This window comes from Rhineura floridana, chromosome 3 (assembly GCF_030035675.1).
Source record: "Rhineura floridana isolate rRhiFlo1 chromosome 3, rRhiFlo1.hap2, whole genome shotgun sequence".
NCBI lineage: Eukaryota > Metazoa > Chordata > Lepidosauria > Squamata > Rhineuridae > Rhineura > Rhineura floridana.
This window is the reverse complement of record NC_084482.1, coordinates 23,233,039-23,521,396: the sequence shown is the minus strand read 5'-3', so window position 1 is coordinate 23,521,396 and position 288,358 is coordinate 23,233,039. Positions and strand designations below refer to the sequence as shown.

The window sequence follows — 288,358 nt, the reverse complement described above, 5'->3', positions numbered from 1 at the left end:
AACACAGACTGATGCATGAGGCGGGCTTGTGTTAAGTTGTGCCTGGGAGCCACACAGAACCTGTTAATGAACCCAATTGAGTTACCCGCATGTGTTGTCAATGGACAACAAAATAGGGAGAGAGAGGCCTCTACTGACCTCTTTGGTATTTTCAAGGTTTATTTGGGGGGGGGGCGGAGTGGTATGCTGTTTCTAGTATAGTCTATATGGGCAGGGGGGGTAGTAGCACATGGAGCACAGAGAGAGAGAGACATTGGCTGAAGAGCAGAATGGAATCATTGTTGTGGTTTTCTGTGTACAAGGAACAGCCCAATAAATAAGCAATGGGGTTTGGGAGTGAGGCAGGTGGTTGGAAAGCATGAGGTCTACAGAAAAAAAGTCATCCTGTACCGTACGGCAGATGAGGATATTGCGAGCTCTCTGTTTAGGTTGTTATGTGCTTTCAAGTTGATTTTGACTTATGGCGACCCTATGAATCAGCAACCTCCAGCACCATCTGTCATGAACCACCCTGCTCAGATCTTGTAAGTTCAGGTCGGTGGCTTCCTTGATGGAATCAATCCATCTCTCGTTTGGTCTTCCTCTTTTTCTACTCCCTTCTGCTTTTCCCAGCATTATTGTCTTTTCTAGTGAATCATGTCTTCTCATGATGTGTCCAAAGTATGATAACTTCAGTTTCATCATTTTAGCTTCTAGTGATAGTTCTGGTTTAATTTGTTCTGACACCCAATTATTTCTCTTGCCCGTCGTGGCTCCTTGTGAGCTGCAAAGAGAAATTGGGCGAGGGGATTAAGGCGGTGGTTAATGCATCCCTAGAGGAGGGTGTAATGCCATTAGCCCTCAAGGAGGCAGTCGTGAAGCCCATCTTAAAGAAGCCCTCCTTGGATCCCCAAGTTTTGAATAACTTTCGCCCTATTTCAAATTTACCATTTCTAGGCAAGGTCATTGAGCGAGTGGTGGCTAATCAGCTGTCGGCACACTTGGATGAAACGGATTATTTGGATCCATACCAATAGGGTTTCAGGACTGGACATGGAACTGAAACAGCCTTGGTCGCTCTGGTGGATGATATGAGGAGGGCATTAGATAGGGGAGAATTCACCTTTCTTGTCCTCCTCGATCTCTCAGCGGCTTTTGATACTGTCGACCACAGTATCCTTTTACATCTCCTGGAGGGACTGGGAATAGGAGGCACTGTACTGCAGTGGTTCCGCTCCTTTCTCTCCGATAGGCATCAACAAGTAGCATTGGGGGAGGAGGTTTCAGACCCTTGGCCTCTCAATTGTGATGTGCCACAGGGCTCTATCCTCTCTCCCATGCTATTTAATATCTATATGAAGCCGCTGGGGACTATCATTAGGAGATTTGGGCTGCAGTATCACCAGTATGCAGATGACACTCAGCTCTATCTCTCGTTTAAATCCTCACCAGAGTTGGCTGTGGAGACCATGTCCAAGTGCCTGGAATCCGTGAGTGGATGGATGGGAAGGAACAGGTTGAAGCTGAATCCTGATAAGACCGAGGTGCTACTCGTGGGGTACAAGGGAAGGTTGGGAGATATTGACTTGATGTTCGATGGGGTGAAACTGCCCCTAAAGGACCAAGTCCGCAGCCTAGGGGTTGTCCTTGATTCCAAGCTGTCCATGGAGGCTCAGATTTCGGCAGTGAGCCGGGCAGCTTGGTATAAATTACACCTCATACGTAGACTGCAACCCTACCTCCCTGTTCATCAGCTCCCATTGGTGGTACATGCCCTGGTCACCTCTCGTTTGGACTACTGTAATGCGCTCTACGTGGGGCTACCCTTGAAAACGGTCCGGAAACTACAACTTATACAAAATGCGGCGGCTCGACTACTTACAAACTGTCGTCGCTGGGAGCACATCACCCCAGTGCTGTTCGATCTGCACTGGCTCCCAGTTGTTTTCCGGGCCCAATTCAAGGTGTTGGTATTAACCTTTAAAGCCCTACACAGTCTCGGCCCAGTTTATCTGATGGAGCGCCTCCAACGCCACCAATTATGCCGCCCGACAAGATCAGCCACACAGGGCCTTCTCTCAGTCCCACCAACTAAAACAGCTAGGCTGGTGGGGACTAGAGAGAGGGCCTTCTCAGTGGCGGCCCCCACTCTCTGGAACTCCCTCCCATATGATCTTCGGCATGCCCCTTCCCTGAATGTATTCCGCCAGGCCTTGAAGACCTGGCTTTTCAGACAGGCCTTTGGGACTTCCGGGGAGGGTTAATCTTTTTGACTAATTGCCTGCTACTCTGAACTGTCACTGTTTTACTGTTTTATTGTTGTACTGTATTTATTATGATGTATTTTAACTGAGCTGTACGTCGCCTAGAGTGGCCATTGGCAAGATAGGCAACTTATAAATTATTATTATTATTATTATTATTATTTGCAGTCCATGATATCCACAAAGCTCTCCTCCAACACCACATTTCAAATGAGTTGATTTTTCTCTTATCCACTTTTTTCACTGTCCAACTTTCACATCCATACATAAAGGTAAAGGTAAAGGTGTCCCCGCACTTATACTGTGAGTCTTCTCCAACTCTTAGGTTGACGTCTTGCGACGTTTACTAGGCAGACTGTATATATGGGGTGGGATTACCAGTTTCTTCCCCGGCCTTTCTTTACCCCCCAGCATATGCTGGGTACTCATTTTACCGACCACGGATGGATGGAAGGCTGAGTGGACCTCAACCCTTTTACCGGAGATTCGACTTCCTCCTTCCATTGGAATCAAACTCCGGCCGTGAGCAGAGCTTTAGCTGCGTTACTGCAGCTTACCACTCTGCGCCACGGAGGATTATTCATACATAGAGATCAGGACATCCATACATAGAGATCAGGAATACCATGGTCTGAATGATCCTGACTTTAGTGTTCAGTGATACATCTTTGCATTTGAAAACCTTTTCTAATTCTCTCATAGCTGCCCTCCCCAGTCCTAGCCTTCTTCTGATTTCTTTACTATTGTCTCCATTTTGGTTAATGACTGTGCCGAGGTATTGATAATCCTTGAATCCTACCGTTTAGGTAGGAATGCTTTATTCTGAGAACATCCATCTAAGCAAAACTTTATCCCATGGAAATAGACAACATGCTTGGCTTTTTAGGAAACACACTGGGTTCAGAGTGCAGATTCCCTGACTTCACAATTACCCAGGGCCATATGTACAGACAGACCAATCACCCATTCTTGTCCAGTGTCCTAATTCCCACAAAAACCAGGCAAATGCTTTCCACAAGTAGACCATGAAGGCACCAACCCCCCCAGTGCCCACCCAGGAACTGATATTCCAATATAAGCTTTGTTCTGATTCCGCAAAGACATCTCTTAGGTTAGCTCATCTTTTAGTTTAACAATGCAAATTGCCCCCAGAATCCTGAATACTCAAGAGTTTCAAGAAAAAGGTAGATCCCCAATTGTGCTCTGTGTGCGGCTTCAGCTGATGCACAATCCTTCCTTAGGCCTACTGTGGGCTAGAGTGACCTACAGAGAAGATGTTAAGATGTTCAGGATGACTGCTTCAAGGGAGCATCTAAGGCCATTGTTGCTGATGTCTTGCGTCATGTGTTTGAGAAATATCAGCACCACAAAGCCAAGATTTCCAAGAACTAAGAGGGTGGATATCTTGGATGGTGGTAGAGAACTTGGTACTGCTCCCTTGTAAGAACATAAGAACATAAGAAGAGCCTGCTGGATCAGGCCAGTGGCCCATCTAGTCCAGCATCCTGTTCTCACAGTGGCCAACCAGGTGCCTGGGGGAAGCCCGCAAGCAGGACCCGAGTGCAAGAACACTCTCCCCTCCTGAGGCTTCCGGCAACTGGTTTTCAGAAGCATGCTGCCTCTGACTAGGGCGGCAGAGCACAGCCATCATGGCTAGTAGCCATTGATAGCCCTGTCCTCCATGAATTTGTCTAATCTTCTTTTAAAGCCATCCAAGCTGGTGGCCATTACTGCGTCTTGTGGGAGCAAATTCCATAGTTTAACTATGCACTGAGTAAAGAAGTACTTCCTTTTGTCTGTCCTGAATCTTCCAACATTCAGCTTCTTTGAATGTCCACGAGTTCTAGTATTATGAGGGAGAAGAACTTTTCTCTATCCACTTTCTCAATGCCATGCATAATTTTATACACTTCTATCATGTCTCCTCTGACCCGCCTTTTCTCTAAACTAAAAAGCCCCAAATGCTGCAACCTTTCCTCGTAAGGGAGTCGCTCCAACCCCTTGATCATTCTGGTTGCCCTCTTCTGAACCTTTTCCAACTCTAGAATATCCTTTTTGAGATGAGGCGACCAGAACTGTACACAGTATTCCAAATGCGGCCGCACCATAGATTTATACAACGGCATTATGATATCGGCTGTTTTATTTTCAATACCTTTCCTAATTATCGCTAGCATGGAATTTGCCTTTTTCACAGCTGCCGCACACTGGGTCGACATTTTCATCGTGCTGTCCACTACAACCCCGAGGTCTCTCTCCTGGTCGGTCACCGCCAGTTCAGACCCCATGAGCGTATATGTGAAATTCAGATTTTTTGCTCCAATATGCATAATTTTACACTTGTTTATATTGAATTGCATTTGCCATTTTTCTGCCCATTCACTCAGTTTGGAGAGGTCTTTTTGGAGCTCTTCGCAATCCCTTTTTGTTTTAACAACCCTGAACAATTTAGTGTCGTCAGCATACTTGGCCACTTCACTGCTCACTCCTAATTCTAGGTCATTAATGAACAAGTTGAAAAGTACAGGTCCCAATACCGATCCTTGAGGGACTCCACTTTCTACAGCCCTCCATTGGGAGAACTCTCCGTTTATTCCTACTCTCTGCTTTCTGCTTCTTAACCAATTTCTTATCCACAAGAGGACCTCTCCTCTTATTCCATGACTGCTAAGCTTCCTCAGAAGCCTTTGGTGAGGTACCTTGTCAAATGCTTTTTGAAAGTCTAAGTACACTATGTCCACTGGATCACCTCTATCTATATGCTTGTTGACACTCTCAAAGAATTCTAATAGGTTACTGAGACAGGACTTTCCCTTGCAGAAGCCATGCTGGCTCTGCTTCAGCAAGGCTTGTTCTTCTATGTGCTTAGTTAATCTAGCTTTAATAATACTTTCTACCAGTTTTCCAGGGACAGAAGTTAAGCTAACTGGCCTGTAATTTCTGGGATCCCCTCTGGATCCCTTTTTGAAGATTGGCGTTACATTTGCCACTTTCCAGGAGCAGCCAGGAGATCTGGATCACTGCCTGAAGAGAAATGTTGCAGATGAAGGCCCTATGGCAAAGAATGGGAACCTGAGTCCCTCCAGCTGTTGCTGGACTCCAACTCCCATCAGCCCCAGCCAGCATAACCAATAGTCAGAGATGATGGAACTCATAGTCCAGCAACGTCTGGAGGGACACAGGTTCCCCATCCCTGCTCAATGGAGAAGTAAGGCTCTGAGGTGCTGTAACTAGAGGAAGCAAGCTTCCTAGAGCATGCTTACACAGACAAAACAATTTGTTTCAGACCTATGACCCACTTCAAGGCACCCTACTCCAATAAGCCACACAAGAACTGTTCTGATCCTCATGCTAGACCAAACAGCAAGTGGGGGATCAGCACAGCAATTGTCCAGGGATAGTTTAGTAAACTAGAGATTGTCCAGGATTGCTGTAAAAAGAGCTGCCCCATACACCTTTATTCCTCTGACTGCACTGTACAAGTTCAGAATTGGTACAGAATTGTGAGCCCAGTATCCACAGTTAAGAGAATCTCAGTTTTACATTTTTAAAGATTAAAAAATAACATTTCTCACCCTTAATGGCTTGAAGTGTCAACGCCTGATAAAATCTCCAAAGCCATCAAGGAGGTTGGCGAGCAGATAGGAGGCAGGGTTTGAATGCATTGCATAACTCTTTGCCCCTCTCTCTGATGGGAAGATTATAGAAAATCTGTAAGTCATGCACATTTGCATCATTTATATAGGTTGCAGGATTGATGCAGAACGTTGGTGTTGTTTTTAAATGTAGAGCATACATACGAGACCTCCGTTCCTTTCTGAGTGCTGCTTTGGTCCCTTCCTGGCTAATAACACTAGCAGCCTCAGTGCATGTATGTTAGGGAGCGATCCGAGGAGCACAGGAGTCGAGTGCAGGTTTTGCATGCAGAGACCTGCAGGTTCGATCCCGGCCATCTCCAGTTAAAAAAAGGATCCAGCGATGGGATATAGCATCTGACGGAGCTTCTGGAGAGCCACTGCTGCCAGACTAGTGCTGGGCAAATAATCTGATTCAGAAGATGTTGTTGTTATTGTTGTTATCAGACTTGTTAGTTGTTGGTCACCTGAAGGTCTCTAAAAGACAACACGGTAAAGACATAATTATAAATACATAATACTATAAAACCATAAAACGGTTCATAATACACATAGTATTACGTATTTATAATTATAAACCCCCATAACAACCACGGGAAGCTTGGGAGCACCCTAACAACAACCACATGTTATAAAGCAGCTTCCTTTGTTCTGATGGTCCATGGGAGTAAAACTTGGCAGGGACTGGTGCTCCTGTCAGTTGTCTCACTGGAGCAGCTCTGTTATGGGCCTATCTAGACTACCTTCATAAATGGGTTAAACAGAGACTTCCTCTCCCAACGTGAATCCTGGGGATTGTAGTTTTGTGAGGAGGTCAACAGGTCTTAGCACTGGGGTAGCCAACGTGGCCTCCAGATGTTGTTGGGCTCCAACTCCCACAATCCCTGACCACTGGCTATGCTGGCTGGCCTGCGGCTGATGGGAGTTGGAGTCCAACAACATCTGGAGGGCACTATGTTTTTTATTTATTTTATTTATTTTATTAGATTTATATCCCACCCTTCCTTGCAGCAGGAGCCCAGGGCAGCAAAATGTTAGCTACCTCTCTTGGCAGCATCCTTGCCAAACTACCATTCCCAGAATTTTTTTGGGGGGGATGACATCACGATTAAACCCTGGTACCACTGGTATAAGCAAACATTCAGTGTTTACATCACCTGTACTCTTTTTCCTGTACTCTTTTTCCATATTCTAGGTCAGACTAATGCAGCAACAGAGGCTCCACTTGCAGTCACAGGTACTGATTCTAAATCTGACACATCCATGCAATATATTTAAAGCACATGGCTTCCCCCAAAAATCCTGAGAACTGCAGTTTGCTAAAGGTGCTGGGAATTATAGCTCTGTAAGGAGGGTAAACTACAGTTCCCAGGATTCATTGTGGGAAGCCATGTGCTTTAAAAGTGCTGTAAATGTATGGGGTAGAGTGCATATGACCTAGTCATTATCTACAGTGGAGAAGGGACAAGGCTGAGATAAGGAAACATCTCTCTTGTTTGACATTCTGCTTTCAGGAAGGAGAAAGCTAATGAGACAGAAAGTTTCCATCAATGATTTGCCACTGAAATGGAAAAGGCAGATAGATATATAAAAGCAAAACGAGTGGGACTCTGAAGACATCCATGTGTTCCGTGCATGTGAGAGGGTTATACAAGTATTTTCTCGTAATAAAACTGTACGTTTTATAGTTTTGGCAAAGACAGTGGAGAAAATAGCAGAGGAGGCGGAGTTGGTGGCATTGCACGAACCAAACTGTCTCTTTGGAACTCATGTTTGCAGTTGCCAAAAACACATTTTTGTTGTTTTGTTCTTCTCATTTAGGCTTTCCCTTCAGATGTGATGAAATTCTGAAATACCTAGCAATTTCCAGGAAATATTTGTAAGGTTTGGGGACGTGACTCATTTGGGTTTGTGGTGGTGGTGGTGGTTGTGTGTGAGTGTGTGAGTGTGTGTGTGAGTGTGTGTGTGTGTGAGTGTGTGTGTGTGTGTGTGTGTGTGTGTGTGTGTGTGTGTGTGTGAGAGAGAGAGAGAGAGAGAGAGAGAGAGAGAGAGAGAGAGAGAGAGAATGGTTAAAGTCTATAAGTCCTTGTGGCTGAGGAAGGCAGCAAAGATCTGTCAAAGAAACCCAAAACATCCACACTACATTGGTGACCGCATGGGCCAGCCGTGGCACCAGGTACACCAGACAAAGGCTGCATTTGCACAGGAGTGGTAAGCTAGGAATCTTGGCTTAAGAAACCAGATTGTGCACAAGCTCTGTGATGGTGTGCAGAGGAGCCTGATTCTTCCCACTGCGCTCTGCCTTCACACGAGCAATAAACAAACTGGGAAGGGGATCATTTAGCACAGGGGGCAAAGAACCTTTTTCAGCCCAAGGGCCACATTCCCTTCTAGGCAACGTTATGGGGGCCACATGCCAGTGATGTGGCCAGAGCCAGAACTGAGCAGAGCAATGAATGCACATTTTACCCTTGTACAGTGGGGTAGTTTCTACACAAGTTCACACGCTTCTCTCTACCCTCCCATCCAGGCAAGCAAGAGTCATTATCAGAGTTCAACAACATATTTCAGCCAGGCAAAAACTCGCAGGGAGGGTACAAAGCAAAGCTGATGAAGGGTGTGGCCTGGGACGAGTCCCAAGGGCCAGATAGACGAGCCGGGAGGACTGCATTTGGCCCCCGGGCTTAAAGTTCTCAACCCTTGGTTTAGCATTACATCTATAAACCCAGGATTGTGGTTTGTTTTCCTGCGGAAATCAAAGTCACCAGTCAGTCTTAAACCATGGCTTGTAGTTGGCTTCTGAATCCTAGCTTATTAGGATGAAATAAACCATGATCCTAGGCTTGGACATACTACTAAGCTATCTCCTTCATGGGTTGTTTACCCACTCATGCTAAGGAAGGAACAAAGGGGGGAGGGCTGTACACACAGCGTGGTTTATTAAACCAAGGTGCTCAGCTTATGTCACATCAGATATGACCAAAAGTGGTTGGCCCATTCTCCCGCCTGCTCATAGCTCTGGTTTGCTGTTGGAACTCATGCTGGACAATGCAAGCATGGAGCAGTGAATCAATCTCAAGCAACCTGACTTTCTACAAGTCCCGGATCATACAGAAGTTTACCTTAAGAGCAATTGGAGGTGGGCTATCACAGGAACACAAAAACATAGGAAGTTGCCTTATTCCAAGTAAGCTCAGTACTGATACCCATCTGTAGCTCAGTACTGTCTACTCTCACTGGCAGTGGCTCTCCTGGATTTCAGATAGAGGTCTCTTCCAACTGTACCTGGAGAAGATGGAGGTCGAAACTGGGACTTTCTGCATGCACAGCCTTCCATTATTGCAAGAGAGCTGACGTAGTGTTCAGAGTTGACTGTGGAATGGGAGAAGCCTCAGCATTTTAGGGATCAGAAGGACTCGCCAAGACTGGGCTGTTGGTGGCAACCAGAAAGTTCTTTCTCGTGTCCCTTGAAATGCAGGGAGTATGCCACCGTCACCCAGCCTACTAGATACAAAGCTCCCTCTGTTCGCCTCCAGCAAGAGTACAGGCAGTAGCACTGCCCTGTCAACCTCAATCTGCCCTCAGCCAGCCCCTGCCTGCCTGCCTTCTTATTTACACCCAGGCTGTTGGCTCCGCCTATCATTAGCTCTGGCTCCACCTACTGTTGGTCTCCCTGCCTTCTGCCCTAGCAGTTCCATTGGGCAGCAGCTGCCACCACCGGGCAGTCACGACTCTCTACCCCTCCTGCCTGACCTTTACATGCAGTTTCGGTGCCCCAAGCCTTGTTTGCTTGCTGTGGTTGAGGTGGCCCTAGTGAGAGTAAGGAAAATAGCAGATGAAACTTTGCCCAGAGTTGTGATAGTCACCGGACAGAATGAAACCAGTGCTGCCTCCAGGTTTTGTGGGATCCTTGGCTAAGAAATTCTCAGGGTGTCCCCCTCTTTGAACTGGATCCTTCCACTTCATCACTGTCACCACTCCCCATTCAATTGTCCTCTCACTTTAGGCCCAAGCTACACCATTGCCTAGAACACTGGTCTTCAACTGGTGAGTCGGGACCCACTACTGGGCCATGGTCTGATCTAAGATGTGTCACAGCAGCACTACCACCATACAAATATATGGTAAGAAAAATTAAGAAATGGATCCCAAAAATGAATGTGTGGGGGTTGAAGGCGGATCCTAGGTCTGAAAAGGTTGAAGACTACTGACCTAGAAGGAGAAGGCAAGATGTGTGGATCCTGATGTTCCTTTCCTGGCTCTTATTGCTGCTCACACACTTAGAGAGGGTAGGAGACATCAAGGAGGACAGAGAACAGGGCCAGAGGGCTGGCGATGGACCTCCCGTTGGGGTGTGGGCCACTGCAGTTGCCCAACGATGCTGATTCCTGACGCCTGCCAGCCCGAATCAAACTGTTAGAAAAGAAGCTGGCTTGTCATTCTGCGGGGAGTCTGGGGTTTCAGGGAACAGGGAAGAGATGTAGAAATTCTTCCTGGTATCCAAGCTGCACATTGCTATGGAGATAAACACAAGCATTGGGTGACGGGATTCTGCTTTTCACATTCCTACCATTTGGAAAATCTGAGGTTAAAGCCTCCCAGCCATGGACAGGAAGAAGGATCAAGAGCAGGAAGAGACCTGAGACATCCCTTCAACTGTCAGTAGACTTAGACAATTGAACCAATCCAGCATGCTCTTATGATTGCAGCTGCTCTTTCCGAAGTGGCCCTTTAGATGAGAAAGTGAACAGTTTCCCAACTGGAACTAGGAATAATTTTATAGAAGAAGAGGGGAGCAGAGAAATGGGTGAGCACACACTATAACAGTCTTATGGTTTTATTTTTTAATCATAGAATCATAGAATAATAGTGTTGGAAGGAGCCTATGAGGCCATCAAGTCCAACCCCTTGCACAATGCAGGAATCCAAATCAAAGCATTCCCGACAGATGGCTGTCCATCTGCCTCTTGAATGCCTCCAGTGTCGGAGAGCCCACTACCTCTCTAGGTAATTGGTTCCATTGTCGTATGGCTCTAACAGTTAGGAAGTTTTTCCTGATGTCCAGTCGAAATCTGGCTTCCTGCAACTTGAGCCCATTATTCCATGTCCTGCACTCTGGGACAACTGAGAAAAGATCCCAGCCCTCCTCTATGTGACAACCTTTCATGTACTTGAAGAGTACTATCATATCTCCCCTCAGTCTTCTCTTCTCCAGGCTAAACATGCCCAGTTCTTTCAGTCTCTCCTCATAGGGCTTTGTTTCCAGTCCCCTGATCATCCTTGTTGCCCTCCTCTGAACCTGTTCCAGTTTGTTTGCATCCTTCTTGAAGTGCGGAAACCAGAACTGGACGCAGTATTCAAGATGAGGCCTAACCAGTGCTGAATAGAGGGGAACTAATACTTCATGCGATTTGGAAACTATACTTCTATTAATGCAGCCTAATATAGCATTTGCCTTTTTTGCAGCCACATTGCACTGTTGGCTCATAGTCAGCTTGTGATCAACGACAATTCCAATATCCTTCTCACCTGTCGTATTGCTGAGCCAAGTATCCCCCATCTTATAACTGTGCATTTGGTTTCTTTTTCCTAAGTGTAGAACTTTGCATTTATCCCTATTGAATTTCATTCTGTTGTTTTCAGCCCAATGCTCCAGCCTATCAAGGTCCCTTTGAATTTTGTTTCTGTCTTCCACAGTATTAGCTATGCCGCCCAATTTTGTATCATCTGCAAATTTGATAAGCATGCTCTGTACCTCCTCATCCAAGTTGTTAATAAAAATGTTGAAGAGCACTGGGCCCAGGATGGAGCCCTGTGGTACCCCTCTTGTTACTTCTGCCCAGTTTGAGAAGGAACCATTCATAAGCACTCTTTGAGTACAATTCTGCAGCTAACTGTGGATCCACCTGATAGTTGTTCCATCCAGCCCACATTTAGTTAGCTTGCTAATCAGAATATCATGGGGCACTTTGTCAAAAGCTTTGCTGAAGTCAAGGTATATTATGTCCACAGCATTCCCACAGTCTACAAGGGAGGTTACCCGGTCAAAAAATGTTTGAGATTCCGTGCAATTCCTGAGGAAACAGGTGAAGATATCAGAGAGAAAATTGTTAATGTTTTGGCAAAATCCCTCGACAGGAACGAAGATCGGATGGAATTTGAAATAGACAAAGTTTATAGAATTAATTCCAGATATGCAACAACAAAAAAAATCCCAAGAGATGTGCTTGTTTATTTTTTAAAAAAGAGGACCAGAGATATGGTTTTGCAACATCATTTTAACAATGTCTTCAAAATTGACGGTAAAGAAATACAGGTGATGAAGGAAATTCCTGTTAGGCTTCTACGTAAGAGAAAAGATTACGCTTTCTTCACAGAAAAACTTAAACAATGTAAAATTCAATTTAGATGGGATGTTCCAGAGGGAGTGATTTTTACATTTAGACAACAGAAGTATCGATTAAATACTGTTCAAAAAGCAAGGGATTTCTTGATAAAAGCTTCAAAAGACATGGAAGAAGATAAACTCAAAGATATGGATATAATTCCTGGGAAACAAAGTCAACAGAAACAGGTAGAGGACGAAAAGGATGATGATGGATCAAAGGGAGCAACAGGCACAGACTTTTCTAAAATACATGCTTAAAAATGGATTACAAATATCTAACTTGGAATATAAATGGAGCTAATTCGTCGCAGAAGAGAAAGAAAGTATTTCATTATTTGAAAAAATTAAAATTGGATATAATTTGTTTACAAGAAACTCATATTAAGAAGAAAGATTCTAAATATTTAATTTGTAAAAATTTGGGTGAAGAATTTATTTCGGCAGGATTCAAAAAAAAATGGTGTGGTTCTTTATATTAATTCACAATTGTCTCCTAAATTGATATTATTGGATGATAGTGGCAGATTTGTGGGAGTTGAAATAACCATTCAGGGTACAAAAATTTTGATAGTGGGCATTTATGCTCCTAATGAAGATAAAACAAGGTTTTATACTGGACTTATGGAAAAACTATCAGAGTTTGCATATGATCATTGGTGTGTCATGGGTGATTGGAATGGGGTAATTTCACCAAAAATGGATAGACTTTCTGAGAGAAATATTAAGGAGACACAGGGCGAATTGCCGAAGATCTGTTTTGAATTGATGGAAAATTTAGAATTGGTGGATGCTTGGAGATATATAAATGACAATGCAAAGGAATTTACTTACTTTTCAGAAAGACATAAAACATTTTCGAGGATTGATATGATTTGGATGTCTAAAAATTTAGTGAAAGATATCTCCAAGATGGATGTGTTACCAAAAACCTTTTCGGATCATAATCCAGTGATATTGACTTAAAAAAAAAAAATCTTGGATTTAGATGGAGACTAAATGAATCTTTATTACAGAATGATAAAATAGTGCAGGAATGTAAGAAGAAATTAAAAGAGTTTTTTGAACACAATTTACATAGAGGAACAGATGAAAATATTGTTTGGGATACAAGTAAAGCATTCATGAGGGGATATTTTATTAAATGTAATTCTGAATTAAAAAAGAAGAAACAACAGAAAATGCAATTGATCTTGGAAGAAATAAAACAAAAAGAGGAAGAATTGAAAAAGAATCCAACTAAAGCTTCTACTGTAAATCAAATTAAAACGTTACAGAAACAAGTGTCAATGTTGACAGAGAAATTGAAAGGAAATTAAATTTTGCTAAACAAAGGACTTTTGAATTTGCAAATAAACTGGGGAAATTGCTAGCATATAAATTAAGAAAAGAACGACAAAAAAATCTTATTTTAAAGATACAAGAAGGAGATGAGATGTTGACAGACAATTTAAAAATCCAAAGGGTTTTCCATCAATATTATTCAACTTTGTACAAGTGTCAGGAAATTCCCTCAGAAAAAATAGAAGAGTATATATCCAAACAGAATTTGCCCAAAATTACAGATCTTCAGAGACAAGCTATTAATGGTCCTATTACGTCAAGAGAAATATCTGAGGCTATAAGTAAAATTAAATTAGGAAAGGCGCCAGGACCAGATGGACTATCAGCAATGTATTACAAATGCTTGGAGGAGGAACTTTTACTACCTTTACAGTATACAATGAATTCTATTTTACAAGAGGGGAAGATACCGGATAGTTGGAAAAATGCCAATATAACATTAATACCTAAAGAGGAGCAGGATTTAACTAAAACAAAAAATTATCGGCCAATATCTTTACTGAATAATGACTATAAAATTTTTACAATGATTTTGGCTGAAAGAATGAAAATAATATTGCAACAATTTATTCAGGAAGATCAAGCGGGGTTTTTACCTAAAAGACAATTACGTGATAACGTCAGGAATGTTTTGAATGTGTTGGAATATCTAGAACAACAAAATGACATACAAGCTGCTTTGATTTTCTTGGATGCTGAGAAAGCATTTGATAATTTGAATTGGAAATTTATGTTTAAGGTTCTAGAGCAAATGGACTTTGGAGATAATTTTATAAAATGGATCAGATCGATTTATACATCACAGAAGGCACAGATAATTGTCAATGGGGATTTAACGGACTCATGTGAAATACAAAAGGGTACAAGACAGGGATGTCCATTGTCCCCCCTTCTATTTATTCTGGTTTTAGAAGTGCTGCTTAGAGACATAAGGCAAGACAAAAGGATTTCGGGAATAAAGATAAAAAAAGAGGAATATAAATTGAGAGCATTTGCTGATGACTTGATAATTGTATTAGAAAATCCCTTGGAAGGAATCAAAGTATTGATGGATAAATTAGAAGAATTTGGACCATTAGCAGGATTTAAGATCAATAATCAAAAAACGAAGATGCTGGTGAAAAATTTATCTTTAAGAGATCAAAAAGAGTTAATGGAGAAGATAGATTTTAAAAGAAGAAAAGGTGAAATAGTTAGGTATCATTATGACAAATAAAAATTCAAAGTTGTTTCATAATAATTATGAAAAACTATGGACAGAGATTAAGAAAGATTTGTTAAGATGGGATAAATTACAGTTGTCATTAATGGGTAGAATATCTGTAATAAAAATGAATGTATTGCCGAGAATGATATTTCTATTTCAAACAATACCTGTCATATCCTCTGATCTACCTTTCAAACAATGGCAAAAAGATATTTCTAAATTTGTTTGGCAGGGGAAAAAACCAAGAGTTAAATTTAAATTATTACAAGACGCCAAAGAAAGAGGAGGGCTGGGATTACCAAATTTGAGACTTTATTTTGCTGCTTGTTGCTTAGTCTGGATAAAGGAATGGATTCTATTGAGGAATAAAAGATTATTGGATTTGGAGGGTCACAACCTGAAGTGGGGATGGCATGGATATCTATGGTATGATAAAGTAAAAGTTAATATGGATTTTAATAATCATTTTATAAGACGTCCTTTGTTGAATATATGGAATAAATACAAAACAAGGTTTTTTTCGAAAATACCACTATGTGTTTCAAGTCAAGAAGCATTTTATAGAAGAGAAATGGCTGGAAAAGAGAAATGGTTAACTTACCAAGAACTATTAGAAAATGTGCATGGTGAATATATAATGAAAGAGAGAGAACAACTAATAAAGGAAGGATATAGTTCACAATGGTTTGCCTATTTACAATTGTTAGAAAGATTTAAAATGGACAAGAAAATGTATGGGTTTGAAATAAATAAATCTGATTTTGAAATAAGTTTGTGTACAAATGATGAATGCATAATTGCAAAAATGTATAAATTTTTATTAAAAATGGACATGGAAGAAGAACAAGTAAAAGAGTGTATGGTTAAGTGGGCAAAAAATTTTGGTTATAATATACAAATGGATCAATGGGAAAATATGTGGAAAAAAGGTTTGCAATTTACATTATGCTATAATCTTAAAGAAATTTTTTATAAAATGATGTATCGTTGGTATATGACTCCAGAAAAGTTGTCAAAAATGTATAGTAATGTTTCTAATGTATGTTGGAAATGTAAACAACAAGAAGGATCTTTTTATCATATGTGGTGGTTGTGTAAACAGGCAAAATTATTTTGGGCACAGATAGGTAGGATGATGCAAAATTTTTTAAAGATAAATATTCAGTCAAAACCAGAATTTTTTTATTGGGTTTTATGGATAAAGAAAAGGAAAAGAAATATGGAAGAATAATATTATATATGATCACGGCAGCAAGATTACTATATGCACAAAAGTGGAAAATGGAATCGATACCAACAATGGAAGAATGGCTATTGAAATTAATGGACTTAGTTGAGATGGACAAATTGACATGTCTTATTAGAGAAAAAACGACAGATACATTTCTTAAGGAATGGAAGCCTCTTTTGGACTTTTTGTTGAAAGAAAAAAATGAAATGATGATAATGGGATTTGACGATTAATTAAGATAGACTTTGGAAAAAAGTGAATTTCGTATGTTCTAGGAGACAGGTTTGATATATATTATATACTTATAGCTGATCTGTAACAAATCGGAAGTCAAGTTTTGCTTTTTATTTTTTTTTTCTGTTGTACTGTTTTTGTTGTATTTGTATTTGTTTTTATAAAAATTTGAATAATAAAAAATTATTATAAAAAAAAATGAGGTAAGATTGGTTTGGCAGGATTTGTTCTTCATAAATCCATGTTGGCTCCTAGTAATCACTGCATTGCTTTCAAGGTACTTACAGATTGACTGCTTTATAATCTGCTCCTGAGTTTTTCCAGGGATTGATGTTAGGCTGACTGGTCTGTAGTTCCCCGGTTCCTCCTTCTTGCCCTTTTTGAAGATAGGGACAACATTAGCTCTCCTCCAGTCATCCAGCACTTCACCAGTCCTCCATGATTTTGCTAAGATAATAGACAGTGGTTCTGAGAGTTCTTCAGCCAGTTCCTTCAATACTCTAGGATGCAGTTTATCGGGCCCTGGAGATTTGAACTCGTTCAAAGTGATTAGGTATTCCTTGACCATTTGTCTATCCATCTCAAGCTTCAATCCTGCCCCTTCTACTTCATGTTTCCCGGGAGGGTCACAGATCCTTTTTTGGGAGAAGACTGAGCCAAAGTAGGAATTGAGACTTCTGCCTTTTCTTTGTCATCTGTTGTCATTTTGCCATCCTCATTGAATAGCTGTGCCACCGTTTCTTTTCTCTGTCTTTTACTATGGATGTACCGGAAGAAAGGTTTTTTGTTGCTTTTAGCATCCCTCACTAACCTCAGCTCATTCTCAGCTTTAGCCTTCCTGACGCCATCCCTGCAATTCCGTGATACCTGCCTGTACTCTTTCTTTGTGGCCTGGCCTTCTTTCCACTTCCTGTATGTGTCCTTTTTTGTTTTCAGGTCATCTCTAAGCTTTTTGTTAAGCCACATTGGCTTCTTCTGCTGTTTCCCCTCTTTTTTCCTTGTTGGAACTGCTTGCCATTGCCCTTTTAGAATTTCCTTTTTTAGAAACTCAGTCACACCCATGCAGAGTGTCGCTGCTTATGAGATCTTTGTGGCTGTTTTATCATCATTTTTCTGTGGGATTTGGGGGGAAAATGTTACTGCTTAATCATCATTGTCATTACACATGTGCACAAGAGCTGGGACAGCATTTCAGGGGTTCTAGAAGATATGACTTGACTGAAGGTTGTTAAAAGTAACCACCAAAGCATAGTCACTCCGGTTAGAGCTATTAACAAGGCACCCCAGTGCCCAGTTGGATCCTAGGCTTTCTAGTCCCACCAGGCATCATAGCAAACAGGGTCATAGCAAAAAAGAGACTGTTGCAGATCAAGCTGCTGCTGAAAGCACAGGAGCAGAGGGTCATGAAAATTTGGCAAGCCTAGAACGCAGTAAGACTTGCTTCTTCATAAACATAAGCAGGATTGAGCTGCTCTCTGGATGTTACCCGGAGATGCTGGGTTTGGGGGTCCTCCCCGGGTCTCCAGGGGAATCACCCCAATCTCCAGGCAGATGAGGGGCACCAGGGTAATGCGGGGTCATTGCACCAGAAGTTGCAGGGTTGCATGGGGCCACTGAAGAGGTCACAGGATAGCAAAAGAGGTGGTGGTGGCAGCAGTGAGTGAGCCCAGGCCTCCACAAAGGCTGAGCAGGGGAAGGCCTGAAAGCTGACAAAACACAGGAGGCTCAACACAGGAGGCTGACAAAAGAAGGTGGTGAGTGGGGATGGGGTAGAAAGGTGCCTGAGGGAGTGAGTGGGGTGGGAGGATAGGGAAGTGCCAGGGGAGTGACATCACTAGGGCTTGCCCCTGAAATCTCAGGTTTTGGGATGTTTATGACCTGGCAACCCTAATCCCAACACTACACCATACTAGTTTACACCCCCCACACCCCCCACACACACCCCCCCCCACACACACACAGAGAGAGAGAGAGAGAGAGAGAGAATTTTGGCATTGGGATGTAGATTTCACTCAATTATTTTGTTTGAAAAACCCATCACCCAAGAACAACAAGCCACTCTCAATCAAGCCATCAGTAACAGGGGCGTTCCTGCCTTTTATTGCCAACGGGAGGTGCCAATCTAAACTCTTCCCTGTTGCCTCTGCAAGAACTTCCCAAGTGTAAAAAAGAAGATGAGAGATTCAAAGAATAAAAAGAACGTAGAAAAAAAGCCCTCTCAGGCCATTTAAACAAAAAGAAAAGTACAGTATATTTGACATCAGTTCAGTGAATGAAGATGCTATCAAATGACTGATGGACAAAACAAACCTTGTCAGTCTGTCTCTGTTTTGGGATCATGGGACTGCCTTTGAAGCTAAGACAGCTGTTCTCTCACTCTCTCACTCACTCTCTCACTCTCTCACTCTCTCACTCACACGAAACAGAGGCTCTAGAATTTTTCTTGTTGGCACAGATAGTTTTTTCTAGGAAAACATGACCCTTACGTTGTCACCACTCCTAGGAAAACCCAATGTAGTAAAGTGGTCAGAGGTATGGTAGACAGCTGGTGAGATATGGGCAAATCTAGTTATGCGCACACAATCAGCCCTAGCTATGTCTTTCTAAGCAGAGCCTCTGCTGGATTAGATGCATAAGGGGCCCAGCACCTTGCTTCTCATAGTGCTCAACCCAACTAGATGCTTCCTGGAAACCCAGAAGCAGGGCATCAAAGCAACCATCTCCTGGTTTTTTTTATGCCCAGCAACTGGTATTTTAAGGTACACTGCAAAGGAACTTAGCTACTGTAGCTAATTGGTTTTGAATAGGGTATCCATTTGATTGATTTATTATTTAAAAACATTTACAAACTGCTTCATATTTTTTAAATCTCTCAACAATGTACAATTAAAAAGAAATCATTAAAATGCAACCTAAAGGCCAATAAAACAGCAATATAAAAACAGGTAAAAACAGGAATTAGTGGTTCGAATACATAAAACAGGGTCCGACCCTATAGGTCAGGGAAAGCCTGGGCAAATCTGTCCATGAATTAGTTCCTTTTAAGTCATCTACGCTTACCAGCCATCACTATAGGGTAGCCACATACACAAAAAAAAAGGAACTGAATCGCCCCCCCAAAAGGCATGGTTTTGCATAAAATGTACATATACTAATTTATAAGCATAGATGCAAATGTATAAATAATTACTATAATCTAAATAAAAATACAATATAGCTCAACCGGAATGGGGGAAGACTGTGATCAGGTGACCTTTTGCACCTGCTCATTCTACTGTCCCGCTGCTAATTTCTTATAGTTAATGGCAAGGCCCCTCCCTGCTCAGGCTTCTTTTAGTTCTTTATCTTTAAACTGGATAGCCCTTCAAAGGGAGAACAGCGTGTGGTTTGGAGGAAATGGCCTTGCGGGCCAACTTGGCCCACAGGACAGCAACTCCCCATCCCTGCCATAAGGTAATTTTGCATTATGTGAAGACATTCTTTCAGTCTACTGCCAAAAGGGGAAAACAAAACAAAAAGGAATGGGATTAGGGTTGCTAGGCTCATGGCCTGAGACTGATCCTGTATCTTTAGGAGAGGAGAAAGTCAGCCAAGTGCAGGTGTTCTTGCAACACTGTAATGGGAAAAACCACAAGGTGGAATTCTCCCTCCCCCCTCCACAACTTTTAAAGATACAGAAGACCTCTTGGAGGCTGGGCCTGGCAACCGAGAGGTCTTCTGTATCTTTAAAAGTTGTGCAGGGGGAAGGGAGAATTCCACCTTGTGGTTTTTCCCATTACAGTGTTCCAAGAACACCTGCACTTGGCTGACTTTCTCTTCTCCTAAAGATACAGGATCAGTCTCAGGCCAGGAACCTGGCAAGCACAGACACACACCCACATTCACCCCATGGCTCCAATTCAGGGGGGCATCAGGCTGACCAACTCTGGGTTGACCAGGGACCACCCACCCTGGATCAGAGCCACTACTGAATAAGTTTGGGGAGCAGAGGGCTCATTTTAATTAAGGTAAAAAAAACCCCTAATTAAACATATGGCAGGGCGGACATGGGAGACGTTGCGTCTCAACTGAGAGCAGGGTCAATTTATCCCTTGTGATGCTGTTTTGCAAAGGGCTTTACTACAGGAACACCTCTTACAAAACACCACTCTCACCCTTGGAGGATCACTACCTTTGCTCATCAGGCAGGAAGGAGAGCTGCAGCTGCCTCTTCTTCCTGTCTGATGCCCGCCCCCTGACAGCCGCCAGTCACTCTGGGTCATCAAATCCGACCCGTAGTGATTCGTGGCTGTCAGAAACTGACACGGCTGAGGTCCGAAAAAATCTAAATGGGCCTGATTTGGCCCGGCCCTCAGCCGAATCCAGTGCACAACCCAAGTTATCAGATTGTGGGCCTTTCAGATAGTGATAGCAAGTGAATAAAAGTGGGCCAAGTAACTTCATCCCGCACCTCTGCGCTGAGCCCTAGACTGATTCATCACCTAAATGTGGAGGATTTGGAGTTGAGAGGCTTGCCATTCCTTGTGGGAAATCATTGGGGAACCATTTTCAGCCTGAGGGCCGCATTCCCTCATGGGCAATTTTTGTTGGGGGGGGGTCACATGCCTGTGGTTTTTGGTGCTGCTGTACATCCCTGCAGAGGCGTATCGCTACCTGTTTCTTCCCATAAGCTCTGGTGGGAATTAGGGATAGGGTAAAAATCCAATTCACTTCGCCAAATATAAATAAAGCCAAATATACCAAATGCACACTTTCCAGAACAATATGAGAATGAAAACACAGCCATCCTTTGAAATTTGCACATATCCAAATTTTGCAATGCAGTTCTCCAACCAAAGAATGTTTATAAGTGTGTGCATAAAAATGAATACATTAGGGTGGTGGCCAGGGACGGCATTCTCTGTGGCAACTCGTACGTTGTGGAATTCCCTCCCCACAGAGGTGCGTCTGGCATCTTCTCCATATAGCTTTCACCATATGCTGAAGATGCACCTCTTCACCCAGGCTTTTGACACTGGAGATGTTTATTTTTAGGACTCTCTTTGTTGCAATTGTAATTTGTTTTAAACTGTTTTTAGTGGTGTGCTTGTATTGTTGTGACCCGCCCTGCAACCTACTGGTGAAGGGTGGGTAATAAATTTAATGATGATGATGGTAGCAGTAATAATAATAGAAAATAATATACAAAATGCATTAAATTTGGAGAAATTGCTTGCAGAACTGTGTGCCATGGTCAAAACAACATAAAAATGTGTTTATTAGGAGAAATTCACACTAAAACCCTGAAGAATTTTCATGACGACTTAAAAAAAAAGCAAATTGCTGCAGAAATGTGGAGAACTGAATATAAGGCTGGAAAAATGAGAAATTGAAAGAGTGAAATTGACAGATCCTTCCATTCCCTATGGGGAGCGGGCCAAGGAGATAAAGAGGGGTCCACCAGAGAGGCACCTTGCCTGGGGCTCTCTCAAACCTGGCACCAATGCTTTTCTGTCTGTTCTGTGAGAAATGTAATTACAGCTCTGGGTAGAAACTGGAATGTTTACATTTGGTGGATTCTTCTCCTACATCTGTCTGTGGAAAAGGTAATGACAACTTTGGGTAAGTCCCGCTCTATATGCAATGCAAACAGAAACCCCCAGAAGGCTTTGCAGAAACACTGTGTTCTTCCTAATGGTGGCGCCTCGCCAGTGCCCTCTCTCATCTTGCAAGGAAGCAGAACTCCCTAGGAGTGCTTGGCCTGGCCTCCCCTGTGGGTGCAAGAGAGAGACTGGATGGAGAAGCCATGACTCACAGTCTTTACATTCTTCATTCTGCTGGTTCCAAGCAAGGGATGAAGGATTTAATCAGTTTTGCATCCTGAGAGGAATGTACTAGGAAGGTTATGGGTCTGGGGCATATGTGTCTGTAAAGGGCTGGGTGGTTAATATCACAGTGCCAAAGACAATTGTTGGAGTCACTCTGCTCTGGAGTAACTTTTAACACTCATGCACTAAATTAGGCCATGGAGGCTGGTCTATTAGTGTAAATGGGGCATTGCCCCACCAACCTGAGACTGCCCTCCACTGGCCCCCACCTGCCTGCCTTCTTACTTACATCTCAGTCCAGGGGCTAGCACTGGCTGTCAGCTTCCTGGTTTCACTGTTGCCCTTGTGGAACTCAGCAGGTAGCAAAACGGGCAAAACTAGAATTAGTTGACTCTGCCTATCATTAGCTCTGGCTTCAGCTACTGTTGCCCTCTCTGCCCAATGGGCACCAGCCGCCACTGAAATTAGGCTAACCAGATTTCAGCTTTATCTGCCACTGTCCATCCCTGCATTTAAACCCAGGCACAAAAGGGGTTCCTTTTGGGGACATTCTGGAGTATAACTGATGCAAATGGGGACACACACCTGTCTCAGGTGACTCCAACTGGCTCTCCAACTGTACAGCATAGTGCCCATCTGTAAATTTAAAAGTAAAACGAGTAAGTAAAACCTAATGTATGCTTGATTGAGAGGAGAGGGGTTTTTTGCGGATCAAGTCTTCTGAATAAGAAAACACTTAAGCAAAGATAAGATTTATTTAGGAAAATAAAAATAAATTCAAGTATGCTAGAAAGCAAAAGTGCAAAACAAACAAACAAAAAAACCACACCATAATATGCAATCTCATTAATACATTAATAATAATAATAATAATAATAATAATAAACAACTTTATTTCTACCCCGCCCTTTTTCCAATAGGACAGAGCGGCTTACAACTAAAAAACAACACCATTAAAACATACAGAAGTATACAATAAAAAAGGATTAAACTATGAGAAAAATTAAAACCATAAAACATACGTTAAAAACAGCGGACAATTTAAAATAATAAAATATTTAAAATAATAAAATCATATAATATAGTCACCAATCCTATGACACTTAATCCTGGTCGTTCTCTATCCCAAATGCCCATTGAAATAAAACAGTCTTTACTTGTCGCCGGAAGGACGGCAAGGAGCTAATCGCACCTCACTTGGAAGGGAGTTTCACAACCCAGGGGTGGCCACCAAAAAGGCCCTATCTCGTGTCCTAGGTTTATCCTAGGTTTGGTATCTTGCTATGCCTTTACAAGCCACCACAAGATTTTAATTGGGGTATAAACTGTTTAATAAATAAAGTGTACAAGTTTACATTGCCCATCCCATTCTTTAGACCCAGGTGGGTACTGACAGACAGCTGATAAGAGTATGTGCATAGTTTTTGCTACTTACAGACTGCTTTCCAACCCATCACAAGTTTTCCTTTGCTTTAGAAGATTCATCATGGGTACCCAGCATTAGGTAAAGCATTGTGGGTGGCCAGAGCTTCAAAAGTACTCAAAGCAAGACCATTAAACAATGCTTATTCAGGAAAGAATGCTATTTCAAAAGAAATACAGAATAGTTATTTTACTATTATAACAGCAAGGAAATTATTTATGGGAAGTAGAATTCTTCTACAGGAGATTATAGAATCATAGTTGCTTAGATCATTTTAGAGAACAAAAAGCTTTTTGCCTAGCTTGGTGGAAAACGTAAAGCAACATGGAACTAATAAATGTGATGAACAAGATCATCTTCAGTTACAACTAGGCCTGGTCCATAAGCAACAGTGTGGGGTGAGCAAGAAACTGTGGGACCAGCCGGCAGCCACAACCAAATAATAATTAAGAACTCGGAGCTAAATACTGATCAAGCAAGGCTCAGAGGCAAAGATAAGAACCCTGTAGTTCTCCAGATGTTATTGGACAACTACCATCAGCCCCAGCCGGCATGGCCAATAGTTAGGGGTGCCAGAGCTTGGAAAAGTTATTTTTTTGAACTACAACTCCCATCAGCCCCAGCCAGCATGGCCACTGGATTGGGCTGATGGGAGTTGTAGTTTAAAAAAGTAACTTTTCCAAGCTCGGGGAATGACGAGAACTTTAGAGTATAACTGGTTACCCGCTTTAACCAACACAATTACCATCACCATAAAAAAGGGAAAAAGAGCCCATGCAATTAGAACAAAAATCCCTGCAGCTAACCCTGTCTACTCTCATTCATACATTTAACTCAAGATGGGAAAAACTTATTAAAAGCAGAGATGTGCTACTGCTTTTAAACAATTTCACAAACAATCCCAATGATACTTCTAGCCTCTGCTCATGGGAAACAGGAGTGAATTAGGACAAGACACAGGCTGTCAACACCCTAGTTGCCAGATCAAAGCGTTTCCATTAGCCACACTTGGAGGGGGAACAGGTTGATCTGCCGATCAGTTGCAAAATCTCTTTGAAGCTGAATTAAAAAATATATTTATTAAAAAAAATAAATCTCAAAAGAACTGATCCCTGGGTTGTTATTCTGTACAGTAATGTTTTCTAAGACTGTGTTCATTAAATACAAACAAATAATAAAGAAAAAGGAAAAAAAGGAAGTGGTCTTGGCAGAACAGGAAAAAGTGATGGCACACTGATTCAGAGAACATTTTAAATATTATTAATGGCATACAGCCTAGTCTGTGCTTTGGCTGTGTCTGTAGTTTGGGCTTCCAGTGCTCAGCTACATTATTTGCTAATGGATCATCTGGGTTGGGAACACTTAACAAAGCCTGGTCTGATAGCAGAACTGTACGGATCTGCAAAGCTGGATGCTGTTTTATCTTTCAAAATATCTAAACATATTCTTCCCAATTTGTCTTCGTTGGGATGGTAAATCTTGGTCATGAAACATACTTTCGGAACTGCTGTTAGCTATTCTTCCGGAAGGAATAGTTCAAGTTTAAATGCCCTGCCCTCAAAGGGGGACTCCTGTGGAGCTCCAATGACCACAATGGAAATAATGTGTGTTGCTTTCTTTTAGCTCTGCCTTTGTTCCAGGAACAGGTTCTGCCAGGGTCACCCTCACAACAGCAGTTGCTGTGGGGAACAGAATGTTAGGGGAGAAGAGAAAAGAGGGGAAGCAGAATTGGAGCTGCTCCATGAGGAGGAGACTGGAGAAGAAAAATTTAGGCAAGGAGATAGGAAGAGAATCAGCGTGGGGCAGAATGGCTAGGAGCAGCAGGGAATGGGGTGTTGAGGAAGAGGCATATTCATCCCATTTACCTGGGTAACAAGCAGGGCCCTGCAGAAGCCAAGGGGCCAAGAGGCAGGATTAAGCAACTGGATTTTATTCAGGACTCGCACTTCCTTTTATAAGGCCCTAATATTTGTGAGGGGCTTGTTTAATATTTTTTCCCCCTAGAAGTCCAAAGTGCTTGCTTGGGTTTGGCATACATCTCCCCAATTCCTTGAGCCGGCTTCCTTGATGATTCTGCGCGGCTGCCCAGCCATCTTGTGTTATTGGGATGCAGGCTCTGCTGGCTCTCTGATGAGGGTTGTAGTCCAGCAACATCTGGAGCTGGGTCACAGAAGTGAACAGGAAGGCCTCTTACTCCCTCCTGTTCAGGAGGATCCAATGACACTGACAAGGGTGCACCAAGTGAGTCTAGGCTGGGCCTCACGGCATTTTCACTGTTACCTGCAATTCAAAGGTTCACCGTGTGGAGGAGCTGTACACACAGATCCAGTAGCTCCTGATCCTTATTCCATATCAATACATCCGGATCAAAGGAAGAATTTATCTGATGGGGAGTAACAGCACAGATGACTGTAGTGTGGAATTATAGATCAGTTTTAACAGAGAGGTATGTAAGACTTAGAACGCTGAGGTTGCTCCAAGAAAAAAAAAACACATATCAAGGCTCATTACTATAATTAAGACAGTATTGCTATGGTTATTGATATTTTTGACAGGTAGGTTCCAACTGAGATCACAGGGGAGTTAAGACAAAAAGTGAGCAGCCTTTAAATATACTTTTTGGTCTGGAAAGCACAATCATTAAAGCTCTGTAAGTTTTGTTGTTAAGCTGGTTACAGAATTAATACGCCTGTATTTATTTTAAATATTTGTGCACCGCTTCCTCAGTATGCTTCAAAGCAGCTTGCAACACAGAAAAAATAAAATAAAATTACAGTCACATAAGATGAAGACGACAATGCCAATGATACTACTACTACTGCTATAGTAACTAAACATGTGTCAGTGAGTCGGAAAAGCCAATCTTGGGAGAAACGCCAAATACCTAATGAGAAAGGATCTTTTACAGCATTTCCAGAATGCAAGCAAAGATAACAGTTCCAGAGGGATGTCTTTCTGCAGCCTTGGTAAAATGGCTATAAAGGCCCAGGTTCTAACAGGAGATTTTCATATTGCATGAAGGAATGGTAATTGAGGTGTGGCTTGGTTTGACAAAGATGCTGGGAGGATTGGTATATGGAGAAACAGTCTCTAAGGTGAGCGAGTTCTAGGTCATGACAAGCTATATAGGTGAAAACCAGTACCTTGAATTGGGCCTGGGACCACGCCAGGAGCCGGTGAAGCTGATGAAGGGAAGACATGCTCTTTTCTTGTAATATTTAACTGGAGATGAGATGCAGCTTTCTACAGCCTTCCCAGTCACCTTGAATAGGGCAGATCCACTGTAAAGCAAAGGCAAGGTGTCACAGTGTGGCTAAGTCACAATATGTTAGGGGTAATGGCATGATGCTGCTGGGAAGCAACTAGGCAAATGGGGATGAGCCATCCTAGAGCAGCTCAGTTTGTTGCTGGAAACATGCTAGGCGCCAGATCAAAGCGTTTCCATTAGCCACATTTGGAGGGGGAACGGGTTGATGTGCCAATCAGTTCCGAAATATCTTTGAAGCTGATTTTTAAATAAAAAAACATGCACTCAAGCTGCTCCTACCAAGTTTTAGAGTAAAAAGGTGCTCCCATTTTCAGGAGACACACTGGAACTGGTGGAAGACTGTGTTTCTACCCTGAGTCAGAGCAACAAACTCCTCCAACTGAGGAGCCAGAGCAGAGTCTACAGTATTAATAGGAGTAGGTGAACCCCTATTGGCCTGTTATATCAGCTGATCCCTGCTGAGTAGGTAGCTGCACTACCTCCATGGGCAGAGTTGGTGCTGAAACACAGCACAGAACAAACTGTTCCCTCCCCTGGCAAGATATAATAGTGGCACAGAGTATTTCATTTCATCGATTATTTACTTTCTGCATTTATATGCCGCTCTACAACACAAAGTTCTGCAGGCAGCTTACAAAACATTCAATGCAAATATAAAATATAAAAGAATAAAATAAAAATGACATAAATACAACAAAAGCATGTAACAGCCCCCCCCAGATTAAAACCAAAGGCTTTGTGAGTTGTTTAGGCAGCCTGGGTAAACAGAAATATCTTCACCTGGTGCCAAAGTACAAAGATGGCACCTCCAGGTAAGCTTCCCTGGGAAGGCTGTTCCATAACCGGGGTGCCACTGGCAGAGTAAGGGAATTCATTCCCGCTACTACAGTCCATGATTCAATGGGCATGTTAACACAGACACAGCACAGATAGCAAAGCTTTGTGCTGTAATTCTATTCCAATATGAGAGAGCCAGCTGGTGTAATGGTTAGAGTGTTGGACTGGGACTTGGAAGACCAGGGTTCAAATCCCCACATGGCCATGAAGCTCACTGGGTGACGCTCGGCCAGTCACTTTTTCTCAGCCTAACCTACCACACAGAGTCGGTGTGAGGATAAAACCAGGAGGCAAGGCCTTTTTTAAGGAAGTTACTGGGTGTCCTTTCTCTTTTTTCATTCAAATAGCTTGCGTGTGAAAGCCTCTCTACCATGTATAAGCCCTGACTCTGGATTGAGGCAAAAGTGGTTCAAATGAAAAAACAACAACACAAGGGAAAGAATACAGCTTTGCAAATGTATTTACGCAAGTTATTAGCTTAGCAATATTCTTACTAGCCTGCCCACCCACTACTAAATACATGAATTAAAAAGCAACATTAAAAACTGCTGCTTATGATCCACACGTTGTTGTAGCAGAATTCTTACAGCAACAGAAGAATGAAGATATAGAGAACCAAGCATCACAGTGTACAGGGAGAGAGATTTTGTTAAGACGTTTTTCAGAAAGAATGATTTGTAATAACCCTAAGAATTATTGTGTAATGTGCCCCTATGTTCTACTGTTTCTATTAAATTTCACTAAAATTTCATACTCCTAGCCTGGTCTAGCTGCATGTGAACAGCTTTGAAGGCACTTGTATCTCATCATGAAACAGTTTAGCTAACCCTGGTACAGAGAGTGAAGAATGTGATTATAATTCATAGACACATTTCTCAAGCATGAGCCAAGAGTGGTGCAATTTCTTTCCACTTGTTTATTTATTGTCACCATCCTCGTCCTTTCCCAGACACCTTCAAGTGTGACAGTGCGGATGAGATACGTTTGTGGGAGACCATTCTCTGCTGAGCAAAGAAGCACAAAATAACAGAATTGGGTTTGGATCTAGGAGCTGCTCACCACAATCCATCCTTTCTGCTGTGCGTTGCAGGTTCTTGTCCAGGAACAAAAACAAAACAAAACCTTGCAGTGTCCGTCATGCCTCTTGGGAAAAGTCTGTAGCTTTTGCCTCCCCTCTTGTACTGGGCACTTGAGGACCCATTGTTGTCCTTCACCGTTGGGGACAAAGCAATCAATCATACAGTGGAGCAATCCCAAACAACCAAACTCTACACCGCAGTCTTACTGTGGTCTTCCTTAGAAACTGCAGCATATTCTGAGGGATAAGGTTGGGATCTGTAGAGACAATAGCACTGTGGTCCAGACCTTGGGATTACATTTATCTCCAGTAGATGCCACAGAAGTAATGCAAGCTATTTTCCTGAGTTACATGCCTAGATCTCCTAGTGAGTGAGTGGCATCCATGCCAGCATGGCTGCACCCCAGAGCAGCATTGATGTAGATAATTAATGACCATACCATCAAACCCCGGCCCCCATCACCATGCAGAGCCAATTAATTTTAAACGTAATTACAATATTTTTCAACAACGCTTAAGCCAATGAGATAACATTTGAATTGCCCTTACAAGGGCTGTTACAGAGAAGAATTTTGATTTTCCTCACTGGGTCAACACAGAGTGATCATAGCTCAAGGCTGGAGTCAAGGGGTCAAATCCAATGAAGGCACTGTGCAAACAGAATGATTTCCAGGCATACAATGGAACTTCTCTCTCCTCCCTGCACACCCACAGCAGATACTGGGTGGTGGTGGTATGGGGATGTATAGGGGAGGAGAGGGAGTGTAAGTTCTGTTGCATGAGCAGCAGCTGTTCTGCTTGCACAATTATTTTACTGTATACCACCCAAAAGTTGACATCATGGCTGGCTCAAGACATTTTGCTGCCTGAAGTAGATGAACAACAAATCTCCACTCACCCACTGCCAGATCAAGGTGCACAGCAACAGTACTCAAGGTGGGCCAAGTTACTGTGACACCTGTGCCAGAAAATTCCAAAAGCACCTCCCTCCCTCCCAGATTCAGTAAAAATGCAATGATGATAAATTAAATAATTAACAATGACAGACCCAAAATTTTCTTTCTTTATTTTTCAGACCTCATATTTCCTCTAAGGAGCTCAGAGTGGCATACATGGCTCTCCCCACCTCTGTATTATCCTCACAACAACCTTGTAAGGTTGGTTAGGCTGTGAGTTAGTGACTGGCCCAGTGACTGTATGGTTGAGTGGGGATTTGAACCCTGATCTCCCAGGTCCTGGACTGACCCTCTACCTACTATACAACAAGGGCTGCTTCACTCTGCCTTGAGATAAGACCAACCCTGGTGGTATCTGCTGAAGCCCCCAGCACCCTGCAAATGAGAGTCCTCCACCATTGCTGCTCCATTGCTACTGTCACTCCCTTACTTGGGCAGGCAGAGATACCTGTTCATTTCCTTGCCTGCTCTTTCCTTCTGAATGGTGGCAAGGTCTGGGCCCACTGAGGGTATCATGGCCAACAACCTTCCCCGGCCACCACCCCCTCTCAAAAGAAAGCCTGAAGCTGGCACTGCATAAACTAGACATACTATGTTTGGGACAGCTGTTTTTTAAAGACAACTACCACCTGAATTTCTGTCCTTTTAAAAATAAATTATAACCCATTTCCTTGTCCCATCCAAAAACATGTGATTTGATAACTAGTCTTCTCTGTTTCTAGATCCAGTGTTTTCCCTGGCAGCTGTCTCTGTAATTTTCTATCTTTAGTTTTGGATTATGAGCAGGGGTTGGGTTGTTTACCCACCAATATCTGAAGATTCCTGGAGGGAGGAGGTTGAAATTAGGAATCATAAATTATCTGCCCAAGACATGGCAGCCTACCGCAGATCATAAACTGCCAGCTTAAAGAGGACAAATCCACAACTATCAGGCACAGGGTAAATGACATGTTTAGACTTGGCGCTTCATTCCCACCGCTTTCAACAGCTCTCAGGGTTAACAGACAAACTCACTGAACTTATTGGCTCATCATCAAGTTGAAACATGAATTATTGTTGTCTATAAAAATGATTGTGCTGTGAGCTACAAATCAAGTGAGAGTGAAATCCAGTGCACACTTTCTTGAGACTGGGAGTATGTCTAACAGAACTCAGTGGGATTCAAAACTTGAGTACACACAAATAGATTTGTGCTGTAATTCATTAAGCTACAGCCATCAGAAGTTTGGGAAATGTTGGCTTATGGCACATGTCGGGAACCTTTAGCCCTCCAGATGTTGCTGAACTCCCATCATCTCTGGCCATTGATGCAACCTGCTGGGGCTGATGAAAGTTGTAGTTTAGCAACATCTGGAGGGCCAAAGGTTCCCCACACCTGGATTATGATAGCACCTGGGAACAGCACTGAAATGAAAAGACAGGCTGCTGAGACTCTGAAGTCCAATGGTCACATGTACGTATAGAGCAGTAACAAGTACCCTGATCTCCCCTGTCCAAAACAGTTTACCTGTTTACTGGAATGCACAAGGGTACGTGCATGGAAAGATGAAATCGCCTGTTCTATTTAATAGGGAAGTCTGCTTGTACAGAATCAGTGCAGCCCTGGGCTCCTTTGGAGGGAAGGGCAGGCCACAAATTTAATAAATAGTAATAATAAATAATATGCACTGGAGCACACAAGAGGATCAGGTGGCTTGGTTCCAGTGAAAACGTTACTTGTTATTATTTCAGTTATTATTTATTTGTAGAAATTGCAGAAATCTGAAATGCAATTCCTTTTGTGCATTCCTGTTGAAATCTGACTGTCACTCAGCCTCACTTTTATCTGTGAAGTGGGAGTAACTAGCTTCCTAGGACTGTTGCAAGAGAAAAAACAGCAAAGATCACTAGCCCTTTTCACACTGAAAACTGCAAATGATATTAGCAAGGTGTAGGTGTGCTCAAAGGAGGTTTGTTCTGTTTCTCCACCTTTCTCTCTTTTAAATATGAGGATTGAAGCACAATTCTTTCACTCCTTTTTAGCTGCAGCAGTAGGTACAAATCAGGCTAAAAGGGCACAAAAAGTTGTGCTCTGCTCTCTCTGCTGCCACCAGGTACTCTGCCCAGTGACTCTAGTAGGCCCTGTACCTGGGCCTTGGCAGATACCCAGCCATACCACCAACACTGGGTCTGACCAAAGCAGTTACAATGTATTCCTGTCAACCTAGCTCATTTAAAAGAAGACATTAAAGGCAGAACTTTCCCCTACCATCTGGTGCCATCTAGTGAAAATTTGGGGAAACTGCAACAACCATTGTGAATATGAAGGTGGACTTTATAAGCCAATCAAGAGGCTCCTTCAGACTGTTTCCTAAGTAGTCATCCTGATTTGCTTGCACAAAACTTGCATGGAGATTAAACTATGTTTGCTCTTTATTGAGCATTCATCCTGATTTGCTTGTGAGGTTATATGTTTTCCCATCAATCATATAACCCACACATTTTAGTGCATTTCCTGTCACTTTCCAAACTGAGAAAGTCCAGGTTTTTTTTAAAAGAAATGGGTTTGTTGTGCCAGAGTGCTTTAATCCATTTTAATTGCACAAGCCCACATTCCCAGCATGTGATTGATCCTCCTACAATATACTGAAAGTACAGCTACAGTCTCTTTCTGTCATAGCTGGCTTGCCAATCTCAGTGGCCTGTTGAGTTCTGCACCAGCTGAAGTTTTAGAGGCAACCCCACCTATATTGCATTGCAGTAATCCAGATGGGAGGTTACCAGGACACAGATCGCCCATGCTAGGTAATCCCATCCAGATGGGGCCACCAGCCTAAACTGCTAAAACATACTTGGTGCCACAGATGCCACCTGGGCCTCCAATGACGTGTTCAGGGGTTGCTCCCAAGCTCTGAACCTGGCCCTTTAAAGGAAATCCAGCCTCTGCTAGAACTTGCAGAACTGATTGAACACCACTTATCTGGACCACGGAACCACCCACAAACTGTCCTGCCTGTCGTCGAGGGACTCAGCCGCAGATGTGCCTGTGGTTTTTTCTCTTTATATTAAAGTTATAGATACATCAAAAGTAGTGTGCCTCATTAACCTAACTACAGTTGCTAGGAACTTTGGTCCTAAAACTGACTAAGCATGCTAACATGGCACTAAGACCTTTGACTCAGCATCTGGGTTCCCACCCAAGTCCCCTTAAGTAGGCTTGGATCACGCATGCACATGCAGGCTCCTCCTCAGCTTGGTCTGTTGAATTTCCTGCCTCAAATGCCTCTGAGCATGGGGTGAAGGTGGTTTGACCTCAGCTTCCATCTCTGCAGAGGGGGGCTGCTAACTGATGGTTCTAGTGGAGGAAGCTGGGCAGCACTCGGCTGGGAAACGTGAAGTGCAAGGTTGATTGTCTGGCGGCGACGGTGCTTCCACAGGGGGGGTCAGGAGCTGAGGGGGCTGAGCTGTCCAAGATAGGGACTGGGGCGCCCTGTGAGTCCATCCCGCTATCTGTTCCCTCTCCAAGTTCCCAGTCCAAGTCCTCATCTTCTGTTTTGCCCTTATCTATTCACCCCCTCCTTGTTTGGCTCACGACAGTGTCTCTGACTTGTCTGGATTTAGCCTCAGTTCACTGGTGCTATCCAGTCCATGGTCAGGCATCTATCCAGCACATCCACTGCCAAATCTGATAAAAGAGGAAAGGGAGAAACAAGAGTTAGGTGTTACCTGCACATTGATAAAAACACATTCTAAAACTCTGGATGACTCCACTTAACAGTTTCATGTAAATATTAAATGGCAAGGGTGAGAAGGTCAACCTCTGTGGAACCCTATAACCTAAGCTCCACAAGACCAAACACCAATCCCCCAGCACCAACGTCCAGAACCAACCATCGAAGTAGAAGTAAAACCACCACAAAGGAGTAACCCTAACCCAGGCAGCCATCCTAGAAAGATATGGTTGATGGTATAGAAAGTTACTGAGAGGTCCAAGAGAGCCAACACATTTCTGTCTCTCTTGGCACAGGTCATCCCACAGGAAGACCAAGGCAATGCCAAAACGGGGCATAAACCCCAATTGAAGTGGATCCAGAAAATCAGTTTCATTCAAGAATACTTGAATCTGGTCAATAATCATTCCCTCTAGAACCCTGCTCAGGAAGGGAAGATTTGCCACTAGCCTATATATTTTCTACATCTAGGGAAGGCTTCACAACCACCTCATTAGGTAGTGAGAGACCACTCCCTCTTGTAACAAAACATTTATAACCTCCTTGACACAACCAGTTGTATGCCCCACTACACTAGATTTTATAAGCCAAGAACAGAAAGGATCCAGAGCATATGTAGTTATACGAATCCAATTCAGAACCTTGCCCTATTTTTGAGCCACATCAACTAAATCATCCATCAATACCAGACCAGACACTTCTCCAGATGTCTCCTCAGACTGACATACTATAACTATGGAGCCCAACCTGTGACAGAGGCAAGGGATTGCTTCCTCAACATGTTTTGCAAACTGAGGGTCCCAACATTTCTACCTTGGAGCTAGAATTTAAAAAGCCATGAACCACCTGACATAGCTTCATAGGATATCACTGAGAGGATGCAATGAAGGTGAAGCGCTGCTTCTTTGCTGCCTTCACAATCACCAAGTAGATCAAGAATGAACTCGGAGTATTCATCCTGACTTATCCTCCACTTGCATTCAACTTAGCCATCTCTCAGCCTGCTTCATCGCTCATTACTCTATAGTAAGAGGGGACTCGGGAACAATTATGCCCACTGCTCAGATCATCTCTGCATTCCTCAGGTTGAGCGGGGCTTTGACAGTAATATCAGTAAATTCAGCCAAATAACCTATTACAATCTGCCAGAGAGAAACCTGGAGGACTGGGCTGGAGGTTCCCCACACCTGCTGTACATGCTAACTTGAAAGCAAACCTCCTTGGACACAGTAGCACTCATTTCCACGGACACATGCAAGGCCTGTACCACACTCAGAAAGCTAGTACATCTAGAAGAAAGCTATGTCTACTTCCTGCAGGACTTTTTCTGTGTGTTTATTTTACATACAGGAGCATTGAGAAATATGACCCTTCCCAAACAATCTGAAGCACTACAGCCTCACTCTAACACCTCATTTCCACGACATGTATCTATTAGTCCTAGTCTACTCTTAGATTGCAATCCTACCCACACTTAACTGACAGTAAATAATACCACTGAACTCGGTGGAGTATTTCAGAGTAGACCCATAAATTATTGTAGCGGTGTGCAACTTCACATTAGAAGTTAAGTTCAATGGGGTTTAACAGGAAGCAAACCCTGGGGAATACGTGGGTTTAGGATTGCACCCAGAGTCAGGAAGAGTAAGCAGCAGTTAAAGGGGAATCGGCTGGATCTAGCATGCTTAGAGGAGACCCGCTGGATTCAATGAGTCTAAGTATAATTAAGCCTAGATTCAACTCAGTCTTTTGCAACTTCATTCAGTGGAATGTTCAGGCTTTAAATACTGACGAACCAGCAGGGATGGCATTGCATTAATAAACCCAGAGCTGCATACAGAATACACCTCCGCCGGCCAGCCATTTTTTCACTCACGCGTGCGCAATAAAACAAACACCATTCGTATGAGCGCTCACAGTCATGACGATGGCTTTAGAGTTTAGGAAGCGCGCGGACACACCTGTGACAACGCACGTGACAAGGGTTAGAGCGGCCGCTACCGGCGCGTGCCAGCATAACACCCTCTTCCCGCCCCACTCCTGTCTCGCATGCGCACTGGGAAGGAAGCGGCTCCTAATATGGGGCGGGTTTGAAAAAAAAGTTTTTATTATTTCTGCCTTGCGGCTCCAGGGAAGGGGCGTGGTTTCCTCTTGGTAACGCCCCCTCATTATGATATCGGTGGGTGTCGTAGCAACGCTGAGCAGCCTTAGCAAATGGTGAAGAGCCGGGCTTCAGTTAGAAACGCGGCGGCAGGTGAGCTTGGATGGTGGTGAGTCTTTTAGCGGGTCGGAGGTTAATGAACGTGTGAAGCGGATTGGGGTCAGCCTCCTTTTTTGTCCAGGCGGTGCAAAGCGGTTTTGACACACTGCATGCACATCCTCCTGCCGTTTCCTTCGAGGAACTCAGGGTGGTGGTGTACGCGGTGCTTTCTCATGTCATTCTCACAATAACCTTGGGAGATAGGCTTAGAGAGAGAAACGCTGGCAAGCTGGCTGAGAGATGGTCACTTGGTCTAAGGTCACGAGGGAGCTTCATGGTTGATGTGAACCCTGGTTTCCTGGCCTGACGCTGTTAACTACTGCGCCCCCCTGGCTGTTTCTTAGGATCCCGCCTTGAGCTCCTACTGGGAGGAAGGATGGAATATAAATGTGATAAATAAAAATAACAAATAATAGTATGTGTTTCCATAGTTTTCAGCCTCTTCAGATCTGGAAGTCACCTTTAGTGCCAAACTACTATACGGAACTTGCCTCCATTTTAAAAAAATGGCAATCTTTTTACCTTTTCTGGCTCTCCCCATCCCCCCATTTCTCTTCTCTGCCTCTATACCTCTTCCTTGTTTTAAATTGAATTCTTCCCCCCCCCCCTTCTTGAAAAAGAAAGAAAAAATGTGTTTGTGTCCACGTGCAACATATCTAACTTGGGTCTCTGCCCCAGCTTTGGTTAGGCACCCATGAGTTGAGTTATCTAATTCAATCTGGTTATCTATCTAACTTGGTAATTCTCAAGTTGTATATTGTGAGGTAATGGCTAGCATGCCATCAAAAGTAAAAATTTTACCCACCCACAAGAGAGGCTGCCTGATTTGTGTCGTCATGATATACTATACTGGCTTTGCCTCGTTTTGGACAGCCTCTGCATGGAGTTGTCTCTGCATGAGGTTGTGACATCGCATAATTCAGTTACTTTTGATGTAAAGATAGTTGCACTTTGCGTGTCTATGTTGAGTCGCTGCTTGGAACTTGCCTCCTCACTGCAGGCCTGAAACAGTGGCATTTGCAAAAATGTGGGGTTGGACACTCTTAGAGAAAAAAATTGCCCACTCACTGAATAAACATTTTCAGGTTGATGACTGATGTGTGTCACCAATTTTAATTTTATTTGAGGGGAGGGGAAGTGTACTGAGTGATTTGGGATGGGGGGATTTTAAAAACCATCTCCTTCTATGTGATCCTGCCTTCCTCTGTGTTTTACTACCGTTAGAGGTATGGCTGGAGTCCACATGGAACAAGGTTTTTTCATTTATGGCATCCAGATTATGGAACACTCGACCCAAAGAAGTTTGTTTGGGCCCCTCTCTGCCAGCATTTCCACATCTTGTAAAACTACATTGTTTTGTCATGCCATTGGTGTGGTTTAGCTCTCCCCCTGACATCTGATTGTGCTGCTGATCCAGGTTTTAGGCTGCTGAGATGATGTTGTGTTCTGATTATGGGCCCTTCCAGGCATCCTTTTGATGGTGCATTCGTGATTATTTGTCCTCGTGATGGTATTAAGGCAGTTATACTTGATCCCACTTTCAATACTGTTTGCACCTCCAAATGTTTTGGGGCTGGCATACTGCTGTTTGTGGTCTGTGCACGTTCCATAACTTCCTGCTGAAATCCTGTAACTTTCTCTGCCGCAAGTGTTCTGGTTTATTTTTTTCCTGCTTTTGATGTACTACAGGTCAAGAGTGCCTCTCCAGATGATGTAGTAACATTGGGGAAGAACTGCCTAACAACGGGTAGAGCAGAATGATGTATTAAACTCGTCACTAATGCACTAATGTCATGCATCATTGACATGTTGCAGAATACACCTGCCAAAAACAACCACCCCAGTCTGGAACAGCCCTTTGCACCTTCTGCTTTAGACTCATTGCCGAAAGGAAGCCCAGAGGCTGATGCGCGCAAATACGAAAGGAGAGTCCAGAGTTGTACAATGTACACAATAGGAACATGGAATGTGAGAAGCATGAACCAGGGAAAGTTAGAAATTGTCAAGAAAGAAATGGAATGCATGAACATTACAATACTCGGTGTGAGTGAATTAAAATGGATGGGAATGGGACATTTTTAATTGGGCAAATACAAAATATTTTATGTAGGAAATGAGAAATTAAGAAGAAACAGGGCTGCTTTAATGGTGAGAAGTGATGTAGCAAAAGCAATTAGGAGCTACAATGCAAGGTCTGAGCGAGTGATATCAATGAGATTAAACGGAAAACCTATTCACGTAACTGTCATCCAAGTCTAGGCTCCAACGGCAAACGCAGAAGAAGAGGAATTGGAAAGATTTTATGCAGAAGTACAGGAAGAAATTGATCACACACCAAAACAAGATGTGCTGATAATCATGGGGACTGGCATGCAAAAGTAGGGAACAGAGAAGAACTAGGAATTGTGGAAAAATGGGGCTTAGGAAATAGAAATGAAGCAGGAGAAAGACTTATTGAATTCTGTGAAGCCAAAAATTTGTTTCTTGCAAACACATTTTTTGAGCAACAGAAAAGACTGTACACATGGACATCACCAGATGGTCAATATAGGAATCAAATTGATTATATAATTGATAGCAGAAGATGGAGAAGTTCCATACCTTACAGATCATGAACTGGTCATATCAAAAATGAGAGTAAAGCTAAAGAACAAGAACAAAGCAATCATAATGCCAAAATACAATTAAAATAACATCCCAGAAGAATATGAACAGATTTGAGGCTTTAAACTTAGTTGACGGAGAACCAGAAAGAACTATGGATTGAAGTCAGAGACATTATCAGGGAAGAATGCAAAAAGACAATACCTTTCATTAAAAAGAGAGAAAGACCTCAATGGATGACTGAAGAAACTCTTAAAATGGTTAAAGAGAGAAGGAAAGCAAAAGCAAAGGAGATAGAAACATGATTAGAACCCTAAATGCAACAATACAGCGACTAGTACATAGGGACAAAGAACTATTACAATAGATATTGTATAGAAATAGAAGAGGACAACAAAAAGGGAAGAACAAGAGCCCTATTCCAAACGATTAGAGAAATTAAAGGGAAGTTTAAACCAAGAATAGGGATGTTGAATAATCAATAGCGGAACACACTGACTGGCCGAGATAAAATAAAAGGAAGATGGAAGCAATACACTGAAGAACTCTATAAAAAAAATTCAAGGATGACAGATTCATTCATGGAGGAACCGTATGATGAAGAACCAGAAATTTTAGAATGTGAGGTGAAAGCTGCTCTTAAAATACTTGGAAGAAACAAATCACCAGGAACAGATGGCATACCAATAGAATTGCTACAAGCTACCGAGACTGAATCTGGCCAAAGTTTGACAAAAATTTGTCAACAAATATGAAAAAGAAAACAATGGCCCACAGACTGGAAGCATTCAATTTACATCCCAATTCCAAAGAAAGAGGATCCCAGGAAAGGAGTAATATCCCTTGCAAGTAAAGTAATGCTCAAGATTCTACAACAAAGGTTCTTATCATGTATGGAATAAGAAATGCCAGACGTCTTAGCTGGATTTAGACAGGGAAGAGGCACCAGAGATCATATTGCAAACATACGTTGGATAATGGAAGGAACCAAAGAATTTGAGAAGGAAATCACCCTGTGCTTTATAAGCCTTTGATTGTGTAGATCATGAAAAACTGTGGAATGCTTTAAAAGAAATGGGGGTGCCACAGCATCTGATTGTCCTAATGCACAACTTATACTCTAGACAAGAGGCTACTGTAAGGTCAGAATATGGAGAAACGGATTGAAAGGGTGTGAGATGGGGTGTATTTTATCACCCTGTTTGTTTAATCTATATGCAGAACATATCTTACAGAAAGCGAGATTGGACCAAGATGGAGGTGTGAAAACTGGAGGCAGAAATATAAATAATTTAAGATATGCAGACGATACCATGCTACTAGCAGAAACCAGTAATGATTTGAAACATATGCTGAGGAAAGTTAAAGAGGAAAGCAGAAAAGCAGGACTACAGCAGAACTTCAGGAAGACTAAAGTAATGGCAACAGAAGATTTATGTAACTTTAAAGCTGACAATGAGGACATTGAACTTGTCAAGGATTATCAATATCTTGGCACAGTCATTAACCAAAATGGAGACAATAAAGAAATCAGAAGAAGGCTAGGATTGGGGAGGGCAGCTATGAGAGAACTAGAAAAGGTCCTCAAATGCAAAGATGTATCACTGAACATTAAAGTCAAGATCATTCAGACCATGGTATTCCCGCTCTCTATGTATGGATGTGAAAGTTGGACAGTGAAAAAAGCAGACAAGAGAAAAAATCAATTTATTTGAAATGTAGTGTTGGAGGAGAGCTTTGCGCATACCATGGACTGTGAAAAAGACAAATAATTGGTTATTGGAACAGTTTAAACCAGAACGATCACTAGAAGCTAAAATAATGAAACTGAGGTTATCATACTTTGGACACATAAGGAGAAGATATGATTCACTAGAAAAGATAATAATGCTGGGAAAAGCAGAAGGGAGTAGAAAAAGAGGAAGACCAAGCAAGAGATGGATTGATTCCATAAAGGAAGCCACAGACCTGAACTTACAAGATCTGAACAGGGTGGTTCATGACAGATGCTGTCTTGGAGGTCACTGATTCATAGCGTTGCCATAAGTCAAAATTGACTTGAAGGCATATAACAACAACACAAGGCACTCTGAAGGGGTTTTAAGTGTGCAAGTGGCCTGTACCCTCTCATGCAGATGCCAGGATTATTGGGAATGTGAATCTTTAAAAAAAAAGCCAGTCCTTAAATTTCCCTCAATATTCTGTCACAGTCCAGTGTGACCAAGAGGGAGGACCGAGCTTGGGCTTGTGTAGATGAAGGGCGAGGCTATGCAGAAAGGAGCGTGCTTGATTCACAATAGTTTGGGAGATGGGTTTGGCAAGATGCAGGCTTTGGCTCCAACCCAGTGGTGTCCCTGAATGTGGCCTTTTATGAATTCCCCACCCTGTTTCAATGAATAACTAATAGTCCCTTCCTGAGGGTATGTAAAATGCGGCACTTGGGAGAGGAGGCACTCTCCCAAGTGCAGTCAAGGCCTTTCATTCCTCCTTGATGCTCAATGGCCGGACCTTCATGAACAATATTGCAATCACTCCTACAGTTGCACGCTGTCATAATGACAGGCATCTTGCTAGTCAATAACTTTTTTGTCTTTGGGGTGGGGGATGGAGCGAGCTATTCATAGAGAAATGGATTTAGGGCCGTATGGGAGAAGTGGGTCAGGCATATCGGAGAGCTGTTCTTGAGCAAAGCCACCAGGTGGAGGTTGGAAGACGCAAAAGGTTTAAGGAAAAGGGGGAGTAGCTTCCAGAGAGAAGGGAGCTGGATGTTGCCCAGGTTGAGGGAGTTTGGTTTTCCTCAAGGACCAGGATGAATTAAATTAGGCCCTTTTGTGGGTGTTTTTGGTCTTCCCTAGTGAATTGTGCCGTTTTTGCCCCTCTTGAGCACCCAAGGGACTAGCCTTTGATTTGGTGCATTTTTCTTTGCATGATACATGTTAAGTTTCAGTTTGCTCTTCTGACATCTCCCCTCCCAACCAATGTGTATTTTCTTTATCTTCCTAAAAAACAGTGCAATTGTTTTTAGACCTGGGAGTGCTTCTTTTAAGGCTATGTCTACAACTGGAGCTTAGTATTTGTTTGGTTTATTTACTAAAACATGTTTTTGTCTCGCAACAAGACATTTTACGATCAAGTAAAAAAAAAAACACAGCAAACAAAACAGCATTAAAAATCAGCAGCTCAGCAGACAGTGTTAGGTGAATCCTGCCCAAAATCTTTTTTGAAAAGCCCAACTTCAGCTGCCTATTTAACCTGGCAGCAGTGCGCCTGGGTGTATACCTTTTCTCACACAGGAGCATAACCCCATCCAAAATGGGCCCAAACCCCACTGCAGCTGAGCATATGGTGCAATTGTGTTGGGGCTTGGCTAAAGAGGACAATAAATGTTGACCTCCGAGAGTCTTCTTTTAATAATGTCATTTAGGGCAGAGCCCTCTCAAAGCAACCTACTTAAAGGATAAAACATGCTTCCAATAAAAGTTAGGAAGGCAGTCCACTTGAGAACATTTCAAGCGGCAGCACCCTGCTCATCTTAATTAAACAGTTAACAGGATTCATGGCAGTCTCTCTTGGTTTTCTATGTTTGTGCAAAGTCTGCTGAAATTTTGGACTTTAAAGGGGCGAGAGAAATAAGTGACACTCTTGTTTTGTCCTCTCCCCCGGGACTAGCCAACAAATGATGTAAAAGAAAATGTGCAAAAGTTGTAGATTTTATACAGTTTACAGAATCCACTTATTTCTCTCTCTCTCTGGTGCAGAATTATCACCTTTTTATTGTGGCTTACACATGACCCTGATGGTGTCTCTTTCTGAAGTGGATCTAGCTGGGTGAGGAGGAATATTTGCTTTTTAATTACCAATTTGTGCTTCATTCCAGGGTAAGTGTTCCCCCCCCCCTTGACTGTTGCAATGGGATCTTTGCAGTCTGTGGGCACTAGCGCCTACTACTCCAGGCAGCAGAGAGAAGAGAGTAACGGTTTGTTGGACAACAAGGACCAGGAAGAAGACATTGCCAGGTTCCCATATGTGGAATTCACTGGGCGAGACAGCATCACTTGCCCTTCCTGCCAAGGCACTGGCTGCATCCCCACAGGTAATTCTGTCTCTGTATAGTTTGGCCTGTTGTGTGCTTCCAGAGGAGGGTGAATGTTTTATACTGCTAGGGCTTGAAAGCACGCTTTCCTGTTCCTGTACATCCTGCCTTTAGCATTTCCTATTATACGCCCCACCTTAGGCCATGCAAGAACTCTACTGAGGAAAAAATCCTCTTGGGTACACTGGCTGATGGCCTTGAGAGCTTCCCTTTCATATGCTGGGGCTTACTACTTGGATCTGTGTAGAGTAAACCAATTCCTTGCCCAATAGGAATCCCTGGCATGGTGTTTACACAACTTGCTGCTGTTTCATGTCGCTAATGACTAAAGCAGCAATGCAATACATGTCTATTCAGAAGTGAGCTCCATTGGGTCCGGTGGGACTTTTTCCCAGGTAAGTGTGTACTGGATTGCAGCCTAAAAGTTTAGGGCTGTTGGAAGCTAGAGAATCATGCTCCAGTATGGAACTTGGACTAGACTGCCTTCAAGCGCCTTCCTGCTACATAGCTGTGCGGTCTGATTTGCCCCCCCCTTACAATTTTTCTGGTACTTGTAATTTTAGGACCTTTATAAATATGATCATGTGGTGACTTGTTTGACACCTGGTTATTTCTCAGAGGTGAGATCTAGCAGACTGAAACTAACTCTTACCCTGCAGACCTTACATTGCCTGTGTTTGGTATGGCAAACTTGCAAATTCTGTGAACTCTTTGGTGGTGCTCTAGATTAATGAATTAGAGCCTTGATTCTACTCCTGTCTCTGCCACAACTGGGTAATCTTGCTCAAGTTACATTTCTTTCTGTTTCTATCTTACACCGGCATGGGCAACCTGTTCCCTTCCAGATGTTGTTGGAGTCCCAACTCCCATTGCCAGTGACAACTTCTGGAGGACATATTCTCCATCCTTAATCTTATTTATTTCGCTTTAAACTAAAAGTTCCCTAGGGGGGCTCTCAAACCACCTAGTATTCCAAGCTGCTTATTGTGTTCAGGATCAGTTCCCTATTATATCCTCATTATAGACTTGTTCACTCCTCAATCCCATGGATAACTCACAGCAAATCCAAGTGTTGTATGGCAACCCAGATCTCAGTTCTCAAGCTGACTTTCAGAAGCTGTCAGGCACATCTCTGTGCACTGAAAATGACATGGAACACCGAAAGCGTCTGGCATTTTACTATTCTTTTCTTTCTAGAGCAAGTCAATGAATTGGTCGCTCTAATACCATACCATGACCAGAGGTTAAAACCTCAAAGGACGTAAGTACAAATGAAGTATCTAACTTTTCATTCACTGTCTCCATACTCTGGACGGAGACATGGAAGTGAACAAATACCTTCCTGAACAGAGAATTCTCACTACTGCTTCAATTCCATTACTTGCCCAGCTGCTCTAATCTACCAGTTGATCTTGTCCCCTGCAGGAAACTCTACGTTTTGGTGTCGGTGCTGCTCTGCCTCCTGGTATCAGGGTTGGTGGTCTTCTTTCTCTTCCCACATTCCGTCCTTGTGGATGACAATGGCATCAAAGTGGTGACGGTCTGGTTTGACAAGAAAAACTCGCTTGTCGTCCTTGCCATCACGGTAATATACAAGTGTATATAAGTTAATACAGTTGAAATTGTCAGGCCACCTCTGGAAGTCTCTCAGCTTTCTGCGATTCTGTTCCTCTCTCCTTTTTTTATAGGCCACTCTCCGGATCAGAAACTCCAATTTCTACTCGGTAACAGTAACCAGCTTGGCCAGTCAGGTGCAATACATGAATACTGTGGTTGGGACTCGACAGATTAACAACGTCACCCGCATCCAGCCACTGAGTGACCAGCTGGTACAGCAGTCTTTTTAATTTAAATGAAATTGGGATCTTGTGGGGAGTGGTAGTGGGAGGGATATGCAATTGTGTGGTGTTTTTAAAACTAATTTGGCTTTGCTGGATGATTGCTTGTGCCCTTTTTCCCCCCTAGGTTAATTTCACAGTGAAGGCTGAAATGGGTGGACCTTCTTCTTATGTATAGTAAGGACTTGATTTATGCTGAACTATGTTTGAAACTTAACTTACTGAAACCCTTGCCCCAGGGTAGCTGCCCCCCCTCTCTCTGCTTCCCCAACCTTACTAAAAAGATTTTGGCTCAAGTAGTTTGCCTTATGGCCGCCGGAGAACTGCAGGCAATATCCTCAATATGATAGACCCAGTGGAGAAACAATCAGTGCACAAGCATTGAAAGTGGACTCTCACCAATCCTGTAATAACACTGCCTCTCGGGATTTGGAGATCATGTCTGCCCTCCCACCCCAGTCAAACTTTTATTGCAGTGGCTCCCGTACTTTTTCCTCCATTGGACTACTTGACAATTGTTGAAGTTCTTGGTGGACTACGTAATGATTTTTCTGCCTGTTGCAGCAATTGTAATTCCATAGCATTCAAATTGTAATATAATAAGAAATAAAAGCAGCAATAAAAATACAATTCAGAATCAATAGGAATATTCAGTGCAATGGATGTGCCATCCCCCATCTTCAGCCACAAATCCACAGACGTTCCGCAGGCTACCTGTATGAAATTTGCACTGGTGGTCCGTGTACTACAGTGTGGGAACCCCTGTTCTGTTGCATGCTCCCACAACAACCCAAGCACTTCCTTGATTCTTCAAATGCCATAACCCTATGCCACTGTTCTCTCCTGGGTCCTATGCCTCCTGGGTCCTTTCATGCAGCAGGACTAGCTATCTCAGGCCAGTGTTGCATAGTTGTTAAGAGTGTTGGGCTAGGACAAGGGGAGCCCAGGTTCAAATCCCCACTGGATGGCTTTTGGCTAGTCATGTTCTTTGTTTAACTTACCTCACAGGGTTGTTCAAGCTAGAGATTACAGGCAGCTCCCAAATAAAAAGTTTTTAAAAAATGTTATCAAAGCTTGAAAAGCACAGTGCTATATTATGTGCTTCCCATAAACTTGTCAAGAGGATTAACTTGACAAGACTCCATTGAGCATCTGACTTTTAATGTGTTGAATTTCTTTTAATTGTTTAAGTCTCTTGACAATTTATTTCTTGGTCCTTTCTAGTTTCTTTTGCACTTTACCCAGGATCAGAATACACAATATGGTGATTTTCATGAGGTATGCATCTCCTCTGTACTGTGCTCATGGGGTAGAAATAAATTTGAGATCAATCCATGAATCTTCTGGTGTGAATCCCCATCTAGACACTGGCCCATAGTATAATATAAGGGGCAGGTGAGTAGGCCTGTTGGACTCCCAGTAAATGTATGGGTTGGAAGGTGGTGTAGTCAGGACATTGTATACTACGTGTGAAAAGAAAATGTAAAACTGCTGGGCCAATCCAAGTCTTGGAAGTTCAGGAAAAACTGAACACTGTGATCTGTATAAATTATGCAAATATTGCATCTGAATTCTCTTTTCATAAATTCTGATTTTGGATTAGTCCTGGGATGGCAAAGACACTGGCCTAGTTCATATGTCATATTAAAGCTGTGGTTTAATATGTGTGTGTGAACCATTCCGGGGTTGGATGATGCAACAAGCAAGACTCTTTCTTGAACACAGTGCCCCAGCACGCTGATCATGCACATAAATCCCTACTTTGCTTTAAACTATGGTTTAAAGTGGTGTTTAATTGTGCCACTGAATCTCATTGACTCTCCTATTGGACTTCAGCAGCCATTGCTCATACTCTTCTAGCACATTCTGCAGGCAGATGGGCAAGAAATGCAACCCTTAAAACAACACTCCCACGCACACCAAACGCTGGGATTCCCAATTCTATGCTCCCAGCCACATTTCCAGTCCTGTTGAACCCGTTAGTGTGTGTCAGCCTCTTGTAAAAAAGAGGCTTCTGGTGGTGATTGTGTTTCCTACAGGGCCCCATTTCAATATACATGCTGGGGGTGCCTGCTGTAACCTATTTAGCGGTCAAGGCTCCTGAGTCCCAATGTGTATATCTCATTGGCACACTTTGGGCTAATTATAATTCTCCCACCACCACCAATCCCGGTAACAGAGCTGCCATTTTCCATGTAAAAACGCACATCTTGTATCCTCAGAGCCAGGATGGGAATGCTGCATTTGTTATACTCTTCCAGAGGCAGGGTCTGCAGTCTGGATTCACTGTAATGTGGCATCCAGGCAAGTGGGCCATTCCTTTAGCGAAAATGTGTTGCTCACACCATTTCCGCTTGTTCAGAGTCCAGGTTTTACCTTCAGAGTAGGCCCTTAACTATCCATGGGCCCCAGGTAGCTTCCTGATCTTGATCACTGCCAGCACCCAGCACGGAGCGAATGACTGATTGTTGTAAGCTGCCCTGGCAGCCTTTTTGGCTCAACGGGAAGGTATAAAATGCCTTGTATGAATAAAAATAAATAGGGCACCACACTGAAGTGCTGACAAGGAAGTAAATGTGCCTCCTGTTCAGCAGTTTTCTGGGTGGGTTACATTGAGGGGAAGAGATGGGCTGCAGGCAGTTGCTCCTTGATCTTCATCCCATCTTTTAAATAGTAATGCTCTTATTAAAATGCATAATTGTGCACATGCACTCTGTTGTGGACCAAGACATTGTTAGGTGGCTTAACCTGAGGCTTCCTTTAATGTGAAGCCTCTGCATTTGTGCATTTAACACATACACCCTGCACAATCAGCCAGTACTTTTGTAGTCTAGGCAGAGGTTAAGTCTGGAACATGATGCATTTTTAGCTTAAGGGGTTGCAGAATTCAGTATTATTATTTATTTGCGAATCCTTCTCTTTGCTTCCACCCTTCAGGACTTCAGTGAAGATCTCCTACATTGGCCACATAACTCAGAGCTCTTTGGAGACTCATCATTATGTCGACTGTGGTGCAAATATCACATATACCCAAGCCATCCCTTGGCCTGTGCCCAGGCCCCCAACTCCAGAAGGTGTAGCCCAAGGGAAGGACAATTTGAGTCGGCAAATGTACTTCAGTGATCATAGCAGGCTGGCTTCTACTATTGCATAACCTCAGGGCATAGGGCTCTTGTTCTTGGTGTGTTTTTGTTTGGAAGGGGAAGAGGTTGCTGTAGTCTTTGGTGAAACGGAAGGCATAACTGTCTGAGCATGTAGCACTTCTCCTGCACTATTCTGTGACTAACTGGACAATGCCTTGGCCTCTGCTTAGTTTCTCCCTTTGCTCAGACTATCAAGCTGTAGCTTGTGTTACTTTGCTCCTGGTTGATCCACCCTGTTGAATTTCTCTGCTCCTTCTCAAAATTTGGAAAATATACATTTCTGCAGGTGCTTTATTCTGCTGGAATTCTAAGAATAAAGTAATTCCCAGGATGATGCTCCTAATTCTGTTATTATCAAAGAGGGAATTAGTTTTCCAACATGGAAGAGGAGGTAATCTTGACCTTGTTTCTCATGTACTAATTTATAACCTTTGTCTTGCATATTTTCAAAGAGAAATGAACTGGGAATGTAAGTCCCACTGAAAAAAATGCATTTTGCAATAGATACAACTTTGTTGTGTGTGGGGATTCCTATAACTTTAATGGGTTTTTTCATGGGTATAGTTCTTTAAGCTATCTTTGACTGTATCAGTGGGGTTATTAAAACTCCTTTCATGTCTCATAAGTATGCTGTTCTAAAGGGAGCACTGTTGACTTAGAGTAGTGGGTGGCTAACCTGTGGCTATCCAGATATTGATGGACTCCCAACTCCCATCCTTCCTGACCACTGGCCATACTAATGGAACTTGTAGGCCAACAATATCTGGAGGGCCACAAGTTCCCCATCCCTGACTTAAGAGTTGTCACACTTCCTGCATTTGTTCTGATTTCTTGCTTTTAGGAACAAGCACCATAGAAGGACTGTGAAACTTCTGGACCTCTGTCAGGAAAATGTTTGAGCGGTGGGCTTTTTAAAATCTGTATTCTGATTCTCCAAGCTGGGAAACTTTGTGGCAGTTTAGCTGGCCAGTACTGTTAGAATAAAGGGGCTTTGATCTCTTTTTTCAATTCTGTTTTTGTACTTTATTTGTAGTCACTGAAAATATTTATCTTTCTTTAGTGTCACTGTCTAAAATGCTTCCCTCACTTGTAAGGATCAAGGTGGGATGACCTCACAGGCAAAGTGAGAAAGTAAAATTAGGACTGGAGAGAGACTCCTATAGATATGTACAATAGATAATTATTAATCCTTTTTTCTTTGCCCCTTCATAACTTCAAAATTGTTACTGAAGTTCATCTTCCCTTTAAAGATTTTGGTGTTCTAGCCAGTCTGTCTGTCTGCAAAAAATAGAAACCTATTTAAACGTAAGTTTTAACTCTAGATTTTGATATTTAAATGATGGGGAGAGTTAATGTTCCTTTAGAACCTGTACCTTCTGTTCAGAAGCCTCTGTGGAGCTGAAAATTCCTGAAGTTAATAAAACCTTAAGTCTTCCCCTTTGAAAGGTGTGCTGATTTCTCTCTTATAAAATCTGTTTGGTAAGATATGGCTTTGGAAGAGATTTGATGGCCTTGCAGAAGGTGTGGTTTCAGGTCTTCCAGAAAATAAGTGCTGGGAAGGAACAGGTAAGGATAGTCTGGGACATGCAACAGCTTATCGCTCAATGGAATCTTTATCCAAAAGAGACTTCAAGGGGCTTTTTTATCTGGCCGCACTTTCCTGTTTTTAAACCCTGTGCTACTAGAGAACCGATTACCATATAAACCACCCTGGGCTCCTTTGGGAGGGTGGGATATCAATTTAATAACTTATCATATGCCAAAGATGGATTTGCCTTCATTTGGACATTACTACATGAGTGGGTTGTGGTTGTAACAAGAACAGGTACAATCTTGGCCAATACTGTGAGAATTGTTTGTTGGGTGGTGCAAGTATTTGGGGCATGTTGTATAGACTAACTACTCATGCAAATGAATGTGTTTGTGGTATGTCTGTATCGATGGGGTTGGGTTGGTGTGCTTTGGGGGGGTGCAAGATCCCAGGGTTCACATGCTTGCTCACAGCCACCTACATTCATGATGATGCCATCAAGGCTGATGCATATCATATCACAGAGTTTGTTTCAGCGCACATTTTGTTGCACCTGAGACAACTGCCCTAGTTCAGATGTGATCCTGCTGCTCCAACAAACTGGTTTACAGGTAGCACTTAAAACCAGTTTCCCATTTTGTCAGAGTAGCAGCATTACTGCAGCTGCTTTTGCCAATTGACTTCTGCAGTTTTGTGGATTTGGGTCAAGGGAGGAAGCTGGGAAAAGATGGCACAGATTCACTGGTAATGTAAATGGTTAGGCAATAGGCCTATAACATTTAGATCAAGAGTGTTTTTTTTAAAACTTAAATAGCTGTCCCCGATCCATCAGGCAGGAGATTTTTAAAACAAAATCTTAACTGTGGTGGGCACCATTGTTAGATGAAGCATTTTTCCATCCTTGGGCTTGTCCACACCACTGTTTAATGTGTATTAGCAGTTCTTTGCCCCCAAAGTATTTAGCCCTGATTCACATGCCATTTCCCTCCACCAGCCCCAATCTCGCTCCTTTTGAGCCTTAAAAGTAAATTCTGCTACCTGGGGATAAGCCCTATCCCCAAAAATAAACCAATGCCTATCCGCTCCTAGTGTGTTTATGGACACTTTCCTTTGGTGTTTCCCCACATACAGTACATGTAGTTAATGAGAAATCCACCCCACTCCATGCTCCTGTACTTCCTTTCCTGCTAAATAGCCTTCTGAGTACTAGTATAGTTACTTCAAAGCCTGGCAGTAGGCTGCAGTTTCCAAAAGGAATCTTTGTAATTATCTAACACATGTAGACAGTACTTGTTCTGTATTTTAAGAGTTCCACATATGTGCAAACTAAAGGATCACCCCTACCTCAGTAAAGGATCACCCCTACCTCAGTAAATATCTGTAAAACATGTTTTCTTTCACAGTGTGTGAGACTTGAGTGGGAAGTTCACTTAAACACATTTAAAGTCATGCTGCTACACCAGTGGTTCCCAAGCTGGGGGCTGTGACCCTCATGGGGGCCATGAAGTAATCCAAAGGGGGCCGCAAACAGTAAAGAATTTTTTTTTTTAAATCTTCAGTCCTTGGATGCTGTCTGCTCCTCACTGCCGCTGCAGATGACACCTCCCCCTTGCTCCAAACAAGAGGGGAGGACTTTTGCTGAAGCGCCAGAGTGTCTTTCAGGCATCTGCCTATAAAATGCATGGCAGACGCCAAAGGAGGCTGAGGGAGATACTGGAAGAAGAGGGGATTACTATAACCGTCTCCCGTCTCCTCGCACTGCTGCTGCTGCCTTTACTCAGAACAAGAGGAGAGGGGTTTTTGTAAAGCAAAAAGAAGCAAGGCTACCCCTTCCTTACTTCCTGGCAGCCAGCCTGCCTCCCTGGGGGGAGGGGGTCATGAATTTTTTTGAGCTTATATAAAGGGCCCCCCGTACTCATAAAGGTTGGGAACCACTGTTCTACACAACATCAATGGTTGCTTTATGCCTCTTTTTGGTTAGTGGTGGGGTTAGAAATGGACCAGATCTTCAGATTTCTCAATATCTAGAAAATAAGTAATGGTGCGTGGCCACTCTCCTCTGTTTTCTTGCTGCTCCAGAAGTTCAAAGGTGTGCAAAGGTAAGGGTTCCTTTAGAAACAGAAGGAGTAGGGAATATCAAATAAAAGGTGGGGATTGGGGAAACAATGAGATGGATCCAAGCCAGCAGAATGACCACCGGTATGGCTGGAAAACATTGGTTTTGCAGTCGGAATAGAGCAGGCTATGCTGAGCAGGAACAGCAAATTTAAAGGCAAAAGGAGTGTACTGGTACCATAATAACACTCAAATATTGATAGGACCTTCGTGCCAAGAGGGAATACCACTACTATGATGGTACCTGCTGTCACATCATCTAAAAAAAAGCATGCCTTTTCTTTCAGAACTATTTCTTCATACACAAATGTAAGCAAATGTCATCAATGAATTGGTTTACTGTCTGAGCTCTGACTATCATCTTGAAATGAATGACAGCCTGAGTAGTAGTAGTCCTGTTCAGGACCAGCTCTGAGCAGTGGTGCTGGTGGCTCTGTGTCAGTGGGGCAGTGGAATCAATGCTGGGTTTTAGTCTGACCTTTCAAGAAGCTGTCCAAGGTGCTAGACCTATGTGGAACTGTTGCAGTGTAAAAAGGCAAAAGTGCTGTAGCCCCTTAGAAACCCTCTGCAACCATTTGGAAGCACCAATATTCTTAAATACTTTGTCAAGGATAATTCGGTAAGATGTATGCCTGCCTAGACTCAGGCATGAGGCCAATTCCTCTGCATGGCTTTTTAGAGTGAATGGAAGTCCTCTACGGTGAGCAGAGGCACTCTGAAAGGGAGGAGTGGGCTCTCCCCTGCTCTTATAAAATATTTGAAGGGAAATGGGTTCTTTGAAAGGCAGTCAATAGGTCTCCTCCTTGCTTTCTGAGAAAGCTAAAGAGCATTTATTAAGTGTTTGTGCGGACATTACCCAGAGCTCAGGTTACAGCTACACACACTCTTTATCTAGCTAAACTGTTAATGGCTCTGTTGGAAGCAAGCACGTAAGCTACAGCGTGTGAATGGCAAATCAAATACCTGCTTTGCTCAATGGGGCAGTGGAATCTGCTGGGTGTTTAGTCTGAAATTTCAAGGAGCTCCCCAAGGTGCGGAACCTATTTTGGGAATAGGTTTCAGAACCTTGGAGAGATCCTGGAAACACTTGGAATAAAATCAGGCGAGGATTCCACCGCCCCACTGACATGGAGCTACCAGCTGCCACTGGCTCCAAGTTGGGGGGAGGATTGTAAGATGTTCTCTGCTGAGGAGCCTCCCCGAGAGACCACAGCACCTCCTTTCTCCTTCCCATCTGCCTCACAAACCAAGACGATTAGCTCTCTTCACAGCTTGCAGGAACAGCAGCTTCCCTGCAGCTAATTCGGGTGGGGTATGTAAATAGAGGAAATGCTCCTACCTTCTGTCTCAGTCCCAGAATTTACCTTTCTTTTTTCTTCCCTCCCCTTTCTCCATCAGATCTGTGTAGAGTTTGAGAAGACATCCTGTTTGCTGTGACAGGCAGAAGAGGAGTGTGTTCTCATTCGGTACTGGCAAGCTGAAGTTTCTTACTGCTTCTCAGATCTCTTGCAGTGAGAGTGAAGTTGAAGTGGCAATGCAGCTGGCACCCACCTTTATGACCTCTTGGACAATGGCCACAGTCACTTCTCTCCTTCCATATTCACTCACTCACTCACTCACTCAATCAATCAAACAATCAATCAGGCTGGTCTTAAAAGCCACCATCCTCCCAGCCCTCCATTTCCTATTTTAATCTCACGAAAGAAGGATGGAAATGGAATAGGATCTACTCCCACCCACCAGCAATCCAACTCTACACAATAGTCACAAGAAGGAATAACCATCTTTGTTATTACATCTTCTTACATTGTCACATACTTACAAGTTACAATCCAAGAGATTACAACAGCTGCACAGGGCCAATACCATCAGCTCTGGCACGTCCGCATCCCATCCCCCCGCTCCCAAACCTCACATTTCCCCAGGAGGTATTGTATCCCACCCCTCTATGAGGGCTCGCACAAGAGGCTCTCCCAGAACCTTGTGCTGAATGTCCAGTCCCAAGAGCATCAATTACATTCACTCTTAAAGAGCCCCTCTTCCCTTTACGACCACCGGCTCTGGTCCTCAAGGCAGGGAGAGGAGGAGCTTGGAAGGGGTAGCCCCTGTCTACTGCCGGCTGTGCCAGACCCAACTTTCTTCCCTCTCCAATGAAGGAGGCAAACGTCACCACGTTAGGCCCTTGCCAGCGGGCCCTTCCAACTCCACCCAGTGCCTACGAGTCTCGTGCAACACAATTGCCAATACATTCATGAGTGTGTTCCAATTCAGGAAGGCCTGAGGCCTCTAGGGCTGATATGGCCTGGGTGGGCTTGTGCCTCTTGCCCATGTGCTTATTAGCTCCAGTGATGACAAAGCAGCCCTGAAGAATAAAAGGCAGCCTGGCTTTGAACTGAGCACAACAGAGCTGGAGGCAGCCACCGAGGGGAGACAACCCTTGCTCCACTGGCCCCTACCCCACTCAGCTTTGCCTCCATTGGAGACAGGGAATCAATTCATTGCAATTACCCTGATCACAGATTTGAAATAAAGCCTGCGACCACTACAACACTCGTCACAACCACACGGGGGCTTCTGCCACATGGATGGGGACACAAGGAGTGTAAACGCTTGCCCCAGGAGAGCTGCTAACCACAGCGAAAAAAGAGTTGTATGAAGTAAAAACAGCAGTAGCGGTCAGAGAGGGAAATCCTTGTGGTGGTGTGGGTGACAGAAAAAAGGGCCCTTGCTTCTTCTCGCCCACCTCCGTGATCCTTCATAAAAAGCACTCGTGTTCTGTGGCCTCTTCCCCCCCCATTTGCTTTTCACCAGCAGCCAATCTTTGCACCAGAAAGAAGCCACAGCAGCTGCTGCTGTAAGCTCAGCTGACAACACCCACACCTGAGAAGCAGGAAGGGCTCTGAGCGTTGACTTCACTGAGGGTCACTCCCAAGGAACCAGGAAGTGCTTTGAAGGGATCAGCAATAGCAGAGAGGATGCTGATCAGGGGCTGGATCAGTAGTGGGGGCATGGGGGGTGGGGAGGGGGAGTGAGTATGAACAATTAAGGCTGAACTACCAAAAAACCCATAAACCTCTGGAAAGGCAGGAAAAGTGCTAGACTGAAGTAGCGTCTTCACACATGTCTCCAGGGTGCACACGAAGCACCAAGATGGAGGAGAATTACGGTGCACGAGTGGAAGGGGCCATGGCTTATCTGGAGAGGCCTGGCACATGGAAAGGTCTGGCGGGCCAAACGTTCTCCCCACTGCTGGCGTAAGCAACATAAATGGCATGAACCCCCCTACCAAACCTCAGGCACCTTCACACTTAGTACAGCCTTACAAGTCAAGACTCTCTTGGCCACTTTTAACACTTCCCCCACTGTCATACTTTCTGGGCCCTCTTAGAGTTACTTAGGTGAGGCTGGGTCACTGACCACTCCAATAACACTGATTTACATTCCACCTTCAAAGTTTGTTACAAACACAGAAAGAAAGAAAAAGAAAACCCCACGGTAACCACTTGCCCGCCCACATCCCACCCCTCATTTCTAAAAGTCCCCATTAACTGGGAAGAGAAAACCGTCCTGGGCCCTGATCCTTCACTCCAAGCACTGGGACGCAATGCTCCCTGCAGACCTCACCGGCCTGTCTGAAGAGATGGCTGTTTGTCCTGGAGACCTGCAGAGCAGCTCAAGGCCTGGCAGGAGGGAAAGTTGTGAGCCGCTGAGGTGGTTCTGCCGACGGCCTGTGCCAAGCAGAGCCATTTAAGCGGAGCACTGGGTGGTCTCCATCACCAACTCATCCTGCGTGAGACAGGAAGTTGCGATCCAAGCTCCTTGGCATGTAGTCCAGATGCCAGAGGGGAGGGGGGTTTCCCGAAGGAGAAGAGGCATCAGTTGCTGGACCCCTGTTGCACCACTGGGATAGGGAAAGAGGCTCACCCTGGAATGCTACACCAGGGCAGTCCGGGCCTCGGTCCTTCCCACGCTGGCGCTGCTGCTCTTCCGGCGCAGGCCAGGTGTGGCGATAGTGCTGTAGCCTTCGTTGGGGCAGCCATGTTGCAATAGGATGTCAGTGCATTCCTGGCTCCCTGACTGGCGGGCATAGAAGAGGGCTGTGTGCCCCATGGCATCACGGGCCTTCACATCAGCACCGTACTGTGAGGGAAAAGAATGGTGGTTAGGAAACCCAAGGGATATCTTGAGTTCCCTCAAAGAGGACTGGGAAATTAGCACTTCACTGAGGCAATGGTGCATGCTGCTCCCTCAGCTTGGTTTTGCATCCATTGCTCCTCTCCAACCTGGGGAAGGGGCCACATCTTCCATCCTGCCCCCTTGCGGTATTACTTCCCTTGGTAGGCTTTGATCAACACTGCTTATGTTTTTTTCAAATTTGTAATGGCAGGCTGGAACACCTTGCTAGCCCTGGGACATCACCTTGCCACTCATTTCCTCTACAGATGGGAGCAGGCTGAGTTTGGGGAGGGCCTGGTTTGTTCTGGAGCCTGCCAATCCATCTATGATGAATAATTTGCTAAGACCTACCTGCCCATCTATTACAAAAAGCCCTTCAATAAATATATCTTCCTCACTCTCTATGCAGCAGCCACTCCCAATGCGCCAGGCTGTCGTATGCCCTCAGCCAGCAATCTAGCCAGTTACCCCCTTTAGCTTTTGTTTTTCTTTCTAATAGCATGCCTCCTCATCTTAATCCTCTTTGGTCCAGGGCAGACAAGGAGAGTCTGAAAGAGAACGTCTCATTCCCCTAGACTCCCAGAATGCCTCACTGTCTGCTGCCAAGTACTTACCCAGACCAGAAGCTGAGTAATAACCACGTGGGACAGGTCACATGCCACATGCAGTGCCGTGCGCTGGTCTTTGTCACCAGTGGGGGTGTTGATCTGTTCCTTGGAACTGTGGGCCAGCAGCAACAGTACAGCACCCAGGTCCTGGTCCAGCACGGCCTGGAAGAGCTGGCACCCGAGGGACAGTTCAGAGGGGGGCAGTGGTGCCAAGAATAGCCGCTGCTCATATTTGGCTCGAATCCATGACTCCCGCTCTTCCCTAAGGAGAGAGAGAGTTACTAGTCATGATGGCTTTATGCAACTTCCAGGTCCAGAAGCAATATGCCACTGAATGCCAATAGCTAGGAAACGACAACCAGAGAAGACTATTGCTTTCAAGCCCTGCTTGAGGGTGGGATGGGGAGGGTTCCCAGAGGCATCTGGCTGGCCATTATGGGATGCTGGAATAGATGAACAGTTAGCCTGATCCACCCACCGTGGTTCTTCTTATGTAGACAGAGAGAGAGATCATCCAGCCAATTGAAGAATGAGCACCTGCCTAGCAAGGTAAGGATAAATAGGAAGGGCTGTGCATCCAGACTTTATAATTATGATTTTGCTACTAACTACTACTGAAAACTTCAGTCAAGGATGCAACAACCCAAGCTGTTTCTAAGAGAAAGTTGCACATGTGCTAGGAGATGGGATCCATTGGCCAGTACCAGTATCGATTCAAGTTCATTCTTTGTCCATTAGTTGCTGCTTTTACCAATCTGGATTTTTCCCCCCTCACAAAATAGAGTGATATTAATATTTTTAAAGGAAAGTTATTTGTAATATAGAAGTTTTAGAGGCAGACTTTTTTTTAAAAAAAATCAATTTTCAAAAATAGTTGTGGAAAATTGCTACATAAAAATCCAATCCATAACTATAGAAAATAAACAAATTAATGGAAAATTCTGTACCAAATCTGAATTGGGCAGAATTCTAGCACATCTCTAGCTTGTGCTTAGGTTCCTCCACCCGCCCCCAAAATCTATGGAACTTAAGTGTGCATAATTTTAGCTGGATTTTCCCTAATTCACAGGCTGGGGAACCTGTGGCCTTCCAGATGTTACTGGATTTCATCTCCCATCAGCCCCAGCCAATGGTCAGAGAGCTGTAGTCCAGCAACATTTGGAGAACAAGTTCCTTGTCCCTGCCTCAAATGGTAGTTTAATAGAGTCATCCTGCACATGTTTACTCAGAAGTTAATTTCCACTGTGTTCAACAACTTCTGGTAAACTTGTGCAGGACTGCAGTCTTAGGTTCCCAAGGCTCTAGCCCTGCTACACTGTCACTCTTTTATGTGCAGCCTGGCCTGCACTCACCGTGATGACTCGCAAGTGGGTTTCCGCCGTCCCTGTGTGCACTTTTCCCAGACGCTGTTGGCTGTTTCATTACCGATGGAAGTGAGCACCAATGTGAGCTCCAGAGGCCAGTCGTCCAAGTCGAGGGAGCGAACCCGGGACAGGTGGGTACCAAGATTCCGGTGGATGCCTGAGCACTCAATACAAATCAGTGCCCCCAAGTTCAGGCTGGCCCAAGTTGGATCTGGAGCAAGAAAACTTGGCCAATCAGAAATCAGGGAAGACAAGCATCTCCCTCTCAAAAAGGACAAGGTCACTTTATTCTCAAAGAGGGCAATGTGCCTATGGGTTAAGCCCTGCATGGTGAGGTTAGGATGGGAGATGGTAACTGGTCCACAGTCACCAACTAAACTTCATGAGCAGGAAGGAGGGATTCGAACCTGGATCTCTCCACTCCTGTTCTGACACTCTGATCCATATTTGGGGAACCCATAAACCTCAGGGGTCTTCAACATAGACTGCGCAGGTGCCCACATAATCCCACTGACCAAATTTCCTCCCACTGAGTGTTCGCTTGCCAGATCCATGCTTGCAAAAGCTTGCTTGCTCAAGCAGGGAGGGAACACACTCCTTGTCACTCAGGCAGGGAGGAAAGACCACTTTGCAATGCAGATCCTGCTAATCTATCCACTATACCAGTGGTTCCCAACCTTTATGAGTATAGGACCCCCTTTGCAAACTCGAAAGATTTCATGACACCCCCCATGCTAATTGTAATTTTAGTCTCTGTTAATTGAAAAAATGGTACATGGCAAAAATCACATCTACAAATATCCCTTCCCATAAAAAGCTCCCTGCAGACAGGGAGGTGTTGCTTTCTTTTCTTAATGCAAAGGTCCAGTCAAATTGGGATCCTCCCCCGCACACACACAGTCTGAAGATATACAGTCCCGTCTCCCAACACCAGAGGGCTACACTGTTACTAAGATCCAGGTTCAAATCCCCACCCAGCCCAGGTGACCTTGGACCAGACAATCTCTCAGCCTGACCTATCTCACAGGGCTGGTGGAAGGATAAAATGGAAAGGGGGGGAACCATGTGAACCACCTTGAGCAACTTGGAGGGAAGGTGGGATATAAATGCAATAATAATTAAATAAATACATTTCAGCTGCAGTACGTGGACCCCAGCCTCAGTCAACCTGCTGAGCTTTTAAAATAATAATAACAACAACAACAACAACAACAATAATAATAAATAAATAAAAAAGCAACAATGTGGTAGTAGTGCGGATGCTAGATTGTGAAGACAAAAGGGTGGATAGATTAAGGAGGGGAGTTAGTGCTTTTAGGCTATTATCATCAGAACTAATGACCTGGTTAGCATGCACTTGGGGAATGAGAGTAGAGCAGAAGACAGATCAGCGCATGCACGCACACAAGCATCTGCAGGCATGCATGCATTTGGGCACATGGGAGGGGGGACTCAATCGCTGTAGCATCTTGGAGGCAGAAACGGGGGTGTGTGAAGTGTAGGTGGAAGAAAGGGGGGGACGCTGGCACACACACCTCAGAGATGGAGGGGCAGCAAGTCCTAAGCTTCCTCACTGCTCCTTAGCTCCATCTGAGCCGAAGGAGAGATCTGGGTGGCCTCACAAATAAGAATAATTTTTAAAAGGAGGTGGCCACAAAGCAGGAGCCAAGAAAGGCAGGCAGGCTGGCTGCCAAGAAAGAAGGGGGAAAGTAGCCTTTCCTTGCAGCTTTGCTTCTTTTTGCTTCATTAAAAGCCCTCTCTCGTTCTGAGCGAGGGCATTGTCAGCAGTGGCAGTGCAAGGAGACAGGAGATGGTGACAGTAATCCCCTCTTCTTCCTGGTAGCTCCACCCTCAGCCTCCTTCAGAGTCTGCCACGTGTTTTATAGGCACGCCTGAAAGATGCTCTGGCACTTCAGCAAAGTCCTCCCCTCTCATTTGGGGAAAGGTGCCATCTGCAGTGGCACTGGGGAGCAGACAGTGTCCAGGGAGTGAATACTTTATAAAAAAAAAAACTAATAAATAATTCATTTCTTTACTGTTCACGGCCCCCTCTGGATTACATCATGGCCCCCAAGTTGGGAACCACTGCACTACACCACACCAGTTTTAATTTCCTTGCCATAGCAAGACCACTCTTCTCCCTTCCCTCTGACACCCAACGAGTGTGGCTTGCTCAGACAGTGAAGGTGGAGATACCTTGACTGATTGGTTGGATTGGCTCTATGTCCTCATTTGCCACCACAGTTCAGCCTAAATCATGTCAAGCATCACCTCCACAGCTACATGACCCTCCTCACTCCCAGCCTATTTAAGCTAGTCTGGTATAGTGCAATCTTCTCCAGCCTGATGCTCTTCAGATTTTTGAACTCCAAATCCCATCAGACCCAGCCAGCATGCCAATAGGGCTGAGGGGAGTTATAGTCCAGCAATGTCTGGAAGGCACTAGGTTGGGGGAGGCTGGTTTAGTGGACAGGATGTTGGCCTTAGAGCAGGGAGACTTGGGTTCAGGGCCCTGCTCTTCTATGAAGCAACTGGGGCCATGTGCACAACATACATTTAAAGCACCCCCCCCAAGAATCCTGGAAGCTGTAGTTTGTTAAGGGTGCTGAGAATTGTAGCTCTGTAGGGGCCAAACTACAGTTTCCAGGATTCTTTGGGAGAAGCCATGTGCTTCAAATGTATGGTGTCTATGCAGCCTGGGTGACCTTGAGCCTATTGCACTCTCTCAACTGAACCTACTTCATACTGCTGTTGTAACGATAAAAGAGCAGGGATTATATGCTCTTCTGAGCTGCCTGGAATAAGGATAGGATAAAAAACGTAATCGTCTTTTTAAAAATGGTCAGTCCCAGCTCATTCTTGCTCCCCTGACCACACTCATGGTGTTTTGTCTATTATAGATCCTTAAGTCTCTGGGCAGAAGCCACATCCTCTCTTTGTCCGGTCACAGCATCCAGCACATAAAATAAATGTTAAACAGAAGCGGTAGTAATACTCCCTGGGCTCTCTGTCTCCAGACAGGATTAACCAGTGTGCTAAAAGGGAGCTACCCGTGCCTAAGGAACTGAAAGAAAGCAGAGCTATGGGATGCCAAACGGCAGCACTGATATCTCAATGGCTTTAGTGCTACTAATACCCAAGGATCAATCACTGCTGCCCAAGAAAAAAGCCCAACAACCCCATCAGATCCTTCTGCGTACAGGAGAGAAAGACTTACTCAAGGCCCCGCAGTCCACACATAAGGAATTGCCTTTGGCATTACGGATGGCCTGGATTGCCACTGCTTCGCTCTGACTGTCCATCCGAGCCTGTAGGGATGATGACAGAGAGGACAAAGGTATGAGCTAGAATGTGCATGTTTCTGCTAGCCTTTTTCAACACTTGAGGCTTAAGTGCCATGAAAGCTGCCAGCCCTTTATCCCCCTTATTCCTCAAGGTGAGAGTTAAAAGTGGGAACAGCCCCCTTCTGCACTTCTCTGAAATCCCTCTTCAAACTTTGAGTGAAGTTCTTCTTTTGCATGTGATGTCAACCTTCACCCCCAACTGCAACAGGGCTGTTGCTATTGGAGATATTGTCTTGCACTATGTACTTTCTGTATTTGAGTTGAGATTAATGGGATCACAGGAAGGAGCATGCTCTATGACGGGACTCCCTGCCTTCCTATGGAATGCTCCACATAGGGAGGTCTGCCAAGAATCCCTCCCAAGCTTACCCAATGTGTTTTTTTTATTTCAATTGTTTTCACTATTTGTTTTGTATAGTTTTTATGAGAGTTGCCTTTTCCATCCTCTCCTTGTCGCTCCCTGTTGTTTTCCCATCGCCTGTTTTAGACCAATTTACATCCGGAATGCAATATAGTAATAAAAAGTACATAAAGATATTAAAAACAAATTCAGAGTAAAAACATCACTGACACTGCCAAAGTGCCTGGAAAAACAAAAATGTCCTTGCCTAGCACCAAAACAATGACAAAGTTGGTGCCCAGCAGGCCTCCTTGGGGAGAGCATTCCATAAATGAGGACCCACTGCGGAAAAGCCCCACGTATATAACTCTGCATGGTACCATGTACATGGATTGTTTGATACCAATAGCTACATGGGCAATCAATATTAAAGACAAGCGGGCTTAGAGATCATCGTAGGGCAGAGTGGGTGGGTGGGTGCGTAGAGGGGAACAATACCTTGTTCTTGCTACTCTCGCAGCACTGCAGGCTAGCCAAGATCTGGCTCTCGATGGCCTGGACCCAGGAGTCCCTCTCTTCAATGGAGCTGGCCTCAAAGTGCCAAGTCTGCCCTGTGCTGGAGACGATGATGAACTCAAAGTTCTCCTCCTCTGTGGGTGCAAAAGAGCAGACTCAGGCAGGACCACGGCTGAGGCTGGATAAATCTTACAGCTTTCAACCAGCACTGGGGACAGTTTCCTTCCCTATGCTCACCTAGGGGGACAGGTTCAACACACCCGGGGATGGGTAGGATGCCCATTTGTCCAACAATGATCCTGCAAGAGGAATGGCATGGAGAGCAGCCATGGCTGGTGCTAGTTAACAGCCCTAAGCCCCATAAGGAGAGCCTGAGACAGTGTTAGAAGACTGACACCTCGAGGAAGGAATCCCATTTTACACTTATTCAAATATTTGCCACTGCCTATATTCAAACCCATTTGTGACTGAACAATTATTTACATAGCACTCTTAAATTGCAGAGCACTATATGTGCTTGCTTTTTTGCTTGCTGTCTCACAACAGCGCTGTAAGGCAGATTGTTAATAATCCCTATGCTACAGATGGAGGGACTGGAAGCATGGCACACACTGTAGGGTTGGTGGAGAGGGAGGGTTGAATGTGGGTTTCCCCAGTCCCAGACCTGCTTGACTGTGGCTTGCATAAGTGGCCACTCAAAAGCGAATCAAGATGGCAGTCCTAGGAAGCAGGAGAAGCCAAGCATGGATGGTTCCAGTTCCCAGCTCCATTGATTGCTTTGACAGGAGAAGGACAGGGGTGGTGGAAGAAAAGCAGCCTCAGAAGGCAAGAGCAAACTGTGGGGCCTGCTCAGGTGAGCAGAAATGACCGTGGACCTGCTTCCCCACCCAGTGGCTGGCAGGAGATCATGCGGAGGAGGGAACCTTTTGGTCTGAGTCCGGATGTTTCATAATTTGTCTGGCCTTGTGCATCTCTTGGGCTGGAAGCAGACACAGCCCCCCCCTCCCCACCACACCCCCAAGTTGGAGGTGGTATCTACTGGGGCTTTGTTATGTGTGGTGTTATACACACTCATTACCTTTTGCCCTGTTGTAATCTTTGCTTTGTCCTTTTTTTTTTGGTAGCACTTAGAGACCTGTTCCAGCTCTGACAGCAACAGGACAAAAATTATGAGTGTATCCCATACCGTGTAAAACAGGATCAGTATGGTGTATTGGCTACTGTTGGGCTATAGGAGCAGGGAGATCCAGGTTTACATTCTCACTTGGTCTTGAAACTTGGGCAAGTCACTTTGGGTTGTGGAAGATAAAATCAGGGAGAAGTTTAGAAGAACCCTGAACTCCTTAGAGAAGGAGTGGAATACACCTGTAATTAATAAATATCACTTTCAACTCACTACCCTATTGCAGAGCCTTCAAGAAAAGATCTAAAAGTTAATGGTAGTGTAGGAACTTTAGCAAGACCAACTAAAAGGTCACAAACAAGCAAGCAAGCTTTAATCAGAACTCTTCATTAGGATGGACTGAAGGACAAAAACAAAAAACAATGGGGGATGAAAAAGGGCCTGATGTGACAAGGCAATCATTTTCAAAACTCCCCTTTCAGGGCTCTCTTTTCTAAACTGACTTTGCCAAGGAACCTCTGTGCATGGCAGAGGATTCTGGGGGAATATATTCTAGGGCACACAGTATGTGTGAAGGGCTGGAAATGGGGCTTATCTGTCATATAATGATCTTCCAATTGTGGAACCTCTGATAAGTGTTTGAGGTACCGCAGGGCTCTCTAGAACATACAGTTTGAAAATTGTTGTCATAAAGGAATTCTGGGAGCTCAGCCATCTTTCCATAACCCTTGTGAGGAGGGAGGGACATTCACTCCCCCAGTGGCTGGAGGACTGTTAGGAAGAGGCAGAATAGGATGAAAGTTTTCTTGATTGTGAGGAAAGCATTTTGGGGACAGACATCTACGCAGGCCGCACATCAGCACAATTGCATGCAACGGGTGCCACAGCACAAAAAGAGCCCGCATCTGCCACCGCCGCTCATTACCTGTTTTATAAATATTTCTTAAACTACCAAAGGTTTTTAATTTCCACATTTTACGCTTGGCTGCAGAGGGTCCGGAGGGGAAGCAGGAAGCGAGAGGCAGAGAAAGAGAAGGGAGGAAAAGAAGAAAGGGGAGAGTGTTCAGAGGAGGAAAAAAATTATAATAAAAAAGCAGAGGCTATCAGAACCCACAGGCCCAGGGGTGGCAGTGGACGTGTGAAGCGCTGCAAGGGACAGTGAGGGGAAAAGCTGGGCAAATCCCACAACAGCCCCTTACTGGGCAAGGGGGCATACAGGGAAATCACAGTCAGAGTGGAAATGAAAGGCTTTGCAGCAGCTGCCTAGTGCAGACAGAACGGAAGATGTGGGGGTGAGCGTGAGCAGCCTAGTCGGACTTGGCATGGTCCCTTCTGGACTCAGAAGCTGAGGCAGTGTTACTTTTCACAAACCCCACTGGTTTCAGCATGGCCTCCCCATAGTCTAGTCTCACAGCTTCCCCTTCCCCACCCAATACTATTTCACTTCAACTCACTTTGTACTTCTTGGGCCTGGGCAGGCTAAAGACAGCGCAGACCTTCTGCTAGATCAAGAGTGGCTAACTTTTAAAAACTCTTTGGCCAGTTCTCCAAGGGGCCACATGCCAGTGGGGTGTGAGGCTAAAAGTGAGTGTGGCTACCCCACACTCTTGCACATATTCTTTTCACATGCACACACAGACCACATACATACAGACCACCCCTCCTCAGCTGAACTAGGCAGATCAGCTTGGGAAGATGGGTTATTGTCCCCTCTCCACTCATCAAACGATTCATCTGATTATCAGGGAGGGAGGGATTTGCATCTCCATCAAACTGCTGGGCTGGGCAAAGAGGTTTATGCTCTTTGTGTCTATTTTGTTTTAAAAAAAATTCTGCTGCTGCCAAAATGGGGGAAGATTTGTTTGGGGGAAACCATCAGGGCACTAGGCCAGGGGGGTTAGCCACCCATGTTCTAGATCATGCAAGTCTCCTGGGGCCATGGTCCCTCTGGGTGCTTTCACAAAATGGTCTTTTTGTCTCTCGCAGATTTTTTGGAAAAAAAACATATCACGATTGCTAAACGTAACATGGGAGAACTACCAGAGGCAGCCCTAGGAAACAAACTAAGGTGAAGCAACTGCCTAAGGATGCGGATATCAAGCGCTATTCAGCGTGATAGGCAGACCTTACCTAGAGGCTAGAATCCATGGGAAAATCCTCTAGTGTAAGCACTGCTGAAATAAGCTCCTTGCATAGCTCCTGCTTATTTTAGTAGGGTTCTCAGTGGTTTGTGCTCCATGTTACTATTTATATATTTATTTATTAGATTTATATCCCGCCCTTTCTCCTGCCCATGGTGGCAATGGGAGGCAATGTCCCTGCTTACATGTAACAGTAAGTCATAAGCTATGGTTCAGTAGACTATACTGTGCAGGCAGCCCTGGTACACCTGCTTCACTCCTCCTTTCACATGAGCTTGGCATAATGTTGGAACATGGACGGGTTTACCTTAGCGTGACATCTTAAAGCATGAATTGCTGTTGGCTTAGCAATCATGGTTTGTTAGGGCAAAACAAACCATGACCCTAGGTTTGGATGTCATGCTAAGCTAAGCCCTTTGTGGTTTGTTGACCCAGCCATATGAAACGGGGACGCTTGTGTTGGTGTGCAGATTATGTATAGTATAGCTTACCATACCAAAGTTTATGGCTTTGTGTTAGGTGTGAATATAGCCACTATTTGAACTTCTTCCCGGGAATAGCATTTAAAAATTTAAATAATAGCACCAGTTCATACATTCTCCCCACCCCCAACACACGGGTAACATTTAGTTTAGAGATGGGGAACCTGTCGCTCTCCAGATGTTGTTGGAGTCCCAAACTCCTATCAGTCCTGATCACTGGCATTGCTGGCTGGAGCTGATGGGAGTTGGGAGTCTAACAACATCTGGAGAACCACAGGTTCCCCACCACTAATGTGACCACCCCCCCCTTGATCAGGCATAGGGAGCTTCCAGTTTGGAGACCAAATTAGGCCCAGCAGAGGTTTTAATGTGGTCCTTGAGACTGTTTTCCCTCCAACCACGCCCACTTGCTCCATCCCTGACATATGACTGGAGCTCACAAGGGGAGCCAACTCATGCAAAGGAATATTTTTCCCTTGAAGACCAGCTTGACTTCATGGTGATGTCAGGTGACTGACAGGTGGGTGGCCTCACCCACCTATCAATCACCCCTGCCCTATATCAAGTAAATATTCAATCCCACAGAGGTCTGGTTCACAGCATCATTCCCCACATTTCTCTGAGGTAGAAGAATGATGTGAACTGGGCATTTGTATGGAGTACTTGGAAGTTCATGGTAGATGTTATCTGCACTGTGGAAGGTAGTCTTCACTTTCTCCTGTGAAGAAAATGTCACTCCAGCAAATTGGAATGCAGTCCCCAGGAACATGGCTATTTACTTCAAATGAGGTTGCTTTACCCCCCGTTGTTACAAATACGTGCAGTCCTAAAGATGCACATATATCAGCTGTAAGCCGGCTTGGAGCACAGCTTTTCCTGCCCTAGCATACAATGGGAGTGGTATTTCTAAGGTCTCAAAAATGGAAACACACAACATGTGTAGTATTGGGCCAGTGTGATGTCACCATAGGCATAATTTTTAAAAATCAGCTCAACACATCACTCTTATGTCTCTCCCCACATTCTGGAGGGGCAAACAGTGAGGTTATCAGGGGCCAGTCTCCAAGATTGACCTCACCTTTAACAAGCACTACCACTGACAGCTGCCTCTTACCTTCTGCCTGCCCAACTGACCCCTCGGTTTTTGAAGGTGTTGTCAATTTCTTCCGTCTATGCTTCTTCCTGTCAATCATAGGGGATGGAGGCGGGTCTTTGCCACTGCTGCCGGGACTGGATAGCCCTTCTGCAGCCATGGCCACCTCTGCAGAAACATGTGGGAGAAACAGATCACATGGCTGGCAGCTAATCCTTTCTCCTTGGGTCCAAGGAGCCTAACCCTTTCCCAGCATTGTCTCCCTGCTCCACAGGTGCTTCCAGGTCTGTACTGAACTTGAGGAAAGGTTGTGGTATCTGGGGCTTTTTAGCTTAGAGCACAGGCAAGTAAGAAGCAACATGACAGAAGTTTATAAAATTATGCATGGCATGAAGAAAATGGATAGAGAAAAGCTTTTCTCCCTCATAACACTAGAATTCATGGACATCCAATGAAGCTGAACGTTGGAAGATTTGGGACAAAGAAAGTACTTCTTCATGACTTGCACAGTTTAGCTATGGAATTCGCTCTCACAGGAGGCAGCGATGACCACCATCTTTAATGGCTTCAAAAGAGAATTAGACAAATTCATGGAGGATAAGGTTATCAATGGCTACTAGCCATGATGGCTATGCTCTGCCTCCCTAGGCGGAGGCAGTATGCTTCCAAATACCAATTGCTGGAAACCGCAGGAGGGAAGGGTGCTCTTATGCTCAGGTCCTGCTTGTGGGTTTCTCGCAGGCTTCTGGTTGGCCACTGTGAGAACAGGATGTTGGCCTAGATGAGCCATTGGCCTGATCTAAAAGGGCTCTTCTTATGTTCTTATGAACTTACCAGCCTTGGAAGAGGACACAGAGCGCTGCAGGCGCTCAGGTTTGCCTAAGAGTTTGATCGCTGGGTCAACTGGAGGATTCAGCAGACCTGGACTGGGGCAAGCTATAGAGAGAATAAAAGAAAATAATGAACTTATGAAGCTGTTTTAGTCAGAACACTGGTACATTTGGCCCAGAATTGTCTACTCTGATTCCCAAAAGTACTTTAAAGCTTCAGAGGTTTTCCCCAGCTTTTAAATGGAACAGCTGGGAACTACCTGGGAACTACTCCTTGTGCATGCAAAGCTTGTACATAAGGGTAATTTGTGGCCTGCCAAGGGGTGAGTATTCTAGTTTCCTAGATCTGAGTTCCCCAACATAGACTCCATAGGGTAAATATGGACCCCTATGACACCCCACTTGGTGCCTGCCAAGGTACCCTGCTCTTCCCATTTTTTAAAAAAAATGAGGGGATTTGGTAGGGGTACCTGCTATGTTTTGTTGGAGGTGAAGATGTATTGTGTGTTGTTTTGAGGGGCATGGATTCTGAGCATCACCAGTGTTTCTTCTGTGAAATGGGCATTTTGTGGTGCCCACGACAGTTTTTTAAGATTTCCATATGTGCCACTGGGATCAAAAAGGTTTGGGATCCCTGCCCTAGACTACAGCCTGGGGAAGCAATATAACCTGGTCTGGTTATTTAAACAGCCATTTTATGATTCTGACCCCTGGGAAATCACAGCACAGTGTCTAGGGCTAAGGCTAAACCTCTCTGGAACATATTTTCAGCTCAAAATATTTGGGAGCTCAAGAAGCGAAACTGGCCACTGGTTAGGCCCCCAATTCTGCCCTCTACTACCAATGTGCCTCCCCCTATGTTAAACCGGGTGGGCACTTAGAGACTCAGCCTTTTAGCCTCCACATGTTGTTGTTGTTATGTGCCTCCAAGTCGACTGCGACTTATGGTGACCCTATGACTCAGCGACCTCCAAGAGCATCTGTCATGAACCACCCTGTTCAGATCTTGTAAGTTCAGGTCTGTGGCTTCCTTGATGGAATCAATCCATCTCTTCTTTGGCCTTCCTCTTTTTCTACTTCCTTCTGTTTTCCCCAGCATTATTATATTTTCTAATGAATCATGTCTTCTCATTATATGTCCAAAGTATGATAACACCAGTTTCACCATTTTAGCTTCTAGTGACAGTTCTGGTTTAATTTGTTCTGACACTCAATTATTTGTCTTTTTCGCAGTCCATGGTATTACCGCAAAGCTCTCCTCCAACACCACATTTCAAAGGAGTTGATTTTTCTCTTATCCACCTTTTTCACTGTCCAACTTTCACATCCATACACAGAGATCAGAAATACCATGGTCTGAATGATCCTGACTTTAGTGTTCAGTGATACATCTTTGCATTTGAGGACCTTTTCTAGTTCTCTCACAGCTGCCCTCCCCAGTCCTAGCCTGATTTCTTGACTATGGTCTCCATTTTGGTTAATGACTGTGCCGAGGTATTGATAATCCTTGACAAGTTCAATGTCCTCATTGTCAACTGTAAAGTTACATAAATCTTCTGTTGTCATTACTTTAGTCTTTTTGACATTCAGCTGTAGTCCTGCTTTTGTGCTTTCTTCTTTAACTTTCATCAGCATTCGTTTCAAATCATTACTGGTTTCTGCTAGAAGTATGGTATCGTCTGCATATCTTAAATCATTGATATTTCTCCCTCCAATTTTCACATCTCCTTCATCTTGGTCCAAGCCCGCTTTCCGTATGATATGTTCTGCGTATAGAAGGGAAAATTCTGGAGCTACTGAACTGCAAGACCTCCTGTAGGGGTCACTCTTTCATTATATTACAACTGTTTTCCCCACCCTGGGGCCAGAGGCAGCACTCTGTTCTCCAGGTTTGTGAATTAAACTTTACTGGCTTTAAGTAAATGCTCCAATTCAATTTGGCACTGGTAGAAAGTTTGGTACAAAAAGTATGATCTCATTGAAAAAGTTAAACTAATTGTCCAAAGCCAAAATTCATAATAATTTTTTTAATTGGAACTTTGATTACATTAGATCAGGGCTTCTTCACAGAGTAGGAGACGTATGCAGCAGTATCCCTCACCAGAAAATCCAAAGATGCTGTGAAATTCACTTGCTGTAATCATGTGAGAGGAGAAAGCTGCCTTTGTTACTAGTATCCCAGGCACCAGGCGTATACAACTTGTGACCCACCAGCCATGAATGGTGATCTATCATCAGGGGCTCGATATACCTTGCAAATAGTCGCTTGCCTGGCCATCTATGGTAAAATGAAGTGTTGGTGCCCAAAACAGGACAGCTTTACTGAAGCTGGCTCTTTTGAGGTACGTTGCCAGGCTGGCTAGAAGAAACGACCATGGGACAGGTCTGAGAAGGTGGCATTAAACCTCCTGCTTCTGCTGTCTTCCCAACACTGCAGAAATTGTAGGAGGAGTGACAAGAACCTGGAAGTTGGTCCTGGATGACTGGGGTACTGCTGAGTCATGAGAGGTATAGGTCCGCTGCATGGATTTTTACATCCTATGCTGGATGTAAGAAGTTTCAATGTAACATTCTGTCTATAACGAGGAGGAAGGGGAAGGGAAAAATCACCCTTTCAGGGAGCAAACTGCATGTTGTTTGGCTGAAATGTACTGAGTTGCCAGACATCTTTACCATAGGAATGCACATTTCCTTTTAAAGGGACCACCTCAGAGGGAAGATATGTCTATTTTCATCTGTCATAATTCGATCACAAATGGAAGCTGTTTCTCCATTTTAATGTTGCTTCCTATGAATATAAACATACTCCAAAACAGATCCAGGGCTTGGCCTTCCATTGGGATTTAATTGTAACAACTGGAAATATTACGCACATTTGCAGACTTTTGAGCACTCAGGCATCACTTTTCTGGTCATGTCCCCCCACCCCCACTCCTCATTGTTATGATTTGATACTCTTAGTCAGTTTTATGTGGTCCATGTGCTTCACATGGAATCCTCTGGTTTCATTTATGTCTTTGATTATTATGCAATAATACATTACACTGCAAGCAGAGTGTGCTTTTTATTTCCTTTTCCGAGTTGATTCACTTTTTAAGGAGGGGCTGACTTCTTTTTCAATTTCTCTCTCTAAATTACTAGAATAAAAACATTTCAGGTGCAGCCACTTCAAAATTTCCTGCACGGAAAACATTCAAGTTTAATACCCACATGTAGAGGATCATACCTGACAATCACAAACCCATCTCTTTCACTGTGCATACATGTAGTATATTATTATTATTATTATTATTATTATTATTATTATTATTATTATTATTATTATTAATAATAATAATAATAATAATAATAATAATAATAATAATTTATTTCTTGGTCGCCTATCTGGCCGGGTCAGCGGCCACTCTAGGCGACGTACAATGTAAAAATAATACAACAATAAAATACAACATAAAAACCAAAACTTCAATCTAAAATTAATCTAAAACACATCCAAAGCTGTAGCAAGATAAAATTAATCTACTCCCGGGATCTTGTAGGCCTGCCTGAATAGCCAGGTCTTCAAGGCTCGACGAAAACTTGGCAGGGAGGGGGCATGGCGGAGATCATAGGGCAAAGAATTTCAGAGGGTGGGGGCCACAATCGAGAAAGCCCTCTCTCTGGTCCGCACCAGCCTAGCTGTTTTTACTGGTGGGACCGAGAGAAGGTCTTGAGTGGCCGATCTCGTAAGGCGGCATATTTGGTGATGTTGGAGGCGCTCCTTTAGATAAACTGGGCCAACCGTATAGGGCTTTAAAGGTTAGTACCAACACCTTGAATTGGGCCCGGTAAACAACTGGTAACCAGTGTAGATCTTCTAACACCGGAGTGATATGATCACGGCGGCGGCTGTTCTTAATCAATCGTGCTGCCGCATTCTGTACCAGCTGTAATTTCCGGACTGTTTTCAAGGGTAACCCCACGTAGAGCGCATTACAGTAGTCCAAGCGAGAGGAGACCAGGGCATGTACCACCCGTGGGAGAAGATGGACAGGAAGGTAGGGTCGCATCCTCTGTATTAGATGTAATTGATACCAAGCTGCCCGGCTCACTGCTAAGACCTGAGCCTCCATGGACAGCTGGGAGTCAAGAATGACCCCGAGGCTACGGACCTGGTCTTTCAGGGGCAATTTCACCCCATTAAGCACCAGGTCTACATCTCCTAACCTTCCCTTGTCACCCACGAGCAGCACCTCGGTCTTGTCAGGGTTTAGTTTCAGCCTATTGCCTCCCATCCATTCACTTACGGACTCCAGGCACTTGGAAATGGTATCCACAGCCAACTCTGGTGAGGACTTGAACGAGAGATAGAGCTGGGTGTCATCTGCATATTGGTGACACCACAGCCCAAATCTCCTGATGATGGCTCCCAGCAGCTTTACATAGATGTTAAATAGCATGGGGGAGAGGATAGAACCCTGTGGCACACCACAATTGAGAGGCCAAGGGTCTGAAACCTCATCCCCCAATGCCACCCGTTGATGCCTTTCCAAGAGATAGGAACGGAACCACCGTAGAACAGTGCCCCCTATTCCCATTCCCTCCAGGCGATCCAGGAGGATACCGTGGTCGACGGTATCGAAAGCCGCTGAGAGATCCAGGAGGACGAGGAATGCATATTCTCTCCTATCCAACGCCCTCCTTAAATCATCCACCAGTGCGACCAAGGCTGTTTCAGTTCCATGTCCAGTCCTGAAACCCGATTGGAACGGATCTAAATAATCTGCTTCCTCCAAGTGTGTCTGTAATTGCTTGGCCACCACTCATTCGATCACCTTGCCCAAGAATGGTAAATTAGAAACTGGGCGAAAGTTGTTCAACTCTTGGGGTCCATCATAATTACCCAGCCTGCATACATGCAGTGAAACATACATTTTCAACCATGCATGACACATGAGTTTCCCTCCGTGCCCCCAGTATGGGAGTGCTCTCCACATAGGAAGATACATCATGTTTGAAGCAGCCCCTAATTTAAAAAAAATATTTGTTGTTTTTCATAAATTCTATCTGTTACACTCTTCTTGGTTGTTACTAATTAAGGTTAAACAAAAGTGTGAGTGCATTTAATCATAGTGCAAAGGAGGGGGGAAGAGTGTGAGTGCCTTCCCCCTCTCGCTTCTCGAGTCACTGGAATTTCACAGGGGATCACAACTTACCAAGAGTGTGAACTAACAAGCAGTAATTATATACACACCTACACTGGCAAACAACACAAAGTATTCCTTCCCTGACAGACAGGCAAGTGTCTTAGGTCTAAATTTTACACTATCACTGCAGCCTGGTTTCTGCCACAGAAACCTCACGTGAGTATGGAAGGGCCTCACAATGCAGCATCAGCCTTTGTAGTCTGCCAGCCAAAGTGCCTGGGGACACCATGTGGCTTGTATCTGTGTTAGTAGTCCCTAGAGAGATGGGCCACTGGTAGGGGACCTTGCCACATGAGCGGCAGGGTGCTGTTGTGGACGAAATGTAGGGCTGAGACTAGGGTTGAAATGCCCATTCTGTCATAGAGCTCACTGGGTAAGCCTGGGGTAATCATTTTCTCTCAACAACAACCTGGGTTGTTGTGAGCATAAAGAGTAGATGTGGGGATCCATATACCCCAACTCTGATCTCCTTGGAGGAAGGGTGGGATAATAATCATAAGAACCATAATTATACTCCTCCTCTTGAAGAACAAAGTGACAAGATCAACAAATGTTACTGCTGTGTAGGGATGGGCGAGAAATTCAGTTCAGTTCGCATTTCAAGCGGAATCAATCAAATCTGCACTTTCCAAAACAGTATGAGAACCAAAACACAGCCATCCTTCAAAATTCACACTTATTCAAATTTTGCAATGCAGTTTGCCAACCAAATAGTGTTTATAAAACAGTATTTACAAAAAAGCATAGAGGAAAGTGTGCATAAAAATAGATATATGAGTGAAAAGAACATATAAAAATGCATTAAACTGAGGGAAATTGCTTGCAAAAATGTGTACATTAGTCCAAACTGCATACAAATGTGTTTATTAGGTGAAATTCACAGTAAAATGCTGAAGAATTTCCATGATAATTTTTTTAAAAAAAATTGCAAATTGCTGCAGAAATGTGGAGAATTGAATTTAAGATTAGAAAAATGAGGAATTGAGAGAACCGAATGGACAGGTCTTTCCATCCCTACTGCTGTGGCATGGGACCCCGCCTTGCTGAAGCATATAGGATTTTGGGTAGTAACAGTGCTGCAAATGCTAACATGAAAATTGGGAACTACAAATTCCAAGATCCAACTCTAATCAGAAAGCACACCAAAAATAACAGAGGCCATGTTTGCTCTCCCATAACGGCCTTGCAGGAGTAAGCCCAGGCAAAAAAGGCATGGATATGTACCTCTCCTTAAAAGAGACACAAGCAACTTCACTTGCATATTCTTTGATCTCCACTCATGACATGAACGGCAGTGGTGTTCAAGCAAGTTAAGCTCTTCAGCCCACAGCACACACATGCATTTGGGGATGGTGTTTGTGGGAGGAAACTCTAAGGCTGCTTTAGGATCAATACTGGGAGACAGCTAGACGCAAAGGATGTATCCATGTTAGTCATGCTCAGAGCACACCTGCTGAAATTAATAGGCATGACTACATTAACATACATTAATATCAATGGGTCTACTCTAGGGATGGAAGGATATGTTAATTTCGGTTCTCTCTGTTTCTCATTTTTCCAGTCTTGAATTCTGTTCTCCACATTCCTGCAGCAATGTGCGTGGTTTTTTAAAAAAAAATCCTCGTGAAAATTCTTCAGCATTTTAGTGCGAATTTCTCCTAAGAAACACATTTTAGGCAGTTTTGACAAATGTACACATTTTTGCCAGCAGTTTTTCATAATCTAATGCATTTTTGTATGTTATTTTCACTCATATATTCATTTCCGTGCACACTTTTACCTGACAAATGCATTGTTTGGTTGATGAACTGCATTTCCAAATTAAAATAAGTGCAAAATTCAAAGGGTGGCTGTGTTTCGGTTTTCATATTGTATTGGAAAGTACGAATTTGATAGATTTGGCTTGAAATGTAAAGTGAATTACATTTCTCATCCATTCTTAGTTTACTCTGAGTAAAACTTAGTTGGCTACAACCCAAAGTGTGTCCAAGTGGGAAGTGAGGTCAAGAGAACTGGGCTTCTCAGGAGGAAGGACTATCAGGAGCTAATGCATTAGAAAGAATGCTACTTGCTCAGCTCAGTGCTGAAGACTCTGTACATTCCAACAACAGAGAGGTCTGCTTAGGAAACTGCTGATAACAGCCTAAAGCTGGTAGTGGCAGGAATCAGAAAAACAAATAAATAGGGACCAATTTTAAAAAGCATGACCAAAACCGAATGCAAATACATACCTTGCGCAAATGCCAGGCAAATGTGTAAAAGGAAGCCAATTCTCTAAAAGACACACAGAGACCTTTTTGTATCCTTTACTTAGTACCGTGTTACAGAACAGGGCACAAAGCACTGTGATTTTTATGACACAGCTAATGGGGAGAAAACGCAGCTGACACAAAAAGTAGCTTATTTAGGCATCCCTAGGCCAGGTAAGGACCAAAAAGAAATGTGATGCAGGAGATACTCTATCAGATCTCCTGACTTGCTTTCCTTGTCTTTGAAGCAGCCACAGAGGTCTCTGACAAACCAAAAGAGCAACACTGGGGGAGAAAGGGTTTAACTCTGTCCCACTACATTGTTTTCCTGCCCCTCTATCTCCGCAGTTATTAGATCCACCAAGGGAAAATATACAGGCTGTACAAACAGGGTCTCATCCTATAGACAAAAATCTGTTCTCCCCTCTGACTGCCTCAACTTTTTTTTTAAGGTCAGGAGATACATTCACCACTCTGCCCTCCCATGCCAAATCTGTCCCCTGTTCCTGACATGGGCACAAGTCACTCACTGCTGGTGTCCCCAACTCCAACGCTGCTCACGTCTTTAACCAAGCCATTGATGCTTGAGGAGGCACCGCAGGCAGAGATGGCTCTAGGTGGGCGTTTGCCAGGCACCTTGACGGTGGTGCGGAGTAGGTCCATTTCTTTACCATGGATGCTATGGATATAATCCTGGAAAGGCATGAAGATTAGGAGATTAGATCACACACACAAACACACACACATAGTGGTACACTTAGGGAATTTTAGACACAAGTAGGGATGGACGGAATGGTCTTAATTTGGTTCATGTCCCTTGCACAAGAGTCTGTTCTGGTGACTGATCATGCAGATTTTTAGGCAAAACCCTAAAAGATCCATACATAAGCTTTAAAAATGTACCTTTGGAGGAAGCCATCTTTTTCTCTGTACAATTGCCCAGGAAGTGGGGGCATGTCATAATATACTGCCACTTCCTGGGGCTTTTTACTTAAAAAACTTTAGTGTGTGTGGTAAAGCAGTGTGCTTTCATGCTTCTCTACGCAACTAGAAATGGTTTGTAAAAAGAAAGGGAAAACAAAAAAAACAGAAAGCCCTTGCCGACTATATTGAGAAGGAAAAACACTCATGCTAATACCTACAACTACAACAACAACTGCAACAGTAAGCATGAGCAGACCATGCTTGGAAAAGTCTGTCGATTTGTGATCTAATCTGCATGCCTACCTTCCAATCTGGGTATGATCTGCCGGATGTGGACTAGGGAGGTTTGCTCCAAATTGTGGAGCGAACCAAAATCCTCCCCTGTCCTACTCGAGAGTTCATGGTCTTTTGGGAGAGACTCCCTTTAGATGGTAATGGGTTCTACTTCCCTTACTTCACAATGTAGTAAGCCAGCCCTGCTGTGGTTGGGGGACCTCCGGTTCATTCTACTGAATGGGGTCCTGAATATCTGCCCCAAAGATCTTCTCTGATGGCACAACATTGAATTCACACACGATCATGCTTTTTTAAAACTCTAGCTTTTTAAATCTGAAATTATTAGCACAGCCAGTTCCATCCTTCCAAACAGTGAAGTGGATTAGAAACTTAATTCCTTTCCTAAACGTGCATTTGAAGAATAGGAGAAAGCCTACCTTTTAACCTCTGCCATCATCACTAACCATTGTCCATGCTGGCTGGTAATGATGGGAGTTGGAGTCCAACAATATTTGGAGGGCCACAGCTTCCCCATCCCTGAAGTAAGGTCATTGGGGGAATGCTACTGCCATGATATTAGATGACACAAACACTAAAGAATTCTAGTACCTCCTTTCCTGGCAGACAAGCTATGAGTGCCTGCATATGGCCTTGTAGATGTAAAGAGCCAGCCCATAGCCATGACCATACCTCTCCTCTCATCTAAAAACTACAGCTCTATGATCTCCACGCCTGCCAGAGCATCCAAGGCCCCATGTCACACACGGCTCTGGTGATGGTGCACTTACATTAATGCTGGGATGATAGAAGAGAAGCCCATTGCTGGACAGAGTCACATATTTTTTCTTCCACTCTTTGTTTAGAGAATTGCCACTTCGTTTCAGCAGGAAACTCTAATGGGAAAGACAACAGACAAGAGGGTTAGCTAAGGTGCTGGGGCTTTTGCATGGAAGGTTGAGATGATTGACAAACAGCTGCCAGGTCAAATGTAAGCCTTCACCTGTTTGATGGGTATGGCTCGGCCACTCCCAGTATTATCACCTCTGCTGTCCAGGCTCCGCTTCTCTGTGTCACTCCCTCTGCGATTCTACAAAAAGTCATAGAGATGCTTCAGTTGTAATGTCTAACTATGGTTTGTTGTTATGCCTTTACAAACAATGGTTTGCAAATGGCCAAGAAGCCAAATCTGTAAACTAAGGCTTGAAACTGGTTTGCAAGCCATAGTTTGGGGGTGTTACAGCTGAACCAAAGATGAGTGAAGAGGGGGGCTGTACAAACCACAGCTTGCCTGTCCATCCAGAGCAAAAAACCAGTGTTTAGTTTCAGTTAGCACAAAACATGATTTGGTGTCATATCTGAAACAATCCCACGAAATGATCAGTGCTTCACCCTAGGGGTCTTCACATTTCTTACCCTTGTTTTTTGCTTAAGAATACATGTATATTACAAAGGATTCTGGAGAGGGGATTTGGCCATGACTTAAAGTAGGGATGGAGAACTGCAGGCCTCCAGATGTTGTTATGTTTCGTCTCCCATTATCCCTGACCATTGGCCATGCTGCCTGGGGCTGATAGGTGCTGGGAGTCCAACTATATTTAGAAGGCAACAGGTTGCCCATTCCTGATCTAAAGAAAGGTGGTATCTGAGCCTCTTGGGACCTCGCCATAACCACAAATAGAGAGGATTAATTACAACTGTAGGAAAATCCAAGGGGGGGGGAAGACTTTTGCACAGGTACATACAGTCCAGAACACATTTCTGTTATGGAAATATATATGCAGAGATTCTCAGCGGTCTGAGGTGCATGTGTGCCAGTGTGTATTCACCTAAGTAGCAGGCTTTTACCCTGCAGTTAGATCACTGATACTTTAGTAAAAATAAGAAAAGCTACCTAGTTCTAACTAACTAAGCTGGAGGCACAATGCCCAGATGTGGGCATTGCCCTCATGGCTCAGGAGAGATAGCCAAGACAAAGATGTCTCCTCTCTCCTTGGACAGTCGAAAAAGAGGACAAAGGAAGGAGGGGCAGGTCAGCTTCCCTGAGCATATCAGTTTACAACAGAGGGAAGTCAGGTAGAGAAGAGCACAGGTAAAGGTAGGCATGCCTAGCCAGCTGGAGGACCCTAACTCTATCTTCCTTCTGGAATACAAACAAAAGAACCCAAACAGGAGTTGCTCTTGCCCAACTTCCAACGATTTCAAGGAAAAGTCTTTATCAAGGGAATGGCTGTAAAAATCATACAAAATCATAACCCAACAAGTCAGTACATTATAATGCAATTCTATATAAGACTACTCAGAAGTAAACCCCACTGCAGTCAATGAGACTTATTCCCAGGTAAGTGTGTATATGACTGCAGCCAGGAAGTGTCTTTTTTGGAGTGCATTGTTTTTACCAAAATTTCCCTGGATAAAAATGTTTCCTCAAAACATGGTGGAAACCATATCTACTTATGCACTTCACTGTAGCCCCAGGTGAACTGAGAGTACACCCCAAAACACACCCCAAACTCCCCTATGGCTGCACAATGGCAGTGGGGGGTAAGCTGTCCTCTGGGGAACACTGCCACTTCCGTTGCTTATTTCCTTATAAGAGAAATCCCTGATAAGTGTCCAGAGAATATCACGGTTCCTTCGGAACACAGTTTGAAAGCTAATACTGTTTTAAATCATCATTTCAGACACTGCACACTATCCGATACTGTAATTTGGATGCTAGATGACAAAAACCTGGGAATAGCCTACTGTACAAAGCCAGGAAACAGGCCTCAAAGATTTTGGAGGCTGGAGGTGGTAAAGATGCTTTCATATTGGGCTGGTTTACCATCAGATCATATTTGGAGAGAGGATTGGGGGGAGAGCAGGGGAGGGAGACAGGAGGGCAGAAGTCAGAAAAGGAACACAGGAAGCTGCCTTATAACAGATCAGACTATTTGTCCATCTAGTCCAGCATTGTCTACTCTGACTGGCAGCAGTGGCTGTCTCCAGGAGGTCTCAGAGAGAAAATCTTTCCTATCGCCTGCTACCCCATCCCTCACAGCTGTCATGGTTCGCTTCCTTGCCCACTGACAGCCAGGTCTGGACTGGGCCATCCACCCTTGGGCTTGCTCCCCTCACTGGTGAAACTCACAGCAAAAAGGCTGGTCCGGCGTTTGGTCCCTCGATGCAGGGAGCTCGGCGTGCCAATTATAGCCATTGCCTCGCCGCGCAGCTCCCGATGGCTGATGTTGGGCGTGGAAGGCAGGGATGAGGAGTAGTCGCTTGTGTGACCACCGTTACTTGCCTAGGGGAAAAAAGTCCAGAGTTATGCCAGCCCTAAACCAAGGGAAGAAGGGAATACAGGCCTGCTGGCAATGAGGCTTATTCAAATTCAGACTACAAGGAGTGGGTGTTTGAATGGTCACCCCATAAAAAAAAAATCCACCACACATGGAAAACTAGCAATGCTAAGGAGAAGCCGAGGTTATGGAATTCAGTACCAGAAGAGGCAGTGATGGCCAACTTCGAGTGTATTAAAAAAGGTTTAGACAAATTTATGGAGGATAAGGTTATCACTGATTACTAACCATGATGGCTATGCTCTACCTCTGCTATTAGGGGGCAGTAAGCCTCTGAATAACAGTTGCTAGCAATCACAGGTGGGAAGAGTACTGTTGTGCTTATATACTGTCTGCAGCCTTTCCACAGGCATTTGGTTGCTCACTGCGAGAGCAGAGCTCGTCTTAGGTTCTAGAATCCTTTGCCTTGATTTCTGGACTTCTATACGCAGGGAGGAATTGAGCTCTTCATTCTGGTTGTTTTTTTTAACAGAGGGGAGCATTCAATCATGCGCTCTCTCATCTACAGCCTGATGTAATATATAGCCCAGGAACAATATTTTTCTCTCATCTGTCTGTGAGACAGAAAGTCTCCACCAGCATGATAGTGGGGTACTAGAAACTCACTATGACCCATGCAGCAAGGCAACCACCAGTTTGGAGAAGATAAGGAGAGAACGCCCTATCAACCTGTCAGCTGCCACAGCAGCCAAAGAGCCAAGAAAAGTTTGACCCTAGTACAGGCACCCACTACTAGTCTGTGCTGCTGGCCTGGTACAAATCAATGATGTCACTGGCTTGTGCAGAAACATACCATGGCACAGATTAGGCACGTTCTGTTACTGGTGTACCAATGGTGGACACTACATTCTACTTTTGGGGTGTGGTAGCATTGGCCAGTGATAACAGTGAGGAATTGCAGCACACATGGCTGCACAGGCCACTGCCGCAGGAATTTCCTCCCCTTCCAGCTTGACTCTTAAGATGAAATACGGCACAAAATAACTGTAGGTTAATGTTTTCACCCACATTGCACCCTTGCTGGTTCTACTGTTCTTCCCATCTGCCACGCAAGCGAGAGCAGAAGTATTGGATGAAGACCTGTGAGTAGACATGCTTCATGCATTCCCACACACACAGAGACTGAGATTTCAGGTCATAGACACCATCGCATTTTTGGTGCAAAGTTATAGAAAACTACCCTAACATCCCTCGTGTCATTATGGCAACCGCCTTCGGTTACACAGGCTTGTCCCACAACCACATGATCTGAGCGGTTCACCCCAACATACATGTGCAATGTTGCAGAGCATGCTATGTTGCTCCTCTCCACCATGCTCTGTTGATTGTTGCATCAAGAGACCATTTGAGCTGCTTTAGCAGCTGGGCTGGCATAGCTATTACATTTCAAGGAGGAATATGCCAAGGCGGCACTCCCCCAATCAGCTGCTCCTTAAGACTCCTTTTTCACAGCATCACAGCGAAGCATGAGGACGCCCCAATTCCCCTAAGTGGACTTATACATGGCACTGTGGCAAGGTAGATTCCACCCACCGGTGTGGAGACAGCTGAATGGCTGGGGGTGCTGGGCAGAGATTTGCAGGATGCAAGGAGCTGCTGCTGTTTCTTCATATTCACAATCTTCTGGGCAACTGCAGTCGGGGAGGGGAAAATATTTATATATCTATAAATCGTACGGCAATTCAGATTCTACAATTGCCCCACAAAGACACATTGGAATTCAACTATAACCTCTCAAACAAACAAACCAACCTTGCAAGGAACACAGTTATAGACCCAGCAACATCCAAGCCCCACAGACACAGTTGGGGTCCCACCCCACAAACACTCACCCTCCCCTCAGGGGCCAGGTCACACCCTGAACATATTCCTTTTTGGGGGTCCTTCGTGCCCACATCCAGCAGCATAGAAGTCACTTCTACATGGTGTGATCCTAAACTAAGGGAAGGGCCATTGCTCAGTGGCTGCGCATCTGGTTACATGCAAGAGGTCTCAGGTTCAACCCCCAGCATCTCTAGGTAGGGGCTGGGAGAGATGCCTGCCTGAAACCATGGACAGCCAATCCCAGTCAGTGTAGACAGCACTGAACTAGATGGACCAATGGACTGACTCAGTATAAAGCAGCTTCCTATGTTTCACAGAATCATGGAGATAACATGGCCACGTGAATGGGACTGATCACATGGGTATTTTCCCTTGCAATTAGTAATGGTGCTGGGAGGCTGCTAAGTGAGTGGGAAAGACCCATGTGTTATTGGGTCTGTGACCATAAAATAATAAACCAACAACCCACGTGATCAGACCCACTTACATGGTCATACTATTCACATGTGATCCCCTGCAGAATGGGTTCACGCAATGTGCAAGCAAGTCCCGCATATTTGGATGCATGTAGGGAGGAGCATGGTCACCCTTTGCCTAAACCTGGGATGGGGAAACCTGTCACCCTCCAGATGTTGCAGGACTCTCAGCTGGCGTGGTCAGGGATGATGGGAATTGGATGGGAGTCTAGAAGGGGATCAGGTTTCCCACCCCCGGTCTAAACCAAGCAAATATTATATGGTACTATAAGAGAGTGGTGAAATGGCAGCCTCATCGCTTCCCCATGCCAGATGCACAGAAAACAGAAGTACCTTGGGCACAGGTGGAGTTTCCACCACAGACACAAAACTGTATGCCAGGAAGACTTTTGACACACAGTGCCTATGCAGTGCATACTCTCTACTACCACACACACCTCTAGGTAGACAGAAGTCAGTCCTAGAGCCAAGGGATCCCCACACTCACAGCACAAGTTGCTTGCCCCATAAGCACATTTCCTGAAAACATGAAAGGCCTGAGCATGGCCACCCCTCACCTCCAGTCATTGACACTGAAGGGCCAGTTCTCACAGTCATGCTGGCATGTAGACTCTACACACGATGGAGTACATTCCCACTGCCTATTTATTTAATGACTGTAACACTCTCCCCATGCCCAGAACAGCTAATGGGCCTACAGAATAATGCAACACATTTAAAGTAACATTTAAAACAGTAAGGATCATTCAAGAGAGCAAAACTGTACAAAGAAAAAGAAGAATCAAATTTAAGCCAACAAAAATGCCCCATAGAGGCAAAATGTCAAGTGCAGTTGGTGCCCACCTGTATAAAAATACCTACACAAGTACACCTTGCTTGCACAATCCACCCACCATGTTTGCAGCAGACAGATTGGTCCTGCTTTCAGGCTTCCCCATAGCCATCTGGTTGGCCATTGTGAAAAAGAGGATACTGGACTGCATGGGCACTGCCCTGATGCAGCAGGGCTCTTATCTTCTTAATGTGCTTATATGCAAGATTTATACACATAAAGATGAGTGCATGTCTGCATCAATCACATAAGATATTTTGCACCACTGAAGCAGAGTGCAGCATGCAAACCTAGACCTACCATATATAGGAGGTGTGGGGAACCTTTGGACCTACAGATGTTGCTGAACTACAAATCCCATCAGCCTCAGCAACCATTGCCAATGGCCAGGGATAATGGGGGTTGTAGTTCAGCAACATCTGGATGACCAGAGGTTCCCTGTACCTGACCTAAAAAGTCTACATATGGGTGAGAACTGTTGTTATTTGTCATTAGCTATGTCTTGAAATGTGTTCTCCCTTGGCTCCATAAGCACTCTTGTTGCCCTGAAACCCAACCTGCCTGTCTACCTGCACACTCATGAACACACACAGGAAAAGTACTTACCTTCATTGAAGACCCGGTCAACATTGAGCCCATAAGTGGCACACGTCTCATAGTAGAGGCAACGACGCATTTCGGTGCACAGAGCCCTGGCTCGGGAATCCTCAATCACACGAGGGTTGCTGGCACTGATTTTATCTGCCAGAATGAAGAAAAAACAGAGAGACACACTCCACTTCTGAGCTCGACAGAAATCTACTGAAATCAACAGGCTTGCTTTTGTGTAAACATGCATAAGATTGAGCTTGAAAGTATTATGACTACTATTGCTACTACCACCATTATTATTATTATTATTATTATTATTATTATTATTATTATTTTACCCTAGCTATGTCATCTCCTTGGCACGTTCGGTTTACTAATGTAAAACAGATCCCTATACTGCCCTGTTGTGTGGGTGTTTTTTTAAATTCTCTAGTGTTTAGCCTTTTTCAACCAATGTAGCAAATGGGGATGTAAGGCGGCTTTGATTTCTGCTCTGACCTCTGTTGGTCACATGCAGCACTGTTTTTGTTCCACTGCAGTTTGGTTTCTGACAAAAGCTATGTTATCTGCTGTGGCAGAATTTTACATAATTAATTATTATTACATTATTCCACACCATTAATTTCAGTGCAAAGGAAACATAATGTACATTTGGGGTGGGGTAGGAACAATCAGTTACATATCGTTTTACTGAAAACAGCAGCAGCAGCAAATAGTGGTTGTATTTGCTGGATTGATTTCTGTTCAGGACATGGGACATTTTCCAGCATCCCTAGCTGCAAAGGGAATCATAGATCCAGAAAACTGGCTTGGTCTTTTTTTTATGGCTTTGCCTTGTCCAAATTTGGAGCGTTCATTTCTCTGTCATGGATATGAATGCTCACAACCAGTGTTACTGCTGGACTGTGTTTCAGCTGTTGCTCTTCTGACTGACTAACCATTCCTGACCTCAACTGGCCTCTTTATTTTGCTCCAGCTATTCTCATCAGCACTTTGACCCAGCTGGATGGATGACCTAGTAATACTAAACCTGCTTGCACTTAACTTTGCTTCTATTCAAGCTTGCTGCCCTAACCTTGACCTGGATCCAACAAAGGGTTACCTGGCAGTACCACCCTCACTCTAGTGTCTGGCACACGCTAAGGTACTGGGTCATTGCTAAAAGCCCACAGATGTCCTGAATATCGATGGAATTCCCAGCCCTGTTACAAAGCAACCAGTGTGCATGCATTCTGTAGCTGCAGTGTGCATGCATTCTGTAGCTGCAGTGTGCACATACTGAAATTGATGTTAAATTGCTTTTGCTTTTTTAAAAAAAATAATGCAGGTTTCTAGTCCTTAATGAAGATATAAGCTTGAAAGTATGTGGGCATTGCAATGCCTGTGGAAGATCAGAAGCCATAGAAGGCTTGAGTAGGATTTCTAGTGATTGGAAAAAATGGCAGGGTCTCTGTACGTGCATAGCATCCCATAGTAAGCAGAAGTAGAAGCAATTATAGCCATCTCTGGGTGTTCAGTCTCTTCACATGTAAATAAACAGTGTGGTATTAAACTAAATAGTTGTACGTATGCACAAGGATTACCTCAAGCACAATGAAACATCACCCCATCTCCCCCATGTGCGCCCCACTGTGTCCAAATCTACTCCGGAGGGTTGGGGAAAACCCAGAACAAATCGGGGTGCACAGAGGGGAGCAGATGGGGATAATGTTCTATTGTACAAGGAGAAATCCTTGTGCTAATGGAACATTCACCTTAGTGCTACATTGAATACAACCCATAGTTAACAGCAGGCCTAGTGAAGACTAAGGGGGAGGAAGCTTCCTCCGGTTGGCATCAGGACCACAAGTAACAACAGCACCTGGCCACCCTGCCATGCTCCTCAGAGTAAATTCTCTGTAGGTCACATACTCTCTCTCACTCACCCTGAGTGCCCACGAGTGCAAGAGCCATGTCAGAGACTGTGCGGTAGTTTGTGAGGAACCCATAGTACTGAGTCACTTCTTGGAAACTGGTCTCATTCTCCAGACTGAAGACAAAGATGACAGCATCTGCCCAATTTGCAAACTGCAAGGAGGAAGGAAATCAAGAGGAAGAGGCAGATCAACCAGGGACAGTGTTCAGACTGGTTACATTTTATTGAAGGGTATCAAGCCAGGGTGGAACCATGAAGGGATGACACTGTTATAAGATCCTTCCATGTATATAAAACCTGTAGTTCAGGGGTGGTGGAAGGGCTGTAGCTCAGTGGCAGAGCATGCACCTTGCATGTTGAAGGCCCAGGTTCAATTCCTGGCATCTCCAGGTATGACTGGAAAAGACTGCTGCCTGAAACCCTAGAGAGTGACTGCCAGTCAGTGTCGACAGTACTGAGCTAGATGAACCAATGGTCTAACTCAGTATAAGGCAGCTTCCAATGTTCCTACATAACCCCAACCTTGTGGAACACTAAAAAATAAAGCACCTGAGAACTTCACACCACAGCAGGATTTATTTCAGGTATTTATTTATTTTATTTATTTCGTTTCATTTTTAGACCGCCCATAGCTAATAGCTGCCATTAGGCCTCTGTAGCGCTACTTAGGATCAATCCAGACATAACAAGGGCAAGTTGTGATGTTCCTATATTAATGTATATATGGTAAGTGTTGTTGTTTTAGAAGATACATGGTAAGTGGAGTGAAAGAGGAGGGGGAGTGAATGGGCAGTAGAATGCGAGATGATTGGCTGAGTGTTTAAAAATGGCTGAGCGTATAAAAGGAAGAGAGAGAGTGGAATCTGGGGGGAGAAGAGAAAGAGTGGATTGCTTGGTGGGGTTTAGAGAGTTGTTTACCAGGAGGGAGGTGGAGTTCGGATTAGTATTGAGTAAAACCATATGCTTATGTGCCTTAAGAAGAAATCTTGTTAATCTTGTTAGCTTTGTTATCTTTAATAAATACTTAATTTGGTTTACCAAAGGCCTGATCCTTGGCTGGGGTTTCACAGACCAGAAGGGAGGGTAAGGTAATGACCAAGGCTGAAGGGGAACTGTAACAAATGGTGGCAGCGGTGAAGAGAATAACAATACCAGTATTCAGAGTCTCTGGGAATACTAGTATTGGGACGTTACTGGTGGTTGCCTAGCAGGGGGATCTGTTGAGATCTGTGCTAGAGCGGATAGGTAAACCATAAGAGAGTGCGGTCCGGACTGGTGGAGTCCCTGGTGGTGCCTAGAGACAGGCAGTAACCACGAGCAGGTAGGAACCTGACAGGGAGAGCCAGGGAAGGACGCATCACACAAGTCATGTTAGCTTATCCACAAGTTATGTATAAAGAAGGGGGCGCTGTCCGATTCTATATAAAAGGGATTGTGAGGGTAAGGGGAGTGGAATCCTCCCCCTCCTTTACTCCCTGTGCACCATCGCCTGAGGCGCTTTTCTCCCAGCTTGGCTCATTTATCAGAACTGAACTGAGAGAAGAATTTCAGGGGTAACAGGCCATGAAACTCTGAGGCAGCGTGAACTGCAGCCTATAACTATCCATAGCGCCAAAAAAAGGCTGTGGCTATTAGACTGTCACACAGTCCTGAGGCAATGAGAGAGCACCTACCTTGGCATCCGGAGGCCCTGCTTCCTCTCGAATCAGCAAGAGATGGCTCTGCCCATCCACCACCACTTCCTTCTTGAACTGGCCCCCTGAAAAACAGAAGGAAGCAGAGTAGCAGTGGGGAGGAGCTGAATGGCAAAACCCAAGCTGTTACTTCAGTGGAATGACTCCCAAGTAGAAAAGTAGCACAGCTCAGTATAAGAACATAAAAAGAGCCCTGCTGGATCTGGCCAGTGGCCCATCTAGTCCAGCATCCTCTTCTCACAGTGGCCAGCCAGATGCAGGACCTGAGTGCAACAGCACTCTCTCCACTTGTGATTCCCAGCAACGGGTACCCAGTCTCTGACAGTGGAGGTAGAACATGTAGACAGCTCAAGCCTGAGATGGGAAGGAGGAAGCCAGTGGCTCAGTAGCACGTACTGTGTATGGGTGAGGGATAATAGCTTAGGTGGCAGAGCACCTGCTCTGCATGCAGAAAGTCCCAGGTTCAATCTCTGGCACCCCGAGTTAAAAGGATCTTATGTAGCAGATGATATGAAAGAGCTCCACTGCCAGGGACCATGGAGAGCTGCTGCAGATCTGCAATAAGGCAGCTTCTAACGTTGCATACCTAGACAAAATTTACTCTCTTGGTTGACTCTCTTTGTCCTCCTTTGTTACTTCCCCACTCTTTTGTGAGGGAAGGAAAACTGAGTGGATGCACACAGGGTTGGGCACAAGGAAGGAGTTCCTATTTGGGAACAGGAAGGAAGAGTAGCTCACCCTCTGCAGGTTCTAGGCCCAAGTAGGAGCCAGTCAGGTAGCGATGAACGAGTGCAGACTTCCCACTCTTGATGGTCCCAAGGATGCCCTTTGGAAGTCAAAGAACAGAAGTCACTTGTTGCTGCAGGGTGAAACTTGGCATAGTATGGCCCCCTGCCCCTTGGCTTTCTGGATGCTTTGGGACTAGGTTGACTTCACTCAGGAGGGGGAGTTCCCTCTTGACAGAGGCTCACCTGAGTAGTCATAGGCAAATCAATATGCTTTTAGTCTGTGTTACTTTAATATGTGTTCATCATAAGCCATACCATTTCTTGCATCAACTTGCACCAAAAAAAAATCTGCAAGGAATTTCTCATTTAAAGTACTCATTTCTAAACTTATTTTGATGTGTTTTTTGATCCAAGAACTGTGTTTTAACACTGGAGAAATGCAGAAGCCGGTGGATAAGCAAGTTCTGATCCACATATCAGTTTGGAAGGTGAGGATCAGGTCAGTTCATATTGGAATTCACGAAGGTTAAATTCCTCAAGGATCCCTGCCTCAGAGAAAGCCTAGATGTGACACAAGAAGTGTGGCAGGAAGCAGAATTTGTTACCCATCTGCCCACCCCTCACTTTACCATATGTCAGGCCACTGGCCAGGGTGGTGTAGCAGTTAGGGTGGTGGACTTGGATGACCCAGATTCAAATCTCCACTGGGCCACATAGCTCACTGAGTGACCTTGGGCCGGGCACCACCTCTCAGCCTAACCTGCCTCATATGGTTGTTGCGAGGGCAAAATAAGAGAGGAGGAGGGCCATGTGTGCACATTGAGCTCCTTAAAGAAAAGGTGGTATATAAATGTAATAATAAATAATGTATTGCATCACAGTGAATGTTTTATACTAAAGTTAGTATAGTGTTACCTGGTGTAAGAAAATCCTCAAAAATTAATTTAATGGAATTGCCTAGGGACACAGATGTGCATATGTGAAGCTGCATGGAGAGGCTTACGCGGACTGTGTCATTTATACAGCACCATTGTTGTGAATGATGCTTCACAAAAGTGTAAAAGGATAGGTCCTAAGAGCGTGCAATGTAAGGCACACGTTTATAGTATCTAGAACCATATTCAATCAGTACATGTTTATGCAACAAAGGTGAACGAGACACCTACCAGTCGTAGCTCCGGAATGGAGCGGCCGAGGGTCCATTCCTGGCTGTTTGCAATGGCTTCTGAGAAAACACAACAATAATAATAAATGAGTAATCTCTTTCTAACAATCCTGTGAGGTAGACCAGTATGCTATTACTCCCATGTTGCAGATGGTGGAGGACATGTAGTGATTTTGCAGCTGAGGTGTGATTTCAATTCAGGACTTACTACCTTACAGTACACATAGCTCTCACCAGACGGAACTCAAGACAAGTTCCTCCTCCTAGGTCTACTACACACAGAGATGGACACCATTCTGCTAGAGCCCTGTGCTCAGTTTTCTGAGGAAACAGGAAGCAGGAGACCAAATACCCTCTTGTGGGCACAGCTGGGGGGGTGGGAGGAAACACAGAGAAGAAAGGCAGAGAGATGAGGCTCTCCCCATCATGTACCATCAGCTGCTCTGTGGGGACAACCCCCTTAGCCCTCCAACTCTCCCACGCGCAACAGTTACTTCTTTGTGCTCCTTCAGGGGTGGCAGGAAGAACAGAGAAGGCAGCTGCAAGCTGGTGTGCCCAGCACAATACTCATCCAGGGTCCCCGGGACAAGAGTCACAGCGAGGGGATGCATCAGTCATGGTATAAACAGCCAGTTCAAGGCAAAATGTGAGCAGCCTGGGATGCAGGAAGTGGGGCCAGAAGCAGGTGTTTTGGCTGGCTCCCTGGGAAAATTTCTGGAAGGGAAAGATGGAAGAAGGGAATATTTTCAACACCAGCGCTCAAGGCTTGAGTTGCCAGCTCGGAGCCTGGCTGAAAGAAGCATTTTGATTCCCAAGGCACCCAGAAGCATGAGTGTTGCAGCCTTTGCTGGGGATTTGGTATTGCCAATCCTGGCACCTGGTTTCATTTTATTGCTATTTTTATATTTGATTTTAATGTTTCTTGATAGCTATGGACAGATGTCTCAGGGTGCCTCCAGACTGTCAATATTTTGCAGGAGGGATCCACACACCTATCAACTTCAGATTTGTGCAATTAAAGTTGATTAACAGGATCTGTCCCCATAATGCAACAAATCCACATTAAAAAATGGACTTTTTGCAGTTTGGAAAGTGACTGGGAATATGCATTGAAAAGTGTGGGATGGGATGAACAAATGGGAAGATGTGTAAACAACCCACAAGCAAATCAGGCTGAGTGCCCATTGTTATATAACTGCCTCACACACAAAACAGAACAAATGCTAAATAAAGACAAGATACAGCCTAAGCTTTGTGCAAGCAAATCAGGATGAATGCTGAACAAACAGGTCACCTGGAGGAATCCTTAATCTGCAGAATGGTCAGCCCTGCACCAATTTTAAATCTTAATTTTAAAAAAGAGTATCTCTGAACATATAAAGGGTACCTTTCCCCACTACTGCCTACCTCCACACACCTGTGGTTAAGGAGACAAGGCTCAGGCATTACACAGCATAGCTCTCAGGAAGACTTCAGCCTCCAGCCTCTCTCTTTTTAGAGACCAGTTTACAGGACAAACAAAGGCCGTGGACATGTGCCTACGGCAGCACTGCTTGTTTAAATGTTGCTTGTTTCCAGCAATGGTGGGGAGCCTTTTCTCAGCCTGAGGGCCACATTCCCTTGTGGGGAACCTTCCAGAGGTTGCATGCCATTAATTCGTAGGGCCAGAGGCAACAAGGGCAGAACAATGGATGTGACTCTTACCTTTCTACAGTAGGCTACATTCCAACCAGGAAAACAGCAGAGGTTTCTACACTGCCCACACCTGTATACCACATATGCACATCTGTCTATCATCTTTCCCAGGCAAAGGAAAGATGCATTATCACATTCCAGCTAGGCAAAAGCACTCAAGGAGGGTGTCGAGCAGAGCCAATGAAGGGTGTGGCTTGGAAAGGGGACATGGCCTAGGGAGAGTCTTGGGAGCCAAACAGAGAGGCCTGAAGGACTGCATTCATGTCCTGGGCCTGAGCTTCTCCAACCCTGGTTTCAATGTATGTACATAGACGTTTTTCCCAATGAGTACATACATAGTGTACAATATATGTATGTTGGCATTTCAGGTGTATTTATGTCTGCACATTCATCTGTCAATTTGCAGATCTGTGCGCACATTTGATTTCTTCCATGTTGCTCTGGAGCAGCTCAGACATCAGTGGAGCTATATTAGCCCTCCTACTGAGTCCCACATCCATCTGCAGAGGTGTTCCTGGTGGTGTGCTGCTGCCTAGTTGACATAACAACGGAATGTACAGCTGACAGGGAATTCACACCTGAGGCTTCCCCCACCCATGGGAAAACTAACAGTTATTAATTTCCTGGACAGCTGGATGGTGGTAGGGAAGGAGCCAGTTCAGGAGGAGCTGCAGAGACAAGGCTGCAAGTGCAGACAGCCAACATTAATAGTATTCACCAGTATTAAAAGTCATCTGCATTTTCAATTTGACCACTCAGTTTGAAAGTGAGATGCAAAAGGTGAATTTGTAGTTAAGTATGGAATTTTACCTCAAAATTTAAAAGGCAAACTCTAAATACCACTGCATGCCAATTATCAGATAGTGTGAATAAGTAATAAATCATCAAATACTGTCAGATATTAATACCATTGTATGTCAGCTAGTAAATGTTGCCAGATAATAAATAACATAAAGTGTCAGCAATTATAGATCATACACTTTTCAAATACATAATGAACGTTCAGCAAGTATTCAAGGATTCAGAAAACATCTGAAGTATGTTCAATATCCACATTTGCAGAGGACAATATCTCATCTTATGTTACTATGCTATATTTTTGTAAACCCTCACGCCATCATGATATCACAGTGTGACGGTGGGGGCAGGGTGAGCCCCATGGCTTGGGCCTCGGCAGCCACAGCCTAACCAGGAGGCCAGGCAGGAGGTAAATGATGGTGACAGGACCAGCACAGGGCAGGGTGGAGCTTCGGCAGCCCGCAGGGGGACAGGGGGAGCTTTAGTGACCCAGGCCTCAGCAATGCCCAGGCCTGGACAGGAGGCTGGTGATGGCAGCAGCAGCAGCAGAGGCCAGGTGCCAGCTTCAGCAGCCTGGGTGGGGCAGCTTCTGCAGTCTTTGGGGCAGGGCCAACTTCAGCAATGATAGACAGGCTTGGTGAGCAAAGCGAGCAGGGGTGGAGCCCCTAGTCTAGGATCAAATTTGTGTTAACTCTGGTGATAATGCGTCACCATTTGGCAATCCAGTAATCTTTTACCATCCTGCCTAGTCTTCAATATGTTACTACACTGTATACCTGATCAAAAATCCAGGTAAGGAGAGGAGTTGTAGAATTCTCACTATCACTTGACAGGATATTAACAGGTGACTCGCTATTTACATGCACACTGAAGTTAATAGCCACTTGTATTTATCCTCAGAGAGCAAGGGACTCATTTCTGAACATTAAGTGTCAAGGCGTGTCTGGAACTCAAGCCCTCTGACCTGAAACCCTCTACTCCCAGACATGCAGAAGATATTTTGTGATTACTTTGGAGAAATGTGCATGGCAGCACAAGAGTGTACTCTGTATATGCCCAGAGGTGTTCTATTAATTGTTAAGTTAATGCACTGCATGGCTAAGCTGTGACATGAATGAGGAGTCTGAAACTGAGCCACAGAACAGCAATTGGTATCCATGTTGGCTGGCAAGAAGTCATTATCTATGAGAAACCAGAGTTCAAAGCATGACCGTACAGTGTGCAGCTGCTGGGAATTCACAGAACCTGTGCAAAACTCTCTCCTGACAGTAGCATTATAAACCACACTCTGTAGAATATGCATCGCATATCAGAGTCTAAATGCAGACCTCAAATCTTCAAGATCTAACCTAATATTTGAACTTTCCCTCTCCTGATCCCCCAAATCTCCTGCTTTGAAGAACATCTTGCCAGATGATGACTTCTGCTGAAGTTGAAAGGCTATGCTCTATTTTGCAACATTTTGGTTGGTGCCTAACCATGGATTTTGGAGCATGCATCCCCCATAACTTTCTAAATTCCTTATGTGGCCTAGTGGGACATGGACTGAAACCACTCTTCAGCTATGAATTCTCACTGAGTGGCTTTTTTCAATTTTGAAATAATTTCCTACCAGGGTGCTCTGCCACCTAAGAGCTAATACTTCCAATGATATATTGCCAGTATTAAAACAGCTGACATTCTGAAAAAAATGAGGGAGTTTGAGTTTGTATTGTTGAGGTTTCACCTGACCCTTTGTTGTTATATGATATGATTTTATTAACTGCTGTCTCCCATGTTTATTAATTCTCTGTATTTTTTATTGACTTGGATGTTTTAAAATGGCATTATTGATCATGCTGAGAGCCATCATAACGGTCATAACATTGAGACAGAAAGGCGGAGCAGAAATGGTTTAAATCAGCCCAAGGGCCTCATTCCCGTCTGGGCAATCTTCCAAGGGCCCCATGGCATGGGTAGGTGGTACCAGAGGGAAAAGTAGGTGGAGCAATGTATATAAATTTTACCTTTCTACAGTAGGTTGGTTTCTCCACACACTCACTCCCCCCCCCCCAATCCTCCATCCAGGCAACCAAGAGGCATCATCAGAGTTCAAGGACACATTCTGGGAGAGGCAAAACACTCACCCTTGACTGAAATAAACAAACACAAAACACTACAGGCCAGGATCACGGTTGTCCTTACTCCAACTCACTGTGATCACAGAAGCTACTGTGGCTGTTCCTGTGTAAGCAGCCGGCTCACATTAAGATGCCTCCAGATGGTCTATACTGTACCTGGCTGTCTGGAGTAAACTAGTGCTGTTGGTGATGTGTGAATTGGGCCTTAAGCCATCCCAGCCTCACACAATGGGGTGACAAGACAGTCATCGCTTTCTTCTCCTGTCATTCCCCCATCTCTGACAGAGCGGCCCTTGTCTTGTGCGCACCTGAGCAAAAGCAAACACAGACAGCCATGCACAAAAGCACAGCTAACACCTTTTCTTGCTCTCTCTGTGTGTTACTATGAAACTGTTGCTTAGCAACAGCACTCTGCACACATCACCAAGGTAACTACAGAGGAAAAAAGGGGACAAGGCAAGGTATAGCAGCCCCTGCTGGCTTTTGGATACAGAACCAAGAAGGCAGCACTGTTGCCCACTTGGAAGCAATGCCACCCCTCCTCATTTGACTAATCTTGCTGCCACCCACTAGCCAGCATAGCTTCCCCTCCCTCACACCAGCAGACTACAATAACTATCTTCTTCTTTTCTGGCAGGCATTTTGCTGTACAACTGGCAAAAATTCAACAGGTGCAACGTTCCCAGCACAGACCATGCAACAACAGGGAAAGCTGTAACCTGCTGAATTTTTGCATGATGCAGCTGCATAAGAGAGGAGACTGCATAAGACTAAGCATGGAAATCTTGCCAGACAAAAAAAGAGGTAAATCCTGCAGCACACGACAAAGATCACTGGGAAGGGAGAAATTCAATTCAGTTCACATTTAAAGGCAAACCTGCCAACTCCATACTTTCCAAAACAAGTATGCTTTTTAATATGGTTTTTAAACCCTTTTTTTTAAAGATGTTTTTAAATCTTTTTTAAAACAAGATGTTTTTAAAGATGTTTTGTTGTAATATATTTTAAAGTCTGTTTTTATGATGATTTAGAGCTTTTTTAGTGCTTTTGTTTGCTGCCCTGGGCTCCTACTGGGAGGAAGGGTGGGATATAAATCTAATAAATAAATAAATACATTCATATATGAGCTGAAACACAGATTTCCTTTGGAATTCATGATTAATCAAATTTTGCCCTGCAATATATGCAAACATGCATATATTAGGGGAAGGTATGCATGAAAAAAAGAATAGAGTAGTGAAAATCACATACAAAAATTATATTAGAGAAAGTTTCTTGCAAAAACGTGTATATTAGTCAGAATTGCATACAAAAATGTTTTTAATAGAAGAAATTTGCACGAAAATGCTAATGAATTTTCACTAAGTTTTTTTTTAAAAATCTCAAATTGCTGCAGTAATGTGGAAAGCTAAATTTAAGACTGGAGAAATAAGAAACTGAGAGAACTGAAATTAACAGATCAATTCATCCATATAATTGGGTGAATTTTCTTCTCCTGTCAGATGTCAACTAACCAACCTGAGAACACAGTTTCCACGTTCAGGGCAAACAACCTTTTGATTATGACAAGAGTGCCTGTTACATCTACCCCAACTATGGATACCAAAAATAGGATAGCAACATAAACAATGGATAAAATGACTACTATTGATACATGATATGTTATACAGCTGATACAAATTGATTAAGGAATGTAATTATAAAAGCTGAATAAAATAATACAATGGGGCAGCTGCCATCTTACAAGGGTGGTTTCCACTCTAGGCCTTGTCTCCAGTTGTCCAGCTGAACGCAAGAGCAAAACAGGTATTTGATCTGCCATTCACACACTGTAGCTTACATGCTTGCTTCCAACACAAACATTAACACTTTAGCCATATAGTGTGTGTAACACTTAGCCAAGAGTGTGTATAACTAAACTGAGGCCTGGGTAATGTCCACACAAACACTTAATAAATGCTCTTTAATTTTCTCAGTGAAAAAAGAGAATAGATGTGAAAGCAACAAGGGAGGAGGCCTATTGACTGCCTTTCAAAGAATCAATTTCCCTTCTTCAAGAGCAAAAGGGAGCCCACTTCTCCCTTTCCCAGGGTCCCTCTGTTCACCACAGATAACAGGACTTCCATCCACTCTACAGAGCAGTGCAGAGGAGAACCAGCCACATGACTTCCTGACAGGGAATATGTGGGTGAGGTATGACATACATCTTGCTGAATTAGCCTTAGCAAGCCATTTTGAAGAGTATTTGTGCTGTTCAGATGGTTGCAGACTCCGTTTCTACGGGGCTACAGCACTCTTGCCTTTTTACACAGCAACATATTTGGGTATGACTCAGGAATGCATGTAATTAATGTCCCATCACTTGATTTTAATGAATATTTATGCTATATTATGTATGTAGTGCCATCAATAAACTACCAGGCACTTTGCAGAGTTTCATAACTAGAAAGGCAGGCTGCATTTCGATTTGGGAAACCTAAGTTCCAGTGCCAGCTGGTGACTCCATGTCAGCAGGGCAGTGCGATCCACTCCGGAATTTAGTCTGAACTTTCAACCTACTCCCACAATAGGTCCAGCACCTTGGACAGCTCTTTAAAGGTTCAGACTAAAACCCGAAGCAGATTCTACTGCCCCACTGACATGGAGCCACCAGCCACCACTGCTGGGTTCAAATTCCCCCGCTCAGCAACAAAGGACACTGGGCAGCCATATGCAAGAGTTTCTTCCTCTCAGTTTTTTAAATACACTTTAGCAGAAACATGGGGTTGCCAGTGCTCTATCCATTTCTCTCTCTCTTCTCCTAGTAGGCATCTGACTTTACATAGTGCGTGCCGTGGCATCACCACACTCTATGTTTCTCTGTTCCTGCCTCAGAGAATTAGCTGTTGCCGGTAGGATCAGGGAAACAACGCGACAACACTATAAAATGTGATGTTATGAGGCAAAGGAGGAAAGAGGCATTTGGCAACAGCTCTGTTCCTCTCATCTAGCCCTTAGCTTAACTCATCTATAGGGCAACCAATATTATTCATTAAAATATTATTCATTAAAACTGCCGCTGAAGGACCAGGTCCGCAGCCTCGGGGTGATCCTTGATTCCAGGCTGACCATGGAGGCTCAGGTTTCATCGGTATGCCGGGCAGCTTGGGGTCAATTACGTCTCATCCGAAGGCTGCAACCCTACCTTCCTGTCCACCAGCTCCCACTTGTAGTACATGCGCTGGTCACCTCTCGTTTAGACTACTGCAATGCGCTCTATGTGGGGTTACCCTTGAAAACAGTCCGGAAATTACAACTGGTACAAAATACGGCGGCTCGTTTACTTACGAATAGCCGCCGTTATGATCATATTACCCCAGTGTTATACAATCTTCACTGGCTTCCAGTTGTTTTCCGGGCTCAATTCAAGGTGTTGGTATTAACCTTTAAATCCCTATACGGTTTCGGCCCAGTATACCTGAAGGAGCGCCTCCAACGTCATAAAGTGTGCCGCCCTACAAGATCTGCCACTCAGGGCCTTCTCTCGGTTCCGCCGACTAAAGTGGCTAGGTTGGTGAGGACTCGAGAGAGGGCTTTTTCTGTGGCAGCCCCCACGATTTGGAACTCCCTCCCAATGGATCTTCGACATGCCCCTTCCCTAGATATATTTCGCCGGGACCTGAAAACTTGGCTTTTCCATCAGGCCTTTACGACCTTTGAGACTTCCAAGGTGAACTAGTTCTAGAACTGTAATATGAACAATCTACTAAATACTGTAATTTTTGCATTGTACTGTACTGGCTATATTGTTTATTGTATTTTATCATGTTTTATTGTACGCCGCCTAGAGTGGCCACTGGTTAGATAGGCGGCCTATAAATTAAAGTTTATTATTATTATTATTATTATTATTATTATTATTCACGAATAGGCAAAAACCCTTGTGGTTTAAGAAAGTACCTATAGCCAACAGATATTTCTATCAAACCTTTAAAAGCAGGGAAATTGAGCAGCTACAGTGAATGCACCAGGGGAGCAGGAGACCTGACCTCCTCTCTGAGATACTGTACTGCCCTACAAATTTGTAAAAATGCAAACACAATTTGGGTTGGTCTTTCACAGCCCAATCCACTTCCTGTGTAGCTTGGAAGAATTTTGTAACATGTGGAAAGGGATGGGAGAGGGGAAGGGAAGGGGATAGGAGGGAGGAGGAGGGGAGAGCACATTTGATCATTTGCATGCTTTTTGATTTCAGTGGGATTTACTCCTGTGCAATCATGCTTACGATAGGTGATAGGGAGGGGAGAAGATCGGGTAGGTGGGCACTGGACAGAGGGGAAGCCCCTTTCCTTTCCAAAAGGAAAACATTGTGAACAGTATCATTCTTTTTCAGGGTTTCCCCTACCTTTTTATTCTACAGCAGGCACATGTAGCCTCCCACCCAAATTTAAACCAAAGCTGACCCTGGCCACATCCACTACAGACTGTTATTCACTTTAGGCAGTCATGGCTTCTCCCAAAGAATCCTGGGAAGTGTAGTTAGTGAAGGGTGCTGAGAGTTGCTAGGACATACCCTGTTCCCCTCGCAGAGCTTCAATCAGAGCGACTGACTGTTAAACCACTCTGGCCACTGGAGCTCTGTCAGGGGAATAGGAGTCTCCTCTCAGCACCCTTCACAAACTACACTTCCCAGGATTCTTCGGGGGAAGCCATGACTGCCTCATGTGAAATCAAAGTTTGGTGTGGGTGTGGCCCCCCGATTAGGCAAGTCCAGCAGCTGTGAGTCTGGCTTTTGAGGGACGGATGTGTCATATGCACAGATTTTTTGAAGTGGAAAAAAAAGAGTGCCAAATGCCACAGAGCCCATTTTACAAAATGACTGATGGCACAGTTGGGTGGGGTTTAAATTGCCAATTTAGCTGCCCTTCCTGCTGCCAGCCACATGTAAGGGAGACACTCTGTTGAAACGAACAGGCAGCTATTTGAAGAAATCCATGGGAAATGATCCAAAAATTAATGGCTCAGGGGTGGGGAAAACAGAACTAGAAAGAAAAAAAACACCTGAAACCAATTTCAACCCAGTATTCCTATAAGCAGCAATAACAAAACACAGCAGTATGTGAGCCCCTTTCCCTAGGCAAGGCTGTAGTGCTCTACTGCCATTCAGGGAATAATTATAACCTCTCAGCTACATCTCAGCTCCTGCAGGCCAACAGGAATGAAGTAGCCAGTTTCTATAGCCAATCCTTCCTGGGCTGCTGGCAGCTCCCCTAAATTAAACCGCCTAAGCAGAGCTATAAAAACGCTGCCTCAGCAAGCCTTGAAATGCACATCTGATTGAGGAAGTAACAAGCTGCTATCCAGCTTTGCTGGTAGTGATACATCATTAAGACCTACGCATGGGGGTTGCGTCAAAGGGATAAGAATACAAAATAAGAGCTCTGTTGGGCCACACTAAAGGTCCACCTAGTCCAGCATCTGGTTTCTAATGTTGGACAGCCAGATGTTTCCAAGCAGCCCATAAGGCAAGTGTGAAGGAAACAGCCCTCCCCAGATCTTTGGCTCCCAGCAACGGCCATTCAGAGATATACTGTCTTTGAACCAGAGCTTGGACAAGTTACTTTTTTGAACTACAACTCCCATTAGCCCTAGCCAGCATGGCCACTGGATTGGGTTGATGGGAGTTGTAGTTCAAAAAAGTAACTTTTCCAAGCTCTGCTTTGAACCTGGAAGTACTATTTTGCTCCCATGGCTAGCAGCTGCTGATAGACCCTGTTTGTTGTTATGTGCCTTCAAGTTGATTACGACTTATGGCGACCCTATGAACCAGCAACCTCCAATAGCATATGTTATAAACCACCCTGTTCAGATCTTGTAAGTTCAGATCTGTGGCTTCCTTTATGGAATCAATCCATCTCTTGTTTGGCCTTCCTCTTTTTTCCTCCCTTCTCTTTTTCCCAGCATTATGGTCTTTTCTAGTGAATCAGGTTTTCTCATTATGTGTCCAAAGTAGGATAGCCTCAGTTTCATCATTTTAGCTTCTAGTGATAGTTCTGGTTTAATTTGTTCTAACACCCAATTATCTGTCTTCTTCGCAGTCCATGGTATGCGCAAAGCTCTCCTCCAACACCACATTTCAAATGAGTTGATTTTTCTCTTATCCGCTTTTTTCACTGTCCAACTGTCACATCCATACATAGAGATTGGGAATACCATGGCCTGAATGATCCTCACTTTAGTGTTCAGTGATACAGCTTTGCATTTGAGAACCTTTTCTAGTTCTGTCATAGCTGCCCTCCCTAGTCCTAGCTGCCCTCCCTAGTCCTAGCCACCCTCCCCAGTCCTAGCCTTCTTCTGATTTTTTTACTATTGTCTCCATTTTGGTTAATGACTGTGCCAAGGTATTGATAATCCTTGACAAATTAAATGTCCTCGTTGTCAACTTTAACGTTACATAACTCCTCTGTTGTCATTACTTTAGTCTTCTTGATGTTCAGCTGTAGTCCTGCTTTTGTGCTTTCGTCTTTAACTTTCGGCACCATTCGTTTGAAATCATTACTGGTTTCTGCTAGTAGTATGGTATCGTCTGCACATCTTAAATTATTTATATTTCTCTCTCCAACTTTCACACCTCCTTCATCTTGGTCCAATCCCACTTTCCATATGATATGTTCTGCATATAGATTAAACAAACAGGGTGATAAAATACATCCCTGTCTCACACCCCTTCCGATTGGGAACCAATCGGTTTCTCCATTTTCTGTCCTTACAGTAGTCTCTTGTCCAGAGTATAGGTTGCACATCAGGACAGTCAAATGCTGTGGCACCCCCATTTCTGTAATAGCATTCCATAGTTTTTCATGATCTACACAATCAAACACTTTGCTGTCATCTATAAAGCACAGGGTGATTTCCTTCTGAAATTCCTTGGTCTGTTCCATTATCCAATGTATGTTTGCAATATGATCTCTGGTGCCTCTTCTCTTTCTAAATCTACCTTGGACATCTGGCATTTCTCGCTCCATATATGGTAAGAGCCTTTGTTGTAGAATCTTGAGCATTACTTGACTTGCATGGGATATTAAGGCAATAGTTCAGTAATTACTGCATTCCCTGGGACCCCCTTTCTTTGGAATTGGGATGTAAACTGAATGCTTCCAGTCTGTGGGCCTTTGTTTTCTTTTCCATATCTGTTGACAAATTTTTGTCAAAATTTGGGCAGATTCAGTCTCAGTAGCTTGTAGCAACTCTATTGGTATGCCATCTGTTCCTGGTGATTTATTTCTTCCAAGTATTTTAAGAGCAGCTTTCACCTCACATTCTACAATTTCTGGTTCTTCATCATACGGTTCCTCCGTGAATGAATCTGTCATCCTTGCATCTCTTTTATAGAGTTCTTCAGTGTATTGCTTCCATCTTCCTTTTATTTCATCTCGGTCAGTCAGTGTGTTTCGCTGTTGATTATTCAACATCCCTACTCTTGGTTTAAATTTCCCTTTAATTTCTCTAATCTTTTGGAACAGGGCTCTTGTTCTTCCTTTTTTGTTGTCCTATTTCTATACAATAACTATTGTAATAGTTCTCTTTGTCCCTACGTACTAGGTGCTGTATTGTTGCATTTGGGGTTCTAACCTTGTTTCTTTCTCCTTTTGCTTTTCTTCTGTCTTTAACCATTTTAAGAGTTTCTTCAGTCATCCATTAAGGTTTTCTCTCTTTTTAACAAGAGGTATTATCTTTTTGCATTTTTCCCTGATAATCTCTCTGACTCCACTCCATAGTTCTTCTGGTTCTCTGTCAACTAGGTTTAAAGCCTCAAATCTGTTCCTTATTTGATCTTTATATTCTTCTGGGATGTTATTTAAATTGTATTTTGGCATTATGATTGCTTTGTTGTTGTTCTTTAGCTTTACTTTGATTTTCAATATTACCAGTTCATGATCTGTACCACATTCTGCTCCTGGTCTTGTTTTCACAGGAAGTATGGAACTTCTCCATCTTCTGCTACCAATTATATAATCAATTTGATTCCTATATTGACCATTTGGTGATGTCCATGTGTACAGTTGTCTTTTTGGTTGCTCAAAAAATGTGTTTGCAAGGAACAAATTACTGGCTTCACAGAATTCAATAAGTCTCTTTCCTGCTTCATTTCTATCTCCTAAGCCCCATTTCCCCACAATTCCTGGTTCTTCTCCGTTCCCTACTTTTGCATTGCAGTCCCCCATGATTATCAACACATCTTGTTTTGGTGTATGATCAATTTCTTCTTGTACTTCTTCGTAAAATCTCTCTAATTCCTCTTCTTCTGTGTTTGCCGTTGGGAGTGTAGACTTGGATGATGGTTATGTTAATATGTTTCCCATTTAATCTCATTGATATGACTTGCTCAAACCTTGCGTTGTAGCTCCTAATTGCTTTTGCTACATCAGTTCTCACTATTAAAGCAACCCCGTTTCTTCTTAATTTCTCATTTCCTGCATAAAATATTTTGTAGTTGACTAGATGAAAGTGTCCTATTCCCTATCTGCCATGAATTGGTTTAATCTCTTTTTAAAGCAGGGGTGGGGAACCTGCAGCCCTCCAGATGTTGCTGGACTCCATCAGCCCTTGCCAGCATGGCCAGATGGTCAAGGGATGGTGGGAGTTGTAATCCAGCAATGTCTGGAGGGCCACAGAGGGTTCCCTAACATGCCCCCCCTTAAGTTGATCCCCTCCCCACCCACAAAAATCCCTAAAAAGCCCTGAACACTTTGGGTTTTCCTTCTGTGTAAGAAGCTCCAGCCTCTTAAATCATTTTGGCTGCATCTTCTAGTACATTTTACAGGTATACAAAGTGCTTTTAATAAGAGAAGGCAACCAAAACAGTATACGGGATTGTAAATGTGGCCACACCAGAGAGCTGTGCAAAGGTTATTATGATACAGGCAGTTTCATTATAAATCCTTTTCCTAATGATCCCAAGCATGGAATTTGCCCTTTTCACTTTCATTGCAAACAGCAGTTCCATAAAAATTCTGCTTATAGACAGTTGTTTGCTTTGTTTTCAACTGCATTTAGCCAACAAGGCTGCAACTGAAAGGAAAGATCAGTTGCAAAGGGGAGAGATGCTTCTTAATCCTTTCACTTCAAGACTATTTCCCCACTAACACGCACCCCCACCAAGCTGATTTTACTCCAGCTGCAGAAAATATGTAAGTGCAAGATCTCTACAGAGAGGACCCACCAGCAGAACTTCTGCTTGGATCAGGAGACCCAATCTTTCTTCTAAGAGACCCTCCAGTCTGATGTTTTATTGCAGATGTATTCCGCAACATGTTCTTGGCACAATAATAAAGCAAAATAAATCTGCCACTAATAGTTGTTCTGTGATGCTTCCTCAATGCTACCACATTATTGCTGTTTGCAGGAGTTATAGCACAACAAAAGCGGAACAAAAATAAACCAGTACATCTGTGGTATAAAAAGATAAGGGATTTCAGCAGGAAATTACAAGAACCACACTGACTGAAAAGGAAGCCATATGACTACTCCAAAACATTTGCAGACACAAAGAGTATTGAAAGCAGGCTTGTGTATGATTGCCCTGATAGCATCATGAGCCCAAATCATCATGAATATGCAATGAAAAGGATGTCTAGAGGGTCCTTTAGAATGCAAAAACTCAGGGTCATCAGTGAAATTACAAGGCAGGCAGTTTAAGGGCATGGCCAGGATGGCTCTAACTTCAGAGTCTGGAAACGCTGTTTTTGGTACTTCTGATTTCCACAGACAGTGTAGGGCATTTCTGCTCCTGTTGACCCCACACAGCTGATGGGGAGAAGAGTAAATTCAGCATAGGTTTCTTCTCACAGCGAGTCAGCATAATTGTGCCAGTGACTGCTTTATGGGCTTCCCAAAGGCATCTGGTTGGCCACCATGGAAAAACAGGATAGTAGCCTATATAAGCCTTTGGTCTGACCCAGAAGGCTCTTCTCATGTTCTTATGTTAGGGGGAAGCTGGCTAGGATTGACAGTAGTCAGAAGATGAGGATCTGGTCTCAACCCCTTTTTATCCCCTTGTAGCCTCTGTCCTATAACCAACCCTCCCCCCGTTTTCCTAGTCCTCACTTAAAGAAGGCTCAAATCTTTTTGAAGATGGTGAATCTGGAACAGCAACATAAATAAGGCACAACAAGTAGATTTACACTTTTCTGCTTCATTCCTGCAGTTCTGGTTAAAGAATTTGGGTTATCTTTGAGCAGAGTTTTTGTTTGACTTTTTCTTCTTGTAGAACATACACACACAGCTGTGGCTATAGAAGTTCAAATCAGATGGTCTGGAGTTAAATCCTAAACTGGAAGGAGCTAGGCTTCAAGTCAGCCCAGCAACCTCACCTTCTGATCAGAGGACTCTGCTGCCCAATCCTTTAGAAAGCTTATTAGTGAAAAAAGAAAAGCACTCTTCCCGTGCACAGAGGCACTCACATTTATAACTATTACTACTACTTTCAACTGTTCCAGGGCTTGAAAAAAAGAGGTCTACAGGCCAAGCCTCCAATTAAGACCTAGCTATAGATTTGCTTTCAAGACCCAGGCAGAACCCAGGTGCTGGTTAATCTCTGGCCCCTGACTCAAAGCCCGCAGAGAGCCGAGCACATTCCTCAGCCTAACACCAGGGGCTCACTGCACATGTTCCAGTCGATTATGTGCAGTGATAAGAGCCGACAGCCATTAGCTACCAGTTGTAAAGGCTCAGAAGTGCGATCTGGTGCCAGAGCACCCAAAACAAAGTGCATTTCTGATAAATGTCCCCTCTTCTCCCTGCTCCTCCTCTGCTTTTTCTTTCTAAGCTTGTTGCATACTGATTCTCTGGGGCTGGTGGCTTTTTGAAATGTCAGTCAGAGAGGATCAAAGGGAAAGCTGGAGAAGTCATTTTGCACCCTTATAATTCCTCCTGATTAACACATCTGTTCAGACAGAGGTTTATGGCTGCAGAGAGAGAGAGAAAGAAAAATAGGAGATGGAAGGGTATCAAAGGCAGCCTGGCACAGCTGTCTACGGGATTCTGTTCATACAGCAGATCCAAGTGCCGGCTTGGAAAGGCGGGCAGGGGGAGATAGGATCATGTCATCCTTAATGAAGGAGCAGCTCCGCAGTTTGGGAGTCCTCCTGGATCCTGCCCTGCTGCTTGAATATTAGGTGGCTGCGGCAGCCAGGAGTGGTTTTGGCCAACTCAAACCGGTCTACCAGCTGCATCTATTCCTGGAGGCAGTTGACTTGGCCACAGTGACACATGCATTGGTGACATCGAGGCTTGATTACTGTAACACTCTCTATGTGGGGCTGCCTTTGAAAACAGTTCAGAAATTGCAGTAAGTTCAAAATGCAGCAGCCAGAATGTTAACCGGAGCACGGTGCAGGGAGCATATTACCCCTGTGCTTTATCGACTCCATTGGCTCCCAGTTTGTTTCCGGGCCCAATTCAAAGTGCTGGTTCTGACCTTTAAAGCCCTAAACAGCCTTGGACCAATGTACCTGAGGGACCGCTTACACCCATATGTACCTGCCTGGGATTTAAGATCATCTGCCTCTGGTCTTCTCTGCGTGCCTGGAGTGAAAGATGTTAGATTGACAGGCACGCAGGAGAGAGCTTTTTCAGCTGTGGCCCCCAAGCTTTGGAACACCCTACCCCAAGAAGTCCACTCTGCTCCCTCCCTGTTGGTTTTCTGGAGACTCTTGAAAATGATCTTGTTCCAGAGAGCCTTTGGGAGGGACTGAAGGTAGAGCCGGACACTGATTTTATGCCTTCTACGTTAAATTTTACATTTGTAGTCCCTTTAGTACCACCTCCTATATATATGTATATGTGTGTGTGCATGTGTATATGTATGTGTGTGTGTGTGTATATACTATATATATATATATATATACTATATATATAGTATTTTATGTATTTTAATTTATTTTAATGTTTTTGTGATTTTATCGTTTATGTACATGTTTATTATGTTTATTATGTACATGTCTGATTTTTTTTTGTAAGCCGCCCTGAGTGCCCTATTATAGGGTAGAAGGCCATGCCTTTTGGCCTCAATCTGTATAAAAAGAGCATCAAAAACAGAGCTTTTTAAAAAAACGTGTGGACAAGGATAATGCATTATAAGCATTGATTGCAATGTAATTTTTTTAAAAAAATAACTCTTTTCTCTTTTATGTATAAAAATTTTGTGATATATTTTTCTTGTATTAATTCTTCTACTCATTCATGTGTACATTTATATATCCTATAGAATTCATTGGATACTGTATTATATTCAATTCATACTGAGAGCCAGTTTTATAGTATGTATATTTTACATTATATTCTTTTTATCAAATATTTTCTTACATTAAGGCATAAATTACATTGTGCTGTATACTCTATCTTTAAGGCCACTGAAAAAGACACTGTGTGTCGAAACGCGTCTGGCTGGACCATCTTGAAATGGCTGAACCTTCTTGAAAATATCCTTACAGCATAAGAATTTGATTATTTAATTATTTCTGTTCCACACAAGAAGACAATATTCATATTTATATATTGTTCTTGTTATATACTTTTGTAAAAACTTTTTTCATGATTTCAGCAATATTCTGTTATATTGATATATTTTTGTTTTATTTTATTCCATAATAAATACTTTCAGGATTTATACTGCTACATCCACCTTAATTTTCTACTTTTACCTTTGACATATATTAAGGCTCTATTTTACTTGTTTTGTTTCTAATTTTACATTCTACAGCCTTGGGTTCTACTGCAGGAATGGGGGACCTGTCGCCCTTCAGATGTTGCTGAACTACAACTCCCGCCATCCCTGCTCATTGGCCATGCTGGTTGAGGCTGATGCGAGTCCAACAACATCTGAAGGGCTACAGGCTCCCCACCTCTTTTTCAAACAAACTACTCCTGTAAGATATTTCACTAACTAGAAAAGGGAATTTCAGTACTAGAAAAGGAGATAAAAATTGCATAGAGGTTTGTTTTTTAGGTTGATCCTTAAGATTTTGTTCAGGGCATAGCTGTGGCTGGCTGCCACTTGCTGTTTAAATGCACCCTCTGTGGCAAGCTCAGCTTTGCCCTGGCATAATGTGTGGAATGGTCCTGACTGTACCATCTTTTAAAAAAAGCAGTTGCTATTCAAGGAATGCCATCCTCCCAGGGTGACCCCTAATGACACATACATCGCTTTTAACTTACAAAATGCTTTCCAATCCCAGCCACGTTCTCACAGAAGACAACTCATATCCGATTTACCAAATGGAAATGAAGATGGAGAAATAAAAAATTTGCCTAAGCCCACACAGTGAGTCCATGGCAGAGCCCAGAACTCCCAGACCAAAAGCCTCCAGCTGCAGTTTAACTACTCATCTCCTGGGTTCACAGACTCCTACAGTGAGAGGCTCATGACATCATAATGTAGGAAGCTCATAATGCAACAAGCCAGGCTGGCTGTACCCAGGTCAGAGAGATGTTTGAGCAGCAGATACAACAGCAAAGCGGGTGCCACTTTCATGCCTATATGCTGCTGTTTTGCCAGATTAAATTAACTTGCAGTTTTATATATGCTTAATTTGGATTCCCAGTGAACTCAGCAGTGTCTTATTTCTGGGATAATATGCAGAGGGGCTGTCAATGTCCTTGGTTTGATGTACTAGAACTAACTAGAATCGGAGGCAGTTCAGGATGGTTTGACTGTGCAAAAAAGGAGACTATACTGGTTTCAGTTACTCTCTCTTTGGAAGCATTGGCAAGACAAGCTCCCAATCAGGGTGAATGACATTCCAGAGATAGTGCGTGTAACAGGACAGGTGATTGTAATTCTGTAGAAAATGGTGACATCACAACCTAATCACATTATCAGTTCAATATAGTTCAACCTGAACCAGGGAAAAACATGACTGCAATGGCCGCTTACTAGCTGGCATCCCTGATATCCTCACCAACCCCTCAGGCCCTAGAATTCTTTTTAAAACTGTTTTAAAACTTTGTGGAATTGGAAATATAAAGTAAAGTAAAGTAAAATATTTATTTTGGTCCAAGACCAGCAGAGGAAATATAAACATAATAAACATAATAAATGCAAATGTGCTTGGTACACAAGCATCAGGGAAATATAGAGGGTAGATGTAGCCCTTTGTCCTGGGAATCAACTTGCTGACCCAGCAACTGACTTACTGATATATATGTGCAACTGGCTGATGAACACTGCTGTGGGTATGGTTTCTTCTTCTACACAAAGATTTTCCAGAAGTTTTACCAAATATGCTGTCTGATCTAATTCTTGCTATCTTAGTTCTAAACCTTAATCAGAAAATCAGTCCCTCTTAGCTTTGTGCCTTGGATTAACCCACAAAAATCATTTCCTGGCGGCCTAGTGACCTATCCACAACACACGGCATTGTTTTGGTCCTCAGTCCTCCTTTGAGAATCACTACAAAGACTACCTCACCCTTTTCAAACATTCTCTGCTCTCCATGGTCCTGAACCAACCAACACTTTCATTTCAGTGTAATCCAGTCATACGCGGCTGAGCAATGGTCACGTTTTAGGCTCGACTCTACTATCGCAGCTTCTGCTAAAACTGGCAAACACTGACGGATTGATCAATTATGCCAGAGGGGTGTGTATGTGTTTGCAGATTTGGGTTACATTTGGTTCTTGTTCTCCCCCCTCCGCCGCTTCCTTCTATACTTCAGTATTGGTTCCTGATTCCACTGCCCCATCTGCACAGGCTAGGTCCCACTGGAATAACCATGCTGCCTCCAGGATCTCTTTAGCCTAATGCGCTCAGGGCCAGGGCCCATGTTATAGCCACTGTATGGAAATGGCCACGAACAACCAGGAAGGAGCAAAGCAGCTGCAATCAGTGTAGTGATTAGAGAGAGAATGGATTGTTAATTCTCGCATTTGGCCTGTTACACACACACACACACCACCAGGCAGGGAAGGGGGGCAGGAAAGAGTATGTATATTTCCTGGCAACTTTCCACACCTCAAACTTTGAAAATGATGGCAGAAAGTCCAATCTTAGCTCACCAGCTGTACCCTTAATAACAGTTGGCACATCTCGATTATGCTGTGCTCAGAACCAAGAGAGACAACACATGAAGCATCTCCTTCTGTGAAAGTTTTGAAAAAAAAAGGTTAGACAGGCACCCCTCAGGAATGCTGCAGGTATAGGATACCCTTTCATGTAGTTGGGATGCAGACTGGATGCTCCACTGAATACCATCCAAATCTACAGCAACACAAGAAGTCCCCCAACCTGCAAAATGGGGGCAATAATACCAGCCTACCTTATACGCTTGGGGTTTTGTAAGGATTGCTACAATAATGTACAGTATGTGGGGCACTTAGAAAAAGCACTGCATAAATGCCAAGTATCATTATGATTTGCACTTGCCAAGTCTGGAAGGAATCAATCCTCACAGCTGCCTGTCATCCTGGATATCAAAAGACAGCAGCTCAGATACCTTTGGCACTGTTCTTTGCAAAAGGATTTATTTTCCATGCAATCTGGGTAAAAATTGGATCCAGTAGAATTAATCTGAGCTTTGAGGAGCACATAGAGCTGAAAAGGACAGTTGGAAAGAATACCACACTTCCAACTTTCTCCTTCATCTCTAGGGAGAAAAAGGTAACCATCCTCACCACCTCATGACCAAGGGAACAGTGGGGGAGCAGCTTAGAGGCTTCACTGATGACAGGAGAAGACCTCAAGGGCATCACTGTGATCCCTGCTTTGAATCAACCTTGCAAATAACTTGAGAAAATTTGCCAGCCTGCCTGGTCATACCCATGCTAGCCATATCACACATGTGGCATCCTTGTGACCTAATCAAACAACTTTCATCTGTTCCACAAATGTCTCCCTACCTAGCAAAGCAATCCTTACTCACCAGGAGTTAACTACATTAGTGGCTGTTTTCAGGTTAGGGTTAACAAGTGTGACAAATGTCTACCATAGGCTAAAATGATCCAGGGAACACCTCCTCGAAGGAAATTTGGGAGTTACATTTGGAGTGCTGGCCACAGTAAAATCCACAGGAAATCCTACAGTAGCTGCTGATGGAAAACTCAAGTTCTCCCCGGAGCTTTATATACATGTTGATGCTCCAGGAGTTAAGCTGCCTCTGTTCAGCAAACCTAAACCTTGTTTATAGAGCAACCCTTAAGGCAGGTGTTGAGAAACCTTTGGCCCTCCCAGATGTTGCTGAACTACAATCCCCATCATCCCTGACCAGGGGATGCTTGCTAGGGTTGATGGGACTTGTAGTTCAGCAACATCTGGAGGACCAGAGGTTCTCTACACCTGCCTTAAGGCCTGTAAAGTTACTCAACAGCAGGGATGAGGAACCAGAGTCCCCTCAGACACTGTTGGACTACAGTTTCCATCATCCCAGGCTATTGGCCATGCTGGCTTGAGCCGATTGGAGTTGGGAGTCCAGCAACATCTGGGAGGACCATGGCTTCCCCACCCCTGCTCTCCAGTTTCTGTAATGCACAGCCTCAAAATCTAGGCCAGCCTTTCCCAACCAGTGTGCCTCCAGATGTTGTTGGACCACAACTCCCATTAGCCTCAGCCAGCATTGCCAACGGCTGAGGCTGATGGGAGTTGTGGTCCAACAACATCTGGAGGCACACCGGTTGGGAAAGGCTGATCTAGGTGAATAGCATGCTGAGAAATGTTCCCACAATGCCATGTGGCTGAGAGAAGGCAAGGGCAATTGTCAGCAAAACTGAGGGATAAATATGCTCCCTTCGCAAGGCACCCTATATATCATGGGGGCACATTGATGTAAACAGGGACTCTGTGTACATAGAACAGCAGCTGTTTACCTCCCCTGAAGAGGAGCGGAGGGGAAGGGACCTTCAAAGACACAATAGTGGGTGATGATGCCTGGATTCCGAGCTGAAAAGTAACTGTCAGCTCCTGCACTCTGAGTCACCAGCAAGGCAGCTCATTAAAACGTCAGGCCCTGCCAAACTCCAATGCCACAAATGGAAGTGAGTGCAGCAAGGAACGGGGAGAGGGTTGGGGGAAGTGGGGTGGGGGTAATCTACCAGCATTGTTTCAGCCCGCATGTGTCATTAACTCATTTTTAAAAGGCTGCTAAGAGGAACGAGCGGAAACGCCCCTGAGTGGGAGTCTGAGTGCTATGGAGCTCTTTTATAAAGAGAGGAAAAAACAAAGAGCAATGCCCCAGTGGGTAAAAAAAAAACAATGGGGAGAGACTGAGCAGAACAATCATCCTCTTCCCCCTACTCTGCCTGATGACTTTGGGCAAGCCCTTTGCTTCTCCTCTGTTGTCTCCTGCCCTTGCAGGGAAGCCACCCAAAAGTGGGTTTAGAATCAGGCTCGCTGCCACCACTTTTGCCAGTTTTCAAAATGGGTTGATGGTAAGTTTGCCATTCTACAAAAGGTTAAAGTGAGGGTTCCACAATGGGAAGAATGCAAAAGACTGACAGCTTGTCTACCGCTCCTGATCTTCCACCTGCAGGGAGCATTCAAGGCCATAACCTCATGGCCACGCTTCAACCCATGATGCAGTAGCAAGCACATGTCTGAATCCCAGTCTATAACAAGGAGCTGCAGCCAAACCCAGTTTTCTGGAAAGTGCAAGCGTGTAATACACGTAATTGAACATGTGACCTTGCCTCACTATGTTTTTAGGCTTTGAAACATCTTATGGGTACTCCTCCCAAAAAAGCAGCGAACAATCAAGACCGCCACCTTTGCAGAATGACAACAGGCCTGGCCATGCCCTGCAAGAAACTGAGCTGACCCCCAAAAGGGCATCCCAGGAGCTGCAGAGTCTGTGCAGCAGATGGGCTGATACAGAAAAAGCTTCCCCTCACCGCCCCCATGCTAATCTTCTGTTTCAAACTATAACTACGGTGGCTGAAATATCTAAAAAAAAAATAACTTCAGAAATAAATTAGTGTGTGTACAGTATAGTCCTAGCCTTAGTGGCAAGCTGCTGCATAACAGAAAGAATAGCTCCAAGGAAGCTTAAATGAGGGTTGAGGCCAGAGAGTTCATTCCAGAGGTCAAAAGGAAAAAGCAGAAAGGCAAATAGAAAAGTCGGAGTCTGCCTTTTCCACATCTTTGGCAAAGATCTGCTAGCTATTTATTATAAATTCAGCCTTTCTTCCAAGTCACTCAGGTTGGCATATAATGTTTTATCACTCCCCAAGGACTCTGTGAGGTAGTCTAGGCTGAAAGAGAAGCAAGAGGCTCAAAATCACCCAGTGAGCTTCATGCAATTTTAGCATGTGTTTTTAAAATTGTTTAAAATTGTTTTTAAAAGATGTGTTTTAAATTTGTATATTTGTTTTTAATGTTTTTAGTTACTGTAAACCGCCCAGAGAGCTTCAGCTATGGGGCTGTACACAAATACAATAAATAAATAAATAAATAAATAAATGAGCGAGTGGGGGATTTGAACCTGGGTTTCTCTACTATATCACACTAGCTCCTCGGCTATGGAGCTGAGCCTTTAAGTTGCACCAACAATTAACTGTCAGCCTCTGTCCAGTGAACTTTGTCTATAAGTGATGGAAGGGGCTTATAGAACCAATTCAATTAGCATGCTACAGGCCCACTGAGATGGGTTTTCTAGAAAGCTGTAAGGGATTTACTTTTAGGTGCTCATGTTTATTTAAAATACTTTTACCCCACCTTTCAATAAAACATGCTGAGGGTGGCTTACAATAGCAGCCTTCAGGCTTGAGTGAACAGCAGGCCATCAATTGCTCTTTTCTCTGTGCACCTGAACTGGGCTTAAGTTGATTCAGGGTTTAAGCCATGGAACAGGTTATGGTAGAATGCTTCTCTGAGCAAGCGCAAACACATTATTTCCATTACCTCTGAGGGCCCCACCCATATGGCATCACAGGCTTCTAGGACAAAGGGTATGAACCCCTCCCCCCAGACAGGAATGGAGGAGATATTCTATTAGGTTTGCATCTAGCTTCGGCTACGGGGTGGTATACAAATACAATAAATAAATAAACAAATAAAGGTGAATCTATGAAATTTGCACTTTCCAAAACGATACGGGAACTGAAATACAGTTGCTCTTCGAAAGTCACACTTATCTGAATTTTGCAATGCAGTTCTCCAACCAATACTTACAAAAGTGCATATGTTATAAAGATTAATATATTTGTGAAAATAACATACAGAAATTTATTGCTTGCAAAAATGTGTACATTAGTAAAAACTGCATACAAAATTGTGTTTATTTGGAGAAACTCACACCAAAATGCTGATGACTTTTCATGAGGCTTTAAAAAAAAGCAAATTGAAGCAAAAATGTGGAGAACTGAATTTAAGATTTGAAAAATGAGAAATGGAAAGAACCAAAATTGAAATTTTGAATCTAGATCTTGGCCTGGGCTGTACCTAGTGCCACGCTGTCAATGGAACGTACAACAAGGGAGGATTCTAGGTTTGAACATCTGCCACTTTGGCTACTGCAAAAGAGACCAAAAGGCCGTCCCAAAGCAGGCTGTGAAAAGTTTGCAGCCAGAAGCAAAACACTGATGATTCAGGAGAGAAACCTCATTATTATTTGCAGCAAGAAATGGAAGCAGAAAGAACACGCTCTGCAGGTGAGCCTGCATGCAAGCATGAGCTCAGCCCACACCATCCGCTGCTGGGGTTAGGCTCAGCTGTTTCCCTGAGGATGCCAACTATGCGAGCTTCTGGTGCTGTACAAAGAGGAAATGCAGGTGGGAAGGGGAAATATTCCAGGAACAATGCCTGTGATTCTTTTAGCCTATGCTCCTGGATAAATCCCTGTCTTTTGTCAGCTAGTGAAGATGGCTTTGCAGCTATGGGGAAATTGTTTATCCTTCAAGGAAAGGTCATTAAATAATGGAGGGCAGGAGACATGGGATGCCCAGCCATCTGTGTTCACCTTTTTTTTTTAGTGAAAAGCATAAAGAGTACAGTAGGGCCCCGCTTTACAGCGTTCCGCTAATGCAGCGGTTGTCAATTGCAGAAAGGCCCCGCTCTTACAGCACTTGTTCCGCTTTTATGGAGGTTTTTTGCCTTCGGGCACCATTTTGGTCAATGTTAGTCAATGGGTTCCGCTTTACAGCGGTTTTTGCTTTACAGCGGGGGTCCGGAACGTAACCCGCTGTATGAGTGGGGCCCTACTGTATGTAAAAGTCCACTTTTAATGCTCATTTGAATTACCAGCTGAAGCTTTTTTTAAAAAAAAAACAACCTGCTTATAATCATATTCAGACTATACTCAAAAGTGGTTAAAAGGATTGATTTTCCTACACCACTTCAGAGCATGCTTATGGGCGATATGGGGGATTCTCGTTAATCCTGTGCCAAAACAGGGTCAGTTGTCATGAACACTTCTCACCCTTCATGAAAATGGCATACTCTTTTAGGGAGGGGGATTTCAGATTAACGGAAAGGGCCTGAAAACATTTGCATATCCAGAGTGACGGTGTTGTGATACAGGGAGCATCAACTTCACTCTGAATTGGCTATGTTGTAACCAATGATGTAACTAATCACATTTGACTACCCTGTTTCCAGGATGAAGACTAAGTTAGGAGGCAAAATACTTGTGAAGCAATAGCTGATCAGGGAGCAGGTTATAAACAGGGTGTAGTGCGCAAGTGGAGGAGAGAGGGTTCAAGGAATATTTCCCCCTCCCCAACTGTGCTACAGTGGCTAGAGTGACGGGAGACCAGGGTTCAAACCCCCACTCAACAATGGAGCTCACTGAATGAGCCTGGGCCAGTCACTTGCCTCTAAGCCTAACCTACCTCACAGGGTTGTTGTGAGAATAAAAAGAAGAGAGGAAACTATGTAGATTACTTGGGGGTCCTTGGAGGAAAGATGGGATAAATAAATAAATGTTTTCCCATGATGTGAACATAGAACAGTCTTCACTAACCTAGTGCTCTCCAGACATTATGGACTACAGCTCCCATCATCCCTGGCCAGCCTAGAACTGCAGGACTCCAGGATGGTGAAGGCTGATATAGGTAAACATTCAGCGAAGCCCTAGTTCTAATCTGCCTGAATGGCCATCATTTTGGATTCATTAACCTACAGTTCAACCATATGCTGTTTTGTTACCAAAGTAAGGCGCATCTGTAGGGACTGAAAATGTACCTCACCTCTCAATTGTGCACACACTTCATGGTGAGTGATGCATTTCCCACAAGGAGTATCACGCTCAACTAAGGTATCACAGAATTCCTCAAGAAACAGCCATTCTCTTTGGGGTGGTCAGAAACACTTGGAGATAAGGCTAAGGCAACCATATTCAGACAGCACTTTCACAGAACTCGAGGGCAATATGTTTTTTACGCAAAGTAGCATGCTCCTGCTCCCACTTCATTTCATTCATTCATTCATTCATTTATTTATTTATATTAGTTAAATAAATAAATAAATAAATACTTTCTAGACTGTTGCTATTTTGTAGGGAGGATTCAGTGGCATGCCAGCACATCATGGTTGTGCAATTAAAGTGGGTGCAGAGCTCTTGCACAACAAATTCACTTCTACAAAACAAACTTTCACAGTAAGGAAAATGCACAGAAAAGTGTGGGATAACAATTGCTCGATGAGACCTCGTATAGCTTTCCTGCAATTCAGTGGCGTCACTAGGTTGGTGCGGGGGGTGCGGGGGGTGCGGACCACACCAGATGACACCATCAGAGGGGGGTGATTCTCAGCTTTAATTTTTAAAAAAATAAGTTTCTAGGTGGTCCGGTTCTCGAGATATACATAAAAACGTCAGCCGCCCCCATTAAATCTTTTTTTAAACTACTGTATAGCACTTCGTAGCTTTAACCCTGCCCATTCAGGATTGCAGCCAATCAGTGAAGTGTTTGTTTGACCTGTGGCAGTGTCTAGTAAACCTCATTGCAAGGCCAGAAAATGGTGGTTTCCTCCCTGTTTATCTGAAATTCTCATAAATTGGGTACGTATATACATTTCAGTTTTTTCCCTTCTTGTGTGTAGGAGTCAGATCCTGGGCAGTGTTTTCAAAACCTTCCCAATACTTGCTTTTGTGGGGGTAAAAGCATTGCTAATCCCATATCTCCAGAGTAAATCCCACTGAATTCAATAGGATTTACTTTTGAGTAGACAAGGTTATGAATGTGCTGAAAATCAATGGGACTTTGGAGTGCATGTAAAAAAGAATTGTGTTTGTGTTCTCTTTCTGTCCCCCCCCCTCCAGTCCTATTTTAAAGCAAGTAGGCAGGGCTTACTTAGGTATTACAGTTTTTATTCTGTAGGAAACGAATACTGATTTTTAAAAAACTAATACTGATTTTTCTGCAATGACCAACTGGTTTGACAATAAACTATTATATGGGCTGTATGTATTTATACATCTGCAGTGTGTGTGTGTAGTCTTTCCAACAACCCTGTGAGGTAGGGTTGGAAGCCAAGGCAGCTCACAACAAGAAATAAAGCCATTTAAAATCCAATAACCATAAAGCAAGAATAAACAGTTGGAAAACAGCGTAAAGAGGCATGATTCTGAATTTTGGGTTGGGTGAATGAAGTTTATTTATTTATTATTTGATTTATATCCCGCCCTTCCTCCCAGTAGGAGCCCAGGGTGGCAAACAAAAGCACTAAAAGCACTTTAAAACATTATAAAAACAGACTTTAAAATATATTAAAACATCTTTGAAAATATTTTTAATAGCTTTAAAAAAAAATTTTTTTTAAAGAAAAGGCTTAAAAACATATTAAAAAGCAATTCCAACACAGACTCAGACTGGGATAAGGTCTCAACTTAAAAGAACAAGTTGAAAGAACAAGTTCCTTATCACTTGAGGCTGCAGTTCTCTGCACACTTCCCAGTTTGTTTGAGTAAGCCCCGTTGAATACATTGGGACTTGCTTCTGAGTAAACAAACATCAGATTGCACTATAAATACATTTACAGATTGTGTAATTCATAAACATATTTGAGAGTCATGTTTATATAAATATTTCTTCATACTGTGTCCCTATAAGTATTTGATTTCACACTATGGTTGTAGATGATTTTTTCCTCTACATTTTAAGTGTGCCCTTCTTCCTGGGGGTGGTCATGGTTCTCCATTGTTTTCATCCTGAGGGGAGGATAGGCTGAGAGATGGTGAGTAGCACATTTAAGGTCTCTTCACCTCCCCCCCTTTTTAATTTGTATTTATTTTATATTTCTCCTATATCTTCCCCTGGCTGTTTTTATGTGTTTCAAATATTTTTAGATTAAATAAATAGGAAATCATAATTGTGAACCTCCCTAAAAGCAATTTACCTATCCTTATGTTTTGGCAAAGTGATGGTGTGAAGGCATGCTGGGTGGAACAAGAGACCATGTTTGAGGCATGTTATAAGGTGTTTGAGGAATTTGTCACACATTACTTTTTGAGACCTGTACATTCATGTCGGAAAGAACACGTGCACGTATTGAATGGTGGCTTGGGTGCTGTTTTTTCAGTCTACGGTGCATGCGTAGGGAAGGTGATACATCATCTGGCAGCTAGCTTCATAACATGAGGATGAAAAACATTTGGATCACCATTCACTTGTTTACTTTTCTCACTATTGAGACCACTTCATATATTACTTTTTCATACACAGAAATTTAATCTTTGTATAGGAAAAAGTATTTTGTAAAATATGAAGAACAGTGGCTACCCAATCAGTGTAACCACTGTGCAAGAACTACTCAGCCACTGTAATTACCTTTTTGTTTTGAGTGCTCTTTTGTCTGGGTCTTGGTTCAGGTGCGTATCCAACTTTGATGTGCTTATGGAAGGGGTGTGCAAGTAGTGCCCCCCCCCAAGTGTGGAGGCTTCGACAAAGATTGTGTTATGGAAAACCAAAGTGAGTGTGAAAGTACATATTTGGGAATGCCATCAGTGTAATCCTAAACACACTTAATAAATAATATCGAACTTGCACGTCACAAAATATATTACGGTCATGTCCATAAGCACCAGGAGGGTAGTCGCCCAGGGGATCTTAGTCCCTCTGCTTTTTTGGGAGCAGGGTCCCTATGTCTCCAAACATCCTACAGTCAGCATGAAAAGGGAGTGTGTTAGTCACTGAGAAGAGTCTTCTAATAGGCTTCCTTGCCTTTCCTGCTGATTGGAGCCAATCAGAGTGAAAGGAGGTGAGTCAGCCACTGGGAAGACTCTTCTCAATTGCTAATGCTCTCCACTTACATGCTGATTGGCTCCTAGAGATTTTTGTTGTTGTGAGAGAATGCTGGGACCCTGCTCCCGAAAAGGTAAGGGGTCTAAGAGCCTCCAAAACACTGTACAACTACACCCCTGGCTGGAATACATCCATAAAGTACCTACAGGCGGGCCCCGCTTATATGGCGGGTTCCGTTCTGGACCCCCGCCGTAAAGCGGAAATTGCCATAAAGCAGAACCCCATTCACTATAATGGGCCACGTCACGTGAAAATGATGCGAAAATGGCGCAAAACGTCGCAAAAGAGAAAAAAATACCTTTAAAATTGCAAATGAAAGCTGCCGCATTAGCGGGCCGCCTTAAAGCGGGGCCCTACTGTATTAAAAAAGATCTCTATATCTGCTTAACTTCAGCCATTGCAATCTAGCCCAAATGGAAGTGCCACATGCAGCATCTCTGGGAAAAGCCCCAAGTTCAGAATTTCTCCAAAGTTTCCAGTGGACAAGAGATTCCACAGCTTTCAAGAAGACCTCAGCCCATGTTCTCTTGGCTACAAACCTCTGTACAGCTTGTCACTAAATGAATCAATGAATGCAATGATTTGGGGGCTTATTTTGTTGTTGTTAGTCAGTCTATGGTGAAGTTGTCTGGGTCTCACTATATTGCTTAAAATATCCATGGTGAGGTAGTTATCTGGTCACACCTCCTGATAAAGCACGTGACAACAATCTTTATAAAGTATGTGCATTGGCATACTAAATCACCCTTTGTACTTACAAATTATTTTCCCTCACATGCTCCAAGTGCTTCATATACAATTCACTCATAGGCAAAAAACCTTGCGGTTTAAGAACGTACCTATAGCCCACAGATATTTCTACCAAACTTTAAAAAGCAGGGAAATTGGGCAGCTATAGTGAATGCACCGGGGAGCAGGAGACCTGAACGCCTCTCTGAGATATTGTACTGCCCTACAAAGTTGTCAAAATGCAAACACCATTTGGGTTGGTCTTTCACAGTCCAATCCACTTGCTGTGTAGCTTGGAAGAATTTGGTAATATGTGCCTCTGAGCATATGGTGACTCTAGCTGTTGGAAAAAAGAGGATGCATGTTTTCAGCCTGCTATGTTTAAACCACTTTATTTAAGGCAAGGTGTTCACGATCAATTAAAAAGATAGAGCACATCTAGAATTTTGCTAGAATATATTTCACCTTCCCCTGTCTTATCTTGTGCAAATTGAGATATTTCTGAGGTCCACAGAAGTCAGTGCCATTATTCCACAATTATGTTTGGAGTTTTTTTAGTATAAATTTTGCAAAGTGTTGCTGTACTTCACATATTCATAGAAACAAAAGCAAAAGAAAATGATTTCCTATAGGAAACTTCACTAAAATTGCAAAGTAAATCAGACATATTTAAAGGGACTATCTCAACTATATCAACTGTCTTAATAATGTTGCTTCCTCCCGGCTAAAACAAGATCAGCACAGGACATATCTTCTTTCTATTATTTGGGCTGATTACAGGTGTTGCCACCACTCACCATATGCTCAGAGGCACATGTTACCAAATTCTTCCAAGCTACACAGCAAGTGGATTGGACTATGAAAGACCAACCCAAATGGTGTTTGCATTTTGACAACTTTGTAGGGCAGTACAATATCTCAGAGAGGAGTTCAGGTCTCCTGCTCCCCTGGTGCATTCACTATAGCTGCCCAATTTCCCTGCTTTTTAAAGTTTGGTAGAAATATCTGTGGGCTATAGGTACATTCTTAAACCGCAAGGTTTTTTGCCTATTAGTGAATTTCCTTGCCTTTTAATCCAGGAGGTAAGAAATGGGATCCTGCGCAAGTTTGCTGAGAATGGATTGATCATTTGCATGCTTATTAAGTGGGATTTACACACACACACCAGGCAATCATGCTTAGGATAGGTGAAACTGACCACAGGGGATGGGGAAGGGAGGAGGGGGAGGAGGGAGGGGTGGAAAGGCAGAGGGGAGGACTGGGATGGGAGCAGGCAGGAGGGGGAGGGGAGAAGAAGGACAGATGTGGTCATTTGCATGTTTATTGAGTTCAGTGGGATTTACTCCCATGCAATCATGCTTAGGATAGGTAAAACTGACCATGAGGAGGGAAGCCTGAAGTGGACAGGGGAGGAGGCAGAACGAAGAGGGCAGGGGAGGAGAAAGGGAGAGGAAAGGGGAAAGAGGGAAAAGGTAGGTCTGATCATTTGTATGATTGTTGAGTTGAATAGGATATACTCCTATGCAATCATGATTAGGATAGGTAAAACTGACCAGGCTGGGCCTGCCAACCAAGATGTCTTCTGTGTCTTTAAATGTTGTGTAGGGGGAAGGAAGAATTCTACCTTGTGATTTTTCGCATTACAGTGTTGCAAGAACACCGGCACTTGGCTGACTTTCTCTTCTCCTAAAGATACAGGATCAGTCTCAGGCCCTGAACCTGGCAACCCTACCTCCCACCCAAATTTAAAACAAAGCTGTCCCTGGCCACATCCACACCAGGCCTCTATTACACTTTGGACAATCATTATTTATTTATCTATTTATTTAGTGTATTTATATACTGCCCCATAGCCAAAGCTCTCTGGGAGGTTTACAATAACTAAAAACATTAAAAACAAATATACAAATTTAAAAACACATCTTCTAAAAACAATTTAAAAGAATTTATCATGGCTTCTCTCAAAGCCATAGCTCAAAGCCAATCATGGCTTCTCTCAAAGAATCCTGGGAAGTGTAGTTAGTGAAGGGTGCTGAGAGTTGCTAGGAGATGCCCTGTTCATCTCACAGACCTTCAATCAGAGTGTCTGACTGTTAACCATTCTCTCAGGGGAATAGGAGTCTCCTCTCAGCACCCTTCACAAACTACACTTCCCAGGATTCTTTGAGGGAAGCCATGACTGTCAAGTGAAATCCAGTCTGGTGTGGGTGTGGCCCTCTGATTAGCCAAGCCCAGCAGCTGTGAGGCTTTTAGAACACTGACAGTTGGTCCTTACTGAGCATGCCCCGCATTATAATAGGCTTCCAGCCAAAGTTTCTTAAATTAATTAAAAATCAACCACACATTTTTTTTAACTTTTAAACTGCAGTAGATAAAGGTCAGAGTATGGGGCAAGGTCAGTATTAGGATTACAGGTACTCTGTGAACATGGCTGATTTTTAATGAATTTCAACAGATTATGAGAACTCTGGCAGAAAAAAGTCCAAAAGGGCTCTGAGGTTTTTCTCTCTTTCTTTAGACTTTGAATTGCCCCATTTAGAACCTATTGGTATAACTGGATATTTGCAATGATATTTTTTTTAATGCCCAACCCATTTTTCAATGATTGTGGTTGTTATGGGCCTTCAAGTTGATTATGACTTATGGAGACCCTATGAATCAGCGACCTCCAAGAGCATCTGTCATGAACCACCCTGTTCAGATCTGTGGCTTCCTTTATGGAATCAATCCATCTCTTGTTTGGCCTTCCTCTTCTTCTACTCCCTTCTTAATGACAGCCACAACAAAAAGGCTTTCCCCCCATAACTGCAGGTGTAATCTGTAGTATTTTAACAGTAGATTTGTACTTTGAGATCCCAGTGCATGGCTAATTGGGTGCAGTAGGTATTTTGCTTGCCCCATTTCCTAAGCTGCCATTTTGTATCTGGCTTCCACAGATCGACCTCTGGGTTCTAAAAATTAAAGTGGACCCTCTAATAAGCCTAACATCTGCCCAAACCTGTCTTAAGGAAACCTACCACTGATATTTGAAACATATCTAGGGCAGAACCTATTTGTCAATTCCCACTATTGACAAGAGCTCCTGGAGTTTGTCATTCTGTATTCCATCCCCCACACACAAGATCCTGGCCACCCACAAACCTTGCATAAGCTCCTAGTGGGGTCCAATATTTCATATGGAAGTTTGAGAGTTAAAGTCCAGAGCAGGAAAAAAAACTTTCATCCTACTGGCACTCTGTAGGTCCTATAGGGAGAAAAAAGATTTCATAATAAGATATCTCCAGTTCGCCATGACCAACCCTTGGGGTAGGCCAGGAGATCCCCTGAGGCAAACCCAGTCCCCAGAGAGCAAAATGCTTTAAAAACTGGTTATATTTTCTGACAGGTTCAGCAAACTGCATCTCATCAGATCCATCTCAAGGAGTAAGGAGTGCCCGTGGAAGCCAAAACACCCAGAAAAAAAGGCTCAAGAAATAAGATCTGGCATTTCTCAGTTGTACTGGGCTCACAACAAGGGCAGCAAGCAGGAAATCAGAGGTGATAAAATTTGGAGAGTTGAGCAGATAGCAGGATTCTAATTTCAGTTTTCCCACTTAAACGGGCCAAAAGCAGGTGTTCAAATTTCCCAGCACCATCCTGCCAATTAATGGCTATCTTTGGCCCTCCAGACTTTGTAGGACTCTAACTCCCATCAACCCCAGCCAACATGGCCAATGGTCAGGAATGATAGGAGTTGTAGTCCATCAACATCTAGAGGGCCACAGGTCCCCCATCTCTGGTTTTGCACCTTCCTTCGAACAGGAACTGTTTAGTCTGGATCTATATCTGGCATGGTTTCCCAAAGCCATGGGAAACTAGAGTCACTGGAGTCAGGACAGGTACTCTCTCAAACCTGCCATCATCATTTCTCAAACACAACAGTTTCAGGGTGTTCAGACTGGACTTTCAAGAAGTTTCAAGGGCAGTGTTATGTTTATATGATATTAATTAGAAAAATCTCTGGGGGATGGCATCCCTAAATGGTCACCCAGTTTTGCATACAGCAGTTCTGAGGAGAATTTGGAGATTCCTGCTCAAATATCCACAGACTTTCAAGGGAAGAAAAACAGTTTCAACAGGACTGACAGCATTTCTCAATGGGCTTCCATGCATCCCCTTCCTTTACCTGTGTGCTTGACAAAATCTGTTGCTTTATTCATTTCTGTTTGTTCAGGATCAGCCTATCCTTCTTTGCCCTAATGGTTCAAACCAGGGATGGGGAACCTGTGGCCCTTAAGATGATGCTGGACCCCAACTCCTATCATCCCTGACCACTGGCCACACTGCTGGGGGCTGATGGGTACCACTACAAAATCCTGAACGGCTTGGGCCCTACTTATATCAGAGAGCACCTTCTACCCTGTGTTCCACCACAGTTTTTAATATCACCCATACTCTCTTGACTACACCACCTCTGTGGCAAGCTTATGCCATGCGATATTCCACAACTATGAAATTTCCTGCCGCTGGAGGCTTGCCAAAGTATAAGCCTTAAGAACTCCCAGAAATGCAGCAAAGCGGTTTCAAGTAGCTTGGCTAATCTATAGCTGGGGTTAAGCAGGCACAGAATAATCATTATGCCTACACGGCATTGCACTGTTGTAAAAAAAGGGGTTTTATTTGTGAACTGTTAAGGTCTTGTAAGTTACTTGTCCAGCGCCCTTGCAAAAGGAAGACCAAAAAATCCAAAATAAAATAGTAGGACAAGTAGTCAGAATTAAGACTCAGCATAACCTTATCTCAACCAACTTTTTAGGAGACTTTTCAAGATGTGGCAAATCCTGAATCAGGTTGGAACACCTATTAGTGGACAAGTTACAGTCACTTTTTGTGAAACCAGTTAAATCAACACACCAAAATCTGCATGGTCAGCCTGGGTAGAATGTGAATTGGCCCCAAGGCCATAGCTACTTCATGGAAACCTTGCCCGCTGCTCATTGGCATAAAGCTTAGGGGCATTGAAATGCAGAACTTCCATGAAGGAATTACAAAGGTTTATTAAGCAGCAATCCTGTACAGGGCTGAATGAAATACAAGTCCTTCGCAATCTACATTTTTTTCAGGCCTGCATACATTAGTTTAAGTGTAAGCATGTTTAAAACATAGAGGCTAAGCTTTCCAATACCTGGCCAGCTCAGCACCCCTCCTTACTCAGGGCAAAGACACACTTGCTATTGTGCCGGTTCCAGTGAGTCTCCATCTCTATTTTCTGAAAATGGGAACACATGCTAGTCATACCCTGCCCCTTTTACTTTAAAACATGGCTGGATCAGCTTGAGTGCACTTTTTAAAACTCAGCTTCAGACAGATTTTGCAAGTGATTGGTAGATTAACCCATAGCCACTCCAGGTGTGGCCAATGGAAATGCTTTGCTGTAAGGTCAGACAGAGACAGTGATTGGCCCAACACTGCTGTGGGCGGTCCTGAAAGGCCTAAAGTTGGCAATGAGGAAGTAAGGTGTGTCTAGCCAAGGAAAGAGTTGCTTCAAAACACAGCCAGAAAAAACATTTGCTGCTTTAGAAGCTACTAGTGTATCCACAGCCTCAGTATAGTCCAACCATACCCACCCACCCACACCGACCACACAGCATAATCCCTCTGGTCACAAAGCCTCGTTTCTCTTTTAATTCCTCCCAGTACCTTGATAGTTTTGGCACATAATTTGCTTTCCATTGATTTCCAATTGCCAGGCGCATGATTGATGCGTTCCAGGGAACAGGATCAGCTTTACTTCTCCTCCAGCATCCAGAGGAGAATGCCAACCTTATCGTACTTGGCTCTGAACCCTGCCAAGAGAGGCTGCTGTATTTCTTCCTGTCTTGTAAACCAAAAGGTCAGGTAGGACCCAAGATAGCAAATTACAAGATGGCTCAGATGGCTCTATGCCTGCCTGCCATTCATGTTAATTGCAGGCAGACGAAGGGACCAAGTTAAGATGGGGCCTCCAAAAAACCCCCCAAAAGAATGAAGAGGTAAAGAGAGACTTCCAATCAATGGTCATCTCCCATGTGTCCCATGGATTTCTGGGAAATCTCCCATCTGCAAGATTATTCTGCACGTATGCTAATTCTCATGTGTCTGTCTCTGTATAAAGATGCTTAGGGCTCACTGACTCATTCTGTTTTCCATGAACCAAAACTGTTGGGCACTTCCACCAAAGAGACAGAAAGACTAAGTTGAGTGCGCACACACCACTCACCCACACAGTCCAGTGCTTTCTTATACCACATTCACACCATACATTTATTCTACTATTATTCCACTTTAAATAGTGATGGCCTCCCACAAAGAATCCTGGGAACTAGTTTGTTAAGAATGCTGAGAGTTGTTAAGAGACTTCATATTCCCCTCACAGAGGTACAATTCCCAGAATTCTCTGGGAAGAGGAATCGACTGTTAAACCACTCGGGCAATTGTAGCTCTGTGAGGGGAATATGCAAGTCTGGCCTGTTTTCAGTGCCTAGAACAGAGGTGGGCAGACTTCAGCCTTCTGGAATCTACTTTGTTGTTGGTGGTGGTAGTGTTGGTGTTGGTGTCTGTGTCTGTGTGTGTTTTACTACAACTCCAAGATCCTCTAATGGGAACCAGGTACAAAAGACACACCCTTATAGCAACGCTTGGAAGTAATTCATTACAAATAACAAATTACTTGTATTTCATTACTTTTTTGAGAAACGAGTGGGTAATTCCTTTACATTTTGATAGTAACAGAACTAGGAGTAATTTAATTACTTTTGTGGAGTAATTGTAATGTTTCCAGCATTACTTTGGGGCATTACTGGGGGGGAAGCAGGGGAAGTCTTCTGCTCCTCTGATTCGAGGATGAAAATCAAGTGCCTCAAACTGGGCTTCTGTGCAGCGTCGCTCTGTGGGTGGGTAGGAGGCGTCGACGGAGGAGGTGGAGAGTGAGACAGGGTGGAGTGGAGAAAACAATTGTTTTAAAAAATGGATGGTGGTGAAGAATGGAGTGGAGGGAAAAAAGAGCAGGAAGGCAAGAACATGGATAAAGGAGAAGGAGGCAGCAGCAGAATGGAGATAAAGAACTGTGGAGGTGCAAGATGACAACCTCTGTGTGTGTGTGTGTGTGTGTGTGTGTGTGTGTGTGCATGCGTGCACTTGGCACACAAAGTGGCCTCCACCACCCTCTCTGGCTACTGTGTTGCATTTGCAGTATTTTAACTTTTTTGCATTTCAGGGGAAAATGTTTGCTTGGGTGAGTGTCCCTTAGTTGGCGGCAGGGCAGGGTCCGGGAGGTGGTTAAGTGAGAGAGATTATGCTTGCTGGCTTGGGAGGGGCACTTGGTTTGACATGCAAAGATCTGAGTAGTGGCCTCTGCCTCCCTCCCCACCTCCCTTACCAGCAGAGACACCACCATTGCTATCTTATGGATAAAAAGAATTATTCTACTACCTCTGTACGTGTGTGTTTATTTTTAATGTTGTTTTAGGCTACTTAGATGTGCAGCAGCCAAGGCCAGCTCCTGATAGGCGTTTTTTAAAAAAAGTAACTGAAATGTAAGTGTAGTGATTACTTTTGAGAAAAAGTAATCAGTTACCTTCAGAGAAAGTGTAATTGTAACGGTAATTACTGCTTTTATGGGCCATGTAACTGTAATTTATTACTTTTTAAAAGTAATTTTCCAAGCTCTGCCTTATAGTTAAAGAAATATAAAAGAAGAAATATGTGAGTACCAAAACTGAACTAAGTTCACAGCTCTTCCACTCAAATCTGGTGTCCCCAAGCTTTCTTTGTTTCAGCTGGATACTTTTGGGGAGGGAATTATTTGTTGTTGCCACTGTTAAACAATAGGGAGTCAGAATCCAATATAATTCAAAATCATCCAGGCAACCACTAGTAGAGCCTATCTTCTTTCCACACTTGGATGTGAATATGCAAAAGAATAATACAAACCAAATATCCTTCTGGGCACACACAGAATACCTTAACCTCAGCAATGAATGAAAAATGAAATGAACTGCCTTCAAATCAATTCCGACTTATGGCGACCCTGTGAATAGGGTTTTCATGCTAAGCTGTATTCAGACGTGGTTTTACCATTGCCTTCCTCTGTGACTGAGAGGCAGTGACTGGCCCAAGGTCACCCAGTCAGTTTCATGGCTGTGTGGGGATTCGAACCCTGGGAGTCCAACACTCTACCCACTACGCCACATGAATAGAATGGAATTATTCCAACTTTTTAATACACCTCAGTGTCTCAAGGTATTTCCCTGTTTTCCATAGGGGCATCAACATTCCCATCAAAAATTCAGGTTACAAAACGGCAGACATAAAAAAAATTAACAGCAGCTTTTGGACATACTATTTTTCACTGTGAAATTTCCCTACCACACACACTGGCACCTAATTTTACAGGTCAGGATAACAACCATGTATGTGGCTGTACCACAATTCACCCACTTGGCATCCCACAATGGTCATAAAAACATCCACAGGCAGAATACAAAATGCATCTCCTTTGAAACTGCAGCTGGCGTGCTGCTGATAAATGGTGCTGTTCTCCCTGTGTGTGCGGCTAACCGCAGAGCCCCTCACAGACATCTTCCATTCTGTCGCACTCTGAATGCTGAGTGCATTACTGCTCAAAACCACCCCAGGACTTTAAAAGAGGGGGAGGAATTATTTGATATTCACTTTGCAATTACAGGATGTGAATGTTGCATCTCTTACTCAATCATCCCCTGACAAAGCAAACAGAAGCATATAGATCTCTTATCTGCAGATCCCTTTCTTTAACTTATTTTGCTTAGGGAGTGGGGAATTGGTGGCCCTCCAGATGTTGCTGGACTACAGCTTCCATCATCCCTGACCATTAGCCATGCTGGTTTGTGCTGATGGGAGCTGGAGGCCAACAACATCTGGAGAGCCACAGGCCTCCCATCCCTGGTTTAGACTATAAAAATGTGTTTTATGTGTGTCATTACAAAAGCCCAAGCCAAGAAAACCTAAATCTTTCAATCTAAGCAAGTTATGAAAAGCAAGCAAATTTGTATCTTTATTTTTTGCATAATTTATTTTGCTTACACTACTCAAAGGAGAGGCAGAGATCAGTGCAGTGCATTGAAGCCCACTGGGAATCCAGCTGAGCCACACTCAGGATTCAGAGGCTTCACTAGAAGTAAGAACATAAGAACGTAAGAAGAGCCTGCTGGATCAGGCCAGCGGCCCATCTAGTCCAGCATCCTGTTCTCACAGTGGCCAACCAGGTGCCTGGGGGAAGCCCGCAAGCAGGACCCGAGTGCAAGAACACTCTCCCCTCCTGAGGCTTCCGGCAACTGGTTTTCAGAAGCATGCTGCCTCTGACTAGGGTGGCAGAGCACAGCCATCATGGCTAGTAGCCATTGATAGCGCTGTCCTCCATGAATTTGTCTAATCTTTTTTTAAAGCCATCCAAGCTGCATCTTGTGGGAGCAAATTCCATAGTTTAACTATGCGCTGAGTAAAGAAGTCCTTCCTTTTGTCTGTCCTGAATCTTCCAACATTCAGCTTCTTTGAATGTCCACGGGTTCTAGTATCATGAGAGAGGGAGAAGAACTTTTCTCTATCCACTTTCTCAATGCCATGCATAATTTTATACACTTCTATCATGTCTCCTCTGACCCGCCTTTTCTCTAAACTAAAAAGCCCCAAATGCTGCAACATTTCCTCGTAAGGGAGTCGCTCCATCCCCTTGATCATTCTGGTTGCCCTCTTCTGAACCTTTTCCAACTCTAGAATATCCTTTTTGAGATGAGGCGACCAGAACTGTACACAGTATTCCAAATGGGGCCGCACCATAGATTTATACAACGGCATTATGATATCGGCTGTTTTATTTTCAATACCTTTCCTAATTATCCCTAGTATGGAATTTGCCTTTTTCACAGCGGCCACACACTGGGTCGACATTTTCATCGTGCTGTCCACTACAACCCCGAGGTCTCTCTCCTGGTCGGTCACCGCCAGTTCAGACCCCATGAGCGTATATGTGAAATTCAGATTTTTTGCTCCAATATGCATAATTTTACACTTGTTTATATTGAATTGCATTTGCCATTTTTCCACCCATTCACTCAGTTTGGAGAGGTCTTTTTGGAGCTCTTCGCAATCCCTTTTTGTTTTAACAACCCTGAACAATTTAGTGTCGTCAGCAAACTTGGCCACTTCACTGCTCACTCCTAATTCTAGGTCATTAATGAACAAGTTGAAAAGTACAGGTCCCAATACCGATCCTTGAGGGACTCCACTTTCTACAGCCCTCCATTGGGAGAACTGTCCGTTTATTCCTACTCTCTGCTTTCTGCTTCTTAACCAATTCCTTATCCACAAGAGGACCTCTCCTCTTATTCCATAACTGCTAAGCTTCCTCAGAAGCCTTTGGTGAGGTACCTTGTCAAACGCTTTTTGAAAGTCTAAGTACACTATGTCCACTGGATCACCTCTATCTATATGCTTGTTGACACTCTCAAAGAATTCTAATAGGTTACTGAGACAGGACTTTCCCTTGCAGAAGCCATGCTGGCTCTGCTTCAGCAAGGCTTGTTCTTCTATGTGCTTAGTTAATCTAGCTTTAATTATACTTTCTACCAGTTTTCCAGGGACAGAAGTTAAGCTAACTGGCCTGTAATTTCCGGGATCCCCTCTGGATCCCTTTTTGAAAATTGGCGTTACATTTGCCACTTTCCAGTCCTCAGGCACGGAGGAGGACCCAAGGGACAAGTTACATATTTTAGTTAGCAGATCAGCAATTTCACATTTGAGTTCTTTGAGAACTCTCAGGTGGATGCCATCCGGGCCCGGTGATTTGTCAGTTTTTATATTGTCCATTAAGCTTAGAACTTCCTCTCTCGTTACCACTATTTGTCTCAGTTCCTCAGAATCCCTTCCTGCAAATGTTAGTTCAGGTTCAGGGATCTGCCCTATATCTTCCACTGTGAAGACAGATGCAAAGAATTCATTTACCTTCTCTACAATCTCCTTATCGTTCTTTAGTACACCTTTGACTCCCTTATCATCCAAGGGTCCAATTGTCTCCCTAGATGGTCTCCTGCTTTGAATGTATTTATAGAATTTTTTGTTGTTGGTTTTTATGTTCTTAGCAATGTGCTCCTCAAAATCTTTTTTAGCATCCCTTATTGTCTTCTTGCATTTCTTTTGCCAGAGTTTATGTTCTTTTTTATTTTCTTCATTCGGACAAGACTTCCATTTTCTGAAGGAAGACTTTTTGCCTCTAAGAGCTTCCTTGACTTTGCTCGTTAACCATGCTGGCATCTTCTTGGCCCTGGCGGTACCTTTTCTGATCTGCGGTATGCACTCCAGTTGAGCTTCTAATATAGTGTTTTTAAACAACTTCCAAGCATTTTCGAGTGATGTGACCCTCTGGACTTCGTTTTTCAGCTTTCTTTTTACCAATCCCCTCATTTTTGTGAAGTTTCCTCTTTTGAAGTCAAATGTGACCGTGTTGGATTTTCTTGGCAATTGGCCAGTTACATGTATGTTTAATTTAATAGCACTGTGGTCACTGCTCCCAATCGGTTCAACAACACTTACATCTCGCACCAGGTCCCGGTCCCCACTGAGGATTAAGTCCAGGGTTGCCGTCCCTCTGGTCGGTTCCATGACCAACTGATCTAGGGAATAGTCATTTAGAATATCTAGAAACTTTGCTTCTTTGTCATGACTGGAACACATATGCAGCCAGTCTATGTCCGGGTAGTTGAAGTCACCCATTACTACCACATTTCCTAGTTTGGATGCTTCCTCAATTTCATATCTCATCTCAAGGTCTCCCTGAGCATTTTGATCAGGGGGACGATAGATCGTTCCCAGTATTAAGTCCCTCCTGGGGCACGGTATCACCACCCACAACGATTCTGTGGAGGAGTCTGCCTCTTTTGGGGTTTCGAGCTTGCTGGATTCAATGCCTTCTTTCACGTATAGAGCGACTCCGCCACCAATACGTCCTTCCCTGTCCTTCCGATATAGTTTATATCCAGGGATAACCGTATCCCACTGGTTTTCTCCATTCCACCAGGTCTCGGTTATGCTCACTATATCAATGCTCTTCTCTAAGACCAAGCACTCCAGTTCTCCCATCTTGGTTCGGAGGCTCCTAGCATTAGCGTACAGGCACTTGTAAGCAGTGTCTCTCTTCAAGTGTCTTTGGCATTTGTGGTTAGGCCTGTGGTAATTTTGCTCTTCTGAATTTATATCCTGTGCCCCTGCTCTCACAATGCCTACTTCTAGGCCTACCCCTTTTAAAATTTCATCATTTCTTTGGTTTTTATCTCAGGGGGGAGGTTTATTCCGAACCGGACCTTTCTCAGCTCCTGTCGGGTTTCCCCCCTCAGTCAATTTAAAAGCTGCTCTGCTACCTTTTTAATTTTAAGTGCCAGCAGTCTGGTTCCATTCTGGTTCAAGTGGAGCCCGTCCCTTTTGTACAGGCCCGGCTTGTCCCAAAATGTTCCCCAGTGCCTAACAAATCTGAACCCTTCCACCCGACACCATCGTCTCATCCACGCATTGAGACTGCGAAGCTGGGCCTGTCTGGCTGGTCCTGCGCGTGGAACCGGTAGCATTTCAGAGAAAGCCACCTTGGAGGTCTTGGCTTTCAGCATCCTACCTAGCAACCTAAATTTTGCTTCCAGGACCTCACAGCTGCATTTCCCCATGTCGTTGGTGCCAACGTGCACCACGACCACTGACTCCTTCCCAGCACTGTCTACCAAACTATCTAAACGACGGGCGATATCCGCAACCTTCGCACCAGGCAGGCAAAACACCTTGCGGTCTACACGCCCATCACACACCCCACTGTCTATGTTCCTAATGATCGAATCACCCACTACAAGGATCCCTCCACCCCCTGGAGATATATCCTCAGCACGAGAGGATAGCTGCTCATCCCCCAAGGAATGGGTCCCTTCTAAGGGATCGTTTCCCTCTTCCTCAGCTGGATGCTCTCCTTCCCCAAGACCATCGTTCTCCATGATAGCAGGAGAGCTATCATCGTTGGAGTGGGACACAGCTATAACGTCCCTGAAGGCCTCCTCCACACACCTCTCTGCCTCTCTCAGCTTTTCCAGGTCCGCCACCTTGGCCTCAAGGAAATGAAGTTGTTCCCGGAGAGCCAGGAGCTTATTGCACCGAGAGCACACCCACGACTTCTGTCCAACAGGCAGATAGTCATACATGCTGCAGGCGGTGCAAAACACTGGAAAGCCCCCACACCCCTGCTGGCTTCTTACCTGCATAGTTTTGTTTAAGGTTTATTACTTCAATGGGTTGGAGACTGCGGTTTAGTTGAGGTCAGGGAACAGACGGGCAGAGTGGGGGGCCCTGGCCTCCTCGCCCTGCTGCCGAACTCGCTCTGCTGCTTAAAGTCATCCATTCCACACAGTAAAATCTTTTTTGCAGCCATAAGGACTAGAAGCACTTAAAAAATCAAATGCCAAGATTCTCAGGGTGCTTAATTCTTCAGCAAAAATTACATTGTTTTTTCTCCCCCTGAGTTTATATGGAGTTGTAGTATATGCGCTGCCCTGCTGACAAATTGAATCAATGCTATTTGATCTAATACGCCAATAAAACTGTCAAATAAATGTGCCTGGATCGTGGAGTTCACAAATTCCATTCAGCAGCGGCAGTAGCCATAATTTGCCAGACAATATAGTTTGTTGGGAATGGACCATATCTCAGTGGCAGCGCACATGATCTGCATGCAGAAAGTTCCATGTTCCTCCCTAACATTCCCAGTTAAAAGAATCTCATGTAGCAGGAAATGGGAAAGACCACTTGCAGAACCACTGCCAGTCAGAGTTGTCATTACTGGGCTATATGAGAGAATGGCCTGACTCAGTAGAAGGCAGCCTCATCTGAAATAGAAAATGTTACCCAACTGGCCTCTTCATACGTTACATTTTAAAATATATAGTACACACCTAAAGAAGTACAGCAAGAGTGACAAATACATGTTTGCAAACACATCATACAAGAACTCACCAGGGAGCTGGGATTAGCTGCGCTCACTGTTAAGCGTGTACTCTTGCTGGCAAACACAGGTTTGCCTCTGTGTGTAATGTACGCAAGGACTCACAATTGCACAGTAGAACAATGACGCAACTGTAGAAAGAAAGAGATTTGGGGGAAATTTGCAACCAGCAAGGAGCCATATGGTTCTAAGACCACAATCATAGCAGGACAGGAAGGCATCGTAAGTGGAGCCCATCTCTCTGACACAAGGCCGAATCCTCCACCTATTGAGTCATCCCCAGACTAACCCATGTAATCAAGGCCACAGAATGCTGCTAAGAGCAAGGTGCCATGCAGGAAGGGTCTGGTAAAACAGATAGCTCTGGGTTACTTGTGGGGAGGGATAGCATCTAGGAAAACAACTTCCAGACCAACAGTCATGGCAATTTGTTGCAGCAAAACCTGGCTCTGCAAGATTCAGAAGAATGGAGATTTAAAAAAAAAATTGCTGTTAGTTTTTGGTAGCTTCCTGTGGGTGTACATTTCATGAGTTTGCCATAGTTTGATAATGTAACAATTTATTTCCTTGATTTCTAATTTTTGAATGTACAGATTTTTAATTTTTTTACGGTTGTGTGCTTTTAAGAACTAACAATGTGGTCCTGTATTATCATTTTATTTTTATCTCTGTTTATAGTGTCTGACAATGGAGTCTCACCTCCAAGATGTGTTGAGCTAAACAGTGCCTTATTTCAAGAAACACCAGAGCCTGTCTCCTCTCTGTTGTACTTGCAGCAAAAACAAAGGTCACATCCACACTATACATTTAAAGCACACTTATCCCACTTTAACTAGTCATGGCTTCCCCCAAAGAATTCTGGGAACTGTAGTTTGTTAAGGGTGCTGAGAGTTGTTAGGAGACCCCTCACAGAGTTAAAATTCCCAGCATCCTTAAACTATAGTTTCCCAGGATTCACTGGGGGAAACCATGACAATTATAGTGTTAAGAGTGCTTTAAATGTATGTTGTGGGTCTGAACAAAGTCTTGTGGCACCTTAAAGACTTAAGTCTACAAAAACTTATGCCATAATAAGTTTCAATGTTTTTGAGATGCCACAAGAATTATTTTATTATAGGTGGGTGGAGACACCCTGGACCTACTCAAAGATGCTTTGTTGTATCAGAGTCTCTGCAATATTGCCATCACCTATTTAAATTTTTATCTTCAACCAGAAGAGCTAAAAACCTGATATATTCTAATGAAATTCTCTAGATCCAATGGATATAATATACCAATTCCCACAATTCCAAGGGAAGCTAGGAGGATGGCAACAAGGGAGAGGGCCTTTTCAGTGGTGTCCCCCAAATTATGGAATGATCTCCCCCAATGAAGTTTGCCTGGCACCAACATTGTTATCTTTTCAGTGCCAGATCAAGACTTTCCATTTCTCCCAGGCATTCTAACAGCATGTGCTGAGCTCTGACCCCATGTCTTTTACTGTGTTTATCTGTGCTTTATGGTTTTTAAAACTTTGTATGGTTTTTAAATTGTATATTTGTTTTCAATTTTAAATGTTCTTAATTTTTGTAAACCGCCCAGAGAGCTTTGGCTATGGGGTGGTATATAAATGTAATAATAATAACAACAACAACAACAACAACAACAACAATAATACAAGGCAAATAGTAGAATTCACAGACAAAGTCTTCCTGGTCTATTTATCTGAAGCAGTTATCTGACTACCTACAACAGGTGGGATTCCATATTGATTTTTTTAAAAAAAGATTTTCATGTTTAAGCAACACACTAGAACCCACCACAGACATAGAATACAACACTACACAGAACTGTCTTCATGCAGCTATTCTCCATCACACTCTAGTTTATACTATACACACCCCAAATCTATATACAGACACTCTCAGGGATTTTGCAAGGAAAATCACAGAACTACAGGTTTTGGGAGGCCCTAGCCCTAATCTTCCCCAAACTAGGGTCCTCCAGATGTTGCTGCACTTCGGCTTCCTTCATCCCCGACGAGGGCTCAGGTTGATGGGAGTTGGGGACCAATGATATCTGGAGGATAGCAGGTTGGGGAAGCCTGGCTTAGTACAACCCCTGGCCCTGCTCGATGCAGGAAATCCAGAGCTAGAGCATCTCCAAAAGATGCCTGTCCAGAAGGGCAGCAGCAGCAGCTGCTCTTGACCAATAACATAACTCTCCAGCTGTAACAACCAGAAAGGGGTGTGTGTGATGCAAGGGCTGTCATCTATTGAAATGCTGCAATCACAAGCTCAACACAGGTTAGCTCCTCCTCACAGATCAGGAAACTGATCTGGGGCAAGTAAACCCCTGCACTCAACTTTATTTTTAAACTTGCTGCATTTAATTGGTTCCATGGCTGGCGGATGTCAATTGTTTGAAACTATGGCCACCTTCTGTCTTTTTGTATTCTGCTGCTTTTAGTTATTTTGGCTTCATTTGTTTTCAGCTACTTGGTTATTCATCATCTTGCGATTTGAAAAAAAAAAGAGGGGATAAATGTCTTATTTATTTTATTTATATAGGTTTGATGACATGCCTTATTTTCATGCAGCTGCTTCCACCAATTGGCTCCTCACATAGATGATCTAAGGTCTAGTTTCCTGGTCACCTGACTTTCCAGGAGGGCCACTTTGAAGAGAGAATGTAATGGTCCACTGTTCAACACAGACTCTCTATAGTAGTCTGCCAGCTAGTTCTGTTGCCCCAGATGCCCCATTCTCCTCATCTCTAGGTTGGCAAATGGAGGGGGGAGGGCAAGCCAGAACAGATTTATCCCATGGACCTCCAGTTGCTGACTCCTCCTCTACTTTCATCCCATGCCAATTTGCCAGTTATTTGGCACCCACAAGTTAAGATGGCAAATAAGTCTGCAAATCTGAGAGGACATTTACTCTGGATTTTTGCAGAGTGAATTTCTGTGCTGACCCCACTGCCAACCATCATCTTATCAGGGGTACTGCCACATACTTAAAGGACTCCTCCTGCATAGAGGTCCATAATAGAAATCTGCATACGCTGATTGGTATGTACAGATACCTTTGGGCAAATTCAGATGGCAGGTGGCTGGGGTCTGATTAGCACCACAATTTGCAGGGTGTCCAGCTGCCTCATAAGCATTTTTTTTTTCTTTAGAACATATTTTAAAAAAGGTAGGGAAGGACAAGAGATTTGGGGCTTAGTGCAAAAGACTCGGGTCTCAGGCCCCTTGGCCCATCCCCTAAGAACACCCCTGCAACTTATCTAGCGTGACCATCACCCATCTTGTACAAATAACATCACCCAAATTCAGTCACTTTTGGCCATGCACAAGTGCCTTAAAAGCATTTCCATCATGGTATGTGATCCTCCTTCTCACTTTGCATAAGTATGGAAATCCTTTAGATGTGTTTCCTTAACATCACAACCCTAATTCCAGGGCAGGCTCTGCAGAACAATGTAGGTTAGGGGTGGGGAACTTTTTTCAGCCTGATGGCCACATTCAGTCCTGGGCAGCCTTCTGGGGGCCACATACCAGAGGCAAAAGTGGGCACAGCAATAAACAACAATTTTGCCTTTGTACAGCAGGGTCGTTTCTACACATACTCGTGCAGACCTCTCTATCCTCCATCCAGGCAAGCAGGAAGCATCTGAGTTCAAGGACAAAGTCCAGCCAAGCAAAAACACCCAGAGAAAATGCAAGGCAGGGCTGGCAAGGGATGTGGCTCAGGAGATTGTACAGCCTTGGGAGGGTCCTGAGAGCCAGATACAGATGACCCAAGGGCCACATTTGGCCCTCAGGCCTGAGGTTCCGCATGCCTAGTATAGTTGTAGAGTAACCTGTGCCTACAACCATTCCAGTTTCCACCAGATAGCATAGTTAGTTCACTATTTGCAACCATATCTATACTACAAACTATACTCACTTTCCTTACTAACATGAGGCTTACCTCTGAATAAACATGCTCAGAATCAGACTGCTGAACAGCCATTGGCAAGGGGGCAAGGATCTCAAGGAGAATTCTGTTGAGACTTCTCCACACCAAGTTCCTGGAAGCGACAAATTCCTGGATTTCTTGGGACAAGCTATGACAGTTAACATGGGAAAGCTTGCAGCATAGATATAGCCTAATCTATACCACACTAGGTGTCAAAATCGTTATTTTAAAATGGAAATTTCCACACACAAACAAAAAGAGTACACCGTCTTCTCGTTACTGAATGTCTGCTTGCTTCTGCACCATAGAAACTGGTCCAACAAAAGCTGCCATCTTGTTTTTCTATATTCGCCATTCCCTGGATCTGGCACACTGCAATAGACACCTAATGAATTGCTGTGAAACATGAGATTTCCCCCACCATGGTACAAAACAAGTACGGTACTCAACCTGCAAGTCATGACTTTCATTTAGTGTCACAAAAAAACTGCAGAAGGCTAGCCATGTGAATAGCCAGTAGCAAAAACAAAGAACTCCGTAGCTCCTTAACGGCAAACGAGGTTATACTGGCATAGCTTTTCCTCCATGTATTTGATGAAGGAGGCTCTCCAGTCAATGAATGCTTATGTACAGGACTTTAAAGCCGCTACAGGAGTTTTTGTTGTTTCTACAAACAGATCAGGGCTTAGAAGTGAGGCAGCTAAATTATCCAAGAGGGGGACATACACAAGCTGTGAGATTGGGACTGTTTAGTTCTAATCCTGATTTTGTCTTGGACTTTCCAGGCAACCTTCAAGAAGGCCCAAGACTGCATCTTGAGCTTGTGCCTCAGTTTCTCTTTAATCTAAAGCAAGGCAACAATCATCATCATCATCTTAGAAGAACTGAAAACCATCAATGGTCAGTACTTGTAAATGGCTCCTTACACAAGAGATACTATGCTCACTTCATTATCAGCAGCTGTAAGAAGTTCCATTAATCTTAGGAAGCCTATCTGGGCACAGAAACAAGAAAGCTATAGAAAAGAATTGGCTGCTCTAGGAAGAGGAAACATTCCCTGGACTGTCATATATTTAAAAAGGCAGCTGAAAAAATTGTGGCTCATTTCCTAAAATGGCACGTATCTGGATACCAAGCTGTCATCACAAAGGAGGGCTTGATGTTTAAGTTCAAGACTTCCTTGAATTCCCCAAGATGACTCTTGGCCACCCTACTCTACCTCTTCCTTAGCATAGTGATTAACCATGCTTGGCTGAGAAAACAGCCTATTGGTGCTTTCACACAGGGTGCCTAAATTGGGTCTTCCTTAAATCCGTGTATGCAAGAACATACATCCTTAAGAATGTACATTCAGTTTCTCTTCCATATTTTATCCTGCATTATTCATATGTTGAGGTGTGGGGGAGAGAGGGGGGGAATGTTAACACACAAAAACCCTCAAAAGGTGCTTTTCATCATGAAAAACCCATCTTGGGAAGGCCAGGGCTGCACAATTAGTATCCCATCAAGCTGAACACAGCTCACTAAGGGCTTGATGCACTTCCTGGTTTTGCCTCCTGCAGGCTAAATAACCTGGAAGCCCTTCCAGACTGGGACATGCACTGATTGGAACGAAAGTACATCCAGCTGAAAACTTTTATAGGTGTAAGCAGTATTGAAAATAGACTCATGTGTGATCACCCCAATAGCATCATATGCACAAATCATCATTAATGCACAATAAAAAAGGATGTCTGGAGGGGTGCAGGACTGCAGGAACTGGGGCTATAATACTCAGCGGATGGGCTGCAATCAGCTTGGTAAGGCCTCAAACAAATTGGGTGCTTTTTTTTAACTGACTGTCAGCCACTCTAAGCACTTTTGGATGGATGGGGGATACATTTTCATACAGAAACAAAATTAAGTTGCACAGACTTAGTCTAAGGCTACAGCTCTCCCAAAGTGTGAAGTGCCAGATGGCAGCTTCTACTCAGCTCCCTCTTCAGTGCTAAACCAGAAAGATGAAGCTCAACAAAAGAGAGGAAACTTCCATCCTGCCTTCATAGCAGAAAAGAAGTTGCACAGGATGGACAACTCTTGCCGATACTGGGTTCATCCCCTTTTTTAATGGGGACTGCCTGGCACGTGTTCAGAATTATTCTAACAGCATTGTACATGTGTACTGCAAGATTTTTAAATTTTGTTTAAAAAGGTACATTAAATGCATTACTAGCTGTTTTTCAAAACCTGCATATGTAGACACATGGGTAGTAAGAATGGCAGCTTTCTTGACTTGGGAGACTCAACAAAATGTGAGAATCTGACATAATGCTTTTTCCCCCTTTTTTTTACGTAACCCATTCTTCATTCAAAGTATACCTACCATGCAAATTTAGTTCCCCCCAAAGAGTCCTGGGAATTGCATTTGGTGTGGGTGCTAAGAATTGCTAGGGTGCTAGGAATTCAACTCACAGGGCTCCTGGGGGCAATAAATTACTATTAAACCAGTTGTAAGTCTCTGGTGTAGGTAAATGCCCACAGAGGATCATATGAAGATAAGAGCAGCCCTGCTGGATCAGGGCAGTGCCCCCCCTAGTCCAACATCCTGTTCTCACAGTGGTCAACCAGACGCCCCAATGGGAAACCCACAAGCACAACTTGAGCACATCAGCAGTCTCCCCTCCTGCAGTTTCCAGCAACTGGTATTCAGAACCACACTGCCCCCAACCATGGAGGCAGAGCATAGCCATCATGGCTACTAGTAGCTGAGCATTATAAACAGCCCTCCCTGAACTGGGGTTAACTGACCCCTCCCCTTCATCCCTCAACATTCTCCTAGTTACCAGAATCTGTTGCCTAGGAGATCTGAAAACAGAAATATGACCTTGAAGGAGGAAAAGGATGAGCTCTTCACAGTACCATGTAGATTTGCAGGGGTGTCTCTTGCTAACAGCACTGTGGGAACGAGGACTTGCCTTAGTTGAACAGAGGGAGGAACTAATGCCTGCCTTCTAAAATATACCCTTTAATCTAAAACTTTCCACTGCAATTAACCTCTCACTTCAGAGAGAATTAGAAGAACAGCCCCTCTGGCTAGAAGGTCTCTCAACCCTCCCACAATAGGAACACATCAAAATCAGAAGAACAAGTAGACTTTGATGGGCTGGCTGCGAAGCCACTTAAGCCCATAAGCTGGCCTTTTGAGGGTGCCAGGCATAGAGATTTTTTAAAAACCACTAGAAAATCTTGTGATCCGCTCTTAGACAACCAACAACTAATTTTAAGAAAGAATCCTAAGCATGAAGCCTCACATGATTTACCAAAATCTTTTGATCACCAGTTGATGGACATTTTATTTTTTTGTTAACCTCAGTATTCTTACAATTCTTTAAAATCCTAAACTGTGTGCCAAGGGAACTGACACATTAACTGTACATCAATATATTTAGGCAATATAAGCATATTTGCATAATTTGTTATACTTGATACTGAATTGCGTTTCACTGTGTACAGGAAGCTACATTATACCAAGTCCATCTAGCCCAATACTATCTGCTCCAACCTTCCTCAACCTGGTGCCCTCCAGATATCTTGGACTACAACTCCCATCATCCCTGACCATTGACCATGCTGGCTGGGGCTGATGGGAGCTGGAGGTTCACCATCACCTGAACAGCACCATATTGGGGGAAGGCTAGTCCACTCCAATCAGAAGCAGCTCTCAAATGTCTCAAACAGAAGTCTTCCCCATCATCTATCACTAGATTCTATTATTGGAGATACCAGAGGTTCATCCTGGGACTTTATGCGTGCAAAGCCTATGGTCTACTGCTGAGCTATGGTCCCTTCCCTAAAGGAACAGAAGGGCAACAGTTAAGGAATGCAACTGGAAGCCATGAGATAAATCAGAGAGAGATGAACAAAGAAACTTTGGCTTCTTATGCAGTGAAGACTTCTTTTGACATATATGACAATGTGCTACTTATTTTCACAACCTGAGGGCCAGAAACTTGCTTTTTTTTAAAAAGAAAGACACACACAACTGAGATTCTCAGTTAAAACTCTACAGCAGGCATTAAGTTTTTCATTGACTTTGATGCCAATATAATATTGTAGAAGACATACCAATTTCTGTTAGAACGTTCATAACACCATATAGCCCACATACAAAGGGAATGGTGCCTGGATTTAATAAAAAAACATTATTTTATTTTCAGTGCCGGTTGCCTATTAGTTTTAGCTGGATACTGATAATTCGTGCTTGGTGAAAAAGAGCAAAGAGTGGCACCCTGCTCCTCATTCACTGTCAAGCACAATTGTCAGCAACTCTACATAATCATCTTTCTAGAACTCAAAAGATCCATTCTGTGCATCCACCAACACCACCAAATCTGCCTCTCATCCAATCCTCATGAAGCAACCTGAAAAATCAGCAGAATTCTTGGTCAGCACAATGAACAAGAGAACCATTTGCTGCAGAGGTTGATTACACTCCTGTTCTGCGCTTGCTTCTTCTGCCTCAGCAGGGTCCAATTCAGTCTGCTGTAGAGGATGCAGAGATAACACTCTTCCAACTAGCCCAACCTTGATACCAAAAGCTTTTCGAAGTTAGCAGGGAACCTCCTAGGTAATCCTGAAATCATAACCATTCATTGTGACAAGATTCTGGCACAAAATATATAAGGGGGGGAAGAAAAGAGATTGGAAGAAGAATGGCGTTGCATTTGAAAAATCTGTCAACAGTTAGCCATGGCTCAACTAAATGGAGCCCTGGGATTTTGTTTCCAGAATGGCATTCCAACCTCTTTCATGTGCCCACTTAGCACAGCAGTTCCAATACAACCTCAGAAGCACCTAAGCACCCTATGGTGACCCCTTTAACATCTGGCCTGTTGATCACAGTCCACCTCCACGTGGAAAACCTTGCTGGAGAAAGCATCGTCATCATCCACAGACACCCAATAGTTATATTTTCACCTCACTCACCCATGGAAGACACTGAGGTTTTGAATCCCATCTCTCTCTCTCTCTCACACACACACACACACACACACACACACAGAGAGAGGGAGGGAGGGAGGGAGAGGGAGAGGGGGAGAGAGAGAGAGAGAGAGAGAGAGAGAGAGAGAGAGAGCGCTACTCTACTGCAGCACATGTTTGGGCCCAAAAGACCCCTCCTCACCTCAATGAACTGCTCCATTTTTAACTGCACTTTCATTGATGGCTGTCACCTACCCATCACTGTGGCAACAAAGTTAAGCAATCCAGAACCTTCTTCCCAGAGAAACTCCAGGCTTCTTTAACAGGGTACATCCACCAGTGGTTCTCAAGGTCTCACCCTCCCCAAACATATTAATGAATCTTCTGTATTAAATCTACAGAGATGACTTTACAGAGAAGGGGTGGGGAATCTAATGCCCTCCCGGTATTGTTGGACTCCAGTGCCCACCAGCCCCAGCCAGCAAGGCCCCAGTCCAGCAACATCTAGAAGGCCACAGGTTCCCCACTCCTGCTACAGAGGTCCATGTGGAGAAAAGATATTGGCCAGAAGCCACACAAACAAACGTGTGGCAGAGCTGGAAAAAGAACTACATAGGTTTCTAGTGTGGGACCATCTCTCTTGCGAGATGTAACTGCAAAAACCACCCTAGTGTTTCCATTTTAATATCCCAAAACAAGGTTCTTGGGTCCAACAACCTCCAACCCAATAACAAAACATCTTGGGTCCTCAAGCCTCTCCCCCATCTTCCATATTTGACCTTCAGCCCCTACACCCAAAGCTCACTGGCCAGGAACCTCAATCCATCCCTTTCATTCAGAGACAGAGAGAAAATTCAGGCCTCTTAGGCCACCATACTTACTGGGCAATTCTCCCTTGGCCAGTTCAACGCTGAGGAGCTCCTTATGGCTAAGGCTCCACCCAGGTCCAGGGTGAGTGGGGGTAGAAGCTGGACTCTTGGTGAAGATGCCACTGATAAACTTGAGCATCTTACGGTCACGGGTAGAGGCCCGACCGCCCTCTCGGCCTCTCTTCAACCCTACAGCTGCCTCTGAGGAGCAGGAGCCAGAAGAGGCCAGACTGCCTGGGCCATGGTTGAGGTCACTGTTGTCCAAAGTCTTGCTTTTGTTTTTGTGGGGGGATAGTTTTGCCCTGGATCCCCCTCTGGGGACCGTTTCCCCACTGCCCTTGACAGCTACCTTCATGCGGCCCTTTACTTCACTCTCTGGCCATGATAGACGATTGGGGATGGCCCCCTTGTGGCCCCCTTTGCCGGCTTTTGGCTCTGCACTCACTTTGGCCCCACTGGTGGTCACTGTCTTGAAAGGCTTGTTGGTGGCCAAGCGAAGCCGGCGGTTCCCAGCAGCCGGGTGAGGAGAGGAGGCTCCCGAGTGGGAGAAAGAAGAGCCACCCACTCGGCCCAAGCTCATTTCCATGGGCCCAGGCTCGGGGCCACCCCAGCTAGCATGACTGACCAACATCCGGCGCCCTGGCGCAGCAGCACTGGAGGAACAACTGGCAGTGTTAGGTGGAGGAACTGACGACTCGTCTCCAGGCACCCCTAAAGTTTCCTTTAGCCCAGCCTTGGCGGGGATCGGAGTCACTTCTGGCTTTGGTGGAATGGGGGGAACAACCGGAACCAAAATGGCTTTGGGCTTTGGGGCTATAGCCGGAGCTGCTGAAATCACAGTTACTTCAGGCTTGGGTGTCACAGCTGGAGAAACAGAAGGAACAACTGTCTCAAGTTTAGGAGCGGGAGGTGAAAAGTGGGTGGCCGGAGGCAGCTCAGGTTTGGGGGGGATGGTTGGGGCAATAGAAGGAACAGCTGGGTCAGGTTTGGGAGCCAGAGGTGGGGCTGCAGAGGGCACCACTGGCTCAGGTTTGAGGGGCACAACCAGCTCAGGTTTGGGGGCCAGAGGCGGGGCTACAAAGGGTGCCGCTTGCTCAGATTTGGAAGCCATCACTGTCACAGGTTTGGGGGGCAGAGCTGCTGCAAAAGGGGGCACCACCGGCTCAGGTTTGGAGGCCACTACTGGAGCAACTGAAGGCCCCAGCGTTTCAGCCTTCAGTACCATGACTTGTCCTTCTGGGGTCATGGTGGCTTTGACCTTTGGGTCCCAAGGGCTGCTTTGACTGCTACTGCTGGGTGGTGTCCACGAGGAGCCTGGTCGCCCTGTGCCATCTGGGGATGGGGATGAGCCCGGCGTCCCCGGGCTGCCCGGCGACAGCTGCAGCAGGTAGTCCGGCGTGCTGGCGCTGCTTGTGCTAATCCAGAGCGCATCCTGGCGGTGGAAGATCCGCTCTTGCCTCTTGATCTTCGCCGCCGCCGCCGCGTCCTCCTCGGCTTCCTTGCGGCCCTTCAACCCGGAGGGATCTGCAGGCGGAGAGCTAGAGGCGGCTCGGGCATGGTCGTCCCTGCTGTCAGGCTGGAGGGGGACCCCATCGCCCGCCCCCGCCTTCTCCTCGCCGTCTTGCTGCTGCAGTTGCTGCACGGATTCGAGCTTGACGAGGGTCAGAGAGATCAGGTAGGTCGTCCTGCGCTGCAGGGTCGCTCCTCTGCTCATGAGTGCCTGCGGGAACCGGCGGCGGCGGCGGCCGCCACGCCGCTATCCAACATCCGCCAGACCTTCCTGCCTCCGCCACCACCCCCTTTGGATGGCACCGGATGCCAACCGCCCGTGGAACCTAACGCCCACCACGCTGCTCTGTCCGCTCACAAAGAGCAACTTCGGAAGAATGTTGCAGAAGCCGTCTGGGCATCTCCCGGCTTTTCCGAGGCGGAGGTGGGTCTCGGTGGGGAGCCCTTACCTGCTCCTCTGCAGACGGGCCGCGGGCGTGAAGGTGAGCATCTTCCGACCAACCACCTGCCCCCGAAGGCTAAGAGGAAGAGAAGGCGGCGGCGAGAGAAGATGGGTAGGCGGTGCAGCTGGTGGTCCCCGACCAAAGGCAACTACAGCCAGTGCCAAACCCAATGGGGATGCAATTCCTCCGAGGGGGCTGAAAAGGTAGGGTGGCGGAGAGCGAAGGATGGCTGCTCCTATACAGACAAGCCGGACCACGGAATTTTAAAAGGCGGGGGAGAGAAAGAGGAAAAATCAGAGCTCCGTCGCAAGCAGAGCCCCTTTTGTGGTGTTGCCGCAACCTCGGTAGCCCCTCGGTGCAGACCTCACAGTCCTGGCAAGGCGCCAGCCTCTCTCGCGCTCCCCCGCCGGGTCTTGTCACTTGCAGCCCTCCGCCAGCGGTGCATCCTTCCACCCCACCCCACTTCCCCGCGACCAGTCCTTTCTCTCTGGCTCACAGCTTGCCGAAAACCTGGTCTTTTAGACTGAGGCCGGGATACCTCCTTCCTGTTTTCCCCCCCGCTCCGCTGCAGTAATTCCCTCCTCCGATTCCTCCGCCGCCACCCTTCCTTGTGACTTTTACTTTTTTAACGCCTGGTTTTTAAGGAGGAAGAGGCGGGGAAGGGGTTATTTGCACGCGTTTTGTGCTAATTCTATATAGTCTGGGAGAAAGCAGAGGCTGGTGGCGAGCCGAAACGCGAAGACCAAGGTGGTGGGTGGGATCGTGAAAATTAAAAAAAAAAACCACAGAGCTATATCGGCACCAGCAGTGACTGCAAATCCCTTTGCTGATAATTCCCAAATAAGAAAAAGAAGCAGCAGCAGCAGTTCTCCCTATGCTTTCATCATTTGCTGTATCCTACCGAGTTATAGAAAAACCAGAAAGGAGAGATAGAAAAGAAGACCAAGAAGGGGATGGGAGAGAGATCCTGAACGTTATCACATTGAAAATACACAAGCCAAGAAGTGAAGGATTTCTGCAGGGGCATGTGGAAATCCCGGACTGGATCACATGGAATCTCTGCCCGACCGCGCGCGCACGCACACACAAGACAGCCTGTCTCAGCGATTCATCAGGCACTACACTGGGCGGGCCTTTCTCAAGACAGGGCATGTCTGAAAGCTCACACGCCCTTCCGGCACTGGTAAAAGCAAAAGAAAAAAACCACGCAGATGTGGGCCTAAAATTAGCCAGCGCTGACTGGCTTCTTTCGTTGGAGAATCCGCTGCAAACAGCTGGAGAGGTCCAACATCTGGAAGCTTAGCTGAAGATGCAGCTAACGTGCCCCAATCCCCCACCTGCTATGGGATGATCATTAGGAGAAGGGAAAGCATGTTAGGGAAGACTGCAAGTGGAGTTACAGGTGGCTGCTGTTGTCTTAAGCTTTCCTGTGAGTCCACCCATACCTCTATCAACTGCTCCTCCCATCCATTTCCACACATGCCGTGCCTATGACTTAATCAAGCAGGAATGACTCTGGTGTACAGTTTCAGTTGTAGGGTGTTTCTTTTTTGATAGCACATTAACAACAGCAGCAGCAACAATCTTTCTTACATTTGTTAATCGCTTTATATAAAAAGTCTCAAAGCAACTTCACAAGATAAAATACAGATAAAATCTATTAAAAGCTAGAAAATTTTAAAAACTGATGTACAATGCAAAATTCTTAAAATGCTCACCCAACAACACAGTAAGAAGGGTAAGTCCTATCCTACCCCACTAAAAGATGAGCATCACAGCAGAGGCTAACTTAACTACCAAAGGCCTGGGTAAACAAAAAAGTTGTAGCTTCATGCCTAAAACCTGATGATGGCACCAGACATGGTTCCTTGGGGAGAACATTCCAGAAATGAAGGGCCACCAATAAAAAGGCCCGCTCTTGTGTGGCCACTCTCTACATCTCCCTCAGAAGAGGCACTGGAGAAGAGCCTCTGATGAAGACTGCAAACTCCAGGCTGGTTCATATGGGGAATGTGTGTGTGTGTGTGTTTGTTATGTGTCTTCAAGTCGATGATGATGATGATGATTAAATTTATACCCCGCCTTATGGCCAAAAGGCCCTCAAGGCGGCTTACAGAAACACGAATATAGCAATACATGCATCAATAAAATAATGCAATTCTCAAAATTAAATAACAAATAACACTATTAAAAGAAAAAAAACATTTAAATGTGTCACGATGAGAGAACAGCATTCAACCAGGTTTTTTATACTAGATATGCTCTGCTCCGGAGGTAGGACAGTCTCAATTTGAAAGAACATAAATTGGCTCTTCTTCAGGTTTTTCAGGACCTGATCTTCATGGCTCCCAAAAACATTGTCCTCCATTTTGTAACTTAGAGACAAGAGAACTTTCGTTTTCCTCTTCACGCTTCTCTGGTCCTGTTTGTACGTAGCAGCCATGTTGGTGATCACGATCTCTTAAGACTTATGGCAACTCTATGAATCATAGAATCATAGAATAGTAGAGTCGGAAGGGGCCTTTAAGGCCATCAAGTCCAACCCCCTGCACAATGCAGGAATCCAAATCAAAGCATTCCCAACAGATGGCTGTCCATCTGCCTCTTGAATGCCTCCAGTGTCGGAGAGCCTACTACCTCTCTAGGTAATTGATTCCATTGTCATATGGCTATAACAGTTAGGAAGTTTTTCCTGATGTCCAGTCAAAATCTGGCTTCCTGCAACTTGAGCCCATTATTCCGTGGCCTGCAGTCTGGGACAACCAAGAAGAGATCCCAGCCCTCCTCTATGTGACAACCTTTCATGCACTTGAAGAGTGCTATCATATCTCCCCTCAGTCTTCTCTTCTCCAGGCTAAACATGCCCAGTTCTTTCAGTCTCTCCTCATAGGGCTTTGTTTCCAGTCCCCTGATGATCCTTGCTGCCCTCCTCTGAATCTGTTCCAGTTTGTCTGCATCCTCCTTGAAGTGTGGAGACTAGGACTGGATGCAGTACGCAAGATGAGATCTAACAAGTGCTGAATAGAGGGGAACTAATACTTCACGCGATTTGGAAACTATACTTCTGTTAATGCAGCCTAATATAGCATTTGCCTTTTTTGCAGCCACATCACACTGTTGGCTCATAGTCAGCTTGTGATCAACGACAATTCCAAGATCCTTCTCACCTGTCGTATTGCTGAGCCAAGTATCCCCATCTTATAACTGTGTATTTGGTTTCTTTTTCCTAAGTGTAGAACTTTGCATTTATCCCTATTGAATTTCATTCTGTTGTTTTCAGCCCAATGCTCCAGCCGATCAAAGTCCCTTTGAATTTTGTTTCTGTCTTCCACAGTATTAGCTATGCCCCCCAATTTTGTATCATCTACAAATTTGATAAGCATGCTCTGTACCTCCTCATCCAAGTCGTTAATAAAAATGTTGAAGACCACTGGGCCCAGGACCAAGCCCTGTGGTACCCCACTCGTTACTTCCGCCCAGTTTGAGAAGGAACCGTAGATAAGCACTCTTTGAGTACGATTCCGCAGCCAACTGTGGATCCACCTGATAGTTGTACCATCCAGCCCACATTTAGCTAGCTAATCAGAATATCATGGGGCACTTTGTCAAAAGCTTTGCTGAAGTCAAGGTATATTATGTCCACAGCATTCTCACAGTCTACAAGGGAGGTTACCCGGTCCAAAAATGAGATAAGATTGGTTTGGCAGAATTTGTTCTTCATAAATCCATGTTGGCTCCTAGTAATCACTGCATTGCTTTCAAGGTGCTTACAGATTGACTGCTTTATAATCTGCTCCAGAGTTTTTCCAAGGATTGATATTAGGCTGACTGGTCTGTAGTTCCCCAGTTCCTCCTTTTTGCCTTTTTTGAAGATAGGGACAACATTAGCTCTCCTCCAGTCATCCGGCACTTCACCAGTCCTCCATGATTTCGCAAAGATAATAGACAGCGGTTCTGAGAGTTCTTCAGCCAGTTCCTTCAATACTCTAGGATGCAGTTTATTGGGCCCTGCCGATTTGAACTCTGTGACCTCCAATAGCATCTGTTGTTAACCACCCTGTTCGGATCTTGTAAGTTGTATGGGGAGAGGCAGTCCTTATTCATATGTTCAATCATAAGGTTAGGAGCTGCAAAGAGCACAGATGGTCTCTGGCCAGTAGTCATATAATCAAAGACAGATGAGGAACCTGCAGCCTCCAGATGTTGGACTATTGCTCCCATCATCCCTGACCATTGGCCAGGCTGGCTAGGGCTGATGGGCGCTGGAGTCCAACAACATCTGTAGGGCGACAGTTGTGTCCCTGTCCCTGATCTACTATTCATGTCCATTGGATGGTGAAACTACAGTGACTGGTTATTTTTAGTATGGCAGCCAGCTTTGTGAAAGTGCTAGCAAATCTCTTAACGTGTATCAAGATCACAGCTCTCTATATCTTAGAAGGGTATTTGTTTGTTTGTTTCATTTGTATACCGCCTCATAGCCGAAGCCCTCTGGGCAGTTTACAGCAATTAAAAACATTAAAAACAAATATACAAATTTAAAAACACATTTTTAAAAAGCAATTTAAAAACACCTGCTAAAATGCCTGGGAGAAAAGGAAAGTCTTGATCTGGCGCCGAAAAGATAACAGTGTTGGCGCCAGGCACACCTCATCAGGGTGATAATTCCATAATTTGTGGGCCACCACTGAGAAGGCCCTCTCCCTTGTTGCCAGACTCCCAGCTTCCCTCAGAATAGGCACCCGGAGGAGGGCCTTTGATGTTGAGCATAGAGTGCATCCACCCACCTAGGATACTGATGAAGCAAAGGCAAAACTCACAAATATTAATCAGGGTGGGACCCCTTAACCTGAAGGCTGTCCTCCAGATCCGGGCTTTTTCCCCTTCTGAAAACCCTTAAACCCCTCAGCTCTAGAGCAGCTGGTAAAAGGATGGGAGCCAGTGCAGATAGAACACTCATGTCTAAATTTGCACATTGAAATGCTAATTGAACCAGACATATTTGAGACATAATCTCAGCACACATGGAGGCAGTTGCAAGACTGGTCACTTTGCCACAATGGGCACGAACATCATTGTGTCAAAATGGGTCAAGTGAATTAGGGATTGTACAGGGCAGGGACAAAAGGGCCAGCAGAACTAAACTGATTGACAGCGGAGACAAAAGAGGCAAGGTTAATTGACAGCAGATACTGCAGACTCTATGGAGCTGAAGAAAGTATTTGCTGGGAAATTATTATTATTATTAATTGTATTTATTTGTTGCTTACTACAAAAATTATCATAAAGCAACTTACATTTTTTAAAGCATACAATACCAAATTTAAAATACATCAGAAGATAAAAGAACATTATTAACTAGTGCTCAACCTGCAGTAACATAAAAAGGACACAACCTACCCTACCCAACTAAAAGATGAACACCAATTAAGAGCAAAATGCCTGGGTGAATAAAAACATCTTAACCTGGCACTAAAAAATTCACAGCGAAGGCACTAGGCATATCTCTCCACAGTCAGGAAACCACCACTAAGAAGGCCTGATCTCATGTTGCTACCCTCGGCACCTTCCTCAGAGGGGGCACACAAGGAAGGGCCTCAGTTGATAAACATGTGGTCTGGGCAGGTAAACACAGGGTCCTGGGAGAGGCAGGACCTAAGGTATTGGGACCCTGAGCCACATAAGGCCTGATAGGTCAAAAAATAGCACTTTGAATTGAGCCCCAAAACTAATATGATTTCAAGAAGAAGGGGGGGAAATTGCCTTGACTGGAGTAACTTGCCACACCTAGTTCTATATAATCACTAATGACTCTTCAACCATCAGCATGCATTTAAAAAGTGGTAGAACTGTAGGGTGGTATTCAATGCTAGTTCTAGACCCATGACTAACTTAGGTTCATTAATTTCATTTGGTCTACTCTGAGTAGGATTTAGCTTACTAAACCCTATATCCTTTTAATCATTCTTAACTACCCTGATTATGAAAGGTGTTATGGGATAACTTTTCTGTGTTAACCATCTTGACTATACTCCTTAAAAGGAGCCTAATTTGCAAAGGAGAAAGTTGCAAGACGACAGAGGGAAGGGAGCAGTGGAGGAATATAAGATATAATGTTCCTGTCTGACTATAAAAAAAAACATCTGCACTTCATTTTGACTGATCTTGCCATTCCTGAGGAACTGGTTTCCTTTTTTTTTTTGTCTTTGGTGCCATCCTCCTGCATTTGCCAATACAAATGTGGCCATAATTTGCAGATATTTCAGTCATATTACACATATTACACCTTGTCAATGGCACTGACTCCCAGCTCTTTTCCAGGCTCAATTCAAAGTTAGATTTTTGTTTAAGCTTTAAAGGACTTCACAGCTTGGGATTGGGTAATTTGGGATTGGGTAACCACCCATCTTCCAAATGTAACTGTCTGTGCACTAAGACCTTCATGAGAGGCCCTTCTTCAGGTACCGTCACCATCAGAGGTGCAGCAGTGGGGCAGGGAGGTCACTGGCACAAAGGGCCTTCTCAGTGGCAATGCCCCATTTGTAGAATGTTGCTCTGATGGAGGCTCACTTGGAGCCTACCTTATTTTATTTATTTATTTGTAAAAATACTTGCATACTGCAATTTAGGTTTCTAAAATTCTTCCAAGCTACACAGCAAGTGGATTGGACTGTGAAAGACCAACCCAAATGGTGTTTGCATTTTGACAACTTTGTAGGGCAGTACAATATCTCAGAGAGGAGTTCAGGTCTCCTGCTCCCCTGGTGCATTCACTATAGCTGCCCAATTTCCCTGCTTTTTAAAGTTTGGTAGAAATATCTGTGGGCTATAGGTACATTCTTAAACCGCAAGGTTTTTTGCCTATTAGTGAATTTCCCTGCTTTTTAATCCGGGAGGTAAGAAATGGGATCCTGTGCAAGTTTGCTGAGAATGGATTGATCATTTGCATGCTTATTGAGTTAAGTGGGATTTACACACACACACCAGGCAATCATGCCTAGGATAGATGAAACTGACCACAAGGGATGGGGAAGGGAAGACAGGGAGGAGTGGAAAGGCAGAGGGGAGGACTGGGATGGGAGCAGGCAGGAGGGGGAGGGGAGAAGAAGGACAGATGTGGTCGTTTGCATGTTTATTGAGTTCAGTGGGATTCACTCCCGTGCAATCATGCTTAGGATAGGTAAAACTGACTGTGGGGGGGGGAGGGACAGAGTGCTGGAGTGGGCAGGGAAGGCGGAAGAAGGAAGAGGGGAGGAGAAAGGGAGAGGAAAGGGGAAGGAGGGAAAAGGCAGGTCTGATCATTTGTATGATTATTCAGTTGAATCGGATATACTATGCAATCATGATTAGGATAGGTAAAACTGACCAGGGTGGGCCTGCCAACCAAGATGTCTTCTGTATCTTTCACAGTTGGGCAGGGGAAAGGGACCATTCTACCTTGTGGTTTTTCCCATTACAATGTTGCAAGAACACCAGCACTTGGCTGACTTTCTCTTCTCCTAAAGATACAGGATCAGTCTCAGGCCCTGAACCTGGCAACCCTACCTCCCACCCAAATTTAAAACAAAGCTGTCCCTGGTCACATCCACACCAGGCCTCTATTACACTTTGGACAATCATCATTTATTTATCTATTTATTTAGTGTATTTATATACTGCCCCATAGCCGAAGCTCTCTGGGCGGTTTACAATAACTAAAAACATTAAAAACTGACTGTTAACCATTCTCTCAGGGGAATAGGAGTCTCCTCTCAGCACCCTTCACAAACTACACTTCCCAGGATTCTTTGAGGGAAGCCATGACTGTCTCAAGTGAAATCAAGTCTGGTGTGGGTGTGGCCCTCTGATTAGCCAAGCACAGCAGCTGTGAGGCTTTTAGAACACTGACAGTTGGTCCTTACTGAGCATGCCCCGCGTTATAATAGGCTTCCAGCCAAAATTTCTTAAATTAATTAAAAATCAACCAGGCATTTTCTTAACTTTTAAACTGCAGTAGATGAAGATCAGAGTATGGGGCAAGGTCAGTATTAGGATTACAGGTACTCTGTGAACATGGCTGATTTTTAATGAATTTCAACAGATTATGAGAACTCGCAGAAAAAAGTCCAAAAGGGCTCTGAGTTTTTCTCTCTCTTTTTACACTTTGAACTCTCGATTCTCTCTGACTGTTTTGTGTATCACCATGAAAATTGACAGGGTTGTTAAGAAAACATTCCTGAGTTCAGAACTATATGTTTTGTAAGGTTTTGTTTTGAAATGAGCTTATGGGAAGCCTCAGAATGGCATGGGGCATATTTTCCATTTAACATTGCGGAATGTGAAAAATCCCCGCTGACTATAGTATACAGCCACTCTCGTGGCTGTATAATTTATGTATGGAATTTATATTCCTCCCTTCCTCCTAAAGGAGCCCAGGGCAGTAAACACATCAGTAATAAAACATTACAATTAAAAACATCTAAAAACAATCAACAATTAAACCAATTAAAAATAATTCCAACACAGATGCAGACTGAGATAAAGATCTCCACTGAAAAGGCTTGTTGAAATGTCCTATTGAATTCAATAGGGCATACTCCCAAATAAGTGGGGTTTATATTGCAGCCTTAGTGACTGCATCACAGTGACACTAATTATGTAAACAAGATTCCTAAATGTAATTTTCCTTTTCTGGGACCAGCTCAGTGTTCAACTCTTATATAATGTCCATTGTTATGGAGAATGTCAAAAGGGTTTGGAGACAGTTTCACTTCACCATTACAGAAATTCTTCCTTTGAGAAGGAAGGAGTCATTACAGACTCCGCACATAATCTTGACTGACCACTTTTATTGGATGCTCCCTGCTTCTTCTGCTAGGCTAGTGTACTGGTCTGCTTTTGCCCTGAACAATGTAAATGACAAGGCTTAAAATTTTAGCCTTAAAGAATCCTAATGACTATTTTAATAAGAGTCTCGGTTAGTTAGAATGCTATTTTATGTTTTCATTAATATTCCACTGCTTAATGGTTTGTTGTTGTTTTGTTCCTGGGTTGTTCTTGCCACTGTTTCTCTAAATCAGTGATTCTCAAACGGTGAGCCCAGGCACACTGGTGCGCCTTAAGAGGTGGCTAGGTGTGCCTCAAATATTATGAAAGTATATTTTAAAAATGAGAAGAAACCCATTTGTATAGGGTAAGTAATAGTTTTCTATAGTTTATTTTTATTCATAGTTTAAAATATATTAATATATTTTTAATTTTGTACACAAAGTGCGCCAAAATTTTTTAATATTTTTTACAGTGCGCCGCGAACCAAAAAAGTTTGAGAACCACTGCTCTAAATGATGAGAATATGCTATAGCTTTAATAGAGCAGAAAGGAGTAAGAGGTAGTCGCAAGATGCAGAGCAAGGAGGATGCTGGAGCCATCCACCACTCCTGCTGCCACATGCATACAGTTCCCCACACCTCTCCCTCTCAGGAATTGGCAGTGACGCTCGGGGTTCATTAAGCAGGTGAGCAATCACTGGCCACTACTGATAATATCCACATTTTTAAAAGCAATTTTCCTTAATTGAATACATTTTATATGTTGTTTTTGATTAATATATGCATTTTAATGCACACTTTCCTATTACACATGCATTTTGGGTACACATTTTTTGGTTGGAGAACTGCACAGCAAAATTAGAAGAGTTTCATATGAAAGCTGCATTTTGGTTTGCATATTGTTTTGGGAAGTGCAGATTAGGTAGATTCAGATTAAAATGTGTGAACCAAATCCCCCCCAATCTCTACCCCTTAGCAATTCACATAGTGTGCAACAGCCCTCAGATTATACAGCTCCAAGAGTGGCTGTATACTATAGCCAGCGTGGATTTTTCACATTCCGCAATGTTAAATTGAAAATACCCTCCTGCCATTCTGATGCTTCCCATAAGCTCATTTCAAAACAAAACCTTACAAAATTTATAGTCCTGAACTCAGAAATGCTTCCTTAACAACCCTCTCAATTTACATGGCGATACACAAAACAGAGAGAATAGAGAGTTCAAGTCTAAAAAGAGGGGGAAAACCCAGATCCCTTTTGGACTTTTTTCTGACAGAGTTCTCATAATCTGTTGAAATTCATTAAAAATCAGCCATGTTCACAGAGTACCTGTAATCCTATTACTGACCTTGCCCCATACTCTGACCTTCATCGTCCGCAGTTTAAAAGTTTAAAAAATGCCTGGCTGATTTTTCATTAATTTAAGAAATTTTGGCTTGAACTCAATGATAATGTTGGGCATGCTCAGTAAGAACCAACTGTCTGTGTTCTAAACGCCAGACTCACAGCTGCTGTGCTTGGCTAATCAGGGGGCAACACCCACACCAGACTTTGGTAATGGACCCTTGCCATCTCAAACAATGAATGGTATAAAGCTATGGGTAGATAAGGTATTATGACCAATGGCATCTGCTTCCAAAGTTTCAGGGCTGGCCATCTGAAGCCAAGCAGGTACCGAGGAGGGGTGAATCTGTCAATTTCATTTTCTCCTTTTTCCACATCAGTGTGTGATTTTCTAAATAAAAAAGTCTGCATGAACGTTCATCAAGTGCAAATTTCTGCTAATTACACATTTTGTACGTAATTTTCCCTAATGCATATTGCTGTAAAGCAATTTCCCCCAATATAATGCATTTTTATATATTTTCACTAATATATGCATTTTTGTGCTCACTTTATCCTAGTAAAGCGTAAAGTTGCTTGCCTCCATAGCACTCTTGATGTCCCATCCACATCTACTGTGGTCCGCAATGAGGTGTCCAGTACAACGTCTGCTGCAACTTCTTGGGAACATTTTCAGTTGATGCAGCCTGATGATGTAGACAAGGTGATTGCAATGATGTGGCCAGCAATGTGTCCTCTCAACCCGTGCCCTTCTTGGCTTATTAAAGCTTGCCGAGGGGGGTTGACCAAGTGGATCCAGGGTGTGGTCAACGCATCATTGCAGAAGGGAGTGGTTCCAGGCACCCTGAAAGAGGTGGTGATCTGACCGCTCCTAAAAAAGCTCACCTTGGGTCCATTGGTCTGTGACAATTACTGACCAGTCACAAATACCCCCCTTTTAGGGAAGGTGATTGAGAGGGTTGTGGCACAGCACTTGCAAGTACTCTTGGATGAAACAGATTATCTTGATCCATCCCAGTCTGGGTTCAGGCCTGGTTATGGGACTGAATCGGCCTTGGTCACCCTGATAGATGACCTTAATCAAGAGGACAGGGGGAGTGCGACCCTGTTGTTCTTACTTGATCTCTCAGCGGCTTTTGATACCATTGACCATGGTATCCTTCTGGGCCAACTTGGTGAGATGGGTATTGGAGGCACTGTTTTACAGTGGTTCCGATCCTATCTCCAGGGTTGTTCTCAGAGAATAGCATTGAGTGACTGTCTTTCACCCTCCTGGCAGTTGTGCTGTGGGGTGCTACAGGGTACCATCTTGTCCCCAAACGCTGTTTACCATCTAAATGAAGCCCTTGGGAGCAGTCATCAGGAGATTTGAGGCAAGGTGTCAGCAGTACGCTGATTATACCCAGCTCTATTTCTCTGTAACATCTGAATCGGGAGAGGCCGTGCAAGCCCTGGACCGGTGCCTGGACTCAGTGGTGGGCTGGATGAGGGCCAATAAACTGAGTCTGAATCCTAGCAAGACGGAGGTGCTGTGGGTTGGTGGTTCCTGAGTTTGGATAATTGGTCAGTTGCCTGCTTTGGATGGGGTCGTACTCCCTCTGAAAGAGCAGGTCCGTAGCCTGGGGGTGCTCCTGGATCCATTTTTGTTGCTAGAAGCCCAGGTGACTTCAGTGGCTAGGAGTGCCTTTTACCAGCTTCAGCTGGTAAGACAGCTATGGCCATTTTCTGGACCAGGATAGTCTTGACCACTGTTGTCCATGCACTGGTAACCTCCAGACTGGATTACTATAATGCACTCTATGTGGGGCTGCCCTTGAGGTTGGTCCAGTGCAAAATACGGTGGCGAGACTGCTCACTGGGGCAGGGTATCGCCAACATGTCACTCTGCTGCTGAAAGAATTGCAATGGCTGCCCATTTGCTACCAGGCCAAATTCAAGGTTCTAGTCTTGGTGTACAAAGCTCTATACAGCTTGGGACCAAGATACCTGAAAGACCAACTTATCCCTTATATACCCAGTCGATCACTGCGCTCTGCAGATGAGGGCCTTCCGCAGATACCATCTTATCAGGAGGTCCGTTCTGCACAACATAGGAAATGGACCTTTAGTGTGGCGGCACCTAGCCTGTGGAATTCCCTACCCTTAAATATTAGACAGGCACCAACTTTTCGGCACCTATTGAAGACCTTTCTCTTTCAACAAGCCTTTTAAGTTGAGACTTTATCCCAGTCTGTGTTGGAATTGCTTTTTAATATGTTTTTAAACCTTTTTTTTTTTAAAAAAACCCAATGTGTTTTTAATCTTTTTTTAAAAAAGATGTCTTGAAAGCTTTTAAAAAAATGTTTTTAAAGATGTTTTGTTTTAATGTATTTTAGTCTGTTTCTATTATGTTTTAAGGTGTTTTTAGTGCTTTTGTTTGTTGCCCTGGGCTCCTGCTGGGAGGAAGGGCGGTATATAAATCAAATAATAAATAAATAAACAGTACTTGCACTTTGGTACATATTGCTTGGCTGGAGAACCACAGTGCAAAATTCAGAGAAGTGCAAATTTTGAATGATAGCTATGTTTTGGTTCACTTTTTTTTTTAAAGTGCGAATTAGGTAGGCTCACCTAAAAATATGAACTAAATGGAATTTCTCCCCCATCCTAGTTCCAACGAAGCAGGTAGTCAAACCAGTATCCATGCCAGCCACCAGGGAAGTGGGCAAACAGAGACAGGTAATTTGAAAGCGCAGATTCAGGAGCCTGTCCAGAATAAGAAGCATCCTAAGAGTATTTGAAATACTATTGGCTCCTTGAGACACTTGAAAACTGCCAAACTGGTATTGAAATACAGTTCTCTACTTATCCAGAATGACAACTCCAATGTGCAGCAGGAAGTAAGCCAACATTTTTCCTGGAATGTTACTATGGTTACACAGAGTGTATAGTGCCCAGAACACTCCTGTGAAGTGTCTGGAAACCCAGGCTACTCACACTTATTTCCTGTGTAGACTAATGGTGGTCATCAGGGGTATAGTTGTCTAGGGACGTGGGGGGTCATTACTTTTTTGGGAGCAGGGTCCCAGCCAGTTCTCTGTATATGAGCACATCAGCATGAAAATGGATCATGTTAGCCACTGAGAAGTGTCCTTGTCCTTTCATGCTGATTGGAGCAAATCAGAATTAAAGGAGATGAGTCAGCCGCTCAGAAGAGACTCTGAAGTTAATAGATATGACTAACTTAAGTTCATTCATTTCAGGGGGGTCTGCTGTGAGTAGTACTTACTTGAAAACAAGCCCATGATTCCAAAGAAGATAGCTTGAAGTTGGCCATCAACAGTTTAGTTAGCACCTGGACAGCAGACTAAACAGGCACACAGGTCTAGTGAGATATGTTGCATTTCTGTTTAAATCATAGCGTTTCTAAATGGGCATCTATACATATAAATTAACATATGCAAGTTTTATGCACATGTGTGTCTTCTCTTCTTTTTTAATGATGCATTTTCTCTTTTTGGGCACTGCATAAATTGTCACTCTACGCCTGGGCCTTATTGCTTCTTTAGGCCCCAGATCTTGATCCTGAAAGGGCCACCCAGTACTTAGTTTTCAGGTGTCTGAGACAGACAAGGCAATACACTGAACCACATTTACTCTGAAGCAACAGATTGTTCAGCATGAACCAGACTGTGACTAGCAGTCAGCGGCTCCTATTGTTTCACTACAGGCCAGATTTTTCACAAGCACTTGGTGTGCTACTAATGGGAACCTTTTGAAAATCAAGTCTGTAGATTACAGATGGAGCTTTAAAACACAAGGTTGGAAACCTGTTTCAAATCTTAGCTGGGAGTAAGTGGATATATAAATAAATAAAGCAAATGAACAAACAGCAAACAAACAAATAGGCACTCCGCAAAGAGCTCCCTGCCAGTCATGCTTTATTTTGGACATTTCCATCACTGCCATCCTGGTCAAATCCAACTGCTTGTTTCTGAGTCAGAGGACCTAATGAAAATATGTCTTAGATTTGTTTTAAAAAAATCCCTACATTTTGTCGTTATAGCAACCAAAGCTCTGAAAATGTAGGAAAACAGCAGGAATAATTAAACTAAGCGGTGAAATCAGCATTCATGGGAACAGGAAAATGTACCTCAATTCTGGTTCGTCAAAAACAGAAGGGTATGTATGTGTGTAGTGATGAGGCTGGTGGTGGGGAAGAATGGACTGGAAAAATAGTCAATAGCCTAAACAAGAGGCAGAGATAGGCTCATGAAAAATATCAGATGCAACAGTCATAAGGCCAGTTAAAACAGCAGAGAATCTCCTTCCTTTAAATGGCAACAAAGGGAAGGAGGGAGATTTGCACTAGTGGAGAAACTGACACCAGAGATTCCCCAAAAGCAAAGTAGTTTACATAAACAAAGAACCTTGGGTGCCCATGTATCCTTCTTTACAGAGGACAATTCTCTATTTGAAGGGCTGTCAGAGGGGTGGATAATGTGCTAGAACACATTATCTGTTCCAAGTGCTGTTTACAGGTAAAGAACCCCAGGAAGGGAAAGTAGGAAAGCGACCTTGCAGTTGCCCATCAAGAGCCAGCAGCATCTGGACAGCAGGCTGGGCAGGCACACAGGCCACCTAGCCACAGTCTTCCCTGCTATGATGAAATGTATTACTATTATTATTTAAATTATAGTATGTATGTATGTACTGCCTTCAAGTCGATTCGACTTATGGTGACCCTATGAATAGGGTTTTCATGAGGCTGAGAAGCAGTGACTGGCCCAAGGTCATCAAGTGAGCTTCATGGCTATGTGGGGATTCGAACCCTGGTCTCCCAGATTGTAGTCCAACACCTTAACCACTACACCACACTGGTATTAATTATAGAATTGGCATCTATAAATATAAATTAGCATATTCCAGTCTGTGTCCTCTTTTGCCTTCTTTTTCTGGTGATGTGTTTCCTCTTTTTTGCCAATGCATGAGTGGCCGCCCTAACCTGAAACTGTCAAATTTACACTGGATGGAGGTTTAGTATGGAAACGGCAGGGAGGCTTTCATTAGGGATGGAGGAGAAATTCAATTCAGTTCACATTTAAAGGTGAACCTACTAAATTTGTACTTTCTAAAACTGTAAGCAAACCAAAACACAGCCATCCTTTGCAACCTGCACTTTTTCAAATTTTGCAATGCAGCTCTCCAGCCAAGTAATGTGTAAAAAAAAATGCAAATATGCATGAAGATAACATCCAAAACAGCTTTATATTAGGGGAAATTGCTTTGGAAAAATGTGTATATTAGTTAAACTGCTTACGAAAATGTGTATATAGGGAGAAATTTGCACTAAAATGCTGAAGACTTTTCATGAGGACTTTTTCCCCAAAACTGATGTGGAAATGTGGAGAACCTAATTTAAGATTGGAAAAATGAGAAACTGAGAGGAACCAAAATTGACAGATTCACCCATCCCTACTTCAACAGGGAGAGTATTAGCCTCACTGATTCCAAGATGGAAAGAGAGAATTTAGAGCAAGTGGAAGTTCCTTGAGTTCCAGTCCTTGGAAAAAGAGCGGGATAAAAATAAAGATGATAAAAAAAGTTTAATTCCATTGACCCAATAAGCAAAAGCAGATTTATTCATTTCCATTGAGGATCTGTCCCAGTGACTCTAATGGAATGAGGCCAATTTATACTTTCTTGGATCTTATAGATCTGTTCAGACAAAGAACAAATGGGGCATTCTACTTACCTAGACCTAGAGGAACTTATACAGTAGGGCCCCACTCATACGGCGGGTTACGTTCCAGACCCCCGGCTAAAAGCAAAACCCACCAAAAAGCGGAACTCCTTCAATAAAATGGTGCCCGACACTTGAAAAATGCTGTAAAAGTGGAACAAGCGCCATATTTGTTTTAATGTTTTTGATTGCTCTAAACCGCCCAGAGAGCTTCGGCTATGGGGCGGTATACAATTGCAATAAATAAATAAATATGGGGCCTTACTCTAATTTTATTTATTTATTATGTTTATATACCGCCCCATAGCCAAAGCTCTCTGGGCGGTTTACAGCAATTAAAAACATTAAAAACAAATATACAAATTTTAAAACAAAAAACAATTTAAAATACAATTTTTAAAAAAATAACAATGTAAAAACACATGCTAAAATGCCTGGGAGAAAAGTCTTGACCTGGCGCCGAAAAAATAACAGTGTTGGCGCCAGGCGCACCTCATCAAAGAGATCATTCCATAATTTGGGGGCCACCACCGAGAAGGCCCTCTCCCTTGTTGCCAGACTCCAAGCTTCCCTTGGAGTAGGCACCCGGAGGAGGGCCTTAGATGTTGAGTGTAGTGTATGGGTGGGTTCATGTCGGGAGAGGCGTTCCATCAGGTATTGTGGTCCTAAGCCATGTAAGGCTTTATAGGTTAAAACCAGCACCTTGAATTGAGCTCGGAAACATACAGGCAGCCAATGCAAGTGGGCCAGAATTGGTTTTATATGCTCGGACTGTCTGGTCCCTGTTACCAATTTGGCCGCTGCATTTTGCACAAGCTGCAGCTTCCAAACCGTCATCAAAGGTAGCCCCACATAGAGTGCATTGCAGTAATCTAACCTGGAGGTTACCAGAGCATGGACAACTGAAGCCAGGTTATCCCTGTTGAGATAGGGGCATAACTGGGCCACCAACCGAAGTTGGTAGAAGGCACTCCATGCCACCAAGGCTACCTGAGCCTCAAGTGACAGAGATGGTTCTAAGAGAACCCCCAAGCTACAAACCTGCTCCTTAAGGGGGAGTGCAACCCCATCCAGGACAGGTTGGACATCCACCATCCGGTCAGAAGAACCACCCACTAGCAGCATCTCAGTCTTGTCTGGACTGAGCCTCAGTTTATTAGCCCTCATCCAGTCCATTGTGGCAGCCAGGCACCGGTTCAGCACATTGACAGCCTCACCTGAAGAAGATGAAAAGGAGAAATAGAGCTGTGTGTCATCAGCATACTGATGGCAATGCACTCCAAAGCTCCGGATGACCACCGTATTAGCGGAATGCCAAAAAGTGGGGCCCTACTGTACTGATATTGGTCTCTCTATTCTTCACACGTGTAACTGAATTTCAGCCCTTCTTCACCCTCATCTGGTCAGCCATTTTATTTTGCTGGCCTGAATAATGGGGTGGGGAGGGTAACTACAGTTGCCAACAGGGCTGTGGAGTCGGAGTCGTGGAGTCGGAGTCGGGAGCAATTTTGGGTGGAGTAGGAGTCGGACAGTAGAAAAATAGAGGAGTCGGAGTCGAAGGTTTGGCATACCGACTCCACAGCCCTGGTTGCCAAGTAACCATAGTGGGCATGATCACTAAACTCTTCTGGGTTGGTGGGATTTGGAGAAGGGATGGGCTGAGATAAGGCAAATCCGAGTGGGAGAGATGGGAAAGAAGGCTTGAGTTCCTGTCTAAGGTGGCATGGTACTACAGTATTCATTTAAAGCAGTATCCTACCACTTTAAACAGTGATGGCATCCCCCCAAAGAATCCTGGGAACTGTAATTTATTAATAGTGCTGAAAGTGGTTGGGAGACCCCCTGTTCCCTTCATTGGGGCACAATTCCCAGAGTTCCCTGGGAAGAGGGATTGATTGTTAAACCACTTTGGAAACTTTAGCCCTGTGAGTGGAATAGGGGGTCTCCTAACCACTCTCAGCACCCTTAATAAATTACAGTTCCCAGGATTCTTTGGGGGAAGCCTGACTGTTTAAAGTGGTAGCATACTGCTTTAAATGTATAAAGCAGAGATGGGGCCTTAGATGCTCCCCAAAGCTATGGCTTTCTACTTGGTCCATTGTTGCCACTAGTACAATGCTGATATTCTTCTAGAGATAATGGTTTTATTGCATGTAAAATAAATGAAGGGCTTTATTATATAGAATTGAAAAAGAAGTCACTGCAAGACAAGGGAGGGAACTAGGCAGGCAAGACAGGAGGACAGAAAGACATTTTATTGTATTGTTGTTGTTTTTTAATTGTTGCAAGCTGCCCTGAGCAATGCAAATAAGATCAAAAGTGTGGTATATGTTTTTAAAAAAAGGCCATTTACCATTGTGCTGGGCTTTATTCGGTGACAAAATAAGACCTTAATCTCAAAGTAATAATCATTCTTAATTGCAGGACTGAAGACCTAAGTAAGTTAGAGTCCCAAGGGCCTAGTTCACACAAACTTGAGTGACAAACCTGTTTCTGGATGGTATCTGCTGATTACTTGTGAATGACCTCGACCTAAAGCAAGAGTGTTGATGGGTTCAAACATTTGTTCATTCATGGACCAATGGCTCATCCATACTTTACATGACATTTGAACTTGCTGCAAGTACATTCGGGTTTGTTCTACACTTGCTGCAGTATACATATTGGGTGCATTTGCACTACAGACTTGAAAGTGGTTTAACCTCTCCAGTCTGTAAGGAATCCTGGAAATTATAGTTCTGTGAGGATGAACTTACTATCTCCCTCACAAGCTCCCTCACAAGATAGCACTCCTGGGATTCTTTGGGAGTAGCCGTGATTGCTACATTGGTGTAAAATATGCAGGGACATTCCATTGGTATGTTCTGAGAGAGTCATGCCTGGTTGTGATATGGGTCATCTTCAATGTTCCATTAACTGTGGGAACTTATGAGAGGGAAGCGTGGCAGTGAGTGCTCTAGCTTTACCCTACACATCACCCTCCACGAGCTGGAGTTTGAAGCGGAGAGCCTGGTTCTACTCATGTAGGTGGACCGGGTGAAGGAGAACCCTGATTTTCCAGGGTTCTGCTTTACACAGGAAGTAGAAGTGGCCTCCCTGCTTCACACAGTTGCCCTCCAGCTCACAAAGGATGAGGAGGAGCAGAGCCAGCATGCTCACTCCCATTCCCCTCACCCCTCAGGTATTAGTTTCCACAAGTGCCGGAACACCTAAAAAGGAGGTTTGGGGAAATGTGTATTTTATGTTTTAAGACATACATGCCATTTTCACACTTCCCTGGCTTACCACAGCAAACACTGAATAAACACCAGGTCTGCCCTTAGCAGACATGACTCCTATGTTAAAAAAATGAAGTAGGTCTTGCTGAGTGCAGGTAGGCATCTAGACTGTGCTAATCTTTAAAGCACTATCAGTTTTTCCCCCAAACAGGATACCCCTGGAACCCCTCATTCAACTGCAAAAATGTTCTTTACTGTCCACAGGAGAATTCCCAAATTGTTTCCCTTCACTTCTGGCCCATGCAGCAGCCCAGATGTGCTATTAACGAGTAGCTTCAGCCATCAATGCTTATTAAAGGAAACATTTTCCACCAGTTAGTGCCCATTGCGGAAACATACTTAGCTATTTTTTATTATTATATTTACTTCCCACCTTTTCTCCAAGGAGCACAAGGTAGCATACAAACAAGACCCCTCCCGATTTTATCCTTACAACAGCCCTGTAAGGTAAGTTAGGCTGAGAGACCATGACTGGCCCAAGGTCACCCAGTGAGCTGCATGGCTGAGTAGGGATTTCAGCTGTGGTCTTCCAGGGCCCAGTTTGACACTCTAACCATTAGACCACACTGGCTAAATATAGAGCTAGAGAAAAGGTTGTATCTCACTAGCCAGCCATGACACTGCCCTAACTCAGCATCAGTTTTTCCCATCTGTAAAAGGAGAATTAAAACATCCACCCAACAATGTTTTGGAGGACATAAAAATGCTGTAAAGCTCTTGGTGTATTGAGAGTGGATAAATTCATCATGATCTCATAAGGGGCATCCTGTATTTCTGAACCTTGTCACTTCACTGGAAGGGTTTACAGAACAAACACTATGTGCATTAATTTGAAATTGCAATCCAGCAGCCCTCACTGAAACCAGAAAAGATATCTGTAGGGTTTCCCATTGCAAGCCCTCATTAGGGAACACCTTTTGCTGGTCCAGCAGGTGTACTTTGCAGGCTCAGAAGCCCAAGCATCCAAGGGGCTAATGCAGGTCCACAAAGCCTTACAAACAAAATCCCAGCAGTTCACACAGATCCAGCTGCTCCCATTTGTTTCTTTAAGGCCAGTGCCAGCAGGGAGGGGCTGCCTGAAAGAGGCATCCTCCGAATCCTTTGGGCTGTACTGGCACCAATACTGAGCTCCACAACTGAACCCAGAGACTGTTGGGCCTTTTCAAAGTAGCTCTTTGTTCTAGGGGAGCCATTAGTATCAGCAGGCAGTGTGGGGGAAGTGGCTGCTTACTGCCCAATCTGCAAACCAGTGAAATCCAAATGGGTGATTTGAAGCCAGTTGAGTCCCATTTGATTCAAATGGTTTTAAAAACTCATCCATCGGCTTAACTGGGCTATGGAATTAATCACTAAGCAGAATGCACACACCCTTGTATCCTATATTAATTAATATCAGGCCTTAATATAAGGCAGGGTTAAGCTTAGCAACCTGTTTTCAATGGCAGGATCTGGCATAATTAAGAAGAGCACCTCCAAAGGTATACAGAGTACAGTTCTTTCACCAGTAACTGTCCAGTCCACCCACCCACATCTGGAATCAGTGGGCTGGGATTCTAGGCCAATTGGTGTGATTTCCAGAGAGACCTAAAAAAAATAAAATTAACCACTGACAACTACTCCCCACTAATTTCATGCTTACACAATCGCTGATTCTGACTTCACCCATAAGTCCACATCCTTTTAATCACTCCCACCGTGATTATGATAGCAGGTTAGAGATGTTAAAGAGAAATTTGTACTGTAATCTTGAATAGGCATCCTTGCTCATCTTAGGGATGAGCAGGGAGAAGGTTGGTGGGACTGAGAACAGCTGAGAGTCACATCTACGCCATGCATTTAAAACATTCTTATACCAGTTTAACAGCCATGGCTTCCCCCAAAGAACCTTGGGAAGTGTAGTTTGTTAAGGCTACTGAGAGATGTTAGGAGACGCCCTCACAGAGCTACAATTCCCAGCATCCTTAACAAACTACAGTTCCCAGGATTCTTTGCGGGAAGCTATGACTGTTAAAATGATATGAGTGCTTTAAATGTATGATGTGGATGTGACCTAGGGGAGACTCTCGTATCAGGTCCATTGTGGAATGGAAGTACCCCGTTGGTTATAGAAATACTCTCCATTGTACTACTTGCTACAGATGGTAATATGTGGTATTTGGTCATGTAAAATCTTCAGAACAGAGACAACATTTATGATAGAATCAGTAACTAATTCCAAAAACCTTTCCCTAATTCCTTTGCCTATAACATCGAAAGCACATTTTAAACATGCACGATGACAAGGATCTTTGTACTGCACAAAACAAAAGCCTTACTCCCTCCAAATACCCCCCCCCAAAATCTCAGCATTGGGTTTCAAGGGCTTGCAATAGAATAGAGTGTACACTTACCAGGGAGCTGCTACTAACCCTGGCTCTCTTTGTTAGTTGGGGGTACATGTATGATATACACATTTCTGCTGGTCTCATTCCTCTATTACATGCTTAGGTGTAGGCTGAACTAGACATTTGGCAGCAGACCTGGGTTAAGAACATAAGAACATAAGAAGAGCCTGCTGGATCAGGCCAGTGGCCCATCTAGTCCAGCATCCTGTTCTCACAGTGGCCAACCAGGTGCCTGGGGGAAGCCCGCAAGCAGGACCCGAGTGCAAGAACACTCTCCCCTCCTGAGGCTTCCGGCAACTGGTTTTCAGTAGCACGCTGCCTCTGACTAGGGTGGCACAGCACAGCCATCATGGCTAGTGGCCATTGATAGCCCTGTCCTCCATGAATTTGTCTTCTTTTAAAGCCATCCAAGCTGGTGGCCATTACTGCATCTTGGGGTTGCTTCTGACCATCTGAAAAGTGGCAGGGAGGGCGATCTGGAGAGGAAGAGCAGTAGTCTGGAAGAGACCGTATGTAACCTTCCCCACGCCTGCTCTTTTCCCCTTCACCCCCTCCCTCAGAAACTTTCTCCCTAGCTGGGGTTCCCAGACCTGTATTAGTTACAACTGGTAGAAAAAACAGCACAAGGAGGGGAAGCATGAGAGAAGTGGAAGATAGGAAAGGGTTAATCACTCCCTCCTGCTGCTTCTCCCCTCCAAAATGAGCCCCCATCCATTGTTCTTCTGCTGTTCTGCAGCAACCCAGATTTCTAGACTTGGGTCTGCCACAGTACATCTTGTTCAGTCCTAGAGAACACGATGTGTGAAGCAGCCCATAAACTCCATTAAACTAGCTAGCTTGCTTGCTTGCTTTGCTCCCTATCAACTTGGGTGTAAAAAGTCACATTTTGTGAGCACTCTCAGAAACCCAAGTGTCAGTTTATCACATTACACTAAGTTTACTTATTATTTAATTTGTATCCTGCCCTTCCTCCCAGCAGGAGCCCAGGACGGCAAACAAAGCGCTAAAAACACTTTAAAACATCATAAAAACAGATCTTAAAATACATTAAAACAAAACAGCATTAAAAACATTTTTAAAAAACAACTTTAAAAAAGGGTTTAAAACATTATTAAAAAACATATTAAGCAATTCTAACACAGATGCAGACCGGGATAGGTCTCAACCTAAAAGGCTTGGTGAAAGAGGACATTTATTTATTTGTTTGTTTGTTTTATTATACTCGTATACCGCCCCATAGCCGAAGCTCTCTGGGCGGTTTACAGTAACTAAAAACATTAAAACAAATACAATTTAAAACAGATCTTATAAAAACAATTTAAAACACAATTAAAAAATTTAAACAGTATAAAACACATGCTAAAATGCCTGGGAGAAGAGGAAAGTCTTGACCTGGCGCCGAAAAGATAACAGAGTTGGTGCCAGGCGCACCTCATCAAACAGATCATTCCATAATTTGGAGGCCACCACTGAGAAGACCCTCTCCCTTGTTGCCAGACTCCAAGCTTCCCTTGGAGTAGGCACCCGGAGGAGGGCCTTTGATCTTGAATGTAGTATACGGGTGGGTTTGTATCGGGAGATGCATTCCATCAGGTATTGTGGTCCCAAGCCGTGTAAGGCTTTATAGGTCAAAACCAGCACCTTGAATTGAGCTCGGAAACATACAGGCAGCCAGTGCAAGTGGGCCAGAATTGGTTTTATATGTTTGGACCGTCTGGTCCCTGTTACCAATTTGGCCACTGCATTTTGCACAAGCTGCAGCTTCCAAACCGTCATCAAAGGTAGCCCCACATAGAGTGCATTGCAGTAATCTAACCTGGAGGTTACCAGAGCATGAACAACTGAAGCCAGGTTATCCCTGTCCAGATAGGGGCGTAGCTGGGCCACCAACCGAAGTTGGTAGAAGGCACTCCGTGCCACCAAGGCTACCTGAGCCTCAAGTGACAGAGATGGTTCCAGGAGAACCTCCAAGCTACAAACCTGCTACTTCAGGGCGAGTGCAACCCCATCCAGGACAGGTTGGACATCCACCATCCGGTCAGAAGAACCACCCACTAGCAGCATCTCAGTCTTGTTTGGATTGAGCCTCAGTTTATTAGCCCTCATCCAGTCCATTGTGGCAGCCAGGCACCAGTTCAGCACATTGACAACCCCACCTGAAGAGGATGAAAAGGAGAAATAGAGCTGCGTGTCATCAGCATACTGATGGCAATGCACTCCAAAGCTCCGGATGACCGCACCCAACGGTTTCATGTAGATGTTGAACAGCATGGGGGACAGAACTGAACCTTGCGGAACCCCATACTGGAGAGTCCAGGGTGCCGAGCAATGTTCGCCAAGCACCACCTTCTGGAGGCGACCTGCCAAGTAGGAGCGGAACCACTGCAGTGCAGTACCTCCCACTCCCAACTCAGCCAGTCTCCCCAGAAGGTTACCATGGTCAATGGTATCAAAAGCCGCTGAGAGATCAAGGAGAATCAGCAGAGTCACACTCCCCCTGTCTCTCTCCCGACAAAGGTCATCATACAGGGCGACCAAGGCTGTTTCTGTGCCAAAACCAGGCCTGAAACCCTACTGAAATGGATCCAGATAATTGGTCTCATCCAAGAGTTTCTGGAGCTGGCCCGCAACCACTTGTTCAAGGACCTTGCCCAGGAATGGAACATTTGCTACCGGCCTATAGTTATTATTTTCTGGGTCCAGGGAGGGTCTCTTCAGGAGTGGTCTCACTACCGCCTCTTTCAGGCAGCCAGGGACCATCCCCTCTCGCAGAGAGGCATTAATCACCTCCCTGGCCCAGCCGGCTGTTCCATCCCTGCTAGCTTTTATTAGCCAAGAAGGACAAGGATCCAGCACAGAAGTGGTTTCACGAACCTGTCCAAGCACCTTGTCAACGTCCTCAAGCTGCACTAGTCTTCAAAAGGTGCCGAAAAGATAGCAGAGATGGCGCCTGCCTAATATTCAAAGGGAGGGAATTCCACAGGGTAGATGCTGCCACACTAAAGGTCCGTTTCCTATATTGTGCAGAACGAACCTCCTGATAAGATGGTATCTGCAGGAGGGCCTCACCTGCAGAGCACAGTGATCGACTGGGTATATAAGGGGTAAGACGGTCTTTCAGGTATCCTGGTCCTGAGCTGTATAGGGCTTTGTACACCAAAACTAGAACCTTGAACTTGGCCCGTTAGCAAATGAGCAGCCAGTTCTAGAGTTGAACCTATCATTAGGCAGAGTAAGGCAGTCACCTCAGGCAGCTGGATTTGGCTGTCATGAAAAGGCAGTGAATTGTTAGTTATTTCACTTATTATGATTGTGTTTGTACTCCCAGGGAGAGACACTCAGAGGCCTCATGTGCTGACACTAACTTGTCAGTCTTGGATACAATGCCTCAGGCAACAAAATGTCTCCGGCTGGCCCTCCAAGCACTCATAAAGCCAGTCACACAGACATTCCCCAAATCGGGTTGATGTAGTTTCCCCATGTAACGATCATGCAAAATTGGTTAGGGACATAGGATATACCAAGTCAGACCATTGGTTCATGTAGCTCAATATTATCAATACCGACTTGCAGCGATTTCAGGCAGAGAATTTCCCCAGTCCTATCTGGAGATGTCATCAGGGATTGACCCAGAGAGCTTCTGCATGCAAAGCAGATGCGCTGCCAGTGAACCATGGCACTTCCCCTCAGGTTGTGTGAATCAGCCTTTATATAAAACACAGCCCCATGGCTGATCCATGGCTACATTTCATTTCTCAAGTATCGATTGGTATGCCATTCTAGAGGTGGATTCTTGTTGCCACATTTGCTGGTATCCTTCAATGCCTGATTCACAACGCCAGTGCAATGTAATCCCCCCACTACAAGCCAGTTCTCCTCAATCCTGCTGATGCCTCTCAAGCCAAATATCTGTATATACGAATAAGGAAGAATGCTTTGTTTGTCTGCAGATGTGCTATTAAAGACACTTACCAGCATCATGAAGATATGAATGATTCAGGGCTCAGATTAAAGCAGGGAATGTGAATGTTTGCCAAAAGCCAGAGGGAAACACAGTCAAGTGCTGGTGCTGGCAACAAGCCCTCTACTTCATAGTGAACAGAACATGCATGCTTAGCCATGGAAAATCATTGCCGAGCAACTTATTTTGGGACAACCTCCCTGTCAAGGCTGCCTTGGAGAGAGAAACATTTTCTTCCCAAATGAATATAAACAAGGCTACAGTAACAGGGCACTCAGGAACAGAGTTGCCCAGAATGGAATAGGATCTCAGACAGGTACCAGCCAAAATGAAAGCAAAGTTAGTGGGCTTTATTTCCCATTTTCTTTCTCATAGAATGGAAGGCTCTTTTCTCCTGAATATGATTGATCTCTAATCCTACTGGGAGAGATTGGCGCAAATTATCCCTTTAACCCTTCACCTCCCCCTTTTCCAACAAACCAAGCGGCATTAAAAAAAACACTCCTCTCTGGATATGCTATTTATAGCTGCATGCCTCCCTCCCTCATCTCCTCCTGAACATCGACACACACACACACACACACACACACACAGGGAGCCAGCACAATGGAATTAGGAGGCTGTTCAACTCTGTACAAAATAGAAACATCACTCCTATTTCCCCCAAAGGCTAGGCTACATACCAATCAAGATGACATTTAAAAATATGATATATTCTGCTTGCTCTGCAAGCCCATCTCGTAATTGGAAGACTGGATTTAAGCCCCTAAAATTACACATTTTGCAAATGAGAAATCTTCATTCTGTATTCCATTCAGACCAGATAGATACTCATGAATGTATATAATCATGCTACTTTGCAGTTTAAAAAAAGTTGTTTTGCAAAATGTGGAATTATTTTACAAGGATTGTGGGAGAGGGGTGGGATAAATGACATGCTGGGGAGACAATTTGTACATGTTTAGGGGTGAAAGAAAGAGAATGAAGGTGCATTGGGTTGGGTAAGGAAATGTGCAAAGCAAAAGACATCCTATTCTTTGGTCAGTGAAAGCTTTGCACAGCCCCTTTTGCTATCCATATTAATGAGGGCTAGGATTTTGTTCTGGTTTTTAAAACAAGGGCTCATTAAATCCTACATAAATTGCTAGACAATTCAGTTCCATGTTGTCAGTACAATGATTTCAGGACCCCTCTGTCAATGGAGCACAGGCTGCTGTATTATATCCTCTGCAACTGCAGTAATGTTTCAATCTCATCACACGGGAAACAAGGCTTTCCCTGATCCCAGCTAAATCTCTTAAGATCTCAGTCAAACCTCTTAACCCATTATAAGAGATGTTTCTGATTTGGACCTAGTTTTTAAAGGTACACCTTGTTACCCTGTGTGTCTGAAACTGTGTGTCAGATCCATCGTCATTATTTGTCACTCACGTGATTCTTTTCTGAAATGATCCCACAGGGACATGGAGAATTTAGAGTGGAATGCATTATCCACAAAAACATGAGTATGATCCCATAAGAATCTAGACTCCTGATCTGAGCAGAGTGGCTACACTCCTAACACTCGGAACCAGGTTTGTGTTTAATGTATATACATTACACAACAGACAGTGCTAAAACTAAGCTGCCTAAGAGGCCAATCTTAATCCTTTGGTGTTGCCACCTCCACTTTAACATTTGTCATGTACAGACTGATAAGAAACCTACAAAGCAAAGAACACTGGGTACGGTGGGAGAAGCCTGAGCCACCTCTCCTTATGGTATAGAGCTGCCCTCATCTCCAACATTCTTGACTACAGAAATCAACGCATAGGTTGATTCCACACTTCAAGCCCTTTAGCATTACTGAGGCACTGCTTTTCCTCAACCATCTGGAAGCAGAATTAAAATAGAGGCTCCACACAGCACTTAATGCAGCACTGTATTGCTCATCCCACTGGCCAAGATCCTTCTATATATAGGGATCACTAACCTTTTTGGGCCTGCGGGCACATTTCCAAATCAGCGAAATTGTTGTGGGCTCCACATGTGTACTGCAACTCTCCTCCTCCCAGATGACTCCCATCAGCCCCAGCAAGCATGGCCTATGGCCAGGGATGATGGGAGCTGTAGTCCAGCAGCATCTGGAGGAACCATTGCCTGATTAACTCTGATTAGCGACAGCTGTTCAAGTTCTCAGACAGAGGTCTTTACTCTTTCCCATCATCTACTATCTGATCCTTTCAAGTGGAGATGCCAGAGATTGAACCTGGGACCTTTTACATGCAAAGCAGGTGCTCTGCCAGGGAGCTATGGGCTTTCCCCATAGTTAGGCCTTGCAAAATTCTAAGTATGAGGGTTGAGCACTTGATCGCTCCTTTTTCCCTGCTCAGCTCACAGCCAGACCTCCTCCCCATTGTAAAAGGAGCAGCTACTACTTTTGACAAATTCCTTTGAAGTGAGTTTTTTTGAAATTCAGCTCCTTTCTAATGCTTGACCCCAGTTCCGGTGAACAGACAACAAAATGGCTTTTGTCTAGTAATTTAAGGATCTGGTTCTTTTAGGCAAGAAAAAAGGAAGAAAATTCAAGAGAAAAACATATAGCCCAGATATTAATGACTAGGTTTTAAATTGTATATGAAATGCTTTCTTTGTTGTACACAGCCCTGAGAGCTCAGGCTATGGGCGGTATAGAAATTTAATTAATTAATTAAATAAATAAATAAATAAATTAATACTAGCCTCTCAGGACAATGCTTGAGGGGCTATCCCTGGTAAAGGAGAATAGTTAGCCCATTACAAAATTAGTTCCCACACATATAAAGCCCTTGCAGGATCCCTTGTAGTCCTTGTAGTCATTTCACCATATAACAAATACTACGACTGTGTAGGATATGCAGCAATTTAAAAGGGATGTGATGCATCCCATGTGTGCATGCTCTTCATCAGAGCTTGGAAATGTTACTTTTTTGAACTACAACTCCCATCAGCCCAATCAAGTGGCCATGCTGGCTGGGGCTGATGGGAGTTGTAGTTCAAAAAAAGTAACTTTTCCAAGCTCTGCTCTTCGTTTTGTCCACATGATGTAGTCCTCATCCAAGTGGCATCCCTCACTGTCCCCCCATTTCATTTAGATTTTCCTGATCCATGGGTCATGCTGTAAGGAAAAACAAATCCAACATAAAACTGCATGTTACCCAACTGTGGACATCCTGAAGCACATTGAGAGGCTGGGTTTTTTTTTACATCTGTGGTGACATTTTGGTGGGTGCCATCTACCCTTGCACCCCCTACTTCTGATGGGGAGGTGCTCTTCGGTGGGCTGCTGGTAAGGCCAGGCGCAACACATTTGTATTTATTTTTTAACCCGCTATCTTGTTCCAAGTCTGGTGTATCAGAAAACTTGTGCCTCAAAAAACATTTTTTAAAATTGGCCCCCAGACAGGTAAACAAATACCTGCACACATGTCCACAACGGATCTCAGACTTCCAGAATTCAGGGAGGGTGGGGAAGTACTAATTGATGGGAGGGGACAACACCACACAATGTGAATGCAACCCGTCAAGCACCACCCACTAGTGTGGATGGGAAACACTGAGACAGAGTTTAAATGAAAGCACTCATGTGTGAACAAGCATGCACAAAAGGGCACACGGGAAAAAAATCAGACCTGTGCTGTGACTCATGTGCACATTAACACTCTGGTGTGTACACAGCTTGCATCAAGAAAGCTTAAATTCTGTTACTGGCATTCATCAGCAGATTTTAACTCACTATTTAACTTACATTGCATCATTTATTCAGCTTCTTTTAGTCATGGTGGGGGGCAGGGAACCATACAGATCAATGACACCCACCCATCCCACCACTCCTGGCTTTTGAGATTTCAGCATTCACAAACTGGCAAACCTCATGTACACCCTTAAGAGCTAGAATCTTGCTGCTGCTTTTTTCCTAATGCAAGCAAAGAGCGTCAGGATGCTGAAATCTGCATCCAGTACCATTATCTGCTCTTGCAAGGTGAAAATGCAAAATTGTAGATAAACACAGCAAGTCATGATATATTTGACCACCTCTTCTCCCAATACTTCATTTTAAGAGGGAGGCAATGTGGTATGAATCAGTCACATATAAACCTTTAATGGTGTTCTGTCTCCCATTCCCAGCCCTCATTTCAGGGAAAGGAATAGCCCCATTCCTCCATTTTTCTCCTCTAGACATCGTTCTCCTGCAGTATTCAATAACACAGGAATGTGCCACATCGAGGGGATGATTTTGGAATGGTGCCCTGCATCGCAGTTATAGTGCTGCTGGGTGTCTCCATAGTGATGCACCCACATTGTCCCAGCTTCCTGCTGGCTTCATCGTCTTTTTCCACCCCCGCTAGAGCCCAGAAAAAAGGTTCCCCCTGCAACAACAACAAAAAAAATACCCAGGGCAGAATTAGCCAACAGCTATGGCAATAAGCAAGTTGAAACCCAGAAGATGGTCTGAAGACATACGATAAGCTTCAGCTGCTGAAGTTAAGGAGCTGCATTAGAAGACTGCCTACAAAGAATGTGTAAACTGCTCTTCAGCTCCTTGGAGGAACAGCCAGATATAATAAAGCAAAACAGGAAAAAAATACAACTCTGTCTTTCTCAGTACCAAATGTGGCAAAAATTAAAATACACCACCAATGTAAACCGGTCCTCTCCAACCTGGTGCCCACCAGATGTTTTGGACTACAATCACATCAGCCCCATCATATTTATAATCCACTTTTTATCATAAAAGATCCCAAGGTGGACTACAGTATACAAATTTCAATCTACAAACTACACATAAAAATCAGTTTTTTAAAAAAGAATTAACTACTAAAAGTCCACTAACTGGAGCCATGTGCAAAATCATAGCTGGGAGGCTGGACCACATGTGAGGAGGGGTGGGAGGGGAGCTAGTTATCTACCTCATTCCGTGAAATATATCATACATTGGGATTATCTGCATATAGAAGTACAAAATTCTAAACCTGTGTTACTACAAATGAGGGGTTCCAAAACTGGCTGGCACAGCTGTACACAAACCTGGTCAAAGTCAACCAAATATTCCTATTTCACCAGTGAGAAACAATGAGGCAGAAAGATAAGCACCAGCCACAGCAGAGCTGTTGTTTTTAAAGTTGCAATATTACAGGGTGAGGAACCTTTGGCCCGCCAGACGTTGCTGATCTCCAGCAAATAATCCAGAGACCTACCAATCAACACAGACCCACTCAGTCTTCCTCACTCCACCCCTGCTGTACCTCAAGGAGGTTGCGGAGGGACGTTTTCTGTTCAAGCACTAATGGAAGGAGCTGAGAAGGGATACAGCTGAGGTCAATTTCCCATACTTGAACTCTGTGTGTGCACGCACGCGTGTGCTAGTGATTGGTGAGAAATTACATTCAGTTCACATTTCAAGCAGACTATCAAATTCACACTTTCCAAAACTATATGAGAACCAGAACACAACCATCCTTCAAAATTCATATTTTTTCAAATTTTGCAATGCAGTTCACCAACCAAACAATGTTTACAAAAATGCATGTTAGGGGAAAGTGTGCATCAAAATGAATGCATGAGTGGAAATAACTTACAAAAATGTATTACAGGACAAGAAATTGCTTGCAAACCATGTGTAGATTAGTCCTACCTGCAAAAATGTGTTTTTAAGGAGAAATTTGTGCTAAAATGATGGAGAATTTTTGTCAGGATTTTTTAAATGCAGATTGCTTCAGAAATGTAGAGAGCTGGATTTAAGATTAGGAAAATGAGAACCAGAGACACCTGAAATTGACAGGGCCTTTTCGGTGGCTGCCCCTAGGCTCTGGAACTCCCTCCCTACGGAGGCAAGAATGGCCTCCTCTGTGCAGTCTTTCCGCCGACAGCTAAAGACTTTTTTCTTCCGGCAGGCCTTTGGAACTGAAGGTTTTAAGGGTAGTGACTGAAGAGGATGCTGTATGTTATTGTTTTGCCTGTATGCTCCTAAACTGGGTTGCAGTATTTTCAGAGTAATTGGTTTTAACATCTTAATAGTTTAATCCTGTTTTAATGCTGATTTTATATGTTTATATGTTTTATATTTTTATAGGTTCTTAATGGTGTGTACTTGTTTTTATCTGGAAGCCGCCTTGAGTTCCAGTTTGGAAAAAGGGCGGGGTATAAATAAAGATCATCATCATCATCATCATCATCTTTCTATCCCTAGGTTCATAACATGTATCATACAGGTGCATGTGTCAGGGATCAGTGGCAGATCTTCGCTATGCTACGGCTTGGATCCTGATGGAAGTGGATGGAAAGAAGTTAATGGAAGGAAAGTTTCCATTCCATGTTGTCCCCTACAGCATCCTGCACCCCAAAATCCTACTTTAGAGGGTTGAGTGAGCGGGGGCACTTTCCTGATTCCTGAACTATGTGGGATGGAACAAAAAGGCTTCCTCTAGAATCACCAAAAGTCAAGCAGAGGTCTGCCTGATTTTGAAAAAAATTCCCTCTCTTCTAGCAATCCTCTATTCCCCAACCCACATCGTTCAGAAGGCCCCACACCCTTTGGTACAGATGGAAAGTATCTATCAGTTTCAGTTCTCTCAGTTTCTCATTTTCCCCCATCTTAAATTCAGTTATCCACACTTTTGCAACAATTTAAAATTTTTAAAATCCTCATGAAAATTCTGCAACATTTTAGTGTGAATTTCTCCCAATAAACACATTGTCCTGCTCAGAGGTGAAGGATTCAGACTGGTGATGTCTTTTCCCCTTTTTTATTAAAGTTATAGTTAGATCCAAAGCAGTACGCTTCATATACAGTAGGGCCCCACTCATACGGTGGGGTATGTTCCAGACCCCCGCCTAAAAGTGAAACCCACCTAAAATCGGAACTCATTCAATAGACTAGCGCTCGATGCCTGGAAAACACCGTAAAAGCGGAACAAGCGCCATATGAGGGGGGCCTTACTCTAATTGAAAGCCGCTGTATTAGTGGAACACCGAAAAGTGAGCCACCAAAAAGCAGGGCCCTACTGTACTTGTCTACTCTGACACACTACTTTCCCTAACTATCCTAGCTAAACAGTCTCTGCAGTGTTTGGAGGTAGTTGATCCAGCACTTGTGCCTCGGGAGACACCGGCTTAAGTAGGGAAGGTTTTCACACATAAGCAGTGGCTCTGCCTGAGTTCCAACCTTTGAAAGTCTCTCTTCTCATGCCTCCTCATGTGGGGCAAGGGGGGGAATCTCAGTTGGCCCATCCGACAGCGGGGCTTCGCTAGGTAACAGTGCAGCCTCTGGAAGCAGAATGCTGATTGACTGGGCAGCATTTGAAGTCTCTGGCGGAGATTCCTGCATAGGGGTAGATGGCACAATCGGGGAGTCGCTTGGGCGTTGGACTCGCAGGCGGGGCAGGAGCTGCCTCAGTGGAAGTGCAGGGCAGGGGAGTTTTAGGGCTTCCAGAATCCTCCTCACTTGTCTCCCTTCCTCCAACTCCCCAAGGAGCCTCGACCTCATCTGACTCCCCTCCTTGATCTAACTCTCCCTTCATCTGGGACACAACACACATTTTGTATGCAGTTTTGACTAATGTACACATTTTTGCAAGCAATTTCTAATAAAAAGCAGTCCCAACAACATTTGGAAAGCCATAGGCTCCCCATCCCTGCTGTACGAAAAGCCAGAATTATTATCCCCATAGAGCAGACAGGGTAGGGCTGAAGCTGAATGATAATGGCTTACAGTGCCACCTAGAAAGTTCATAGCTGTGGTGAAATTTGAACTGGACCATTTGAGCTCTCAGCTGAGATCTGGTATTGCATAACAGCTAAGGCTATGAGCTGAGGAAGACCCTGGCTCAAATCCACCTATGGCTCTATGCTTACATGTGGTCTTAAGCTTGCCATTATTGCCTCATCACTTTCACTTCCCATCTGCACATGGGGATGACAACACTGCTCATACTCTTAACTGTGTACTCTACAGAGGCTATAAGGAACTAACATATATACCCAGAGCAGAAATGCTCCAAGACATTTTGATGCCTGAGGTAGAAACTCCACACTGCACTCCCTTCACAGTCAAAATTATCAAAATAGATCAAAATAATTGATAATTTGCTGCTTTTTGAATGGCACTCCCAATTCTACTGCCTGAGGCAGGCCATCTCACCCTGCCTTGTGGGCAAGACCTGCCCTGTTTTCACGCTTCTGCTAGGCAACAGATCACTTCCCTCTGCATTTTTGCCAAATTAATTCTCTCCTAAGAGCCACTGAGCTTTCACTCTCTTCTCTGCTCTTCCCACCCCACCCGCTCCATTCGAGCTGCTCCAAGGGGCTAGTGCCCCCAACAGCCTGTCAGATTTTGACAGGCAGAGAAGCAAGTTGCGTGGGATGCAACTCTCTCAGTCACGCTTTGCAACGTGCTTCTCTCTCTCTCTTCCCTCCCTCCTCCCCCCCCATTTCCCTTCCCTGCCATGTGGAAGGACAGCAGCAAAGTACAGCCCTCACCCCCACCACAAGCACACGAGACAAGGATGTCCTTAAAGGGGCTGGAACACACATCTTATGGGAAAAGATTGCACGTCTGACTCACTCGTCATCCTGGAGAAGAGTCCCCAAGCGGCACACCAGCACTTTGCACCTTCCCTTCCCTCAGTCATGTTGGCCAACTGGGCTTGGACAACATGTCCTGCCCTTGCCTATGACATCACCAACCATAATGAAGCCTCCACTGAGGGACACAGTAGGGGTAATTAGCATTTTTCATACATGGGAGTGTTTTTATCACCCTTCTTCCGTGGAGTGTTTTATTTGGCCTTTCTCACAAACAACCTTTCATATTCCCATTTCTATATTTGGGGAACTGAGATTGTGGCTTGTCAGTTACCATAGATTAAACCTCAAGTCACAAGGCAGGTAGGTAGAACATTATCCGCTGCTAGCCAATTCATGACAATTCTCAGATGAGGAGGCTGAAGCAAACCTCACTTATACACCTACTGTGGTGGTGAATTAACTTTTTTAAGTCCCCTCTTCTATGCTTTGGTAACTTTCTGCATTGTCTCCCACAAGGTGAACATAATTCATTTATTTTTGTTCATTCATTTATAACATTCATTTATTTTAGTTGATATACAGTTCCCAAAGTCCCAAGGGCTGGTAAGTGGCGAGACATATAACTCAACATCCTAACCATTTCTTATATAGGATTGGCTCAGTGTTTGCTTTTGTTGGTCTAGGAAAAATTAGGAATTTGCCATGTGCATCCTCTCTCTGGTACCTCCAGGACCATGGCACAGGAATTAGTTTTTTTAACACTTTGCCCTCACACCAGTTCCCCAACTTAAACTGCACTCCCCTGAAGTTGATCAGGTGGCCACTTATGCATCACCCCCCCCCGAAATGACATTTTGCATAAAATGTGTGTATGCTAATTTATATGACTAGATGCAAATTTAGACCTAATGACTATAACGGGAACAGAAACACATCTCATCTTTGTGAGGAAGATGGGGACTGGGTGACCGGTATGCCTGCTCAGTCTGTTGTCCAGGTGCTTCTAACTGTTGATGGGCAACTTAAAAAAAACCTAAGGAGAGAGTAGGAGAGACCTTGATCTTTAAACTGAACAGCTCTTCAAATCAAGCAGTGGTGAGCAAACTTCGCTCTGTGGGTTAAAATAGGCTCAGCAGGGATCCTAATTTGGCTTGTGAGGCTGTTTTCCCCAAACCTTTTCCCATCCGCCCCACACCTGACATTCATGTAGGCAGTGGAGGCTGATGGCTCTGATATCAGTGGGGAGGCAATCTGTCCTGGGTTTTAGTCCAATCTTTCAGGGAGACGTCCAAGATGCAGCAGCTTGGACAGATGTTTGCAAGTTCAGACTAAAACCTGCGGCAGATTCTTGCCCCACTGACATTGGAGCCATCAGCCCCCACAGCATGTCAGGTGTAGGGCAGGTAAATTCACAGCTGCAAAGGAACAATCAGGAGCTTTCAAATGTGCTCCCAATTGTTCCTTCGTAAGTGTGGCTTGCAGAAGCAGCTGGCACAGTGGGGCAGTGGCACTCAGCTGAGTGGGACAACAGCACTCTTGTCACTCCTGTCAGCACCAGGAGGTAGAGAGAGAGGTGACAGCAAGGTTGGTGAGGTGCAAATACACCAGGGAGAGTTCCAGATTATTTCCACTGGTATGTTTCCACCATGCTCACCCTCCCCCTCTACCTCCCAGTAAGCAGCAGCGATGCAACCGACAGGCAGTCGGGTGAGCACTGTTGCCCCACCATGATGTCCACTACCAGCGGCTTGTAAAAGGCTTTCAAATTTTGGGTGAGTTCCTCTTGGAGCTCCTGAATGGAGCTGATCCCTGCCAAAAACTGGATCTTGATGTCAGCACCAATCAACTGATCGGTGGTGACTTCAAGGCCCTGCTGGGTTTGGCTACACTCTGGTGTTCCTGATCAGAAACTCCTGAGCACAGCTGAACCCTGCCAAAAGTGGGGCAGAGGACCCAACCTCGGGAGCTCCAGCTGACTGTGTGTGCTCAGGCCTTGGAGCCCTCTTCAGCTGCAGTAGTGAACAGCAATTGCAACTTTAAACAGTGCCATGGGCAGGCAGTATTAGGCCTCTGGACTGGCCAAGCAGAGTATAAATAACAGGAGCTTGGCCGTTTGCCTTTGCCTGATCAACAGAGCAGTGCATTCCACTTGGTGTGCCTCCAACTTCCTGCTCAGGCTACTGACTTTAGGGACCCTGAGCTGGGAACAGCACACGCCCTCCAGGAATGGATTCAGGTGTGACCATTCATGGCCCTAGCCTAGCCCTGACAGAAGAAGACTCTGTCTTTCCTTTGAACATTCCAGATTTCACTGCTAGGAAGGTGGTGGGAGAGGGGGATGGCCAGGCCAGGCCACTCTTTCCCCTTTACTTCTATGCAACTGCCTGTTCTGCTGTGCAGCCAAGCCAACTATACATCTTCTATAATGCACATTGCCCACAGGGAAGATCTCACCAAATGCACGCCGAAAGGCAATGAATAGGTGAGGACAAGCCAAATTAAATGAGTTGGCTCCAGCTGCTCCTTGGAAAGCTTTGCTGGTCTTCTCCTGTGCCCTGTTTGATCATCATGCTGCATGCATGTTATGTTGTAGAACAGTCTATTCAGGCTGCAGAATTATTTTGCTTCAGGGATTTTTTTAATTTTTTTTAATTTATTTTTTCAGCCTGGCATGTTCTTCTCCCTTCCTTTCCACTCCCCAACTTGCCCCATTGGCACATTTCAGGGAAGCAGAAGTTGAATCACAGGAGGGAATGAAGCCCACACAGCAGGCCCAAGCTAGGACTCAGTCAGGCAAGCCAGATTTGCAGCTCCATCTGGTGAACCATGGCTTTTTTTGTGGTTGCGGCTGCAAAAAACAAAAAATAACCTAAAAGGAGAGCCAAGTTGATGGGAGCCAAGGGCTTGTCAGATTGATTTCTGGCCTGGGAGTGGAGGGACTGAATGTCTTCTCTCCCACAAATGTCACAGCCTTCAACGAGGGAGAGGGAAGGTCTTGATAATGCATCCTTTCTTGCCCTTTCTGTAAAACCTTCAGGATTAATGGGCACAGGCATCCAGGTATAAGCACACATCTGATCTGAGCAGGTGCAGCAACAAATACACAATCACGAGCCAAGCAGATCCAAGAGATTTTGAAGTGTCTGAGAGGGGTTGGTAACCTAATAGACAGAGCTAGGTTGGCAAGAGGTGACAGAGGGAAACCACACACACACTCACAGAATCAGAGCCATATACATGCTGTACAAATCAGGAGAGGAGTTGGAGGAAATTGTGCAGAGAATACATTATGCAAATTAAGCAAATGTGTTTTCTTAGTTCATATCGTTTATATATGGCTTCCAAGAGCCATGTTCATGGAGAATATGAAATTATCTGAGGTAAACAGAAAGATGAACTAAAAGGCATGGTGTTTGAGGGATATATACATGCAGAAGATGTCTATCTTTTACCTGGAAGAGAAAAGATCACATCAGACTTCATCTGGCCATGCTGGGGGTGCAGGTGGAGGTCAGACCTCCTGATCTTCAAGATCATCAATCCATTTACAACAAGGGTGGGGAAAGCTTGGCCCTCCAGATGGTTTTGAACTCCAGCTCCCATCATCCTTGATCACTGGCCATGTTGGCTGGGGCTGATGGGAGTTGGAGTCAAACAACATCTGGAGGGCCATAAATTCCCCCCCTCCATGATTTAGGACATAGAAAGTTGCCTTATGCTAGGATATTTGTATTCTGCTTTGCAGGAGGTCTCTGGGGTCTCAGGCAGAGGTGTTTCCCATCACCAGCTCCCTGACCCTTTTAACTGGTGATGCCAAAGACCAAACATGGGACCTTCTACATGCAAAGCGTATGTGCATATACGGAGCTATGCCTCTGGTTTTGAGAAGTTCTGGCAAATCAAAATGGCAGGATGGGAACAGATCTGTGCACCAGGTGATGCCTGACCAACCTCAGACAGGCAGAAGTGCCTCAACCTGCTTCTGAAGATGGGAGCCAAACACATCATTATCTTGTCCTGCTTTAAATGCAGAGGAAGCGCTACATGCTCCTGGGATTTACTCACTGACCTGAGTCAACAGCCTGTTGAGGTTTGGAAACAGCACTCATGAGATATTTAATGCTTCGCATGAAGAGTTTCTTAATTGCAGCTCCTTCCATCTTGGGGCTAAAGGTACGACTGCACCCATGCTATGGCTAATCGACTCTAAGAAAGGTGCCACATTGCATCTCTAGCAACTCTCCATCCTTCCCACGCTGTCCTGTTGTCATGGCAGCAGAATGTTGGGTTGCTATGTGGGAGATGGCAGCAATTGTCTAGAGCAGCAGATGCAGCCAGGCCTGGGGTGGCAGGCAGGGAGAAAGAAGGGGGAGAGTGACAGATACATGTGGTCCTTTCAGCGAGACCAGGGACCAAGCGGGTGGTGGTGCTGGCCATAAGGCTACAAACAGGCATGGCAAAAGTGCAAGACCATACTGGGAAGCTGATTTGCACTGGTCTAGACTTCTGGAGGAGGGAAGCAAATTAGGATAACACCATACTGACATAACAAGCACGTGTGCCTGGTGTTTAGAGAGCAGCTGGGGGCAGAGGGGTGGAGTGAAATGGCAGCTATAGAACGATATGGGAGACAGGAGCCCTGAGTCACACAACCATTCGTGGGGCTAGGAAATGACAGCAGGAGGGGAAGTGATGGGAGCTGTTTGTAGAGGATAGTTACAAACAGGTTCTTCAACCAAGCACGACTACTTTAAAAATGGCAATTTAAAGGCGAATCTACGTAATTTGCACTTTCTAAAACAATACACGGACTGAAACAGTGCCGTCCTTCAAAATTTGCACTTATCTGAATTTTGCAATGTTGTTCTCCAGCCAACTAATGTGTACAAAAATGCCTATATATTAAAGTGTGAATAAAAATACATATGCTAGTGAAAAGCACATACAAATATGCTTTTTATAAGGAAAGTACATAGGTCTCAGGTAGATGAGCAATTGGCCTGACTCTGTACAAAGCAGCCAGTCCCCATGGTGCTTGCTGCATGTTCAAAGGGATTATCAAATGCGGTTCAGGTGGCAAAGCAGCTGTTGCACCCACACCAAACCTTAGTGCTAGTTGGTGCCTCTTCTATGGAACTCCTTCACTTCCACTTCCTGTTTTAAGGGTACGGGTGCTGGCGAAGTTGACATCTGGGAGCACCTGCTGCAGTAAACCTCAGCAGCTAAAGAGTAACCATGGTCATGGCAGAGATGGAGGCTTGTTCCTAGACAAGGCAATAGCTGGTAGGACCACAAAACCCCAAGCCACAATTCTCGCCAGACTCTCCATGTCCATCAAGGATTACCACACTGATAAGAGGAGAGGAAACAACAACATGAGGGCAGTAGGCTTACAACAAGGGTGGGGAACTTCAGGCCCAGGGGCCACATGAGGCCCAACAGGCCTCTCTATATGGCCCTAGGACACCCTTTCCCAACCAGTGTGCCTCCAGATGGACTACAACTCCCATCTTTCCTGACCATTGGCAATGCTGGCTGAGGCTGATGGGACTTGTGGTCCAACAACATCTGGAGGCACCTGGTTGGGAAAGGCTGCTCCTAGGAACTCTCCCCAGGCCACTTGGCTCAATGACCGTGCTTTATACACTGAGTATTTTTCCCTTGCTGGAATGCGTCATTCAGCTCTCATAAATGCCTCTTGCTTGCCTAGAAGGAAGACAGAGAGTGGGTGTGTGCGTGTGTATAGAAACTAGCCTACAGTACAAAGGCAAAACTTACATTGCTTCTCTCACCCGCTACTGGCATGTGGCCCTTGGAAGGATGCCCAGAAAAGAATGTGGCCCTCGGGCCGAAAAAGGTTCCCCCACCACTGGCTGGAATGTGACCCTGAACTCTAATAATGCCTCTTTATTCCCTGGATGGAGGATAGAGAGGTGTGTATGTGAGTGAGAGTATGTAGAGACTAACCTACTGTTACCAAGGTAACATTTGTGTTCATTGCATCTAGCCCCACCCGCCCCTGACATGTGGCCCTCAGAAGGTTGCCCAGAAGGGAATGCAGCCCACAGACTGAAAAAAAGGTCCTCCACCCTTGCCTTACAATTTAAAAATATACATGGAAATGATACCGGCTTTGGCCATAGGCTCCACCTTGCCTTGTAGGCACTGCTGATGCTATCAGGCCCAGCTGCGGCAGCCATGCAATGCCAATTTCTTGTCAAGTTGACAAACTGGCTAAGCCAGACCAGGAGCACAGCCACAGACATAACAATGAGAGCAATGGCTCAGTTAAGGGCACCCCAAACAAGATCCTTCCCCAGAGCAAATCACCTCATTAAAAGCCCCTGCGGTCCAGCAAACAGAGTGCCAAACATGTGTTCAAATCCCTACAAAGTCATGGCCTTTGAACAAGTTAAGGCTCCAGCTCTCAGACTCTGTTTTCCCCACTTGTAGAATGGGGGTAATAGTTTCCTGCCAGACAGGGCTATTTTAAAACTTAAAAGCAATGTGTGTATTAAGTAATTAATTACAATCCTTGGGGTGGACCAATCCTGACAGTGTTTCTAGGGCAGCCTGCCTCAACCTGGTGTCAATGGCTGGAGGGCACCAGGTGGGAGAATGCTGTTTTAGAGGCCCATTGCATTAAAATACATGCTCAAGACAACAGCAACGAGACCCCATAATATGGTTAGCCCAATTGGCAACCTTAAGGTGGCAATGTTTCTACAGGTGCTGATACAGCAACATGAAATCCAAAAGAGACTGGAGGGAAGGGAGGGGAAAAGGCATGGGACTCTTGATACCCTCTCCGAGTTTTGCCCTGTCCAACCATCCAATTTCTGATCCCCATTCTTCAAACAGACTGAGCTCAAATAAAGATTCCAATAAGGAGGTCACTTAGACTAACGCTCTGATTCAGTTTATCTCAGGGCTAGCCAACATGGTACCCTGTAGATGTTATTGGACTACAACTCCCATCATCCCTGACCACTGGCCTTGCTGGCTGGGGCTGGAATCCACAAGATCTGCAATGTGTTGTGTTGGCTATCCCTGGTCTATCTAATCTAGTAACCACATATTCTGACTGGCAGTGGCTCTCCAGTGCTGCAGGTGGAGGTCTTTCCCAGCCATTTAACAGCTGGTGCCAAAGACTGAACCTGGTAATTGCAGTACCAATTAGCTACAGCTTTGATGAGTTAGGGATGACTTTAACATCTTGTGTGGGCACTTCCTGTTCTGTTCGTCTGGCCCTTTGTCAGGGTTGCCAGATGTCCATTATTTTATGGAAATGTTCTTTATTCTAAGATGCGGTGGCATTACCACTGAACATTTGGATGTATTTTATTTCAGAACATCCTGCCTTCTAGAACTCAATATAGCAGACACCAGAACTCCAGGATGTCCCTTTTTAATTAAGGGGAAAAAATCTGAAAATTCTAGTGTCAACTACCAACATACAGATTCCTCCCTCCTTTCCTTAGAACAATCAATAGCACAAAAAAGCACCAAAAATCATTTAATAAAGGACAACAGGAGGGTTCGTAAGTAGCCGTCTGCTCACTCTCTCACTTCCTCTTTTATTATGGCTGCGCAAACTCTGAACAACTATTCTCTACTGGCATAACTTTTTCAGAGGTGGGGTGGGAGACATCAGCTATGCAGGATGTAGTTTACCATGGTTTTTTACTAGAACCCTGAGATCCACCAAGCATAGCCTAATGCAAAGAACATGGAGGGGGGTATTAACAGATGCATAGAACAAGAGTGCCTCTGACCACATGTTCAGGCCAAGAACTTGTATTCAGCACCAGAGCTGAGCTCACAATATTGTCACACAAAATCCGCTCCTTCCGTTTTCTTCATCTCATCCGCCTTTTTTAGAAGTCGAGGAAGCACATGTAAAGCACATGACTTCCCCCAAAGAATCCAGGGAGTTGTTTGTTAAGAGTACTGGGAGCTGCAGGTCTGTGGGGGATAAACTACACTTCCCACGATTTGGGGGGGACACATAGTTTAAATGTATGGTGTGGATGTGACCTTAAGCACGCATTCCTCCTCCCTCAAGCACACTGGAAATGAGCAAAATATTGCCTGTCTGCAAAAGAAGAGGAAGGAAGGGAGTCAAATAAGCTACCCATGAGCAAAAGGCCCAACAGTGGTAGGGTGGCCAGCAAAAAAGCTGCTTGAATTAGCCTCTAAGTTTAGGCATCTGAGGGTGGTGATGGTGGAGGGGAGCTTGTCAAATCAGTAGTACATGCAGGCAGCTATGTCTGGCAGGAAAACCACAGTGCTCAGCAGTTGTAGGCTCTAACCTGAAAAGCTAAGGCCTCCTGGTGCCCCTATTCCCTGAACCCCCTATCTATATAACAGCCTAGTAAGCCACTTCCTGCTATTTTTACACAGAGTACAATCATGTGCTTAAGAATTTGACAGAGAAAAATAGGTAAGCTTGCTTTATGTTAAACAAGCAAGGCAGGAATTCCTGGAATGGTACTGAAAGGTAAATCAAAGCAAGCCACTGCCATGGAAGTTTGCCAACTTTTTCTTTTCCTTTTTTACACTGCCCCTACTTCTATGCCTTTAAAAAAAATCAAGTCTAACGTGCAGAAATTAAGCAGGGGAAGCTTTTCCCAGCTCTTTAACACTATGTGAGGAAACACTTCACTTGCTTACATCTATGCCCGTCAGGTTGCGATTAACAGCAGAGAAGGGGGGGGAATGGCCACCTTAATACCATGGAGGCATAATAATAATAATAATAATAATAATAATAATAATAAAATTTTATTTAGCAGACGCCCATCTGTCCGACTGAACGGACACTCTGGGTGACGTACAATATAAAATACAATATAAAATACAATCTGCTCATATACATAATCATCACATTATTAATATCATAACATCTCATCTGAAGACCATCTTACATTAATACAGTGTAAAACCTAACCCACCCCAGAGATCCCATAGGCCTGCCTGAAGAGCCAGGTCTTCAAGGCTCGGCGAAAAGTCAACAGGGAGGGGGCATGCCAAAGGTCAAAGGGAAGTAAGTTCCAGAGGGTGGGGGCCACGATTGAAAAAGCCCTCTCCCTGGTCCGCACCAACCTAGCTGTCTTAGTCGGTGGAACCGAGAGAAGGTCCTGTGAGGCTGATCTTGTTTGGCGGCATATTTGGTGATACTGGAGGCGCTCCTTCAGATAAACTGGGCCGGAACCGTATAGAGTTTTAAAGGTTAAAACCAACACCTTGAATTGGGCCCGGTATACAACTGGCAACCAGTGTAATAAAGCACCTACTGGGATTGTCAGCTTTTTAGAAGAACATGAGAGGAACCCAGTTGGATCAAGTCAAAGGCCCATCTCTTCTCTTCTCGCAGTGGCTAAGCAGATGCCCCTATAGGAAGCCCTCAAACATGATCTGAGAGCAACAGCACTCTCCCCACTTCTGATTCCTATTACCAGGTATTTATACACAGCCATCATGGCTGGTAGCCAGTCATAACCTTATTTACTACGAATTTCTCTAATCCCCTTTTAAAGTCATCCAAACGGATGGCCAACATGAATTCCATAGTTTAAATACATGGGCCAATCCAGACATGTTTTTTTATTAAGCATTCATCATGATTTGTGCTTGAGATACTATTGGGGCAGTTATATGCAATCGTGCTTTCAATACTATTTGCACCTGCAAAAGTTTGAGATGGTCATAACGCTTCATTTACCATAGGTGCATGCCCCACAGCTTCCAGCTAAAATCCTGTAACTTTTCATTCCCCAAATGTTATGGGGCTGCTGTTTTCTGTCCTGGTTTTGTTGTGCTATAGTGCAAGAATACCCCTCCAGATGGCAATAATGTGGTGACGTTGGGGGAGCATGATGTGGATGATCCAATATAAATGCACCACTAACACACTATTATTATGTCAATGACATATTGCTGAATATATCCACACAAAAACACCTGCCTGGATGGCCCTGTGCTGTGTGAAGAAGTCCTTTCTTTTGTTTGCCCTGAATCTTCCAACATTCAGCTTCACTGGATGATCCTGGGTTCTAGTATTACGGGAGAGGAAGAAAAACGTGTCTCTCTCCTCTACTTTCTCCACATTCTGTATAGTTTTATACACTTCTATCATGTCCCTACTCCCTTTACATACCCTTTGTCTAAACCAAAAAGCCCCAAATGCTGTAACCTTCCCCCATAAGGGAGTTGCTCCATCCCCTTGTTCATTTTGGTTTCCCTTTTCTGAACCTTTTCCAACTCTATAATATCGCTTTTCAGATGCGGTGACCAGAACTGTACACAGGGTTCCAAGTGCTGTCTCACCACCATAGATTTGTATAACACCACTATAATATTGGTAGTTTTATTTTCAGTGCCTTTCCTAATGATCTCTAACATGGAATTCACCTTTTTTCACAGGTGTCGCATACTGGATCAACATTTTAATACAGCTATCCACCACAATGATTCCAAGATCTTTCCTGATCGGTCACTGCCAGATCAGATCCCATAAGTGTATATGTGAAGTTAGGATTTTTTGCCCCAGTGTGCATCATATATATAGCAGGGGCTTTAATAGCCATTTGATGTGCAGGCATTAGCTAGCTTTGAAAATCTAATTTCAATTTCAAGTTGATGTTAAAGGAATGTCAGGCTGGATTTTTTTCTGGCTAGTTGGCAATCCTACCCTTCTCTTAGCTAGTTGCAGACAACATTCACTTTTGCTATCAAGCTGTAATGCAATAGATTCTGGGATACAGGAACTGGTCACTGGAATTCCAACTATATTTACTAGGGAGATTCTAGAAATAGTCCCTTAAGCATACTTCTGCAGACTATTGGCAGACAGAGACTATTGGCAAACTAGAGTCTGGATCCACATTTCTGGTTTCATCTTTCACTTCAAATAAGAGATGGGACAAGGAATAAAGGTGTCTGAGCAGTATTTTTGTGGGTTCTGGACCCACATTATCTCTGATAACACACAGCTCTTCACTCCATCAGAACATTTAACTGTTCTCCAGGGACAGTACCAGAAATTGGCAATATCTGAAAACTGCCACTTTTTCAATGGATACAGGCTCTGGGCCTTTAATAGGTTGGCGATCACTTGTGACCGAGTAAGATTGTCTTCCAAGATAATTTGGTTGGAAGACGCCTGTGCATGAATTTGTTTTATGTGGGGAGATCGGCACACGACGATCAACACACAATCTTGACAGAAAAAGGCTTGATCCAATGGCATGAATACCACGACGATTTGAAGTATTTTATCTGCTGCAGCCTTCATCTGCCTTCACAGCCGTTGTAACGTACACATTGTTATCCTCTGCCAGTTCTGCCGTTGAGGACTTTCTTGGATCGTTCTTTGTCTGGTTCCTCTCCCTTGACCTTACTGTCATGGGTGACCCTGCTGGGAGTACATGACTCCCGACAGCATCACTCATAGGGTTCATTGGAACATGCAAGCCCACTCACCACTACAAGGTGACGATCCAGCAAGGTCTTTAATAGCCGCATAACAGACAGAAGAAATTCAACCAGTGAAGCTTTCTCATTGCTGCATCACTACTGACTTCTTGTTAAGCAGCTGTTAAAGACACAGGACCTTTGTCTATTAGGGATGGCGAAGAAATTTGATTCAGTTCACATTTAAAGCCAAATTCATCAAATTCACACTTTCCAAAACAATATGAGAACCAAAACACAACCATCCTTCGAAATTTGCACTTATCCGAATTTTGTGATACAGTTCTCCAACCAAGCAATGTTTAGAAAAATACTTATATTAGGGGAATGTGTGCACAAAATGAATATATTGGTGAAAATACCATACAAAAATGCATTAATTAGGAGAAATTGCTTGCAAAAATGTGTAATCAAAATTGCATACAAAAATGTTTTTCTTAAGATAAATTTGCACTAGATGGAGAAGTTTCGTGAGGATTTTTAAAAAATCGCAAATTGCTGCAGAAATGTGGAGAACCAAATTTAAGATTAGAATCATAGAATTGGAAGGGGCCTATAAGGCCATTGAGTCCAACCCTCTGCTCAGTGCAGGAATCCAAATTAAAACATACCCGACAGGTGACTGTCCAGCTCCTTCTTGAAGGCCTCCAGTGTTGGAGAGCCCACCACCTCCCTAGGTAATTGGTTCCATTGTTGTACCGCTCTAACAGTTAGGAGGTTTTTCCTGATGTTCAGGTGAAATCTGGCTTCCTGTAACTTGAGCCCATTATTCCGTGTCCTGCACTCTGGGACGATCAAGAAGAGATCCTAGCTGTTCTCTGCATGACAACCTTTCAAGTACTTGAAGAGTGCTATCATATCTCCCCTCAGTCTTCTCTTCTCAGGGCTAAACATGGCCAGTTCTTTCCGTCTCTCCTCACAGGGCTTTGTTTCCAGTCCTCTGATCACCCTTGTTTCCTTCCTCTGGACCTGTTCCAGTTTTTCTGCAGGACGAGCCCTCAGGAGTGATCATGTCAATGGCTCTATGAATCTCACCATTCCACAGTGAGACAAGAGCCTCAACAGGAGCACCAGCCATGTCAGCCAGAAAACCCCAGTATCACATATATTGATTCTTTCCATCAGATTCCATAGATCTCCAAGGGCAGACCATCTAGGCAGAATGGAGTAGTTACATTCAGCAAAAACCTTACTGTCCCCCAATCAACGAAGTATTACCTGTCCGCTCATGCCCAGACATGCTTGCTGTTTACCGAGAGAGAGAGAGAGAGAGAGAGAGAGAGAGAGAGAGAGAGAGAGAGAGAGAGAGAGAGAATGCTTGCTGCATGAATCACCTTTTATGACATCAGAGACACCATCCACTCTTATGAAGCTCTGAGCTGCTCATTTTACCCTGGCACATTTTCCTGCTGTTTCAGGCCCCAGATAGGGCATTAGAGGGATAAATGGCTGGATTCCACATTCCTTCAAATAATATGACAGTGCCAGATGACTTGGCCACTTCTACTGGAAGGAGGGCAGGATATACTACTACTACTACTACTACAACAACTAATAATAATAATAATAATAATAACTTCCAGTTTTGACTATTGCAATGGACTCTCTGTAGGGCTGCCCTTGAAGACAACTCTAAATGCAGCATAGCCCACAACACTCTCTTCTAGCAGACAGGGTTGCCACTTTTTGATCCTCTATAGGTCTCCCTTCAACATCAGCTTGCTGTGTAGCAATTAGCAGGTGAAGTTTTTCACAGGTGTGGAGGTAAATAAATATTATCACTTGCTAATGCTGCATATCCAAAGGTATTAAAGACACAAGAGCAGACCATTCCAGTTTTACTTCTGGTCAGTTGGCAGCCCCAATGGCTTTCGGGGTGCTACCTTTCTAGAAGTCCCTGCTGACTTCTAGCCACACTGCGGTGCTTCGAGCCACGCATGTGTATGCTGACACTGCATGCTAACTCAACAGTGGACCAGATATTGCATATACAACTCTACGAGTAGCTGCATATGCATAATGAATGGATGAGCCCCAAGCAATACAGCTGTTTTCTTGAATTAGTGCAGCATAATAATGTTTATATTTTCTGAATTAAATCTTTAAGAATGATTTTGGATATAATTTCCAGGTGCCTTTTAAAACTATACCCTTTGCTTTCTGATACCTGTTCTCATTTGCCTTTCCATTCTCTCTCTCTTTTTTTGGGGGGGGGAGTAGGATCCATTTCCATCTTCCATGTCCTACACAGTATGCCATCACTTGGTGGTGAAGCATATGCTTTGCATGCAAAAGGTCTCTCATGTTCAACCCCCAGTATCTTCATGTAGGATTTATGTCGGAAATATAGGACAGCCATTGCCAGTAAGTGAAGGCAACACTGAGCTAGATGGACCAGTGGCCTGACTCAGTATAAGGCATCTAGGAGAACAGCAGTCCTGCGAGTGATTTAGTTGGCATATATTTTGTTTATTTATTTATTGTAATGAAATTTTTATTTGGCTTAATTGGCCAAAACCTCTAAGCAGTTAGAATAAAACATAAAAAATTATCTGTAAAAGTTAGAAGTTAAAAACAAGTATGTTAAAAAGTCAGAAGTTAAAACAAAAAGAAACCCCAAATATGAATAAAATCAATAGCTAAAAATATATATCATCAAAAAGAGAAAATTACCTATTAAAATGCATGTCAGTTTTATATATCTGAGTGGGATTGCCTAAAGAAAAAAATTGTATGTATTGACTGAATTTCTATCCTGCTCTCCCTCCCAAAGGAACCCTGGGCACCAGAAATTAAGGTCCCTGTCTAATATCAATGGGCAGGGAGTTCCAGAGTATAGATGCTGCCACAATGAAAGAACAGTTTCCTTACAAATGAAGAACAGACATTGTGCGGCACTTGCAAAACCGCTGGTTCCACAGATCAAATAGGAATATCCTTGCATTTTCCCCTTTGTGGATATATGTTGTCATGTGATTCTTCCATGTGTGTGGGCATCAGCATACATCTGTGGGTGTGGGTATACTTTTGTGTCTGGTGCTTTGTCTTGCTTGCCAGGAGAGAATGTAGGAGAGCTCCTTGGTGCCAGGAGGAGGAGGGACCTCTCCGCTGGCAGGGCCATTCATTCCCACAGTGAAGTTAACCCCTATGGCTTGGATATCAAGGCAAGTGGGTTCCACAACCCCCACACACATTGTTACCTTTAGGAAGGGGTGTTCCTTTTAGCCAGCCAGCTGCTGCTGTTGCTACTGCTCAATAGATACATTTCAAGCAGCTGAAGATCAACAAATGTCTCAGATGGGAAGTGACAACAGAGCCAAGCAAGAGCTGCTGTACTGCACTGTTGAGCCATGTGCATTTTGCTTGCGATTTCAGGCTCTACTGCACACAGACGTTACTGGGGGTGGGGGTAGCACTAGCATATATGCTATTTTCCCTCTCCAAACAGTTTTGAGAATAGTTTTTAACCTTGATTCCTGCACTGAGCAGGGGCTTGGACTTGATGGCCTGTAGGCCCCTTCCAACTCTACTATTCTATGAACCCTCTGCTGAAGCTTAGCGGATGGGTGTGCTTTATTTTTCTGAAGTTCTGTTGAACAGAGAAGTTTTATACTAGGGGCAGGAAACCTGTGGACTTTCAGATGTTGTTGGGACGCCAACTTCCATCAGCCACAACATGGCCAGTGGTCAGGGATGATGGGCACTGTAAGCCAACAACATCTGGAGGTTCTCTACCCTGGATTTATACCAAAGCCAGTAGCTAATTGCAAGTGCATCTACACAAGAGTTTCCTGTGTTCATCACTCAGGTGCTTTCACACCCAACTGGAATTTGAGTACAAGGAAGAGGGTAACCACATGCAAAAGAAGATGCGGCTCCTAGGCCTTGATCAGTTTGGTATGGGTGGATGAATCACCAGGGGGTAGTTTTTTCTCAGCTTTGTAGACTACCAACATAACAAGCTGCACCTGCTGGAACCCCTATGTTCATATATCTTGTAAAAGGCATAGGAGACCTATAGCAATCATTCAAAGTTCTACCCCAAAATGAACTTAATTCACCTTTAGTTCACCCAACAATTAGGGTAACTACTTTCAGGTGTAGTTCAGATATTTTTAAACTAGGTCAATGAACTTTGCTCAGCTGAACTACTTCATTCAAAGTACTATTGATTGCTAAAGCAGAAAATCAAAGAATACAAAAAGAGCAGGTGTTCTGTCCTCCATACAATGCAGATCTTTATTAGAATCAAAACGGAAGTTTGTGTGGCACCCACATCCTCAAATATTTGCATTGCTTCTCTTACGTTTGAAGTTTATTTAGTGCTAAAGCTACAAATATTACACCATATAAAGATTTCTATTATTATCATTACTGCTGTTGTTGCTGTTAATAATAATAATAATAATAATTTTATTACTCATTCTTCACCCAAAGATCCCAGAGTGCGTTACAACAGTTTTAAAATACATAATTAAAAACAGTTAAAAACAACCTAAAATCACATCACAAAAAATAGGGTGAGTCCTAAAAATAAACATCTCAGGTGTCAAAGGCCAGGGTTCTCCCAATGGAGGGCTGTAGAACGTGGAGTCCCTCAAGGATCAGTATTGGGACCTGTACTTTTCAACTTGTTCATTAATGACCTTGAATTAGGAGTGAGCAGTGAAGTGGCCAAGTCTGCTGACGATACTAAATTGTTCAGGGTTGTTAAAATAAAAAGGGATTGCGAAGAGCTCCAAAAAGACCTCTCCAAACTGAGTGAATGGGAGGGAAAATGGCAAATGCAATTCAATATAAACAAGTGTAAAATTATGCATATTGGAGCAAAAAATCTGAATTTCACATATACGCTCATGGGGTCTGAACTGGCAGTGACCCAACAGGAGAGAGACCTCGGGGTTGTAGTGGACAGCACGATGAAAATGTCGACCCAGTGTGCGGCCGCTGTGAAAAAGGCAAATTCCATGCTAGGGATAATTAGGAAAGGTATTGAAAATAAAACAGCCGATATCATAATGCTGTTGTATAAATCTATGGTGTGGCCGCATTTGGAATACTGTGTACAGTTCTGGTCGCCTCATCTCAAAAAGGATATTATAGAGTTGGAGAAGGTTCAGAGGAAGGCAACCAGAATGATCAAGGGGATGGAGCGACTCCCTTATGAGGAAAGGTTGCAGCATTTGGGGTTTTTTAGTTTAGAGAACAGGCGGGTCAGAGGAGACATGATAGAAGTGTATAAAATTATGCATGGCATTGAGAAAGTGGATAGAGAAACATTTTTCTCCCTCTCTCACAATACTAGAACTCATGGACATTCAAAGAAGCTGAATGTTGGAAGATTCAGGACAGACAAAAGGAAGTACTTCTTTATTCAGTGCATAGTTAAACTATGGAATTTGCTCCCACAAGACGCAGTAATGGCCACCAGCTTGGATGGCTTTAAAAGAAGATTAGACAAATTCATGGAGGACAGGGCTATCAATGGCTACTAGCCGTGATGGCTGTGCTCTGCCACCCTAGTCAGAGGCAGTATGCTTCTGAAAACCAGTTGCCGGAAGCCTCAGGAGGGGAGAGTGTTCTTGCACTCAGGTCCTGCTTGTGGGCTTCCCCCAGGCACCTGGTTGGCCACTGTGAGAACAGGATGCTGGACTAGATGGGCCACTGGCCTGATCCAGCAGGCTCTTCTTATGTTCTTATGTTCTTAGTTTGTGAAGGGTGCTGAGAGTTGTTTGGAGACTCCTGTCCTCCCCACAGTTACTATTCACCCATGGTTTAACAGTCAGTCCCTCTTCCCAGAGAACTCTGAGAATTGTAGCTCTGTGAGGGGAGCAGCCTTCACAAGCTACCCCTCCCAGCATACTTTGGGGGAAGTCATAACTGTTTAAAGTGGAATAAATTATAGTTTGAATGTGGCCAAGTCCAAATCCCCAGTCACCATAGAGCTCAGTGGATGACCCTGGGCCAGACATAGTCTCTCTCAACCTAACCTACTTCATGGGGTTATTGTGGTGATAAAAGTGGTGATGGTGGTAGAGGTGATGAAGAAACACGTATACAGCTTTGAGCTCCTTGGAAGAAATGTAGGATGCAAATGTAGTTTAAATAAAATAAAATCTTACTGGGCTACCTTCAGCCAATCATTCTCTTTCAGTCTAACCCACCCCACAGAGTTGTTGTAATGATACAAATAAGATAGGCAGGGGAAAACCCTGAACTCCTTGGAGGAAGGGTAGGTTTGTAACCACCCCAACTTACTTTTTAAAAAAGCATCCAAAAGAGCGGTCATTGGGTTCCTTCGGGATCTGTTCCACTGTTCAGCTGCTCTAGGGGATGCCAATGTGGTACCTTCCAGACTTTGTTAGACTACAGCTCTCATCATCCCTGAATGCACCTCTTACACTGGAGACCAGGAAATATCTATCACTTTGTGTCTGCTGAATTTAAGACCATCTATTTTAAGGCTGCTAACAACAGTGTAGGCTGCCTATCTTGAGTCTTCTTCCTGGAATCTGAGTTATGGTAACATGCCAGCTTCCTGGTACTTCTACAGTATAAATCCATACCCAGTAAATAAGGGTACAAAACTGACCCCACACACATACACAGCTTGGCCTGGCCTGCCCCTGTGCTTTGTACAGCAGCAATCTGCATGTATAGTTTTTTATGGCTTGAAACACCAGAAGCACATTATCATCTGCTAACTACTTCAGATCAAGTTGCTGTAAAAGGCACATGAACACAGGAGCCAGACAAAAACATTGGCATCTGATACCTTTCAATTATTACTGATTTTTCAAATTCAGCTTGAGTACCACCTGTATGGCTGCCTGTAGCCCTGGAAGTTGCACCTCAGAATCTCCCACACCATACGTTGTAGCAGATACTGGTTTGCCATTCTCAGCTTGCATATGATGTTGGCCGCAACACCAGAAAGCATGCATGAGCCCAGAGACCAAAGAGAAATCTAGTCTTTGCTTTCAAAGCACGGAAATCGCTCCCTCCAGACAGCTCACCAAAACTGCCTAAACACCTTTTAATTCTCAGAGTTCTCTTAAAATATGGCTGCGCAGCACTTCTTAGGCCCTGGTTGGTTCATGCTTTCTCTTCTCCCTCACAGCCTAGTGCTGCCCTGGTGAGCGAGTATATGAAAAAAGTATAGTTTCTAAATTGCTGTCCAATCATTTTGTAGAAAACCCCCTGAGGAAGACCTTTTTGAGGCAAAATGCACTGGGCATTAAAAAAAGCATTACTCTTTTTATTATTATTATTATTATTATTAATCTTTGAGATTGATTCTCCTTTTTTTTGTCATTTCTGTTGGATGCTTCCTGTTATTTTTGTGTGCATGGCCCTGGTAAATTGGGCCATGTAGAGCATATGGTGCTAATAGCTGATGGAGGAATATGGGAAGTTCCTGGAGGTATGTGGCCATTGTTTCCTAATTAAAGAGATTAATTCTGCTCCAGTCCCATGCTAAACATTTGCCAGGCTGCTGCTATGCAACAGTAGCACCACAGCAATGCTGGTGGGTGTAACACAGGGAGAAATGCGGTAAGGCAGTGCAAGACAGTCAGAATTTAAATACAAGTAGTCTTAACTTCCTTAAAATTAATGCTTCTAAATGTATGAAAAAATTAAATGCCTATGTGTATCAGTTAGCCCAATGCCTTTGCATTCATTGGCAGAACACTGGAAAGAAGAATTTTTTACTGATCAATCGGTATGTTTTTCATATGAGTACAAACATAAGCATTCTAAACTTCAGCAGGATCCTAATGATTCCAGTGGGAATTAATAGCTCTTAGGTTTGGCTGGATCGTACTTCCCCCTTTTTTAAAAATGGAAACAACCACACACAAAAAAGCTGAAATCCTGGGCCTTATATTAATTAATTAAAGTTATATTCTGCCCTTCCTTCCAGAAGGAGGAGTTAGCAGTATAATTTGTGAACTAATGCGGGTGTGGGGAATCCCCAGCCTGTCAGCCAAATGTGGTCCTCCAAGCCTTTCCATCTGGCCCTTGGAATTCTCTCCAAGCCACACCCCGTTTCCCCAGACCATACCCCTCACTAGCCCATCTATGTGTCCTCCTAGAGTGTTTCCTTGAACTGTGATAACTTCTCATGCCTGCCTGGATGGAAGATGGAGAGGAAGGAGTGTAAACATTTCTAGCACTTATGTGGCTAGAATGTCCCCAGAAGATTGCCCACGAGGGAATGTAATTGTCAGGCTGAAAAAGGTTCCCTTACCATGAATGCAGATTAGAAGCTTGCCCTGAGTCTAGATTGACTGGCAATAAGCAAGAAAGGCCTGCACTCCTACAGGGAAAGTTGCCAATAGAACAAGAAAGAACATCCCGACCAGCTCTTGCACCTTTAACATCAGGTGGTCTGCAAAAGCTACTGTAGATGGTGAAGCTTTGTATAGCATATAGATAAGCATTATCATCTGCTAATGTAGTTCATGCATGCTGTTGTTAAAGACATAGGAGTAGGGGGCAGTAAATAAACCTTGGCAACTTTATCTATAGTCTGTTCCAATGTGCCAATTGCCTCCTCCTCTCTCCACAAAATGTAATGAAGAAGAACTGGTTTTTCTTGCAGGCTTGTGCCCACAGCAAGCTGTCTTGAAAAAGGTAAGACAGTTACATCTGGATATTACAGAGTCCTTTCATTTTGACTCTTTCAGGTTACCACTCCCTTCTTTCAAGAGTCTCAGAAACTTGATGTTTTGTGTTATGCAAGCTGAGTGAGTTAAAAAGTTTGACCTGTTGACAGCCTGAGGGGAAAAAAAGTTTATCCTAACTAAAAATGTTCTCAAATGAGTGGTCCAAAAGAAAATACTTTGAGCCAGCCAGACTGTGCCTCCTCCATCCCTTTGCAAGCCGCGGCTACATACCTCGCACGATGCTCAGGGAAGCCTTGATGTTGCTCTTCAGCTGTGGGTCACTGACCTGCTCCACCAGCCGGAAAAGTTTGTTGAGCTGCGCTTTAACTCCCTCATATCTCTGTGCCTCAGTCCTGATGGCTGCAGAAGTCAACTGCCTTTGCACATACATGATGTAAAAAAACAACAACACTTGGCAGAGCTGACTCAGGATCTCTCAGCCCATGGTACAGCCTCCTGCATTTTCTCGCCAGACAACTTACACAGGCCTCATGCAAAGAGAAAGTGCCTACCTTCTCAGGAGCCTGACCTGTTTTTCTCTCTCTCTCTCCCCCCACTGTTAGTTGCACTTCCTGAATAGAGCCTCACATTTCAAAGCCACTGCTTTCGATCACTCCATCCCCTATCTGATTCTGACACTAGGCAAGGGCGTAGCTCTGCAAAAATACAGCTCAGCTTCTTCTCAGCCAGGAGGACTGTGTGAAACATCTTCCAGGATCCCAGGCAGAATTGGGTACTCCCAAAGCAGGCGGGACAGGATTTACAGGTGCTTGGAAATCTGGCTTTTCAAAAGGTGTAATTACTGCAGTGCATTTTTTTTGGCAGCTGCACCTAGATAAACAAAGAGCCATGTGGAGGCATTCAGTTGTCATCGTCATCCATAGAAGTAGACACACCCATCCAACTTAATTGATGTGTCATCTTCCTAAGCATGTGTTTTCGTCATAGCGAGGAGAAACCAGAAGCAGGAGATGAAAGGAGGACTCAGGTACACCAGGTCTTGAACAGGTAACTTCAAGTTCAGTTAAGGGAATGTCTTTGCAATGCCACCCAGTGCTGGGCAAACGCAAGAACTACAGACTGGCCAATGAAGGATGCCCCCTTACGCAATAGTTTAGAGCAGGTCAGGTGGTACTCCAGGCCCCTTAAGAGGCCTCTGCATCAGGCTTGTTCCTTGGCCTGAGCAAAACACATGGCTTCCCCCAAAGAATCATGGTACTGTAGTTTGCAAAGGGTGTTGAGAATTGTAGCTGTGTGAGGGACAAACTACAGTTCCTAGGATTCTTTGGGAAATGCCATGTGCTTTAAATCTGCACCAAATGTGCTTAAGAATATAATAAAAGCCTGCTGGATCGGGCCAATGGCCCATTTAGTCCAGCATCCTGTTCTCACAGTGGCCAACCACTGGGAAGCACACATGGGAAGCACACAAGCAGGATCTGAGCGCAAGAACACTCCCCCCCCCGGCTGTTTCTAGCCACTGGTAGAAGCATACACTGTCTCTGACTGTGACATCATGGCTGGTAGCCTTTAATAGTCGTATCTTCTATTAATTTGTCTAATCCTCTTTAAAAGGCAACACTGCCTCCTGTGGAGCAAACTGCATCGTTTAACTATGCACTGCCCGAAGAAGCACTTTCTTTTATCCATTCTGAAGAAAGTACTTCTTCAACCAAGTGGTGTGGATTAAATGTATGGCGCTTTCTATGTTTTGCGTTGTGCTGACACTGCTGCTGCTACTGGTGAGCAGCCCCATCCCCCAATAAACCACTGGAGAATTTATCCTCCCCCTGGAGAATATTGGTGGTGTTCGTTTTGTGTGGAGCTGCATAAAGAATTTGAACTGCGCAGGCGGAGAAAAAGAAACTGATCTCCATTGCTCCTGAGGAAGGATTACTCCGAAACGCGTTGAGCCTCAATAAATTTACCAAGCAGCAGAGCCTGCCTCTCTTTTTTGTCCAGCAATGGCTACTATCCATGATGGCTATGTTCTTCCTCCACTGTCAGAGGCAGTAAGCCTGTACTGCCAGTTGCTGGAAAGCACAGGAGGGGAGGGCGCTGTTGTGCTCAGGTCCTGCTTGTGGGCTTCCTATTGGGGCATCTGGCTGGCCACTGTGAGAACAGGATGCTGGGCTGGTTGGCCTCTGGCCTGATCCAGCAGGACGCTTGCTATGTTCTTAGGATGGAGAATTTTGGGGAGTTGTTTTCACTCAGATCTATGAGAACGTATAGCATCAACAGAAACACTCGGCAAAATTTCAAAAGCCAAACGAAGTTAGGGTGTGCCAGTTCTGACCAGTGTTAAAATCATACAGAAACAATAGGGCAAGCGGACTTCCGGGAAGGGTGACTTCGCTTGTGCCTGCTTTTGAGACGGGCTCCCGCCTCAAAAGAAGCTTATTCAGATATAAATCAGTCAGAACATTTTTTTTTTGACTGATGAAATTTCTCCCGGGCAGGGAGAAACGTAGAGATCAACCTCAAAAGCCTGTTTTTGTTGGGAGGACTGGATTTCATTAATTTATGAGAAAAGGTCCAGCCAGCAATGCCGGACGGACTTCCGAACAAGCTCTATCTGATTAATGCGATACGTTTATCTTTTCTTCAAAGAGAAAACGAACTAACAGGCAAACACCCTTCTTTCTATTATTTTTTTTACTTGGTTTAAATAGTTGCAGCAAAAAGAGATTTGTCAAATGAATCAGCTTTAAAGAACTTCTGGGTGAGCTATAACTCTTCTCTGTTATTCACGAAATTAACAGCTTATCTCTGTTTCTATTGCAAAAAGCTGTCCTGGAAGTGCATTCTAAAGATATAAACAGAAGAGGGATTTCTATTCCGAGGAACATTATATTGTCTGGGACTATTCTCTTTTTGGTCTATTTTATTTTGACGAATCTGCTTCTTCACGACGCCACTAACTGTTTTGATGCTGGGAACTAAATTTGTTTTGTATTCTTGAACATAGAGAGATAAGGCAGGCTGCTCTGTTTATACTGTGATGTCATCAAGCCTGGAATATTAACCCAATTGTTGCTGAAATAAGAAGTGGTTCTTCTTTATTTTTGTTTTGTTTTGTTTTCGTGGTTTTAAAAATGGCAATCAAGAAAGTGGCTGAGAATCTGGAAGTAATTATGTTTCAGAAAATAATGGATGAGATTGAGATAACGAAACAAACCCTGCGACAGGGCAGTAAGGAGCTGAAAATGGAACTGAGCAAAATGACGCAGGAGCTTAAAGAAATAGGGGATCCTGTGAGAGAGGAGAATGAGATCAGAGATGAGAAAAGAAAAAATAAAGGGAAGATACAAGCCCTGGAGATTGGAACAAATGTGGAATTGGAAAAAGATCTGGAGTTTATGGATATTAGAAATAAAATCTACTGTTTGGAATTTAACGTTATCTCTGAAGAAATTAATGAAGATATTAGAGATAAAGTTATCAATGGCTTGGATAATCTTCTGGACTGGAATGACGTGATGGAGCTTGATATAGAGAAAATCTATGGAATTAACTGCAGCCATGTGACAATGGAAAAACTCTCAAGAGATGAGCCAGTGCATTTTGTAAAAAAGAAGAACAGAGATATGACTTTACAACAATATTTCAGCAACTTATTCAGAATTGATGGCAAGAAAATATTTGGGATAGAGGAAATTCCCATCAGACTCTTATTATATGACTATGGCTATGACAGCAAGATTATTATGGAATACTGATAATGGAAGATTGGACACTGAAATTACTGGACTTAACAGGACTATTGAAGATGGAAGATGGAATTAATAGGGATAATGGAATAATGGCTATTGAAATTATTGGACCTAACAGATTTTGATGAGATGGATTAATCGATATGTTTATTTGGACTATGGTTATGACAATAAGATTATTATTATTATTAACGAGATGGATTAATCGACATGTTTATTAGGAGAAAAATTGATAGATATATTTCTTAAAGAATTGAAACCTCTCTTTGACTTTTTGTGGAAAGAATAAAGTAATGTTTATGAGATTTGATGATTAATTAAGATAACTACTGGAGGAAAGTGATTTTATAATATAATTTAAGAGACAGGATTGTTATATATTGTAGACCTATAACTGATTTGATCTGCGACAAATGGGAAGTCAACATTTTATTTTTTTGTTTAATCATTTTTGTTTTGTTTTGTTTTTTGTTTTTGAATGTTTTATAATTTTGTTTTGTATGTTTTATGAAAATTTGAATAAAAAATATTGTAAAAAAAAAAAGAAACAATAGGGCAAGCCTTCTGATAGGGACAGAAGGCCATGGCTCAATGGAACAGCATCGTACAAAAGGTCCCAGGTTCAATCCATGGCATCTCCAGGTGGGGCTGGAAAAGGGTCCCTGTCTGAAATCCTGAAGCTCTGCTACCAGGCAGTATAAACAATACTGACTAGACAGACCAAAAGTCTGGCCGGTTCCTATGTTCCAATAAACATATGAACTATTCTTCTGGAAGGGGAACGTAATAGTCTGCTAGCTGGTACCACACACTTGTTTCTGTGTCAGATCAGAGCCTTTGGAGGAGCCACAAAAGATTGCGTAAGTAGGTCTCAGAGAGGGATGGTGGCAAACAGGCTACAAATAAAGTCACAAAAAAGGGAGGGATGCTTTTCTGCCTGAAAGGGCCTCCTTAGCCTGAAATCTGTTTTCAGTGCCAGGCTTCCCTCCTAGAACCATAGCCAGTGCCATCAGCTGCTATGGCTCAGCATCCATGGATATTAGAAAGACTCACTGAACCTTAAGAACATAAGAAGAGCCTGCTGGATCAGGCCAGTGACCCATCAAGTCCAGCATCCTGTTCAGATTGTGGCTAACCACATGCCCCTATCGGAAGCCTGGAAGCAGGACTTCAGTACAAGAGCACTCTCCTCTCATGTGGTTTCCAGCAACTAGAATTCAGAAGCATACTGCCTCCACAACAGAGATAACAATTGTGGATAGTAGCCAGTGATAGCCTTATCCTCCATGAATATGTCTATTCATCTTTTAAAGCCATCCAAGTTGGTGGCCATCACTGCCTCTTGTGAGAGCAAATTCCATAATTTAACTAAGCAAATAAGTACTTTTTTTATCTATCCTGAACCCTCCAACATTCAGCTTCATTGGATATCCCCGAGTTCTAGTGTTATGAGAGAGGGAGAAAAACTTTTCTCTGTCTACTTTGTTGATGCCATGCATAATTTTATGCACTTCTATCATATCACCTCTTACTTGGCTTTTCTCTAAATTAAAAAGCCCCAAATGCTGCAAACTTTCTTCACAGCAAGAGCTTTGGAAGACATGAGAAAAACATACATCTCCAGTGTCAAAAGCCAGGATACATGTACAACACAAAGAACTGTAAAGATATAACAGAAATATCCAGGTTACAACTTGGCAATCCTCAAGACATCAAGACCACCACACACACATTCCATAAGAGGACAGCACTTCCGGATGCAAACGAGCCCTGCCACCTCTTAATTTAGAAATTAAGCATTGTAGATCCATAGTTATGTGAAGTGGATGATTTGATGCTTAAGAGATTAAGGGAAGGCACCTGAGTGTCTCTTCTAGACCTGCCACTGAACCTCAGGGCTTCTCCAGTCAACCTGTTTATTGAGCGTTCATCCTGATGTGGCTGCACCAAGCTTACATGGAGCCCAGCCTTTATTCAGCATTCATTCTGATTTGCTTACAGGACGTGGATACACATCTTCCCATTCATCATTAGTTCAACCCACACTTTTCAGTGCATTTCCCTCTCACTTTCCTAACTTAACCACAAAAAGTCCTTTTAAAAAATGTGGATTTCTTGCACCAGGGTGGCAGAGTAATTGTGCAAACCTAAATTCCTGGTATGTGCTTGAATCCCTCCTGCAAAACAGTGACATTCTGGAGGCACTCCCAGATACCACTAGAAAAGTTCATGGCCAGCGGTACAGTTAGATAATTTTAGACTCTAGAGTTAATGATCTTATATGGGGGGTGGTGGCTCCCTTTTAGATGGTAATGTGTATTACTTCACTTACTTCACAGTGTGGTAAGCCAGCCTTGCTGTGTTTGGGGGCATTCCTGTTCATTCTACATCTGCCCCAAGGTCCTTCTCTGATGGCGCCACTGTTCTTGGCCTCCATTTGTTCCCTCCATTTCCTGTGGGCAAAGATTATGGCCTCTTATTATCCTGCATAATATTGTATCTTAAATGAGGATCCAGCAAATTATCTCCACTTTCCTCATTTCAGCACAAATGATTTTTGAGTCAGGTCTCCTAACAGATGGGAGTTCGGATGTTGGCTCCCTGCTGCTGCTGCTGCTGCAGTGGCAACTGGATCATATCAGTAATCAGTCATATTTTCCTCAGGTCTTTTAGATGCTAATGCAGTGCAACCTTCCCTCACAGCTATGAGGAAGGCAAGGCACACACCAAAAAGCCAGGTCTTCTTAGAGCCATGGATTACAGTACAGAGATCTTCTCAGCCTTGGCTTCCATAAAGCTTAGGCAGTAATCCTAAACACATCTACTCAGGAGTAAGTCTTATTGAGTTCAGTGGGGCCTGAACTGCAGCCACTGGGTCACATGCACACCATTCATTTGAAGCACATGGCCTCCCCCAAAGAATCCTGAAAATTGTGGATACCCTTCACAGAGCTACAACTCCCTGCACTCTTAACAGACTATTTTATTTTATTACATTTATACCCTGCCTTTCTTTTACCATAGAACCCAAGGTGGTTCCCAGGCAGTTTCTCATCCAGGCACTGACCAGGCCAAGGCCTGCTTACCTTCAGCAAGGTGGTGGCCTCATGTGCCTTCAGACCATACCCTATAGTTCCCAGGATTATGGGGTGGGGTGGGGTGGGGTGGGGGAGGAAGCTGTGTGCTTTATATGTACAGTGTGGATATGTCACCAGTTTATGGAAACATCTCCTTCTGGAAATAAGGCCAGTGCCAACCTTGTGGTCAGGTATCAGTAAACCAGGTCTTTGGGGGTTACTGATATCTGGCTTTGAGACCTGTTCTGGTGACTGAGCTTATGGTTGTATCTTCATTTGTATTTATTATAATGTGTTTTTTATTGGTTTTAAAAAGTTGTTTATTGCATTGTCTTTTAAGGTTGTAACCCTCCTTGGGATTGGTATGGAAGGTGGTATATAAATGGTTAAAATTAGATAAAAAAATAAATAGAAAGGAAGCAAGCTATATGTGTGCCCTCCATGGTGCCAGCTTTCTGCTAACTTGATGGTGGTACATCAAGAAAGCAAGGTGGGTGAAAACATATATATACAGCCAGTTCCCAGCCAGTACTTTCTCTCTTTAGCCCAATAATGCAACAAATATTGGCCAGAACAGAGACTCTCAAACACCTGAAAGGGAGGAGGATCCTGCCCTCATCCCCTCCATCTCTGTATGCTGATTCAGCTCTTCTGTGCAGAGCTTATGCACATACTGTAGATGCCAATGGGTGTGACTCCTATGCTCCCCCTCCCATGCAAATGAACAGAACTTGTGTGTGAATAATTAAGAAGGGGAGAAAGGAGCAGAATCAGGTCCATTGGTGTATCTCCCACCTACCCCATCATCCCCGATCTTCTCATGCTGATTAGGTCTTATGAACAGAGCCTACATGTATGCTCTGTACCAGGGATGGAGAACCTTTGAACCTTCAGATAATGTTGGACTACAGTTCTCATCAGCCCCAGCCAGCATGTTCAATGGTTAGGGATGATGGGAGTTGTAGTCTAGCAGCATCTGGAGAGCCAAAGGTTCCTGAGCCTTGCTCTGTGCTCGGCAGATATCTCTTACTCACTCTGTCTCTCACACCCATCCATCCATAGGAATGGGGGAGAAATTCAATTCCATTCACATTTATAGGTGAAGATACCTTATTTGCACTTTCTGAAACAATACGTGAACTGAAACACAGCCATCCTTCAAATTTACACTTCTCCGAATTTTCCAATGCATTCTTCAGCCAAGTAATGTGTACAAAAATGCATTATGTTAGGGTAAAGTGTGCACATAAATACATATATTAGTGAAAACATACAAAAACACATTGTATTAGGGGAAATTGTTTTGCAAAAATTTGTATATTAGGAAAAATCAGCACTAAAATGGTGATGAATTTTCATGAGGACTTTAAAAAAGTCACAAACCGATGTGGAAACGTAGAGAACTGGATTTAAGAATGGAAAAATTAGAAATGGAAAGAAATCAGAATTGACGCATTTATCCAACCCTACTCACACATTTATGTTTGATGTTCAGAATTTTTGTTGCACTCAGAATATCAGAGACAAGGCTGGGACTGGTTTCAAGGAGACATGGAAGCAAAGCATCCAAGATGCATCTTCCTACCTAGGATTGCCAACTGAACAGAAAAAAATTGACTGCCAACTGACTTTAAAAAACACATTCTAATCTGTTATTGTGTCTTTAACAGCAGCATGTTCTACAGAAGTCATCTCAGCAGGCAATGCTATTCCCCGCTAATACCAACAGATCACACCAATTGTTATAAGGTCCAGCCAAAGAGGCTGAACAACAGACAGCCCTCTCCCTTTGCCAGTTTTGGAAAGGGGCAATGCAATTCTGACATTTTGCCCTCGCCCACATGGGGTGGACCTCCCGCACCCAAAGCCACCTAGAAGATGGCAAAAGGCACAAGGCTGGGACCAGGGACAATAACAAAATGCATAAATGGGTAACCCAATTTATACCAAACCCTTTACTTATTTATTTTGCCTTGCTTAACAGGCCATAGGATTTGGTCTGTGGGTACCACCAGACTGTCACTATTTTGCAAGAGGCATTCAAGCACGTATCAGAAATGTAGATGAGCGTAATTAAAATGGGTTACAGTGCACTCTGTTGCCCTAATCCACTTTTTTTTTTAACAAAGCAGACCTTTTCCGGTTAGGAAAGTGATGGAGAAATGCACTGAAAAGTGTGGGATTAACAAATTATTAATGGGAAGACGTGTAAAAACCCTGGAAGCAAATGCTCATTGTTGTACAACTGACCCGCAAGCATATCAGAACAAATGCTCAGTAAAGATGAACATAGTCTAACCTTCACCACGTAACCTTTGTGCAAGGAAATTAGGATGAATGCTCAATAAATGGGTTGTCTGGAGGAGCCCTGCAAGAATGGTATACCAAGGCTGGGGAACCTATGGCCCTCCAGATGTTGTTGGACTCCAGTTCCCATCAGCCCCAGTCAGCATGGCCAAGGGTTAAGGATTATGGGAGTTGTAATCCAGCACCATCTGGAGGGCCAAAGGTTCCCCAGACCTGTTATATGGCATATCCACAGTTGTCATTCTTTGAAGCTTTGGGTATGCTTGCTAAGTTCAGCCTTTATTCACTACCGCTGGCTGCTCCGGCTACACTTTCAGGAACCTCTGGTGGCGTGAAGAGATGCAGCACGGTTTACTGATAGGTGGCCAGCAGGGGACAAATCATTGTATTCTTCTAACAGCAGCCCAGTCATGAAGTCACTGGATCATGGTCAGAAGGATCAAGACCTCAATTCAGCAGACACACACTGCCTGATTTATTATAGTGGAGTGGAGGTGGGGATATATCCCTTGCCTTATGTGAGAAACTGAATGGATGAGGTGGGTGGATGTTTGGCTTTTCTGCTAGAATCGCTCATTTTCTTACCCCTTCCTGCCCCCTTGAGGCACAGAAGAGCCATAACATTGGTAATCCAATGTTATAAAGCTACAGCTGTAGAGACTAATTATACATTAAGGCAACAGCCCTCCATAGCAGAAACACTTTGTATTTATATAGAACTTTCCTTACTCCCTTTGCAATTATCACAACAATCTGACAAAGTAGGCCTGTGTCATTATCTCCTGGGAGGAAAAGCTGTACCTGTTAGAAATTTATCTGCTATGCAGCTCCTAAAAGCATGGGGGATAGGGATGGGGTTGGGATTGTCAATATTTTTTACAAAAAATGTTCCAGTTTTTCCAACTTATTGTGGCAGAAGCCTCTGTACCTCAGTTGTGAGGACAATAACTGCAAACTCTGCACAGAACTTGGTAGGTTTTTTGCCAGCCTTTACCCCTGAAATTGAGTCTCACTCCAGTTGCCATTTCCGTCCCTCGCTGCCACCTTTGTGAGTTGCCAGCCACTCCCACTTCCTCCCACAGACCAATCTTCCCAGTGCTGACTTCAAACTATGAAAAGCAGAGCCGGCTTCAGTATGGCTACAGAGGCCTGCACGTGAAGGAGCAAACCAAAACGTGTGTTTCTTCTTGAAGGCCCTAATGCAGAAAACCAACTGAGTATTTGTCAGCTAAGACTGATCGCTGTTCCACAGAGAGGCCTGTCTTGGGACCTCCTTTCTTCTTCCCACAGTTGCCTTAAATTTAATCTAGGTATTTGCCCAATAGCACTCTTCCCCAGCCTGGTGCCCTCCAGATGTTCTTGTTGGACTACAACTCCCATCATCCCTGACTATTGGCCATGCTGACTGGGGCTGATGGGAGTTGGAGTCCAACAATATTTGGAGGGAACCAGGTTGGGGAAGGTTGCCCTATATTTAAGCTAGTTTGCCATCAAGGCTGACTATTTTTGTGTGAGATCAGTTGCCAGGTCAAAACCCAGCATTTGAGTTTGTCTTTGGTCTCTGCTCTGCACCTGCAGCAACTCCTTCCCCAGTTCCATTGCCCATGCATCCCCCTCTGAATGCGTGGCATATAGGGTTGCCAGGTTCAGGGCCTGAGACCGATCCTGTATCTTTAGGAGAAGAGAAAGTCAGCCAAGTGCAGGTGAAAAAGCACAAGGTGGAATTCTCCCTTCCCCCTGCACAGCTTTTAAAGATACAGAAGACCTCTTGGAAGCCGGGCCTGGCAACCAAGAGGTCTTCTGTATCTTTAAAAGTTGTGCAGAGGGAAGGGAGCAGGGCTGGCTCCAGGCATGACGGGGCGCTTGGGCATCAGCCTGCCCTGGGCCCCGGCGTGTGTGCACGTTTGCGTACGTGTGCCCCCCCCACCTACCTGTCTCCTGTCTTTTACTATTGCCATTAACTAAGATGGCGGCCGTGGTTTCCCTAAGGGGATGAAGCCTCTGCCACCATCTTTGTTGATGGCATGCTTGCATGCTACGTGTGCGCATCTCTGCCATCAACTAAGATGGTGGCAGGGGCTTCAGTGCTTTAGGGAAACCGCAGCCGCCATCTTAGTTAAGGGCAATACTAAAAGGCAGGAGACAGGTAAGTAGGGGGGGCGCGGATTGCTGCAGATTTCAGAAGGGGAGCAGAGGGGGTGCTGAGGGGCCCCCTGTAGCTCCAGGGGCCCTCAGGCCAGTGCCCCACCTGGCTGCCCTTTAGAACCGGCCCTGGAAGGGAGAATTCCACCTTGTGGTTTTTCCCATTACAGTGTTGCAAGAACACCTGCACTTGGCTGACGTTCTCTTCTCCTAAAGATACAAGATCAGTCTCAGGGATTGAACACTAGTGGCATATATATATGCGTAGTGCTTATTTGCTTCAGCAGGTAAGAAGGCAGTGGTGGGCCAGAGCTTGGAAAAGACACAACTACATTGTCTCTAGTTTATGGCATTACATGGCATTCATGAACCAGGAGAGAAGAGAACACTGCTTGCAGATTAATTCAAGGGCTGCCAGGTTGTAACCCAGACATTGCAAATTTACCTTGAATAATGCATATCCAGCTGGAGAGGTTGCTGCTGCTTTGATTTCCAAGTCTTAATCACTGTTCAAAACGTTGGCAGCTGCTTTATACAGAGTCAGCCCATTAGTCCATCTAGCTCAGGGATAGCCAATGTGGTGCTTTCGAAATGTGCCTAGACTACAACTCCCATCAGCCCCAGCCCCACCCAGTGTGGCCAATGGTCATGGATGATGGGAGTTATAGTCCAGCAACACCAGGAAGGCACTATGTAAGCTACACCTGATCTAGCTCAGTATTAACTACACACTGATAGGAGTCAACCCTACCTAGAGATGCTAGGAATAAAACCGGAGACCTTTTGCATGCAAATAGTGTGCTCTCCCACTGGGTTATTATGGCCCACTATTTTCAAACCTGCTCAAAGATACTACAGTAGGGCCCCACTCATACAGCGGGTTATGTTCCAGACCCCCGCCTAAAAGCGAAACCCACCAAAAAGTGGGATTCCGTCAATAAAATGGCACCCTATGCCCCAAAAATGCCGTAAAAGCGGAACAAGCGCCGTATGAATGGGGCCTTACTCTAATTGAAAGCCGCCGTATTAGCGGAATGCCAAAAAGGAGGCTACCGAAAAGTGGGGCCCTACTGTACTTCTTTTAAGAGCCACTTACACAATACCTTGCTGCACCTCTCACCAAATACATTCCCCACCACCAAGGAGGGAGGACTAAGGAAAATGGTAACAACCTTATAGCTCCATATACAAATGTTGTGCTTTGTGCAGAGACCACTAGTGCAGGGCTGGCAAACCTTTGGCCCTCCCGAAGTTGCTGGACTCCAATTCCCATCAGCCCTAGCCAGCATAGCCAATGATTAGAGTAGATAGTAGTTGTAGTCCAGCAACATCGGGAGGGCCAAAGGTTGCCCAGCCCCAGCGGTTTGTGGAGTTGCAAATGACATCAGAATTGTCCACACCTACACAGGCCTTTAGAGGCAAATGCACCACCTAAAGTTTGCTACCTTCCTTATTTCTGTTGTGCTCAGGGATAGCCAGTGGGGAAAGTGCAGTGAGTAACAAAAGGGAGTGCAATAGAGATACTAACTTTGCTTTATTCACGTGCCTCTAGAAGCAGCAGATATAATGGCCTGGTGTAGTTGTAATCAGTAGTGGCTGGTGTCCACTGAGACTTGTGGGGCAAGGGACAGGGCACAGCAGTCAAGAGCAGGTGGAGTTAGGACTGAGATAGAAGTCACAATAGGCAGAGCATACTTGACACACAGACACACTTTATGCTGTCCAATCTGATAACTGCATTTTTAGGGCTCTTCAAAGTGCTTCAGGGGATAAGTTACATCAGCTGAAATACCCTCTTTTACACAACTGTTAAAGGTGCAGCAGACTTACCGTCTTTTCATCTGGCGACCCTATGCTTCACATACATTATCTCCCTAATCTTTAACATAAGATTATAACATAACTCAGAAGAACATAAAGAGCAGCCCTGATGGATCAGACAAGTCCATATAGTCCAACATCCTAGTTGGAGAAGCCCTCAAGCAGAACATGGACAATTATTCTCTGTTGTTGCTCCTGCTGTTGCTTCCAGCAACTGGTATTATTCAGTAGCATATGTCCTCTGATCTTGGGAGAGGTTGCATGTAGCCATCATGGTTAGCACCCATTGAGCCAGGTTGGTAGATTAAGGCTGGACCTGTTAAATATAACACAAAGTATGCTAATTTAGCATGTGCAAATAGCATGTGGTGGTGCAGATCATAGCCTTATCCTCCGTGAATTTGTCTTATCTTTTCAAAAGCCATCCAAGTTGGTGGCTATCTTCACTACATCTCACAGGAGTTAATTCCATAGTTTAACTATGTGCTGTTTTGTGTTGCCAGCTTTTCAACCAACCTCTATAGCTGCACTTTTAAAAGCAGCAAGTGATATCTCCATGCTGGGAAAAGCTTCCTCTGCTAAATCCTACTCAACAAGCCTCTTTTTCAGGTGTATTTATAAGGCTAGTTGAAAACTTGGCAACCTTACTTCTATTTCTATAAGTTCCTCTGTACAGACCTGCCCTTTTGTTAAGATCTGTTGTGGAGGTTCTGCCACGCAGCTTAACTGAGGCCCACTATCTAGAAATATGGAGGAGAGCATTTTCACACACCCCTTCTGAGATACAGCTGGCACCTATTGTTTGAACCTTTCAACACCAGCAGAAAATCCGGTTATTCACCCAAGCTTTTGGTGGACTTTAGTGCCAGTGTTGACATTTATTTTAGTTCACTGGTTGCAACTATCTGCCTTGCTTTTAGTACTTGGGGAAGGGCTGTAGCTCAGTGGTAGAGCATCTGCCCTGCATGCAGAAGGTCTCAGGTTCAGTCCCTGGCATCTCCAGGTAAAGCTGGGATAGAACCCCTCTGAAATCCTGGACAGCCACTACCAGTCAGTGTAAGCAGTACTGAGCTAGATGGACCAATGGTCTGCCTCAGTGTAAGGTGGCTTCCTATGTTGTATTATATATCTGGATTTGTTTTACTTGGTAGCCAGCTCTGGTATTGCATTTGCAAGAAAGAGCAAGGAAGAGATAATCTTTTAATGAATTAAATTTAAATATTACCATTTCCTGAACTTCCCACTGTTTAAGGAGGGAAGGGTGTGTGTGTGTGTGTGTGTGTGTGTGTGTGTGGGAAAGTAATACAAGTACTTCAAGCCCATGCTAAACTCTGCACAGATCCATCTGTTCAACTCACTTATTCAACACAGCAATTTGGTTGTGTGAACTGACCTTGACTCTTCACCCGCCACAATTCTGTGGTTGGTCTCCAACCCCCACCAGTCCCAGCCAACATGGCTGTAGCTCAGAACATTTGAAGGTTCGCTACTCCTGTTCTAAATCAAGGTGGCTTCCAGGGAGGATTTAGCCTCAGCATCGCTTCTTTAATACGTAATGCCGTATTATCCGTAATAAGAGTTTTGCTTGAGATGAATAGAAACAGGGGCCCAGTCACCTGACAAAGGAAGCATTAAGTGCTCCAATATTGGGAACTGCTGCGGTACTAAGAAGCAAAGCAAATAAGAACTGGAAGCCATGTGTGCAATCTCAATTTTAAAAACAACTCCGTGTGTTGTATTTTTTAGCAGGCTATGCATTGCTAAAAATGCTAAGAAATAGATGTTCCGTTTACAGCCAAAGGATGCTGCCAGCATGTTGGAGAGAATTCTGCAGAGTGAAGACCAGGTAGCCCAATGTAAAGGAGGATCGGGACTGTACACCTTTAATCACAGTGCAGTAGAGGGAATTTCAACAAGCTGCAGCTTTTCTGCCCCTGGCAGAATTCCTCTTCTATGCAACATTTTAGACCAGAGCCTGTCAAACCATATAGGCAAACCAGGCAGATTCCAGGGATGGAAGAAATTAAAAAGTGCACCCTGCCATGCCAACTCCACATGTGAACTGAGTGCACAACTTCTCAGCCAACTTCTGTAGCTGTGATTTTAACTGTGGTTTGATGTGCGTTTGCAGGTGAGGATATTTATCTACATGCTCTGAAAAGCTTTGCTTGCTGATTTCTGTAGACCAAGCTGCCCTTAAAGGCACAGGAGCAGGCCAGACTTGGCAACCCCTAAGCACACCGCAGGATCCATAGGAATCCCAGCCTAAGGCAACAAAAAAACTTGCACCAGTCCTGCTTAAGGCACAAAAGGCTTGTTCTTCTTTGCCTTTGGTCTCCCTAGGCAGCAGTGCTGTCGGCCCCACTCATGAAATGGGACTGTCCACAAAGTATGGTGGTTTTTAATACCCTTTTAAAATCCCCTCCTCCTTTGTCTGTAGTTCAGACTCCCCTTCTCAAAGAGTACATCAAACATAACTAGATGTCCCTAAGGCCTTGATTTGATTCCACACCAGCCCTTTTACCTGGAATTGCCATCCACTGATCACTTGCTTTTGAGAGGGTATCCAGAAGACATTTGTCCTCTTCAGGCATTACAGATCTAGTGAAGGGCCCCTCCAGATGTCCTTTTCATTGTGCATTCATTATTATTTAAATGGTTTTAAATTTTTAAATTGCGTTTTAAATTGTTTTTAAAAGATGTGCTTTTAAATTTGTATATTTGTTTTAATGTTTTTAGTTACTGTAAACCACCCAGAGAGCTTCAGCTATGGGGCGGTATATAAGTACAATAAATAAACAAACAAATAAATAAATAAATTGTGCTCATGATGGTATCAAGGCAGTTATACACGATCCTGCTTGCAATACTGTTAGTGCCTGCAAAAGTTTCAGGGCAAGCATACTGCTTTGTTTCCAGTTAGTGTTTGCCCCGTAGCTTCCTGCTGAAATCCTGTAACTCTTCATACTGCAAATGTTCTGGGATTATTATTTTTTTTGTCCTAGTTGTGCTGTGCTGTAGAACAAGAGCGTTCCTCCAGATGGCAATAAGACAGTAACATTGGGGAAGCATCGCAGAACAGCAAATAAAAGCAGAATGATATGTATGGATAGTCCGGCATAAATCCATCACTACTGCACTATTTTTGCATCAATTACATGTTGCAGAATGTGGCCACCAAAAAAAACCAGTCTGGAGGGGCCCTAAGTAAAGAAAGGCAGTGAGGACAAGTGTGCTATTTCTGCCCCCCTCTATTGCCATTTTTGCCTCTTTCCAGCTCCTGGAAGGTAACTATGTGAAGCAGGGAGCCTTTTTGTATCGGTGGATACATGTTTTATGAACCTGGAAAATCAGTGCTTCAAAACAGGCGGAGAGCCTCCATGGGCACAAAGGGTTCCTCATCTCACACAGTCTTCTTGCACAAGTTAGAAGGTGAGGAAAACAGTGGGGGCCAAAGGGCAGATCCACACCATACATTTAAATCACATCCAATGCACATTTAAAGCACATGATGTCCCCCAAAGAATCCTGGGAACTGTGGTTTCCCCTCCCAGAGCTACAACTTCCCAGCATCCTTAACAAATTACATTTTTTTTTGTAGTTCGTGATGGTTTTCCCTGCTGCTCTCCTCATGTGTTTATTTCACCAGATTTGTAGTGCCTGACAGGGGCTCCTGTTGTCAGCCAATTGCATTCCAATGTTTTGTCTGTTGTCCTCCCATGTGTGTGCGTGTTTTCCCAGACAGTGACGACTTTTCCATTAGAGCATTTTAGCATTGCTGAGGCATTGCTTTTTCCCCACAACCAGCTGGAAGCAAAGTTAAACCAGAGTATCAATACAAGCGTTTAAAATACGCTATAATATCCAGTCATGCCTTTCTCATGACCAAGATCCTTCCATAACATTTGTTCACCTATGTAAGTCCCATTCAGCAAAGATTCCCAGCACTGCTTCATCCTTGTAGATTCCGCTCTCTTTATTGCTTCCCAAGGAGAACAGCTGATCCCCTTAATGATGAACAGCCTAATTGCCCCAATCTTACTTCTCACAGGAGTGGGAAGGCTTTAATTACTGACTTCCTCGCCTTTTTTGCAAATAGAGAAACAGGTGTTCATCTAGGATGGCATCAAGGCAAGTCTGGAGGCAAAGAAAGCACTCAGTACACCATACAAACACCCACACCCAGCATACAGCCCCAGCCAGATCACCCTCAAAGGAATGTAGTCCTCCTAAACATAACAAAAGGTGGCCCACCTCTGCACATTATTGTTATTTCCATTTATAGACCACTTACTATCTAAAAGATCTCAAAGCAGTTTGCAATAGAATACACAAGGTACAATAACAACATATCAAATTAATTTACAAAGCAAAATACATCAATATCCATATCCATAAACATATACATAAACACAGTATAAAAGTCAGAATTCACCAAGGGAAGCCTGTAAGCCACCCTCCCTGCTCTATGAAAGGTTCTATGTGTGTGGAACTTTGGCTTCTTGTGTCATCTGACAACAGCTGAGCTATTACCTGCAGGACTGCATTCCACCCGGAAGCAGCGGTGGCCCCAAAATGTATCAAGAAGCAGACCAACAGCTCACACTTTTGGCAAGCTGTAGGGGTGGCACAGAAACCAAGATCAAGCCATGGCCTCCCCTTCATATCAGATGTCAAAGGAAGGCAGCAATCAGCATGGTGCCGGTGTTGGGTGTTGATATATATGAAACACCTATCTTCTTTAAAGGGCTAAACCAGGGTTTGGGGACCTTTGGCTCTCCAGATGCTGCTGGACTACGATTCCTATCTACCCTAACCATTTGCTGTGCTGGCTGGGGCTGATGGGAACTGGAGTCCAACAAATTCTGGAGGGCCAAAGGTCCCCCAGCTCCGGGCTAGGGATGTGTGAGAATTTTGATTCAGTTCACATTTCAAGCTGAATCTATCAAATTCACACTTTCTGAAACAATATGAAAACCAAAAGTCATCCTTTGAAAGTCATACCTATTCAAATTTTGCGATGCAGTGCCAGCCAACCAATGTTTACAAAAATGCATTATGCTAGGGGGAAGTGTGCATAAAGATGAATACATGAGTAAAAGAACACATGCAAAATGCATTATATGATGAGAAATTGCTGCAAAAATGAATCAATTTTGCGTTACTTAAAACTGCCTACAAAAATGTGTTTATTGGGGAAATTCACACTAAAATACTGGAGAATTTTCATGAGGGTTAAAAAAAAACACAAATTGTTACAGAAATGTGAAGAATTGAAGATTGGAAAAATGACAAACTGACAGAACTAAAACTTTCCATCCCTGCCCTGGGTTAAACTAAACTACCCATGATACAGGCAGCGATGGCTAGTTTGAATAGGTCACTACCCCACTATGCTCAGTTTGCCCTCAGCCAATCCTCACTTGCCTACCTCCTTGCTTACAACTAGCCCAGGGTGTAGCACTGCCTCTCAGCTTCCTCCTGTCCTCAGTGTTGAACTTGTAGAACTCAGTAAGGAAGAAGATGGGGACAAAGCTGGAATTAGTTGGCTCACTCTATTATTGGCTCTGGCTCCACCTATGGTTGGCCTCTCAACCTTCTGCCCTGTGAGTACCAACAGGCACGATCAGCTACTGGATGCAGGGGGTCCATGACAGGATCTGCCAGTGTTTTCCCTTTTACTTAATAGCAGCTCAGCCGGGCAAAAAGCTCTTTAGGTGTGGGGCTGTGTAGAGGTTAAGTAGCAAATGCTATATACCCCTTTTGCTGCTGCCCCCTTCTTTCTATGACTGGGGAAGGTCTGTGGAGCTGCTGCTGTCATATCTCATTTGGCCCGTACTCATCTGTCTCAATGGCAAATCAGGAAATGTCACAGGCTGTGCAGCAAAGAACATAATCCACCGTTTTTTGTTAATGAGGCCTAAACCGACAGCTTGGTGGAGAGAGAACTGGTTCCTGTCTTTAGCTCTTACACCAAACATTCATCTTCTAAAGCTGCAGCTGCAAAGCTGACCTTAATTATTCAACAAAGATATGCCCAGTACTGACTATGATTCTCTATTACGTTTTGACTTTATGTAATAGCATTAAGAAAAACAGGGCTGCACTTCATCAAACTACCTTTTACATCAAACGTCCGAGAGCTCCTTGATGATGCAAATAAGTTGAATAGTGCTCTGCAAAACCTTAGGATAAACAGCGTGCTATGGAGATAATTCCTCAGTGGCCACTGTACAGTTTTGTATCTCTCTGGTAAAGTGCAAGTTTGAGAAATCTTCTGTTAAGTGAGATATGAACATTACAAGTGAAGAACATGTTAAGTAAAGAGCATCTGCCAGACTTCTGTGTTTAAAAAAATTAAAAAAAGGCAAGTGAGAAATGTGACCACATGACACTGTTGGGAAGAACTTGATACTTCAATATTTCTACTAGCATTCACAATTTTGGCAGTTCTGTGATATTTTTCAAGGAGTATCTTCGATGTTGCAACAAACAACAGTCACAGTTTGAGAAAATAATTATTAATCACTCCTAATACTGAACTTGGGTGAGGTGTGCCAATGGCTTTGTAGCAAAAATGGTTGCACCCACAAACAAGAGGCAGGCATCTGTGAACTTGGGTGATTCCCAAGATTTGCAGAAGTACAGAAAATTTAACCCAGGCCTCCCAACTATCATTATTTATTAAGTGGCTGCCCATTTGCTACCAGGCCAAGTTCAAGGTTCTAGTTTTGGTGTACAAAGCCCTGTACAGCTCAGGACCAGGATACCTGAAAGACTGTCTTACCCCTTATATACCCAGTCGATCACTGTGCTCTGCAGGTGAAGGGCTTCTGCAGATACCATCTTATCAGGAGATCTGTTCTGCACAACTTAGGAAACGGACCTTTAGTGTGGCGGCACCTACCCTGTGGAATTCCCTCCCTTTGAATATTAGGCAGGCGCCATCTCTGCTATCTTTTCAGCGCCTTTTGAAGACTTTCCTCTTTCAGCAAGCCTTATAGGTTGAGACCTATCTCAGTCTGTGTCTGTGTTAGAATTGCTTAATATGTTTTTAATAATGTCTTTAACCCTTTTTTAAAGTTGGGGTTTTTTAACGCTGTTTTGTTTTAATGTATTTAAAACATCATGAAAACAGATCTTAAAAGTGTTTTTAGCACTTTGTTTACCGGCCTGGGCTCCTGCTGGAAGGAAGGGTGGGATACAAATTAAATAATAAATAAATAAATAAATAAACAAGTGCTTGCAATTCTGTTAAATGCTGTATAAATAATAAAATAGGTTCCTGCCATAACAGCTTACAATTTTAAAGTTAGGACAAGTAGAAGGGGCAGTCATGGAAGAGGAAAATAAGCAAATCCTTCTACATTAAAGGTTCATAACGTTATTTGAGTAACTGGTATAGAATATACAACAGTCTTATGGCACCTTAAGGACTAGTACATTATTCTGGCATAAGCTTTCATGGACTACAGTCTACTTCATCTGATGCATTTGAGAAAGCAGATTGTAATCCATGAAAGCTCATGGCACACTAAATGCGTCCTGTCAGTGCAAGATTTCAACTTGCACAAAAGGACTCCGTTGCTTTCCTTCCCCGGCGTGCACCCCACACCCTCCCCAAATCTGCTCCAGAAGATTGGGGAAACCCCTAAAACAGATTTAGTGGGCAGCACAAGGGGGAGGCAGGTCTATTGCACAAGCAGAAATCCTTGCTCTGACAGGATACATTCCTTAGCATTATGTTGGATACAACCCTTTGATGGTTTTGCTGTAACAGATAAATAGGGCTGAAAAAGACCCCTCTGGAAACTAGCTGCTTAAACAGTTGTGAGTCTGTTTTGTTTCTGTGCAGTTTGAAACAAATCTGCCCCCGACTGTACACATCTTTATAATTTGGTTCCTTTTATTCTTTTTGGATCGTAGTGAATCTTTGTATACACCAGTGGGTGGAACAGGTGGTTATACTTTACCTCAATGCGCATTCCTAACCAATTGCTGCCCTGCCCTTAACGTTGTCATCAGTCTTTCACCTGTTGAGCATGTGTGCAGGTGTTTTCTACTTGCACACATTACCTTTTCTTCTTTTTTTTATGGTGATTTATTGTACATGTGTTAAATCAGAAACTTTGCTTCCTGTCATCAACTTGTTTTGTGCATGCATGCAGTTAGTTCTTACCAAACCGTGCACCTCTTTTTAAAAAATAAATTTGTTTTTTCAGCTTCTGTGATAACCCTAGTTAACGATTATTTGCTGGTCGTCTCCCCGCCCCCGCCCCCGCCCGCCCAAGAAGCACCAGAAACATTTTAAGCGCAAGTGTGTCTCTACCCAAAGAAACTAATCTATGAATCAGAAAGGCCCTAGTTGAATCTTGCCTGTCCTGTAAATTTGGCAGCCTTACAGAAGTCACTATCTCTCTACCTCGACTCCTTATTTGCCATATAGGGATAATACTGATCCACCTTAGGGGGCCATTCTCTCTCTCTCTCTCTCTCTGTCTCTCTCTCTCTGTCTCTCTCTCTCTCTCTCTCTCTCTCTCTCTCTCTCACACACACACACACACACACACTTTGAACACAATTGCTATAGACATGTACACTCACAGGGACACTTCTGTGAGTGGAGTGGGGAGACCAATTAGTTGATCCCAGCCAGGCTGATGGAGACAGCCTCTTCTGTCTGATAGCTGTCAGTTGAAACAGGCAATGCTTCAAGGTTACCTAAGACAGCAATCCTATTACCAGAATGTAAGTCCCATTGAAAACAAAGGCAGACAGAGGGACAGAAAGGGAGAAAATGAGTATAAATATTCCATCATCTCTTGTTAATATCAGGTAGTGGAGGACAGAGTTAGGTCCACGTGTTACTTATTGACAGCTGGAAGGCCTAAGTAACCTCCAGGCTAGATTACTGTAATGCACTCTATGTAGGTCTGCCCTTGAGGTTGGTCCGGTAGCTGCAGCTGGTGCAAAATGTGGCGGCGAGACTGCTCACTGGGACAGGGTATCACCAACATGTCACTCCACTGCTGAATAAATTGCACTGGCTGCCTATTTGCTACCGGGCCAAGTTCAAGGTTCTAGTTTTGGTGTACAAAGCCCTATACATCTTGGGACCAGGATACCTGAAAGACCGTCTTACCCCTTATATACCCAGTCGATCACTGCACTCTGCAGGTGAGGGCCTCCTGCAGATACCATCTTATCAGGAGGTCCATTCTGCACAATATAGGAAACAGACCTTTAGTGTGGCAGCATCTACCGTCTGGAATTCTCCCCACTTAAATATTAGAGAGGTGTCATCTCTGTTATCTTTTCGGCGCCTATTGAAGACCTTCCTTTTCCCACAAGCCTTTTAAGTTGAGACCTATCCCAGTCTGCTTCTGTGTTGGAATTGCTTTTTAATATGTTTTTAAACCTTTTTTAAAAAAATGTTTTTAACCTTTTTTTTAAGATGTCTTCAAAGCTTTTTTAGAGAATGTTTTTAAAGTTGTTTTGTTTTAATGTATTTTAAAGTCTGCTTTTATGATGTTTTAAAGTGTTTTTAGTGTTTTTGTTTGCCGCCCTAGGCTCCTGCTGGGATAATTAATAAATAAAATAAATAAGAGGCATTAGCTCAGGTAGAGGGAACCTGTGACTCTCCAGGTGTTGCTGGACTATACCTCCCATAGGGTTGCCAGGTTTAATCCCTGAGACTGATCCTGTATCTTTAGGATAAGAGAAAGCAGAGCTTGGAAGATTACTTTTAAAAAGTAATAAATTACAGTTATAGTTACATGGCCCCAAAAAGTAGTAATTACCGTTACAATTACAATTGCTCTGAAACTAACTGATTACTTTACATTTCCTCCAAAGTAATCACTACAATTACATTTCAGTTACTTAAAAAAAACCGCCTACAAGGTGCTGGCCTTGGCTGCTGCACATCTAAGTAGCCTAAAACAACATTAAAAATAAACACACACATATAGAGGTAGTAGAATAATTATTTTTATTCATAAAATAGCAATGGTGGTCTCTCCGCTGGTAAGGGTAGTGGGGAGGGAGGCTGAGGCCAGTACTCAGATCTTTGCACGTCAAACCAAGTGCAACCCCCCCACTCAGCCTGCCAGCATAATGTCTCTCACTTACCCACCTCCCAGACCCTGCCCTGCCACCAACTAAGGGACACTCACTCAAGCAAACATTTTCCCCTGAGATGCAAAAAAGTTAAAATACTGCAAATGCAGCACAATAGCCAGAGAGAGTGGTGGAGGACACTTTGTGTGCCAAGTGCAAACACACACACACACAAGGATCGTCATCTTTCACCTCCACAGTTCTTTATCTCCATTCTGTTGCTGCCTCCTTCTCCTCCTTTATCCATGTTCTTGACCTCCTGATCCTTTTCCCCTCCACTCCATTCTTCACCACCACTATCCATTTTTTTAAATAATTGTTTTCTCCACTCCACCCCGTCTCACTCTCCGCCTCCTCCCCATCCACAGAGCATGAGGAAAGAGCGACACTGCACAGAAGCCCAGTTTGAAGCACATTATTTTCATCCACAAATCAGAGGAGCAGAAGACTTCCCCTGCTCCCCCCCCAAAGTAATGCCCAAAAGTAATTCTGGAAACGTTACAATTACTCCACAAAAGTAGTAAAATTACTCCTATTACAATCAAAATGTAAAGGAATTACCCACTTGTTACTCAAAAAATTAATGAATTACAAGTAATTCGTTACTTGTAACTAGTTACTTCCAAGCTCTGAGAGAAAGTCAGCCAAGTGCAGGTGTTCTTGCAATCCTGTAATGGGAAAAACCACAAGGTGGAATTCTCCCTCCCTCCTGCACAACTTTTAAAGATACAAAAGACCTCGTAGAGGCCCAGCCTGGCAACCAAGAAGTCTTCTGTATCTTTAAAAGTCCTGCAGGGGGAAGGGAGAATTCCACCTTGTGGTTTTTCCCATTACAGGGTTGCAAGAACACCTGCACTTGGCTGACTTTCTCTTCTCCTAAAGATACAGGATCAGTCTCAGGCCCTGAACCTGGCAACCCTAACCTTCCATAATCCCTGAACATTCATTGGCCATGCTGGCTGGGGTTCTTCACCCCTGCAAAATGTGAAATGAGCACAAGCCTCCCTTAGCAACTGTTCATGTCTGTTTAGATATGTTTGCCCGCATCCTGTTTTTGAGAGAGCTTCAAGCTCAACTTACTAGAGGAGGGGGCGGGGGGACTTTTTTAGCCCTGGGGCTGCATTCCCTTCTGGGCAACCTTACAAGGGTCATATGCCGGTGGGTGAGGTCAGAGGCAAAAGTGGGTGGAGAAAAAGTTGTAAATTTTATCTTTGTACAGTAGGCTAGTTCCTACACACACTCACCCCCCTTTCCCCCTCCATCTAGGCAAGCAAGGGGAGAGAAAAGAACACATTCCAGCCAGGCAAAATACTTGGAGCATGAAACAGGGCCAGTGAAGGGTGTGGCCTGGAGGAAGGCGGGGTGACCTGAGGAGAATTCCAAGTGGCAGATCGAGAAGCTCAGACGACTGCATTCAGCCCCAGGCCTGCAGTTTTTGACCACTCCATTGGAGACAAAGCATGCCAGGTAATTACATGAAAGATTGTCTTACCTCCCTTATATGCCCAGCCAATCCCTGCACTCCGCAGGTGAGAGCCTCCTGCAGATAGCATCTTATCAGGAGGTCCATTCTGGACAACATAGACAGCCAACTTTTAGTGCTGTAGCACCAAGACTTTGGAATTCCCTCCCTTTAAATGTTAGACAGGCACCATCTCTGTTATCTTTTTGGTGCCTACTGAAGACCTTCCTCTTTCAACAAGCCTTTTAAGTGGAGAACTTATCCCAGTCTGCGTCAGTGTTGGAATTGCTTTTTAAGATGTTTTTAAATATTTTTTAAAAAAAGATGTTTTGTTTTAATGTTTTTAGAGATGTTTTGTTATTTTAAAGTCTATTTTAAAGATGTTTTAGAGTGTTTTAGTGTCTTTGTTTGCCACCCTCAGCTCCTTCTGGGAAGAAGGACGGGATATAAATTTAATAAAGAAAGAAATAATATGTGAGGGTCATTGGCTCACTTCAAGTGCAGCTGTTCCCAGGCTCGCCGGTTCTGCCATTAGGCAGAGTGAGCTGGCTGCTTCAGGTGGCTGATTTGGGGTGTCATGAACAGGCAGCAAATATTTATTTTGTTCATTATTGTTGTATTTTTAGTGCCAGAGATGGGGGAGATCCGTGTGGGATTTTCTACCTCAAAAGCCTAAATAACCTGGCAGACCTTTTGTACTGTTTTATTTATTTATCAACATATATATACTGCCTGATTGTAAAAAAAACCACCAAAAAACTCTGAGCAGTTTACAAGAAACATTAACATTACTAATAAAAACAGTGCATTTTGACCAGAGAGAAGCATCATATACCACTTCACCTTAAGCAGCAAAAATGTCTTGGGCTGGTCCTGAAGGGAGGGAGGATTTAGCCTTGATGTGTTCCTTCCTCCAAGCTGCTCCTCTGGATTTCGAATAATTGTCCGCTAGATGTCAGGATGATAGGAGGAGGAGAGAGACACGCTGTCCAGCAACAGGAGGCAACCAGCCAATCACCTTCCATCCTAGAGAAGGCTGCTTCCCTGCTGGTTCTGTGCAGCCATCAGGAACCGGCTGTTGTCAGGCAAACTACATCTGTGCAGCAGCAAAAGGAATTAAATTTGTAATGCAGGGTTAAAGAAAAAAAGCCGAGAAGGAGAGAAAAGGTGAATGACAGCATGCAGATGTGAATGCAGGAAGCCGCAAAAGGTATCACTGTTCCGTTGCTTCGCCCATCCCACGTTGCCTCAGAGTGCCCAAACATTTTTATGCATGAAATCCAAACAACTCTAATTAGAAGGACAAAACGACAGGTTACTCAGGGGAGAGACATGATGGGGCGGCAACACCATAGCCTAGAAACACTTACCTGGCTGCTGTTGAAGTCGATGGGTCTTATTTCTGCGTAGGCATATATAAGATTGCGCTGGGATTCTCTTGGCTTGAGCAAAAATGCACCTCTGGGTGCAGCAGTGGAGCTGGAGGGGTATTTATCCTGTTCCTCCTCCCCTGCCAAAACCCACCACCACCACTCTCAAGCAGCCATTTGTCCCATGACCACGAGATAATAGGGTGGAGAAACGGGCATACGCCACCATTCTCAGGTTGCTGTTTGACCCACAAGAAACAGCAGGAGAAACATCACTGGTCCAAAGGCTTTTTTCCAGGTTTGGCTTATGGCATGAATCACCATGCCCGTGGAAAATGTTCAGCCCGAGTTGCAATGCTAGGCTTCAATCTACGTTGTTATCATGCAAGTCTAGGCCGTTGCAAGTTCTATAGGCTGATCAGTTTTCAGTGCTCAAAATATACCAGAAGCAACAAAGAGAAAGCGTGCCTCTGACCCATATGTGGTGCACTTTCCTTATTACTCAGTAGCTGGCATTCACATGTTACCCTACAAACAGCTTTAAGATAAGCCAGAGAGCTGCCCTCTGAGTCACATATGGTGGTACATCAGTCCATACATGTGCAGCATCATGCATACTGTGTACACCACCATTGTATATTCCAGGTGGTATCTATGGTAGCTTGCAGACACAGCATATAATGCACTAGTGCCTTGGATGATAATTGTTTTGATATTAAATGCAGAAAGTGGTGCATTGTGACAAACATCAAACCTCCAACCCTCTGGCTCTTTACAAATATTCTGCCTGCTAAAAGCTCTTCTTCCATGAGAGCAGCGTAAGTAACGCACAGGCACCCTGTGCTTTGCTTGAGTTACACACAAGGATTTTCCTCCTGCTGTTAACCCTGTCGAACAGGAGATACTTCTCAATTGACACCTGTGAAATTTACGTTCCTGTGAATGGCAAAGCATCTATTTCAGAGGGATTTGGCCTACTTCCTGGGACCCCACACCTCCATTGCCCATTGTGATTGGATGGTTGCCCCCCCCACCTGACTGTCATTGGTTTCTTGACACATAGTATAAAAGTGGGATGGCTGGAGAATGTCTTTGTCCTGAAGATAACTGCTTGCTTCAATCTCTGAAGGAGCCCTGTGCAACTTTGCATGTAAAGCAGGGTTAGGCACCTTGGGACCTCCAGATGTTGTTGGACTCAACAACATCAGCCCCAGCCAGCATAGGCAATGGTCAGGGATGATGGGAGTTGTAGTTAAAACAACATTTGGAGGACCACAGACTTCCTGTCCTTGATGTACATTATGTAAAACCTGAACATACTTAGAAATTGTGTTCTTGTAAAATTAGTCAGGAGAGCCAGTGTGGTGTAGCGGTTAAGGTGTTGGACTACAACCTGGGAGACCAGGGTTTGAATCCCCACTTAGCCATGAAGCTCACTGGGTGACCTTGGGCCAGCCACTGCCTCTCAGCCTCATGAAAACCCTATTCATAGGGTTGCCGTAAGTCAGAATCGACTTGAAGGCAGTACATTTACATTTTTTAAACTTAGTCAGAAATCCATTTTTATTTTCTTTTTATGCAGTTTCTGATTTCTCCTTGAATGAACGGCCAGGAGTTGATCTAAAGAGCTTTACTTCTACACCATCTCACCCCATTTGGCTACTTGTGTGTCAAACACTACTGTACTTGGTTACTAGAAGGCAGCTGACTCAGGTCTGTCTGTCTCCCCTCCTAAAATATACCCATAAGTCTGAATTCCCATTTGTTCAGGCTAAAAGGTAACAAAACCATGGGTTATGGCAGCTCTGCCGTTGATAAAATTACACAAAGAGCTCCTCCCAGTCCGCCCTACTTCACAAGGAAGGAGGGGATGTGTGCCTCTCTGTAATGTATTGCCATCATTAGTGTTTTTTGGTGGCTCCCATGTAGAAACTGTAATGTTTAAATTGCTCCTTGGTAGAGCTTGCTTCAGACAGGCCTAATGCTCAAGTGGACAAGTTTCCTGTACTTCTAATAGTTGAGTAGCAGTGAAAGTTTTCACAGGTGCAGAGGAGGTAAATACTAGGTAGCTTAGGAACTGTATGGGGCCATGGCAGCTTGTCATGCAGGGATGACAAAAGCTGGAGTGGCTGAAATTCCCTCTTCTATACCACTACAAAAAGTAGAGGAACTCTGCTGTCCTCATTCACATCTGGTCACCCTAGGAAAGGTACTATGCACGTGAAACAGGGTGGGGAGCCTGTGGCGCTCCAGATATCGCTGGACAATCTCTCATATTATCCCTGACAATGGGCCATCCTAAGCAGCGAGACTGATGGAAGTTGGAGTCCAACAACGTCTAGACCAGTGGTTCCCAACCTTTATGAGCATGGGACCCCCTTTATAAGCTGGAAATGTTTTGTGATCCCCTCCCCCCAGGGAGGCAGCTTGGCTGCCAGGAAGGAAGGGGGAAAGCAGCCTTTCTTTGCAGCATTGCTTCTTTTTGTTTCACAAAAAGCCCTCTGCTCTCATTCTAAGTAAGGGCGCTGACATCAGAGCTTGGAAAAGTTACTTTTGTGAACTACAACTCCCATCAGCCCAATCCAGTGGCCATGCTGGCTGGGGCTGATGGGAGTTGTAGTTTAAAAAAGTAACTTTTCCGAGCTCTGCCGCGCTGTCAGTAGTGGCAGTGCAAGGAGACGGGAATCAGTGATAGTAATCCCCTCTTCTTTCTGGTAGCTCCACCCTCAGCCTCCTTTGGCATCTGCCATGTATTTTATAGGCAGATGCCTGCCCTTAGTGTGCCTGAAAGACGCTCTGGCGCTTCAGCAAAAGGCCTCCCCTCTCGTTTGGAGCAAGGGGGAGGTGTCATCTGCAGCGCCAGTGGAAAGCAGACAGTGTCGAGGGAGTGAAGACTTTTTAAACAAATCAATAAATAATTCAGTTCTTTACTGTTCACGGCCCCCTCTGGATTACTTTGCAGCCCCCCTGGGGGTCCCGGCCCCCAGGTTGGGAACCACTGATCTAGACCACAGGTTCTCTACCCCGACACAGAATCATAGGGCCATCTAATCCAATGCACCCGTTCAGTGCAGGAAATGTACAGCATTCTCAATGGATGGCGGCCCAGCTCCTGTTTGAAGTCCTCCTGCAAGGGAGAGACCCCCCCCCCAGGTAATTGGTCCCATCTTCACAGATATTCTGTTGTAAAATCTTGGCTCACTTGTTGCAGGACTGAGCCTTGACTCTTGTGACAAGTGCATTCTGGGACTGGACCCTGCTTAGTTTGCTTGGCTGAAATTAAGCCTTGGCATCAAGGCGTTCCACATGCTAATTATGCCGAACAGTTCTCTGTAATACACACAGGACCATTTGCAACACATAATAAACAGGGCTATAAGGCATAAGCCCGAGATCTTTCCATCTAACCTCACAAGGCCATGCCACGTCATTTCAACAACCCTCTGGATAGAAAACTGAAAAATCCTGAGATCTTTCTTGCACGAAAGCTGTCATTATTTCATTCTTTTATATCCCCTTATCAATGACTAAAGTGGGCTAATCTGGATTTTTGCATTAATATGAAGAATGCCTATATTATCTCTGAAGGACTGACCTAAATAAAATGATGGCTGCAACTGCTTCTCGTCTTAACTGCAAGGAAACCTCCAAGTGGGAGTTGGGAGGTCTACCAGGTGGATGGGTGACAGAAAAGTCTTCCACTTTGGAACCCACAGCTATGGTCTTAAAGACATGAACAGTAGTATAAAATAATGCAATGGGACCTGCAACAAAATGTTGCAGTATATTTCTTACCGCCTGTCCAGAGTGCTCCTGTTCAGGGTGCTGGCCACTAGCCATCCCCTCCTCCAGGATCCTATAAACTGTTAAGGAGATTAAGTGGGATGTTCGACTCCCTCGCCTTTTCTGTCACCCCCCACCCAATTGACACACTCAACATTATGTGGCTGCTGAGCACACTCAGTGCTTGTTAAACTTGCATTTTTGTTTTGTTTCATGTCTCTTTTTTTGCCCCCTTAGAATTTTTCAAAAATATTTTTGTACTTCTGCAAAATACTGATATTTTCTGAACATATTGGCCTTTTCACCACCACCTACTGATGACATAAGAACATAAGAAGAGTCCTGTGAAATCAGACCAATGGTCCATCTAGTCTAACATCCTGTTCTCACAGTGGCCAACCAGACAACAGCAGGCGATGATCAGCTGGGCAGTGGAGAAATGTGGTGGGGCTCCCCGGGGACTTGCCAAACTGCACAGAGAGTGGCTGAGACCGGTCACATGTAGCCTTGGGGCCACAGAACTAGCATTTCACCTGCAGGGGTGAGGTAGGAAGGAACATAGGAAGCTGCCTTATACTGAATCAGGCCCACTGGCCCATCTAGCTTTGTACTGTCTACACTGATGGACAGCGGTTCTCCACGGTTTCATGCAGGAAATCACTCCTAGCCTTACCTGAAGATGCTGGGGATTGAACCTGGGACCTTCTGTGTACAAAGCAGATGCTCTGCTACTGAGCTATAGCTTCCCCAACAATCTGAGATGGTGCTTGGGAGATATCTCTGTGAGTGAGAAACAGCAGGGTGGATGCCAACACAGGTTTTTAAAAAGTCATTCTAAAATTTCACACCAGAGAAAAGTAGTGACAAAATGGGAACAATAATTTATCAAGGACAGGGAACAGAAAAACAGAGACAGTTTCTTGTAATGCTGGGACATACGACAACTTTTAAAAACCTGTTTATTTTCTTTTTCCATGTCTTGAGCAATATATTATCCTTCTAATCTCTGACCAACAAATCCCAATGCAGACAAAATGAGTTTGTCTTGTTTACACCAAAGAACTGCTGTATGAAACTGACCGGTCACCAAAAATGCAGATTTGTGGAAGCATTGTGGAAGTATGTTTTCCTATGTGCTTCTCAAACATCTTCCTTGATGGAAAGCAGACAGGGGAGAATAATTGATTTTCCAGAGCAGGTAAGCTTGGTGTGTCAAGCAAAGTCTGAAGCCCAGTATTACTGGAACAGCCTTTGATAAACCAGTGGAGCACTGCACATAGACATCTCTAATTCACCACCCTGGTTCCTTTGCCCTCTAGCCTACAGGTTAGAAGTGTTCATGCAAGAAATGCTTCTTGACTCCAGCACAGCAGAAGGGAGACCTGACATTTTGAGAAAAACAAATTGCTGAAGCAAAAGCTGAGGTGGTGGTGGAGGGGGGAGGGAGGGAGAGAAAATTCAGTTTTCTCTTTAAGGAGTAACTATTACAACAGTTGCTTGGGGAATGCAAGCCGTGGGAGGACATCTTCAAGATGGCACAGCACGGGATAATAAATAACTAGCCAAACGACTGTCATTATGTCAAGAGGGGTGTGTGTGTGTGCGTGTGTAGGTGGGTGGTGGGTTGGAATGAGGACTCGCGTATATATGTATTTCAGCATCTGAACCTGGTATACTGATTCCTGCCAGCAAGGGAGCCACACCGCCCTCTGTCAGGGCCAGAGTGGCGTGGAGGTTTTGCCCTCATCACCAACAGTGTTCCCAAATGCAGCATTTTACTTTTTGCCGCAGGAATGAAGATCAAACATTAACACAATTTACCATTAACAAACTAGCCTGTCATGATGGCTATGTTATACGTCCACTATGCCTCTGTATGCCAGTTACTGGGAATCACAAGCACTGTGTAGTCATCCAGGGTCTCAGGGGGTCTTAGACCCCTTAATTTTTGGGAGCAGGGTCCCTATGTCTCCAGTATCCTGTGAGTCAATCAGTATTAAAGGGGAGTGTGTTAATCACTAAGAAGAGTCTTCTAACATGCTTCTTTGTCCTTTCTTGCTGTTTGGAGCCAATCAGAGCGAAGGAGATGAGCCAACCACTGAGAATACTCTTCTCAGTTGCTAACTCTCCCATTTGATGCTTATTGGCTGTTGTTGAGGGAGAAGGCATTAACAAAGACCTCATTTTCAACCTAGCAGCAAAAAAAGGGGTGGTGATGGCTGCAACTATCATGAAGGGACCCTGCACTTCTGAATTTGCCACTACTACACTACTGATCACAAGTGGAGAGAGTGCCGTTGTGCTCAGGCCCTGCTTACAGGTTGCCCACAGGCATCCAGCTGGCCCCTAATAGAATGCTGGACTAGATGGGCCTTTGGTTTTATCCAACAAGGCTCTTCTTATGTTATGTTCTTATAAGGTGCACCGAGCTAAACCCATTCTTTTATTTTTGCCTCCAGAATCCTGTCCCTTCCCTGGCCTACAGCCAACCTGGATTCTATCTCTTGATCATGCTTAAGGGCGTGATAGAATGCCAATAATGGAGTGATAAAAATAATTTATCATTTATATGCCACATTTCATGAGTTCAATGCACTTTGTATACTTTCAGGAATCCTTACAACAGCCCTGCAATGTAGGTCATTATTATCTCCATATTGCAGAGGATGGGCTGAGATCAGTGGAGTAATTCTCAGACAGCATTCTGCAGAACACTAGTGTGGTGAGAAATAAGTTCATTCCTTAATGAATGAACCCAAAGTATCCATGCACAGAGAAGACTGTCTACCACATCTCTGCATAACTCACTATTCTGGGCATACCTTCCTTCCAGCCAATAAACCTTCACTTGTGGTGCTCCCAAATGAGCCATATCTCTGCATGCAATGAGAAATCGCAACCAGAACAGTGGCTGCATTCACACTGTACGTTTATTCCACTATTATTCCACTTTAAACAGTCATGGCTTCCCCCAAACTATGCTGGGAACTGTAGTTTGTGAAAGGTGCTGAGCATTGCTGGGAGACCCCTGTTCCCCTCATAGAGCTACAATTTCAGAGCTCCCTGGGAAGGGGAATTGATTGTTAAATCACACAAGGAATTGTAGCTCTCTGAGAATAGGAGCCTCCTAACAACTCTCAGCACTCTTCACAAACTATATTTCCCAGGATTCTTTGGGGGAAGCCATGACTGTTTAAGGTGGAATAATAGTGGAATAAATATATGGTGTGAATGTGGCCAGTGGATCACACAGAAAGCAACCTCATATATTAGGACCTATGATCAATGATAATTTGTAAGTGTATGTCTAGCTCGAGAGCCAGCATGGTATAGTGGTTAGAGTGTTGGACTACGACCTGGGAGACCAGGGTTTGAATTCCTACACAGCCATGAAGCTCACTGGATGACCTTGGGCCAGTCACTGCCTCTGAGCCTCAGACGAAGGCAATGGTAAACCACCCCTGAATACCGCTTACCATGAAAACCCTATTCATAGGGTAGCCATAAGAATCAACTTGAAGGCAGTCCATTTTCATTTTTTCATGTATAGCTAGCTAACAATTACCATAGAACTGAAGAAAGAAAAGCTATCCTGTTTCTCTTAACTGCAGTTGTCTTCTGCTAAGACAATTCCCCTGGGATGCAAGATTGATCTTGGTGTGCAAAGTCCACCCCAAGATCAGCAATAACAATTGGGGGCATCAGGACTGGGGGACCTGCAGCCCTCTAAATATGCTGGAATGCAGCTCCCATTATCCCTGAGCATTTGGCCATGCTGGCTGGGGCTGATGGCTGTTGAAGTTATCCCTGCTTTGTGGACTAGATAGGCTGGCATAAAAGGAGGATTGCCTTTGCTACAGAACAGGACAATTATATTAACCATTGTGTCCTATTTGCAATGCAACCGTATACCTGTACCTACTTAGAAGTAACCCCTATTGAGTTCAATAGTAATTAGTCACACAGGTATGACTAAGCTTGCAGACTTAAGGTTGCTACTCAGCCAGTTTTTTACTTGCCAAATCTAAACAGGGACATTCCCAATCCTCAGGAGTCACAATCTTTTTAAAAAAAGATTCATATAAATTTAAAAGATCTGTTCAGTAATACCCTTTCATTTTCTAGTGTGTATTGTTGTTTTTGCTATTCCTTCTCTCATTCCATTTGTAGTCTGTTTTGTGGTCCTCTGGCAAATCATAACCACATCTGGATATAGGTAAAAAATGAGGTGCCAGTACTCATGGCTTGATAAAAAGTGCCGTGGGTGCCAGCACAAAATGGTTGCCAATGACAACCAAAACTGTACCTGTAGGTTCTACCACAAAAAAATTCCATATATACATATAATCTGCTTTTCTACAAGAAATTTCCAAAGCAGAGTACAATAAAATAATACTGTAACCCTATGCACATAATATTCAAAACACACAATTAGAATTTATCTCAACTCCGTTAAAGACGGCCGTGGGGGGGGGAGAAGACCCACAGTCTTCTTCTTGAAGAAATCTTCTTCTTCTTGAAATATGTAAACATTTTAAACAGAAAGGCTTTAATTTTCCATCTGAACTTTTTTACTCTCATCAGCAAAATAACTATTTGGGAGTGGGGAAGTCTAGGACACCGTTCTTTCAAAAGCTCTGCAACGAAAGGAAGTATCGAGACGTGTCCTTTTTTATTTTTAAATTGTACATGAATTTCTACATACTTCCGCCACCTCTTGCCCCACCTCTGAAGGATTCTAATCGGAACCGGAAATAAAGGCTGTGTTAATTGTTTGTATCCCTTTGGATAACTATTATCGATGCATCTCCCGCCTCCTCGTTTTAGTACCCGGATGGGAGAGATCTGATCTCCCAATAAGGGAAGCTCTGCCATGAGCGCATGCGCACGAGGTTGAAAAGTGTAGGTGTGCTACATAGGGAACGCGCCGAGCTGGTAGAAAGCCCCTATAACAGGGGAAGTGACTGCGCGCAGGCGCGGTGGCGGCGGGCTGAGATTTAAAGGGGTAGGACCAGTGGCGGCTACTGCTGCCCCTGGGGTGGGCGGTGTTGTTGTCTCTATTTTTTTTTAGGGGGGAAGGGGACTGCGGTACGCCTGCTCGGGAAGATGGTTTGCGGGGGCTTCGCCTGCTCACGCAACGCGCTGTGCGCCCTGAACGTTGTTTACGTGGTGAGTGTGACAGCCGGCTGATCTCCTCCAGCCCATGCATTGTCTTAGAAAGGGTTGGCGGGTGGAGTTGATGGACGGGGTGGGGGTGGGGGCGGGGGAATAGGGATAGGGGGCGGTGTGTTTGAGGGCAGGCTGCCTGAGAAGCTTGGGGTGGAGGGCCTTGCTTAGGATGGGTCATCTGTTGGCCCTTTCAGCATTACAGTAAGAAATGCCTACTGTGGGTGGGGAGGGGATGATGGAGGGGGCAGGATTGGTCGCTCGTGGGAAGAAGGCGGCTGACCGGTCTACGTGCGTGTATCACCGTTGGGGGGGAGGGTGATGGGGGAGGTTGAGGTAGGAGTGAACCTGACTTGGGAAGTAATCTTCCTTTCATTGGAAATAAAGAGCTGCAGTTCAGCAGAGATGGCTAAATTCAAAAACGTATCATCAGCATCACTGGACAGATGTAATGTCAGGCTAGCACAGACAGGGGAGCTCACAGTGGCACACACCTGGAGCTTAAACAATAGAAGTAAATGCTGCTTTTGTTTTAAAAGATGCCCAGGTGTTCTGGCTGGGGTTGATCCTTCCGTTGTGTTTGCTGTATGTTTCTCACCTCATCTAGTTATAAGATGTGAGATGTGGTTTTTATCAGCACTGCTGTGTCTGTCTTCTGCCCTAGAAAGGGCTGGAGTTTTTCCTCCATGCTTCTTTATGTTGGAGAAATGTAAAGGCCCCTGCAGGTTTGGAGCATCGCTTCAGGGTATTCCTCTGACTGCTGGAAGCTGAGATAACTATATCCTTATTTATTATCTAGCTTTTTGCTTGTGTTATTGGGTCTTATCAACATTGGCCAATAAACCACAATGCTAAAAATAATCTGCAGTTTGAGTGGGCCCCCATCTAAACTTTAGGGAAGCTTCAGTCTTCTCAGATTTTCACATCTGAGCAATAATTTGAGTTGATGTAAAAGGCTGCTTTAAGAGCAGTGTAGTATTTCATGTGCATGTAAACAATGGCAGGACAGGAAGTGTTAGATAATGATGTTCCAAGTGTAGCTACTTGATAGGCTGTTGGTCAGACTTAATAAAGTCCTCTCCTGGTGAGATATACAAGAGAACTGGGGTGAATAAGGCATGGATGGTGAGTATGAGGATGGTGTTGGGAGTGGGGTATGTGCTGCTATAATAATGCTGGAATACTGAGTGGGGGGAATAACAACTTTAAAAGGCTCCCGAGTCTGACAAATTTACTAACTTGGGCTGCAATTCTAAACCTTCATATTAGGTGTTAAGCCTCACTGAACACATTGTCTGAGTAAGCACACACAGGATTGCACTTAAAGGAGGAAAAGAGCACCAAGAGTAAGGAACAGGCCAGACTGCATCAGATAGCCTTGTTCCAAGCTTACCAGGCAAACCTGTAGCCACAAGTAGTGCTTCTTTATCCTATGCAAGGGTCCCTGAAAGCAGGGACAACTTTGAACTCTTATTTTTAAACAGGAGATTTCCCTGCTTTATTTATTTATTTATTTTGCCTTGGGCACTGAGAAACAGTTACTTAGAGTAGAAAGTCTCAGCTGGAAAGTTCAAGAGGGAGTAGTTGGCAGCCATTGCTTTCTATAGTATGTAGGATAAAATCTGCCCAACTGAAAATATTCCTCCCTTCATGTTCCTCAGCGCTTCTTAAAGTAGTGGACATTCTGGGGACAGATGTAGACACTTGTACCAAGCGGTAGTGGAAAGGAAAGGTTAAAGAAATGTCTGATGGCAGAGCTTGAAAGTTTTCTTCTCCTACATCAGGTGTGAGGACCCTTTGGCCTCCAGATGGGCCTGCAGCAAGCATGGCCAAAGGCAAGAGAAGATGGGAGTTGTAGTCCAGAAACATCTGGAGGGCCCACACCTGCCCTACAACAACAAATAAGTTCTAAAAGGTGGCAGCAGGTCACCTTCACACATTGTATTGAGATTCCATGTTTTGTGGGCATATGAAAGTGTAACCCAGCCATCTTTGTATCTGTAGAGCAGGAATGCATTGAACAAATTGTTTAACAATGTATCCTAGCCTAAGCTTCTCCAAAAGAGAACCCTATTTCATCTTAGTCAAAAGCAAGAGGGTTAATGTGCATGAGATCTCCAGATATGTTAATATCCAGGGCCAAACATATTTGATGTATCTGTAATTTCCCCACATAATTACCTCTTTCAGAAATTTCCCAGCTTTTAAAGAAAGCAAGTATCTAGCCCTTAATGGTTACAGTGGGAAAAACTGCTTATGAGAGTTCATCAGTCATTTTTCACACGAACTAGAGAGTACCCTGTGGGCTGTATGCTGCACATTTCCTTTCCTCTCCTATACAGTATGTGTGTTCCATACCTCTGCTAAAATTAAACATTGCTTTTTCCCAGTATTGCTGGGAAATTCAAAATCTTCTATAAACCTGGATGTTGGTGGTAGGGCAAGCTGTATAAAATAAGCAGATACTATAACATCACAAGTCACAGAATATAGATTATTTTATGGTGGAGAGTATATTCAGCCTTACAGTTACTTTTACTTTACCAACAACATTCTTGCCATTATGATGGATGTTGTTTATTTTCTCTATGCTCATGGATGTAATTTATTCCCTGTGCTATTCCCACCTCAACTCCTTTTTCCTGATCAGGAGAATCATAGAGTTGGAGGATGCTTTTTAGGCCATTTATAGTCCGCTCCTTCATCTAAAGAGAATTCCAGAGCTAGAGCATCCCCAACAGCTCTGCTTGAAGACTCCATCACCCCGGACAGGAGAGCCTGTAGGATTTATTTTCAGCTCTGTTGACAATCTTCATTGCCTTCCTCTAGGCGCACTCCACTTTGTCCATATTTTTAAACTGTAGTGTCCAGAACCTGACACACTACTGATGAGGTTGAATGTTTAAGGGACTGCATAGAAGTCAGCAGAGTTACGAATAATTTTCCCTAAAGAATTATGATGGCTAGTGCTGGCAGCTGGGAAGCATGGCTTCTCCCGAGCTGCTTGATTCTTGATGAAGAATATAGAAGTGATTTAGCCCTCAATTCAGTAGTGTCCTTGAGTGTACCAGTTGAAGACGTTATTAGAAGGAGTGGAACAATGGAACTGGAGAACCTTCACCCAATGTTGCAAGTGATATTAGGTACAGAAGTAGGATGTCCTTCATTGTCTCTCTATCAGGGCAATAACATGGCCTAAAATAACTTGTTATGGCTTGCTTGCCCATGCTTAACTCTATATCCATAGGGCCAGGGAAATTTGGCTCATTTAAACACAATGAACATTTTAATAAGTTGACACCATATATGGGTCCATGGCCTGTCCAAGTCTGTCCAAGCAAGAATGTCTTTTAAGCTGAAGTAATTGCCACCTTAATCACTATGTTGTACTTGTAGTGCGACATGTTCTACCTACTTTTCATCTAGCTATCCTCTGTTTGGTATTTCATAATATCAATAAAATAGGGCAACAGCAGAGAGGAAAGAGGGTGGGTGGGGTTTGGGATCAGGGCTTTCGGTGGACAACAGGAAGCGTTGGATACTAGAAGTTTTTTCCTGATCTCTTAGAAGTTCTGGAGGTGCAAAACATTGTAAGCAACATGTTTTGGTTTCACAATTGATTTGGATTATCCTGTTGCAATGATCAAGGAAGAAGGCAGAGTAATGTGAGGCAATGGGTGTGCAGAGATGTGAGGATACAGGAACAGTGACATGATGGGATTCTGCCAGCAGATTACTGGATGCTGCCTAGTTTTTAAGTGTTCGGGGCAGAATTGCATGTTTAATTGGTAAATGTGTTTGCCAGCTAGCTAATGGCAATGCGGTGACTGTGTATTTGCAGGAGAGTGTTGGTTGGCAGGCGACAGAGTACTTAACCCTTTTCTGCCTGCAAATTCTGTCTCTCTGTTCCTGCCCTACTTGAGAAAAATGAGTAGGTGGGGAAAGTGCCAGGATGGAAAAGTTGCAGAGAAGAATTAATAAGAAGAGTTAAGCACACCCACCTGCTGGCTCATCCACCCCTGCAAATACTTTTAGGTCCTCCATTTGTATTTACATAGCAAACATAGGTTTGGGATCCCTGTTTTTTTGTGTAAAATGTAGTTTTCTGTTTAGAAATTGTAAATGGGTGTTCAAAATTTCTCAAATGCAACCATGAGAGCTAGAAATATACCGGAAAACAAGACTAAAAATATCTGATTAGGACTCCATTATTTGCTACCTAATCCTGTTTTCCATGCCACTACTAGTTTTGTTTGCATGTGGGTTTTCAGATTTCCTCATGCATGCCATGACATGCAATACAGATTTTTCATTTACCCAACTTTATGCTATGTTTAAAACAAACAAAAATAAGGGGGGTTCTCCTACCAGTGCAGGCTGAATGCATGGAAACCAGTCCAGGGATAAACTTTAGGGGATTTGCTTTTGTCACTAAGAGTAGCTCTTTCACATGGATGCACACAATAGTGGTTTATGCTACAGAAGGTAACTAGCATATCAAATGTGTAAGCAGGTACTCCCAATCGGGAGGTAAAAATACCCCATCTGGAAATGGGGACAGCTGGAATGCTGATAGCCTTCTGATCTTAAATTATTGTGTGTGCTCATTTAACATGTGCACATTACAACTTATTTGTGGGTTTGTGTTCATTCTAAGTATGTGCTTGGATCTCAGAACAGAAGTGGTAATTGTTAATAACCGTCTAACATTAAGCAAAGTACCTGAAGTTGAAACAAGAAAGGGTTCATATGACAGATGCAACAATCAGAGGTTGGATCATGCTAGTGCATGGATTATTCATATTTCAAATAGTCCAAAAGCTGTAGTGAATAGGTTGTACTTTCTGTTACCTATGAGAGAAGAGAAAGAGGAAGGAATAACAGGCTCTTATTTGAAGGAGAAACTTGCAGAGTTCATAAAACAGCTTACTAATTTAAACTTGTGGAGTTGGCTTTCCTTTGCTAGAAATCCATTAAAATTAGCCATTTTTTTTTTAAAAAAAGGTGTGATCAGCAATTTTGCTGTTTCCCGGTAAACCTTGTGTCTTTTGCAGGGAAAGCCCGACAACCAAACTAAAATCAAGCCCCAGTTGATGGGAAGCCTGATCCACCAACTTGCAGAACTGGGTTGGCTTTAATGGGATTAAACTGGTTTAAATTCAAAGTGTGCTGGTTTATGGATAGAGCTGTATCCTTGAGCTCCTGTGGTTGAAATGAAGAGGGCAACTAGGAGGAGTTGCAGATATCGGTTAATGCACTAAGCTATGTAGGAAGGAAGTGCTAGGGTTGCCATTTTTTTTTGTTTTTTTTGTGCTGTGCTTCTGACTCTTCCATTCTTCCTCCCCTCCCCTGACTCCTTCTTGCTTTCCAGCTGGTTGGGCTGCTGCTGATTGGTGTGGCTGCCTGGGGCAGAGGCTACGGCATTGTTTACAGCCTCCACATCATCGGCGGGGTCATTGCTGTGGGTTTCTTCCTGCTTCTCATCGCCATCGTGGGGCTCATCGGTGCTATCAACCATCACCAAGTCATGCTCTTCTTTGTATCCTTCTGTGCTGTTGGCAAGGCAGGGCTCAGCGCATCTGTCCTGCCATCCAAAGACTTTTACTTGATGATCTTGCCATGCTTTGCATTGGCATACATGAAACCTGACATGTCCAGCTAAATTGTAGCACAGTATCCATTTGTAGGAGCAAACAGCTCTGTGATCAAGAGAAGGCTGTGGTTTTATTCTGGTCTTCGTGGGCTGTTATGGGGTGGGGGAAGAAGATAGATACATACATACATACTTAGTCTAAGATGCTTAAAGGTTTTTCTAAGTTTTTTCCCTTTGGAACATCAGGACTGCCAAAAAAGACATTGTTTCCCCCTCCCCCCCTTTTTGTTGATATTGCTAGTTGGTATAGGCTTCATACAGAGGATCTGCTTTGCAGCCTCTTGTTCTGTTTGTGGAGGGCTATGTGACTTATCAATTGATAATGACTCTTGCTTGCCTAGATAATCAATTGTCAAAGGGGAAAAGGCAAGTTAGTAGAGGGTCTTATGTTCACTAAATTCAAGGCAAGGGTTGGAATTTTATTACTGCTTAATCCCTTCCATCCCTCTGACTCAAGGAATTCTACATGGATATGTCAGGGAATATGCCTAAAATATAACAGATTCCTTTCCTATTAACCTTTGCATCTTGCACCTTTCTCCATTTCGTGCAGCAGCCTTTTCAGAAAGCTTAAGCTGAGAGATGTTTTGCAAGGCCATCCAATGGGATTAATGACTGCAGGGAGATTTATAGGGTTATAAAGAAGTGTGCTCTGTTCCCAAGGTTCATTTGCCCTGAATGTAATATGGTGTATGCGGTCTGTCAGGAAAGGCAGAATTGGATGTCAAGGAAGACTGTGAAGAATTGCATCCTTCTAAGATGACTGAGTGAAACTTGAAGCATTACATAACCATCTTCCAATAAGTTTCCCTCCCTGCTCCACATTATTGTATGCTATAGCTGAGAAAACATGTAGCATGAGGACACACAGGTTGAGTTATTTATATTCGATAGGAGAGATGGGAACTAAAAATGTTTACCCCATCCTGGGACCATGTGGTGAAGGGCAGGTAACAAATTCAAAAAAGTAAGACAGACATTGGGAGGGAGTGGGAGACACTCTTTTTTTTTTTTAATGGCAGCTCCATATTTATCACATTATCTAATTCTTCCTTAGGAGCAGCCCAGTCCTCCTTATCTTCTGAAGATACTTCCACCAGTAGATTGTAAGCATACAAATATAGAGACGGGGGAATAATGACCTGAGGGCTGTTCTCATGCAATACATCTAGAAGACCCAACTTGCATGATGTAGGTATTATCACAGGAATTTGCAGCTAGTCATGAGTTCATTGTTGTGACAAATGCTTGTCTCGGCATACTATTTTTTATCCCTTTACATCCCCCTTTACATGGGATGCAATCCTGTGTATGTCTCATCAGAAATAAGATACTGCTGGGTGAGTGTGTGTGGCAGAGTTGGGGAATCTTTTTCAGCCCAACAGCTGCATTCTCTTGTGGGCAACTGTCCAGGGCCACCTGCCTGCAGTGGGCAGGGCAAGAGGAAAAAGTGGGCAGAGCAATCCCCCCTTTTATAGCAGGTTAACTTTTACACACACTCGCATGTCCCTTTCTGTCCTCATCTAGGCAAGCAAGAGTCATTATCAGAGTTCAAGATACATCCCAGCCAGGCAAAAACACTCAAGGAGGGTGTGAACTAAGGCCAGCAAGGGGTGTGGCTGGGAAGAGGTGACTTGGGAGAAGTCTCAAGGGCCATACAGATGTTTCTAGAGTGTAGAGTGGCCTGAGTATGTAACCTATTTTTATCAGGAGAAAATATTAGTTTGTCAGTGATAAGTGCTTGAGAAGAGGCAGCTTGCTTTGCCTTGGTATGAAATCCACCTCCTTTTACAGGGGTTTTGAGATTGTCTAAGTGTTGTATGACTTTGCTTTTTGATGTCTGACATGGAACTATACGAGGAAATGGTAACATGCAAAATGTTCACTGGGTTCCAGTGCCTTAAGCAAAAGTAACATTTGGCTCCACAGTGATGGTGTTCAAAACCAAATGAAAAGTAGCCTTTCTTGAACTGGTGGTGGTAGCTTTTCCTCTAGGTGGAAGAGCTGTGTTGTCCTCTCTCTCTCTCCCTCTCTCTCATATCCCTTACCCCTCCCCCACCAAAAATCGCAGGTTAGCTATAGAAATGAAAATTAATTGTAGAGTTTAACAATATTGCAAAATAATAATGTATGTAAACTGAAGAAACAGAATGGTAAAAGTAAATAACAATGTATCCATGGAAAAAGGCCCGTGTACGTTTTTAAAGAAAAGGATAGCTTAGATGACATAAAGATGGTGTTCAAGCTTTCATCTTTAAATATATATATATTTAGCGGAAAGTTCACATTTGCATTGTTTTGACTGTATTTTTTTGGGGGGGGGGAGGCTACTGTTCTGTATGTGATATTTAGCTGTTGCCCTCTTCCCCTCCCCACCCTGTTTCAGGTCTGGCCAAAGCTACTAAATTGCCACCATACCCTCAAACAGAGTGTCAGATGCCAGGATGCAGATGCACCCAACAGATGGCAATGAGTGGCATTTTGCATCTTACAAAATTGTGGAAGGGGCTTTGCTTTTTCATATTACATTTGGCAGACTCAATGTATACCCATTTGTGCTATGTTTCCCACCACCACCAAGGGATACCAATTAGCTGTATAAGCCATTGATGAATCTTCCGATTATGTTCCACCTGACATACCAGACGACGTGATTTCATGCAATTATTTCCAGTGTTAAGAGAGTATGCAGCACTCCCAAGATATTTGCATGCTCGCTGAATGCACAAAGATGTCTAAGAATAATATTAGGAGGAAGAAGTGGTGCCTAGTATCATCATGAAGGCAGAGTTCAGTCCCCAGGATTGCAGCTTCTCTTGTTGATCCATGTACTAAATCCCTATCGTGACCCAGATTTTGTGGGATTGTTGTGGCACGTATGCCTGATGTACAGGAGATTAAAAAAAAAATCTGATGTCAATAGCAGATAGACATGCTGTCTTCTACAGGGGTATGATGTGGGGGTGTAGATGCTATCTTACTGGGAGTAGGGTGGGGGAAAGAGAGAAAAAAGGAATGACGTTTGCTAAGCGGTGCTGAAGTCTTTCTTCAGAAGAATGGCTGTAGCCAAAGGAAGACTGAGCCTGTGAGCTGCACCTGGTTTTCTGCTTGACAAAACTATGTTGCCCAGAAATGCAACTTGGGGGTTTTTTTGCTAATTTTTTATGGGAAAGGGAACCGATCCTTAAAATGAAACTTCAGAGCGTCTTGAAGTTTTGGATGGTGTTTATATCTGGAGGGAGGTTAGCTGCTGTGTCAAGACCACAGCATTTGAGAGCGGCTTTTCAAAAGGTTGTGGCAAGTGGGTGGTCCAAGGGGCGTCATGCATTTTGTTTTATGATAGTACTATAAGTTACTGCTCTCCCCTCTTGAAAGTCTTAAAAGCAAATTTGGTTTTGGAAAGGAATGCAAAAGACCCTTCAGTACTAAACGAAAGCAGCATGGGCACCAACAGTAAACTTTTAAACCTGGAGTGAAAGTTGCAGTGTAATTTTTTTTTAAAAATTGAGGCATTTGGGCCCTGCATGTCCAAGATGTGTTTTCATGGTATATCAGTTTTCTGAGGGAGGGTTGTTTTTCATTTTTACCACTTAATATCAGACAACAGTCTAAAAAGGCACCTGACTGAATGCATGCCATGTTAAAAACTGGAGGGTCAAAGGCTTTATCTCCAACTTGGATTATTGGCTATTCACCGGAGGCCTTTTTAGAATCTTTGCACTTTCCCAACCATTTCCTTAATGGCACCTTCTCTTCAGTACATGATCATTCTAGGACTAGTGTTTATTTTCCAGTTTGGAGTCTCCTGTTCATGTCTGGCGCTCAAGAGAAGTAAACAGGTAAGGGCACCTTCCTGCCTGAGTCCCACTCAGGCTTGGAGGGAACTTGTGGACTGTTTCAGCCTGTAGCTCAAACCACAACATGCTTACTGGAGAACAAGGCCCTCATGCTTGCTTGCTTTTCATTGATTGGAGAAGAGCAGATTGGACTGTGGAGTGGATGCCCCAAACAGGCTCCAAGGGCTTCAGTTTGTGCCTCCCTTACCAACCGCTTGCACCTCTTCGAAAGGCCTGTGACACAAACTGGGGTGATGTGGAAGCTGCGATTGGGTGCACTGATAAACCAGCATGCTGTGGTTGGCAGGGACATAAGCAAATTTCCTCTTTATTGTCTAAGCTTAGCAGTGGGGAGAGTTTCCCCCCCCCTTTGTTACCCCAAGCAAAAAACAACAACAACAAAGAAAAGGAAGGTAAATCTTCATTTGTGCATGGTTTCCATTCTTCCAGCTCAGTTGCGTATCTGCCCTCAAGCACCTCTCATCCAGCTCTTACATACATCAGTGAGTTTCTCACATTGCTTGGGGATGTTGGAGAGAATAGCAGACTCAAACTCCTCTCTCTGTAGCACCCCTGCAGTTCTGAGTGCACAAAAGTCACTCGCCTGCTGGTGAGGGGGAGATGGGGGGGGCTCCTGTCCTCCCTCAGCAGCCTGCCGCATTCTCTTGCTAGGTACAGCAAGCCTGCTTGATTTCTATGCTGGGAAAGTGGAGGAGCAAAGCACTTCAGCTGTCCTGTGCAAGCCTCCTCACTCACCTGCATGTGATCTCTTCCTTGCTACAGCTACCAGACTACTGCTTGTCTAACAGGGTTCTTCAGTCATTGATTATTGGGATGTTTTTGTTATCTGACTATCTACCATTGTTTGGCACATAGTAATCTAGCTGCTGCTGCTTGTAAAACTCCCCATCCACCTCGTCATTCATTGCAAATTGATTAATGGCAGGGGAAAATTGGCTTCCTTGGCTATCTGGACCTGAAAGAGGTTTGTATCTCAAATGACATGGAATCTCCCCCTTGCTCCTTTTGCTTACAAAGCTCTCTCCCCTCTCAGGAAAGTCTTTTGAGCGGTGCCTGGGAAATGAGCAACGACACCAAGAAGTCACTGGAAAATAGCTTTAACTGCTGTGGGCTATTCAACAACACCGCTGAATTCAAGGCTGATGTTGAATTGTGCAATGCAGTAAGTGTGCTCTTCACTTTTAGTTGTTTGCTTTGCAGATAACTGAGCAAGACCTTGGTCCAGCACTAACCTACTGCGTATTTGTTATATGCCTTCAAGTTGATTACGACCTATGGTGACTCTATGAATCTTTTTTGGATGTATTCACAGGGTTTTCGTGGTAAGAGGTATTCAAAGGTGGTTTACCATTGCCTTCCTCTAAGCCTACTGCACCCAGTATTCCCAGGCGGTCTCCCATCCAAGTACTAACCAGGCCTGACCCTGCTTAGCTTCTGAGATCAGGCGTGTTCAGAGTAGCATGGCTGTACGCAACCTACTGCGTATAATGGATCTCAAATGAAGAAGGCTAGTAGTCTTAGTTGAGAGTCGCTTCTTGGAGGTTGGTGGGTCAATAAGCACTGTGAAAAATGGGAATACAAAGAGGACAGGGATATATACTGATGAATATACTTACCTAGTGAAAGTATATGTGCTCTGATTGAGGTTGTTTAATGCTGGAAGTGATGGGCAAAAGTACTTCATGCTTTGTGCTGTTTGCTACATGTCTAATGCATCCAGAGTTGGATACAACCAGATTTAAGCCTTGATCTAATGGACCTTTGACTGATTGTTTTAAAAACCTTGAGGTCCTTATGTACTGATAGTTGACAGTACCTAATATTTTGGTCAAAATGGGGGGGGGAGTCTCTTAAAGAATAAGCTGTTTTCTTTTTCTGCTCATATTTTTCTCCCTCCCATATTTGCCAAATATATGGGAAGTCAAACTCTTAGTTGAAACAAGCTGGCAAAACCTTTTACTTTAGAAAGTGGCCTCGTTGGGAAAACATGGAACTAATGTGGCACATGAAGGGTGGTGCTCTGTGGATGCAAGTGACTAACACCCCAATCCTAAGCAGAGTACATACAAGTCTGGCCCAAATTTGGCACGTAGGATTGGGCTGTAAAAGTGCAAATCCCAATGCTTCATGTCTCTTCAACATTTGATGCTATCAATAAGTCTCCTCTTCTGAATTTTTCACCATCTTTATTTTTTTTATACTACCTTTTCCTTATTTATATTTATCATATTTATCAACTTATTTATGTAAAGTGCCTTGTGTGGCTATGCCCCCAAAGGTGGCCTATATCATAAAAACAATACTGTTTTAAATAAAAACTAAACCATTTAAATGGCAGCCATATAGAATTATGTAAAAAAAATACAGACCAGTTAAAAATAAAGCAGCAATATGAATTCCAACAGTTAAAATATATTTCTTATTATGGTCCATCACCATTTTCTTCCGATACTGTGCTCAGAGGACAGGATTTTTTAAAAATCCTTTTCTGTTCTTTCTCCCTTCTTCCATTTGGTGCACTTAACCATTCCTAAATTACCATACGTTTGCAGACTATACTCACTGTTATTTCAATCAGTGTAGCTGGCCACTTGAGACTGAACAGGAAAAAAAGTCTTTTACTCTTCCTCCCAACCATGGCCTCTTTTTAACACTAATGGTTCTTTCATTCCTTTTGTCTTATGTGACTTGGGATCCTCTTCCTCCCTCTCCTCTTTTGTCATTTTCCAGATGCAGTGCTTTTTCAGACTGTTAGCATCTGCTTCTCAGAACATCTGCCTAAGAGCCCCAGCTTAGTACAGATGATTTCTGGGACATGCTTTACTGGATTCATATAGGATACTGGCCAGACCTGTTCTGTTTTATAATTGTGTCATGTGAATGTGCCCTCAAACACATCCCTGTGATTGTGCATTTTGGGAAAAGACTGGCAGAGATGTGCAAGCTGTCTTTTCAAGGGAAGCTTGTCTGCCATGACTTATTTTTCTCACTAAACTCCCAAGGAATCACAGGATTCCCCATAATACAGCTTGAAAACCATTGTCCTAATATATCAATCTTTAGGCAATTATGCTGCCTTTTTCTTGCTATAGTTTAGCTGTCTCCCCGCCCACTCCATCCACAGATTCCTGTTTCATTAAGTACTGTAACATATTAACTAGCCTTCCACAATCTCCTTGCTTTGTAGTCTCTGTTCAGAACACTACTCTATGTGTGATCTATCCTGGCTGCTGCTCTGACCATTTATACCTTCTTTTTGTTGCCTTTCTCTTTATTACTCCTTAAATGCTGATGATGCAGAATAATACTTTACCGTGGGTGATATTCAATGCTAGTCCTACTCAGAGAAGATCTACTGAAGTTAATAGAAGAGCCTAATTTAAGTTCATTAATTTCAGTGGGTCAGCTCTTAGAATGTGGCTGAATACAACCCAGGATTCAGCTTACAGCAGAGCCCCACTCATATGGCAGGTTAGGTGTAGCTCGGAGATCTGGAACCTAACCCGCTGATTGCACCAGAGGAGGAGAAGATCAGATCTTCCCCTCCTCCGGCATGATCAGCTGGAGTGCGGGGAGCTCCAGCCCCCCCTCCAGCTGATCACCCCACTGGCACCGTATTAACAGAATGCCGAAAAGCGAGGCCCTACTGCATACTCTTCTTCCTATGACGATCTTGCTGCTTGCTATTTATTTTTCCTCTTGTATTGTGGCCCTGTCAGATCTGTCTTGCTTGTTCAGCCTTCTATCTCTGCAGGTACCTCTTGTCTTCACTCTTCTTCCTTTGCTGCCCTTCTTGTGTGAAGCACTCACTTGATGCTCCTTTATCCTTTCAAACTTGTCTTGCTTCATTTAGCTTTTCTCCTTTCAGAATTTCACTTCTTGGCTATAACTGGTAGAAAGTATTATTAAAGCTAGATTAACTAAGCACATAGAAGAACAAGCTTTACTGAAGCAGAGCCAGCATGGCTTCTGCAAGGGAAAGTCCTGTCTCAGTAACCTATTAGAATTCTTTGAGAGTGTCAACAAGCATATAGATAGAGGTGATCCAGTGGACATAGTGTACTTAGACTTTCAAAAAGCGTTTGACAAGGTACCTCACCAAAGGCTTCTGAGGAAGCTTAGCAGTCATGGAATAAGAGGAGAGGTCCTCCTGTGGATAAGGAATTGGTTAAGAAGCAGAAAGCAGAGAGTAGGAATAAACGGACAGTTCTCCCAATGGAGGGCTGTAGAAAGTGGAGTCCCTCAAGGATCGGTATTGGGACCTGTACTTTTCAACTTGTTCATTAATGACCTAGAATTAGGAGTGAGCAGTGAAGTGGCCAAGTTTGCTGACGACACTAAATTGTTCAGGGTTGTTAAAACAAAAAGGGATTGCGAAGAGCTCCAAAAAGACCTCTCCAAACTGAGTGAATGGGTGGAAAAATGGCAAATGCAATTCAATATAAACAAGTGTAAAATTATGCATATTGGAGCAAAAAATCTGAATTTCACATATACGCTCATGGGGTCTGAACTGGCGGTGACCGACCAGGAGAGAGACCTTGGGGTTGTAGTGGACAGCACGATGAAAATGTCGACCCAGTGAGCAGCCGCTGTGAAAAAGGCAAATTCCATGCTAGGGATAATTAGGAAAGGTATTGAAAATAAAACAGCCGATATCATAATGCTGTTGTATAAATCTATGGTGTGGCCGCATTTGGAATACTGTGTACAGTTCTGGTCGCCTCATCTCAAAAAGGATATTATAGAGTTGGAAAAGGTTCAGAAGAGGGCAACCAGAATGATCAAGGGGATGGAGCGACTCCCTTACGAGGAAAGGTTGCAGCATTTGGGGCTTTTTAGTTTAGAGAAAAGGCGGGTCAGAGGAGACATGATAGAAGTGTATAAAATTATGCATGGCATTGAGAAAGTGGATAGAGAAAAGTTTTTCTCCCTCTCTCATAATACTAGAACTCGTGGACATTCAAAGAAGCTGAATGTTGGAAGATTCAGGACAGACAAAAGGAAGTACTTCTTTACTCAGCGCATAAACTATGGAATTTGCTCCCACAAGATGCAGAAATGGCCACCAGCTTGGATGGCTTTAAAAGAAGATTAGACAAATTCATGGAGGACAGGGCTATCAATGGCTACTAGCTATGATGGCTGTGCTCTGCCACCCTAAGTCAGAGGTGGTATGCTTCTGAAAACCAGTTGCCGGAAGCCTCAGGAGGGGCAAGTGTTCTTGCACTCGGGTCCTGCTTGCGGGCTTCCCCCAGGCACCTGGTTGGCCACTGTGAGAACAGGATGCTGGACTAGATGGGCCACTGGCCTGATCCAGCAGGCTCTTCTTATGTTCTTATAAATTTTGTATCTACTGCTGCTGAAAACAGCATGCTCTTCATCAGGGGGCGGCTCTAACCCAGACCTTGCTCAGTTCAGGTTACTATAGAAAGGGACAGACCCCAAGCTATAAACCTGAATTTTATTTGGAGAATGACGTCACTAGAGAGAATGGCAGTTGATGCGGAGTCTGCAGTTTTAACAAAATAAAGGTCTGTGAGCTGTCTCCAACTAATGCATGCAATCAGCACAAGGATTTCCGGTTGTGCAACAGGACTTCCCCCCTTCCCCTCCACATGTACCCTATGCCCTCCCCAGATGTGCTCTGGAGGACTGGGTGAACCCCTAGAACAAATAGGTGTGTGGAGAAAGGAGGGGGCAAGTTCTCTTGTGCAAGTGTAAATCCTTGCGATGGGCACGTTACCTAGTACTAATGGATACAACCCAAAATGAAGCTATCTAAGATTAGCTTTAACCTTTGACTTGTTTGTAATTGAACATTAAATTCATCCACATCTGGAAGACATTTTATAATGGGGAGAGAGAGCTTCAGTAGCGAAATAAAGTTTTCAAACTAGCTCCAGGCTTTATATACAGAGTGGAATATAAATGTTTAATTTAGGTACACAGCAGATTCTACATTCCTTCAGTTTTCCAGATATGCCAAAAGGTTAGTAGCTCTCTAACTGTTCCAAAACCAGGTCTTTTTCTTTGCATCAAGGTTCAGAGAGAAATATATTTCATAATCAACAAAATAAAATATTTTAGAAATTGGCTAAGAACATGTCTCAGGTCAGGTTCTATCAAACTTTCCCAGTCTATCAGTTAAGTGAGCATTTGAATAGTATTAGACACAGAGTACAAAGTCAGATGACAAGTGTTTCTTTGTTTCCTTCAAGAAAGGCTCAACACTTTCTGCCTCGCAAGAAATCTATTTTATCAATGGGCTGCTCAAGTCAGATTTGAGTCATGGAACCTCTGATCATGTCAAGGCGATGGCAGCATTTGATATAAGATACACTTTCTTTCACTAACACACTCACTCACACACTCTTCCACAGAGTTCGCTATAGGTAGTGTATCATTCCCAGATGGTTTCCACTCCAGGCAGCTTACAGTGGGAAACCTGCTTATCTTAACAGATAACACATACCACAACAATCACTTTGGTGCAATGAATGAGTGCACCTGAACTCTTTTGCCTTCATCTCCTTGTTCTCTTTAAGATTGTGAGCCAATCTCAACCCATCCATATATATATATATATATATATTTAAATATTCTCTCTTTATCTTCATGCATTGAAATGATGGTTGGATTTAATTGGTAGATTCACCAACCAAAGTTCTAGCTGATACAAATATTTGCCCTCAAATTAAATCAGTGGGGTTGAGATTGAAGGGAGCATATCTATGTGCGTGTGTGCACGTGTATTGTTTAATGCCACTTTGGCTCTAGTATATTACCTTCTGTAGGAATAAAAGAATTTAATTTGACTGGAGGATGGCTATTGTTGTTCCCATCTTCAAAAAGGAGGAATGTGGGAACTACAGACAGTCTGACATCAATCCCTGGGAAAACTCTGGAGCAGATTATAAAGGGATCAGTATGTAAGCATTTTGAAAACAATACAGTTATTACTAGATGCCAACGTGGATTTGTCAAGAACAAATCCTGCAAGACTATCTATCTTATTTTTTCATAGGGTAACCTTCCTGGTAGACTATGGGAATGCTATGGGCATAATATATCTTGATTTTGGCAAAGTGCCCCATGATATTCTGATTAGCAAGACAGCTAAATGTGGGCTGGATGGAACAACTATCAGGTGGATCCACAGCTGGCTACAGAATTGTATTCAAAGAGTGCTTATCAATTGTTTCTTAAATGGGGGGGAGGTAACAAGTGGGGTACTTCAGGGCTCTTTGACATTTTTATTAATGACTTGGATGAGGAGGCGCAGGGAATGCTTATCAAATTTGCAGATGATACAAAATCAGGAGGGATTACTAATACCCTGGAGGACAGAAACAAAATTCAAAGTGATCGTGATAGGCTGGAACACTGGGCTGAAAACAGAATGAAATGTAACACGGATAAGTTGAAAGTCCTACACCTAGGAAAAAGAAACCAAATGCATAGGTATAAGATAGGGGAATATTTGGCTCAGCACTACTATATGCGAGAAAGATCTTGGAATTGTTGTTGATCATAAGCCCAATATGAGTCAAATGTGCAATGCGGCTGCAAAAAAGGCAACTGCTATTTTAGGTTTGTTTAACAGAAGTATAGTTTCCAAATCTTGTGAAGTACTAGTTCCCCACTACTTGGCAATGGTTAGGCCTCATCTTGAGTACTGCATACAGTTCTGGACACTGCACTTTAAGAAGGATGCAGTCAAACTGGAACAAGTTCAGAGGAAGGCAATGAGGATGATCAGAGGCCTGGAAACAAAGCCTTATGAGGAGAGACTGAAAGAACTGGGCATATTTAGCCTTGAGAAGGGAAGATTGACAGGAGATGTGATAGCACCGTTCAAGTACTTAAAATGTTGTCTCACAGAGGTGGGCCAGGATCTCTTTTCGATCATCTCAGAGTGCAGGACATGGAACAATGGGCTCAAGTTACATGAAGCCAGATTTTTGTTGAATATCAGGAAAAACTTCCTAACAGAGCAATATGACAATAGAACCAATTACCTAGGGAGGTGGTGGGCTCTCCAACCCTGGAGGCATTCAAGAGGCAGCTGGACAGCCATCTGTTGGGTATGCTTTAAGGTGGATTCCTGCATGAAGCAGGGGGTTGGAGTCAATGACCTTATAGGCCCCTGCAGACTCTACTATTCTATGAAGGTGGTCTGTCCAAGAAAGAGTGGTAGATCTCTCATTTCATCAATACCCTTCCCCAAATTCCACCTTTCTTAAGTTCAAATTTGCTGATTTTCTAAACCAATTGGTTAACCAACCAAATCTTTAACAGGTCTGTCTACTAAAGAGAACAAATCTTTTTTCAATATAGCAAACATTATTTATTTAATTAATTTAATTTATATACCGCCCTAAGCCCGAAGGCTCTCTGGGCGGTGTACATAAAAGGTAAAAGCAGGCACAATATATAAATACAATAAATATAATAACTCAAAAAACAAAAACACACAAACAATACGAGAACCAAACAACATCCAGAATACAACATAGTAATAAAATACTGTAAAAATACACTTTAAAATGCCTGGGAGTATAAAAAGGTTTTCACCTGGTGCCGAAAAGATAGCAGCGTCGGCGCCAGGCGCACCTCATCGAGGAAGCCATTCCACAGTTCGGGAGCCACAACCGAAAAGGCCCTATTTCTAGTCACCATCCTCCGAGCTTCTTGATGGGATGGTACTCGGAGGAGGGCCTTAGATGTTGAGCGCAGTGTATGGGTAGTTTCATATTGGGAGAGGCGCTCCACCAGGTATTGCGGTCCCATGCTATGTAAGGCTTTATAGGTCAAAACCAGCACTTTGAATTTAGCCCGGAAACAAATAGGAAGCCAGTGCAGATGGGCCAAAACAGGTGTTATATGAGCGGACCTTCTGGTCCGCATCAACAATCTGGCCGCTGCATTCTGGACTAACTGTAGTTTCCGAACTATCTTCAAGGGCAGCCCAACGTAGAGCGCATTGCAGTAGTCCAATCTAGAAGTTACCAGAGCATGAACGACTTGTTGTACTTGTTTCATTCCAACTTGAATAGGCAGCATCTGAATATCTAAGGGTGATGACATAAACAACACTTAGAGATTAAGTGCCTGAAGTTCAGATAAAACTACTCATCTTCAAGGTCAAGCTTTTTTTGTGCGGGGAGGGGGAAGCAAGTCCTCCAAGTCTTGAAGCTGATTGTGCATAGCACTGATTGTCCTGTATCTGATGTCCCTAAAAACTATTCTCTTTCCCCTGCCCCCTACCCATGTGAAGCATGGTAGGAGGGGCTGATGGCTGAGCACTATTTGATTTGCTGGTTTGTGTGTCTTCTTCAGTTGCAAAGTCAGGAGGGAGCTAGGTTTGCACTGCATCTGAAGAATTTAACTGTGAGCTTTGCCTTTATTACCATCTCTGACAAAACCAACTAACACTGTTGCCTTTAGACAAGCAATTTCCAGGGCCTTCTGTAGGATTCTGATGTTCAAGGGTTGCTAGTTTACCAGTTACAAGACCATCACAACTTCTAGTCTTGCATAATTCATTCCTGATTAAGTCCCTTTTTTTTGAGATCACTGCCATTGGCTGTAAGTGAATGTACCTTAAAGCCTGTGATCCTTTTACTGCAAGTAATAAAGTCATAGTGAATTTGTAACCCCTGCAGGCATGCACAAAATCAAGAGGCGGGTGCGTCAGTTGTGGAGATGTGATGATGGAACATGCAGGCGAGGCCTTGAAAATCCTTGGTGGAGTTGGACTTTTCTTCAGTTTCACAGAGGTAACTGTTCCTATTAGGCTGAATAGGGGGAGGGACAGGACACACTAAGTAGGTTGGCTATTTCCTCCCCGTCTACAGGTTTAGTGCTTTATACCTGTGAGGCAGAATCTCATCAGGGGCAGATTGTTACTGATACGAAAGATACTGCTGTACCTGTCTGCATGTTTGCCTGTCATTCAGCTATTTAAAGCGATTTAAATAAAGAAGCTGTGAAAGGAAAAGATAATAACCAGAAGCTTAGATGGCTAGTTGCTCCACCCTCTCTTGAAATCATGCCAAGATGTTGCATTTCCATTTGGCAGATTTAGTTTTGATTGTGGTGTTGACATGGCCTGTGTCACCACAGTAGTTAATATTCACTAATAGGCAAAGAAATCTTGCGATTTAAGAACGTACCTATAGCCCACAGATATTTCTATCAAACTTTAAAAAGCAGGGAAATTGGGCAGCTCTAGTGAATGCACCAGGGGAGCAGGAGACCTGACCTCCTCTCTGAGATATTGTACTGCCCTACAAATCTGTCAAAATGCAAACACAATCAGGGTTGGTCTTTCACAGTCCAATCCACTTCTTGTGTAGCTTGGAAAAATTTGGTAACATGTGCCTCTGAACATATGGTGAGTGGTAGCAATACCTGCCATCTCCAAAGATGGAGAATTATATTTTTGTATGTTTGTTGGTGTTTTTCTTACTTTGCTTCATTCCTGTGTTACTAATGTTTCTACAGATAATCTAATCTAGAAAATTTTATTTCCCTCATTATTCGTCCTAGAAACCTGTGTCAAATTTATTTTTATTGATTTCAAAGCCTTTTTATTGGTCAGTGTCATATGATACCGAATTCTTCCAAGCTACACAAGAAGTGGATTGGACTGTGCAAGACCAACCCAGATTGTGTTTGCATTTTGACAAATTTGTAGGGCAGTACAATATCTCAGAGAGGAGGTCAGGTCTCCTGCTCCCCTGGTGCATTCACTATAGCTGCCCAATTTCCCTGCTTTTTAAAGTTTGATAGAAATATCTGTGGGCTATAGGTACATTCTTAAACTGCAAGGTTTTTTTGTCTATTAGTGAATTTCTCTGCATTTTAATCCAGAAGGTAAGAAATGGGATCCTGTGCAAGCTTGCCGAGAATGGAGTAATCATTTGCATGCGTATTGAGTTCAGTGGGATTTACTCCCCTGCAATCATGCTTAGGATAATTAAAACGGACTGGGGGGGAGGGAGGGATGGATGGAGTGGGCAGGGCAGGGCAGGAAGAAGAAGGGAGAGGTGAAGGAAGGGAAAGCCAGGTCTGATAATTTGCATGCTTATTGATTTCAGTGGGATTTACTCCTATGTAATCATGGTTAGGATAGGTAAAACTGACCATGGGGAGGAGCAGGGGGAGGGGAGAAGAGAGGAAAGGAGAAAGGGAGTGGAAGGAGGGGGAGGGGCAAAGTAAGGGGCAGGGGAGGGCAGGTTTGATCATTTGCATGCTTATTGAGTTCAATGGTATTTACTCGTGTGCAATCATACTTAAGGTAAGTAAAACTGACCATGGGGAGGGGGAGGAGAAGGGAGGATGGGTTTGATCAGCTGCATACTTTTTGAGTTCAGTGGGATTTATTTTTGTGCAATCATGTTTGGAAATGGAAATGGACTGCCTTCAAGTCGATCCCAACTTATGGTGACCCTATGAAGAGGCAGTGACTGGCCCAACCAAGGTCACCAGTGACCTTCATGGCTGGGGGGGGATTTGAACCCTGGTCTCCCAGGTTGTAGTCCAACAATGACCTGGGGGATGGGCAGGGAAGGTAAGAGGAGGAGATTGGATGGGTGGGCACTGGACAGAGGGGAAGCCCCTTCCCTTTCCAAAAGGAAAACATTGTGAGCAGTATCATTTCTTTTCAGGGTTTCCTCCACCTTTTTATTCTACAGCAGGCAGTTGTAGCCTCCCACCCAAATTTAAACCAAAGCTGTCCCTGGCCACATCCACACCAGACCTTTATTTCACTTTAGACAGTCGTGGCTTCTCCCAAAGAATCCTGGGAAGTGCAGTTAGTGAAAGGTGCTGAGAGTTGCTAGGAGATGCCCTGTTCCCGTCGCAGAGCTTCAATCAGAGCGGCTGACTGTTAAACCACTCTGGCCACTTCACCTCTGTCAGGAGAATAGCAGTATCCTCTCAGCACCCTTCACAAACTACACTTTCCAGGATTTTTTTGGGGAAGCCATGACTGTCTCAAGTGAAATCAAAGTCTGGTGTGGGTGTGGGCCCCTGATTAGCCAAGCCAAACAGCGGTGAGTCTGGCTTTTAGAACACTGACAGTTGGTTCTTACTGAGCATGCCTGACATTATCATTCAGTTCAATCAGCCAGGCATTTTTTTAACTTTTAAACTGCAGAAGATGAAGGTCAGAGTATGGGGCAAGGTCAGTAACAGGAGTACAGGTACTCTGTGAACATGGCTGATTTTTAATGAATTTTAACAGATTATGAGAACTCTCAGAGAAACAAGTCCAAAAGGGGTCTGGGTTTTTTCTCTCTCTTTAGACTTTGAGCTCTCTACTTTCTGACTGTTTTGTGTATTGCCATGAAAATTGAGAGGGCTGTTAAGCAAGCGTTTCTGAGTTCAGGACTGTAAGTTTTGTAAGGGTTTGTTTTGAAATGAGCTTATGGGAAGCATCTGAATGGCATGGGGGGTATTTTCAATTTAACATTGCAGAATGTGAAAAATCCACACGGGCTATAGTATACAGCCATTCTCGTGGCTGTATAATGCCATAAACATAGTGATAGTGACCTGGGTGTACCTTTTCAAGCAAGTCTCTAACCAGATCCTTCTCCCCCTTTTCTCTTTCAGATTCTCGGAGTTTGGCTTGCCATGCGCTACAGAAACCAGAAAGATCCCAGAGCCAACCCCAGTGCCTTTTTATAGAACATTACCATTTTCTTCCTCTTCCCTTACCATCTTCTTTGCCTCCTGTGTGGTGTTCCTTTTAATTAGCTGCACGTCCCATATTCAAGAGATCCAACTTCCATCACTCAAGAACAAAGCAGTGTGTGCAGTGATGTGAGGGAGCTGGGCCTTTGCCATTGTGCCAAATTGCTGATTGGATGAAATAGTAGAGCAAAGGCTGCATCCTTGACATGAAGCCTTTGGCAGCTGGCAAAGATGACCGGGTTTTTTTTAAAAGGAGTCATTAGTTGGTATCAAGAAAGATGCCCTACACTCATATCTTGGCAAAGTCATTTATACAAGTGCAGCTCATAGCTACAATCACTCGTGTATTTTTAAAACTTGTAGTTTGGGTCATTGTCTTGAATGAGGGGGTTGTTGTTTAAGGCATGGGGTGGAAACCTGTGGCCTACCAGCTGTTGCTAGACTCCATTTCGTATCATCCCTCACCATTGGTCATGCTGGGTGGGGCTCATGGGGGCTGGAGCTTAATAACATTGGGAGAGCCACAGCTTCCTCACACTTGCTTTTAAAGCTGCTCCTCTGCCTTCATCTTGCCAGGGCGAAGTGCTCTGCCCCATTGTGGGCACAGAGGACATGGTGCTTCTACCATAAAACTGCATTTCATAGAACATGTCTGCCCTTCACACAGTTTCAGTGTGGTCTACTCGTACAGTAGACATGAGTGCCACATGAAACAATTCTAAGAGAAATTTCAATTTTCAGCTTTGGTGGCTTTTTAGAAGTTTTTTTTTAAATCCCTGAATTGAAATTTGCCTGAATTCCTGACTTAATCATATGTGCAGGTTCTCTCTTTCTGAGGTGAAAGCAGAGGCCTGTGTAAACCTGTTCAGAGAACTGGATCATTCAAAGTTTACATCTATTGTACACATTTTTAAGCTGGCTTGAAAGTGGTTTCTCTGATGACTTGTTCCAAAGGAACAAGGAGGACTAGAATATTGTCCGTCTATTGAGATGCAGATTCCTGGTCCCTTTGCAGTCCTGCTTTCCCTGTGGTTCCTTACTTAGTGAAACAGGCTTGAAGCTGCTGTATGCTTCCAGTGTATATATGCTCTCTTCAGGCTTTTCTCCCTGTATTGATACACAAGGATGCATATGGGAATCTGTAGGTAGCTCCAGGAGGGGTGTTTCAAGTCCTAGCACACTTACTGAACGTCCCTGCAGCTACTGCTAATCTAGGGCTACTGTCATTTTGAAAGACAGTCATGTAGTTCTAGATCAGCAGTAAGAAGAGAAGCTGTAACCGCAATTCTGCTGAATACTGAAATACTGCAAATTTGTGCCAAGTTCCTTCTCTGCTAGTGCTCTAGATTGATGGCATAGGAAGCAACTCTGCTGGGCTGCGGGTACTTTCTTTTTTTTCCTTTTGAAAACCCATCTTGCCTGATTTAGGGGGAATTACGTAGTTTTCTTCCAATAGGGTGTTACCAACTTCTTCCCCAACAATGGAGGATTAATGCATATTCACTAGTGGAGATCTTAGCAGCCCACAAAGGACTCCTTTTGATACCCAAGGAGCCTCCTCCATGAGAGAAGATTAGCATGCCTTCAGACTTCTACCTTTCATCTATTCCCTTAACCATCAACGCAGTTGGGTACACACCCACAGTCCCTTATTGAATGCTAGCACTTGGCTGAGTAGCATTCTGGTAATTTGGCTTTCTGATGCCTTTAAGAAAGGGGGGGGAAGCTTATGGGGAAAATTTGGCCCAGTGCAGACATAATACTAAGCTAAACCATGGCTTAGGGCAGGGCAACCCATAGCCCACCAGATGTTGAACATCTCCCATTTGCCCTTGCCAGCATTGCTGATTGTCAGAGATGATGGGAGTTCTAGTCAAGCAACATGTAGATGCCCACAGGTTCCTCATGCCTGATTTAATGTGAACGAGCAAACATACAAGTTCACAAAGTAAAGTTTGTGGCTACAGCACTCCTGTGGTGCTACCCAGGGCTAAACCATGGTTTCACCTAGTGCCATCTCCAAACCCAGGCTCAACACACAAGCCAAGAACAAACTTTGGTTAAAAGCTCAGGGGTTTGTCTGGAGCGAGATAAACCACAAGCCCAGGTTCATATACTAAGCCAAACCATGGTTTAGCCCTGGAAATAGCACAGCAATCACAAACTTTGGTCCAGGACCCCTATCATTCATGATAAGCCATGGTTTGGCTTAGCATTACATGCAAACCCAGTTTATATACTGCACCCTTGTGACAGTTCCAAGTATAACAGGCACCATGCTATTTATAGATAAATGGGTGAAGTCTTAGTGGGGACAGGGGCACCTTTTTGCATACAAGTACCTAAGGCAGGAAGAATTCAGTTAGCAGCTTCCACAAAAACAGCTGAAGTAGGAATGTTCTGATTAGGTCCTATAACAAAGCTGCAGCAGGCAGTATGACTTTTTCTTACAGCTAGTTACCGGCTTGAGCCAATCCCAATAGGTGATAACACAGTATTAAAAAAAGCTATAGGCTATAATGCTGTGTGCTACCTTCTCAAAAGAGTAGTTAGAAGGGGGCATATTCTCTTATACAAGGCTACTGATGCCACTCTCTTGAGCTAGAGTCCCAGTTATTGGGGCTCATCAGAGCAAGCTAAACATGCACTTTATCTAGGGTATATATAAGCACATAAAAATTGCTGTGACTTATAGCCAGGTAGTATTACAAGCAGGTCTGTCATCCCGGTCACTTTAGAGGAAGGGCTCGACAAATGCTCAGCCACACAGAGATAGGCAAGCTTTAATGGGGGAGGGGGGAATTCTTTCAATGCTGCCAATTTGCCAGAGACTATCCTTGCCTTGTACTTGGTGGTAGGGAAAAAAAGAGCGGAATGGACTTAGTAACATCTTTGAAAGAGAGAGACAATGCTCAGTTCACATCACCAGATGGCTTTAAAATCTATATCCTCATACCATCATGTCCACCTGGACTGCTGCCATTGTAGAGTGACCATTTGAATAAAATACATTTCTCTCAAACCTAAGCCTTTACTGGTTTGTGTGATTCTGGGGGAGGCGGGTGGTAGAGGGAGGAGGGCACCACTGAAGAACGTGGTCCTGAAGTGCCTAATCCCACTCCAATAACTTACACAGCCAGTCTTACCCACTGTGCAATTCACATTCCATGGTATATGTTTTGCAAAGGGAAATTCAGCTCAAGTCACACATCCTTAATTCTCATACTGATAAAGACCATCAGGTAGGGCTGACATTTCATCTAAAAAACAGCATTCATGAGTTTTTAGAAGTACTTCCTCAAAATACCTATAGCAGCATTCTTTTCAGCAGGGGGCAGCACCATCCCCTTCTGATTTAGGCCCACTCAAGAGGCCTGTATGTGAAGAAAGTAAGTGACAGCATTGGAAGACAGCTAGCTCTTGCCATCTTTGAGAATCTATCTGCCTGCTAAAATTGCCTTGCAGGGTCAGACCAAGGGTCCCCATGGTACAGCAAACCAGGCTGCTGAGAAGGCAATGGGGCCTTCCCTGCTGTTTGTCCCTAACATATTCAGTGGTATATGCTGCCTTAATAAAAGCTCAGCCAGTAACTATCCTGTCAAGTGAAGACTTGTGTGAAGGATTTCAGTGCCCCCTTCAAGCAATGTGATTTAATGGAGGCAGTTGACAGATTTGCCTGCAAGCCACGGCAGGTTACACGGGCCTGTGAAGTCAACTACAGAGAGATGGGTGTTCCTTGCCAGAAAAAGGAACTGCTTTTAACATTGTCTTCATTTGAGGAGCTGGCAGTTCACTTGAGATAAGCCTGCCTCTTGCAAGCACAAGGCCAAAACAAAAAACCAAATTTGTTAAGAAGGAAGACCAAGAGCATATTTGTGTCTTTAATTCTCCAGGTATGCTTCCACAGTTCAAAGGGACCGGGGGGGGGAGAATTAGGATCTTGGTTGACACAAGAGTCAGAGGGAAGATAGATACAGGCCACTCAACTATACATTTCTTTCACTGCAGACAGGCTGAGACATCCAAAACAATGTAAATGGTAGCATGTGAGCAATGTATGTGACAATGAAGAAATAGTTGAGCCATTGGTTCAAAGCCTATGGGACAAAGAGCCATCCACCCCAACTCTCAATATTGGAAACAAGGAATATGAGGGGAAGTAGCCCTCCTAAGTGCCCCCCCAAAAACTCAGCAGCAGAGTACATGCTTAGTTAAAAAGCCACCAAGTTCAGGCTCACCCAAGCGCCTTTCTTATGAGCTGCTTCTACTCTAGAACACTACCATCACAACTAATTCCCAGGTCCCAAAACAGAAAAATGTACAGTATTGCCACTTGCTCATGATGGTTCTACAACTGAGTTGAACTCATGCATCAGGCAAGCATGCCTAAAAAAACATTTAGAGACTCGAACCTGCCCAGAAGCTACACCCTCTTATCTTGGATGCCTCCTAATCCCAGAGGGGGAGGGAGTGCTTATTCAAGAGGAAGCATTTGCCTTTTCCAATACACTTCTTATAAGAACATAAGAGCATAAGAAGAGCCATGCTGGATCAGGCCAGTGGCCCATCTAGTCCAGCATCCTGTTCTCACAGACACCAACCAGATGCCCCTATGGGATGCCTGCAAGCAGGACCTGAGTGCAAGAGCACTCTCCCTTCCTGCGGTTTCCAGCAACTGGTATTCGGAAGCATGTTGCTTCCTAACCATGGAGGCAGAACAAAGCCATCATTATAATTTCATGTGTTACAGAACTTATCACTTGCATTTTTTTTTAAAAAAAGTTGAACCTAGTCAAAATTGAAGTGATACACAGACTGCCTTCCACATCTATATATAAGCAAGACAGATGGGAAGAAAGAGGGACACATTAAACAGAAAGGATTTTTGTTGTAGGGATATTTGTGAAACAACCAATCTTCTTCCAACCTAGTGAAGGCAGCCGAGCAGGCAGCTGATGACTTCCAAAGCTGAGATGCAATGAAACTAGAACAGGCTTAAACGTTAACCCAGTCTGGTGTGGGCCCATTTCTCTAACAAGCAGTGGCTAAGCACTGAGGCACAAGCAACAGTTGCTTAAAACAGCCACTCAAAAGTATATTAAGAGTGATTTAGAAGGGGTGGGGATTCATTCACACCACACAGGCGGCTCCAGAGTACACTTGCAAACTCCTAGCAATTCTGCACACTCACAAACAAAGACTACCCACAGGTACTACTCCAAGATTAGCAGTCCAGCTCCCAAGTGCCAAAACTCAAGCAGAGTTATTTTGCAAGCAAAAAAATAAATAAAAATCTTAATATGTTTATACAACAATGCTTTTATACTGAGCCAGACCATTGAGCCATCTAGCACTGAAACACCAGAGAGCTGTTGGCCTGCCAAAGGCTTTGCAGGAACTGCTACTCAAAATTCTCTTAAGCTGGAGATGTCAGCAACTGAACCAGGGACTTTCTGAATGCAAAGGAGGTGCTCTTTCAATGAGCCACGGACCCTCCATGACTTTTATTTTTCCAAAATACAACTACCTCTATTATGAATGGCGGCCAATGCCAAGGTGGAAGAGAAATGCACCATGTCCCTCATAATCAGATTTTAAAACCCCAAATTTTAACATTTTTGTTTCAGAAAGCAAACATCCACCAGACTGTGTTTGTAGATGTTTTCCATTTCTGTTCTTAGCAGAACCATGCTTTGAAATTACCCGCTCTTGTAGATGGATCAGCACTCAAGCAATCTGATCCATTCCCAGGCAAACACTCCTTATTCATTCAACATACTAATAACAACACGAGACATTTTCAAGAGACAGGAAAGGGAAAAGTCCAGGCTAAACTTGCCTGGCCCCTACCCATATTCTTTATTGAAATTTTGCTTTTAGAAGCTCTCTTTTTTAAAAAAAGCTCCACATCAGTGAGAGATAGTCAAGCAGATATAATTGATCTCCATCTAGCATCTCCACTGCTCAGATACCCAATAACGTAGGTCTGTCCTGACCAGTGTCTTGGCAATTTGAAACAAATAATAATTGTGAATACTTCGTACAAAAATATCCTTTGCTCCTGTTTTCATGAAGCTCAGTAATGAGTTACGGCAAGGCTTTAGTGTCCAACTGTTAGCCACAGGAATATGAGAAAAGGCAGCAACATTATTGTGTGTAAACGGTTATAAAAGTTTTTATTTAAAAAAAAAAGTTATCGTAGACACCTTTGGCAAAGAACCCACAGACGACTGAGTGAGAACCCTCAAACTGGGCTCTCCTAAACAGGAACTGACCTTCAAGAACACCACTGGGGATCAACCCAGGAACATAGAGTAAGAGAGAGTGTGTGTGCATGTGTGTTAGCACAGAAATACCATTGGAATCCTAGCATTTCCAGGGTGGGAAGGATTTCAGTGTTGCCTTCCTGCAACATGCACCTTTCCATTATGCATGTTGGCAACAGCTCTGCCCCCCCCCCAAATCCCAGCACAGCTTGGGAGACTGTCTTGACTGCAGCTTCTTGGTGGGGTGCAGATTATACACATGGCAAAGTCTTTTTTTGTATATAGTCCCCCCCCCCGCAAGGGAACTGCTGGGATGCTAGCCTTCACCTGCGCTCTTGTCTTGAAAGTACTGATGATGCAATGCTTTGAAGGCAGAGATACGCTTATATGGGTTGAACGTCAGCATTTCCTGGGGGGGGGGAGAGAGAGAGAGAGACAAACACAAAGAGGAAATCACTATGTAGATCGCATGATCTTATCCCATGCAGAACAGGGTCAAAATCTCCCCTGGGCAAAACCAACAGGAGGTAGTCTGAATATATGAGAACCCAAAACTGGGACACAGCAGGCCCTGCTCCCATCTCCAGTGATTCTTCTTGGTACATAGCTTGCAGGGCTTGAATGTCTCTTAAGTATGGTGACAGTCCTAAATTTGAAAACATTGCTCCATGTTACGTTATGACTAAGAGAAGAATTCATGCAGCAATTGCAGTGATCCCCAACAACTTGAATGGGTGAAAAGCCAACAGTCATTCCCAAATGCCAAACACTGAGTCACCCGCATTCATTGCTTCTTTATTTCCACAGACAAATGCCCCCAAAGGCAGGGTGCCAAGAGCCAGTGACTTGGCCATCTGGCAACTAATGCAAGCTACGTGAGAAGCCCTCGCCCCCAACCTGGTGCCCATTAGATATTGCTGGGGATGATGATGGAAACTGGAGTCCTACATTTGGGGAGCACCAGGTTGGAGAAGGCTGGCCTAGACTCTCACTTAGTTTTCACATGCATGAGTTTCTTTTTGCTCTATCAAGGAGCATTTAATAGTGCAGTTTCCCTGACCATCAAGCCAAATGATACAAGTCCAGGAACAGTTTTGTCACCATGATGTACTACTTGTTTAGACTGGCCTCCAGGTTGGATTTACAGGTCAACGTGTACGTGAGTACACTGAGCCAGGTGTATAGGCCCTGCATTCACACACATCACTAATGCTCAGAGCAACCGTCCCATCACCATGCTAACATGTTCCCTCTCAATGCACAAGCTGAGAAATTAATTACTGCTTGGGAAGAATGCTGTATAAGTATTAAGCAATTCGCGTGCAGTACTGAAGCCATATAGTATAGATCTGGTTAAGACAGGGGAGTTGAGGCTAAAACATAGCAGGCAGCAGAGCCAAATTTATCCCACAAATTCATGACTGAACTAAGACCAGGGTGATGGGAAGGGATGCCCAGCAGCAGACCCTGCACATGCTCCTAACCATCCTTCTTACTCCAGCTCCCAAATCCCCTCCCCTGGTCTCCTCCCACTGTGACCCTTCTGTCTGTGTGGAACGTACCAAAAGCAGCTGAGCTCCCAGGGGTTCTATTTCTGACACAAACTTTTCAACAGGCTGTGGGGAGCGGGCAGCAAAGGCACAGCGTGGCAGAGACACATCCAGTGGCCAGTCCTCCTCAGATGGGAGCCCGATCAGACTGTAAGACAGGGAGAAAACATGAGCCGCGCTCATCCTGGTGGTGGCCTAGAAGGCAGTGCTTCTCCAGAACATGCGGCCAAAAAGGTCTCCATGATGCACATAACCACCACCACATCAGTTACTGAATTATGTAAGCTTTCTCCTAATCTTGAAACTGCTGTTCTATTTCAAGGTTTCCACAGCCTTAACGGATGTTAAAATCCTTAGGGCAGCAGTGGGCAACCTCCAGCCCACAGACCCCCATTTGGTCCTCGCATGAGGCTGATTCCGCCAAGCTTTACAGATATCTGCCGTACAGGTAACGGAACTGGGCCAAAAGCGGCCTGGCAGGAACCACCCATCAGCGGCCCCCGCAAAGACATGCTCATCTGGGCCTCACAAGCCTCGATGATCAGCTGATCGGCAGTGCTGACTGCATTGTGCCTTCACCCAAACACTGTAATTTCAAACAATGCAAGCAAAAATGGGTCACCTGATGTCATTGTGGTGTCAGGTGATTCACAGATGGCCAACCACCTATTGGACTTGGCCCAAAGGATGGAGGGCTTAAGAATCTGGCCCACCAGCCGGATCTGGTTCCACACCCTGCTTTAGGATTTGTAACAAACAGGCCTTTAAATAGTCACTCACCTGAACCAGGGACATCTAGTCTATGCTTACCACATTAGCCAAGCAGGAGAGGGCTACTGCACTCTGGGCCTGCTTGTGCGCTGCCCCATAATCACCTGCTTGGCCACTGTGAAAGCAGTACCACAAACAAGGAGAGGGGGAACCCTCAACGTGCCTTGCCAGTGGAAAGCCAAAGGTGGAAACAAAAGTGTTTCTATTGCTGCTCGACGCATTTCAGGTGGAAAGAACCCTTTATCAAGGGCAATCTGTAAAAGCATACATATACACACCATTAAAATCAATTGTCAGTCATACCATGAATAATAATATATTTATACATTAATCTGTTAAAAATGAACAATGCCATTATATACTAAACACTGGCTGCAAAAGCTCTAATCATTTAGGAAAAAGGGGGACAACTGAGCTGGAACATAATACAAAATAAAACTTAACTTAAAAACTTCACACATTAATACGTGAGACCAAAATGGAAAATTCTAACACAACTTCGCTCCCGAAAATGAACCTGAACCAAGCAAAAAGGGCAAATGAATACAAAGGTGAAAAGCCTATTGCATTACACACATTAGTATCAAATCAGTATCTCAAACTTAATATGTTGAATGAGACTGGCTCTAGGGGAAGAACAATTCAAAAAACTGAAAGTGATAAGAAATAATTAGAATTGAGAAACCCCACAAAAAAACATATTGGAGAGCACCTCAGTAACATTCGCAATAACAGAATGGGATCCCTGTTGGTTGCCCACTTCCAGAGTCAAGACATGTGCCCAGTGACTTGGTCTTTTGGGCTATAGAAAAAGTGCGGTGTACCAACTACGACGTTTTGTTGAAAACAGTACTTTTTTGGATCTTCCAGCTGAGAAGTGTATCCCCCGCAGGTCTCAATGAAGATCTAGGGATAACTCCCTTATTGTAGTTCAGAGACAGGTAACAGTTTGTTTATCTTTCTTACGGACAAGCATTCACTTCCTTGTAAGATCTATTTACATTTAGAGCAGTACCATACACCTTTAAGAATTTTTTTAAATTCTTCTGCCTTTCGTGCACTGTTATTACCACGTGTGGGAGCTGCTCATCTCTTTCTTTTTTAGAGCCAGCTGTGTGTAAGGACTCAGTCGGCTATACTGATGGGACAGCAGCGTGAGGCTTCCATTAGGTATTTTGATTTCCTTATCTATTCTGTTTTTAGGTCCATTACAAAAGTTGTTTTAGAATTTTCAAATCCAGGTCGTTTGTTTAATTGTAGCTTTTTGTTAGTTCAGTGCAAATTACATGACAATTAGTTGTAGGAGCCACCCACATGCATGTTTGCTTTCACTTTTGAGTAAAAATTGCTTCCATCAACAGCAGCAGTGCTTTTTTCCAGTAATTTCATATTCTTCTACTATTTGTACATTGTCACACCCACTTTGTGTGCTGTTGGTTTTCTTTCTATATCTGTCTCCCAGGATTTTGTGTATTTGTACACCAATGAAACAATTGTATGGTATTTGCACTATGCATGCTGATTCCTTTTACTGCTTTTGGTGCATCTGTAATACAGACGACAGCTCTGCAAGATTTTTGGCTGTTTGTTAATTCTAATTATTTCTTATCATTTTCAGTTTTTTGAATTGTTCTTCCCCTGGACCCAGTCTCATTCAACATATTAAATCTGAGATATTGTTTTGATACCTGTGTGTAAGGCAATAGCTTTTTCACCTTTGTATTCTTTTGTCCTTTTTGCTTGGTTCAGGTTCATTTTTAGGGAGCAAAGTTGTGTTAGAATTTTCCATTGTGGTGTCACATATTCTTATGTGAAATGTTTTAAGTTAAGTTTTATTTATTATTTCTTTATTTAATTTAAAATATTTCTATCCCGTCCTTCTACCCTGTAACAGGGCACTCAGGGCAGCTTACAATAAAACCGCACGTATACATAATAAAATTGTACACAATAAAGAACACAAAAACATTAAAGTAAATTAAAATACATAAAATACAATTAAAACACATAAAATACTACACACACACACACACACATATAGGGGAGTAGTACTAAAGGGACTAAAAATGTAAAAATAAAAATAAAAAGCATGAAAAAACAGTCTCATTTTGTACTATGTTCCATCTCAGTTGTCCCCTTTTTTCCTTACTGATTACAGCTTTTGCAGCCAGTGTTTAGTATATCGTGGAATTGTCCATTTCCCCCTCTCCTTGTTTGTGGTACTTCTGGGCGTCTCCTTCCTCGCTTTTCCACTGTGAAAACAGCGCTGGACAAGATGTGTCTTTGGCCTCGTCCAGCAGGGCTTTTCTTAGGCTGTAGCCAGCTTTTCAATCCCCTTGCCTCATCTATTTCTGTATCACCCTGCCCAACTCATGGGAATGTGCTCAAAGTAAATCCCTAAACATCTCAGCTTTAATTTTTTTCACCTCTTCCAATGCCCCAATATTTTACAGTTGAAATCATGAAATATTCTAAGCTTCCATTCTCTTCGAGTTTCTAATTCTCATGGCTTTCAAGAAAACCTCAAGGAAGCAATGTGTTGAGACTTTTTTGTAAGGCTGAGACTACAATCCAACACCCACTTTCATGGGAGCAAGCTTCACAGAACTAAGTTAGGCTTACTTCTGAGCATACATGCATAGGAGAACTTTGCTTTATGAAGCCTTTGGCATGGCTTACAATGCGAGTGAAGTGGAGGACTTCATATATCACTCTTGCTAGTAATTCCCATCCCGTCCCACCGCCAGGATATGGAGTATCCTAGACAAACATCAAATGGCTTGAACTACTACTACTTCTGACGTCGGAATGATTTTAAAGGATCTGACAGACTAAATAATCCACCCTTTGCATTCATTATGCTAGTAACATATTTGGAAAGTCTGGAGTTTTGATTTGCGCGTGCAAGCACACACATATACATAAAAAAGTTGGGAGGTCAAAAGCCACCTATTTCAACTCCTTGCTACAAGTCAGGAGCATTCCCTACTAACCATCCACCACAAAGCCCAGTACAACCTTCCGTTAGCTAGGACATGGGGCTGTAAGAGCAGATGCTCTGCGTAAGGGGTAACTCCAGCTGACACCATCAGAGCAATCTGTCCTCTGCAACAGAAAGCAAACCCACCTTCCACCCCAGACACACACAAGTGACTAGGCAATCTGATGGGGGGGGAATCCCTTATGACCCTAGACCAGCCTTCCCCAACCAGTGTGCCTCCAGATGTTGTTGGACCACAACTCCCATCAGCCTCAGCCAGCATTGCCAATGGTCAGGAAAGATGGGAATTGTGGTCCAACAACATCTGGAGGCACACTGGTTGGGAAAGGCTGCCCTAGACCCTCCAATTTTTTTGTAAAGAGACTCCACTTAACCACATTTTTTTTACCATTGCAACAATCTGCTGACCTCCTTCTAGCCTCTGGCCAACTGGTTTCTTGATCTGGCAGAAAAGTCAGTGAACAAAGCTTGTATACCAAAGATGCATCTCTTCCCCTGTCCCTGACTCACCAGAAAAAAAAACAAAAAACCCACATGGCACCATCACCCGCGTTTGCTTAGCACTTTAATAAAAGAGCTGAATCATGCAAGATTGTGCTGAGCAAATCAGATGATCTCATGGACTTCCTTTGCTGGGTGACTTTTGGCAGGCCAGACCTTTTGGAGCAAACAAAGCAAGACTCACTCAAACATCTTGCCCAGCTGGTCAGCTTCAGAGTTGCCACAGAAGAGGGGCCTGAAGGACAGGACAAAGAGAATTGTGGTTACCGCCATAGGATATCATCATGAGCCCTAAACCTGGGGCACTCCTTGATTACAATAAAGCTCTGTTACCCATTCTCTTTAATCTAGATATAGAACTTGTGAATTACTGTGTCACTCAGGGCGACAGAAGGGCCTGGAGTGTTGCAAGAGTGCTGTTACAAGGCAGCCGTGACTTGATCTGCAGAATCAAGAACAGTAACATTTAAAATGGCAGCATATAAATAGGCTTTGAATTGTCTGGAGAGGACTGACTAGCCAAGCCATGCCTCATGACGCCTGTGATTAGCCAACAGTGAGGAGACGGGCGGGGAGTTGCGCAGAGCAGATCTATTGATAAGGATGCAATACCTCAGGACGGGCCACTTCCTCATCTCCTGGGTCAATCTGAAATACTAACCCTTCCCCGGTTATTCACATAATACAGGCATCACCAAGCAGTTACCCAGGATTTCACCACAAACAGTCACTTTATGAAACACACACACACTCAGTCACATGAAACCCCCAAGGAGAGCAAGTCAACTTTCAAAATTAAGACAGTTTTAGAAAAGTCTACAGAAAAACCACCACACTTCATGTTTATTACTACATTTATAACCCACCTTTCCTCTAAGGTAGGGGTTCCCAAACTGTGGCCTGTAGACCACCAGTGGTCACCAAGCTTCATTCAGATGGTCCGTGGCAGGGCCACACTAAATATTCATGTTCATGTTTAATTGTATTTTTATTCCTTATGTAGTATTTACGTGTATTACAATTTGAACATTGCAACTGCTACAACAGGCAGAAAAACCACATTAAGTGGTTCGCTAAGACCGTTTGAAATTTTTCAAGTGGTGCATGGGGAAAAAAGTATGAAAACCACTGCTCTAAAGAGCTCACGGTGGAGTACATGGTTCTCCCTCCTCCCCATTTTATCCTAGCCAAAGTCTCTTAGCTTCATGGCCAAGTGGGGATCTTCCAAGTCCTAGTCCAACACTCTAACCACTACACCACACTGGCTTATGAATGACTGTGCTTCCCTACTGAAAGCAATGGTTTTTGGCAGAACTAGGAATTTGGACAAGGCAGAACACCCCTTCAATGGGACCTTGTGAAGCTAAGTGTACTAGCCATGGAATACGTTCTGCTCTACAATACTCAAAGGTTAATTGTCTCTTGCTTCAAAACTAGCACAGGATTGCTTGAGATGCCAGTAGACCATGGGTGTCAAGAACGGCTAAAATTGGCCAAAATAAGATGGCCTGACCAGAGAGAATTGTGGGGAATATTTCGCATAGGTTTCTGGAATGAGCTGGGAAAAATTAGGGCATCTCGTACCTTCCAGCTGCAGCTTGTTATTCTAAGAGGGAGGCAGCTGAACCTTATCTACAGAGCCTGGTATCAAGGTCAGGAGGCCTGAGTTGCCGTAAAATTAGTAGCCTTGCCCTTGCTGTGAACTTTCTAGACCATTCCATCATGAAGAGGTGTCATGATTGGCTAACTGGCCCTCTTGCTGTTGCCAGGCAAATCCCCATAAAAGAGGGGTAATTATTCAGCTAATTGTCCTCCTCATTCCCTATTCCACCTTGACTTACCTATGTGATGCCAGTGGTATATTAAGCCCAGGGGCCCCCAGCTCTTATACTTTCTGGAGTATTAGCTTCGGCTAGTAAACTTTGTTCTGTTTTGTCTGTGTGAACCTCTCCGTGTTTTATGTAAGAGTTGTTTCTGCCTAGCCCTGTCTAAGGGTGTTTGGGTTTAAAGGAATTTGTATGCTGTTTTCTTTTATACGCACTTTTAATATATTTAATAAACTACCTCATATTACCGGGGTGTGTTACTTGGGGGCTTTGGCTCTGAATCCAGCACTTTACCACAACGCTACTGACTGCTGTTTTGGGGTTTAGTTAGAGGCTCCAGGGCAGTGAGTGTAACCATAGCTCTTGCTCGTGGGAATCTTTGCCAGTTAAATTGGTGTTCGGAGTTTCCCCTTACTCAGAGTAGGAAACCAGGTTAAGGGGGGGTGGCAGTCTACCAACCTTACAAGGTTGGTGTTGGGTGTAACTCAGACCTGGTCAGGAGAGGCACAGGGACTGCCTGCCCTGGGAACAATTGCCCGGGGGTGGGTGGGGTGGACCGGGAGAGAAATCTTGACAATGGGTTGCCAACCTTTTGGAGTGTGTGGGCACATCTGCAAACTTGGAAAACTATCATGAGCACCGCACATACTGCAACCTTTTCTATCGGCCACAATAAAATGCTTCTTTCAAGCCTAATTTCAACAGGAGGGGGGGAGGTCACCCCGCAGGCACCATGGAAGGCATCTGCAGGTGCATATGCACCCATGGATGCCACACCTGCGACCCCTGCTATAGACTGATAGTTTGGTGGAACAGTTAGGGATCCTCATGAAGGACAGGAGTACTGGGAAGGCAGTTGCAACAGAAACCAATATTAAACCTTTCCCAGGTTTAATATTCTCCAGTCTGTCCTGAGCACGTTATCCTAGAACATCCGATACCCACAAGCCAAAACCTGCACTGAGTCCCCGGCATTCTGCACAGCAGAACAAAGGAAGCCCGAGTTGTCAGGGTGGACAGCCAAGTCCACAAAGCAAACCGACATCATGTGCCCATCCCAAGCGCCGTGAGCCTCTCCCCTCCGTTGCCTTCCCACACTCGTATGTCAAGGTGATGAACCAGGTATGCAGGAAGAGCTCTAGCAGCCATCTTTTTGGCAGCCACTTCCTGCTATGCTCTACCCTCTGCTGGTTTGGAGCAGCCAAACAAAACCTTATTGGTGTGCCATGCCCCAAATGGAGCCGTTTTAAGACTGGTAGTCTTCATCTTTTTCAAACCTCCCTTTAATTTACACATCCAACTGGGCACCCATTTCTTAAATTTTAGCATCATATATCTGTACTGTGGTAGCGCCGCTGCTGCTGTCACCAGTCTTATGTCAGGCAGCAGCGCCCTCCAACTCACTGGTGGGTTAGACACAAGAGCAACGTACCAAAGGCCTCAGGCTTTTTTGGGGAGCAGGTTGGGTGTGTCATCAAACAGTCATCTGATTGTTCGGACAGAGTACCATGAAGAGAGTTAGAGACTGATGTTCTCATGTGCTAAATAATATGCAGATCAAGTTGACAGACCAAACTCTAATTGCCACATCCTCACGAGATTGCTTTGGATAAAGAGTGACCTCAAAAACAGAGCACTGTGGGAGCGAGCCCACAGTTCCAAGCAAACGCTGAACCAAATACTAAACTGTATAATTTCACCAAGAACCAGCAAGAGTGGGATGCTGCTGTATTTTACTGTTTTTGTTTTCATGATGCACTTAAATGATTTTATATCACGATCTTATGCTTTACTGTATATTGTACACAGCTTAGACTTTTTCAGTGTTAAGTGGTCTAGAAACTTTCCCAGCAACCTTGAAATTATTCGCTATGAGGATATGTGAGCATTTAAAAATGTTTTTAGATACTCTTGATTTTTTAAAAATTAAAAAAGCTCTTAATGGGCCATATTCAACTAACTCTTATGCTAACGGAAGCCAGCATAAGGATTCCTGCTAGCGCAACAGGACTTTCCCCCCGCCCTGCGCCCTCCCCGAATCTGCTTCAGAGGGTCAGGAGAACCCTCAGAACAGTGCACGGGGGAAGGAGAGGGGAAGATCATTCTGTTGGGAAACAGAAATGCTTGCCCTGATGCCTATGTTGAATACAACCCCAATGTCTTTTAAAGTTTTAAGTGTTTTATTTCAATTGGATTGTTTTTCTGCTTTCATGCTGCCATCCTGGGCTCCTTTGGCAAGATAGATGAAATATAAATAAATAAATGAAATATAAATAAATAAAACCAAGGGCAATACAAGATTAACAGGGGACAGTTTAAAGTCCCTTCTCACTTGGTGTAATTCTTAAACAGAAAGCACTCCCACTGAGGAATTCATGTTTAGATAGATCGTGACCGCATGTGTTGCGTTCTCATTCAACGGGAACATGCCACAAAGCTTCAGCTAGCTGCAAGCTTCCCAGCATGCACACAAAAAAGTGCACAAAAAGTTTGCCCATAAAAAGCATCAGAGATGATGCATCTACACACACACACTGTGCACTGAAGCGCTTCTGGGGCAGAAGCCAATGTCAGAACAACATGTAACGTGTGAAGTATTCCTTTGCTTGCAATGCCTTTGCTTTCCAGAATTCAAAGGATGATATTCAGTGCTAGTCCTACTCAAAGTAGACCCACTGGCGTTAAGAGACATTAGCTATTTAAATTTGTTAACTTCAATGGGTCTACTCTGGGTAGGCCTTACGCTGAATGCAACCCAAAATCAGGGAAGTGTCTGACATGAGGGACACCTTGTGAGGATTCCACCTCCTCCACATGCCCAGCCGAGGCAAATGAGGATCCTTAATGCTCTCCTCCAAGTTTGCACAAACTCTTTCCTCCACAGTAGTCTCCCCCAAAGGCCTGAACAGAGATGTCTGCTTGATAATAACAGGGAGAAGAAAAAAAGCCAGCCGAACCTTAACGCCTTTGCAACCCACCCTGCAACTTATAGCAGGCATCAACTGTTGCCACATCAGCTTTTGCAAAGCAGGTCACCCGCTCCTCCCTGCCTATCAGCCCTCAGCTTAAAAGATAAGTGAGGCAGAGGGTATGGGCAGGCCCAGCCCTAATCTATTGTCTCCCAGCTGTGCTGATGGCCTTGCTCTCCTGCAAGTGGAACACACTCCAGTAATTCACAAGATCTGTCCCTTAACTGCAGTTTGAAAATCCTTGGCAGCCACTGTCAAAGCACAGGGGGGAAAGCAAGCAAGGAGACCAGCGTATCAGTCTTTGCAAGAATGAGGAGACTTACCATTTTCTTGGCACCTTCCTAACCTCATCATTGTCTAACCACGCCACCCACATTGGCCTTCCTTTACAGCTTCCTTTTCTGAGCCCTGAAGCTAGAGTGGGATACATCTCACCTAACAGGACCTGGAAGACCAGGGTTCTAATGCCCACATAACCACGAAACTCCCGGAGTGACCTTGCGCCTGTCACTACCTTTCAGCCTAACCTACCTCACAGGGCTGTTGTGAGGATAAAATGAGGAGGTGGAGAACCATGTACGCCACCTTGAGCTGCTTGGAGATAGTGGGGAAAAAATTAATAATTTTTTTTTAAAAGGCTTACACACATTCCTCACCTCTCACCCAGTCTTTTTTTCCTTGCAGACAGCTAAGTAATGTGGATTTGTGCAAACATGGTTATCAGAAAATATAACACACAAGACTACAAAAATTGTGTGTGGGGATCCTAGGAGCAGAATATCCCCCACTCTGGTTACCGCAGCAAATCGACTTCCCATGCAACCTCTGCTGCAGTGTTGCCACCCCCACCCCTGCCAGCAGCAGCTTTGGAACACCTTTAGAGACACAGCTGACTAGCCATAGCCAGAACACCATCCCATTCCCTGCCGTTTGTGAGATGCACCTATGCCCTCCAGCCCTCTCCACCATCCCCATGCCATCTCCCTGTCCCACTCACTTCCTTCGAAACATCTCTGCAAAGATGCAACCAACACTCCACAAGTCCACAGGGGTAGCGTAGGCTGACTGGAGTAGCACTTCTGGAGCACGGTACCAGAGGGTGACGACCTGTGGCGGAGGGGAGAGGGTTATCGAGCATTCAGGCAGACCCCATGCATCACAACCAAGGCCCCTAAAATAACTCACACGCTTTAGACTTACTTCTCAAAATACATACTGGAAATGGGGCCTAGCCCCATACCTTTCAGCAATATATATGATAGGCTTTCTGGCTTTTCTTTGCAATGATATTCACCCAGTCCATTCCACTTCCCAGTCTCAAGGGGTCTCCTGGGCAGCCAGTCTCGTTTAGAATCAGCATAGCCTTACAACCTGCAGCTCTGCGTTCTAGGCCTAAATCTGTTTTCTTGTATGGCATGGGTGGAGAACCTGTGGCCTGCCAGATATTATTGGGACTACAACTCCCATCATTCCCCTTGACCACTGGCCATGCTGGCTGGGGCTCATGGGAGTCCCAACAACATCTGGAGGGTCACAGGTTTTTCCCCACCCCTACAGTATAAAGTACCCGCATCACGGATGCCGTGGCATCCCCTTTCACAATGTGTTTGGATCAATGGGGGGGGGATCAACAGAGTGTTCCCCCCTTCCCCTCAGCTGAAAAGACCCAGAGATTTGAGACTTCCCTAGTCAATCTGCCAAGCTGGCCATATTAGCAAGAGCAACAGTCCTTGATGTTTCACTACACCCAGCCACCATAGACTCACCAGTGGTGTCAGAGCCATCTGGCAGCTGTAGATACGAGCCAGTCCAAAATCAGCCAGCTTGACTTGACCAGAGCTGGTCACCAGGATGTTCTCTGGCTTGAGGTCACGATGAACGATACAGTTTGAATGCAAGAATTCCAGGCCACTCAAGAACTGATGCATCATGTCCTGGGACCAGGGGGTGGGAGGAGAGAAGAGCATGTGGCATCAACATGCATGCTTCAAATGCCATATATTCAGATGCCTGACCCTCCCCCCCAGGTACCTTCTTGACATCAATCCAGAACGCCACTGGGGATGTTTACCTTTATTACCTCCACTGGTAAGCCAGGAGGTGGCGTTTTTTCCAAATACGCTTTCAGATCCTGATCTACGTGCTCAAAGACCAGTGTCACTTTGGTCTCACGCTCGGTCCGTGTCGTTGTGCAAACATCCATTAGCCTGCAGAGCAAGGAAGTAAAAGGTGCTCAGGAAGTGCTCCAAACTACAAGAGTGGAGGAGGAAAGGATGGGGTTTGTGAAGCTGGGAGGGTTTGTTCGTTTTGTTTTGTTTTTAAAAAAAAAGTCAGCTCCAAATAAGATCCTCAAACAGGATTGGCACAATCCAGGCGCTTCTCCTAATGCAGAGGTGGGGAAACTTTGTTAGCCCAAGGGCAACATTCCCTTCTAGGCATCCTTCAGAAGTACACATGCCCCTGATGCGCAAGGCCAGAGGCAAAAGTGGACAGAGCAACGAAGGTAAAATTTACCTTTGTAGATAAGCAAGAGACGTTCTCAGAGTGCCTTTGAGATACAGCCCCACTAGGCAAAAGACCTCAAGGAGGGTGCAAAGCAAAGGCCAGGGAGGGGTAGGGCCTGCAGGGAGGGTGTGTGGCCTGGGGAGTTCTCAGAGCCCCACAAAGGGGCCTGGAGAGCCAGAGATTTCCCACCCCTGCCCTAATGGCATGAATTAGAAAACAAGCTGGAAATGGTACAAGCTGCCAAAGTCCTACGGCCACAGCACAGACATTGAGAGAGCTTCACTCACTCTAACCTGTGACACCTCTACCACTGTTATTTCTGGCCAGGATCATAACAAGTTGCTAATTCCAGATTCTCAGGCCCATGCCATCCCAGCCATGTGGTCTTGACATGTGCCCGCTATTCTGCCAGCATCTCTCCATTCCAGCCTCAAGGCCCACCTACCACAGGTTTTGCATCCTGTTCCTCATACAACCCTCTCCACCCATATCCCAGAAGCTCATCTCATTCCTCTCATTCCATCCCAGCCCTGCAATTTTCCCCATCGTTCGCCTACAGTTTCTACCCAGAGTCACCCCATACGGCAAACACTATCAGGGTTGTAAATTGCTCGCTCAGCCAAGATCTCTACTCTCCCTTTGTGACAGGGGACACCACAGAGCCAAGTGGAAAAACCAGTCTGATGCATAGCCCTTGTCTGCAGGTCCTGCGGCTGGACGGCCCGAATTCTGATCTGGCCTTTCGGAGCGTGATCAATTCTTCAGAATGCAAAGGTATGAATGATCAACCCAACCCACACCAAGTTGCCTGCTGGTCTTGGTCTTGCCCCCTCAGCAAAGCACACAGAGTATAAGCAGATGAATATACACCATGTGTGGGGAGGTGGAAAAAGAAGGCATAACCATAAGCAAAGTTGGAGACAAAGCACTGCGGGAAGCTACCCACTTTTTCAAGGTTCAGAATCTAAACACCCAGCTCCCATCGTCCTCAAGGTACAAATGAAGAGGGCCACCAAGTGTGGACACTTGTCAGGAGAGGTATATCATGCCCCCTCTTTTCCTATCCTCTAATCCTGTAGGTGATTGTCCTGAACAAACTGGAAAGTGAACATGGCACTAACTTTCTGGGCCTTTGCTACTGACTGAGGGCAATTTCCCTTTATCGTGAAGGGACATCCCTAGGTTCTCCTTCTTATGGTTCTTCAAAGTCCACTGTAGGGTCCTGTGATCCTGCTCCTCTTCTCTCTAGGTTTCCAGGCCTAGGATGAGAGCAGGGCTCATTTTCAGAGTCTTGGTTTTGTCTTCGTTATCTGTGGGAGAGGCTCAAGCAGGTTCTACAGCCTGCAAACCCCAGTCTAGGCCTAAAGGAACATACCAAGATAGTGGACTACGTAAAGGCCAGAGGCAGCTCGTGCAGACATCAGCTGCCTTCTGCAAAACGTACACTTAATCCCTAGTTCCGGGGGGGGGGCATTGTCAGTGTGAGGGTCATATTCCCTTTGGTGACGGGGGGGGGGGAGGGGGATGATGACGACATGCCAGTGGTGGGCTGGGCCAGAGGCAAAAGTGGGCAGAGGAATGAATGTATATTATAGCATTGTACGTTAGCTAGTTTAGACAGCTCTCTCTATTCTCCATCCAGGGAAGCACGAGACACAGAGTTTAAGGATGCATCCCAGCCAGTTAAAAGCACTCAAGGAGGGTGCAAAGCAGGGCTAGGGAGGGGTGTGGTGTGACAAGACGGCCGCATTTGTCTTCTGGGGCCGAGGTTCCCCATCCCTGCCCTAGTTGCTTAGTGAGTTGCCCTCACATACTTATACTGCAATCCAATGCATGTTTGCTGCAGTCAATGGGGCTTGGCCACCATTAAGCATATTTAGGATTGCAGCCCTAATTGCACAGGTAGTCTGTCTTCCAAGGCTGAACCCTACTCTTCCTCCTGCCAAACCTCCCTATCACCTCACCACAAAAAAATATAAAAAAAATAAACCCACAAGCCAACGGAAAAACAGCCTCCCTCCCAACTGTCCCACAAACATGAAAGGGGGGAGCAGAAGGGGAGGGGTTGCACCTGCCTGGGGTGCTAGTTTTTATTCTTTATTTATTAGATTTATATCCCACCCTTGCTCCCACTAGGAGCTCAGGGCAACAAACAAAAGCACTAAAAACACTCTAACACATCATAAAAACAGACTTTAAAATATATTAGTTTTGAATGGCAAGGACTCCAGGGACAGCCAACATGGCGCCCCGTAGATGGAATTCCATCTTCCATCAGCCCGAGCTGGCACAGCCAATCACAGTCAGGGATGATGGGAGTTGGAGACCAATAACATCTGGAGGGCACCACGTTGGCTATCCCTGCGCTGCACTTCATGAAGTGAGCAGGACATTGGCCTAAAGCTGACATAACTCTGTAGAGAAAGGGCAGGCTTGAACCAGACGCAGGAACAGAGTCAGACCAAACAGAAGCGTAGCATGTGTCATGCAGTCGGCTTCCTCCCTAGTTCATCAGAAATCTCAGCCTTACAGTGAAATGTGGCAAAATTCCAACTGGCCCAAGAACAAAGACAGCCCACTCCATCCAAAGGAGGAACCGCCCACTCTGAACTGCGCTCTTCCAGAAGGGTCTCTCTCCACCACATCTCTTTTTTAAAAAGCCACTCCTATAACAGTCAGGTAAAGTCAACCATTTCAACAGGTCAGGCCCAGAAATTGTAGGCTTCCACAATAAGTGCTTTTCACTCTATCCCAATGAACAGAAGGTTATGTCCAAGCTAGTGCAATTCCCAAAGCGAGTCCTCACACATTAAAAACAGTGGGACTTATGTCAAGCAAGAACACAGCGTGAGGGCATGGGACAAATTAAGGTTTACAGAGGCCTTAATTTGGACCAGGCCTCTGCTCCTAACCTCATCTTCAATATCATCTCTCGGTCCTGGAACACCAGACGGTTAATAAGATTATCTCTGAGCATGTACTGAGCACAATCCCATTCTAGCCACAGCCTACCCCTACAAAATAGATGGGAAGCCTTTGGCCCTTCAGGTGTTGTTGGTTTATAACTCCTACCGTTGGCCTTGCTGACTGGGGCTGATGGGAGTTCGAAGTCCAACAGATCTGAAGGGTGACAAGTTCTCCACCTGTGCCCTACACATTTGGGATTAATAGGTGTGTCTCCCCCAGTTCAGAAGCCATTGTTTCAGGTAGCCTTGGAAACTCCAGCCCTCTTCCCCTCCCCCCCCAAAAAACCAATCACAGAACATGCCACAAGGGCACGCGCACTCCATATCCCACCCTATGGGATGCTGGCAGTCACCAATTGTGCCCTCACCGGACAATGTTGGGGTGGTCAAAGTGTTCCAGCCGTTTCAGCAGGGCCACCTCACGGACCGTCGAGAGGGGCAGCCCATTCTCGCTGTTCTGCACCCGCACGTTCTTGAGGGCCACAAATTTTCCACTCTGCAGGTCACGGGCCTTGAAGACAGTGCCGTAAGCTCCGATCCCAATCTCGGCTACAGGCTCATACTGCTCCTGCACCCCCATGGCCATCCTAGCAGTCCGTTCCAAGGGGCCACAGGGGCTTTGAGAGATCAAGGGAAAGAAAGGTTAGCAACAGTTAGCAAGGCAGTCTTCTTCCCCTTGTAGTAAGAAAGTAGGTTCCTCTAGCGTCCCAATGCTCACCTCACTCTCCTTCATTGTTCAGAAAACTGGCCTGTTCCTCCCATTTAGCACTCATTGGTTACACCCCAGTAACTGAGGTCACATCTACACCATACATTTAAAGTACATGGCTTCCCTCAAAGAATCTTGGGAACTGTAGTTTACCTATTGCAGAGCTACAGTTCCCAACACCCTGAACAAACTACAGTTCCCAGAATTCTGTGGGTAAAGTCATAGAATCGTAGAGTTGGAAGGAGCCTATAAGGCCATTGAGTCCAACCCCCTGCTCAATGCAGGAATCCAAATTAAAGCATACCCAACAGGTCCCTGTCCTGCTGCCTCTTGAATGCCTCCAGTGTTGGAGAGCCCACCACCTCCCTAGGTAACTGGTTCCATTGTCATGTGTTTAAATGTATGGCAGGATGTGACCTCAGTATATCCCTTTATTCCCCCATCCCCACTCCAGATCCTGGGATTCTCCCTTCTCTCTAGTTATCAGTCTTACCTCCACCCTTTCTTAGGGACAGGGAAGAGCTTGGTCCCTTGTTAGGCGACTCTGGTGCTCCTTCCTCTCCTATTAAAGGCCCCAGAGGTTAGCGTCGGCCCTGGACCCGAGACTCTCAAAAATCCATTTCGATGATCAGGGCTGAGCCTGAGGAATGTGTGAAATGTGCTTCTAAGCAGGTGCAGATTATGGCAATCAGATACAAATGAGACAAGCAGGGAAGCCTAAGCAGGAGAGGGAGTTTCAACAGGCAGAGTTTTTCTTGAAAGAAAGAAAGAAAGAAAGAAAGAAAGAAAGAAAGAAAGAAAGAAAGAAAGAAAGAAAGAAAGAAAGAAAGAAAGAACTGCACACCTTTCAAAATTCTCCCTTCTACACCACACTATTAATAGCACTGGAGATGCAAAAGCAACTGGATACCCAGAACCTAATTCCAGTCTTCAAAACATTCAATCAAGCGCCCCCCCGGGGGGGGGAAGTGACCCCTCAGCACATGCACATCCTAGTTCCTCCATTTGGGGCTAGCATATAAATTCCACTGAACAGCATTAGGTGCCTCTGACCATGTGACACCTTTTTCCAAACACTTAATTGTGCATAGTCAGTGCACGTTGGGCTCGGAGAGAGGGGAAGAACAGGATTGCAACTATAGCCTTCCCACACATGTCCACTATACAGCTGTCCACACACAGCTACTATAAGTGCATATAAACACACACAAACTCCACACATGTGATCAGGGACAATGCCAAAGTAGTGTCCCCAATCACACATACAGAGCGCACGAGTGAGTAGGTTTGTACTCGGTAACTGTGCAGACAGTTTAGTGAACATGTGTAGGCCAGAACCTGCTGCCACAATTCCACTTTCCCACCCACCCACCCACATGGAGTACACAAACTTGGGTTGACTAAAAAGGTCTGCTGTGTCATCATCGCAATCCGGGACGAGTGGGTGGAAGTGTGTGCTTTCCCCACCTTCTCAATGGTTAATGGTGAAAAAGGGGATTCCAATTCATGTCGATGACTGTGCGTCCAGAAAACAGGGTGATCATTTAACACAGGGTACAAGGGTGTCATCTGATGCACTTACTGAATCATTTGTACCTTGCTTTGCTACAATATACTAGAAACTGATTGGTTCCTTCTTATTCCATGAATGAGCTGATACCATCAAACTACACTGCAAGAGTGAGGAACCTGAGGCCCTCCAGATGTTGCCGAACTCCAATCATTCCTGACCAATGAGTATACTGGCTAAGAATTACAGGAGTTGGGGCCCAGCAACATCTGGAGGATCACAGCTGCACCATGCATCATACTGCCTTGTCTTTCAAGCGCCCAAACTGCTGGACAATACCGACCTTCCTCCCCGCCTCAGACACACGCACACACACACACTAATTGCTCTGCACAAACATCTAGTTGGTATCTTCTTCAGGACCCAGTAGCGGCACCAACTAACCTACAAGAACTCACACTGCAACAACAGCTGTCACCCCACCCCACCCCACGAACGATTTCCAGAGGGTTGGCCACATTAGACTGTTACAGTAAAACACACAGTCGTGTAGGACCTTAAAAAGTAACAAATTAATAAGAAGTTGTCCCGGACAAGAATCCCCTTCCTCGGATGCATGAAGCGTCATCCTCAGCGTTTGTAACGCAAACTTAGTTTTGAGGGTTAAGATTTAGGCAACAGGCCATTTGCTGAATCCACCACTTCAGCCAGACAGAGGCTTCAGCCAATATTCCCAGGACTCCCTAAAATATAACTGTTACATTTGAGACGGCGCCCCACCGACGCCTCTCATCATTACTTAAGGCGATCAACCCGGCCATCATGTTTTAAGGTTCAGAGGCGCCATGCAGGCACCGATTTCAGCCCCACCCCTAACAATACGGCCCCCGACTCACTCTAACAAAGCCCCGCTGTGAGCTCCCATCATCGCAGCCTCTTCCTCTATGGCCTCCTGCCCGGGAACTGCTGGAGCATACCCATCCCGTATGGGGAGGGAAACAAAAACTCTCCCTCCCCCTAATCTAGTCTAATTCACCGGCCGGAAATAACTTGCAAATAACTGACAATAAGTTTGCACCAACTCCCAGGCCGCCTCCACCGATCGCCGCAAACTGTCCGCGCTCCCCAAAAGTGGCCCCTTTGACTAAGCCCCAGAGTAAGACTTTCCCTTACAATCCTACACTAATAAAACAAGCCTTTCTTCCTCTTCTAAAGTACGAAGGCGAAACAGATGCTTTTGTTCAGGAGGACCAAACGCGTCGCTGCTCCCAGTTCCAAACTAAGAGGGCCCGAACTCACCCGAGCAGCAGGAGCAGCGGTAAAAAAAGGGGGCTGCGCCGTCCCCGCGGCGCTCGAACTTGGGGAAATGGAGGCGTGGCTGGAAGACCTTGTGAAACCATCGAGAAGGGACAGCCAGAGTGGCCGCCAGAGCGGAAGTGGGTCTCCATAGTTACCAGCCGAACCCTTTGCTTCCCCTCCCTTAAGGTGCGGGGAGAGAGGCTGAGGAGGAGCCTGTTTTTTTTCTTGTGGCGACTCTGCTAGCTGGCCCAGTGGTTGGAGTGCTCACATTGGAGCTGGATTTCTTCTAAAGCCAATTTCAGTACCAGGGCTGAGCCCTATGATGTCTGTATGGAGAGAGCAAGAGCGAGCCCCTGAGCACGTGCAGATTACAGAGCCAAGAAAGCTGTAGGGGTTCTATACTTTTCATATTTCCGCAGAAGAGCGAATTTCAGCAAGTGCCGCTTTTCTTACTCTTGCATGACAAGCGACACCTGCCAGATTCTCTCTTCTATCCCATAACTAAGGACATGGGATAGATACCAGGAGTGGGAAAATTGTGGCCCTCCAGATGTTGTAGGTCTTCAGCACCCATCAGCCCAGCCAATGGTCAAGATTTATGGGAGTCATAGTCCAAGAGCATCTGAAGAACTACAGGTTCCCTAGGCCTGGCATAGGCAAAGGCTTTCCTGCCCCAAAGGCTCTCAGTTAGGCCTTCAAATAGCTCCTGATCCCCAAGGTCACCCACCCACATACAAAGAAACATGTATCTTAGACATTTTCTCCCAAGTCACAGGCAAAGGACTCTTACAACCATTTCTCCTAAAACAGGGATGGGGAACACGTGACCAGCCTTTACCAACCAGTGTGCCTCCAGATGTTGTTGGATCACAACTCCCATCAGCCTCAGCCAGCTTTGCCAATGGTCAGGAAAGATGGGAATTGTAGTCCAGCAACATCCAGAGGCTCACTGGTTGGGAAAGGCAGCTCCAGTTTTGACTCCAAGTCCCATCAACCCCATCCAACACAGCCTGTGGTCAGGGATTTATAAGTGTTGCAGTCCAACAATATCTGGAGGGCCACAGGTTCCCCATTGCTGTCCTAAAACATATCTAGCAAGAAAGACAGAGTTTTCTGTCCCTTTCTGGGGACAGAAGCTGAGACTTCGGGAATTCATGGTTATGAAGCATGGAGGCGTTTAGAGGATTTGCTGAAGCCTGTTTCTGTTCACACAGGAAGGTTTGGGGTTAAAGAGCCCTTTGCCTGTGGTCTACGGTCATGTGGGTGGGTGTCAGTGGGTGGAGCCTATACTGAAGACATTTTCAGGCCTTGCTCAGTTTAAAGTATTTTCTGTTCAAATGAGCTATTGACTATGATTCAAAGAGCTTGTGTGTGATTGTCTTCTTGTGTCTCCCTCCTTACACACCCCTACTCAGAGAACATAGTAGTTCTCCTTCTGGGATTATAACTAGGGTGTCCACATTGGAGGGTGTGCAATGGTCAGATATGATGGGAGTTGTATATGTGGTGAGCCACAGGGTCTCACTGTCATTCAACTCCCACCTTACAATTTTATATTCCTGTCAAGATTTCATTCTATGTATCTTACAAAAGGGTCTTGAATCCACACAAGCTTATGCCACAGTACATTTAAGGTGCTACAAGATACTGATTGTTTTTTCTGTAAGACGCTAACTCAGCTACCCCTCTGGAAATAGGGCCTTATCCATTGTGACTCTGGAACTTGCTCTGAGGTCCATTTAAGCAGACATTTCAGTAAGCAATCCTTTTCTGAGTAAATTATTACTGTATTTATTTATTTATTTATTAGATTTATTAGTCGCCCATCCGGCTGGTTGTCCAACCACTCTGGGCGACGTACAGAATAAAAACATACAAATACATTAAAACATTAAAATCTCAAACAGTAGTAATAAAACCTAACCCACCCAAAAAGCCTGTCTGTATGGTCTGATGCAGCCCTAGTTGGTATAACATTCGGTGTAACTTAATTATAGTAGTGCCTACTTTTAGTACTCTGTTCATAGGGTTTTCACCGTGCTTTATAGATGACAGCAAAGCCTTTGATTGTGTAGATCATGAAAAACTATGGAATGCATTAAAAGAAATGGGGATGCCACCACATCTTATTGTCCTGATGCGCAACCTATACTCTGGACAACAGGCTACTATAAGGACAGAATATAGAGAAACCAATTGGTTCCCAATTGGAAAGGGTGTGAGACAGGGGTGTATTTTATCACCCTGTTTGTTTAATCTATATGTAGAACATATACGGAAAGTGGGATTGGACCAAGATGAAGGAGGTGTGAAAATTGGAGGGAGAAATATCAATAATTTAAATATGCAGACAATATCATACTACTAATGGTCAATACAGGAATCAAATCGATTATATAATTGGTAGCAGAAGATGGAGAAGTTCCATACTTTCTGGAAAACAAGACCAGGAGCAGACTGCAGTACAGATCATGAACAGGTCGTATCGAAAATCAGAGTAAAGCTAAAGAAGAACAACAAAGCAATCATAATGCCAAAATACAATTTAAGTAACATCCCAGAAGCATATAAAGATCAAATAAGGAACAAGTTTGAGGCTTTAAACTTAGTTGACAGAGAACCAGAAGAACTATGAAGTCAGAAACATTATCAGGGAAGAATGCAAAAAGACAATACCTCTAGTTAAAAAGAGAGAAAGACCTCAATGGATGACTGAAGAAACTCTTCAAATGGTTAAAGAGAGAAGCAAATGCAACAATACAGCAACTAGTACGTAGGGACAAAGAGAAATATTACAATCGTTATTATATAGAAATAGAAGAGGACAACAAAAAGGGAAGAACAAGAGCCCTATTCCAAAAGATTAGAGAAATGAAAGGGAAATTTAAACCACGAGTAGGTATGTTGAATAATCAACAGGGAAACACACTGACTGACCGAGATGAAATAAAAGGAAGATGGAAGCAATACACTGAAGAACTCTGTAAAAGAGATGCAAGGATGACAGATTCATTCATGGAGGAATCATATGATGAAGAACCAGAACTTTTAGAATGTGAGGTAAAAGCTGCTCTTAAAATACTTGGAAGAAACAAATCACCAGGAACAGATGGCATACCCATAGAGTTACTACGAGCTACTGAGACTGAATCTGTCCAAATTTTGACAAAAATTTGTCAAGAGATATGGAAAAGAAAACAATGGCCCACAGACTGGAAGCGTTCAATATAAGAACGTAAGAAGAGCCTGCTGGATCAGGCCAGTGGCCCATCTAGTCCAGCATCCTGTTCTCACAGTGGCCAGCTAGGTGCCTGGGGGAAGCCCGCAAGCAGGACCTGAGTGCAAGAACACTCTCCCCTCCTGAGGCTTCCGGCAACTAGTTTTCAGAAGCATGCTGCCTCTGACTAGGGTGGCAGAGCACAGCCATCATGGCTAGTAGCCACTGATAGTCCTGTCCTCCATGAATTTGTCTAATCTTTTAAAGCCATCCAAGCTGGTGGCCATTACTGCATCTTGTGGGAGCAAATTCCATAGTTTAACTATGCGCTGAGTAAAGAAGTACTTCCTTTTGTCTGTCCTGAATCTTCCAACATTCAGCTTCTTTGAATGTCCACGAGTTCTAGTATTATGAGAGAGGGAGAAGAACTTTTCTCTATCCACTTTCTCAATGCCATGCATAATTTTATACACTTCTGTCATGTCTCCTCTGACCTGCCTTTTCTCTAAACTAAAAACCCCAAATGCTGCAACCTTACCTCATAAGGGAGTCGCTCCATCCCCTTGATCATTCTGGCTGCCTTCTGCTGAACCTTTTCCAACTCTATAATATCCTTTTTGAGATGAGGCGACCAGCCGCACCATAGATTTCTTCAATGGCATTATGATATCGGCTGTTTTATTTTCAATACCTTTCCTAATTATCCCTAGCATGGAAGGGATATACATCCCAATTCCAAACAAAAGGGATCCCAGGGAATGCAGTAATTATCGAACTATTGCCTTAATATCCCATACAAGTAAAGTAATGGTCAAGATTCTTACCATATATGGAGCAAGAAATGCCAGATGTCCAAGCTGGATTCAGAAAGGGAAGAGGCACCAGAGATCATATTGCAAACATACGTTGGATAATGGAACAAACCAAGGAATTTCAGAAGAAAGTCACCCTGTGCTTTATAGATTTCATTAAAGCCTTTGATTGTGTAGATCATGAAAAAATATGGGATGCGTTAAAATACATGGGGGTGCCACAGCATCTGATTGTCCTGATGTACAACCTATACTCTGGAAAAGAGGATGCTGTAAGGACAAAATATGGAGAAACTGACTGGTTCCCCATCGGAAAATGTGTGAGACAGGGGTGTATCTATATGCAGAACATATCATACGGAAAGCGGGATTAGACCAAGATGAAGGAGGTGTGAAAATTGGAGGGAGAAATATCAATAATTTAAGATACTCAGACAATACCCTACTACTAGCATAAACCAGTACTGATATGGAACGAATGCTGATGAAACTTAAAGAGGAAAGCACAAAAGTAGCACTACAGCTGAACGTCAAGAAGACTAAAGTAATAACAGAAGATTTATGTAACATGGACATTGAACTTGTCAAGGATTATTTATACCTTGGCACAGTCATTAACCAAAATGGAGACAATAGTCAAGAAATCAGAAGAAGGCTAGGACTGGGGAGGGCAGCTGTGAGAGAACTAGAAAAGGTCCTCAGATGCAAAGATGTATCACTGAACACTAAAGTCAGGATCATTCATACCATGGTATTCCCAATCAATATGTATGGATGTGAAAGTTGGACAGTGAAAAAAGCAGAGAAGAGAAAAAATCAACTCATTTGAAATGTGCTGTTGGAGGAGAGTTTTGTGCATACTATGGACTGTGAAAAAGACAAATAACTGGGTATCAGAACAAATTAAACCAGAACTATCATTAGAAGCTATAATTATGAAACTGATGTTATCATACTTTGGACATATAATGAGAAGACATGATTCACTAGGAAAGACAATAATGCTGGGAAAAACAGAAGGAACTAGAAAAAGAGGAAGGCCAAACAAGAGATGGATTGATTCCATAAAGGAAACCACAGATCTGAACTTACAAGATCTGAACAGGGTAGTTTATGACAGATGCTATTGGAGGTCACTGATTCATAGGGTTGCCATAAGTTGCAATCAACTTGAAGGGATATAACAAACATCAACCATACTACTAGCAGAAACCAGTAATGATTTGAAATGAATGCTGTTGAAAGTTAAAGAGGAAAGCACAAAAGCAGGACTACAGCTGAATGTCAAGAAGATGAAAGTAATGACAACAGAAGATTTATGTAACTTTACAGTTGACAATGAGGACATTGAATTTATATCTTGGCACGGTCATTAACCAAAATGGAGACAATGGTCAAGAAATTAGAAGAAGGCTAGGACTGGGGAGGGCAGCTATAAGAGAACTAGAAAAGGTCCTCAAATGCAAAGATGTATCACTGAACACCAAAGTCAGGATCATTCAGACCATGGTATTTCCGATCTCTATGTGATGTGAAAATTGGATGTGAAAATTGGAGAGTGAAAAAAGTGGACAAGGGAAAAATCAACTCATTTGAAATGTGGTGTTGGAGGAGAGCTTTGCGGATGCCATGAACTGTGAAAAATAAAAATAATTGGGTGTTAGAACAAATTAAACCAGAACTATTGCTACAAACTAAAATGATGAAACTGAGGTTATCATACTTTGGACACATAATGAGGGTTTTATATTTTGTTGATGCTTGGTCTGTTTTAAGTTTTGCTGCCTGATCCAAGCCCTCTGAATACAAATTACAATTTTATTAAAAGGATCAGATATGTAGCTTCTTTTCTTCATGGTGTCCAAGCGAATATATTTTTCTGCATATCAAATACACAGCGCTTTTGTCATCTTCTCATCACAGTTTTTCAGTTTTCACACATTCACTGGAAGTCCTCCAGTGATACCTCAGCATGAGATGCTGCATGTCCCCCAATCAGCCCCTGCTTTGTAGCTAGCTTAGCAGATAGTTAGTCCAGCCTCACAGGAAAAGAACCTTATACTAATTCAGACTATTTGTCCCTGTAACCCTGTGCTGTCTACTCTGGCTGGCAGCAGCTCTCCAAGGTCTCAGGCAGAGAAGGTCCTTCCCGTCATATGCTGCCTAATCCTTCTAACTGGAGATTCCAGGTATTGAACCCAGGGCCTTCTGCATGCAAAACGTGCTTTGGCACTGAGCCATGGCCTCTCCCCAAGGGAGAACTGGCGGGTGGGAGGTTGAGGTGTCTAATCCTGGCAGGTTATCGCCTGCAAATGTCCTTTAAGGCAATTTCCACACCTAACTCCACAGGCTTTCTTCTGGTTTTGACACTGTTAGAGGAAGTGATTTCAAAGTAGGGGTCACCAACATGGAGCCCCCAGGCACACATGTACCCTCAACAGCCTTTCCCCTCCTCAAATTAAGCTTGAAAGAAGCATTATGTTGTCGCCAATGGAAAAGGTGCACAGTTCTGGTCGCTTCATCTCAAAAAGGATATTATAGAGTTGGAGAAGGTTCAGAGGAGGGCAACCAGAATGATCAAGGGGATGGAGCGATTCCCTTATGAGGAAAGGTTGCAGCATTTGGGGCTTTTTAGTTTAGAGAAAAGGCGGGTCAGAGGAGACATGATAGAAGTGTATAAAATTATGCATGGCATTGAGAAAGTGGATAGAGAAAAGTTTTTCTCCCTTTTCTCATAATACTAGAACTTGTGGACATTCAAAGAAGCTGAATGTTGGAAGATTCAGGACAGACAAAAGGAAGGACTTCTTTACTCAGCGCATAGTTAAACTATGGAATTTGCTCCCACAAGATGCAGTAATGGCCACCAGCTTGGATGGCTTTAAAAGAAGATTAGACAAATTCATGGAGGACAGGGCTATCAGTGGCTACTAGCCATGATGGCTGTGCTCTGCCACCCTAGTCAGAGGCAGCATGCTTCTGAAAACCAGTTGCCGGAAGCCTCAGGAGGGGAGAGTGTTCTTGCACTCAGGTCCTGCTTGCGGGCTTCCCCCAGGCACCTGGTTGGCCACTGTGAGAACAGGATGCTGGACTAGATGGGCCACTGGCCTGATCCAGCCGGGTCTTCTTATGTTCTTATGTTAAGGTTGTGGTGTATGCTTGGTTGCAGTTTGTATGTGATGCACATGGCAGTTTCTCTGGTTGGCAAATGTGCCCGTTGGCCCCCAAAGTTTGGCGACCCTTGTTTTCAAGTGACCTGCAGGGGGGCATTTATAAGGGAGAATTGGCGGTCAAGGAAAGAGCTAGCCTTCCTTCATTGCAGGGCAATTTTTCCCTGCACATGTCCTGACACTGCTGCCACCTCCACACATTTGTTATGTGAGGAAAATGCATGGCTGAGAACATGGAGTTCCACCCTTCCTTGTGTGTTTAGAATTCTAGCCATTTACAATGCATCCATAATGGAAACCCCCCCCCCCCTTGTAAGTGTTACAGCAAAATCTTTCACACCATCTGGGCAGGATTTTAGGGCAGGCGTCCAGGGCCTTATTCAAAAAAATGTGCAGGAGGGCCCCCACTAGCAGCAAGATTGGTTTGCCACATTTTAAAATAAGTAATCCACATCCCTATCTAAAAGGGGGTG

At 44.1% G+C, this 288,358-nt stretch overlaps 4 protein-coding genes, 1 long non-coding RNA gene and 2 pseudogenes across 14 annotated transcripts; 2 read left to right on the top strand and 5 right to left on the bottom strand.

Moving 5' to 3' along the window:
- Positions 1-24,759: 24,759 nt before the first annotated feature.
- On the bottom strand, positions 24,760-25,803 carry LOC133382066 (ubiquitin-conjugating enzyme E2 N-like; annotated as a pseudogene).
- A 9,623-nt stretch (positions 25,804-35,426) lies between these two features.
- Positions 35,427-48,741, top strand: TMEM106C (transmembrane protein 106C). 2 transcript variants are annotated; one of them, XM_061615008.1, is made up of 8 exons: positions 35,427-35,628; positions 42,100-42,315; positions 43,513-43,576; positions 43,741-43,900; positions 44,004-44,144; positions 44,281-44,330; positions 45,378-45,431; positions 47,091-48,741. In XM_061615008.1, the coding sequence occupies exons 2-8, from the start codon at positions 42,132-42,134 to the stop codon at positions 47,305-47,307; spliced, it is 870 nt and encodes a 289-aa protein (XP_061470992.1). In that variant the 5' UTR covers positions 35,427-35,628; positions 42,100-42,131; the 3' UTR covers positions 47,308-48,741. The 2 variants fall into 2 exon arrangements, with proteins under 2 accessions (XP_061470992.1, XP_061470991.1); XM_061615007.1 differs by having other exon boundaries at positions 35,428-35,612.
- Positions 48,742-53,943: 5,202 nt separating this feature from the next.
- Positions 53,944-198,330, bottom strand: AGAP2 (ArfGAP with GTPase domain, ankyrin repeat and PH domain 2). 3 transcript variants are annotated; one of them, XM_061615005.1, is made up of 18 exons: positions 197,870-198,330; positions 88,159-88,217; positions 87,003-87,090; positions 86,244-86,329; positions 84,581-84,722; positions 82,671-82,805; positions 80,466-80,563; positions 78,725-78,877; positions 76,595-76,681; positions 76,383-76,487; positions 74,925-75,087; positions 66,964-67,065; positions 66,151-66,297; positions 61,273-61,424; positions 60,308-60,398; positions 57,079-57,301; positions 55,733-55,988; positions 53,944-55,082 (listed from the first exon to the last, which is right to left on the bottom strand). In XM_061615005.1, exons 1-18 carry the CDS (start codon positions 198,027-198,029, stop codon positions 54,876-54,878), a joined length of 2,454 nt encoding a protein of 817 aa, XP_061470989.1. In that variant the 5' UTR covers positions 198,030-198,330; the 3' UTR covers positions 53,944-54,875. The 3 variants fall into 3 exon arrangements, with proteins under 3 accessions (XP_061470989.1, XP_061470990.1, XP_061470987.1); XM_061615006.1 differs by lacking the exon at positions 197,870-198,330 and adding an exon at positions 170,923-171,059; XM_061615003.1 differs by lacking the exon at positions 197,870-198,330 and adding an exon at positions 141,514-144,491.
- A 12,017-nt stretch (positions 198,331-210,347) lies between these two features.
- Positions 210,348-223,344, bottom strand: LOC133382065 (uncharacterized). Of its 2 annotated transcripts, none has more exons than XR_009761780.1 (4): positions 223,123-223,344; positions 216,819-216,975; positions 214,286-214,505; positions 210,348-211,014 (listed from the first exon to the last, which is right to left on the bottom strand). It is a non-coding gene; the product is annotated as an uncharacterized LOC133382065 (long non-coding RNA). The 2 variants fall into 2 exon arrangements; XR_009761781.1 differs by having other exon boundaries at positions 216,819-216,947.
- An 8,963-nt stretch (positions 223,345-232,307) lies between these two features.
- On the top strand, positions 232,308-257,835 carry TSPAN31 (tetraspanin 31). Of its 2 annotated transcripts, none has more exons than XM_061615001.1 (6): positions 232,308-232,601; positions 237,970-238,137; positions 242,010-242,090; positions 243,142-243,270; positions 251,777-251,890; positions 254,733-257,835. In XM_061615001.1, the coding sequence occupies exons 1-6, from the start codon at positions 232,539-232,541 to the stop codon at positions 254,805-254,807; spliced, it is 630 nt and encodes a 209-aa protein (XP_061470985.1). In that variant the 5' UTR covers positions 232,308-232,538; the 3' UTR covers positions 254,808-257,835. The 2 variants fall into 2 exon arrangements, with proteins under 2 accessions (XP_061470985.1, XP_061470986.1); XM_061615002.1 differs by lacking the exon at positions 232,308-232,601 and adding an exon at positions 233,632-233,723.
- LOC133382540 (5S ribosomal RNA) lies at positions 243,472-243,580 on the bottom strand (annotated as a pseudogene).
- A 2,775-nt stretch (positions 257,836-260,610) lies between the features above and the next one.
- Positions 260,611-280,851, bottom strand: CDK4 (cyclin dependent kinase 4). 5 transcript variants are annotated; one of them, XM_061614999.1, is made up of 9 exons: positions 280,687-280,761; positions 278,371-278,517; positions 277,537-277,785; positions 273,769-273,904; positions 273,464-273,631; positions 272,695-272,804; positions 267,087-267,137; positions 262,642-262,777; positions 260,611-261,488 (listed from the first exon to the last, which is right to left on the bottom strand). In XM_061614999.1, exons 3-9 carry the CDS (start codon positions 277,752-277,754, stop codon positions 261,396-261,398), a joined length of 912 nt encoding a protein of 303 aa, XP_061470983.1. In that variant the 5' UTR covers positions 277,755-277,785; positions 278,371-278,517; positions 280,687-280,761; the 3' UTR covers positions 260,611-261,395. The 5 variants fall into 5 exon arrangements, with proteins under 5 accessions (XP_061470983.1, XP_061470982.1, XP_061470984.1 ...); XM_061614998.1 differs by lacking the exon at positions 280,687-280,761 and adding an exon at positions 280,561-280,671; XM_061615000.1 differs by lacking the exon at positions 280,687-280,761 and adding an exon at positions 280,284-280,401.
- Positions 280,852-288,358: the final 7,507 nt, after the last annotated feature.

Excerpts from the sequence above, each read along its gene's own strand:
- TMEM106C (XM_061615008.1), top strand. The coding sequence starts at position 42,132 with ATGGGATCTTTGCAGTCTGTGGGCACTAGCGCCTACTACTCCAGGCAG. Across the intron at positions 43,577-43,740 it reads AGGTTAAAACCTCAAAGGAC|GAAACTCTACGTTTTGGTGT; the intron begins GTAAGTACAAAT and ends TGTCCCCTGCAG. Across the intron at positions 44,145-44,280 it reads AGCCACTGAGTGACCAGCTG|GTTAATTTCACAGTGAAGGC; the intron begins GTACAGCAGTCT and ends TTTCCCCCCTAG.
- AGAP2 (XM_061615003.1), bottom strand. The coding sequence starts at position 143,215 with ATGAGCAGAGGAGCGACCCTGCAGCGCAGGACGACCTACCTGATCTCT. Across the intron at positions 84,723-86,243 it reads CAGGGCCTCCGGATGCCAAG|TTTGCAAATTGGGCAGATGC; the intron begins GTAGGTGCTCTC and ends TCCTCCTTGCAG. Across the intron at positions 76,682-78,724 it reads GCCGGACCAGCCTTTTTGCT|AATCGCAGAGGGAGTGACAC; the intron begins GTGAGTTTCACC and ends GACTTTTTGTAG.
- TSPAN31 (XM_061615001.1), top strand. The coding sequence starts at position 232,539 with ATGGTTTGCGGGGGCTTCGCCTGCTCACGCAACGCGCTGTGCGCCCTG. Across the intron at positions 243,271-251,776 it reads ATGTTGAATTGTGCAATGCA|GCATGCACAAAATCAAGAGG; the intron begins GTAAGTGTGCTC and ends TAACCCCTGCAG. Across the intron at positions 251,891-254,732 it reads TTTTCTTCAGTTTCACAGAG|ATTCTCGGAGTTTGGCTTGC; the intron begins GTAACTGTTCCT and ends TTTCTCTTTCAG.
- CDK4 (XM_061614996.1), bottom strand. The coding sequence starts at position 280,835 with ATGGAGACCCACTTCCGCTCTGGCGGCCACTCTGGCTGTCCCTTCTCG. Across the intron at positions 273,905-277,536 it reads GACCACCCCAACATTGTCCG|GCTAATGGATGTTTGCACAA; the intron begins GTGAGGGCACAA and ends CTTGCTCTGCAG. Across the intron at positions 267,138-272,694 it reads GCAGAGATGTTTCGAAGGAA|GCCCCTCTTCTGTGGCAACT; the intron begins GTGAGTGGGACA and ends CCTGTCCTTCAG.